We start from the raw sequence: 275,289 nt of genomic DNA on the forward strand, positions 1-275,289 counted from the left end.
GTTTTTTTGTCGTTTTGTTTAGTTTTTTTAACCCATCACCAGCCATTATTCGTTACAAATAAAGATTTTCCAAACGTTTCTCCCCACGGCTGCAGAGACTCCTGTTTGAAGAAATACAATCTGTTCGGTGCCAGCGGGGCTTGGAGCAACCTGCACCAGGGGCAGGTGTCGGTGCCCACGGCACCGGGGGGTCCCGTCCGACCCAAACCCTGCCGCGCTCGCTTCTGCTCCCCGGACCCGCGGGGCTCGGCGCTCCCGGAGCCTCGGGCTGGGGCAGCGGGGCCGCCACGTGCTCCTGGCTATGCCCGGTGGCACTCCGGTGTCACCCCGATACCCCTTGGCTGCGCCTGGTGTCACCCCGGTACCCCCCGGTGTCACTCCGGTGTCACCCCGGTATCCCCCAGCGCCGCACGTACCCTTGCGGCCCCCGGGGAGGACGCGGGCGGCCGGAGCCCTTCCCCGGGGTTGGGGGGGGGGGGGGGGGGGGGGGTCTCCCCGGGCCGTCCCCCGGGGCCGAGCGGGGCCGAGCGGGGCCGAGCGGGGCCGAGCGGGGCCGAGCGGGGCCGGGCCCGGCGCGGCGGGCGGAGCGCGCGGCCGAGGGGGCGCGGCCCCTTTAAGGCGCTGCCGGCGCGTGGGGGTTGGGCCGTGGCGGGCGCCGTAGCGGCGGCGGGGCCGCACCACGTGGGCGGGCGGGCGGACGGCGCTGTCCTTCGGCGGGCCCATGGTCATCCGAGCGGGCGACATGCCGCCGGCCGCCGTGCCGGCCGCGCAGGGCGCTGAGCAGCAGCACCCGGCACCCCGCGACAGCCGGCCCGCCGAGACGCAGCAGCGCCCCGGTAAGCGACCGGGCCGGGCCTGCGGCGGGAGCGCGGGCCGGGCTGCGGGGCCGGGGATGCCCGTCCCGAGGATGCCCGTTCCGGTGGTGCAATCCCACCGCTCCTCCTCCGGCTCTTGGAGCTCGCCGGAAAAGTCACGGGGATCTGCGGGAGCCGGGGCCGTGGCCGCGCTGGGGATCGGGGGCGGTTCTGGCAACTCGGGCGGCTCGTCCCAGCCGGGACAGGCGGGCGGAGCGGCCCGGGCGCGCCCCGCCGCGGGGCCGTGCGCCCGCGGCCCGGGGGTTCCGTTCCTGCGGGCGAGTCGTGCCGGGGCCCGGCGCTCCCGCCGTGCCTCGGGAAGGCTCCTGGCAGCCCCGGGGCTGCGCTGGCTGCCGAGGCCGGAGGCCGCAGCGGGGCCGGGCCGCGCGATTCCGGCTGTCCTCCCGTGCCGCAGCGGGGCCGAGCCGGGCCCGGGGGAGCCGCGGGGTCAGGCGGCGCCCCGGGCCTGGGCGGGCCCGTCCCGGCGGAGCGGGAGAGCCCCGGGCCCGGTGAAGGTCACCTTCATGGGGCCGCTCCACCGCGCGGCCGCGGGGGGGCCCGGGCCGGGAGCGCCGTGCCCGGCCCCGTGCGCCGCGGGGCCGCTCCCGGAGCCCGTGGGCGGCGGCCGCGCTCCCGGCGCGGGGTGCGGGAGCCCAGTCCGGCCCGGGCACCGCGTGGTGCTGCCCACGGGCGGACACGGCTGTCCCGGGGCCGCTGGGCAGCCGGGGGCCGGGTCCGCCCGCGAGTTCGGGCTGCGGGCACCGCTGGCATGTCAGAAAATACTCAGAGGCAAGAGCTTTCCTGGAAAGGGCACAGGCTTGTTCGACATCTCAGCTGGAAATTGCAGGTTTAACTAGTTATTTGCTGGTTGTTCTTGCTCTGTGTTGGAGGCTGAGCGGCTCAAGCCAGGCACAGTGTGCAGCTCCACGTCCTCACTGTTCTCAGTGCCAGCTCCCGGGCTGGCACCGACCCTGAGATGCTTCCACCTGCCCTGGGTTTGCTCAGCTTGCTGTTTGTATCTTCAAGAACTGAGAAGTCTGAGCACCCATCTCAGCCTCAGCTCCTTTCTCTGGTCTCTAAAATATAAGTAAAAGATGTAGAAGCAGCGTGGTTTGTGGCTGGCCTTCGTCCTGAAGCACGTGAGTCTCCTGACTGACCCACACGTTGCTTCCATCCCCCGCTGATTTTATGGTATCAAGGTGGATTTTTGAAGTTTGTCACCTAAAGCAAAGTTCACTGGCATTTGGTAGTGGAGCAGGTTTGGATGCAGTTCAAGAGTGGGAAGCTCAGTGCTGGTGGCCTCCCCCTCTCACCCATGTGCTGGATTTTGAAGCAAGCATCACGCCTGCAGTGCCAGCAACTGGGTTAAAAAGTTTGCAGTGTAATCCCTGCCTCTCCAGCCACAACTGATTGCTGAGGGAGGATGGAAGGTGGAAGAATCCTCGGTGTGTTTCGGCACTGCACGATTGCTCCCGTGGGATCTGGGAGGAGCAGGGGAAGGGGTCGGGGAGCCGGGCACTGTTCACAGGGGCAGGGCCAGCCTGGCCACCTTGGCACCGGCCTCACGGGCTCTGTGTGTGCCCTGCAGAGCAGCCAGGTGGGCAGGCCCTGCCTGTGTGTGAGGGCAGCTCTCAGTACCTGGAGCCGTGGGCTCCTTGCTGCACAAACCCATCCCTGAGCTGTGCCAGGCACCCAGGTTCGTGTGCTGGGCTCTGTGCCAGCCCGGAGGGCTGATGGCTGCTGCTCTCTCGTCCCAGCCTAGAAACTCTTGAGACTGCTCTGTCCTTCTGAGTGCAGAAACACAAGAGCATGGACAGTTGGGGTTCCTGTAATGATTTAGGAGGGGCGCAGTTTTGGGTTAAGTTACCTTTCCTGTCAGCTGGTGTGAGATCAGAGACAGCCATTGCATGCAGCATTTCTTGGATTATTTTGTTCCTGCAATCTTTGCTGCCTTAGAACAAGTTTCTCACAAGTTTACAATGTTTCTAGCTACTGTAAAATGCCTTTCACTCTTGCCTTGCCCAGATGTGTTTTCTCCTAGCTCTGTCCCTCTGTGCCCGAGCTCCCCAGCCACCCCTGCTTTCAGACACATCTTGTATTAGAGCAGCAGAGAATACAGGTGTTAATGGAAAACTGCTGTGGAGACAAGCGTAGCTGTGCATTAGCAACAAGGTCAGAAGGCTGATTCTTAATCTGGGGATCTGCTCTTGCTGTCTGTTGCCCAACCTTGGAGGTTCAGTGGTGTTTTGGAAAGGACTGAATTGCTGGCAGTCGGGGTTTTTATTAATAAGCAGCTGTAACAGGCTTGGGGGGGGCAGTCGGAGGAAAGTTGTGCAAGAGAAATCTGATCACTGCCACAAGGTTAAGAAGAGGAAAGGAGTGTGATAACACAGCATCTGTATGGCGAGATGAGGGATGGGAACCCGAGGGGATCGTGTTCGGGGCGGTTCTGTCAGTGGGTAAGAGCTGAGCTCCCACTGGAAGCTCTGCTCTGCCTGAGCAGCCTTGCTCCTGGGTTTCCCAGCTGAAAAGTGGAAGTAAGTAGGTCAGGAACACGCACTGAGATAAATCCACCTGCAGACTCAGAACTGCCTCGTGCACAGTAAAACCAGCACTGTGTTGCAGAGTCCTGTGTTTACCTTCATTGTCTGTACATGACTAAACTTGGCAGCACACCCCTCTCCTGGCGCAGCTTCCCAGCACTTGCTTTACTTTCCTGCATTGTGCTGCATTGGTTGTGCTGGAAAGTTGTTACTTCTAGAAGCTTTACAGGACTGAAGTTCATGCATTTTTTTATTTGCATTTGAGAAGCAATTGCAGTCCTTGGGGCAGTGTTGGACAGTTGGACAGCCAAAGATGAAAACCAGTGCGTGGTTCCTCCTGTGGTGGCAGTGGCTGTCACTTTTGGCAGTAGGTCAGCTTTTTGCCATAGCAGCAAGGCTGTCTCAGGATTAGCTTTTGGTTGGCATGTTTTTCTAAAAATGCATTTCCTTAGTTTGTTTTTCACTTTAAAGAGAAAGTCTCTGCTACAAGCTGTTGAAGAGGCTGCAGGCTCAGAGAAGTTGTATGTAGTTGTGTCCAACGACATAAAACTGCAGGATTATGAATCTTGCCCAGAGCTCCAGCAGGTCAGATTAGCCTGAGACCAGCCCTGCTTCCCGGGCTCCCCACTAGCCTGCCTCCTGCCCTTGGGGTTGGATGAGACTGGGAATGGTAATGTGGGTCCTGGCTGTTAGCAAGCTGTGCTGTGTGAGCACCTTGTGTGCTCTGTCTTTGCTGTTGGTGTCCCTGCAGGGTCTCCACAGCCCGGAGGCTCAGCTGCAGGTCGGGCTGTGGTGCCAGCTCGGGTCAGGCACTGTGTGAGCTGGGCTGGGATCACTCCATGTCCCTGGCAGAGGGGTTCCTGTGGGACAGGCAGGTTTCCCAGGCTGCTGCTCAAGAACACTTGCAGAGCTGTCCCCAGAGCTGTGAGTGGCTCAGGGCAGCTGTGGCTGAGTGGACACAGCCAGAGCTGAGGACACCACAGCTGTTAGATCTCCCCTAAGAAACCTGACAAACCCTGCCCAGAGAGCAACAGGTTGTTCCCTGCTCTTGCTGTCCCAGTAGCTTTCTGAAACTAAGGTATGCACCAGAGCAAGTCACTGAGACTTGGAGAATTATTGGCTGGTTCTTGGTTTCTGTCTGAAATACAATTCCTCCCCTCGGCTCTCTTGAAGTTCGAGAAACATGCTCCTCCTGACACTGTTAATGTTTTTGTTGGTGCTGATCTTTGCACTTTGCATTAGTCCTACTCTTTGTGCTTGATTTCTGTGATGTTTGAATTGCACGTTGTTGTAGCAGGGTCACCCAGACAGCCAGTTTCAAGGCTAGGTTCCTGAGAAGTTTTGGTGAGATAGAAAGTTTACAAATGGGTTTAAACGTAGTTCCCAGATGTGGAGAGTACAGGGTGGGTAACTCGGGGTGCCAGACACAAAGCACAAGGCATTTCAGCACCTGTAAGTGCCTGAGCCAGCAGCTGTGGGACCCTGTGGATGTCCTGGGGCTTGGCCCTGCCGAGGGCACTGCAGGCTGCAGCCTCACCATGCTCTGTTCTCTCTCTGAGCCAGTCCCAGTGGTGTGAAGCTGCTGAGAAATAAATGCAGAGCTTGTAGCTCTGCCCACAGATGTCTTAAAACCAATTTGAGTTAAATGATGGCATTAGAGCAGCTAATGTTTCACTGTGGGCTCTTATTAAAAGAAGTCCTTGTTGTAGCTAAAGTGGGAAGTTCCTGGGAAGCTGTGGTTTCCGCAGGGGAGGCAGAAGGAGGCACTTCCACAGGTCTCCCATGTCCCCTGACGGGATGTCCTGCAGAAATGTTTTCATTAGGGCTGGAGCTAATGCCTATTCATTTAGTCAGTTTATTTGGATTCATTAAACTATATTTTTAGTATCATTATTATTCAGCTAAAATTTAATTTGCATGTGCTGTACTGACACCAGCCTTCACAGGTTAGAGCTAACAAACTGCTGTGAGCTTGCTTTGGCTGGAGTGGAAGAAATGCAGCACAGCTTCATGAGACCTGACCAGGTACTTCTAGGAGATTTCCTCCTCTTCCCAGAGGTCTCTTGGTGAGAAGGAAGAGTTGAAGCTATCAGTACATCTGGAGTCCTTCAAAAATCAAGATCACAAGAAAAACACGCTGCTCATGTGATCTGAAAGTTGGTGCTGGCTCATGAGACTGAGGGGTCTCAGTCAATGAGGCTCCAGAGGTGATGCCTGGAGGGTGCCACGACAGAGGGTGAGGAGCCCGTGGCTGTGGCACGGCCTCACTGGAGGCAAGCAGTGGCCAGCTTGGCCACAGCCTCCCCGGGCCACCTGGTGCTTGGAGAAAGCTCCAGCTCCATAACCTCTGCTTCAGTTGCCGTGATTTTCTTTAAGTGTGGAGAGAGGAGAAGTGTTAGAGGATTGTGTGTGTGTGGTTTTGTGGCTTGTTTGTGTTTTATATGGCAGAGCAGCGTGAGAGGAGAGAAAATTCGTCTAGAAACTACTTACTGGTTCAGTGCCTGAGTGCTTTGTGCTCCCTGCTTAGTATGGATGGCTGTGCCGGGCCCGGGCGTGCCATAGTAACTGCCCTCGCCTTGTAATTCAATGCATCTCACTTGCTCAGGTTTGGCACAGCACTCGTCCCAGGCTGCACTGGTGTGGCACTCGAGATCGGGCTATTTTTAACTGCCCCAGCCCCGCCAGCATCCCCCTGAGTGCCTGGGAGCCCGTGTGAGGCCGGCTGTGCTGCGGGACAGGAGAGCAGAGCTGCAGCTGCGGGAGCTGCTCCGTGCCTGGCCCGTGTCCTGGCAGCTGGCACGGGGCCGAGGGCGTGCGGAGGGTGAAGATCCCCAGGCAGCACTTTGGGGAAACTGCTGCGAGCCCAGCATCCACTTCTGGTGAGCACACGGGCCGTGGGATCCTGCGGGAGGCAGCTGCTGCTCCTGCTGTGTCCTCCCTCGCTGGGGCCAAGAAGGAATTCTCTTTGCAGAGAGCATCTGACGGCGGGCACGGGCTGCACGTGGGTGTGTGCCTTGTGGGGACTGCAGTGTATGTGTGAAACACAGCTGGCTGTTCTGATCGCTGCTGCATGAGCCAGGCATGGGGAACAGCCTCTTTGCAAACTGCTGCAGGCAAGTCACCGATCTCCTGTTCCAGCCACGCAGCTCTGGCTCACCCGACGAGAGGTCGCCCCTCTTGCCAAAGTCTCCAAAGTCTCCCCCAAGCTGCGCTGCCTTCCCCGAGATGCCAGAAGCTGCCCGGTGTGCTGGGCTGTATCCAGACATCATCCCCAGTGAGGCGGTGACTGGAGCCCTGCAGAAGGGCACTGAATACATCCAAGACCTACCCGAGACCAAGGACGAAGAAGGAATGGTGACAGTTTGTGATAAGAGCGGTTTGAGAGCTGGCGTTGGCACGGCTGGCCTGCTCCAGCGGGCAGAGGCATCCCGAGCAGTGCCTGTCCTTCCAGCCGACCTTGGGGACAGGCCGGCGGGGCCGGGTGATCATGCTCAGTCACTTGAGGCCTGCCAGAGCCGTGTGAAACTTGAGGACGGCGGCTCAGCCCACAGATCCTGCCGCCGGGAGGAGCACGTGGCAGCAGCTGACGGCACTGCGGGCCCTGGAGCACATTCTGCTGGCCATGGCCACGGCGAGGAGCGAGTGGCCATGAGCCTGGACACAGCCTCAGTGGCTCTGGACAGCGTGCTGAAGTGCAGAGCTCCTGCTCCCTCCCCAGGGAGCCCTGGGACACCATCCTCTGCTATGCCACCAAGTGCAGGGCAAGCCCTGCCAGCTCAAAGTGCAGTTGTGCTGCCTGTTCCCCCTGCTGAGGTGTCACCTAAGGCTCAGGACACAAATGCTGGGTTTGTGACAGAGCCTGCTGCCTGCCCCAGCAGGTCAAGCTCTGATCCTGATTCCCAGGCACAGGTTCTACCCTCGAAGCAGCAGCAGCAGAAGAAGAAGAGGAAGAAAAAGAAGCTCCCTCTCCCAGGTGCTCAGTCCCAGGGGCTCTGTCCTGTTCCATGGAGCCACCACACCATGAGCCCCTCACAGGGGTGGGTGGCTGTGTGTGCCTGTGGGATGGGGCAGCACAGAAGAGAGGGGAGGGGAGCAGAGGTGATGTTTTAACTTCACAGGTGAAGGAGGAAGGTGGTAAGGTATCCCACCTGGGTGTGTGCCACAGAGGGACCTATCTGTGCCTTGTCTGTGTCAGCAAAGCACATTGTCTTTTTCTCAGTTCATACGGCAAATCCCTCTTTTGTTTGTGACTGCAAACATGGTCCTTGTAAAGGATGGGATCTGCCCAGCCCAGCCTGCAGCAGCTTGGTGGGAGTGTGCAGCTGTGAGGGACCAGCACAGGAGGCTTTGGCTTCCTTCAGCTGCATGCAGGTGGAGGACAGGCCTGAGCTGCAGGGGTGGAGCAGCTCCATCAGCTGTGCTGAGGATGGGATGTTCCTTCTCTTCCTTCGCCTGGTGCATTATTGCAGTGCACTGGGGACAGTGGGCCCCAGCCAGCTGGCTACTCAAAATGGCACTGGAGCTGAAAACAGGAAATGCATTCCAAAAGTGGGTGCTGGAAAAAGTAGGGGGTTTAATTTTTAGTTTTATCCCTCTAACAATTTCTCCAGTTACTAAATGTATGTAAGGAAACTCCTCACTGACAGAGCAGTCCCTGCAGACCAGGCTAACTTCCAGCAACGTAATATCGCTGACTTTTGGATACAATAATCTTCAAAAAGGATTTGTGTCTTACTTTGCTTTAGAAGATTTGTTTGAACATAAATCAGTTATTAACTGACTCTTCCCAGGATCTGTGCTGTCTATTGCTGTGTGCAGGTTTTGGGTTCAGGTGTGTGCCCTCCCTCACATTGGGGTTCACCAGGTGCCTGCCACTGCTGCAGCCTGGCTGTAAATAGGAATTGTGATTAAAGCAGGTGCTGTCACCTTGGCGTGTGAGCTCCTTGTCCAGGCACAGAGGTGAAACCTAATCCTCGGTCTGATCCTTTGTGCCAGGTGTGAGCACAGATGGGCGAGTGCGGGTCAGTGCCCCTGTGCGGCTGTGCCCTGCTCTGCCCGGGCACAGGGACTGCTCTGCTGTGCTCAGGGCAGCAGTGAGGACATCGTGTCACAGCTCGGCCACCAGCCAGCACAGCCAGAGCTCGGCAGCCTCCGCCACAGCTGCGGGTCCAGTGCAGGAGGAGGGTCCTTGCTGGGACTCGGGCACATCCCTTGGAAAGCCAGGGGAGAGCAGAGGTCACAGCCTTCGGTGGGGACCACAGCCGTGCATCTGGAGCCGAGTGAGCCGGCAGGGAGGATCCCCAGCAGGGAGGATCCCCGGCAGGGATCCCCGTGTGCTGCAGGGCGGTGAGCAGGAGGGAGGAGCGGCCGGGTTTGCCCCCGGAGCGGGTGGAACCGCTTCCCTGTGACTCAGACACCTTCCACCTTCCCTGAGCCATCTGGGCTGTGCGGTGCGTGGCAGCCAGACACAGCCGGGGCTTGAACTGAGAGCAAGGAACAGGAGCGAGGTCCCTGCAGGTGTCTTTAAGGTGTTCCTTTTCCTCCTCCTGCTGTCTCAAGTAGGCTGAAATCCTGGAAATCCATGAGTGCCCCATGATGTGCCTCCCTCTGTCCGCCACTGCTGAGGCTGTGGCACAGTCGGGCTGCAGTGGGTGGGAGGAACTGGTGACCCACTTCAAGGCAGGTGGGTGCAGCTCTGCTTCCCTGGGGAGCACCAGGTGAGTCAGCATCAGCAGGCAGCACGGCCTCCAGGCGGGCTCATGCTTCCTTCAAACATGCCCATTCTGTGCAGAACCCCTCTGGAAAGCCTTGCCTGGCTCACATCTGAGGGTTAACCTGCTGCACAGCAGATCTTTCTCAGTCCAGACTTAACTTCGGTTTCTAAACTTAAGACTGTGCTGGCTGGAGCTGGATGCTCTAGCACAGGGAGTTATGAAGGTGTTGTCTCTACATGTCTCTTGTCACAAAGTGCAGAGCTGTGCCGCCCTGCCTTCACTCAAGTCAGGGAAAGAGGGATGGAAGGTGTGAACATGCATTTCTGCTGACTAGGAACAGTATTCTGATTTCTGAAACACCGGGTAGTTTGGCGATCTTACACGACTGAGCAGTGAAAAGCAGAAGCGTGGTCCTGGCTGGTGGCTTTCCCTTGCCGTGTTCAGATTTTCCTGTCTCACTTCCCTTTGCTGCTGAAGGTGTTTGCTGTGCTCCAGACTGGCGTGTGCATGGGTTGCAGTGCCAGCCCTCCTTTCAGCCAAATTCTGCCTCCTTTCTGGCTGCCACAGCAGGAACAGAAGTCCAGGGATCCTGCCCTACTTGGGTGGGCAGGGGCTGGGCTAAGCCTGGCTCGGGCACCTGGCAGGTCAGCCTGTCTGCAGTACTGGTAGCCCCAGGTGCAGCATTTCCGTGGAGCCTTGTCTGCACTCCCTCCACGTCCCCACGTGTTCAGGCAGCCCAGGAGTATGGCTGTGCTGGCTGGAGGGTGTGACGAGGGGCTCTCCCCAGCCCTTTGGGCATGGTGTGGTTTTTCTGAAACCACATCTCTTGAGGCACTCTTGCATGGAGCTTTTCTTCCTCCTCTCTAGCATGACGGCAGCTTGCTGGAGCCAGAGCCAGGCCTCTCGTCTGACTTGCCCATGGCTTCATCTGTCAAAGAAATGAGCAGTGAGTGCTGGGGACATATGCACAGTGACAGGGAACACGATCAGCAGCTGCTGAAGGCAGCCGAGGCTGTGCGAGGTAGCTCTGCTACCTGCTGCCTTTTGGAATATGTGTGCTCTCATTGCGTTTTTTGCCCTTTCACCATGTCCTCAGTCTGCCCTGGCAATCATCTCTGAGGGTTTGCTGCTGGCAGTCGTCTGGGGCAGGGACATGACCCTCCAGGGCTTTTTGCTGCAGCCTCATACTGTGCTGCAGAGGTGTGCAGGGGGATGTGGTGTTGCCATCCCTTTTCTGTGTTCTGGTGAATTCTGGTTGACTTCTCTGCGCTGCAGGAGCAGTTGGGGCTGATGGGGAAGGACTGGCTGTGACAGCTGTAGACCTCCAGCCACAGGGCCAGTCTGTGAGGTGAGGGAGGCTGAGCTGCCATTTCCTCTGGAGTGGGGACTGGTGCCTTGCTGGCAGGTGAGGATGAGGAGAGACACCTGCCAGATGGAGCTGGCTGCAGGCTCGAGGCATTAGCCTGGCTTGGAGCTGTCCTGGCCCTGTTCAGCCTTCCAGAAAGGCTGTTCCTGCTGCCTGGGAAGGTGTCTCGCCTGCTCCATCTGTGCTTCCTGCAATGGGTGCCTGAGAGCACCAGGCTGGAGCTGCTGTGTGTGATCTTGGGGGTCCAGCTGCCCTGTTGGGAGCACAGCCTGGGGGACACGAGTCCTGCTGCTCTCCAGCAGCCACTGCCTGGCTGTGCAGGGTGGTGTGTGCCCTTGGGGCACTGGCCTGGCAGCCGGGGGGCAAGGGACACTCTGCCTCCTCCCAGAGTTGCTATCAGCAGCTCTTTCCACTCCCAGCTTCTCCTGGCAGTGTGGTCTCCAGCCTGGTTCAGAGGGTGTAGGCTCCTCTAGGAGACTGGCAGCTTCCTAGATCGTATCAGCTCTCTGACACCATCCACCTCACCTCACTGGAAAAGAAAACAAACCATTTCAGAGTGAGGTGGGTGCACAGAGCTCCTGTGACGCATCTGTCTAAACGAGCACTTAAAATGTCGTCACCATTTTCTTGAATAGAATTGCTCGGGCAGAGCCTCGCCCTGGCACCACGGGATCTCTGTGAAGTATTTTGGAAGTGCAGAGGGCGGGCAGGGCCGTGGAGCTGTGTGTGCCTGTGGAGTCACCGTGTGAGCTCCATGTGAGCACAGCCCTCTCCTCTCCTCTCCTCTCCTCTCCTCTCCTCTCCTCTCCTCTCCTCTCCTCTCCTCTCCTCTCCTCTCCTCTCCTCTCCTCTCTTTAACGTGTTGGTGCAGAGGTTACAGCTGCCTCCAGGCCGCAAAGCACCACACACCCTTTTTTTTAATTAAGAGGCTTCTAAAGACAGCTCAGTGTGGTGTACACTGACCCATCCTTCCTGCTCTCCTTCCCTCCCCTCTCTGCACATGATTTGTGGAAGATGCAAACGCCTCTGGCGAGCGAGGGCACCTTCATTAGGCTGTGAGGAAAGGGAGGGAAGGGCTGGCACACCTCTGTCTAGTAAACAGTGCAGAATAAAACCCTTCCTGCCTTTTAGCCCCTCATTGGCTCTGGCTGCCCAGTGTCCAGGCCAGTCTGTCAGCCCGTGTGAGGGGACCTTGTCTGAACCCCTCTCTCCTTGCCCAGAGCACCCGTCTGGCGTGGCACTGATGAATGGCAGTGGCCCACACGACAGCCTCAAGGGCGAGAAGGATGCCAAGCAGAATGGCCACGAGGAGGCTGACCCGGGAGAAGATGGGAACGACCAGGAGGTCATCGTCATACAGGACACAGGATTTACTGTCAAGATCTGTGCACCAGGGATAGAGCCCTTTTCCCTGCAGGTACCTGTCCTTGCCAGCTGGGAGGGGAGCAGAGGTGGGGGCTGAGTATTTGAGCCAGATCCTTCCAGCCAGGCAGGCAGGGAAGGAGGCAATGCCTGGGAAGGCTCCTGTTAACTCCCACAGTCTGGACAGTACTTCAGGCTGCTCACAGCTCCCTGACCTGGCTGTCTTCTGACCAGGACTGAGTGGGGAAGGAGGCAGCAAAGGATGGAGGGTGAAGGAGACTGCCTGGCCAGTGCCTTGAGAGAAACGAAGGAAGAAGAGACGTGAGCAAGAGGCTGCCTAGCCCAGGCCCCCTGGGCATTGCAAGGACAGGGAGGGTGTTTTATTCTGGATACCAGGTGTGGAGCAAGGGGAAGGAGAACTCACTGAGGTGTAGCTCTTTGTCCATCACAGAGGGGCTTGGGTGTGGAGCTGAGCACAGGGAAAATGGCCTTCCCACTCCTGGGCTGTTTTAAAGAAGTGTGGTTGAAAACATGATTCCATGGGCCTGAGTTAGGAAGGGAAAATCCCTTGCTTGCTCAGCAGTTATGACAAGATGCTGCATCAGGCCAGCCTGGGTTTGGTACAGTGACAGGTGCTAACACAGCTCAGGGAACAATGCAGTCTCCACTTCCCTCTGCATGGAGAGCTCTGCCTCATGTCATGTGTACAGTGATGTGCTGTGCTGCCAGGTCAGGATGGGCTCTGACAGGCCTGGTTCATAGTCATTTAGCTTGATACTTCACCAAAAACTATTTTGGGGAGAGACATCTAGAATCTAAACCCAGTGTGAAGTTCTTATCTCCTCAAGACTGGCAGAGAGTGCAGCAAAATCCCGTCCCCTGTGGAAATAGCTGCGTCTCAGACTGGCTTTTTGTCTCCTTTAAATCCCCCTGGCTGTTAGTTTTAATAGGCTAATAATAGCAGGCTGTGTTGTTTACAGCAGCTTATGTAAACTAGCCTGAGTCCTCCAGGTTTTCCAGCAGTGTCAGTGGTGCTGGAGCAGAGCAGAGGTGGGGGAGTAGCCCCATGCCCAGGGTGGGTCTGGCCTCACCTGAGCTGTGTGGAGGTGTGGCACAGACCCACCACGCATCAGGAGCAGGAACTGTTCTCCATGTGCAGCATTCAAGGTCTGACCACTAATGTGATGTGAATGGATAAGGGAAGAACCCCCTGTTTCCTCCACCACCTTCTGTTCCTTCCTTCACTGGCCTCTGTCACCTCTGTCCAGTGCCAAGTGCTTGGAGCAGTGCCTGGCTGTTACTGGGGTGGAACTCAGGTGGTGACCCTGCCAGAGGTGACAGGGCCCTCCCAGCAGGAGCAGGACTGATCTTCCTGAGAATGGAGGTGGAGTCTGCCTTTCCAAACCTGGAGAGAGAGGTCTGAGAGGTTTTTGATATTGCAGCTGAGGGGCAAAGTTTGGCAAGAGCTTGTGGGAGGGTAAACAACTAATTGTCTGGATTCTTGCTTGATTAAGGTTTCTCCTCAAGAGATGGTGCAAGAAATCCATCAAGTTCTGATGGACCGGGAGGATACCTGCCATCGGACCTGCTTCTCCCTGCAGCTGGATGGCAACGTCCTGGATAACTTTGCTGAGCTGAAGACAATTGAAGGGCTGCAGGAGGGCTCACTGCTGAAAGTGGTGGAAGGCAAGTTCCTTCAGACTTGGGAAGAAATGACTGAGGGTTTTCTGAGGGGGGGATTTTGGCCACCTGTCAGCTCTTTCCTGTGGTTCCACTTTGAGTGCTAAAGGAGTAAGCAAGTGTCAAATTCCAGTTTCTTTCCTCACTTTTTGCCATCAGAGCCATACACGGTGCGAGAAGCCAGGATACACGTGCGCCACATTCGGGACCTGCTGAAGAGCCTTGACCCATCAGATGCTTTCAATGGTGTGGACTGTAACTCACTGTCCTTCTTGAGTGTCTTCACTGAAGGAGACCTGGGAGGTACGGGTCAAAAAGACTTCTTGGTGTGGTCAGTGGTTTCATTCCCTGACTCCTTGCTTCGTTAAACACACAGCAGCAATCAGCTGTCCTGTGTCATTTAGGAGTTCAGAGAATACTTGGAGCACTTCTGCATCCCTCCTTCAATGATGACTGGAGGAGGAAATGCTCACTTTTCAGAACTGACTTTGTCTCTGTCCATTGCAGACAGTGGAAAACGGAAGAAGAAAGGTACCGAAATGGAACAAATTGACTGCACCCCTCCTGAACATATCCTGCCAGGTAGCAAAGAGAGGCCCCTGTGTGCCCTTCAGCCCCAGAACAGAGACTGGAAGGTAGAGTTCTCCTGTGTCATTGAAACAGCTGTTGGCACATTCCTCACAGCAAAGTGGTGGTCAGGGATTGAAAGCTGAGCTGAAGTGGACTTTGGGATTTGCTCTGCTTGGTGCTTAACGAGTGCTGGGATAGCACAGCTTAGCCAAAAGAATAAAGTCCAGGAGCTGGTGTGCAAAACACTGGACATGGAGTCTGGACATCTGCAGAGTGTGGTAGGGCCAGGCTTGCTGGGATGGGTGGCAGAGAAGGGAAAGCAGCATTCCTCTGCAAAGTCCTGGAGACAGGATCTGCAGGTCACTACAGATTGCCCTTAGCTTTCCCATGCCCTCCCACTCAGATTCTGGTTTAGAAGCTGCCATCTGAAAACAAGTACAGCAAGAAATCCATACCTTGTGCAGCCCAAAGGCCCAGGGTGTCTGTTTTCACCCATGTCTCACGGTGTGAAAGGCAAGCTAGTGGACTGCAGAGGGCTCAGGAAGCTCTGGAGACCAGGTGTGTTTGTAAACTCTGTTTCTGGAATCGAGCCAGGGCAGCAGGTAAAAGGGATCTGGCATGTGCACTGAATGCCTCTAACTCAAAGACACGAATTCCTGCTGATGGGAGCTGCTTCTGTTGTGTTCTGCTGTAGCCTTTGCAGTGCCTAAAGGTGTTGACAATGAGTGGCTGGAACCCTCCCCCGGGTAACAGGAAGATGCACGGGGACCTGATGTACTTGTACGTCATCACAGTGGAGGATCGGCACGTCAGCATCACTGCCTCCACCCGGGGATTCTACTTGAACCAGTGAGTAACTGAGATTCCTCCTCTCCTGCCCTGCAGCAGCCAACTGGAAAACAACTCACAAACAAACACTTGCAGCTTTGCTTTTTTTTTTTTTTTTTTCCTTTGGCAGAAACAGCCTATTTTAATTTGCTGCTCACATGGGTTTGTGGGAGTTGCTGTACTGGGTTGGGCTGTTCAGTTATGCCTGGTACCACTTCACAGTGGCTAAATGCCCGGTGCTTTAGGGAAAGTTTAAACATCCCATAATGTCATCAGCTATTTAGTTGCAATAGTCAGGAAGGAATTTCCTCCCGACTCAAAATGCTCTATCTTATTTTGCCCTACAGCAAAAGCACAGCCTGTCATAACTCCCTGAGCTGGGTGCAGATTTGACTACAAATAATCTCTTTTTTTGTTTTTTTAATGATAACTGTGGGAGGCTGTTGTGGCTGTGTCTGTTGGGAGTGGCTATTCTGAGGGGGGTTCTCTATTAAGCAAAGGCACCTTTGGTGTGTTTGCAAGTTCTGTGAAATCAGTCCTTCCCAGCTATAAAAACAGAAGCATCTCCTGATCCTGGTGATGGCTGAACAAGGTCTAAATTAAGAAACCATCAGGGCCAGGTACAGGGTTACTGGCTGTTTCATGCAAGGAGTCTGGGTAAGGTCCTTGCTGCCCATCTGCCTCTCTGCCCCCATCATCTCCCATTTTGCAGGCAAGGGCACATGGTGCAGCCTTTGATACTGTGCATGTATGAAGAGCTCTCAGTCGTGTTCCACCTTCCTAGGTGTGAAAAGTCTCAGGTATGACAATGGCTTTTGACTGTTGATTTTTTTTCTCTTGCAGGTCTACTGCATACAACTTCAATCCCAAACCTGCAAACCCCAGTTTTCTCAGTCATTCCTTGGTGGAACTACTTAACCAGATCAGCCCTACCTTCAAAAAAAACTTCTCTGCTCTGCAGAAGAAACGGTAGCAGTGCCTCTTCCTCTCTAGTTCCTTGAGCAGTCCAGTGTGAAGGTGGGGAGGCTCAGCTGGTTCTGGGGAGCTGGATGCCACTGGTGCAGCAGGGATTGCAGTGCCTGTTCTCTGAGCTCGTGGAGTGGTGTGGGTGGTTGGGACACATGAGGGGAAGCTGCAAGGACCACAGAGCACCTGACTGAACAACAGGGCAGCACCTTGAGCATCTCCCCATCCACAAAGGAGACTGAAACACAAGTATCAGTGAAAGTAACACAAGAGGCTTTGTGTAGGCTTACGGTGGAGAGAGGTTGGTTATTTTAAACATGTCTATGCATGTTAATATTCTGTAATTTCCTCTAGCTCTTATAATAATAACACAACAATAAGGCATTGTTTGATTCTGCCGTCCTTGCTGCAGGGACCATTTTTTCTGCTCCAGGACAGTGGGTCCTGTGCAAAAGCCTGTCATTCTTCAGAGTCACTTAATGAACTGCCTCGGCTCAGCAGGGTGTGCATTGACAGGCACATTGTGTGGCTTTCGGGAGCTCTGCTCCTGCTTCATTAAGGAGATGAAAGTGACACTAGACAAGGGCTGAAATTAGCAGTGGCCTCCAGTCACCACTGTGACTATCTGGCCATTTAAAAATTACTGTACTGTATTGCTTCTTGGGCCAGAATTAGCTACAGATGAGCCCCCAGCCCCCTGCTGAGAGCAGACAGATTACATGAGAGACCTTCACCAGTGCTTGGGTTTCCACTGTGGGCTGCTGTGAAATCGTGACCAGTGTGAAAGCACAGGGAAAATTCTCTTGGAATAGAAAGGACTCTTCCTCTATAAATGTGTAATTGTTGTTTCTCCCAAACCAGGGTTCAGAGACACCCCTTTGAGAGGATAGCCACTCCTTTCCAAGTGTACAGCTGGACAGCTCCACAAGCAGAGCACGCCATGGACTGTGTCCGGGCAGAGGACGCCTACACTTCTAGACTGGGCTACGAGGAGCACATACCTGGACAGGTACTGCTCTTGCTCAGCCTGATGACTCTGGCAAGAGTTCTGCTACCAGCTGTGCTGACAAGAAGTTAACTTACAGAAAGTAACCTCTGTTATTTGTGGGAAAGTTTTGGTCATCAAGGGAAAACTTGCAGGAGTCCTTGTTCTGCACAGGGCACTACAGGGGCTGTGCTGCTCAGGCTGCAGCTCCATGAGCTCAGAAGTGACTGAGGAGCAGCTTCTGCTTGGGTGTTTATAAATTCCATGTCCCTTCTCTGAAGAGTGCCACTGCACAGGAGGCAGACCACTCCCTCAGGCAGTCAGGCCTGGAATGGCTCTTGTGTCTCTGAGCAGACTGCTCCAAATGCTTCAGCTGCATCTTTCTGGCACAGAGTGGTGCAGGGCAGCAATGGCCAGCCGTGGGCAACACGTGCCTGTAGTGTGGCCACAGCACTGGCTAATGGCACCTGCACCGTGCTGCCCCTGCAGTGACACTGCCCTGCACTGGCTGGGCTGATGCAAGATCTGTCCCAAATTGCTGTTGGATAAAGTCCACCCTCGAGGTGTGTTTGTTCCTGCTGCTAAGTCACTTTGTCTGAGCTCCACAGCAGCCTGAATTCTTGCCCCTTCCTCTCCCTTCTCTCCCAAAGTGCCTTGTGAAGCAGGAATGCTCCTCACCAGCCCTTTCCCACACAGTGCATTGCATCCCATAAGGCTTTCCCTCCCTCTTTCAGACCAGAGACTGGAACGAGGAGCTGCAGACCACACGGGAGCTGCCACGCAAGAACCTGCCTGAGAGGCTGCTGAGAGAACGAGCCATTTTCAAGGTAACTTTGGGATATGCAGGCACTCCTCACACAGCCCCTTCCCCGCTGCCTGTGTTCTGGCTCCTGGGACTTCTATTGAAGCTATTAGGCAGGCTCACAGCAGTAAAAGCCAGTGGACCTGCCTGCCTGCTGGATGGCTATTGGGAGGAGAGGAGCAAAGGACAAATTTGCAGGGAGCTTTGAGCAGGGTGCTGGAAGCATGGGGTCCCATCCTGACCCTGCTTTCTCTCCACGTGCCTCCAGGTTCACAGTGACTTCACTGCAGCAGCAACACGAGGTGCTATGGCTGTCATCGATGGCAACGTCATGGCCATCAACCCCAGCGAGGAGACCAAGATGCAGATGTTCATCTGGAACAACATTTTCTTCAGCCTGGGCTTTGACGTCCGTGACCACTACAAGGACTTTGGTGGAGATGTTGCTGCTTACGTCGCTCCTACCAATGATCTCAACGGTGTGCGGACCTACAATGCCGTGGACGTGGAAGGGCTGTACACCCTGGGGACTGTGGTGGTGGATTACAGAGGTTACAGGGTGACAGCTCAGTCTATTATTCCTGGCATCTTGGAGAGGGAGCAGGAACAGAGTGTCATCTATGGGTCAATAGACTTTGGCAAGACAGTTGTGTCACACCCCAAGTACCTGGAGCTGCTGGAGAAGACCAGCAGGCCGCTGAAGATCCAGAAGCACAAAGTTCTCAACGACAAGAATGAGGAGGTGGAGCTGTGCTCCTCAGTAGAGTGCAAAGGCATTATTGGCAACGATGGGCGTCACTACATCCTGGACCTGCTACGCACTTTCCCTCCAGATCTAAACTTCCTGCCTGTTGAAGGGGAGGAGATGCCAGAGGAATGTAAGAAAATGGGGTTCCCCAAGCAGCACAGACACAAGCTTTGCTGTCTCCGGCAAGAGCTTGTTGATGCCTTTGTAGAACACAGGTGAGCAGAGCTCCCCCTTCCTCCACCTGCAGCTGCTCATGGTTCAAGTCCTGACCTTGCTGCACTGTCCTGGGAACATCCCAGCACAGCTCCCAGAAATGAGCAGCTAATTGCCCCATTGCTTGGTTGTGTAAATGCAGTTATAGAAACTTAATTAACAAGAGGTGAGAACAGTAGGGGTTTGGACAGGGAGCCAGTGAAAGAGATAGTTTGTGTTTTAGTCTCCAGATCTGTTATTATTGATTACTGTCCAGACATTTGGAAGTTCTTCTTTCCTTGGATGTATCCTTTCCACTTGATGGCTAGGGAATGGGAAGGACTTATGCTTCTTTTTAAGACTTTCCCAATGTCCTGAATGTCATTTTTGTTTCTAGAGGCTGGAAAAAATCCTGTGGGCACTGATGTTTGTGGTGTTGGTGGTGGGATGTTTGGGCCACTTGGTGCTGGCGAGGCAGGGGAGCTCAGGGAGTGGGACATGCTCCAGACGTGTGGTGCTCTGGGATTCTGCCGTGCTGAATTTCCCTTTCCCTTCACTGCAGGTATCTCTTATTCATGAAGCTGGCTGCGCTGCAGCTGATGCAGCAGAAAGCCAACAAGCAGGAGAGCTCAGCTGCACTGGAAAATGGTGCCTCTGCAGAGAACGGCGCCACAGACAGCGAGAGGCCTGAGTCAGAGGATGGGAAAATAGAGGATGGCGTGACTGGGCTTGATCAGGTGAAGGAGCTCGCTGAGACCATCGCCTCTGATGATGGAGCAGGTATTTCATCCTCTGCACCAGCTCCTGGGGGGCTGGCACTGGTGGGAGCAGTGCCAGGCTGGGGGTGGCTGGGGTGATGGATGCTGGTTAAACAGGACAAGCATTGCTGCCTGTCAGTGTTGTTAGAGCTGCTCACACCCTGATGAATGACTTGCCCACGGGGCCGGGGTGAATGAGGTGTGTGAACCCAGCAAAGCCACCAGCCCCTCAGCTCTTCCCTGAGAGCAAGAGCCTGGCCAGGCTGGCCTGCGGAGGGCAGGGGAGTGCTGGGACCAGGCAGGAGGCCAGCAGTGCACGGGCACCTCTGGGAACCCCAGGCTTGGATTTCTGAGTGCCTGTGCTTGGAGATGGGGACGTCCACGGGCTTTTTGGGTCATCTTACGTGCTCTTATTCAGACTTTGCAGCCATTCTCCTTTACAACTGATTGTTTTTATAATGGATTTCTTCAGAATGCGCCATCATTGCTGTTTTTAGTAACAAAACTTAATTTAATAGCTAGGTCTGTCATTCTTGAACTCCACATTCATTTGTATTCCGTTTTTCTTCCTGCTCTAGTGGATCCCAAAAGCAGAGAAGTGATTCGGAATGCTTGCAAGGCTGTAGGCTCCATCAGTGACACCTCCTTTGATATTCGCTTTAACCCAGATATTTTCTCACCAGGTACGTGTACCCAGAGCCTTCAGAGGGCGGCTGTGCCCAGCCAGCTGCAGGCAAAAACTGTTCTGTAGCCAGGACTGTTGCTGGCTTTTGTTTGTCTGGGCATGGTGCAGGGCTGTCTGTGAAGCACAGAGATGCAGTAGAGGAAGCAGCAGTGCATTGCAGAGCAGGAGCTGCCAAGTGCAGGCGGGGAGCATCTCCCACCGTGTGCTCAGGGGAGGGCTGTGGGCTGCTGCCAAGAATCCTCCTGTGATTCTCCAGCCCTGAGAGCACGTGAAAAGAAGCAGAGGGAGGAAAAAAAATCAAATTTGATCCTCGTGTAGTAGTTTACACAAAAAATAACACTTGTAGTTGAACGACTGATGTTGAGACCTCAGTGAAGGGCTGGGTTTGTTTTGGTAACATTTCAGTGAGCAGTCACAGTGCCCTTTGACATGCACACATCAGGCACAGGCATCACACATGAATTTCCATTACTTGGAGCAGTATTTTTTATTGGGAAATTGAGAAGAGGCTCCCAGAGTCTTTCTGGAGGTGAATACTGGGGCAATGTGTGAGCACATTGATTTCTGTGAGTTGCTGTGGTTGATGTTCTTTCTCTCTCTGTTCCTCTCCCAGGTGTTCACTTCCCTGAGTCGAGCAAAGAGGAGGTGCAGGATCAGAAGCAGCTGCTGAAGGATGCTGCTGCATTCCTGCTGTCATGCCAGATCCCAGGCTTGGTAAGGAACCCAGAGCCAGCAGTGATGCTGCTCAGAGCAGGCAGTGGCACTGGTGACCTCTGGGACACCAGCTTCACCTGAGCAGCTGCAGGCTCTGGCACTGGTGGGGGAGCACAGGGAGCACCATGAGCATTGCGTGCAAGGCACGAGGGGTTTTCCATTTCCCGTCTTACATCAGGGCACAATTTTCTCACCTCAATCCAACAAAAAATATTTGGCACTGGTAATTAAAGCTATTGCTAAGAGTTTGGGACAATAGAGACCACATAAGCCATCCTCCCTAGCCCTAGGCATCTTTCACAGCTTATTGTTTGAGCTGACCCTGGCTGTGACTCAGTCAGTGACTAATAATTTGAAGTGAACTGGGCAATTGTTTTAACTAATAGCAGTCATTAAAAACTCCTTCTGTAAGTCTTAAGCATTTTGGATGTTACCCATGCACCTGGCCAGATAAGAAATCCCAGTTTCTCCCTTCCTGGGACGCTTGCTGATTGATGATTAATGCACTAGAACTGGCAGGGGAGAACTCCTGAGCTCTACTCCAAGAGGTCATGGAGTTGTTGTGCTTGTGTGGGGCTTTCCCTGTTGGAAAGTTTCTTCTGAATTCTAAATCCACTAATTCTGTAGTCAGCACAACCTTCAGAACCAGCTATTCAGTCTTTAAACAAAAAAGGAGGTGAGTGAGTCAGAAAAGGGCTCAGTGATTGTTGATTACAAGATAGTTGATACTCCAGTGTAAAAACCCAAAACACTGCACAGGGCTGTGTGAGAGCAGGCTGCAGAGCAGCTGCTGTAGCAGGTAGTCCTGTGCATATCAGAGAGGGGCTGGGGTTACTCCATGACGTGAATTAAACAACTGTTTATCAGCATTGCAACACAACATGCAAGTGCCATTTGTCCTTATCAGCTATGTGTGCACAGCTCCACGTACTCTTTTAATTTGAAATGGCAATTAGTTAGTGGCTAACTAACTGACTAATTAACTAGTGAGGTCCTTAAAGAAGGGTCAACCTGCTGCTAGCACAGGCAGGAGTTGTTTTGCCTCTGCCTCTCAGACAGTGTAGTGCTGCTCCTCCCTGCTGAGACTGAGGAGTGAAACTGGCCCCAGTGGCAAGGACCTGGCCCAGACTGGGCTGGCTACTGCAGGTGTCCCCCTGCCTGTGTTACTGTCCTGGCCCCTGGTGTTACAGCAGGTGTTAGCCACCAATACAGTCTGGTTTGGGGTCAGTGCCTGTTTCCAGGGAATCCTCAGCCCCAGGTAACAAGGTGTCTGCAGTGCCATCAGGGAAAGCCTGTCCTGCCTCCTGGTGTGGGGGTTTTTTTAAATTTTTTTTTAAATGGAAGTTCTTTCCTTCGTGTTTGTCCTCAGTAACAAAGTCTGTGCGTGCCCTGCAGGTGAAGGACTGCCTGGATCACACAGTGCTCCCAATGGATGGGGCCACCTTGGCTGAGGCCATGCACCAGAGGGGCATCAACATGCGCTACCTGGGCAAGGTGATCAACTTCATCAGCAAGACCCCCGGCCGTGCTCAGCTGGATCACATCTTTGTAAGCATCAGACAGTTCAAACCACTCTGGTATTGTTTGTCCCAAGGAGATTCCACTTGTTCTCTCCGTGTAAAAATAAACAGCTTCAAAAACAGGGGAGGAGGGAGGATGACCTGTAAGTGGTGGCTGGGGAGGTTTTTTTAACAAATCCTTAATGGCTTTCATAATGTTAGGAACTGTGAGTATCTTTTGGGGTAGAGAATTGTTTCAGGGATTCCCAAAAGTAACAATGAGTAACAGTTGGATTTTCAGCTGTGCATTTTTTAAGCCTCTAAGACTCATGTGGGCTTTGGATCAAACTCTGAAGTGTTGTGAGAGTGGCTGCCCAGGAGCAGGCAGGGCTGGGCTGTGGCAGCCCCTGAAGCACTGCTGGAGCTGCTCTGAGCCACACCCGGGGCTTGTGGGCACCAGGCACAAAGGGCCAGGGGCTCCTCACTGGCTCCAGGAGGGCTGTCAAAGCTTTTGCAGTTCTGTGCTGCAGGGAGAACAGTGTATCTTCTGCAGATTTTGCTAAAGGACCATTTCAAAAGCCCAGTGTATTTTTCCATTTGCTTGCCAATGGACTCAGTCTGTTCTTTTTTCCTTTGGGTAGAAAATTGGAATCAGCGAATTGATCACTCGATCAGCCAAACACATCTTCAAGACATACCTCCAGGTATGACCTGCAATCTGACCTCTTGCCTTGTGTGTCCTCCCTAATGACTTTTTTCCACAAACAGAGCTGTTTGGGGTTCTCCTCTCATTAGGCAGTTCCTGGGGGTTGCGTGGCAACGAGAAGTACAAGCTCATTAGTACTGAAATAGGTGCAGGCCTGTGTGTGAGGGAAAACAAGTTGCCACTTGAAGAAAGCTTTCTCAGAGAGCAGTCATTCATGCTTTTCCTCCCCAGATCCTCACTCATTATGTTGGAGGCTTTTAAAAGTGAAATCACAGCTTGTTTTCCTTGTAATACCTTTTCCTCTTAAACAGTGTTGCTTTTGCCCTTCTAAGAAGCCTTTTTAATTGGCTTAACACTACATATCCTTGTACCTGTCCACACACAGCCTAGCAATACACCTGGCTTGGTTCCAGTGCCAAAATCTTCTTTGCAATCTCTTTGTCCCAGGCAGCAGCCTGAAATGTAGCTACACATTTCTGTGTGTAGTCACACAGTTAATCCTACATGGACATAACTCTGTGCTAGTGCCACCTGTACACACGGCCTTCCTGTCCCCCTCGTGGAAGATCCCCCTGTTTCTGGAGGACTGGATGTGTGTGAGGCTCGGGGTTGGAGCAGGGCTGTGGGATGGCAGGTGTCTCTCCTGACTGACTGTGTCTCACTGTAGGGTGTGGAGCTGTCAGGTTTATCTGCTGCCATCAGCCACTTCCTCAATTGTTTTCTGAGCTCCTTCCCAAATCCCATTGCCCATCTGCCAGCTGATGAGCTGGTCTCCAAGAAGAAGAATAAGAAAAGGAAAAACAGGAATCTTGGAAATGCTGATAACACTGCGTGGGCCAGCATGACCCCTCAGGAGCTATGGAAGAATATTTGTTCAGAAGCAAAGAACTATTTTGATTTCAGTCTTGAATGGTAAGTGGAGCAGGTGACCCTGGCTTGTCCCTGGATTCACCAAAATTTTGTAGCTCTTGTTAACAGGACCTCCCTTTTTTATTCGTTTCCTGTTTGAAAAAAAAATTACACAGATCTTTAATGGATAGAAACTGAGCAAAGAGTAGGAAAGGGGAAGTGAAATTTTGAATCCGATGAAAGTTAAGACATAAAGGCAGCTATGAAAAGCAGAGGAGGAAGGGAAACCTTTCCTAAGGGTACAGAGGGGATCAGAAGGTGAGAAGCAGAAGTAGTGTAGTCAGAAGACATTTGTCTATATGAACAATGATTTAGGCTGAAGGGAACTTCTGTTCCAAAAAAAAAGACAGCTGCTCCTGTACGAGAAGAGAGATGGGGAATAAGGGAGGGGCACGTTGTGAGTGCTAAACTGGAAGCACCAGTGAAGTGGCCCAAGAGAAAAGCCATGGCTGGTTGGATAATCCAGCTTTTGGTAGTTGCACAGTGATCCCTTGTGTCAGGGACTGCTCACTGCTCACCAAGAGCTGAAGGTACTCAGCCCAAACGCTGCAATGGGCTTTGAGAACACTTGGAGGATTTCTGTAGAGGCACTGCTGTGCTCTGTAGGCTTTCACACACCGTGGGCAAACTCTGCAGTGTTAGTCTTTGGTTTGAGTTAGCACCTGGCTGCTCAGGGACCTGTGCCTCAGGTGCCCACAATGGAGCTATGTCCTTGAGCAGAAACTCCCCTGAGAGCTGAAGCTTTGTGTGCTTTCTGCAGTGAGAATGCTGACCAAGCAGCTGAAGTGTATAATCTACAGAAAATCACCCTGCTCCGTGAAATCTCCCTCAAAACTGGAGTCCAGGTAAGATCCACATCTGCTGCCTTGCCATCATGTTCTGTACTGAGGAACATGAAGAGTAAGTGCAATGTGTTCTGCAGGCACAGCACGACCCCAAAAAGGTCTTTGTGGTGTTCATGGGAATAGAGGTCCCAGCTCTGAGAAAGAGATTTCTGATGCAGTTCCCTCTTAGGGTGAATGTGCTGGCATGGAGAACAGCTAGCCCCAGTACAATTGCACTGCCTTCTTGCTGCTCTGTGGGCTGTGGGACAACAACTGGACAAGCTCTGCTGTCACAGGTTCAGTGTTGTCACCACGGTGCCATTTTGCCATGTACAGGTGGTGGTGCACACCTGCATCTGACCACCTTGGAGAGTTGTGTCCCAGGTCTTGGTACAGGAGATGTTTTGACTGTGAATCCACATTTAGAATTTTGCCCCTTTTCTTGCCAAGTGCCTATGAAAGTGGTAACTGTGCCCTCCACTCCTTTTGGTCTCTCCAGATCCTGCTGAAGGAGTACAACTTTGACAATAGGCACAAGCCCACTTTCACAGAAGAGGATATTCTTAACATCTTCCCTGTAGTGAAGCATGTAAACCCCAAAGCCTCCGATGCTTTCCACTTCTTCCAGAGCGGGCAAGCAAAAGTTCAGCAAGGTATGGACCCCACGTGCCTCTGCCTCTCAGGGTGATCCCTGGTAATGGGAGGAGCAGGGTGTGTGGGGCATGGCCACCAGGACACCCCCGACAGCCCTGGTTTGGTAGAGAATCCTGGTCTCCAGGACCATCTGGAACATTCCTGCTATAAAGCCACCAGCAATGAGTAAGGATGGGTCAGGGCAGTGATAGCCTTCCCCCAGTGACCTGTGTCTGTGCATCCCACTGCTGGTCTCACTTCTGTCTCCAGCACTCTTAGGGGTTACTTTTTACATACATACATACATATGTATATATATATCTGGATATATCTTCTTTTCAGGTTTCTTGAAGGAGGGCTGTGAGCTCATCAATGAAGCCTTAAACCTGTTCAACAATGTGTATGGTGCTATGCATGTAGAAATCTGTGCCTGCCTGAGGCTGCTAGCTCGGCTCAACTACATCATGGGAGATTACTCAGAGGTGAGCAGGGGTGCTGAGGGGATCTCCTCAGTGCTCTCATTCCTTCCCCATGCTTGCTCAAGCTCACAGCATGGTGTGACTTGCCCTGGTTTCTGTTCTGTTCAGGCCTTAAGCAATCAGCAGAAAGCGGTGCTAATGAGCGAGAGGGTCCTGGGCATTGAACACCCCAACACCATCCAGGAATATGTGAGTATGGGCAGCTGGGGGAGCAGCAGCACCTCAGGGCTCTGCCTGCACTCTGGGAGCCTCAGTTCATGTCTGCAGCTGGAAAACAGTTGCATTTTCCTCTATTCTGAAGCTTCTCCACTTCATCATCTCTTATGATCCTGCAAAGTGAAAAGCTGAGCGTGTCCTGCATGCTCACTATTTGTCCTGCTTAACCTAGGTTTCTAGTGTTTGTCTCCTGCATCTTTAGATAGGTTAATTCTCCTGGCTTTGGCCCTGGACTTCAGTGAAAAACAAAAAGAGGAAAGAATCCCCCCGAAACACAGTCAGAATATGACATACATATGCAAGTCATGTTGGAAATGTTCCACGAGGGGTATTAAGAGAAAGTGAAACAAAACACACAGCTTTGTCAGTGCTGTGTCCTCAGGGACACCTCATTGGGGCTGTGCACAGCAGGAGACTGGACTTTTTGAAGTGGCTGAAGTCCTTCTTTAACCAGTGAGGAAGATGTTTTATTCTTATGCAGCTGAGGAAAGGAGTGGGAAGGAGAGATTACTTTCTTTTACTTCAATGCTGGGTCCCCTCTCTGTCCTAGATGCACCTGGCTCTGTACTGCTTTGCAAACAGCCAACTCTCAACAGCACTGAACCTGCTGTACCGTGCACGCTACCTCATGCTCTTGGTATTTGGGGAGGATCACCCAGAAATGGCACTCTTGGATGTAAGTAATCTGTTTAACAGTCTTCAAGTTCCTCATCTCTGAGAAACCTCTTGGCCTTCAAGATGCCCACATGATGGCTGTTAAACGTTCAGGCAGTGCTTCTCCTGCCTGGGTTGTTAGTGGTTGGTGCCATCAGTGAAAGAAAAAAGGAGTTTGACCCTTCAGCTGGGAGGGTCAGCCTCTGTGCTGAGCTCTGCACTGGGATACTGCAGATGGGACTTGAGCTCCTGTAATCCTTAGGAAAACTCCTTTGTTTATTATGTTCTTGTTGTGCTGGCATAAACTGGAGAGTTTGTTCTCTCCCTTGTGCCTGGGTTGTTTGGGCCAAGCTGCCATGGGGAACATGGCCCCTCTCACATGTTCCTGCTGCAGGGACTGGCCAGGGGCTGCAGCCCTTCTGGCAGGGACACACCTGTGGGGTCCTGCTGTTCACAGAGCAGCAACTGTAGTGTCAACGTGTCCTTCCCAATGTCCCAATGCCTGCTTGGCTTCTCTGTGCAGAACAACATTGGCCTGGTGCTCCATGGGGTCATGGAGTATGACCTGTCCCTGCGGTTCCTGGAGAACGCCCTGGCCATCAGCTCCAAGTACCACGGCTCCAAGTCTCTGAAGGTTGCACTGAGGTGAGGCAGGGTGGGGTCCTGGGCTGGGTCGCTGCTGTCAGAGCCAGCACAGTCACTGAGCACTCACGTGGGAGGGTCTGGGCTTGGGAACTGGATACTCAGTCTTGTCCCAGAGCCAGGGTCATGGTGCAGTATCCAAATTTGTTATTTCAAAAGATGGAGATCCGTTGTTTTTAAGGTTAATTGTGGGATCTGCTGTGATGCTGCTTGCTCAGAAAATCTGTCAAGATGACCCTGGTCCCTGTGGACTCTCAATAGAAAAGTGTATATGGGGAATAAAGGTTGGAGAGCCTGTAAGGGAATTACACTGGAAGACAGGGACAGCAAGTTAAATGCTCATGCTTAATTCTTCCAGCCCTCAGGGAGGGATCTTTGCAAATCATTTAATGTGCTTTTGTCCTTTGCCATAAAGTCCTGTATTTGAATAAAAATCCTGAGTGGCTTCTGTGTGTTCCCATGGGAGCTGGGACTGGTAGCACCTGTAGGATCTGCTCCCAGTGCCCACTGCTGCAGTGCTGGATACCCTCTGTCCTTCAGTGCAGAACTGGTTCTGTCAGCCAGGCATGGCCCACTCTCAGTTCTTGCTGTCACATTGCAGCCATCTGTTCTCCATCAGGCTGCAAATAAACCTGAGAAAGCACCTGCAAGAGCCTGCCTTGTTTTCCAGTGGCTGATGAATGTGCAGGCTCCAGAGAGTTTTCAGCTGTCCCTCAGTGGCACTGGGATGCTTGGAGAGACCCATCCCCTCCCACAGACAAACACTGCCAAACCCAGCAATTTCTTTTTCATTCCAGAAGCACCAAGGCCAACAGTCCAAGCCAAGTCAGTTCTCCCAGCTGGCAAAAGCCCAGGGAACTCAGGCCTGGCTCTGCCTGAGGGCTTAGGGATGCAGCCTTCCTCTGCAGTTAATAAATCCAGCCCCAAGGTATTCCCATGGATGTGCCTCTCCCTTCAGTTCTCTGCTGTGGCCTTCAGCTTTCCTGGATGCAGAACAAAAGATGCCCAGCTCAGTCTTTACCTCTGTAGGTCACTTCTCATTCCAACTAAAATCCAACGTAATGAGCGTAGTATTTGAGTCATCAGCTGGGGTGGGAAGAAGTAACTCCCAGGGTGCTGCATTCAGTGTCCTCTCACACTCATGTTAAGACTTTCAGCCCAGACACTGATGGCACAGACACACTCACTGCAGCACAGAAATGTTTCTTCTTCAGAGAAGTGACTCCACCCTTTCCTTCCCTCAGCCACCACTTGGTTGCCCGAGTGTACGAGAGCAAAGCCGAGTTCCGGTCGGCTCTGCAGCATGAGAAGGAAGGCTACACCATCTACAAGAACCAGGTGATGAGCGGCCCCACTGTGCCTGTGACTTGTGAGCTGTACTGCAGGGCCACAACTGAGCAGTTCCACTGCAAACCAGTGCCCAGCCTGGGCCTGGGGAGCCCTTTCCTACAAACAGCTCTGAGCAGAAGCCAGGGAGTCCTTGTAGGGCCAGGGTAAAATTGCTGCCCCGTGCAGTAACTGCCCACTGCTATGCCAGGAGTCTTTGTTCAGCTTCCTGCAAATGTTTCCGTGCTGTACCCATGGCTGGACAAGCACTTCTGTTGTGGCACAGCCCCATGTTCTGGTGGGGCTTGGAAAAAAACTGGACTCTTCTCCCCATGTTTTCTGCCACTAGTCTTAAGATACCAGCTCCAAACTGGTTTGGTAGTGAGCTCTGAGCCTGGCTGCTGCTCAGTGAAACTCCTGCCCCAGCCCGGGGCTGTCTGAGCACGTCTGCACACGGTGACTCAGCTGAGCTGGCTGAGGGCACAGCCCAGTGTGGGGAATGCTGGAATACTGGTCCAGGTGGGGGGATGCTAGGATGCAGCTCCTGGAAGAAGAGCCCAGTGCAGGGAGTGCTGCTCACCCAGCAAATATGCTTCCACTTGATGAAAATGTGCAATGTTGATAAGGAGGCTCCCAGAGGAACTCTTTCACTGGTTTTTTGAATGCCAAGGCAGGTAAAATCCATTTTGCTGAGTTCCTGTAGGGAGGCTGAGCTGGTACCCAGGTGTGTTCCCTGGGTTGGGTCCTGCTCTCTCTTGTGATGTTGAACCCTTTTTCCCCCATTTCCCATCAGCTCGGTGAACACCATGAAAAGACCAAAGAGAGCTCCGAGTACTTGAAATACCTGACGCAGCAAGCGGTCGCTCTGCAGCGCACAATGAACGAGATCTACAAGAACGGCTCCAACGCCAACATCATGCCACTGAAGGTAACCCTGGGCACTGGAGATCCTGCTGTGCCAGCTGCAAGCTGTGTCCAGCTGCTCCTGAGGGACTGGCAGGAGGGGTAGCAGTTGTGCCTTGCTAGGGCATTGGCTCAGACACTGTGGTGGATGGAGCAGAGCATTGCAGGTGCCTGGGGAAGCAGCAGGGTACAGGCACAGCTCCTGGGTGAGAGCCTGGCACACCTGCACACAACCCTGCCCTGCTGCTGACTCACTGCCAGGCAGCAAGTTGCTCAACCCAGAAGTACTTCAGTTTCCTCATCCTCAGAAGTGCTGTCATCTTCTACCAGGTGCTTTGTTCTCCTTCCAGGGATGTTGTGGTTGGGAAGGCTGGGCAGGGAGTGCAGAGGGGCTGTCTTACCTTACATGGAGCAGCAAGGACTGGCCCTCCTGAGCCAAACCCAGCTGCTCCTGCCTGCCTCCACACCTGGCACAGTACCCAGCCCGAGCCATAGGTGCTCTCCCTGCCAGGCTGTACCCCAGCAGATTGAGAAAGAGGGTTCCAGCTGCAGGGAGGACACACTGGGGCAGTGCTCTTTGTGTGGGTGTTCTCCCTGTGGAGAATTTGCAACAGACCTGAGGAGTTCATGGCAATGAAGGGAGCACAAGGACCTTGAAAGTCCAGGGAACTGTGGCCAGTGAAGAGGCTCAGACCCATAAAAACAGCACTAAAGGGTTTACCCTTGTTAAAGTACTTGAAGGGGGTTAGAAAACCCAACACATTTTGGAACTGGCACTGTGATGTATTTAACTGAAGTTCAGCAGGAGGTCCCCACAGGGACTGCTGGGAAGCTCTGGATGATGCTTTCCAGCTTGTGGATATACAGAGGTAGATAATGTAAATGATGCCATTTTCTCAACTGTTGGTAAAGGGACGTGCTTAGAAGTTCAGAGTCCTCTCTAGGTTCTTACTCCTAAAACTTCTTTTCCCTTGTGATGTAGTTCACAGCTCCCAGTATGGCCAGTGTCCTGGAGCAGCTGAACATTATCAATGGAATTCTCTTCATTCCACTAAGGTACAGTGATTGTTCTGGATTATGCCTTTAGAAATTAAGCTTGTATTGTCTTAGCTCACAAGAGAGCAGAAACCAGCTCCCCAGGATTTGTTTGTTTTAGCCATGATCCCAATTCAGGCCTTGATTAGCATCATCAAGACCACTGTAAACAGCAGGACTCTTAGATGATTTTTTTTAATTATTACGAATTATCTTTTATACTTCTAGTTGAAAATTTGATTGGGATGATGGTGGAAATAGATGACCTGAGCCAAGACTGTTGTTCTAAAGCTGTAAATAATCACTGGTGGTAAAAATGCAGCATCAGCAGCTGGAGGCTGTCTGGCCATCAGGGAGATGAAGCCCCTGCTCTGCCCCAGCCCCACTGAGGGAGCAGATCCTGGTGCCTCTTTGTTCAAACCCAGCAAACTGGGCCCTGGCTGTGCTCAGGCGTGGCTGAGCTGTGACAGAGGGAGGTGCAAGGAGTGTCTTCCCCCTTGAACATGGCCTTGTCCTGGGGCTTCACCATTCCCACGGCCAGTCTAATGTCTGCTCCCCTTCCTGCTTTCCCCTTCAGCCAAAAAGACTTGGAGAACCTTAAAGCCGAGGTGCAGCGACGCCAGCAGCTCCAGGAAAGCATGAAAAGTGGGGAACAGCTGGAAGCAGAGGACAAAGCTGTGGAGGAGAAAGAGGCTGAGCCGAGCATGCCTTCTGCTGCCATCCCCTTAACACAGAGCTCTGCTTAACGTGTACCTCGCTTAAAAAAAAAAAAAAAAAAAGTTTAAACCACCCTTTTCTGAATCTGGCCCAGGGCCTTAGCTGCCCTTGGAGCAGCTCCTCCTTTTTGACAATGTTATTGCACTGGTACAATTAATACACAATGCAAAGAACTAATCTGAGCAATGTAATCTGTCTGCCCAAGCTTGTGTCTGCCAGGCGAGGGGAAGTGGCCGGAGGCAGCACAGACCCGTCCTGGCGCGCGGGGCCCTCCTGCCGTGTGTGTGTCCGTGTCGTGTGTGTGCCCAGCAGTTATTTCTACTTTGTACATATCAATTCCAAATGAACTCTCTGGAGGAATGTAACATTTCTCAGGTCATTTTTATGTTGACTAAGGACACTGCTTTGCTAAACCAGTAAAGAACCAGCCCCATCACTGCTCCGCGTTCTTGTAAAACGTGGATTCCAAGCCAAAAGATTGATTTCCCCCCAGTCACTGTTCAAGATTGTGCTAAGAACAGCCATATTTGTGTTGTGAGATGAATGAAACCTGTGACATGTGAAAGTGGGGGATGTACAGCATTTTCTACATCAGGATATAGCCATGGGATTCCTTTAACCATTTTTTCTATGTTTGGTTGGCAGTTTGGCAATTCAGTGGGGTTTTGTAACATTCACATTCTAATTTTCAAGGTAAAGATATAGATAGATATATATATATATAGATATATATATATAGATATATATATATGATATTCACCGTTCCACCTGTGCTCTGCTTGCAGCTGAGTAACTTGGGATACTGTATCCAAAGAGTGAGGGCTTGATCTTCAAAAAAGCGCACAAACTTCCATTGCAGTGGAAACCCCAGTGCCTCGGAGAGGTGGGAATGCAGCAAATGAGGGCTGAGCTAAGGAGAGTGAGGAGGGAATCACAGTCCTGTCTAGGGCAGGGGAGAGGGGAGGAAAATTCAGAAATCGAGACCTGGTGTCATTTGCAACAGCAGCTGTTGACACAGAGCTGAGGGCCCTGAACCTGGAAGAATCACAACCAGAAAATACCAGGTTTTGGGGAAGAGGTTTAAATAAAAACTGAAGTTCCCGCAGCACTGAAAACCTCTGGCAAATACCTTCACCTGTGGTGTTTTTGCACACTGGTTTTGGGACTGGCGCTGGGAGCTGCCATTGCTGGCAATGGACGGTACTGAACGGCAAGTGCCACTAAAGCAGTCCTCCTGTCCTGTCCCCTCCCACGCACATCCTGGGGAGTTGTCACTGTCCTCAAGCAGGTAAGATGTGGCTGCTGGGCTGCTGCAGGCCCTGGGATGCCGACAGAGTTGAATGTCCTGTTTTCCAAGCAGATCAAGCAGCAGAACTGGGCTGGCCGCAGCCCCAGCCTCTCCCTCCCTCGCGTTGTCTGTCCTGGATCGTGCCCCGTGCTAATCCGCGCTGCTTCTTTTACTGACCCTTGGAGCCCAGTGCTGTCCCTGTGCTCTGTACCCTCAAGTTTCCTGTCTGATCCTACAGGTATTTGTAACTCGGGGCTGGGCAGGGGGGGATAGGAGGGAGCAGCCTCTGAGGTGTTGGAGGCAACAAAGCAGAATCTTCACTGCAAATGAACTTGCTCCTATTACAAAAATTCTGATTTTCCTGGAAAGCAATCAATAAATGACTACAGTGCATCTTTCCTACAAGATTTTTCTTTTACTAGTGTCTTACAAGTCCATTAAAAGCTTTTTAAACTCTTGCAGGTATTTTTTTGTTTCTTTACTGTTTGGTGCAGAGTGTTGGTACCAGCACTGGAGCCATCGCTCCTGTTCCTTGGAGCAGGAGTGGGGGAAGAGAACAGGACCAGCTGACCTGGAGGCTTTGAAAGCTGTAAATCAGTACCAGAGTCACCACCCCAGCCCAGAGGGGGCAGGACCCACAGCCTCTGCTGTCAGAATCCATTTGTGCTCAGGGAGAGGAGTCACTCTGCCCTCTCATCCCAGGGGAGATGTGGGAGCAGGGACACAGCTTTGGGGATGTTGTACCCATGTGAAGCTGAAGGACACAAGTCCTGACTACTGAGACTCCATAGTTAAGCAGCTCCAAGGGCAATGCAGGCTGGTAAATAACTACATTTACTAACACCTGTCTGTACCTCACTACCTCTTTTGGGTTCTGGTGGTTCTCGTTACTGTGTTCACAAGTTCTTAAACACAAGTGTAAAAACTGATTCAGATGGGCCCTGAGACCCAGCTGGGCTGGAGGTAGGCAGGTACTCAACCTGTCCACTGAAAAATGTTTCAGTGCCCATCAGTGCTGTACTGGGACTGGGAACAGCTGGTCTGAACCAATCTCACACCTACAGAGCTGCTGTCAGCACAGCACTTGCTGCACAAGCAACAGCTCACCCAGCTAAAGGGGGAAATTAAATTCAACTGCCCTACTGTTCTTGGCAACTCACACCTGAACCTGCCTTGCACTCCCTGTGAGAAACTCACTGCCTGTGGACATAGGAAGCTTTCCTTTCAACCCTCACCCCAAAAATCACCTCTGTGCCACCCTGTCACCCCATCTGGAACAGCCCATGCACGCATTGGCTCCGGCAGAGCCCAGACTCAGATTTTCTCCCAAATGCAAGTGGGTCTCCCCAAAATGTCCATCCTGTGTCTGCTCTCACTGCCAAGTACCACCCTACCAGCTGCTTCCACAGACCTCAGCTGGCAGCTCCCCACATCAAGCTCACGAGCACTTCTATTATGAAGATGTGCCCATTCCAGTTCCAGCCACTGACCCATCTCTACACAGTCCTTGAGGCAATTAGGGCCAAATCATAGGTAGAAATTACAGCAAAGCACACATAGACAGGCACAAGACCCGAGTAGCAGAACAGATGTTGCCAGTACCACGCAGTGCCTTCAGTTTTCCAGTCCCCAGCTGCCCTGTGCTGCCTCAAAGGCAAGAGTGATTACTCTGAGGATGCACGGCCACGCTCAGCCACCGCCCTCAACACTTCCAACACCGAGTGAGGAGCAGGGAAAGGCAGCTCCTGTCAGGGCTGCAGCACACAGACACGGTCAAGAGAAGGCAAAACCCAACCCAACCAGGGCTGGCCTGTGCCAGGTGCAGGGACAAGGCTCTCCTGCCCACCTGTGAGACCAGCTCAGCCCACCAGAGCATTTCCTGCACCTGATCAACCAACAAAACCTCTCACTACTCCAGCTGCCATGAACCAGCTCAAAACCACTTCCTGCAGCCTCAGGTGAACACAAATTAAATTAAAATCAGAGCAAGGGCAAAGCAGGTAGGAGCAAAATCTGAGGGTGAAACACCAATAGCTTTTTTCAAAATAGTTTTAATTCTTGCATCCAAGGAAACAAACCACATCTAGTTTTATATGCATTTAATAGTTTACCAATTGGTACAATAAGATTTTTTTAATATGCAGAAAACATGAATAAATTTTGTTTTACACAGTCTGAGAGCAACAAATCTTACTGTAAAACACAGAGCAGTATTATATACATTCCTTTACCGATTTTGTTTTAATTGTGTCAATAGCTTCAGTTAACACCTACAGCCTGGGAACTGTTCTCTCCAATTGCAACCTCTACCAGCGCTCAAACAAACATCTGACACTTGCCTTCACGTCGATGTCGGGATCGACTCTAAAGCGTGAGGATTTTGCTAACTTCTCTTCAGAATGAACTCGGGGAAGCCTGAGGGACAGGCAGGACAGGAAAGCAGCTACTTACATGACACAGTGGAAAGATAAAAAGGCCAGTTAATGCCAGTTGTGACTTGCAAATCCAAGGCGACCCCCCCGCTCCCCCCCGTCCATCCCACCCCTCTATCACGTGCTCTTGCTACAGGACTCTCGGTATTGATTTCATACACGGACGTTATATACAGCTGGACACAACAGCTCCCTCCAAGGGCGCTTCTCCTTCACTCAACTCAGCATTTGCAATATTCATATCATTAAAGGATTACCAAGCCACCACTGTCTACGAAAACAAAGTATTTTTCCTTTTAAACAGCTCTCAGGGGAGTCAGGAGCTGTCTAAGAGTGATTTCTCAGGCAGTTCACATGGACAGGAAGAGGCAGAGGAGAGGCAGGGACCCCATGCCCACAGTCCCCACTCACTACCAACCAGGGGTTGTTTTCCTTTCCTCAGTGCCCCGGGCACACATTGGTCACACCACACACAAAAGCAGGATGGGTTTGTTTCCCCTTCTAAAGTGCAAGATGGTATAAAATATTAAGCTTCCAGCTTCTATCTAAGCCACAAAAAATGTTGCACTTTCTGGCCCGTGTGGCGTGGCCCAGGCTAAGCCCAGGGATGTGCAGTGGCTCTGCTGAGAGGCCAGAGCTGGGTCCTGGCACGTGCTGCCAGCTTTAGTCAGGAAGTGCCAAAGCACCAGAGAACCTCTCGCCCCTCCAACGCATTTATTTCATTATTGACCCAGTAATTAACCTCACTCTTGCAGTTCTGATCACAGCAAAGGCACAGCACAAGCTGACAGTAACAGTGGGGACAGCCCCACAGCATGTCCCAGAGTGTCCCCTCACTCCCACGCCTGTGGTGTGGCTCCCTTCCAACCAGGGCTTCAGCTTTGGTCCGGTCAGGACCATCCCTGAGATCATTCCCTGCTGCCCCAGAAGGCTCACTCTGCACAGCAGCAGTGACACTGCTGCCTGCACTGGGGCCAGGGGTCCTGGTAAATGCTTCTTTGCTACAGGGAAAAAATGCAGTAGACAACTTCCACATCACAGGTACCTTTAATTTCTCATTCAGGTTTGAGTTATGTACATGAGGGTGGTTTACTTTAGACTTAAATAAAGTTTCTAGGTCCTACCAGGAATTAAACAGATGTCATTACTTTACAGTTGCAGATGCATGGAGGGATTTAAGATGCACTACTTTTGTATCTGGAATTCTCCAATAGGACAAAAAGCAGCAAATGTTTCCAGTCCAAGCAGCTAACAAACAAAACAGACTTTATTCGTGCATGCTTATGCAGCAACACACACTGAGAATGACAGAAAGCACTGGCTTTAAGAGATCAGCCTGATCTTAAACTGGCTCTGAAAACCCCCACATCAGAACCCCGCTTTCTCCACCGCTTCCCAGAGAATCCCACACCCCACTCCAGCTCCTCCCATAGAACAACGGGTCCTTCGGGGCCAACTGTGGAAGTTTCCCCCTCACCAGTGCAGTGTGTTCACCCTCCAGCCCACCCCTATGCTGGTCAGGGAGTCTCAGCTTTAAAAAGGACATTTTAAAAGCCATGGATTAAACCAAAGGAATAAAATAAAGCACAAATTCACCTGTTAAAACATCAGCCTGGTACTTCATTGTATTGTCAATTTTAAAGTTGATTTTTAAAAAGACCTGGTTAGTTTGATAAGTATTGTAATTCTTGGTTATCTACAATGGAATATGTCACCAAAATGCTGATTAAAATATTAATTTATAATATTTTCATTCATTTCAGATCAAAATATGTAACCTTAGGGATATGCAAATTAAAAATTGTGTACACCAAACAACATAAATACTAGTAACTGAGCTGGGCTGGTTTTGCTGATAGGATTTGGGTTTGGTTTTAATATTTAGCATCATTCCCACAGATGGGTGTGGGCTTTGTTCAAGGCATCCCTCCTTTAGAAGCCTGCATGGATCTGACCTGCCATTGTCAACTGATTCTCAAGATACTTAGTGCTTCCTTTAAAGCATTTCCATTCTGCAGCCCAAGGTTTTTCTCCACTTGCAAACCCCAGGACGTTTTTATTGGAGCCACATTGCCAAGGTGAGGATCACCTCATTGTCCAAGGAGGCACTAAGGAAAACAAGAAACTTTTGTATACCCCAATTTCCTGCCAGTGAATGAGGGAAGTGTCCTTTGATCCTGCTGTGTAATAGGAATTGCACATCTCTAACAAACATGGAAAGCAAACAGCAAGTTGGACCACGGCAGTCATTTGGGAGAGGAAGCTCTACTGGAAACTGGATCACTAAACTCTAGTGGGATGGACAACTCCTCCTGGAAGTTTGTCTAGCATAAAAAAAAAAACCAAACAAAAAACCATTTAAACTTAGTTTAACAGCACAGCTTAACCATTGAATGACCAAATAAAAAATAAATACATTTATCACATCAGCTGCGACTAAGATTTGTTGTCTTATTTCAGGTTTACAGTCAGTTCTATAAATATACCAACCCTTGCGTGATAGGAGGCCAAAACAAGTGTTTTCTGTTGATTTGGCAAATGTTTCATGACAAATATTCCAGAGTTTAATTAATTTCCATTAATTACATATAAAGTTCAGAAGATTCTGAATTGCAGCCTTATTATCTAGTATTCTTAGAGAAGATTTATTAAGCACACTTAAGTGATGTTACATAGATACACATTTCTGAAAGAGCCCTACAAAACTTTTCCCAAATGAGGTCACCAATTCAGGCACCAACAGACAGCAGAAAGAAAAACAGGTATAATTATCCGACATAACGACACTGTCAACTATTCAGTTAAGTGCCCTATTCCAAGCATCCCACTTCTGCCTTCTCAGGTCTGATGTGACCAATGCCAGCCCATGTTCTTAAACCTATGGTACTTCTAGACAACGTATGTAAATTTACAGTATACAATTTGGATTCACCATGCATGAATACTTTGTGTGTAACATTTAATAAGCTCAATCTACATCCAGAATAATTTACATGAAAGGACAATATTTATTTAAACAGAGCTCAATGGGTAACCATGGTATCTGAGTGCATCCAGAGGAAAAGGGGTCACTGTGAACTCCATCAGCGGCACTCCCACACTTTTACTGTTTGATCTACACTCCCAGTCACCACGTACGGGGCTGTCTTGTGGAAATCTGCCAGGAGACAAAAGCTCACGTTACCAATCAACCCAGAACTTCAGCATTTCCTGCTCTCACTGAATGGCACTGCTTTTTCAAAACAATTCTACCAGTTCAAAGGCTAAATTCCAAAGCTCCTGGCTGCACTTTTGTTGCCAAATTCTCTCATGCGGTTACCAAGATCTGGTAACACAAACCAGGGATGTCCAGGAATTCAAACTAACTCTTTTCTGACTGTTGTACACACCCTTCTTTTCCTTTTGCTGGGCAAGCACTGACACTAGGGCCCTCCTCCAGATGCCTGCACGCTCTGGTGACAGGTTCCAGAACTCCCTGTCAGTTAACATCCTCATCCATGTACAACACTGGCAGCAGAAGTGGAAAAATCCAGCACACTCCAATTCTACAACTCACATGGGTGAGGGTTTGACTAGAGAGTTAATTTCTAGCTCCTTTCTTCTACACAGAGAGCACAAGGCATCACCAGAGCCCCAAGGTGACCGGCAGGCTGGTGCTCAGCTGCTCTGGCAGCGGGAGCAATACATACCCAAAGAGGTAACAAAGTGTTCGTGCGCGTTGAGGGTTTTCATGCATCGCTTGTTCTTGAAGTCCCAGACACGGAGAGTCTTGTCATCAGCACAGCTCAAAATAAACTTTCCCCCAGAATGGAACAGGACGCCACGTACCCAGTTATCATGGCCCACCTTGTGCACAAGGAGAGATCAGTGAGCAGGCTGAGAGCTGAGCATCCCACACCTCACACCATGGCACACTGAGGGCCCCTGCCTGGCCCTGCAAGGACAGCTCCTGAAACCTCTCACAGCTTATCTCCAGTTTCTATTATTACACACCTATCAGCTCTCCCAGCAATGCAAGTTCCTGTACTTGAAGGCAAACAAACAGCAGTCCTCATGTGATCTGCACCAATTCTGCTCTCCACCCCCAGCACCACCACCCAGTCCAGCCAGAATGTGAGCTGGGAACAGCAGGCTATGGCCCACAGGAAGTCACACATGTGGCAATTACAAGTTATTTCACAGAAGGCAAAATTCAGATCGTTACCAGCATTTCTATAAACAAACCAAGCAACTCATCACAGAACCTACATCACAGTACTGCATTCACACTATGATTCTGGAGATTGTCAGTAGCTCTTAGCAACAACAAGGTCTAAACTACAGAAGCCATTAAAACTGTGTATCCAGCATTTGCACTATTATAACTCTGGCTTCTCTTGAAAATATAGCATGCAAGGTAATAGATTCCACTAAAACTGGTTGTACATATGCAGCTATGACTGCCAGAAAAAACACCAGTGGACTTACAAGTGTCATAAGGCACATGCCAGTGCTAATGTCCCACATCTTAATGGTCTTGTCTCTGGATCCAGACAGCAGAAAAGGCCCAGGCTTGCCACTCTTCTTAGTCTACAGAAAATTATGGTTTAAGTTATGGTACACATAGGATGGAAATGGAAGAGAAGGAATGAAGCAGATCCCAGTGATATTGCTTAGTACCAAATCAGATCATCTTACATCTTACAGCAAGTAAACCCACACTGACAAAGCTGGGTCACAGGCACTGGTACGAACGCCAGGAGAATTACACAGTCTGTTAAAAGAAATGGTTGTTTGTCCTGCTGATTCCACAAGCCAAGTAACACTTTGAATACACACTTGCCTACTGCAAGACATCCTCTGTTAACAGCAGACACAGCTCAAGTGTCACATCTCGGGACAAATGAGGACGCAGCTCACAGATACCTTTGTGTTCACATTCTTCATAAAGTGCAATGAATGGTTAGGAATTTCTGAAAACTTCCTACTCTTAAGTGATTCGCGTGTGTGTCCATGCACGGTGTGAGCGCCGGCCGAGCTCTCACCTGCCCCAGGTGTGCAGGGGAGGCGCTGCCCTGCGGGCTGTGCCCGATCCCACCAGCAGGGGGCAGCGGAGGCACCACTGCAGAGCCCGCACGGCCGCAGGAAGGGACACACCGACTTTTAATTATAAGATTATAAGGATCTTTCAGCGATTCAAGTAAAATGTGACTGAAATAACCTGTAAAAGCCATCACTAGACAAGTCTCTGTGTTCAGTGTGGCTACTCTTCCCTTGGGGTGTCCACAGCCTTTGAAGGCAGAGGGCAAAACAGCAATGCCGGGTGGGGGGCTTGACTATAAACCCGAGTTAATCTGTAGCTCCTTTCTTCTATACTTTAACATCCTTAGAACGGAATTTCTTCTGGCCGTTAGCAAGCCTTTCTTGAGGCTCACTAGAAGAGGTATCTGTGATCACACAAACTGGGATTCATTTAGTTAAGGAATGCTTTCTCCCATCAGTAGCTGTACAGTAAAACAGCAGTCAGTGCCTGACTCCTCGGTGCACGCTGCACCTAAGGCAGCTTCATTCTGCATTCCTGACTGGCTCCTTCCCCACCCTACCTTCCAATTGCTAAGCATCCTTATAATCTTCACATTCTGCCAGAGAAGCTGCTTTACACATTTCTTGGCTGCAGTACAAGATAGTGGTCCCACTCACAGAGCATCTTTCCCAAGTTCACTTCCACTAGTGCAAGACAGGTCCTAACCAGAAAAGCTGGATGCTGGGAAGCCAAGGCAGGGCTTAGTTGCACACCAAGATATTCAGACAGAAGTACTCATAGAGCTGCTGCACCTGCCAGGCCCGGCGAGCCCAAAGCTACACAGAGCACGGACAAAGCCCTGCCTGTGTGTGCTGGTGTAACAGCCCAGGAACGTTACCTCTGATCCTGTAGCTTCTGATATGGTGGAGTAGGAGCTCTCGGGAGCCCAGGAGATGCACTCTACCACATGCTCGTGCTCCCGGAGCTCAGCTTTGCACTCCTTTGTCGCTACCACCCACACGCGCACCGTCTGGTCGTTGGAGCAGCTGGCAATCAAGGTGCCGTCCTGGTTGGGCCGCACCATGCGCACCCATTCTCTGTGCCCCGTGAAGGTCTTCACACAGTAACTGCAAAAAACACAGCACCACTCAGCCAGCGGTGCAAACACCCCCTGCACTGCCTTGGACAGCCGGGGACACAACCCACTCTCAGTGTTAAAGATAAAACATTGTAGCACACACATGTTCATCCTCACAGGCGATGGAGCACGCCATGAAGAGTTCATGGAAAGGACGCTGACATGAGAAAGCACGGACAGCTGCGAGTTAGCTAAAACTTGTTAAGGCAAAAAGCAGGAAGCTTGAGGAAAATGAAGTTGACATGACTGCTTGCATTAAACAGGTATTTTAAGAACAAGTAGAGATTTATACATCATTTAGGTATTAGAGAGACAACTGATAAATGAACCAAGCAAAAAGACAGTAAGACATCAGGAGACACCTTGATCTGCACCAAGAAAAGTAACAGATACTCACTTTAAACTCATGGTTAACCAGTGAATTTATTTTCCTAGTTGGTCATGAGCTAGAGATCTACCCTCATAGCTTCCAGAAAGACAAAACCAGTCAGCTTTAATTAGTCAGTATTAACATCTAAACCCCTCTGCCTAATGATTGAGGCAGAATCCTTCAGTGAATTACTCTAAAGGGCACACCATCACTTCTCAATTCAAAGAGTGCCTGCTGCCATTCAGATTCCTGTGTCCCATTTCTATACACAGTGGTTTCTCCTCGCTTTTGTTCTGGTGCTGTTTGCTCACAAGTGCACTTACCCTGTCTGGACTTCCCACATTTTGATAGTTTTATCCCTTGAGGCAGAAACTATATGATCTCCGTTGGGCATGATGGCTACCGAAGAAACGTTATGATCATGACCTAAAAACAAAATAAAACCTTTATTAAGTGGCACTGGCAGAGTTTTCACAGAGCACACAAGACTTGCCTTTTTTTTTATCTTGGTCAAGTAGCTATAGCAGCAGTGTGTGTTTTATGGAATAATCTTTACAAGTAAACTTGAGGTTTTATGAAATAACCATCCATATTTTTAGAACTCACACAGTGCAGACACTGAGCATCTTTAAAGGTGCTTTCTGTTTACTTGCATGTATCTATGGGTGGGTGTTTATTTTTTTTTAAGTCTCAAACATTCTCTATTTCTACTCACCACTTCTAAAAGATGACCCTAAAAGCAAGAAAAAAGCTCTTACGTAAGACTATAAAAAATATCTGCTGTCAATATTAGAATCTTATAGCTGTGGATGCTGTATTTTCTCATTTTTCCTTTCAAGCCCAGTGCACAGGGAACGTTCCCATGTGATCAAACACAAACATGGAGCAGCCACAGCTCCTGTGGCAGTGATTCCTCCCTTCCTGCAGCCCTGCAGCAGGAATACAGGGAGCTGAAGGAAGGAATCTTTCAGTGATTAGAAGGCAGTTTTATTGAGTAGCAAGCATTTATTTCATTATCATGGGATGCTTCCCACACTATCATGCATAGTAGATTCAAGATGCTATTTCATTCCATAAACACTGCATGTATCCCCTATTTACAGAGCACTCAAAGCATCAAATTATATCCCCTCTTTTTCTTTTGGAAAATACTTTGGTCTATAACCCCTTTCCACATCAGCAGCTTTCCTGGATTAAAAAAACAACAAAACAAAACTCTTCACTTTACAGACTGGTAAATCAATCCCTTTATGCCTTACCATGCATAGTTCTGATGCACTCAAAGCCCTGGAAATCCCATAGCTTAATGGTCATATCAGCAGAACAGGAGGCCAAGAGTTTGCCAGTGTGGTCAAAGGAAATATCTTGCACAGAGTCTGTGTGCCCCTTCAGGGTTCGCTCAAAGTCTCCTGTCTCATAATCCCACACCTGACAAGGGAGCAGACAATCTGTTAGCAGCAGCCCATTACTCTTTGTATTCTCCAGCCTCACACTTGCACTCTGCTGCCCACTCTGGCACCTTGTTCAATAATTAATCAAGCAACAGACAGACACCCTAAAAAGATTAACAGTAGAGAAAAATAAATTTCTTTTTATGTGGTTTTGTTACTTATAAATTAACTGAATTCGTGCATTCTGAAAACTGCTTTTCAGCTAACTTTAAGCACTATAAACCAAACAGAAGAACAAGTTTCACTGTACTGATGTCACCTATTCCACAGCCAGCTGTCTGGAGCACACACATACCTTTATTGTGGCATCCTCTGAAGCAGAGACCATAACACTGAAAACAGGATGGAAAATGACTCGAGTGACAGGACTCCTGTGCCCACTCAATGCATACTTCTCTGGAGGACGAGGAATCCACTCCTTAGGGTCTCGTTTCTGACCAAGAGGTCCACCTGATGTAAATTCTTCCTTAGCTTCATTCAGCTTCGATTCTAGTTCCATTACCTAAGTGTATGAATTTTAAAGAGACCCTTCATTTCCAGTTTTATACAAGATCTAATTCACCTTCTTGCATTAGTAATCTAAATAACAACTCACAGTAAAGCAAAGATTGCATGGACCAAAACTGATTACCAACATTCAGCTGCACTGGTTTTAAAAATCAAACCTAAATGAATCACTTATAGTTTATTCTTTAATAATTTATAGTTAATTCTTAATAATTTAATCATTAATCATTTATTCTTTTCAAATTCCCGAGTATTTTCACAGGAAAAAGAAGTTCTACAAAATCCCCTTTACTCACACACTGTACAAATACATCTGAATTACTATTGTGCCAAACTAGCAAAGAAGGTTGTGCTAACAAAAATGAATGCTGCTGCTGCAGGAATTCTGTGTCCTGCTGGAGCCAGCACACACATTAACCAACAACAGAAGCACTGGAGGGCTAATAAACCCTCACTGTATTAACCTGCACAAGGGATAGACTTCATTGTTAACACACTGATTTTAGGGTTTTTTTGCTTTTAATACACTCTTGAGCCATTGAAGCATGACTAAAAAGAGTTTTGTAGTCTGCACTTGCAGCACAATCCCCCACTGGAATGCACTGGAGCTAATGGCTCCTTCCCTCCAGGGCCATGGCCAAAGACAACAGGCAGCACTGATTTCTCCTCCATTCTAGCCCAGCCTGACCCTCTGCACACAGAGATTCCATCTCCTGCTCACAACTGCTGCCTCAGGCACCTCCTGCCTCTCCAGCTTCAGGACTGCACATGCATGTTCAGTGCTGAATGCTTTCTGTGCTTTTATACCTGGACATCCACCACATCTCTACTTACCTTCTTTTGTAATCTTATAACAGATGTCCATTTTTTTTCCAGAAGTCCAGCATACTTCTTATCTAACTCTTCATTCTGAGAAAAAGCATTTAAAGAGGAAAAAAGGCAACACAGAGAAACAAACATCAGAGACACAGAAGTAACTAAATGCTGCACTTGCTTTCCATTACAAAATTACAGTCTCATGCTGCAATAATCCTAAATGAGATGCAGGTAAGAGACATCAGAAAATAACCATGCCAAGGCTTACTCCACGGAAGATAAAAGCTCTGAGGACTGGCTACCTTGGTCAGAGACAGATGGTAATCTACTGCTATAGGGGGCACTTGTAAAAGCTGGAGTTATCTGCATGAATAATCCATACAAAAATTAAATCTCTCTTTGTAGAGCTACACATCAATCCTTCTAATTTACTCAAGTAATTTCAGCCTTTACCTTTTTTTTCCATTTTAGTATAGTCCACTCCAATTCAGATTTTCTTGCATAAAGTCATGAAACTTTTAGCAACTGCATTTTCTCTTTCCCTCAGGACCATCTAACCTATTTAGATAGCTTTCCTAAGCTTTGGGAAGAGGAGACTAAATTAGGTCGATAGATAAGGCAGATAGGGAAATGATAGTAGGATTTTCAATTATAAGTATGGTATTTCAATTTGTCATTTCTACTTAGTTATTTAATACAAGTAGCAAATTGGAAAAATTAAGTCAAACTTCAAGCATTTTGGAAAAAGAACAATGCAAGATATGTGATAAGGAAAAGCCAAGGATTTATCCCGAGGATTTATCCAGCACACAGAAGTTTACTACCCAATCCAGCTGTAGCCATATGAAATGCACACTTCCTATGCTAAGAGGTGGCAAAGTTAAAGATTATACCAAATCATCCATGACAAAGGCAAATCAACAGAATGAAGTTGCAAGAAATGACTGGTCTGAGTCATTGGCATCTGTAGAGTCTAAGCAAACAGAGCTGCTCACCAGAGCTGGTCACACAATCACAGAATCACAGACTGGTCTGAGTTGGAAGGGACCTCGATCTCCTTTTGTTCCACCCCCCTGCCAGGGGGGAACCTTCCACTAGACCAGGCTGCTGCAAGCCCCATCCAACCTGGCTTTATTGGATGATGAACTTCTCTGTTTCAGCCTGCCCTCCTACTACACCCTTACCCAAGAGGCGTGCAACAGACTCAGGCAATGCCCTAACCCCTGACCCAACTCAAATCCCAGAAAAATCTTCCAACATCGGCTCTGTATGACAAAGCAGAGGACAAAAGTAATCCAGTTTTGCCTTCCTGTTTCTCAAAGATTCCCAGTCAAGTCAGTCTCCAAAGTTGCAGTCTCAGACCATTTCAAATCTAGTTATAAAACCATTTGCTCAGAAATGGTCAACTCACCCAATGATTATTTTTCCCTTTTCTGGCAAGGCAATAAGCTGTGTGAGTTCATCACCCCCAGTTCTGAAACTGCCTGAGCTAACACGTAGGTAACAGACACAGGTTCAAAACAGATGCAAATGCCATAAAACGGACAGACTTCTCAATTAAAATATAGATGAAGAATCTTGTTTGAACTCACCACATCTAATTCAGCTTCCTTTTTAAAAACCGAATATGCCTCCTCGTAGCCATTGGAACGGAGGTAATCTGCTATCGCTCGATTTCTACAAAACAACATTGCAAATACAATTCAAGGAGTCAGAGATTGTCCCACCACACAGCACATTCTGATCAGATCCTGGTCTACGTTCCAAAATAGACTAGCAAGATATTTCCAGAATTTATTCAAGATGAATGTAGAAGTCACAAATTGCAGCTTATATTGCAATGTGCTTACTGCAAATTGAAGAATCCACTCTTTATGCCCTGAGTAATTTTGAAATTATATTTTCATCATTTCCCAATTCTAGTTTCAAATACCAGCAGTTCTATCAAAAATAAAGAGTAGAGAGATGCAGACCACAATACACAGTACTTAAAGAGCATGTGAACAGAGACACTCCAAAATCTATTTGGAAACAAATGCTAATAATTGAAGTCTAATGAAAACGCAACACAAAAACAATGATCCCTTACAGTTCATCTCGTTGCCTTTGTGACAGCACCATCGTGGCTGAGATGTCAGGTTAACGTGATCGAGCAGTGGCTTCTCCTCAAGAGCTAAAGTCTTGGGAACCCAGGATCCACAATTCAGTCTGCCACAGTGGCTTAAATCACAAGTATTTCCCCAGATGTGAAATCCAATAGGAAATCCAGAGGCATTCAACACAGAAGATTCAATCCATCTACAAGGAGGAGAAAGAGACATCATTTGTTTCCTTGTACAAGCATTCCTCAGGCAGCTTTCTTAGATTTACCCAAACATCATCTTTAAAGACTTGGGCTCTACCCCAGCACGGGGCCGTTGCAGCTGCAGTGCCACACAACTGTAGCACACAAATGACTTTTCCCACTCCAGTACCACCAGCTGAGGGAGTTCCAAAGAACCTCGGACTAAGACAATACTTGTTTTCTTTTCAGTCACGTGTTAATGCAGTTTACCTAGAGTTAATATTTCATCTCACTCACATTTAGGGCACATTTAAATTTTTAAACAGTTGTCCAGTCTTATCAGAGTGGCGCCATTACCACGGGAAGAGCTGCCACAGGCCCATTACTGCATTTGGGCTCGGTCACAGCACCTCTGGCAATGGCAACCAGTACAGGACACGGCTGAAACCTGACGCTGAGATAGTGGAGTTGTGCTTTTCCAAAACACACTCTCGTTGGTGTCCTTTGATTCACAAACAGGAACTGCAGCATTCTCAGTGCAGCTTTAACCTCTGCCACAGTGACATCACCAATCCCACGTAGGCAGCACCGCCTTTGCTTTCTGCACTGCAGGGACCGCGTGAGCACCACGACCATGGAAGTGCTGAAATGGCACTTCCTGCACACCTGGCAGGTCCTGCACACAACTCATCATTCACTCGGGCTGCTCAGCCAGTCTGACTGACCAACAGCCTTCAGCACCCAGATAAACTGAAGCAACACACAGAGGCTCAGAGACAGCAGGTGGGTTTGTAAACTTCTTACCGACTGCCTGAGAACTGCTCCCACTGCCCCTCCCTAGACACACAGCTACACTCACTTCAGTATCACAGCTCAATAACAATTTCAGTAAGGAGCCTCCTTTAAACAAGAGCCTGCTATGAAAAAAGTAAGGAAAATATTAAGCTTGTATCATTAATGGCTACTTATTCATCACATGGGATCAGAGGCTTCTTTCTAAACCTATCTAGGCCCTGCTGTCAGCTCCAAAATGAGCTTAAGCTGCAAGTTGCTTGTTTCATCCTGCTGGTGGATCTTCCACATTAAATGCTGCACACCGTCATACTCCCCTACAAGCCAGTTAGGACAGGAACACTCTGAACAGGCAATGCCTCATTCAGTTAGCCTAATCTCTTCCCCAATAGTTATTCCAGAAACAATTCAGCTAAAAACAAACAGCATCCTTTCAGAGAAGAGAAGCAAGTATTTCACTCCCTCTTGTCCCATACCTAATTCGTGCCAGGTAAAGAGACAACTGTGTTCCAAGAGATGCGCGGTGCTGAGTACAGAGCAGAGCACCACACGCAAATTAACGGCGATGTAGTTAATTACCATCAGAGCCAAGGTCCTGCAGTGCCGAGAGCCGCCTGCAGAGGGCGCGCCGCGGGACACGCGGTGTGAGCCGGGCCGGGCACGGCGGGGCAGCGGAACGGGACCGGGACCGGGACCGGGACCGGCGGGGCAGCCCGGCCGCAGACACAAAAACCTCCAAAATCTGCTCCAGGACTGCCGGGGGAAAATCCTGAAGGTGCGGTTTGTATTATGAACCGCCTCTACACAGTAAATGCCTACAAATCCAGTGCCAGCGCACTGACTGCAGTAAAAATCCCAATATCGCATCAATTTTGTTGTGGGAGATGCAATTATAGCACTTTGTCTAAAAATAACAGTAACTGCGTTTGTAAAGCCATCTTTGACATATCACCTATTTAGAAATGCTTTTTCCCTGTCAAATGTAAAGTCACCCCAAACTTCTCCATATCGTATATCCACTTCCCAACACCTGGGCTGATCCACAATCTAACTCTGAATTGTTAGTGAGAAACAGATGCTAGTACTAGATAAATTCCAACAGCTACAAGGCAAAGCTATTAGCAAATTCCAGCTGAGCCAAAGCCACCAGCCAACCGATCTACAGCATCTCGCTCCTCCAGAGTCTGTTCCAAGCACTCTGCCCACAATTCCTGACTTTTAACTATGAAGACACCTGAAGAGAAGGCAAAGTACTTCTAGGACAAAACCAGAACAAACAAAGGCAAAACAAACAAAGCCCACGGCAAACAAACAAAAACCCCATACACAAACAATTCACTCAAGCTAAAGTGTCCAAACCCAAAAAGCCCAAAAGGACCACCATTAATTACACACCAGGACCACTAAGTGCACCACCTTTTTTCCAGCTGCAGCAGACTTTGTGACATGCAGGCTTCAGCAAAGCAAGACTAACCAGTCCTCCTCCATCACCTACCAGCCACCATCGTGCTACCCTCAAACAGCTCAGCCATGAGAGGCAGCTGGGGCTCTGCGGGACCCCTGGGGAACAGAAACAACCCACAAAGAACGGCCACCTGCTCATTACACCCTGCCTGAAACTGGGCGCTTTGTATCAGCATCCCAAGGCAGGGTCAAGACAGAGATAGATCTTTTGAAAGAAAAGGTGTCTTTGCACAAGAATTTTACTTTGTCCACTATTAAATACAGGAAAAAGCACAATGAACTTAGCCACCCATCGGAGTAACAGCTACTAATTAAGTGTGAACCAGGATGTGCCTTTTTTTAATACTCACACTCCTCCAAGTTGTAGTTTTCTAACTTAAAACCTATCTGGTTCCCTATCAACAGTCTGCACATACAAAAGCACCAAGTGGCAAACCTCTGCATCAGGACAGTAACAGAGGGCTACAGGTGCTCTCAGCACTATCAGGTGTCCTTGCAAGCCTTGTCAAACTGGAGCTGGCAGCACGCCTGTCGCTAGCACATGCAATGGGCACCTCTCACTCCTCCTGGCAGCACAGGACCTGCAGAGCTTTCTAGAACAATAAAACCATTCCTTGCCTACACAAAACATACTCCTCAGCCCCACTAACGGCAGCAGATCCTCAGCAAGCAACTGCACCTCATCCCACCTGCCCACCTCTCCGTTCAGCTACAGAACAGCTTTTGGACTTAGGACTGGCAGAAACGTCAGAGCAGTGAGAACAGCAGACCCACTCCAATCCTTCTAGCTGCAGGACTACAGAGTAGCATACTAAAGCATCATCTTTAAAAAGAAATTAATTTAAAAAGAGACAGCCAACCATCATCACAGGCCAGAATTTTTCCCTGCACAAGCCTCTAAAACACAGAGAATTATTGATGAAAAGCAACAAACCGAGCAGAAATACCTGAAAAGCAGAAGAATCCTCTCCTGCAAGGGAAGGTGAAAATAGCACAGTGGAGGTTCTTCTGGCCTTCTCATTTGAAAATAAATAAATAAACAAATAAATAAATAAATGGAACTCTGTCTCTTCATGCCTGACCATCGCCCCCTTTCTTCCCCAAGTGGGTTTCAGAGATTCCTGAGGTTCACCACACTGAGGACACTCACTGCCCCTGGCTCTGCCAGCCCCCCTGGCTGTACCCAGCCACTGCCACCTGCGGAGCACACAGCCCCTGGGCACGGAGCATGGCACCCAGCCAGCCCCACGCCACGCTGGCACCGGGCACACCGACCTGGCCCGGACAGGAACACCCTCGGGCTGACTAAGAGCATTCAGCAGACTGCTGCTGCTTCCTGCCTTCAAACACCCGGCTCTTCCACTGATGGCTATCGGTGTGCTTCAAGTGCTTCCTAGATTACTGGAAAACTTCACAATAACTTACTGAGAGACCTGCAAATGAGTCATAAATGCACCAACAGCAAAATGAAACTAGCTCAGCTCCATTTGTTAGCTGACAGCTCTGCAGGAGGCATCCAGGCACAATAGCTACACGCTCAGTCACAGCAATGAGGGAAGGAAAAAATAATCACTTTCAGGCAAGAGATTCCCTCAGCTCATTGTATGTCATGCCAAAAAATGATACACCTTGGCTTGTAGGTATTTCTATGACTGTGTTCATACTTGCTTGAGGAGACACTTAAATATTTTCTATCAGTATTATCCAAATAAAACCGAGAAACAGATTATGGAATCAAATTAATTAATCGGCATTTTAGTCTCAACCTGACAAAAATACTTGTTCATTTACCAGAACCAGCATCAAGCAAGAGCAAAATTACTGGAATTAAAATTCCTAAAAGTGCCCATTCCATACACACACAAAAAAAAATCAAATCTAGTCTGTACATTTCTTAAGAGTTCATTATGATTTTGTTTAGCAGAGTATACTGGATGGACCAACTCCAGAAGCAAACCCCTAAAATGGCTCGACTGACTAACAGTGCCCATTTCTGCTGCTCAGGAAAAGTCACAGGAGTCACTCCCAGTTGAGCTGTGACCCATCTCACCCACAGTGAGCTCCCCTCTCCCAGGAGCTGTGCCAGTGCCTGTCACTGGCCCTGCTCTGCTACCACAGTGAGGTGCAAGAAAACCAAAAATCAGCTTCAGCTTCATTCCTTGGCTCACGACCCTGGCAGCAGCAGTGAACTGCTCCATACAGCAGCACCACCCAGGCTCACTCTGCTGCTGCTGTCCAGCAGCCTGATCTGGGAGTGCAGATCCCCAGTACACGTCCATGGCTCCTCCAGCAACCCAACAGTAAATCAGTTCAATTTCTGCAGTTTTTATGACTGTTGCTTAGGCTCCATAAATCAGCCTTCCCCACAAAAACACAAGCTTTGTACACTAAACATGTAACTGTAGCTCATGATATTAAAAATCAGCAGAGATACATGGCACCAATTACAGAGCTCAAGTATCAGCAGATACAGAACAGACCAGCAGAGCTCTGAAAGCTCACCAAAGCTTTAGCTCAGCTCTGCTGTGCTTTAGGAATTGCACATTCTTGCCTTTTTTTGCAGAATTCTAATACAGTATTGTAGCTGAGTTAACTAAAGTAAGTATTATTATGACAACGTATTTAATGATATTCTACAAGCACGTTTATTGAAGGAAATAAAATTGGAAGCCACTTTCTCAGACTGCCAGATCAGGCACACCTACTACAAAGCATCTGGATGTTGAAAAGGCACATGAGCCATCACCAGCATCAGGAACACAAAACTGGGCTCACACTCTGAAATCAGTTAAGAGTTTTCCATCACTCACATTTAGGTTCAAATTTAAATCTTAATTTATCATTTTAAATGCCAATAACCCATATAAAACTTAAAACACTTTGGAGTGTCCAGCTACATGCTACCAACTTTCAAGTGGTTTCTCTAACACATTCTACCATTCTTAAAAGGTTTTTTTACCTCAAAGAAAAGTGCTGGAGTTTACTTCTGAATTGTTAGCATACCCAAAATCCTACTTCAGTTAGCACCCTCTCTTCAGCTAATTTTACAATCTCAGTGAAAGGCCAGTCACTTACGAAAACCAAAGGCCACCAAAAAGAGTAACTGAATTGATACAATCAGAATTAAATTCCACATTTCTTTGAAACTGAAAGGATTCATTTGTGCATTAATGAAGGAGAAACTCTTGTTGCATTGTCTCTTGCTACACGGCTGGCACAGGAGGTCCTTGCAAGGTTCTTCAACAGTGTATCCTGTTTCATAACATTAACAAGAGAACTTAAAGCAGTTATTTGTGAGTATTCCCAGGCAATTAGAGCTACAGTCCTTATGAAAGAACTAGACCCCGCGAATTGTTCTCTTACACCTCTGGATTATGTTGCTCAATTCTACCAAGTATATAAGAAAAAAATTAGTTTAAAATAAAATTAAGTTATTGGGTCTGATTTTGTTTTCAAAGCAAAAAGCGGCTTTATCAAACTCAAGCCACAAAATAGAACAATTCTTTCCACAAATGTACTCAAAATCAGATTCCACAGAAGTGAAGTAATATCCATGGTTCCTGGGCATAACTACTGTGACCTGAAAAGGGTTCCTAGATATGTCTCTATCTGTTGATAGGAAAGAAAAACAGTAACAAGTATAATAATCCAGTTTTCCTCTCCTGCCTCCATCTTGACCCCTGTTAGTGCAGGAAAGCTCATCCACAGCAGAAATCACCCAGGCACAGCCATGCAGCTGCTCTTAGTGCAGCAAACAGACTTTATCCTCGAAAATGTTGGAATCCATCACCTGCTAAGCCAGCAGGGATGAGTGGGAGAATATGAGAAAGCTACTCATTTATGAGCTGGGTTAATCTTTTTTCCACTTTTCAGCCTACATCAGTAAAGCTGGCTGAGGGATTACCACAAAGTGAGCTCCAACAGCTATCTGATTTTGGAAAAACAAAACAAGAAGCAAATCTGACCTGAATTACAACTCTGAGCCTTATTTTTAATTCATATGTTTAGTAAGCCTGTTATTCTGCAATTAAGGGAAGTCTCAAAATGCCCGTAGGTCAACACTTTGCTTGATACATCAATGTAGTATCCACAAAGTACAGCATTCTGTGCAGTGTTTGTAATAATTCACAAAAAAACATTTTCCCTTCCAGTTCAGTTACAGGTTTATCAAAGGAAATATACTTTTAACATAAAAAAGTGAAAAAAAATATGCCTGTTTTCTTCCCCATTTCACCTACTTTTACAGCTTTTGCTAAAAACCTGATACAGTAGTTTAGTTCTGAAAATAATTCAACACCAAACCCATGGGGAACTAGAAGGCAATCTGTAGCAGATCAGATATAGTGCCTATGTTCCAAAGACTTGGAATGCAGGTTGCAATTACATCTGAAAAGTAAAGCTAAGGAATGTCATCAGGATGCTATAAAGCAGGAGCAAGCTGGCTGCTCCATGCAGCAGGCTGCCTAAAGGAACACCTGTGCATTCTGAAATCAACTCCTATGCCCGGCTGCTTTCCCATAATATTTCAAGCTAAGTTTTGAACACATCACTGGCAGTCACTACCCACCTTTAGGACTGTAAAACAACAAAATACATTTCTGGCCTCGTTATCTTCCCAGGCACCAACACTCCATTACTTTGAAGAATCTGGACCACATTTGCTTGGAAAGTATTTTTTTTTAAACATGACTTAAAATTAATTCAATCTTGACATTTTTTCTCCATGTATCACTTCAGTTTTGCAATTCTGATAGAAGCATGATACAAGTAATTCTCAGGAGAAACATCTTGAGCACTGTCACATCATCTCATTGAAGAGCCTTTGAGCTTCCTCCAGGTCAGAGCTCCAGCCTGAGGTCTGTGTGTAGGCTTTGGTGGAAAACAAGGGAAAACATCCTTCTTCTAACCTGCCTGTTCAATTCTGTGTGAAAATGCAGGTAAATTTAGCTAGCAATAACAGGAGGAATGCAGGCTGCAGCAGCAAATAAAGCTGTAACAGGTTTTTGCCATGGCCCTCCCCACAGTGCTGCTCAGGGTGCTGGGACAGGGGCAGTGCCCCACACTCCACGTTACACACTGCTACTCAACACTTACTCACAGCAGGGCACTCTCCAGTGTCAGGACTGCTAGGTCAAACAACACATACACATTTTGGCATAGCAACTCCAGACCACCAGAAGAAGAGCACTGCACTGAGATATGTCTGTCAGCAGGCACGCACTGGATTTGAACAGTTCTTCCTCCCATACTTCTCTGGCTTGAAAAATTAAGTAACAGATTTATGACTGTAAAAGAGGTCACAGGACCATATCCAAATTTAAATCATTCAATCATAAAACTGCCTGTTACACTGGAAATGTGATATTAACAAAAACGACCATTAATTGATTAAATTTATATAGAAAAATATCCAGAAGGGAACTTAAAGGAACACTTATGCTAATACCTGAGAAACAAGGGAAGATGCAAACCACACAGAAATCCAAACAAGAACTTAGACAGAACTTCCACTCTTCAATCATGAGAGTATTGTTGGTCCTTTAGCCATTTTCAAAGCTTGTTGACCAAAGATAGTCTCACTTGCCCAGAGGGGAAGGCAAAAACCAAAACAAAAAGCTCATCATAACTGTCATCTATAACATCTTACTCTATTACAGAGAACAGCGTTCAATCCTTCATGACACTACTACAAAAATAATGAAATCAGGGTTCTGGTAGAAGGTGTCTCATCTTTATCATCACCCACCTTCACCTACTACACTCCTGCCTCTAAAACAGAGCTGAAGGTGAGAGAAGCAGAAACTTCTAGCATTACTGGTTTAACAGACACCATCTGTTTAAAATACATACAGACACTCATTAATGACATCATCCTCTTAATAGATTGCAAAGGTATGAGCATTTAAACAAACCAAATTGTTTACCCAATCTCTTTCTTCACCCCAAAAAGCAGGTGAATTCAGCACAAGACAAGCTGCCAGTGTTGTTTCTTTCTGGAAGAAACTGTCATTTATCTGCAGCAAACAGCCTAGATGCTTCCAGCTGATTTTCCTCTAGTCTTAAAGAAGGATAAACTTAACACCTTTGCTTTAGCATTAAGCAGAAAAACAAGGCAGAGGCAATCTCGGGGGGGAGCTGGGAGGGGGAACACTTGCCTGTCTAATTAAACCAAAAGAACTTAAGGTTTGTGGAGCACAACGTGAACAATTAACATGGATACAAGAGGCAAGGTATAAATAATCTCAGCCATGAATGCCCCCGTGCTATCCCAGATGCAAACCAGTACAGCACAAGCCACAGAGCCTGTCACCTACCTCACAAGAGGTGTGACAGCTGAGTCACCAGCCAGCCCCAGAACAAAAGGTGCCTCTGAACAGCCTTCGACCAACTCCCTCAGCAGGGACCTACTTAACAACGGATTCAAGGAAATTACAGGACAGACACTGCTGCTGCACCACCTACAAACCTCAACCAGCGATGGTCCCATCTCTGCAAACACCTTCTCAAGGCTGCAGCAAGTACTTACTAGTAAAATATGTCAGGTAAGTTTTCCAGAATCAACAGAATCCCAACCACGAAGATATATTTATTACATTTACTTAATCACAGTCCTTATCCAAAGTCCACAAACAGTCAAGCCAAGCTGCAGAGCTCACTCAGAAGCAGTACCAGTAAGAAGGAAATGGCTAAAATAATTCCAAATGTATTAACTAGCAGGTACTTTGAATTAATAATGTTGACTTTTTTACATAGTTACACATGCATCAGTGCTCTTGGTATTGGTCAGTGTGACAGTGCTGTGCATAGCATTAGTTTTGAAAGGACTGGATGCTTACAGTCCCAAGGAAATGGAGCTCAGAATACACTTACTTTGTAAGTAACATTCTGTTTGAAAGTTCCTGACAGTACATGCCAGAGGAAGTGAAATGATAGGTGACTTCCAACACAGTGAACTAAAAACAAGAGAGCCTAAGTCACGCCCTTAAGGGGAGAGCAGAAGGTTAAAAAAAAAAAACATAATAAGCTTTTAAACATTATGAATGAGACAAACATTGCCTCATGCAGGTCCTGCCCCAGCTGAGAGGAAAAGCCCTTCTTTTAAACAACTGAGATAAGATACAGGTTATCAATACACATCTGTTGGGCTAACCCACAGCAGCTGGCATCTCCAGAGTAAGACTGGAATTCTGTTCAGAGAAAATCCTGGTTCTCACCAATGCTTTTAATATGTACTGTTCATCAGCAGATCTTAGAATATGGTAGGAATGAAGAAAAGTTTTGTTCTAAAATAACTGTAATACATGAACAGCAGACATTTAACCCAACCTAGGCTCAGGACCCCACCATTATGCTGAGGGACCACCACACCTCTGCCCCACAGTGATGGCACAATCCTGCCCTCAGAGCACAGCCATTCACACTTCCCAGCATGGACAGCATTCAGAGCAAGAATCCTGAGGAAACAGCTTTATGTACTTGAAAATTCATTTTAAACAGGGCAGGATTGTATCTTAGTGTAAATGCCACTTTTAAAAACTTAAAGCAGAGTGTACTTTGTCAGGCAGATCAAAAGACAAAGCCACACCATCCATGAATAAAACCCCCAAAAGCCACATTAGGAGCCCCGTTTCCCTTGTGTCAGGTAATAAAGTAGCTCTTGAGAAAGCCCCTGAACCCAGGCAAGGCTTCACCAGGGCAATACATTTTTAGTAGTCGGGTTGTCCTGCCAATGATACTTAAGCTCTTATAAAAGGGAGAAAGAGGAGCCAGTTGTAACGTCACTGACAGATCTGCAAGTATGGACAGTGCATAACTTAACAACTCCTCTGCAACAAACCTCACAGGAGAGTCCCAGCACCATTCTGTCAGCACACATGGCTCTGATCCTTGGGAAAGATCTCCAGTTGCCTTCACAAATCACATGGTAGAGGCTGGAAACTCCCCTGCACTCTATAGGAAATCTGAAATCATTACTTATTAATAATAATTATGGATTTCTATTGTCCTCTTGGTTTCCTGAATTTGGGCCTACATAGTTCTTATTTTCAGCCTGACAAGTACTTCAGTGTCCACTTCATGGATGCTTCAGCTGCTCTCCCAGTCTCTGCCTTTAGTTTAGAAAATGGGCCTGAAGTTCACCAAAGCAGAAGAGAGCTCACCTAAACCAAAATATTCCAATGTCACTCTCCTTCCTACTATGGTAATTCCAACTCCTCTAGGTCAGGAATACAGGACAGCTACAAAGGGTTGCAAAAAAACTTACAAACATATGCAGTCTATACCTGAGCTACCCTGAGACAGAGGGGTCCAGCTATTGTTTGCCCAGAATACTCCAACAAGAAGCATAATGTATTACAATTACATTATAATTAATGATGGACACTGGCTGTGGAGTTCTTCATGGAAGACAAGGTTGGAGTGCAGGACCAGGCAGTCAGCAGATGTTGATTCTGGAGTTGTCCCATCCATAGCAAGTTGGATAGACAGCAAGTTGAGAGCAAAGACACAAGCTGAGCTCCCAGGCTGGGAGGAGCACAGGAGCCAGGACAGGCACAGGAGTCAGCAGAACAGGCCAGACGGAGCCCACGTGCAGCCAGAAAGGAACTGTTGATGCCTTTTGCTTCTGCAGAACCCAAATGAACAAGTTACTCCTGTACAAAAAGTGACTGCCATCATTTCAAGGGCAAAAATCAACCAAAGCTGCTAAGATGGCAAATGTTTTCCTGGGTTCTTCATTTGCCTCAGCCTGGATATGCATTAGACTCAGGTATTTAGCTCATGCAGCCACTGAATCCTGGAACATCTACTGCAAGTGAATGAAGTAGAAATAATGCAGAAACCACCGTCCCTTATTTTAATTTTGGGCACATTAAGAGAAACACAGCCTCCTTCTTGTGTGCCCATCTCCTACCACAAACTGCACTCCAGAACTGAAACCCCCATGAAAAAGCAAAACTCAGCCTGCTTCAGAACCATCCGTGTTCAATGCTGTACTTGCTCCAATCAGCACTGAAATCAGGTGGGAATGCCATGAGGCACATGTGGAACAGGAGAGCACTTCCACAGGCAGCCCTTCCTAGGTGTTTCCTCCAATCCCTATTGTATTCTCCAAATCCTTTGTTCAAACGCCTTTCCTACACAACTTTAAGCAGTAGTACCCAAGGGGACAGCAATGCTCTTCCAGAGCTACAGTGCTCAAATGGGCTTCCAAAACCCCGAGATGTCATTTTACAAGAACTTGGCACATGACGAAGGGCAATGCAATCCAGTCTGTTCACTGACAGCAGTCACTGCACTGTGGTCACCAGAGAAACCAGGGATTGTCTTTTTCTGTGTGCCCACCCATAATCCGCTCTAACCAAGAAGTTCCATGAACAAATAACAGCATGAAGCCATAATACAGAGGCTTCTCTAGATTCCAGAAAATCTTGTGTGTAAAACACCCGCGCAGAAATTGCAATTCTTATCTAAAGTGTAAATAAAATCAATTCAACAAGTGCATATCAAGTGGATAAATTGAAGCGGTTATCAGACAAAAAAAATCCGGCTTTGCAACAGTGACTGGTCACTTCTCACTGCCAGACAAATCAAAATCCACCCTGCAGAAAAATCAGCCTCAGAACAGAATGTGAGATTTGTTTCATTTCCGAAGCTTCCTGCACCATTAGATTCTTCCCTAAAGAAGAGACTTCATTGTTACGGCAATTAGTATTCCTCCACCCCGGCAAAGGGAGGAAAAAAAAGCTCTGAAAGGGTAATCGAGCCATTTCGCAGCTTTGCCTCCTTACTCCACCCAGTCTCTTCCCTGCTCAATGGCTGCTCACAGCATCCACAAACATGGGAACAGCAACAGAAACACACAAAAACGAGATGCCCGAGAACAAGACGGATATTTCCAATGCATCTTACAGTTTAGAAATATTTTCTTTGTTTAGCTCCCCAACGTAATTTTCCTATTTAACAAAATGACTCTAAGGGCAAATAACATTCTGACAGCAGACCCTCCCTCTCCCGAAAACCAGCCAAATGCTGCACAATCATTTACAAAATGATCATCACTGAACAGAGGTTCTTTAACCACCACCTCCTAATGCCATGAACAATACTGTCCTAGGAACATACACTTAAAATAATCACCACAAAAATACATAATTTAGCCAGGTCAATACACCCAAACATTTAATTATATTAAAATGGTGTATATTAAAGATTTTTAATATGGCTTAGATTAACCTTCCCCCATCCCTAGTAGGCAATTCATTATGAAAGGACTTGACCTGCACCAACCAAGCCCACTGCTGCAGCACTATCGGCGAGGGAATGGTTCGAGTGATACCATGGCAAAGAAAGGGAAGGTGTCACATTATTATTGGTATTAAAGGTCAAGCTTAACTGCATCCACCTTAAAGAAAAAATAAAATTTAAAAAAAAAAAAATCTCACGCCCACAGAACAGAACAAACCCCAAACTTTTCAAGGGAGGCACCACTCCCACCCCCCAACTTCCATCAAAAGCCCTGCCTGCGTATAACCTCCTGCCGAAACAAAACCTCGGGAGTAGCAATTAATACAGGATTTTAGCAATGTTATAAGGTTTTCACGGCAAGCTTGTGCACCTGCAGCCATCCAGGCACTGATATGACCCCCAGAAGGAGAGATTAGACCTCCCTCCCCCGTTTTACTGCAGCTGGTTCTGAAGGTCTGAGCCACCTCCTATCGCTGCTGCCCTGCTGAGCACTGCAGGAAAACTGGGGATGCGAGACAAATTCTGAAACAACACCTACTCCTTTCCCTGGATTATTAATTCTCGTCTTGTTTTTGCTGCCTCGGCCGCGCTGGCGATTCGGGCCATCGCCGACGCCCGGCCCTGCCCGGTGAGAGGGTGACAGGGAGAACCCCCGGCAGGAACCGGGCAGGGATGCTCGGGGTCCCCTCCGCGCACACACCGGGCCCACCGTCCCTGAAGGCTATTTTATCGGATTTACCCTGGCCCATCGCCTCCTCCCTGTATTTGCTAAGTCACGGACGGAGCGGCGCGGCCCGCGGGGGGGGCACACGGGCCCGGCGGCGGCTCCGCGCCCGCCCCGCCGCTCCCGCCGGGCCCTGTTTTCCTGCAGAGTCACCGCGGGCGCGGGGCCGGGGGCCGCGAGGAGCGGGGGAACCGCGCCTCGGCCCCCAGAGCCCCCCCACACCGAGCCGGGGGGAGGACACCGGGCCGGCCCCCCCGCCGCCCCCCGCCCCGCCCGGTCCCTCCTCACCAACGGGCGCGGCCGCCATTTTGAGAGCGAGGAGAGAGGGGGGGGGGAAGCGGGGCGAGGGCGGGGAGCGGGAGAGGAGGGGGAGAGCGGAGAGCAAAGCGGCGGCCGCTCGGGCCCCGGACCGGGACAAGCCGCTGGCCAGGGGGGGCGGCGGGCCCCGGCCTTACCGAGCCCCGCCAGCGCCGCCGCCTCGCTGTGCTACGCGGGGCCGGCACCATCCGCCTGTCCCACTCACCGGCGCGGCGTCCCGGTGAGGGGTCAGGGTCCCGGTACGGGGTCGCAGTCCCGGTGCGGGGGTCCCGGTGCGCGGTCCCGGCGCTCGGGGACGCTCCGCTCGCTCCGCGCTGTCAGAGGCGCCGCGGCCGCCGGGAGGGAGGGCGGGAGCGGCGCGGCCGCCGCGGCGCTGCGCATGCGCGGCCGGGGGCGGGGACGGCCGCCCGCCGCCATCTTGGGCGGCCGAGGCGCGGGTGCGTGTCCCGGCGTGCCGCGCGCGCCTCCCGGCGTGCACTGCGCGGCCGCGCGCCTGAGGGGGCGGCCCGGGGACAGCGGGAGAACCGCGAGTACCGGACGCGTACCGGGGACACACCGCGGGTACCGGGCACGGGCCACGGAGGTCGAGCACGGCAGCAGTGGCACCGGGAAGACGAGACACCGCGTGTACACCACATCGCCCCCGGCCTCCCGCAGGCACCGGGCGCTGTAGTGCATTCCGAGTGTCCCTTCCCAGGAATCCCTTCCTGGGACAGCTTTGTTTTAGTGAGTGACCTTGTCCCGCAGATCTGGAGTCACCAGAGTTGAGAGGAACGTTCCGATCTTTTGTGTCAGGGGAGTTCTCTGGGGTCTCCGCTGTGCATATCCCACAGGGTCAGTATAGCAACGCTCGCACTTCACACTGGAAACTGAATGTTCCCATAATCTACAAACTCCATTCAGTTAAATCTCAATATGTCCTTTGTTTAGTATCTCGAAATGGTAGCTCGTGATGGTAAACTGAGGCACAGACCACCGGTGCTTTAACCCATGCCCTCACAAGAGGTGGCACAGCAGAGCCTTGGCACTGCCTGTGCCAGCTCCTGTGTGACCAACAGAGCCAAGCAGCTCTGCCAGCACAGCAGGGCACAGCCCTGAGCTGTGCTGGCAGGGAACCTGCTGCAGCCCCACGTACAGTGGCCACAGCCACCTCCAGCACTGGCAGCAATGCCGCGAGAGTGGGGCCACACAGCTCTCTGAAATGCTGACCCGAGGGAAGAGATAATTCCATGTGGAAAACTATCTAGACAGCAAAAACAGAAAGAAACTTGGAGGGACACTGAAAATTTCGTAATCAAAAGCTGTACAGTCTTATCTGTTACTCCTGCAAGTAGCAGTGAAGATTACTAATGTAGGAGTTATGTAATGGATCTCTGTGTTTGTACCCAGGGCACCTGAGGGTGCTGGTGTCAGTCTTGCCCTGTGCTGGGCCTTGGACCTTGCTTGCTCGTATTTATTTTGTACAGGAATAGACAAGACAGGGCTGTGCATACCCTGTGCACCACACAGGCACTCCTCAGAGTTATTTCATAGACAACATAAGAAACACAGGGGACTGAAATTTAGGGGAAGACTTTAAAATGATTGCCCAAATTGCCTTGGCTTTATTTACATCTACTTGCAAAGCAGGTAAAACTGCTTTGACAGCCTCAAAATTCTAATATTTCAAGTATTTTGGGGTGCGGATTCAAGTGATAATTAGCATCTACCCAAAAAATTAAATCTGGTTCGCAGGGATTAATGAATTTTCCAGAGATTTTTAGGACACTAGTATTTTATTCTCCTTTTACACCTGTCCTTCCCTGTAACCAGTGCTTGATACTAGAATGGAAAAGAAGTCCCAGCTGCCAGCACACCTGAACCATGAGGAGTCTCAGAGCCCATTTTTTTTGATCATTTCCTTTATTGCCACCACGTACCTTGATAATAGCAAACACGGACCCTGTGCCTCAGTGGGGACAGGCAGATCCGAATTGCACAGCTCCTTCTGATGTCAGCTTCAGTTTTTCCCCTCAGAATATTGCTGAAGGTGGTGTTTGCAGCTTGCACAGCTCTGCTGCAGTGTGAGCCAGGCTTCTTCAGGGGAGTTTTTGCCGTCTGGGGTGGCACACACAGCACTAGCTACTACAGCCAGGATTATGATTCCAAACGTTCCATCAGCCCTTGCCACACACTTCCTGCTAAACACGGAAACTGGATTCATTGATAATTCATATGTTGCCTCTGAATGAAAGTTGTCATTAATATTCTACACGTGTACGTGTTTGTGTAGCAAAGCACCTGCAGTGACTGTACCACTGCACCAGCTCCTGTACACATCTCACGTCCGTGGTGGTGCCTGACCTACAAAAGATGTGAGCTGTTCCAGCACAGAGCTCTGGAAGAGAAAGAGTTGCATGAAAATGCCTCCACAGATTTGAGCTGAAAGATCAGTGCAGTTTTAGGTCGGGACTGAATTCCAGTGACACAAATACTGTCATTACAAGGTGCCTAAGCACATACCAAAGGAAATTAACTTCTAGCTGTGTCTTGCAATTCAATTTAATGAGTCAATGGGCATGTCTACCTGTGTCATTAACCCTGTCACTGGGATAAATCACAAGAAATGAGCATTTTTTCTTCTTTTTCTTCACTAGTGAATAATGATTTCTCTGTGGCTCAAGCAAGACTCTAGAACTGCAAATTTTTCACTTTATTGTTTTTAGAGGTGGAAAACTTTTAGAAATTCCACTCTCAGTACTCATGTGGCCTTTCCTCTACATTATAACCATAAGGAAGAGGTATTCTGTAAGTGTGTCCCACTCTGCATGACATTCTCAATAGCATTGAAAAGAAGATAAACAAATCCTGTCTCTCAGGTTCTTGTATGGGGAGCCTTGGCCCTGTGCAAAGTCTTCCCTTGTTGCAGTAAAGTTTTTCACTGAAGTGAGCCCCTTTTCTAATTTAGTATGAAGGAAAAGAAAATTAAATTTTCAGCAAGTGTTCCTGTTTTACTGCTAAAAGTGGCCATGCCTGTTTTTATTCCATTCTGCATCTCACCTGGACTGATGATCACACAGAGCTGATAAAGAGTTTATGCAGCTGTTGATGATGATGTGTTTCTGTATTCAGTAATTAAAATTAAAAGTCTTTGATAGCCCAGCACTATTCCAATGATACTGCTTTTACATGGTTCCTTCTCTAAACTCACCTGTTCGTTCTTCTCCTAGAGCCAAAGGATGAAAGTCCAGGTACAAGTAGCATTTCAGCCCCTTATCAGTTCTGTCTGCACTGGTGTCCCCTGACAGCCCTTATCCAAAGCTGACTGCTCACCCTGGAGGTGCAGCCATGGGCCTGGCTCCCTTGCTAGTCCCGGCTTATCTGCTGGTTCCTCTGTGGTTTTGTGAGGTTGTAATTGGTGTCTGCTTGGCCTCACATTCACCTTCTCTGTCCCCATACAGCCAGTGGGATGTTAAAAATATCCTTTCTCTCTGAGACTGTGAAAGTAAGTGTTGCCTATAATAACCTTAGTAAAGTTTTTAACATAGGAGTATTAATTGCAGGTATTTGTTGTTAAACAAGTTGTTTTCTGTTCCCAGAATTTTAAAATTTATGAGATTATATTATTCAAGGATAAGTATGCTTACCTAAAAACTTTTACTCAATATTTTTAGTGGATTATTTCTTCAAAATGTTTTTCTAGGTTACAGTGAAGGCCAGTGACATGCACATTCCAGTTAAAAGGATGGTAAAGTAGTGCAGAGATAATAAAGCATCCACCTTTTAATCTAATTGGGGCATGCACTTTTGCCTGCAGAAGCTGCACATAGTTCTCATACCAGTGCTGCAGCTGAACATGCAGGTTGGGTCATCATAGGCTCTCATAGCTAACCAGGATCATTTGTGTATTAGTACCTGATTTGTGTAGAAAACTGCTGCAAAGGTATTCGGGATTGGATACATCGCTCCTGGCTCTCCCAGATGTGCTGCACAGCTGCAATTCAGCAGTTTCATGGATTCCAGCACAAGCCTTGCTGTACCTCAGCATCCTTGTCCACCCAAACTTGCTCTTTAAATTCTGCTTTTACAGCACAGACCTGTTGTTCAAGATACTGTAAAACATCGGGGAAGTGTGGCCTCTGCTCCGTAGGTGCTGCAGCATTCCAAACACAACTTTATGGGACAAATTATCTTTATTTAGTCAATCCGTGAATGTCTGAGACAGATGTTATCCACTATGTGATTCCTTGATAGATGTAGGAGATGGGAAAGGTCAGGCAAGGGCTGCAGCTGGGGCTGTGCCCCTGCCTGCACTCATGTCGTGTCTGTGGCGGTGTCACACCTCTGTCCTGTCCGCAGGTGCGGCGGGGCGGGGCCCTCCCGGCCCGAGGAGCTGCGGGGGATGCACTTTGCTGCCGAAGTTGTGCAGATGCTGCACCGGAGATGTGCAACTACAGGCTGAGGTATGCAGGGAGCCTGGTCAGTACCTACCGGGAGATGACTTTTAATCTTACATGTCTTCTAAACAACGATATAATTCTGAGCAGAAATACTTCTTCTTACAGCAAAATGAATGGTCTTTTCCTAAAGTACGGTCTGTTAGCTGACAAACCTGCACCTGCTTTAATAAACTGAAAGTAAATCTCCCATTAAAAACAGCAACATTTTACAGCAAATCCAAATTCCTTTCCTGTTCAGAAATGTAAACACCATACCAATGCTTTAGTTTTTTATATTTTAGAATATTTGTTATTACCAGAAAATGAAAATTGTCTATTAGATTAGAAACTCTTTTTTCTCAGCAACATCGTGAATGTTACTGGTCTAACTAGAGGGCTGAAAGGTTGAAATAGATGTGTGCTGAGAACCCCATCAACTTCTAAAAAGCTAGCCCAGGTTTCTTTCCAACAGGACAGAATATTGCAGCTTCCCTACAAGGAGGAGGTAGGTGGCTCAAGTGCTGTGTGATTCAGGGCTGTAAGAATGCACCACCAACAACCATGCATGGATATTCACACGCCCTGATCAAATTATATGTTTGACACATTCTTAAACTGAACCTTTCTGCAAGCAATTACACATGTTAGTGATGCTGTGATTCAGTGTGGTGCTGGCTGATGATGAAACACTGCAGGGCTGCTCCTCATGGCACCAGGAAACAGGAACCTTCGTTTGCCTTTTTACCACTGGCTTCCCTCTGGAGAGCAGCTGAATGAATATTATCTTAAATGGTTCTGAAAGAAGACAACTTAGAGACATCACCTGTTGCAGTAGGTGTTTTCTAGTAAGTGTACTGAAAATTGTAAATGGAAGAAAAATCCTGAGATAAAAAACCTTTGTCAGTCAGCAAAGACACAGACACGGTGTGGGACAGAGCTCTCTTGGCTCTGGGGGCTGCAGCTGCTGCCCAGGGGAGTGCAGCAACTCCAAAGCACAGAGGCAGTGAAAGGGTTCCTTCAGCCATGCACGAACAGGAACACTGCTGCAGTCAGTCCCAAGAGGGAGGGAAAGGGGAGGAAGAAGGAATATCTGTCCATTTTTGGAAAAGTTACAAATTCTTAACACTGATACACTGTGATGTCCTGTCCTTTGTCCTCTCAGGAACTTCTCTACTTTGGAGCAAATCATTTCACATCTCTTGAATACTTGTTAAAATATTTCCAATGCCAGTATTATTCATTCATGGTTATGAGGTCTGTTTATATTTGTGCTTCAGTAAATGTCACCATAAAAGTAATATTATCAAGTATTGGAAAAAATCTTTTTTGCAAACCAGTGGTGAAGCTCTTGGTGACTGTGATGGAATTAATCATCCTACTGGTCTGCAGTGTTTACAGAGAACAGTGGGTATGTCTCCAGAGTCTGCTGGCTGAAGAGCTCTCTCAGACATTTGGTGTACTTCTGTTATTTATTCTAAGCATCATTTAGTGCCCTCAGCGACCTTATTATGTTTATACATATAATTAGAAAAAGATACATTTTTGGATGTGACATTTTTTACCAGGTTAAAAATACACTTAATTAAAATTTCTTCAGAAAGGATCAATTGTCCCTGACTCTCCACTGGATTTTCTGTATTCATTCCAAATAGGAATTTCTAAACAAATTTCATCAAACTAATGTGTATTACCTAAAAAATTGATAAAAGACTGAGTTCTGTGGTTTTAAGAGCTCTCTATGAAAACGGGAATAGAACTTTACCTCAAGGTAAAAAATCAGCATCCAACCATGACATAAAAGAGTTTGCAGGCAAGACTTCCACTGGTGGCCATTAGAGCTGCACTGTAAGGAGATTGGAGTTATGTAATAGAACGTTTTAATGAATAGTTTCATAGTTCAATAAATTTTCTATGACTGGGAGAGACATGGGGCAGAGTGGGCTCTGAAGATGACAGGACATGATCTTCACAGTATTCACCCTACATTTAATACCAGTATTCCCTTTTACTTAGCCAGGAGTGATCCACAACTCGAACCAGGAACAAGATGTCACACTTGAATTATAAAAATTGTGGTTGTGAAGTTCAGTTTGTTCTTATTTTAATCCATCTTATTTTTATCCTTGGTTAGAAATGGTGTTAATAAATAATGACAATCTGTATTTGGAATTGAAGAAGATTTCTAATTGAGAATGATTTACTAATTCTTAAAAACGTTGGAAAGAACTCCTCTTTGCTTCATTTACAGAGTCCCAGTAGATTTCCATTTGGCCTGGAGAGTTTTCTCTGTCCCCATTTTCAGGCTTCATTGCATTATCTGTATTCACTGCTTTATCTCCTATGGCATCTTCTTCATTATTAAGCAGCGTCTGAGAAGGAGAGATTGGATTAGAACAATTTTGTCATTTTACGGCACAAGACAATACAAAGTATCTCGTAACATTTTTGACATACTGATAAAGCAGATTCTTTGATATGAACTCTAACACATCTGATATGTACAGTCCTCTGATATGTTGTATTTGCAGAGCTAGTCTGTGATTTTTCAAAAACCTACCAACCAATCAATTTTCCTCTTTTAAGGACTCATGGAGGAGGATGTAATGCAGCCAGGGATGCTGACCTGTCTTTAAAAACTGAGAACTGCCTAAATAAGGAGCTTGAGTTTGCAAAGTTGTTTTTTCCCGTAGCAATATTTCCTAGGATTCTTTTTTCTAAGGACTTAGAATTAATCAGCCTGATGGTACATAACAGCTGAAAGAAATACCCTTTGTTTTCTAAGTTGCCAATGTAACCATAATTAAAAAAAAACCAACAAAAACAAAACCAAACCAGACAGTGTTGGGAAGGGCAACTGATTGACAATGTGCCAGAATAATGGAGTTAGGTAAGGCTGTTAGGAAGCAATTAAATTATGGCAAGACGGTAATAACTACTATGGGAGTCTGGACTGTAAAATTTTCAGCTGTAATACCTCAACAGACAGCTCTGAAAAATTTGCCTTTGTGCCACCTGCACATCTGTAGGAACAGGCATGTCCAGTGCTGGTGAGTGCCAGGGGAGGAGCTCGGTTCTGGAGCACTTGTGTGCAGTTCCCAGAGATCACAGAGCTTCTGTTGCAGAAGCAGGAAGAAATTAGGCTAAGAGTTACTGTTGTGTATTGAAAAGGAAAAGTAAGTTATGAGGAATAAAAATGGACTCATTTGGGGAAAACTCCATCTCTTACTTTGTCTGCCTGCTCAGGAGACCTTCACCTTTTATTTTCAGGGTGCTCTGTTTGCCAGCAGAGCTTTGAGAAGCATTCTTTGAATGCAGAGAGATAGCTGTAGGCAATGTCAGCAACACAGCTTTTATTTTCATTTTCTTGACAGAAAAAGACCAAACTCTGAAAAAGGTGGTGATTGCATTTTAATAACCAAGAAATCAAGTAAGTTTCAAATGGCTAAAAACAAATTCTCCAAGGAAAATAAAACAAAAGCATTTTCACCTTCAGCCTGAGAGATCGGCCTTCAGAGTATGTAACCTGCCAGGTTCTGGGTTCACCATTAGGTACTTTGTACAAACCACCTTTTTTAATTCAGGGTGGTTTTCCCACAAGAGAATCTTTCCATGCTCCAAGTTAATTATGTTTCTCTCCTCTCGAGTTTCTTTACTACCTAGAATTTTAAGCTAATGTAGTCTATTTTAGGTTTTTTCAAGTGCTCAGTGCTATGATATTATGTAGTAATCTAAAAAAAGATTATTAAATCTGAATACGGGGAAGTAAAGGACAGCTAGGGATCATTTTAGTTCTCACAGAACACAGTATCTTTGGGCTGGCTAAAATAGTAGTCGTCAAGTAGTCCTGCTATGCATAATGTGTACATTTTAATGAGGTGAGTTAATCCCTATGTTCTAGGAACAGACTTTGATAGTATTATCTGTCATTATTTACAAAACTGTATTAATTTGGGTGCACAGAGCTATTCTGGTTAAGGAAAAACAGTGTTTTACAGGACAGTAAAACTGAGTTGCTTACAAGCACTCGGCTCCAGTTGGGATCAGTGTCAGCGGGGTCTGCTGTAACAGGGAGAGGGCACATACTCTCCTGAGATAATGCCAGATGCTGAGGTTTTACAATAAATCCCTTGCCCCACAACTTCCATCAGCCTTGTCCCCAACTGGAAGTCTTCAAAGCCTGTTAGCAAACAGCAACAAGTGTTCTACTGACACCTAAGATGGGGAAAATAAAACACCAGCAGTGCTAAATGTCACGCTTGGAAATGGCAATCGTACATGTTCAGCAGCCCATTACCCACTGAAGATTTACAAATAATGTGGGTCCTTGCTGGGGGATGCATCACCAGTCAGAAAATGGAAAGCACTGAGCTCAGAGAGAGCAGAGCCCCTGAACAGGCAGGCAGGAGCCTGTGCCAGTGAGCTGTTACCTAATAGCTTGGTGATTCAAGCTTGGATACAGTGTCAGAGAGCACAAGGGAGCCTCTTGTAGTCCAACTGAAACTGAAAATCAACGAAAATGACTCTTTGGGTTTTTTTTTAATATTAGCTATCCAGTGTTTATGTGAGCTCTGAGACATAACGGGGAGCAAAGCGGAGCTAAGCGTGGCTGTAAAGCCAGAATGGAGAAGTGGGGTCAAATAAGCAAGCAGGAATCTTTCTAGTGTCAGCCTTGAACAGTGAGGGCTCCATAGTCCAGATGGAAGGTGCTGGAAATGCAGAGAGGTCAGCAGGTGCACTAAGAGCCAGGTGCATGGCATTGCCTTTTGTCACCGTGTCCCAAGGGAGCATTGGAGTGACCTGAGAGACAACTGCAGTGGTGACTGCAGAGGGGAGTGATGCTGCTCTATGGGAGGAGGCTTCAGGAGGGCAGGAAAGTTCCTTCAGTGGCTGGTGGTGGTTGTGATTTGGCATAAGTGCTCCTGACTCACCCATAAATTTGTGTGAAGATTGTCAGTAATTTGGGCTCACCAGGTAAAGGACAGTAAAGGCTGCTCAGGGGTAGTCAGAGATGATGCTCATGCTGGTAAGGGCTCCCTAAAAAGCAGTAAGAGTTTCTTGAAATCTTCTCTAGCATGGATGCAGGAAAATCAGTTGTCCAGGTGAAAAAAGGTTAAAAATAATGTAAAGACAGCAACTTGATTAGGTTAGCATTCATGCTTGCCTTAATATCTAAAATGCCTCTTCGTCCTTCTATAAGCTTATGGAAAGCCCCCCCTGAATTCACTTGGAGCAGGTCCTTCAAGGTACAAATGAATCTTTGGTTTAAAGAAGGAAGTAGCACCAATGAATACAGCCCAGCTCCACGCAGGGGTCACATTTCTGTGCAAAGATTTGATTAGTGAAGTACATTCTTTTTAGATCGTTTGTAATGGATGTAAGAGCTTGACATTAGCTACTTACTGTATCCCCAGACCAGACTAAAACCACTGTGGGACCTCCTTATGGTACACTGGAAATGGAGAGGAAAATGTGAGGACTTGTAGTAAGTCCTTTAAGACCTTGTAGTAAAATTAATTTTCATGGAGTTTGGGTTGTTTCACTGAGTGACACCAACAGCACTCTACATTTGTACTGATTTCTTTTTGTACACTTCATTCTTCATTTTCAATTGTCTTGCTTCTTGTGGAGTAATTTACATATATGCAAAATTAATGTAAAAAAATAAAATCAAACTTGTGGCCTTTCTCACTACGATTTTGCAAGTGCTAATAATAGAACAGGGTGCAAGGCAAGTGGAGAATCTTGCCTTCAGGCATGAATCTGATTTCACAGCAATTTTTGTCCAGTTCATTGTTTTGATGTTATTCTTAATTTATCAGTATTTTTACTAATGAGAAAAGTACTCAACAAACTGCACCATTCAGAAAGTTGTTGTGCAACAAAACAGCTAATGCACATTTTAATCTGGAGTGTTGAGAATGATGGTGAGAAGCAAGACAGGATGGAGTGGGGGTAGGGAACTTGGAATAATTCAAAGAAATTGGAGAGAAGGCAAGTAGCTCATTTTATTCCCATTTACCAATTAAGGCAGGATTCTGTGTTCATCCATCGTGGCAGACAGAGGGAAGGAGAGGAGGGTGTCGTGAGTTGGGTGCTTGGCTGTGAGCACAGCAGTTGTGATGGGAGAGGTGAGCACAGCAAAAGAGAGAAGTTGCTGTTGGTATTGACAGTCACAGAGTGTCTGAGCAGGGCAGTGATGGGCTCAGCAGATTGTAGCCCCCACATTAGCCAGGTGGCCAGGTCCCCACTCAGCCTGCCAAGTGAGTTGATCATGAGCTGGGAGCCAGACAGGGTGCCAGGTGGCCAGGTCCATCCCTCAGCATCCAATTAACAGTGACACTGGCTGGGAGGCAGGCAAGAGGGCAGCTCTGCCACGGGGACAGGGAGCATCACCACACCACCAGTCTGGGCCATGGGCAGCTCCAGCTGCTTCCCATTTCTCTAGAAAACTTGGGCTTCTCGAGACTTTGCTTTGAGTAGTTTTGGTTGGTTGGTTTGGGGACGGTTTTTAAGCAGTAAAGCTGTCTAAATCTTCTGGATGTCTCAGTGTTATTCTTTTCCAGCACTTTCTCCATGGCTCAGAGCAGAGCTGTGCTGTGAGCAGTGGTCTGTCCACACCAGGAGGAGATACCCAGGTCATTTAACTTCCACACTGCACTGGAGTACTGATCCCGTTTAGGGAATGTTAGCCCGTGTCTGGTACTGGGATTGTGGCACAGGTGGAACATGCCTGATTATACCTGAATTACTTGACAAGAAATAACATTCCACTTAGTTCTTATCAAGAATTTTAGAAATAAGAACAGTTTTCAAATTCTGCTTTTCACACTGATTCAACATTCAGTAAAGGCAATTGCCCTTTAAAGGTTTTTTCACCTCAGTGGGTAATGCAAGATGCTCTTTATTATTTACACATTATTTGATGGGTCTGCTTTTCCTACTCTGACATCTGTCACAAATTTTCCATAGCTTTAAATGGAAGTATAAAATTCAAAGTTTATTGTGATTATGTGGATATAATGGGCTTAGAAAGACAGGCAGGATTTGGGGAGATGGAATGGCCCAGTGAGGTTGTTGTTCAAATGATCCTGTTTGTTGGGATTGTCATTGTCCACAACAGTGGCTCTCTGGAGGCAGTGCACGTGGTCTCTTCTCAAGCCTTACTGCTGTGCCATAGGAGCAAAGCCAAAAATTTTTGAAGTCTTGTCTACTCCCTAGAAACCAGGTTGTGACACGTAAGTAGAGAAAATTTGTCAGTTTTATTCATATGTTGTGAATACATAGAGGTCTTCCTCTTGTAGTATCTTGCATAAGTACTAGGGTATTAAAAAAATTAAAGAAAGGGGAGTATTTTAAAATTTATCTCTAAGCTTTTCATAGGCTGAAAATAGCATTCCACCTTTAGACTGGCAGTTATGGCAAGATAAACATTTCAGAATGAGGCAAATGGACTGGCTGAAAGTGAGATAATAGTTTATAGGAATGGAGCTATTTATAGCCTGCAGGATGCAGAGGTTCAGCCCCATGACTCACGGTCAGCACGGGGAAGGTGCTCTCAGGGGAGAGGAGAGGCCTGGCCAGCATCTCCGAGCTGTGCTGCAGTTACACACGTGATAAAACTGACACAACCATGGCACGGCCTCGTGTTCTACCTGGGCAGCTGCAAATAATGACATCTAAAACTCACTGGCCAGGTACCAGATCAGTCACATCTCACTGATTTGCTATATATGAGTGCAAGGATATGCATGAGACAATTAGCTGCATCAAGCAGACTGTTTAAAGGAGAGGGTGACGTCTCCTTTGGCAGATGGAATTCAACAGACCAGTACTTGTTTCAAGTTCTCAAATACTCTATTTGTTAAGTCATGTAATACTTCTCTGTGTTAGATTTCTCAGTGATGAGGCAGGAATAACAGTTTTGATCCATAACTCCTTAAAGCCGACGAAATATCCCAGCATTTTTATATGAAGGGGACAGTAACTGATATACTGTGATCCTGAGTTGACTCAGAGTGGCCCTGTGACCTTGTGTTAGCCTCTCTCACTAGTTTCCATGGCAAAATGGAGCTAACAGTGCTCAATTATCCACTTTATCTACTAAATAGGGTTAAGACTGGGGATGTTACAACCATTTAATTACTCTTTGTAATGAGCTCTGAAGAGAAGTGACTAAGAGCCGGTGGTGGTGGAGTAAATCTCACAGCTGCTGGCTAAACTCTGTGTGTAGGGTGGGAGGCACGGGCAGCAGCAAATGCCGATGGTCAGTCCCCACAGGCTGTGCAGTGCCAGCACACCCAGAACACCCAGAACACCACACACAGCACACACAGCACACACAGCACACACAGAACACCCAGAACACACAGCACACACAGCACACACAGCACACACAGCACACCCAGAACACCCAGAACACACAGCACACACAGCACACACAACACACACAGCACACCCAGAACACCCAGAACACACAGCACACACAGCACACACAGCACACCCAGAACACACAGAACACCCAGAGCACACAGCACACCCAGAGCACACAGCACACCCAGAGCACACAGCACACACAGAACACCCAGCACACTCAGAACACCCAGAAGACACAGCACACCCAGAACACCCAGCACACCCAGCACACCCAGCCAGGCCCCGCGGTCCGGTCCCAGCGCAGCCGGGCTCCGGGCGGTCCCGGAACGCCGCGCTCCGGCCAGCGCCGAGCCCGATGGAGCTCCTTGCATCATCCGCCCTCCTCCCCCTCTCCGCCGCAGCTGCCACAGTCCCGGTGACGCTGGGAGGAGTGTGCCTGAGCCATTTCCGCCCGTTGGATCCCTCGCAGGCCATCCCACGGAGGTGGGGTTTCTGCCGTGCTTACGTGTCTGTGTTTTCAATCAGGCTCTCGTTGTGTAGCTGCCCTGCAGCCGGCGAGCCCCTCTGTGCCCTGCGCACACAGGGCTGCCGAGAGAGGCGACTTGGCAACCTCGGCCATCGAGGCGACTTGGCAACCTCAGCATCCCACCCCAGACCGCCCTGTCCGGCATCACCTGCCCCCTCCATGGCTCACCAGCCACGCACGGAAGGGAGGCAGAGCCTCCCAAGGGAGCTTAAGGAGAAGAGGCGGGATGAGACCAAGGGTTTGGTTATGGGTGCTGGGACAGGTGCCCAGTGGCGGGCACGGCAATCCCCCACTGACCCTGCTCGCCGCCGCCCACGGAGGAGCCCCACGGTGTGCACCAGCAGCCCGAGCATATCTGTCACCTCTGGCCACTACACAATGAACCCGCTGAGCAATTTTAGTCCCTGAAAATGATTCATTTTGAAAAACAACTTAAAGCAAGAAGCTTTTGATTGGTCGCTAGGTTCAGAAATTCTTCATTGTCTTGTTTTGACCTTAAATGTGAAATACAAAGAAATGATGACTCTGTGCCTCTTTCTTATAGCCTAAAACAATTGCTTTTAGAATGCCTCCATCATTTTGGACCAGCAGAAGGGTGTTTTCAAGTCACTTTCTAAGGGCAGGAACTAATGTAGTCATATTGATGAAAGCAGTGCTCAGAGAGAAAAGACAGAGAAATTAATGGTCAGCTCCAAATATCTGAAAACTGAAAGTTCTAGATAGGGCCTTCCCCAGATAATGTTTTTCCATTTCAATTAATTTTTCGGTTTCTATTGACTTTTTTACCAGCATCATCAGGCTTTACAGTATTTACATTTGTTTTTGGTTTTTTATGAGAATGTTGGAGAACAACACATGGAAGAACGAAACCCAAATGAGTTCAAAGATATTATCACTTTGTCATTAATGTAATATGGGGCTTGTTTATCAATGACCTTACGTGTCAGATGCCAGTTGAGAACCTGCTGAAGGACCAGACAATTGCAATGACCATCTAGAACTGAGCTGCCATCAAGTCAGCTGCCATCCCAGGGTTTATGGAATCCTGTTCCTAAATGTTTGTGACACCACAGAGTTTTGTGGGGATTTTTGCCACAAGAGGATGAGTGTCTTCTCCAGGTTAAAATAACCTCTCTCTCCTGGCCCTCTCTTCTCCAGTGATCCCAAATTGTGCTGTGGGCAGGCCCTTGTACAGGCAGTAGGGAGGATTTTGCAAGACATCTGAAGGGTAAAACTCTTTGCTTTGACTGCAGGTGGCTTTCACTACAGCACTGCTAGATTCATGCTAGTTTCGGTGTACACTAGATGTCAAGCTCTGTGTATTTCTAATTTCAACTTTCCTTGCTCCAGTCCCTCTGTTGCCCTCCTTGACACCCACATACCCATTACCTGACAGACATGCCTGGCAGTGTGCTCAGAAGGAGCTGATGAAACACAGAGAGCCCCTGCCAGACACCATGAACAGTGTTGCCCCAAGGAAACAAAAATTGCCTGTCTGTTTTACACCCATATGCTGTGCAGATTAGGATATGGCTTCAGGTATTTGAATGCTTTAAGCCTGACTGTAAGATTTTTTTTTTACCCCTGTAATAATGAAGTGGAACTAAATGCTCTGTTTTCCAATATGCCACAAGGCTGATTAAATAGGAGGCTGGTAAAAGGGGATATAGAGTCAACATTTAGCTTTGGGTATTCTTTTGTTTGTTATTTTTGAACAGTAGGCTGGAGCAGATTACAAAGCTTGAAATGAATATAAATAGTTTCCTGATTTGAAAAAAGAAAGAAAAAAGCAGAAGAGTACTTAATTTAAACCTTGCCCTGAGGAGCTGGCAGCTCAAAGCCAACACGTGGACTTGTGTAGCGGCACTGTAAAGAGTAATTCCAAACAAAAGGAAAATTAAACTCATCTGGTTGGGTTTGCTTCAGTGTTCTCCCAGCCCAACTGTCTGTAGAGCTGTTACCAACATATTTGCACTGGGAATTAGGACTCTATTATTTGTAACAGCAGTTATTTGTAGCAGTTCTCCTCCACTGCAGAATGCCTTGTTGGCACCAAATGATTTCTGCAGCAGTCCTGGAATGGCAAGAATCCTCATAATTTTAATAGCTCTTATCATCTGGGAAATACTAATCAATTTTGGGGTCCTGAATTTACTTATAGCATTAAAATTAGTTACTAAATATAGTAACAGTGATATCATTATTAGATGTGAGGTTTGCATGGGCAGGAAGCTTCACTATGTGATAGCTGGGTAGAACAAGGAAGGGAGGGCCAGGTAGGGCATTAGGGCAAGTGAGGAATGGAACAGCAGTCTCCTCCTTCCCAGCTCCCACAGTGTGACCTCCAGACAAGCTCTTCCCATTCATCCTAGCACTTGGTTTTCCTGAAGAAATCTGGCAAAGGATCAGGCAATGCATAATGGAAAGGCTGCTGCATGCTGCAAGTGACAAACCCCACAGCGTTTGGCATTCATTTCTGTGGCATTTGGAGATGTGGACTGGCTAATCCAATATGTCTTTTATGCCTTATCTGGTATTGTTTGCAGCAGGCCTGTTTAGTGAGCGTGTCACCTTTAGGCATTAGTGATGAACAGCATGTGAAAATGGAGCCCTAAGGCAGCACAGGAGCACAGCTCGTGCTCCCAGCCAGCCTGGGCCCCGTGGCCAGCACTGCCCACGCAGCTGCACTGACCAAGGGGCTGTCCACTAACTGTCCTTGGCTTACACCTGCAAATATGGACTTGTGGTAGGACACAGTGAAGCAATTTGGAAATATCAGTGGAAAATAATACACCTTTATTTATCCCAGTCTTCTTATTTACAGGTCTGTGCAGCCATATATAACATATCAATGCATTTGCTTACTTCATGTTGCACCTGCTAATTAACAGGTACAAAATAGCATTGTCTCTGCCTCGTGCATTAGGAATTGTAGAGGGGTTTTGGACTCACTAATAAATACAGATTTTATTATCTATTGAGAACAGGGCTGAAAGAGGACTTAGCAAAAAAGGCCCTGTGGATGGTGTTTTTATTGCTGTCCCTTAGTGAATATCATCTAAAAGGATTTCAGCACTATACTTTGCCATCTCTTCCAACCAGAATACAAAATTATATATAAATATATATATACTTAAATGTACTTTTGTAGCACTTTGGGGAAGATGGGGCTAACTCTGACCCAATTTTTCACTGAAGTGATTAGTGATTCGATGTGCCTCAAACTGAAATCCATTAAAAGGTGCTGCGTGTTAAAGCTTCATCTCTGGTGATCAAGTTTCTTTGAGGAGTTTGCAGATACCCACTCAAAAATAGACTCACTAACAGTTACTAGGTAATTTTTGAATATTTAGGTCACTTCTCATTTCTGTTTTCAGCTTTGGAGGCAGAACCTGGTACAGGTACTTACTGCTCTGAGCTCTGCTATTCCATTTAAGTAAGGGGGAATTTCACCATTAACTTCAGTAGCTAGGACTTCTAGATCTGTTCAAATTTAAATGTATGAAAATTTCAGCATTGCTGCCATCATAGTTCCATGTTTCAGGATGGTGTATCACTTCCTTCTTTTCCAGTTCAGTCTTTTTGGTTAGTTAGGAGTTCTTTTGACTGAAAAAGCTGTGTCAATGTAAGCCCAAAAAGGTTGAGGAGTTTGGTATACTTCTTTCCCTTCCCTTTCTGTGATTTCAGCCATATCTAGATTTGGGGATTTGCTGAGCTTCAACAATCTCATTATAACCAGAGCAATGCAATTTGTCTGTAGACAAGCTCTTAATGTAATTTACAGTGATTATATCTGTGTCAAAATTACAGTATTGGTTCAGAGCAATTATTTTAAATAATTATTTAAAATAATTGTAGAACAAATCAGTCATCCTTTTTTGTAAAATTGCTTCAAATGACTTTTCTTGGAATACTTTTCTTTGAAGGAGGCCTGTTGCTCTGTCAGTGAGTGGCAGGTGCAGGCAGACGTGGCTCACAGCTGTGTCATGGCAGAGGTGGCACCGACTGCTCGGAGCTGCTCTCAGGGATTTCCTGCCTGCTGGGGCTTTCCTGCACACGGGGAGCACTGAGCCTAGAGCTGGATTGTTGATCATCATTAATGCTTGCATTACTATTATTTCCTGGATTTTCCGTTTTACACTCTTTGCCTTCTCCAAGGATGGATTCTCCATTACCTTGTATTTGTTCCCTCATGCTATGCTCATTCTGGCAGGTTGTGCTCACACCCTACAGTCACTTGGCCGAGCATCTTTTCTAACCTTTAGGAGAAATGTCTCTTCTGGCTTTAACCCTACAGAGCAGAACATGAGATTATCTTAACTTTTGGTACTTTGTTATTTGATACTTGAAGAGTTTAGGAGAAAAATAATAAAAGTTTCCCTTTCTCCTCTCCTAACTCAAGAGGGTATCAGCTCCTGTTTTGAATGTTTTGTGTCACTGGGACTCCGGACAATTTAAACAGAGAGAATAGGCTTGGAAATGAAGCTCTCAAGGTGTCTCTGTGCTTGAGGCAGACTCGGGAAGGCTTTGCCGGTCTGTCCATGTGAGGGAGACAAGGAGCCGGGCCACCATGGGCTGCTCATCCCGGGAGTCCGCGGCCAGGAGCCGGGCTCTGCGCGCCGCTCCTGCCCGCGATCACCGCACGCACTGCCAGCACTGAGTGGAACCGAGAACACGCGACTTGCTATCAGCTTCGTAAATGAGTCACCAAAAGAGAGAAAAGAACCCTTGTTAAACCAGGCACTTCTTACACTACCAACTTGTGAGAAATGCTTTCAGCATATAAAGAGATGATCCCTCTGCAGTGCACTCGGTTTCATCCCGATCATGTTTAAAGACATCATTTCATATCTCTAAACATTTTCTAATGCCAAACAAATGCCGTTTGCGTTTATGTGCTCAGACTAACAGTGACATCCAGTGGCTGAGCGACCAACCACGGGAACAATCGCTGCGAATGGAGCGGCCGAAGGGATCGGTCAGACCCCACGGACTTCAGAGTGGATATGGAACATGCCATCCTCAAGACTTGTGTGACAGCCAAACCCATTCCACCCTCCCACTTGTTCTTTTGGGAAGAGCTGCAGAGTGTATAAGGAGGGATTGTTGTGAGTTCTGCTGGGGTGGTGGTGGCTTTAGGCATAGATTGACTCGGTTTAAAAACTTGCTTTTATTTCTGTAAACAAGTCTCACTGAGTCTGTGGGCACTTCGGGCATGAGCAAAGCTGATGGCTGAGTTCTGAGAGCTGCCTGGGCACGGGGGAACAAGCAAGGCTGCAGCAGCAGCCCTCTTCTAAGATGTGGAATATTGTTTCATGTGCTCCTGAGCCCTCCAAAGCCTTTAGAAGAAAAAAAAACAAACCCAAAAACAGAAGAGGTGACTAGAACTGGTAATGAAGTGTCATAAACAGGGCTGGGATTTCTCTGTGCCCTTAAAGCATCTGATCAGAGTATGTGAATGCAGATGAGAATGTTTGTTTATTACTGAGATGTTGTTTGTTACTGGCCTGGGTCCCAAAGGCAGCCCCTGGAGTCACCATTGCACAGTCAGACCCCTGGGCATGTCGCAGGGGGAGGATCATCCATTTCTCTTTGGTTTGCACCCCTCCTGATGGCAAACTGCAGCCATCTTCCTGCTTACTGCTCAGCTTCCACACAGACATTTGTGTTGTGTTCGTGGTCTGACAGTTAACAGAGATCTTAATGACATACAATTCATAGAGCTTCAGGATGGTAATTACAACAGCAATGCCACGTTCCAGGAACAAACTCGGGTGTTTCAGAGAAAACTCACACAAAACCAGGAACAGCTCCCAGAAGTCTTCTGATATTAAGCGTACAAATAGCTTGGTAGAATAAATGGTTGCTTCCAGCATGAACAGAACTAATTTTAGACAGGAGTCCCTAATGTGCCTGTCAGTGCTTCCAAATGAATGATTAAAGATAAAAATAGATTTATCATGTTCTTGCTCGCATGGGGCCCCAGATCTGTGAGCAATACGGAGTCACCTGCTGCAAACACCCATGTGAGCCTGCCCTAATGTACTGTGGAAATGATTCCACAGCGTCCATTGGGCACAGCTAATTTCATTGTCACAACTGGACATGGCCTGCTTGCAGTAACAAGAAGGGCTTGGTAAATTTGTTTTGATTTTGCTGTTTCCTGATTAACATAAAAGTGCCTGTGCTCTGAGGCCTGTTCTGCACTATACCTCATTTTCTTCTAAGAGCCTGCCAGTGAACTGCACACACAATGAGAAATGTGCTTTGAAAGACTGACCTGAATGTAGATGTTGTCTTTTTTGTTGGTTTTCCTCTCAACATTTTGCTTTTATTTATTTGTTTTTATTTACTGTATAATTGAATTTGCATAACAGTATCCATTTAGCAAACATTTTTCTTTTAAAATAGTTCCACTTGCCTCTGTCTTATGCCCCAATTTCTAACAAATATACCAGAAATATATGTTAAAATATTCATAGTACCAGTAATACAGAAATATTGCCACAATATCGCTGAATGCTTTAAACACATAGACTTGTAAATACTGTTCATGTCACAGGGGTGCAGTGTGGCTGTGGCAGCTCCTTCCCAAGCATCCATAAGATTGGCAAAGCATCCATTCCTAAAATACCTGATGAGAAAACACCTTCCTCACACCTGCTCCAAGGCCAAAGGATTTCACTCTTTTTGTGGGCACATCATTTATCAAAAGAATTAACAGATCTTGTATTTAAGTGCTTAATTGGCAACTAAAGGGTAAAGCCAGAAAAAATGAGTTCATTATTTGTCATGGATACAGAGTACATTTGCTTTTACTATGTAGAGTAATACATTTATAGTAAGACTTTATTCTTCAAGGTTCACGGGTCAAGATTAATCAGTTGTGACCTTGGCACACAGCTCTTCTCTTCATGAAGTAAAAGCTGAGCAAGGGAATCTGAAACAAGGATCCATACGTTTCTATAGAGCTGAGTCTGATTGAATGGTTGAAATGTAATTGAACAGCAAAAATAACATTCCTTTGCAGAGGGAGAATTAAAGACCTCTGGAGAAAGAGAGGTGAAATACAAGTAATTTTTCAGTGAAGTGACATTATGAATTGATCTCTAACATGGCTGAGTTTGATGGTTATAGTTCCTTCCCTACTATAATCCTTTATCCAGAACAGTTCTTACTGCTTAAAATATTCAGAGAGAAAGATACAAACATCAACATTTTAAATGCCAGGTGCTTTAGTGACAGAGTGTTTGCTGTTTGCTGCCAAACAAAAACGCATGTTTGTTTCTGCTTGGCATCTTTATTCACAGGAACTTTTAATTTTTTGTCTACTTCATCCATTCTGTAGTAGTAAACCAGGCTATAAGTGGGTAATAGCTGCCACAGTCCCCCTGGCAGCTCCATGCACAAGCCATGCTGCCAACACAGCCAGGACAGATCCCCTGCATCTGAGCTCTGCTGGGGCACGGTGGGACAGCAGAGCTCTGAGTTCACAGATCTCAGGGTGTGCATGACAAGGAACAGCTTTGGTTTATATCCTTAGAGGGACTTTTCAGTGATTTTTTTATCTAAACTCTCCTTTTTCACGTTTCTTTTTTATACCAGTCAGAGCATCCTAGACCTCTGCCCCACTTCACCAATGAGGTTTGCCTTGATAAGGGGAATTCCTCACACACTGTTCTTGGCTGGTTTAAGATTATTTTGTGCTCCTGGTCAGGTTTGGCATATGAGACAGTCTTGACTTGTGTGTTTGTATGATTTTTATTTCCTCCTCAGAAAGCAAAAAGCTTTTGTAGTTCCATGCATAACACTGCCCTGAAAGCCCAAGTGCTGCTCAGGATGTGGCTGCACTGCTCTGTTCACACTGTGGCTCTCAGCTCTCTTCACAATCCTTTTCAAACTCTCCCCTCTACAGTTTAGCAGATCTTCACCTATTTCCACAGATGTAGAAGCAATTCCTAGAAGGAGTATTTTTGCTTAGTGATGTAGTTTTCTCTAGCTGGCTCTAGTCTACACATTATTCACTAAGTTTACACATGTTTACATAGAAAAAGCACGACTGTCACCGTCAAGAGGAATTATTTTTCTTCCTATTTCCTTCTGGCTTTGTGAGCTTCCCTGCCAAGACTAATCAGTATGTAAACCTCTGCATGTTTGTAGCTGGTCTTATCTTTGTATATTAAAAGTTGTATTTCATAGCTTCCAGGTCTCATAATTTCATCACAGCTTTCATGATATTCACCTTTTCCTTCACTCCTGCCGGCATGAGTTTTGTTACTTTAAATAGTCTATTCATTTTTGCAGTTGTTGACAGAAACTTGCAAATCTGACCCTGCAGTCTTGAAGGTTATTGCAAAGCACAGAAGAAGCTTAAAATGAGGCACTACTTTAAAGCTTGGCTCAGGAGAGTCCTCATCCTGATTCATGGCTTTGGAATTGCAGAACTCTATCTAAGCTCCTGTTCATCCTCTCTAATATTTGGAATTGATGTTCCAGCCAGAGGAAGGACTTGGGAGCCAGCCTGTTGTTGTTGTGGCTCTGGGGCAGCTCAGGAGCAGCACCTGCATGGCCAGGGACAGGGCCAGGGCCAGGACAGGCACTGTGGTGTGAGAGGAGTCAGGAACGTGCTCACACCTGCTTCAGCCTCCCCTCCACACACAGCTTGGGCTCTGTTCTCACACTGCTAAGGATGGTTTGAACCTGACCCAGGACTTCTACTGCCTTTTCATAAATCCACTGAATCATTTATGTTTGTATTAAGGTTCATAATCTTGTTTTTGAAAAAGGAGCTCTGACCTTTGGCAGATGTCATTTGCCAGACTTCCTCCAAGCAATGCCATCAGGAATTACAGGGATAATGAGGTGAAACAATTTATTAATCTGTCATCCCTGAGCAAATGGGCTACATTTGTTTTGGAGCCTTAATGTAGTGGTCATGGGTTAACCAGCTTGTAAAATCCCTTAGGCATTTCTTTCCAGGTAGGAATAAACTGGGATCTCACTGACTTACCATATAGTAGAGAAAATAATGGGTGAAATTTATAATTAGCATCAAAACTTCTTGGATTTTCACTGGGTCGGGAAATCACTGATGGCTTCACTGCTGTAATTCATTGCACCCAGAGTGGCTTTAGCAGAACTGCAGCCAGCACCACAACCTGCAAGAGCTCAATGGACATATTTGCTCACCAAAGCCCTCAGAGGTTGATCTGTGTTCAGTTCCCATGGAGGGCAGAGCTGACAGCCCTGCTGGTCCCAGGAGGGCCGAGTTTGTGCAGGAGCTGCTCCCACACCCATGTCCATTCAGCAGGACTGTTCTTCCCTGCTCTGCCCCTCAGGAGGCTCCAAGGCAGCAGCTCCTTGGCCCAGCCCAAGGCACAGCTGAGGCTGTGGTGATGTCGTGTTGGGGGTTTTGGCCAGGTGTGGCATGGGCTGTTCTGCAAGTCTTGGGAATGATGAAGCTGCAGTTCCTCAGTTAGTCCTTTCTAAACACCTGAGCACAGGTGCACTTTCATAGACATTAGCTGTATCATGGCACAGGATTTTAGTCCATAAAACAAATAATTGGAAACTCAAGTTAAAATTTGATTCATCACGTTGTTTTCCTCTCCTGTTCTAATTTAGAATCATATCAGAAGTGACTGATGTCAGACTTTCAGGTTCAGCCTGTAGGTACAAAATGTCAGATAACATTGTTCAGGGCAAGCAGATTGATCAAATCCTGTAGGCAAGGGCTGAAATATCACACTCCATGACGCATTTAAACATCCAATTCAAATAAATTCAGCTTACAGGAAGAGTTCTACCTATCATGTTTAGGGCAGATAGAAGGTCTAAGTTGGGATATTGCTGACACCACTGCTGTACTACGATTAAAATATGGCTTTTGATTAGTAAACAGATGGATTTTGATCTGCATCATGAGCCTGAATGAATTTGTTGCCAGTTCTTGAAGCGATTTGTGTTCTTGGAATCAAACTACCAAACAGTAACAGATGTGAGTACATTGAGCTGTCAAGAGCTTAATGAAGTAAAACCGAGATCACTACCCAGTTTTAGAGAAGGGTTAAGGGGATCCCTTTTTGAAAGCTAATTATTCAGGACAGCACACCTGTCATTAGGCAGCAGAAGATACCAAAAATTAACCATTATCTCGCATGAGTTCTCACTCTGCCACATGTGGTTGAAATGATAGACAAGAGCTGTAGCTCAAAATTAATTGAGCTTTCAAATTGGGAGAAAGCAGGAGAAAAATTTATCAAGGGTTATTAAAACCAGTTGAAATCACTAGCACAGCAGTAGTATAAAAATTTCCTTTCTATTCTTAATATTGTAAAGACAATTTGGTACACAGAACACGGACAGTTAAATCCAGCAGACGTGCACCAGACGAGACATCTGCTTCCAGCATGGTGTGGGAATCGAGAGCAGAGCCTGGCAGGGAGGCGGGGCAGGAAAAGCCGGGCTTGGGATGCTCGGGGCTCCGAGCACGGGCAGGTGTCAGTGTGGGCAACCTGGAGGAGTGCCAGCCCTGGGCTCGCACCTGGCAGGGGCTGTGGCAGTGTTCAGAGAGAGCCCAGGGCTGCTCGGGGTGACACCGTGAGCACGGGTGGCTCTGAGCACAGCCCCTGGTGACAGTGACACCGTGAGCAGATCCCTCTGAGCACAGCCCCTGGTGACATTGAGGGAGAAGTCTTTGTTATTCTCCATTTTTGTGGTACAAAGGATGTACAGTGCTGACCGTGGGGCTCCTCTGCAGAAAAGCAGATTTATAATTCTTAGGAGGTTGCTGCATTTTTACAGGAGATTTGGGTGAATGTATAACTGCCTCCATAGGAGCCTTTCATCATTTAGCATCCTACTGATGCATGCTTTTCCTCTCCACAGGAATCCTGCCCTGGAATGATTGTAAATTACCAGGCAGAAATCTTTGATCGCTCAGCAATTAACTCCCTTCCTTTCAACATGTAAAGCTCTGCACAAGGGTGCTCTGGTCTTCAGTATGGAGAGAAACATGTCAATTCAACATACTGAGAAGTTGGTGACCTGCTACTTATTCCTGAACAGAAAATGTCTTCTGTGGTTCTCTTAGACTGTTCCTTTCAATGTAGGCACAAATCCAGTGTGTGAATACTGGTACTTTCTACATATGCTCTTACAAAAACGGAAATCTTCTAGTCAAACATAAATCTTTGAACTTCATAGATTATTTCAGTGAGAAGTAATACATTGCTGTAAGCAGAGAGATCGGGATGGAGAAAGGATGCTCACTTCTTACCTTAAACTTCTTTTTTCTTGGGCCATAGTGGGAAGCAGATTTTTGACCTTCTAGAAATTATTGTTGACATTTAGCATAGTCTCGAGTTCTCATTTTCTAGTAAGTTTAGGACTTTTATTTTTTTAACTCTACACTACCTTACTCATTCCTTCCCAGTGGGAAGTGCCCCACATACTGAATCCAGCAGTGGCAGCCACAGAATTAGACCCTCGCTTCCCTTGTGAAAACATTGCAAAGTTTCTCTTGAATTTTGCTCTACTTTCGATAAACCCATGAAGTGATTTTTAGCCGTAAAAGAAGTTTTACTGACTCTCGCTCTCCCCAAGCAGCTATCTAAAATAAACCCAGTGATTATTAGCTAGCTATGTTGCAGTAACTATTAAAAACCAGGGGGGACATTAGTGTCACCACTGAAACAGGCAGATCTTGTCATGGAAAACAGGCTTCCAAGGTAGAAAAAACCAAACAGCCTCAAACAAGTGGTGTCAGAGTGAACAGAGAAGGGTGTGGAGTCCCTTTCCCAAGGCCACAGCAGACGTAGGAATAAAGGCAGGTGTCAGCCTGGACGCAGGTTCCTCACGCCCTCTGGAGCTCTGCAGAAGCCCTGGCAGCTCTGAGGGGCTGCTGGCATGAGGAGAAGTACGGCTGGGCCACCCTCTTTTGCCATTTTTAAAAGAGTAAAACAGTTCCATTCGTTCTTCATTTTTCTTTCACTCAATATTTTACAGCAAAAAGAAACCTTTTCCTGCTAAGATGTCTTAAAGTAAATGTATTGCAGAAGTTCGGGTGTTATGGGTATGTCTTCATTCACAATCAGTAGATAATTGCATTAAACTCTCTTTACCTGGAAAGACTTGAAATTATATTAAACCCAACAGTCACAACACTGCCCAAATGACATAGATCACATACAAACTGAGATACTCCCTTCTGCCCTCCAACCAAAGACCCTTTCACAAAGAGGTGTTACCACCCACCACCTGTCTCTCCAGCTGTCAAGATCCTGAGCCCGTTCATTAACCACAGGCAGCTCTTTTAAATTATTAACTTATTAAACCTGATTGTACATTTTCTGGAGACCATTGAGCTGAACTGACAAATATACTGATGTCTGGGTTATTTGCTCTACTTGGAGGAAAAGGCTTTCTCCATCATTTTGGTCAGATTCCTTTAAGTGCCCCGATGGAACCAGTGCTTGGCACAGGGCACAGGGCTGGCATGGGCCCAGCTGTCTGCTGTCTCATGGCTGTGTTATCCTGGGCTCCAAGAACCTGGCAGAGGATTCTACCCAGTGGGCAAAGCTGGGTTCTGGGCTTCCACGAGCCTGTACCCAAACACAGTTTCAAAGTTCTATTGTGTTTAGAGGTTTTTTTTTCTTAGAAGTGAGTCACAAAAAAATTGCAGTAAAAATAGGGTGAAAGTGGACTTTCTTCTTTTTGTTAGATTGGTTTTACTCACGGTCTGGTTACCACATAACAGCCCACTGAATATCCAGGAGGCCACTGGGCAATCTACAAAAAAAATGTAATCAAAAGGCAAAGAAGCAAGGAAAGAAAGGAAAGCAACTTGCCCTGTGGTACAATGAAAAGTGAAGCCCAAGAGTAGCATGTGATCAGGGAGCACAATAAAGCAAAGGCTGGTTCAGTAGAGACTGCACATGTCACAGAAGCACTGCTCTTCGAGCAGCCCAGAGGGCTCTGCACACACGGGTGACCTGCCTGCCTTTGACCCCCCTGAGAGTCACCCTTTTACAGACAAGAAACAGGAGTTTATTTCAATCAAAAGTGGCTGGAATAATCCAGCACAAACATTCCATTGCAAAGCCACTCTTCCTCCAGCCCTCTCTGCCAGGCTTACAGCAGAAGGCCAGGGAAGATGCTGCTTGGGGTGGGCTTGGGCTGCTGTGCCAGGGCTCTTCCCATTGCTGCTGTGCTCAGTGGGCTCCTCATCTGGGCTCCCCCAAACACAGCCTGGAGCTGGCTCAGCAGCTGGGGTGTCCCTGTCCCTGTGTGTGCACCCCAAGGTGCTGGGGAAAGGGTCTGGCACCGGTGGGGACAAAATAACTGCAAGTTGCTGATGGAGCCCTGGGCTGCACGGGCAGGAGCACCCGAGCAGGAGCCAGCTAAGCAGAAATATTGGCCTACATTTGTTTCTCCGCCTGGTGGAAGGCATGCGAGTTTCTATGGCAACTTGTGTTTTCTGTTCGTCAGGCCTACTGACTCACTTCTGGGGGAGCCGTGAAGAAAAAGGATTGTTTTCTCTCTGTGCCAAGTCAAGTGGCTCCTTTCCTGCAGCCCAGGGATCTTGTCTGAGGGCTTCTGGTCAGGGTTTGTGACTGGTGTGACTTCACAGCATCAATTTAGAGCCACAAGAAAAGACGGTCAAATGTGACAACATCCTCATCCCCTTGATAATACATTGGCAATGAGTTAAGTTTATCTGCATTACAAGAGGACGACAGCTCAGCTGGAGCCCTGGGGCAGTCAGGGCGGTGCTGGTGGCAGCACAGAGCTGTGCAGGAGGGCAGCGTGGTGGCTGCCAGCATGTGCCAGGGCCATGAGGCAGCCCAGAGCTCACACCCTCGGTGAGCCTGTGAGTGCTGATGGGATGGAAGTACCAGAGAGGCCAAAGGAGATGTTGCTGAGGTTAGTTCTTGTAGGGGGAACCAGAGCTGGCAAGGACACAGCTCAGTGGGAGCAGTGGACGCATGAGCAGAGCACGGAGCCAGGCAGAGCAGAACAGGCTGGCTCCTGAGCACCTCCTTACCTCAGCTTTTCTAACTCAGAAACTTTCCTGGATAACCAAGCTTGATTTTCCAGCAGAGCTCAGGGATGCTGAGCAACCATTTTTCCTTGAAATGGAGGGGAGGTTTGCATCCACTCTCTCAGGCTCCACTGAAATTCCCAGCTATTATACCCTAGAGAACACTGCAAACACTTGCACAACCAACAATTCTTCTGATGCTTTTTCTTTTGTCTAATCACAAACATATGGTACACTTTAGGGGAGATTATCCTTACATTGTTAGCTTTAAAATGCAGTTTTCTTCCAGCTTTCCAAGGTCACAGCAGCTATCCAGTTAAAGGCTAGAGCAGAAATAAAACGTTAACGCAGCATGACCTTGGTCAATCAGTTAATCTTTCTCTACCCTATTTACTCCTGCAAAATGAAAATCTATCCCCACAGAGTACAGAGTGCTTCGAGATCCTGGGGTGAAAGGTACATCATAAGCTGGAGTATTAATTATTGAAGGCCTGATAGTGTGTGTGTGTGTGGTGCTGGAGGGAATGTAAATGAATTTACTGTTGGTGTCTGTTTGTTTGTGACGTCTGTGGGTCGTGGAGGAGCAGCCCCTGAATGACTCCGAGGTGTGTGAGGCTCCAGCTGCAGCAGTAGTGCTGCTCCAGGGACTGAGAGCACTGTGAAAGGCTTTGTCACCGTTTGACATAGAGCTCCTTGGTAATTCCCCTGCGAGGGGAGGTCAGGATGCAGCAGCTCTCTGCTGTCACCTGCAGAATGGCACGTGGGTACCTGTGTGTGACATGGAGGGGCAGAGCCTCTTCTTCCCTGCTGCTATCGCAGCCTTGAGGTTTTGTGGGAAAACCTATTCTAAAACTGCTCATAAATTGGTTTTCTGGCTGTTACATTAAGCTGGATTATGCAGCATACAGCATTGATTTTTAGATTTGAGAGTGCTGAATAATTTATGTGCACGTTGCCTCCTAAACCAGACTGTGGCTGTGCTGGCCCTGGCCCTTCCCAGAGAGACACAGATGACTGTGGTAGGATACAGCCAAACTATCAACTCTTACTTTTTAGTACCTGCTTTTAAAAATCGCAGGTCATTTCTAACATCATTTTGTTACTGAGGTTTTATTTTAAAGTGTCCAGGAGTGTTACTCCACTGCAAGCACAAAGCATGATTTTTAGAGCTACTGTTCCTTAAAACGTGCTTTTGCTATCATTCCATTTTAACATGGCCATATATTACAATATCCAATTGTTTGATACAAGCATGAGTACACAGAAACAGCAAAAGGAAAATTGTCTTTTTATGAACCATGAAGCTGCTCATCAAAAATCTAAATAAAACCCTTTTTCAGACCTTTTATCAAATTGAATTGGCTTGTGCCATTCAAGCACTTCTATTTTTCACATGTATATTGTAGAATACATTTAAAAATAAAAGTGGATATTGGCACAGAATTTAGCTGGTGTTTGTACTGTCCTTGTGCAGAGACTGTCTCTGAAGAGCTTAATACACTCCTGTGTGGGTTTAAGCCATATTCAGTCAGTGATGACAGGTTTGTAATTTTTCTAACAACTTCATTTTATTTTTAATATTCCTCATCTTTACTGACTGCAGCAAACAGAGCGAAACGTGCATTTTCCCCTTGCACTGGGCCAGCTTTGGTTAAGCCATCAAAGGCAAGAAACGTCTATTAAGTGTCCTTTTACTGAGTCCTCAATTTAAATGAACTTGCAGGGAGCAGGAAATCTTTTTCCTCCTGTTTTCTGAAGCCCAGTTCCTGCGTCCCTCGGAGGTCGCAGGCTCCCAGGAGAGCGGCCTGACGGCTGCCAGGCGCTGCTCCAGACAAATCCCAATGCAGCTACTCGGCAGCAATAACCTGTCCTGCAATAATCTCCCCTGCACACACCGCTCCATCAGCTGCTGCCTCAACTCGAGAACTGGTGCGGGACCGCTGCGGGATGGGAGCCGGGGCTGGAGCGGGATCGGAGCCGGGATGGGAGCCGGGGCTGGAGCCGGATCGGAACCGGGATGGGAGCCGGGGCTGGAGCCGGATCGGAGCCGGGGCTGGAGCGGGATCGGAGCCGGGATCGGAGCCGGGGCTGGAGCGGGATCGGAGCCGGGGCTGGAGCGGGATCGGAACCGGGATCGGAGCCGGGGCTGGAGCGGGATCGGAGCCGGGATCGGAGCCGGGACTGGAGCGGGATCGGAACCGGGATCGGAGCCGGGATCGGAGCCGGGGCTGGAGCGGGATCGCTGCGGGATGCGGCTGCGCGGGGCTCCCTCTGCCGGCGGCTGCCGGGAGTGCCGGGCGGTCCCGGGCTCGGTGCCGGCGAGCGGCAGCCCCGGACACCGGCGGGGGAACGGGGGCCCAGCGCTCCCCGGGGCTGTCAGCGCTGTCCCCGGGGATCTCAGCTCTGTCCCGGGGATCTCAGCTCTGTCCCGGGGGTCTCAGCCCTGTCTCGGGGGTCTCAGCTCTGTCCCCGGGGGTCTCAGCCCTGTCCCGGGGGTCTCAGCACACCCAGCGCTATCGCTGCGGTTCATTTACACAGAAGAACTCGGTCGGGTCAAGATCGCTCGGCAGCTGTCTTCTCCAGGGTGCATCACTTAGCACGGCTTTTAATGCAGTCAAAAGGTGACTGCAAGCCACGCAGAGGCCATTCCAGTTCTCAGGGGAGAAGAATTGTTTTTCTGTGTATTTTGTGGGTTGAATTCTCTCATTCCAAGCAGGTATTTTAGTCACACACCATATTTGCAGCAGACTGTGGTGATTTGCTCGGTGTTCGTGACTCCATCAGCCATTGCTCCAGACCTGGGAGACCTCAGCATGCACCTATGGACTTTGGATGGACCTTTCCCTCCCCCTGCTCCTCAGCAGCACGTTCTGCAGCTGAGTGCAGCCCATGCCTGCTGCACAGTTTCCAACCACACCAGGTCGGGTTCTTACTTGCCCAGAGACCTGCACGGCTGATTCTGCCCCGTGTCTCCACACCTGGCCCTGCTCCCATCGCACAGGTGAAGACCACGGGATGCAGCAGCACAGCAGGAAAAGCCAGCCCAGGTGTGAGCCCCGGGAGCCAACAAGGGTTTGGGTCCTCCCCTGAGCTCATCTGCAGCAGCGTGTGCTGTTAGAGCAGAAATATTTCAAATTATGTATTATTGGTATAATAAAAACTGTCCGTATGTTGTGCTGAAGTTCCTGGACGGGGAACTCGAGACCCAGTACAGGGATTACTGGGTAAAACCAGGAGGAACCTGGGGAGTGAGTCCTGTGTCAGCGCTGCCCCAGGTTGGGTGTCAGGAGAGTTTTCAGCCATTTCAGCAGATCTGAGTAAGACCTGTTCATCACACGTGTCCTGCTTAACCACTCTCCATGATTAAACATTTACAATAAGATTTTATTCATCATTAAAACTCTAAATAAAAGAATTACAGAGAAAGTCAGAATGGTTCAGTAAGAAACAGCACTAATTATTTTCACCCTTGTGGGTTTTTCTGCTTTCAGTGCTTGAATTTCAAAATGAAAATATTGAGATAAACTCCTGCTTTCATGTGAGCACAGTTGGGGGGATTTCTTATTTGGTGTGAAGCCTGAAAAGGGTGAATTAACACTCATTTAATAATTCATGTTCGGTTGTAATTTAGGCTCTGAGCAACGAAGTATTTAACCAGGAGATAAAACTTTAGGCAGTCACACATTCCAGTGACTCCAGACAGATTATTCAGATGCCTGAGCTCAAAAGTTGCTTATTCAGAGTGAGGGAAGAGCAGAATTCCCTTGTGCTGGAAGCTGGGATGTGGAGCCCAGCTGGGGCAGATGGATGCTGAGAGTTTTCAACCCAGGCTGCAAACAGAGCTCAGACCCGGCACAGCCACCAGCACTGGGGATGATGCCCTGGCTCACAGGGGTTCTGTGACCTCAGAAAAGTCAGGGAATTAATGAGAGTCATTTCTGAGCTGGGGGAAAAGTCACAGAGATGAATACTGCCAGAAAGCTAAACTCACTGCCAGTCATGGGATGCAGAAATCCTGAGGATGCTTGAGCACAGAGAAGCTGTTTGCTGCACAGCAGAAAGGAAACAAGCAGAAGAGCAGGAAGGAGACTGTCAGATCTCCAGCATTATTGCAGTTATTCTTCCACATCTGCACAGCTGAAGTGTGTTTTTTTAACATCCATCACACCCCTAGTAGAGGATATATGTAGGGTATTAGGTGAGCCTTGTGCCATTGTAAGACAATGTCATCCTCAAATGGAAATTTTTCATCTCCTTTCAAATCTTGTCTTTTTTGTCAGGGGGAGAAGGGTGGATAAAAGGGAAGATGATGAGCTCCATAAACACTGCTGCTTTTTCCTGCACTATCTATATATGAATATCATCATCATTTTATCTAAATAAATCTAAGCCCATTCAAACTTTATATAATGCTGTCAATAACTCTCAAAACAAAGAAAGGTATTTACAACAGCCAAGCTTTATGATTAAGGCATTATCCAAATTCACCACTTGGAATGTTTCGGAGTGATTTCCTTCAGGCTCAACTACAGCCACAACATGGTAGAGATCAATATCTGTGCCATCTGAGTATCATCCAATGCGATCTAAAGGAATGACTAAACAGGAAATAATACACAGATAAGAATATAAAATGCCCTGGGCAATCCCTCAAAACAGGTAAAAAGGCTTGCCTTGGAAACTGTACATGCTTATAAGGAGACCAAAGGTTATATATTTACAGAAGATGAAAAAAAACATCAGTCAAAGGATTGGACTGAAAGTTTTAAAACCACAGGTGGAAACTGAAGAGGCCCCTGTCCCCCTAGTGCAGGACTGGGTGTGGCAGCTCCAGCAGTGCCACCTGCTCAGGAGCCACAGGAGCCTTCTCTTCCTGGGAAGAGATTCCTGCCCATGGGCTCTTGTCAGGAGTAGCCCAGGTGAGGAGGAGCAGTCTAACCCCAAGCAGAGTCCCCGAGGCTGGGCAGCCTGACGGGAAGGACAGCTCTGACTGCAGACCAAGCCCCTCTGCCTCTGGCTGCCCTGAGGTGTGTGTCTGGGCTGTGCAGGTAGCCCAGGGCCTGCTCTTCCCAAGAGTGGAGCATAATGGTGTAGAAACTGCACCTCTTGGCATTTCTAACCCATATGCAAATGTTTTAAACACTGTCCCTAAAGTGTTCACAAAGTCAACCCAGATAATCTAGGTATTCTGGTTTGTCCCCAGTAACAGAGTCAAATGATTCAGCGAAAACCCTTCCATAAAGCCCTCCAGAGGCAGATGAATATACAGCTGATGGATTCTGGATGTGTACCCAAGCTGCTCCATCAGCCAGGTCCAAAAACTTGCAACAAATAAATTTAATCAGGAAACATCGCTCCGATATGAATGTTTAATGACGCTGATTTCTACTGTGAGCTGCCAAAGCTAGGAGCCAGCTTAGCAGTCAAGAGCCCACAGAGCTCAAGGTTTCAAAACAAACAACTCTCCTTGGAGATTAGTGTTGCAAAAGATGTGAGCAGGCAGGAGTGTTTTGCCTCCTGCTAAAGCATTAACCCAGCACAGGACTAAACTATTGTATGGCACCTGAAAATGTTTCTTTCAAAAGCTGTGTTCAATCAAGCACCCTCTGCCAGTCAGAGCACTGCCTCTTGCATGCTCCATAACCTCCTCTAATGACTCATTTCTGTTGTCTTGTTTGGGATTTTTTCTCTCACCCACGAAAACCGCAGAGTGTGCGGCCCTTGCAGGTCTCTGGGCTGGGCTGCAGCACTGCAGGCAGAGCCTGGGGTAGGAGGTGCAGTTTGTACAGCAGGTTTGATGGCAGAATAGCAATTCCTTCTTCAAACCGAGTCCGTGTAGAAGAGCACTGTGAACCCTAGCGGTTTGTAGGATCACAGGGAGCTGGTTGGGGATGGAACCTGCAGCCACTGCACTTTGCAAAGGCAGATCTGGTCTGCAACACTGCAGCCCACACCAGCAGCTCGGACTGCAAGGTGCTTGTCCCAGCTGCGTGCTCCCCTCTGACAGAAGTCCAAGGCACATTGTTGTCAGGGTGTCCAGCTTTTTGAAGTGCCAGCTGACCAGTCTGAGCCCTGCAGAGTGACAGTCCTGCAGCGTGCACAGCACAGCACAGCCAGCCCCAGCCGTGGGTGTCCCAGCGGGGCTCGCTGCTGCTCTCCAGCTGTGTTTGCAGGGTGCTGGGCCACCCTCAGCTCCTCTGCTGGCATCAGAAAGCCCGGCTATGGAATCTGACAGTCACACACAACGCATGCAAAATACCCGAGTACAGCCAGGCTGCAAAGGGAGGAGGAACTCGGGAAATGTCAGATTCAGTCAGCCCTGGAGGAGCTCTTGCTGAGCTCCCTGAGGCCACGTGCATTGTGTGACTTGCAGCAGCGCTCCCGCTGTGTCACACAGGCTGAGCTCAGCACACAGCCTGCTCTGGGGAGCTGGGCTGGCTGATGGAAGGCATTCCTGGTGGGAAAACTCCTCCATTCATTGCGGGAGCTGGGAGGAGCTGGGGAGGCGGTTTGCAGAGATGATGGGAAAGCAGCTGAAAAGTCCCATGAGAAAGGAGCTTGTCCCTCCATGAGCTACACCTGCCCAAAGGTACCCCAGGTGAGTTCTTCTGGCCAGGCTTGATCTACATCTGTATTTTATCTATCTCTTCTGCTCATGTGTGAAGACACTACCGTCATTACTGCTGTGAGGAATTCTGATAACACAGGGATGAGTTCACGGCAAAGCCCAGGAGGAAATGACTCCTTACATTTGCAGAGGAGGAGCAGATGGACGTGCAGTGCATGAGGCCACCAGTCACAGGCTGGGCGAGGACCAGACATCGCCCTGAGCGCCCAGCACGGGCAGTGGCAAACAGAAGCACCTTTAGAGTCAGCCCCAAGCTCCACAAACCAGTACAGCCCATCTCACAAGGGTTTGGGCTTGCCCCCTTCAGTGGCCATTCCTCAGAGTATCTTTTGGTTTGTAAATTCCTTAATGTTTGTAAGTATAATGAAAATTCTCGCATGAAAACCTGGTTTTTTTAAAAAAATCTCATTCCTTCCATGAGAAGCACTGGTTTTTCTAAACAGTTTATTTTCCCTTTACTACAGTATCTTTTCCCAGCTAAAAACCAGAAGTCAGTCAGAGGTAAATACTTAGAATGGAAAATTTACTTGTGGATAATTGAAGTTCAATTTAGTTTTGCGAGCTACTGACAAAGGGGCCGTGTAAAGGAAGGCGCTGTTCACGATAGGTAACTTGACAAGCCGCAGTGTGAGGGTTCCCGGCGAGCAGGCACTGCGTGTGCTGACCCTTTCACACGGGTTCCCTCTTTTCCGTGCTTTTATCCACAGAAAGGGCTCGGCTTTTCCTTTCCGTGAGCCCTCAGCCACCCGCAGCCTGCGAGCGGGGCGGTTCGGGAAGGGTCCGCAGGGATGGGACACAGCGCGGGAGCCCCGCGGGGGCGGAGCGGGGCCGGGCGCGGTTGTGTCGGGGCGGCGCGGGGGAGCCGGGCCGGGGGCGGCGGGCCCGCACGTGCGCGGGGCGCGGCGGGCGCGGCCCCTTTAAGGCGCGCGGCGGCGCGGGGCGCCCATGTGGAGGGCAGCACGCGTGTTGTGCTGCGCGCCCATTGGCCCGCGCGCGCTGACAGCGCGCCCCGGGCCGCGAGCGCACTGCGGGGGGAGCGCCGCCCGCAAAACGCGGCGCCCGGATCGCGCCGCCGCCGGACCGGACCGGCCGCCGCTACGTCTAGCGCCTCAGCGGCCGCCCCGGGGCCGGTCCGAGCCGCGCCCGCCCCGCGCGACCGGCGGAGCTGCGGGGCCGTGTCCGCGCGTCCCCGGCACGGGCCGCCCGCCGCAGCCCCGAGCATCCCGTCCCGTCCGGGCGGCGCCCCGCGCTCCAGTCCGCGTCTTGGCGCCGCCCGCCGCGTAGTAGCGGGGCCGCGCCAGCGCCCGCCTGTTGTGTTTCTGTTGCCACCCGCCATCTTGTCGCCAGCGCTGCGGCCGGCGGGGCGAGCCCGGGGCGGCGCGGGCGGGGCGGGCCCGCGCTCCGGGCGGCAGCGGCGGCGGCGGTGGCCGGGCCCGCGCCATGAGCATCGAGACGCTGCTGGAGGCGGCGCGGTTCCTGGAGTGGCAGGCGCAGCAGCAGCAGACCGCACGTGGTGAGTGACCGCCCGCCCGCGCCTCGCGGGGCCGCGCCTGACAGCCGCGGCCGGCCGGGGCGACACGGGCACTGGCACCGGGGAGCGCTGCCGGGGAACCGGCGCGGGCTTTGCGCTGCCGGCGGGATCCGGCCCGGGGAGGCTCGGCACGGGCGGGGCAGTGTCGGGGAGTGGGGGGGCAACTCGGGGACGGCGCGGCGGGGGCTCCGTGCGGGCGGGGCTGCCCCGGCCGGGCCCCGCTCCCGCCGGGGGCGCCGCCGCCCCCGCCCCGCGCGCTGCGTGTCCCCGGCCGGCGGGAGGGCGGGGCCTGGCGCGTCACTCGCTCGGCCCCGCCCGCCACCACGTGCGCGCGGGCCCGCCCCGCGCGGCCCCTCCGGGGGCTGCGGGGCCCGCCCGGGGCGCCGGGAGGGGCCGGGGAACCCCGCGGTGCCGCCCCCGCCCAGCCGCCCCCCGCCCGCGGCCCCCGCGCCGCTCTGCCCGCTCGGCCGCCCCGGCCTTCGGCGAGCGGCGATCCGTGCCTCGGGGCACGCTGGAGCGGCAGCGCCGGGCGCGGCGGGGCAGCCGCCCTCGCGGGGCTGCCGGACAGCGGCGCCGGCCCCGCTCCCGCTGCGGCCCCGGTGCGGGGACTCGGGCGGAGCGGCGGGAGCGGCGCTTTGTGCCGCCGCCCATTGTGTCGGTGATGAGTCACGCAGCAGACGGGGGATGCGGTGATGCGGGGCCGCGCAAGGCCGCGAGGATTCCCGAGCCCCGAGCGCTCCCTAGGCATTGGAGACGGCAGGGGCCGCCTCTTCTGCGGTCTGGGTGGGTCACAGCTCCGGTGCTGCTTCCCAAGCCGTGACAGTCCCCTTGGCACTGCCAGCCCGGTGCTGATACCGGCTCCGGGCTCACAGGTGGCGGCTGTGCTCAGGGTACAGCAGTGAAACACCGGGGCTCCACCTCTGCGGGCTGCTGGGCTCTTCTCCTGCTGCTGGGGGATAACCTCCACTGCCCCGTGCTCTGGGAGCATCCTGTGAGCGGGTCCGACGAGCTGTGGCTTGCCTGGGTCACAGAGGAGCAGGAGGGACCTGCCTGTGGTGCTGGACTACCTGAGAGGCAGAAGCTGCTGCTGAGCAGGGTGTATGGGCAGGGTAACACAGCAAAGACATCCTGCAGGTTTCTCAGCTCGCAGGGATGTGCGGGGATGTGGTGTTAGACAAAGCCGTGGGCTCTGCGTGCTGCTGGGGGACACAGTCACCTGCACGGACACCTGAGGGCTGGGCTGGCTGCAGGACCAGCAGCGTCAGTGCAAACGTGGCCACTTCAGGGAAGTCTGAGCACCAGGAAAACTGTGGCACGGGGGGGAGGAGCCCCGCAGTGACCTTTGGGTGGCAGGAAGATGTCAGGGGAGGGCACAAGCAGGAACAGCTGGGAAAGGCTGGGGAGTAATGAGTAAGAACAGTAGGATTGCGTTGGCTTCCTTGCCTTGCCTTCTTCCTCCCCTTTCCCTTGAAATCTTGTGTTCTGAAGTGTTATGGTCTGTGTTATATCCCCAGTTACACTGTGGAGCTCCAGGCGTCCAGTATGGCCTGAAAATGAATCCATTTTGGAAACAGCATTAAAAAATATACACTGAACTCGTCTAAAGGCTGCTGGGTCTGCAGCTGACAGCGGTGCCTGCTGTTGTAACCCTCTTGCTGTAAGCATGTGCCTCCCAGGCATATAAACACTCATTTACATGGGCACAAACCCACAGCCTGGGCTCCTTTTCCTGTCTGTTATGTGCAAGCTCCAGAGACATTTGACTTGGATTAGAGGGTGTTGATTTCTTTGAATTTAGGTTAATCCAAGAATGCTTCATGATCTAAGAAAAATAAATTTCTTTATAATTGCAAGTAACTGATACTTGTTTTCTTAGGGTTTTTCCCACAGATACTCATCTGTGAACTGTCCAGCGTGTGTTTGCTGCTCTCTGGATGCTGCACAGTTCATTCACACCATTTCTTTCCTGAGTGGTGCCAGCACAGGCAGTGACCCCGCAGCAAGCACAGTTCTGGGCTTTTCCATCTCACCTACCTGCCATTTGGGCAGCCTTAATTGCCTGGAAGTGATAATGGTGTGTGGTGGCCAGGAAGGTTTCCTTTGGCTGGGCTGCCACCTTCCTTGTGCCAGTGGGTGAGGATGAGAACCTGCTCAGACCCAGCGTCCGTGGTCGGGCAGTGGCTCAGTGCTGTGCTCAGTGAGGGGTCTCAGTGTTGTCTTTCAACAGATCTCATCAGTGTAATGTTGGGATGCATCTCCAGAAACCTTGTGGGGCTTCTGTCTCCCCAGGGTGCACACACAGGTCCCCAGCATCCCCGGGGCTGTGTGGCCTTGGCCTCGCTGGCTGCTGCAGGCAGCACACCCACCTGGGATTCTCCCAACACACACTGCGAGTTTATCCATTTCCAGGGGCTTCCAGGTACACTGCAGTTCTGAGGACAGCAGTGCCAGAGTGCCGTGCTTATTGTGACAGTTCGACTTTGTGATGATAACTGGTGCAGCCAGTTCAGATGATGGTGGTGACTCCCAGTTTTGTTGGGCACATACCCTTGATTCTTCTCTATCTCTCAAGTATGAATATGGGGTTCTAAGGGGTGATCTGCACATTTCCATTCATTTCCTTGAGCAGAAAGCTGTCTGGAGTGAGCAGCCTGTGGAAACAACCCCTGGCACAGCCCTGGGTTGAAGGTGCAGCATTGAGCCCTTGTTCTCATCACAGGATCGAGGAATGTTACCTGGAGCAAACATGCTTACCTAACAGCCAGGCTGGCTGTTATCTGCCAGATCCAGTTTTGCCATGACTCACTGAACTCATTTCACCTGTCTGTGCTCCTTTGCTGGCCGTACAACACACGAGCAGTGTGTTTGTTTGCAGTAAAACACACACACTGTGCTGGCAGTGTGACACACACAGTGTGCTGGCCGTGTGACACACACACACAGTGTGCTGGCAGTGTGACACACAGTGCTCCCTGTGTAACACATGAGCACTGTGTTTGCTGCCTGTGTAACACACACACAGTGCTCCCTGTGTAACACATGAGCACTGTGTTTGCTGCCTGTGTAACACACACACAGTGCTCCCTGTGTAACACATGAGCACTGTGTTTGCTGCCTGTGTAACACACACACAGTGCTCCCTGTGTAACACATGAGCACTGTGTTTGCTGCCTGTGTAACACATGACTCAAAGCAGCATGCAGAACATTTGCCAGCAATGGATGAAATGGGGTCTCAGAGTTTCTTCTGCGGGCACCTCTGTGGGCTTTTTGGTCTGTTTTAAGGATACATGGTCTGTTTATAATAGTGTTTATTAAGTCAATTCATGTTTACTGTTCTTTTCCAGCTTGTGCATTTAAGGCACGTCATGGTTCACTGTTTCTGCAGTGTGTGCCTCTGTGCCTGGGCCACAAGCAGGGACAGCGGTGTCCTCGTGTGTGGGAGCAGGTGGCTTGGGTCCTGCCTGTCAGCAGTGCCACTTTTTGCTCTGAACTGTGACACAGGAGCTGTTCAGCTGACAGAAATACATGCTTTTTATCAGAGTGCATTACTATCTCTTAAAAACGCTGATGCCTGATGGAAAAGCACAGGCCTGTTTTGTGCAGGACAGCTCACCTCCTCGGCTGCCCAGGTGAAGCTCCTTGGATGGTGGAGCAGAGTCAGCATGTGCTGTTGGTGCCCATAGCCTGTCAGAGCCAGTGCTTTCCTGCACATGATCCCAAATGCCACAGGAAGGTACAGCAGGATTGTCCATCCCTCCAGCCTGCCAAGCTGCAGTGCTGCAGCAGTGACAGTGGCATGCTCAGCATCCTGGTGACATGATGGTCTTGGGCTTTCTGTACACATGAGGTTCTCCATGATGGTTTTATTTTTTTAGCAGTCTTGATCTGTTTTCTTTTGCTTTCTAGTGCTGCTAAATCCTCACCCTTTATTTCTTTCTTTCTTCTGTCCACAAAGAGTTATAACTAAAATGCAGTTAAAATTACTCTGGAGCTGATGCAGGGTTTCATTTAAGCACTGGAATAGCTTATTAAAGCACAATGTAGATTATCTGTAGAGACTGGAGAAGCTGTTTTTAGAAATGTCTGCCAGGTATTTATTTAGGTATTGTTGATTCCTCTTTGGGGCTTGGGAGATGAACTACTTCAAGTTTTCTTGAGGGTGTTTCCCTGCTGTGTTCCAGAAGCTGAGATGGTTTTGTTGAAAGTAAATGCTTCCTTGTAAACCATGTATCTCCATAAAGTACTAATAAAGTGTGTGCTCCCTCGATTTTATCAGGCAAGAGGATCACCTTGTCATTTCTCTTAATTGATTTCAGGTTTGCATACCACGGTCGCTGGTTTCACTAATGGTCTGTACTGGTTGGTGCTAAGGAGGAATAGTTCACATGAAGGCTGATTTTCCTTTGCCTTTAGAGACATCACATAAAGGTGTCATCATCCTGTGGCTGAGAAAGTGGAGATCTGAGTATTGTAGTTGTTAGCAGTGAATGGTGACCAGTGTGCAGATGGTGTGACAGCAGTGACAATGCAGCAAGGTCACTCAGCAGGGAGAGTGTCAGGTAGGGGTCTCTGAACCCCTGAAATCGACCCCAGGTAGGCTGGCTTAGCTCCTGCTCCTCTGGAGTGTGTCGTGAACTTCTGAGTTGTAATTGTGAAGCATTTCAGGTTCCTTTGTGAACAGTGTGCTCCCAAAACACAGTTTAGTTGTTTAGTTGGTCTTCGAGGTGCTGGTAAGGCGCAGTGTGTGTGAGGAGAGGCCATGGGAGCGTTTGTGTGAGGCTGCAGCCTGAGCACAGCTCTGAGAGCAGCAGGGCGAGTGGCCCAGGGGCCTGGCAGCCAGCTCCACACTGAGGGCATGGCCAGGGGCTCAGAGGCCTTTGGGAAGCAGTGCCATGTCTTGGGTCTGCTGTGTTACTGGTGAAGGAGCGACAGTGCCAAGGGGTGGACACCAAACTGTGGGAGAGAAAAGTGGGGTTTGTGCTGTTGTCAACCAAAATTCAGAGGGAGTGAAGAAAGGGTCCCGATTTCAAAGGGTCCTGCAAGCCTGTTCTGGGCCTGGAAGTGCCTGTGGCTGTGTGCTGCAGCCTCTGGTGTCAGCACCATTTGCTGTGACTCAGAGCTTGCTTGGCTGATGCTGAGCTTTGCTGGGCTCCAGTTCTGCTGACTGTTCTTATCTCCCCCTTCCTGGTTCTCCCCTGTAGAGCCAGGGACCTGCAGAAACAGAAACCAACCTCCAGGCTCCAGCCTGCCCTTCCTCTTGGCATGAGTGTCCTCCTCCAGGGCAGCCTTGGGAGTAGCAAATACCTGGAGACTCTTCTGTACCTGGCTCTTTCCTGGTGGGAGCCTGCAGTCCCTCCTGCTGCATATCCAGTGTGAGTGACACCCAGGGCTGGAGCAGTTCAAGGCATGCAGGAAAAGCTCCTAGAAGCCTTGAATGATTCAGAGAAACCCTTCAGACCATTCAAAAAATGACACCACAGAACTGCCTCTGTTCGTGAGTTAGAGATGTTCTCCATTGAGCACACACACAGTTAGGATGCTTGGCTATGCAAAGGCACACACCTTCAAAAAACTCTCTGTACTGATGGTGTCCCTAGTGCAAAGCAGGAGCATTCCAAGGGCACTGCCATCCCTTGAGGCTGCTCCTGCAGCACGGTTCGGGAGCCCTGGGCCATGCCCTGGCTGCTGCTGGCCCGAGGGCACGAGTGGCTCTGCCTGCTGCTCCCTGGCTGGCACGGGCAGCACTGCTGTGACAGATGGGTGGCATTTCCAGGGCAGGCTAGAGCAATGAGATATATTTAAACGCAGCAGATTATTAGGTAACAAAGAGTGCCTGGTACTGTGTACTGCTGGACCGTCGAGGCCCTAAAATAGCACCAGGCCACTGGTCAGGGGTGCTGACCCTGTTTGTGTGTCCTCCCAGGGCAGGATTTGCTGTTCTGTCCCATGGCTGCTGGTGTTGCTGTCACTGCCTGGGTGGCATGACCAGGAGCCTGAGGTGCTGCTCTCACCATGTGAACCTGCTGGCAAGCAGAGTGGTGTGGGCAGGGTGGGATTCCAGGATCCCTCCTGCTTGGTTCAGACCCCCTGAGGGTTCTCAGGACTGGTTCACTCCCATGGTTTGTTCTGTCCTCAGTCCCCTTGATGAGAGCATGAAGAATGGGTGGAAATTACACATAATTTTGAGGTGCACCTTTGGATTCAGCTGTCCTCTCATTCAAGGGGATGCCCTGAGCCTCAGTTGCTTTCTGTGTATGGGCTTGCAGGAGTTCCTGTGCCGAGTGTGCCACAAGGGAAGGAACGAGCGTTGCATGTGTCTGAGCACACTGCATGCTCATCACCCATCCTTGAACTGTGCCTGTGACCAAACGTGGGTGAACTTCCTTCATATGGGAAAACACAGAGCTGGAGGGGGCTTTCTTCAAAGGCTTTGTGTGCACGGTGTGAATGCAAAGCGAGCAGGAGACAGATCTTCAGCACCGGGGGAAGGGTTTCTGTCCAAAGAGGTGGCTCAGGGCCCTCCAGCCCTTTGCTGGCTTTGGGAGCATGGCTCCTTCCTGCCGTGGGTAAGTCAGACCCAAGAGGACAGTGGCTCTTCAGTGTTAGATTTTGGCTAAAGAAAGATCCTTGAAATAAACTCTTTAGCTCAAGGGAGCAACACCAAAGGCCTTGCTGGAAGGTTGTCAGCAGCCCGAGGGCTGCACCTGCTTCCAGAGACATTTACATAAATACTTGTGATCAGTAATGCCTGCTTTAACCTTGCTTCCCTGTTCTTCCCTTCCCCATGAGTGTTGCTGCTTGTAGGAGTTGCGCACCAGCTGCTGCTCGCTGTGAGCCGTGCAGATCTCGGCTGTCCTGGCTGGCTGCTCTGCTCTGCAGTGGCCCTGTCACCTGCAGCAGCCCGGGCAGGTCGGGCTGTGCTCACCAGACCCGGCTCCTTGGTTGCTCCCTGCTCTCAGTCCCGCTCAGCTGCCCTGCGAGCACCGTGAGTCAGCAGCTCCTCGGGGCTGGGTTTCCTCATGCACCCTGTGCCAGGGACATTGCATTGGCCCTGGCTGCGAACCAGCAGCAAAGTGGAGCAAAAGATCTGCAGACAAAGGGGTTTTTTTTATTAGTTATTAACGCCGTTCAGCTGAACCACTCCAAAATTGTCGGTAGCTAAGATTTGTGTTTGCATCAGGGGATTCCTGCTGGGGCTTTTGCCATCCTGTGCCGCTTCACTTCTTTCTTTAAGGAACTGTTGATAATACCCTGAAATATTTTGAGAAAATACAGAGAAATGCACCTTTAGGGCTCAGCTGCTGCTTAAGTAACCTCCCTCCTGTTTTGGAGTCAGATCTTTTGCTCATTCACCCCCTACTTGTGCTGCAGAAGTTGAATGAAAACTTTGGGTTTGAGTCTTGGGCAGCCCTGGGAAGAGCCGTGGTATGGATGTGAAATCCTTCCTGATGGCAGAATTGCATGTGGTGCTTTTGTGAGTGCTGCAGGCTCAGAGGCTGGGCTGCAGCCCCAGTGCTAGAGCTCAGTGCAGAGCCTGGTTTCTCCAGGTGTGGGTTCAGGACAGTGTTAGTGTTGACTTTGTTGGCTGCTTTACCTGGCTCGTGTGCTCCTGACGGAGGCTGGGCTGTGTTTGGGCTGGTGCTGCAGCTGAACTTCAGGAAATGGTGTCGGCTGAATCTGGGTCGGTGCTGCTGTACGGTCACATGTGCCAAAGGGCATTCAGAATCGGGAATAAGAGTTTTGTTCTCTTTGTTGCTCTCTGTAGTTTCTGCACTCTTGAAGATCACTGGGGGGTTGAACATAACCTGGCAATTCCAGGTGGCAGTATACATGCTCTTCTCTTTAATTTCCTAAATGCACATTCTGACTTCAGTGTTTCAGTCGAGCCCAGGCTTCTCCTGGGAGAGGCTTTGTTGGGAAGTTTCTTAGAGCTTCCCCTGAACTTCCTGATATTGGTGACTATATAAGACAGAACACCCAACTGTTTGCATCCTTCCCCTAATCCCTCCCTTGATGAAATAAGGTTTTATCTTCCAAATATTTGTATATTGCTGTGAAGAGGTTGCTGCACCACTTTTTGTTGCAGCTCCTCAGAGGTTGTCAGGAGTGGGATCTGCTGAGCCTCACGGATGGTGGGTTTGCAGATATTTGATTAAGGCTGTGCAGTGTCTAGATGCCAGGGCCACTGGCGCCACAGGACTTGTATAAATAAATTCTGTTTGTGCCATGTTCACGCAATTAAAGCCAGAGCCCTGGATTGCGTTCGATGAGGTTTATTTTGCTAGTCGGGCCACACAGATTTCATTTACTTTGTCTGGTGTTCTAAAAACATATAGGGACATACACACATCAAAGCCAAATTTAAGATCTTGATTAAAATCCACAGCAGTAAAGAGGTGCCCTGATGTATTTATATCAGTGCAGTGTCCATCGAGCTGGGATTTACTCAGGATTGTGTAAAACCCCTATACAGGATGGTATAAAAAAAATAGGTATTTATATATATGTATTAATAGGTATATATACTTAGGCGTATTTTATCCTGCCCTGTGCTGGTTGTAGGCTGTGCCCAGGCAAGTGCCGGTGCTCACCGTGGGTGTTTCTCTTTCAGAGGAGAATGAGAAGCATGAGAAGCTCTGCGTGGAGAGGGAGCAGGAGCAGAAGAAGGCGGGCAAGGCCAGCGTGCCCCGGGCCGGCAGCGCCCTATCCCCCGAGGAGCCCCGGAGCGACCTGCTGGTGCCCATCTCCCCGCCGGGCCCCGTGCCCCTGCCAGCCCCGCCGCTGGCAGCTCCCATCTCCGTCATTCCCATCCCGGTTGTCACCAGCTCCCCGCAGCAAGCGGCCCAGGCCGCGCTGTCGCCGCCGCTCGGGCAGCGCCCCCCGCCCCTCGTAAGCACTCCCGGTGTGCCCAAGGAAGCGCCCTCGGTGGCCCCGGTGATCCAGCGGCCGCCGGGCCCGCAGCTGCCGGACGGGAAGGCCGCGAGCCCGCCGTCGGGCAGCCCCAAGCAGCTGCAGCACTACCCGGCGCCCGTGCTGGCCATCTCGCAGCACCATGTGGTGCCGCAGCCCATCCAGCCCCTGCAGCACCCGGCAGCGCCCGCGCCGCTCGGCGCGCTCAAACTCGCGCCGGCTGACGACATGAAACCCATCGAGCTCAAGAAGAGAATTGGAGGGTGAGTGCTCTGTGTGCGTGTCCGGCACCTCTCTGCAGCAGCTCCTGCTTGTGCAGAGCGTTGTCAGATCAGAAATACCCACACCTGTGGATGTTTAATGGCTTTGAATTGCGGAGAGCAGGGTTTTTTTTAGCTTGACGGGTTTTTGTTTTCTTCTCTCACTCCACACTGAGATTCTGTATAAGGATTTTTTTCCAGACCAGAACTGTGTTAGGAAGCAAGTCCCAGCCCTGCCTGTCTGATCTCAAGTGGTATCTCGTGCTATGTTTGGCAAAAGATCTCTGCTTGTACTGGTCAGGGAAATCAAAGTGCACTGCTGCTTGTGGGAGCTTTCTTGAAAACTGGAATGGGATCTGGGAGATGTTATTCTGAGGACAGTTCCAGTTTCTCAGTGCTGTAAGTGCTAAGGGCCTCCTGCATGCTCAGAATCTTGCAGCTGGAAGGGGCTGAAGGCTATTTAGTCTGCCCTCACCCTCTGACAGGACTTGTGGCTCTGATGTTGCTCCAGGTTAGTGTTTGTCTGGCTCGTTCTTAAGGACTTTGGCTGGTGAAGACTGCCTTCTCTGTAGGTGGTTGTTTCCAGACCACAGTATCCCAACAGGGAGTCTGGTATTACTGCTTGTGGACTGGGAGAGCAAACCATTCCCTTCTTCGCAGCAGTTTTACCTGTTTCCTTTGGCCCCTCGGTTTTCCTGCAGCATAAGTGACCTGGATCTGTTCAGTCTTCCCTCCTGGCTGTGCTGCCTGGCCCTCTGACTGTTCTCCTGGCTGCCACAGCAGGGGGATGTCTTTTGGCAGTGGTGTTGGAGGTGGTGTGTGAATCCCATGGGGGCTGGAGGAGATGTATAGTGGACAGAGAAAAGGTTCATAGCGTCCATTGGGATGTAGCAGTCCCAAAATGCATAGAAAGAAACAGTGAAAGGAATGCAGATAGGAGTTTGTGAAGATAAAGGCTTCAGTAAAATGCCAGTGTAATGCCTCTAAGAAGATTGGGATCTTCAGAGCCTGTCTGCTGCAGGAAGGGTCTGTCAGTCTGTGCACTAGTCATCAGACCCCGTCACTGACGTGGTGTGGGTTCAGGGAGCTGTGCAGGAGGTTTCTGCTGGCACGGGGGTACCAGGGCAAGCTGCACAGGTTTGTGTGCCCGGGCTGTGGGCAGTGGGGTGGCTGCAAGAGCACCCCCAAACTGCTGGGCTGTGTCAGGCTGAGCTTTGCCCATGGGAAGAGGGGCTGTGGTGCCAGTGTGGAGCACAGCATCACCACTGTGTCCCCCCAGCATTGCTCCACAAGCACAGAAAAGATGTCTTTTTCAGCCTGTAAATGTTTCATGGGAAAATGCTGTCAAATATTTGTGACAATTTATTAAATATGATTACCCCAATGTTCTGTATTTTCAGTCAAAGGCAAATAATTACTTTGCACAGTGCATGAAAGATACTTGAAATCTCCACATCTGCTCATGTACCTTATCACTGCTGTAGCTGAAAAACTGAGATAACATGTATTTGTTTGGCTTTTCCTAAAAATATTCCTCTGATTCAGAGAGTGGGTGGATTCAAACCCAAAAACCAAGAACTTGCTCTGGTTTTTCCTTGAGGAGTGACTGGAGAATTCCTGTATTGCTTTATTCCATGTTTAGCCTGAGCTGTGTTGTTTCATGCACAGTAAAAACCCAAAGCAGTTGGAAGTGTCTGCCCAGTCCCATACTCCTGAACGTGAAACTGCACCAACCTTGTCCCACTGGAGTGCAGGCCTAGATCAGAGCCAGGTCAGAATCTGAGCTCTCTGGGTCTGTACAAATATTTAAAATCCATACTTTGTGTCTTTCCCTGCTGTTGGTTGTAGCCATGTCCGCATATATACACACACATTACACCTGTTTGTATCTCCTGTGCATATGTGCACAGTGCTTAGTTCATTTGAGGCACATGTAAAGCATGGAGTTTATCTTGAAACAGCATAGGCAGAAATATTTATGTACTTAATGTTAAACCAGTGGTATCTGAACACCTCTGCTGCTTTTGCATGTTGCCATACAGACACTGCAGCAAGCACAGGTGTTAGGCAGGAGTTTTCAACCTGACACTGAACTGATCTTTGTTCTGTTTGGGTTACAGGGTTGGGACCAGGGAAGTACATAATAAATTGGAGAAGAACAGGTGCGTAGAAAGACAGGGGTTTGGGTTTTTTAATTGTAATTCCCCTCCTTTTTTTTGGCCTATTGTCTGTTAATATTTTCTTGGCTTTGGCGGGTTTTTTGTTTGTTTGCTTGTTTTTAAACAGATAACTTGAATTAAATTCTTATTGACTTTATTGAATCTTGCAGTATTGCTTGGCTTTCTTATGGCTCAATTCTGCATTTCTTACCTCCCAATATGTTCTGTTTAACTGCACCATTGCACTCTAACCACCCTGATCCTGCAAAGCAATATCAGTGCATAACAGCGTGACTCTCTTTTGCTTTAAAAGGAGTAAAATACCCCAAATCAAGGGTCAGTATACAGTGTGAATACAGAATAAACATCAGTTTCTGACCCAAGACTGTTAAAATCCTGACTAGCTAAATTGGAAGTATGGTGATAGTGAAAGCACCAGCACAGTGAGATGAGGTATTTTATTTAAGGCTGCCCAGTGTTCCTAACAAAGCTGGGATAGAACCCAAGCACAGTCTCTGTGCTGGGGGCTGCTATGCACAGGTGTAGGTGCTTTGCTGGATTAAGGCCCCAGTTAAGCTCTCCCTCTGCTGGAATTGGTTTCTGGTGTGTTCTCCTGGCAGCTGACAGCCCACCTGTGCTTTCTTTAGACGTGCACATTTGAAAGAGTGCTTTGAGACATTAAAGCGCAACATCCCCAACGTAGATGACAAGAAGACCTCAAACCTCAGCGTCCTCAGGAGTGCCTTGAGATACATCCAGGTATGTGCAATGCTCGTGGGGCTGGGGCTGTGCAGGGACCACAGCTGGCTTTGGAGTGCAGAGGAAAAGGGGAGAGAAACTCCCCTTCTGGAGGTTCCGTGTTAACCACAAATCATCCTTACCAGCAGTGGTGGTGGCAGGGAGCAGGTAGCTCAGGTGGTCTGAGAGATCCAGGCTGAGTGACCTTCAGTTGCTCCTTTTAGGCTCAGGTGGATTTTATGTGTACGGTTTGGGGAGGTTTTCTGTTTGCTTAACCAAAAGACAGATTTCTCTAAAGATACGGTATGTCTCAAAATTTTGATGAGATGGACTTGTGAGTATAAGTTATTTGCTTGGAGGCAAGGAAAGCCTGGTACCTGAGTTTGCAGCATGAAGCTGTAGGTGGATGGAGCACCACCAGGACTGAATCTGGGAGAAAGCACAGGTAAAAATCAGTTGTGTTTGTAGCTGGAGGGAAATAAGTGTTAGTTTGCTTGTTAAATGTTTGTGAAAATGGTTAATGGTAGCACAGAAGAAATTGCTGTAGATGTCCCCTGTGAATGTGAAATCAGTAGTATGTAATGCAATTAAAATTCATCTGAAAACTGGAAGATTTGCTGCATTGATAGTGCAAATAGAGAGCCTTTGGTCAGGGCAAATTCTGATTGTACCCAGCCACTCTCTGTGTTGCTCAAAACCGTGTTTTTGGAGGTGTGGTTGTATGGAAGTGTGATGGGCGTTAGAGAGGATTGGAGCCTTTCTTTGGATGTTGGCAGCCTGCTGTTGTAGTGGGGGATCCTCCCTGATGGCCGCTCTGGGCTGTGCAGTCCTGGGCCAGGACTGGCTGTGCCTTGGTCAGTCCAGGACCGGCTGGCCACGGCTGTCCCTGGCTGGCCATCAGTCACAGCAGCTTGGTCAGTCGGCTCTCCGTGGCTGTCCATGGCTGTCCGTCTGTCCTGTCTGTCCATAGTTGTCCTGTCTGTCCATAGTTGTCCTGTCTGTCCGTGGCTGTCCGTCTGTCCCGTCTGTCCGTAGCTGTCAGTCTGTCCTGTCTGTCCCTCAGTCAGAGCAGCTCTGTCAGCCAGCCTGCAGCCGGGCACTGCCGTGGCGTGGCAGGGAAGGTCACGGTGACCTCGGGCTGTAGCAGTGTCCCCCCACGTGTGCGGGGAGCACATGGCGAGCACAAGGCCTGGCTGGCTGTGGGCTGGCACTGGCCCAGGGCTGGCTCGCTGCCCACGGGCACGGCTGTGACGTGGTGTATCCTCCTCATCGCCTGCTCCTCCTCATCCTCCCTGGCAGCTGCTCAGGGACTACCCCGAGTATCCCGAGCGCCAAAGCCGTGGGTCTGTGACTCAGCCACAGGATTCAGTTGTGCTGAAAACTTGAGCACTGTGTATTTGCCTGAGAAAAGCCCAGATTGTTAGAAATCTGATTTGTAATTTCGGCATTCAGAAACAAAAATCTTCTTAAAATTTTTTTTTTACTGCAGTTTGAATTTAGGTTTGATCTGTTTCAAGAAAATTAACATCTGTCAGTGTGGGTATGGTCATGATCATGTGCCAGGCTCTGCGTGTTTCCCTCGAAAAGAGAACAGGGCAATTGTACAAAAGAGATTTAAAAGTAAAAGCTCTTACTCTCAGGATAGCAAAGTAGTGTTTTACTAAAGGAAAAAAAATAAAAAGCCAAAAAACTCAACCCCCGATGAGCCTGGCAGGGGAGGAGCACAGGGCTGGCCAAAGCTCTGCACAGCAGCCGTTCTGCTCCTGCAGGCACTGTGACAGTGCATTGATTGTTGCAGCCTCTCTTCCTACAAAACCCTTCCTTCCCCCTTGCTCAGCTGGAACTTCTTAGAAACAGCCTGTTTGTTTCCTTGGCTGGATTTAAATATTTGTGTCTGCATCAAATCAGATAAGTTAGAAAGTTAAATTCCGAACTTCTCATAGAGCTGTCATTTTAATTTATCCTTGGACCTGGGCTTGTGCTCTCCAACAGTAAATTAGAATTTGCAATTAAGCACGCTGTTGCACAAAGGAAATGGGGCCCAGCGCAGCTGGAAGTTAATAATCCCTTTAGCTGGTGATTCAGCTTGAGGCAGTGTGGGCTGTTGTGCTGTGGCTCTCAGCTGAGGAGGATGTCCCAGTGCGTCCAGACCCTGCACACACCTCCAGCCAAGGCCATTTGTCACACGGAGCACCTCGGCTCTTGTTCTTCCCTGCCTGCAGAACCTGAGTGAAAACGCTGGAGACCTCCAGGAAGTTTGTAAGATGCATGGAGTAATGTGGAACAAAACAGAGTGAGAATAAAATGCTGTTTGCTGTGGGAGAGCAGAGCCCCTGTCCCTGGCTTGATGCAGAGCAGTGTCCCCAGGCAGGGGACAGGACTGTCCTCCCTGCAGAGCAGTGTCCCCATGCAGGGGACAGGACTGTCCCCCAGAGCCCCTCTGGCTCTGCCCATGCCAGGAAGGGGCAGTGGGGAGCATGGCCCGTGTCAGACATGGCTCACAGCCCGTGCAGCTGGGCTGGCTTTCAGTCTCTCTGAAGGATTCCTTCCCCCTAGGAATTGGAATCATCTTTGCAGGCTGACTGAAGCCCTGAAGCAGGACTGCTACTCTGTGTTCTCAGACTGTGCCTGTCACTGTGGCACCTGAACACCCTCCAATTTCGGGGGTGTTTTGTATTGTACATTTAGTGTCAGATGACATCCAGGTGATTTGCTCACCAGGTGACCCTGGGACAGCTGGCACACAGCCCAGCCCAACCCGTCAGTCTTGGGTTGTGCTGCAGGTCCTGCTTGTTGGCCAGTTTCCCCAGTACAATTGAAACGCTGACTAAATAACAATGTGCTTTCAAAATCGGAGATGCAGCTGAGCTTCCCAGGGCATGCAAAAGGCAAAGAGCAGAAGTGTTTGGAAGGTGTGGAAGGAAGGCACTGCTGTGATCCCAGCCCTGCATGTGCTGCTCGGGTCTGGCAGAGGCACTGGGGGCTGCTGTGGTGGCACATGGGCCGTGGTCCTGCAGAGCAGTTCTGGCTCTGTTTGTGAAGTAGATTTTTCTTGCTAATTCACAAACATCCTCTGGCAGCCCTGCTTGTGGTGTTAGAGACAAAACCTAGGTGTACTGAACTGAGGATTTATAGTATGGCCAGTTTGTCAGTGTTACCTTGGGAAGGGCCAAGAAGGGTGAAATTTCTTTATGACTTACCTATGCTCACCAGTCATTTATGATGTTTAAGTTGTTTATCCTCACCTTATCTCCCTTGGCTTCTCAAACTGCCTGAAGTAACAGCTGTGCATCTAAGAATTATATAGTTTCCAATTTATGCCAATAATAATCAATGGATTTGACTCCCTTCAGGGTAGAATGAATCCAAAGTATTATCCAAGGATGCCTGAATAGTGCATGTAAAAATCCTTTGTGAAGCTGTTTTTAAGCTGATCTTGACATATGAACAGACCAGATACTGGTTTTACATTGGTTAAATTTTCCTTTTAAGATTCATAGCATCTCTTTGTCTTTTGTTTATTTTATTATTGGTCACTTCATTGGTGCCGAGCACTATCATTCATCCCTGTCTGTGTGCAGAGGATGAGAACAAGACCAGTGGATTTTTGGGTCCCATAGCAGTGCTTGGTTTGGGATTTGGGTGTTGATGGGTGCAGAGGGCCCTGTAGCCATTCCAGATCCTGGTGCAGGGAGTGCTGGACTGCAGGCACAAACCCACAGTCTGACAATGGTTGTGTTAAAGACCAGAACTCATTTACATTCAGGCACTGTTGTCACTGGATTATTGATCAAAATGCATAAACCAAACTGTGCTGCTGAATCCTGTTCAGTTCCCCACCCTGACGAGGATGGCTGTAACTGTTATTTTTTATTCTGTGCCAGCTATGAGGTGAATATGCTCATCTTCTGCAAAACTTGTCTGGTAAGAGTCAGGTCCATCAGTGCCTGCCTTGCCTCCCTCATGTGAGCAGCACTCAGGTGCCAAGCTGTGCTGCTTCGTGTTGTTTACCTGACCTGATCCACTGATTGTATCTTGTCTAATTAGCCTGAATCTCAGTGCCAGTAATGAAAGCCTCCAGCAGCCATAGGCTACGGTCATGCACCGTGGTGTCATCTGTAGATTTCAGAAAGTGATGAGAAATAAGACCTTCAGAAAACCAGTGTTTAATTCCCTGCTGTTCCTCCAGCTGCAGCAGGACCTGTTTGCAAGGTGGCTCATCCAGGGAGCCATCAGGGCACTTTTATTTGCAGGATTGGCCACAAAACATGTCACATAATAGTGATTAAAAATGTCCAGCATTTGGACCTTGTTTAGTGATGGGAGGCTGTTTCTTAACCATTGCCAAGAGGGATGGTGATTTTTTTTGGAAGTATCTCACTCATTACTTGTACATGAGAGTTTGGAAATGGTAAATGGAATTGTAAATCTGTCAGTGTGTTTGTAATTGTCAGAGAATCCCCACCTGTTCCACTACTGGCATTTAAGTAGTAGTTTGAAGAAGCACTGAGGGTTGTAAAAACCAAAAAACCAAACCAGGCTGTAAATGGATTGCACCCAGGGTTTGGGAATGCTGCTGTGGTATCTGCTGTGTTTGGGGGCTGTTGCTTGTTCTGGTTGCCACCTGTCAGAGCTGGCATGGGAGGGGAGACAGGGCATGGGCCCTAATGAGAGTAGTGATAATTACAGCTTGCATGGGCTCTGTTTTATGTGTGACATTGCAGAAGTCACCTGCCTTTAAAACACAGCAAAAGCCCCAAACAAAAACCAGAACCAAGCCCGTGGGCCCGGCTGGGTGAGCAGCAGTGGCCGTGGGGTGCCAGGCACGGTGACACCGTGGCTCTGTGCCTGCAGCAGTGCAGACCCAGCCCCTGCAGCACACACAGATGTTTGCAGCTGGGCACAGCTCTGCCTCGTGGCCTCACACAGGTGCTGCAGTCAGTCTGTGTTGAACAGCTGAGTTTTGTGTCCTCCCACTGCCACCGTGACACTGAGGGAGATGGATGGAGAGAAATCCTCGGCTGACCCAGATCTGCTCCGTGGGCCGTGGGTGGAGCTGCTGGGGTGTGAGTAACTGGCACTGACCTCCTTACATGGATGGGGAAACAGAAAGGAGAGGTGCAGTGGGAGGATGGCACCATCCTCTGAGTCACCAGGACCTGGGACCTGCTGTGGGGGCCTGGTTCTGTCAGAGCCCTGGGCTCCTGGGACTGCCATCACCTGCCACGACTGCGTTTGGGACATGTCCTCACTTCCCTGCTGCCTGGACAGGGTCCCTTCAGGTGTGCAGCTTACCTGTGCCTTGTGCCGGCTGCCAAAGTGAAGGAATGGGAGCACAGGGAGGGCTGCACCCATCCAGAACTCTCCCTTGGCTCCTGCAGCAGCTGCTCAGAGATGCCTGCAAGGAAAGCACTGCAGCAAGTGGCTGTAGGGATAATCAGAAATCTCATCCCTGGCAGACAGCTCTGCCTGTGGCTCCAAGGCATAAACCTGCCCATTGCCTCTGGAGCTGCTTCCATGCATCATCACAAAGGCTTGGGAAGAGCTTTGGGGTCCTGCATCCAGGAGTCGTGTTGTTAATAATAATAATAATAATAATAAAAAATCCCTTCTTGAGATCCAGCATACTTCATTTCTGTTTGCAGAAAATGATGACACTTAATCTCAAAAGCATATTTCCCACAATTTTTTTTCATTCCCATTTTCTAAAAATTTAAGTGCTGCAGAATTAAATTTGAAGTTAAAAATTCTCAAGTTTTACTTTCCTTATTTTAATTCGTTTGGGATAATTTTCTAAGTAACAAACACACCACGGTATTTCAGGGTCTTTGGGGCATCTGGAACCCAATGGAATCATTAGAAATGTCTCATTTGTTTCCTGAACAACAGAGACTGGTTAAAAAATAAAAATACAAAAAGCAAAAGGCATGACCAAATTTAACATCAAGTGATTGCAAGTCATACTTCAGTTATTTTAAAATTTAATTTCTTGTGTCCTTGGGAGTCATATCAAGGAATTAAACCAGATCTGCTTACCTGGTGGCAGCCAGCACGGGGCCTGGGAATGGGCTTTGCTTTTCTCTGCTTTGTTGAACTGTGGGTTCCAGCTGGTTGATACCTTTTTTGTTTTGGTGGTTGTTTTTGTTTCTTTGTTCGTTGTTTATTTTTTCCGAATTTATTTTTTGTCTTCCTGATTGGAATCGTTCCTCCCCTCTGCCCCAGTGACTGTTTGTACTTTGTCCAGAGTGTGGTGCTTCAGGAGGCCGACTCTGACAGGTCAGTGCAAACAGCCACGTTCCAGCCCTGGTTTTGATCACAGATTATGGCCTGATGTCTTTTTTATCAGGAGCCTGAAGTGCAGTTATCAGTGTGAAGTGATAAATGTAAATACCAATGCATGTTCTCATTTTCTGTGATTGCTCTGCTCCAGGCAGATTTCCTATTCTAGGAAGTATTTTTTGTCTAGAAGTTCATCCCTTACCTTGCAGCCAGGGTGAGCAGTGGTGGGTGGTGCTCACCCTGCTGGGACCTGCCAAAAATTGGGTGCAGGCTGTGCAGGGAGGCCATGCTCCTTCCCTCAGTCCCTGTGCTCCTGAGGTCACCTCCTGGGACACAGAGCACTCCTTGGCTGCTGTCCTGGTGGCACAGCTGGGTCAGAGGCTGCTGGCAGACACCCATGGCCTGGCTCTTGGTGCAGGGGTCACACTCATGGGCAGCGAGGGACAGGCTCTGGTTTTGGTCCTGGTGTGAAGGTTGAGTTTGGGAGGCTGAGCACTGGCAGTCTGCAGCCCTTGTCCTGCCCCTCCCCGCATTTGCACACAGGCGCTCCCCTCTCCCCATCCCCTGGGACTGTCGTGGTGGGACCCTCGCCCCGTTCTGCTGGTGCTGAGCACGGTCTGGCAGTGCCCGAGGGCTTTGGGCCAGGCTGCTGTGGGTCCAGCCTGTGTCTGGGGAAGCGAGGCTGTGGCCCTGTGTGAGCAGAGGCTGCTGTGGCTCTGCTGCAGTCAGAGTGGTGGCAGTGGTGGCTGCAGCTCGGGCTGTGGCGGTGCCATCGTGCCCCACCTGCATTTCGGTGCCCCACCTGTATTTTGTATTGTATGTTTTGCTGTCGGTGGTACCAGGCCAGCACATCCGGCATCGCTGCGGGATCGCATCTCCAGAGCCCGCAGAATGAAGCAGTTGCCATGGAAACCATGGCTTTGGTTCCCGTGGCAACCAGCCGGGTTCACACACGGCTGCTCCGTGCCGACAGCAGGGCTGCAGCATCAGCGGGGCAGGGCAGGGCTGCTGGGTGCTGCCACCTTGGTGGGTGCAGGCAGACCTTGGGGACACTGCCTGGTGCTGGCAGGACTGGCTCCTCACCTTCCCACCCCTGCAGGCTCTGCTCCATCACAGCAGGGTGGGCTCGGGGTGAGCTTGGTGTGGGTGCTGAGCTCTGCACTAACCAGCTGAGCAACACAGAACCTTTGCACCATTCCAAGTAGGAGTGCCCAGAACTGATAGAAGTGATGGCAAATCCCCAAATCCTACAGGTGAATGTGGTGCCCGGGCCAGTCCTGGGGCTGTTTGGGTTCCATTTGGGGCTCTGTGGGGACAGCTTGTTCACCAGCAATCCTCTGGTCCTGGTTGGAACATTTTTGGAGTCAAGCTGGTAGATTCTTGCTCCTGCTGTGAATCTAATGCACCATGGCAATCCCGACAAGAAGAATTCTTAGGACGTGGGGATTTTTCTGTTACACAGGAATCAAAGCTGTGTGCAGCAGTAAAAGCCTGCCCAGCTGCTCTGGTCTGTGCTGCAGGTGCTGCAGGTCAGTGGCAGCTCAGGAACCCCCAGCTCTGCATCAGCTCTGGTCCCCAGAGCAGAGAGTTAAAGAATCTGGCTCGAAATTGCAAATCACTCTCCTGATTGCTCATTGATGAGGTATTTTCAATCAGCAAATGCCATGTAAGAGAAGAAAAGAGCTGAAATATGCTTTGGAAAAGCTCATAATTGAAAGTGTTTTTTAAACTGCTAATAAAATGTTTATGAGGGGAGCTGTGTAATAAGGCCTTTTAAACTTCACTAATGCCAGCCACAGGACCAGCAGCATTCCTGAGGCAGGCACAGGGAAGGCACTGGGGACATTATTTCAGTCTTGACACGAGAGTGAGCAGTTTAATTACAGATAGCTATAAAATGGAAAATTCTTTGCAGTGACAAATGACTGTTGCTGCACAAGGAGAGCAGGAGTTGGTGTATGGTGTGCTGGTTTTGCACATCTGCAATGGTTTGTTTACCAAATAATGACAAGGAAATTCATACAGGGACCAAATAGTGGCTCCTAAACAGCCTGGGTAGTGGGCACAAAGTGGGGAAGAGTTACCTCTGGAATTGTGTCAGGCCTTTGCTGTCACTGCAGTTGTCTGGTCTCGCTTCAATAACCCAGGTGGATAAAGGCTGCCAAGGAGCTGACAGGTACAGGAGGACAATCAGAGACTCTAGGGGAGCAAAAGCAAACCCACATGTGGATTTTAATTTGGCTGCTGCTGTTTAAATAAAAGATGAAGGGACTCATCACTGCCCTTGTCACTGCTTCCACCTGCCCGTGGAGCAGCCCCTGCTGTGCCCGTGCAGTGGTGCCTGGCAGGGGAGGGTCGGGCCCTTGCTCTGCTGCAAAGGCTCACTCAGCTTCAACTCAGCACAACCGAGAGTGTTCAGGGTGGAACATCATCTGCTTTCACCAGACAGCAGTTGATTTGCAAAACTTCCCAAGCATCAAAAGCCATAGATGTATTCACAAGAGTATGAGGAAATCCATTAATTTTTTTGGGGGGTGTTAGCTCAGTTTCCCCCTTGGCAGGACCAGGGTCTACTCCTTTAAGTGATGCTCATGTGGAATATTTTTAAGTGCAAAACATAAGAGAGATCTAAAGTCGTAGGTTCTGTGGGTTCCTCAGACTGCAGTGTAACAGTTGCCTGGGCAACCAGGGTTCCCAATTGCTTAACAGGAAAAAAGGAAACGCTACAGTGATGGAGACACAGACGTAAGAAGGAGGGTCTGTGCTGGAGCCCGGTGCCTCCGCAGAGCAGAGTGGGATGGGCTGGGCTCAGTGATAGTGCAGACAGCAGCTCCTGCTTTAGAAAGGCATCCTGGGGATCAGCGAGTTCTAAAGGTTTTGATGTGCGGGGGCAGGTCAGTGACCGAAGTTCCAATGACTCAGGGTTGGCTGTCACTGTGGATTTTCTGTTGACTGACGGGAAATCCTGGCACACGATGTGGGCAGGATGATTTGCAGAAAATAATCTGTTGGGAGGTGGCAGCCAGAGAGCTGCGTGCCCCGGGGTGCCAGTGCCAGGTCAGAGGGCACGTGGGGAGATGTGCTGCTCCTGCCCACCCTGGTGACAGGAACAGGGGCAGGAGGGTCCCTGCTCCCTGTCCCTCCACGAGTGCTCCTTTCTGCACTGGGCCAGGGCTGATCTTGCTCCCAGCGCAGGGCACTCTCCCAGTGCCTGCACCCAGGTGTACCTGCAGGGAGTGGGGCAGTGCTCAGAGGAGAAGGGCTCCGGTTAATCCCACCCAGTTCATGAGGCCAGAGCAGCTCAGCCTGGAGATCGTCTTTACCAAGTGAGCTGCAGTGAATTGCATCCCAGAATAGGTTTTGAAAGATTATTGGTGCCTCCAGCCCATCTGCTGCTCCAGCCTCCCCAGCAGCTCCCCTTGGAGAGCGCCCAGCCCTGGAGGAGGTGCAGACCCTGCCGGGAGCTGGCAGCCAGTCAAGGGCTGGGAGTGCTGGCACTGAGGGAGGCAGAGCCCGTGGGGCTGGGCTTGGACCAGTGCCACGTCCCAAAGCCTGTGGAGTGCCTGCAGAGTGACATAGTGAACTCCTGGCTCCCTTGGCTGGGAGACTCCTCCCGGTACTTGCTGAGGGTTTGCCTGCCTTCCCAGTAATTAAAAGTTTGTAACTAATTACCAGCTGCCCTGCTCATAGTTGGTAGTAGTGCTTGCTTTCCCCCAGTGCTGGGAGTCTCCTCTCACGGCAGGGAATGAAGCCAAATCTGTTTGAATATGCGTGTGCTGTGCCCGCTGCGGGGATTTCTGCTGCTCCTCCTGGAGAGCTGCTCCTGCTCTGTCCTTCCCTGCCCTGCGTGGAGAGCAGCTCTGGGGAGATGCTGCAGAGGGGCTCAGCTCATGTTTGCACAGCAGTTTAGCCTCAGCCTTCCTTCTGCTTGCCTCTTTGCCGATGACCTAGTGAGGGGAGGACACTGAGACAAGTCATGTGCAAGTCTTGAATGTCTAAACCCGGTCCAGGAGCACCTTCCTCCTCACCCTCACCTTCCTCTCCATTGCTCCGTGTCTCACCCATGCCCCCATGCAAGGGGATCAGAGTACATGACTCTCCTGGGTCAGGCAAAATGCTTTGGCTGCACTCGATAGGAAAGAGACTTTAAAACTAGTCTGTGGATTTGGGCCTCAGCCAGGTGGGAATCTCTGGGCTACAGGTCAGGGCTGGTGCAGAGCCAGGATTCCAGGAGTCCCCATCCTCCCTTGCTGGCTGTCCCCGTGGGCTGCAGGTCTGCTGGGCTTGCCCAGGGCAGAACTGTGGGGTTGTGGTGTTGGCCTCTCTGCTGCCTGGTTTGGCTTGAAAAGCAACAGGAGAGAAAGAACTGACCCCTTTGCCTGGAAACTCTCTGTTTTGAGGAGCTTTTAGCTGATCTGGAGGGAGAGGAACTGTTTCCATTGACATACCTGCAGTGGTTGTGCCCTGCTAACACACATAGTTTGGTGCTTTTAAGAATACTTCCTTTATTGTTATTACCAGGACAAAGGTAGCAGCAGGAGCTGCCCTAATCTGTGTTCCCTTAGGCTGCATTAAAGGCTGGCTGAGCAGGCTTTAAGGTCCCTCCCAGCAAACCTGAGCTACAACACCAGCAGAACTAGTGAGGTCAGGCTGTGATTTGTACTCATCCTGGGGAACCTGAGACAGAAATAAAGAGATGTGTTAAGAAGACCATGGTCCTCTGCCAGGTGTGGGGTTTGCTTTTGAGCTCAGTGCTTGCCAGCAGTGAGGCAATAGGAGCACCCGTGTGGGCTCCATGTGGCTGGTATTTTCAGAAGTGTATGTGGGATTTAAATTCCCAGTGGTGAAAATTAACTTCAGAAAATGGAGAGTCTGTATGTGGCTTTACAGTAGGATTTCACCTAATTTTGTCTCTTTTATGCATATATAGTAAGTGTGGCCCTGGGCTGAGGGACCAGGTCTGTGGCTGTGCAGTGCTGCACTGGCTTAAAAACTCACAGAGCAGGCCTTGGAATGGTTGATCCCTCTCAGCTGTGGTTTGTATTTCCCAGCAGTAGTGCTGGGCAGTGTAGGACGTTTCTCTGTATTGTGCTGACTGATGCAGCAGCTCCCCTGACCTTACCAATGGATGTGGTGATTGTCAGTGCCAAGGGGGCATTAGCAGGAGGGGGCAGATACACCTTCCTTGCTGTTGGACCTCAGGATTTCCCCGTGGTGCAGGGGTTCCACCATCCACCATCTCCTCTGCGTCAGGAGCTCTTGATGTTGTGTGTGTTGCACAGAAGCTCATCAGTACTTAGGCTTTTTCTTTCCTTCTAAACATTTCCGTTTTGGGGGCTTATCAGTTTTCCCTCAGAAAGCAGAGAGCCTTCAACTGGAGCAGTACTTTATGTGCCAGCTCTTGTCCTTCCCCTTCTGCCTGAATTTGGCAGGTGTAAATACAGCTGACCACATTTTACACCAGCATAACTGGCAATATAAAATAATGAGCTGTGGACATGGGAGTGACCAGACTAGTGTAGATTATTCTTGTCTTTTTTTCTCATTATATCTCTGTTTCTTTTCTCTGACTTTAGACTTTAAAGAGGAAGGAGAAAGAATACGAGCACGAGATGGAGCGGCTGGCGAGAGAGAAGATCGCAACGCAGCAGCGGCTGGCAGAGCTGAAGAACGAGCTGAGCCAGTGGATGGATGTCCTGGAGATTGACAGGATTATCCGACAGACAGTTCAGCCAGAGGATGACCAGGCATCTACCTCGACAGCATCAGGTACCCATAATTGTTCTCTTTTTTCATAATCATCACGGAAGGCCATTGACAGTTACCTTGGGGTGGTGGGGATCTTCATTGAGCAGTCAAGGGTTTCTTTGGATTCAGAATAAAGTAAAAGGTTTTGGAGTGTTTGTAATGATTGATGATGTTAACAACACACTGCTGCTCACATGAATTAAACTGAGTCTTGTGCATCAGTGTCAGGTAGATACAAAGTACAGGTTTGCACATCCAGCCTCTTTGAGGAGATAAATCCCTGCTTTCCAAACTTAGCTTTGTTCTTGCACAGCTCTGCAGACCTGCTCGTTAGAAGTGGGCATCCTGGTGCATTTGTGTGGATGTGGGAGGGTGTTCAGCACATACAGAAGAAGGATTTGGTACAGGGAGGATCACCAGAGCATTTGAACCTCTTAATGAGCCTTGACATTGCACGAGGAGGATTCACAGTGAAGATGGAATGACACTAATGGATATCTGATTCCAGTTCAGTTCCAGTGAGAAGGTTCTGTGAGATAGGAGACTGCATGCTTCTCTCCACACCAGGGCTCTGCAGCAGGGAGAGTAGGCAGTGTGTGCATGTAGAGCTTTCCAGAGACACGGAGGCTGTAGCAGTGCATAACCATTCACAGCACTTCTTCAAGTCAGCATTTGCTCTTGGCCAGGCGGCCAAGAAAACCTGAGTTTGTTCAGGCTCATCACCTCTCATCGTGGCAGCAGGCTGCACGTGTAGTCTGGTGGAAGTTGGGAGCAGCTGTGCTCTGTCCTTAGAGGTGCCAGCTATTCCCTCTGCTGAAAGGCACCACATCCAGCTGCTGCTACCCAGAGCTTGTGGAGGGGAGGTGTCTTCCCTGGCGTTCCTGCTGCTTCTGTATCTTCTGAGATTTTTATTCTTTGCTGCATGGCTGGCCTAGAAGAGGCAGTGCAGGGTACTGAGCTTGTCTTCCTCATCTCAGGGCTAGTATGTTCCTGTTTTGCTTCCTTATTTCCTGGATTGGACAAGAGTCCATTTTCCAGAACCAGATGAGAGACTTGCTGCCATGTTTCTCCATGGCTACTTCCTTCCTGCTCTGGGAGCAGTAGTGGTGCCAATTGGTGGAACGACTGGCCAGGAAAGGAAGCCCTCTTCCCAGAAGGAACCCACTTCAGCTCAGCCAGCTCAGCCAGGTGCTTTCTGTCAGCCCATGCTGTCAGCTTTCTGTCAGCTTCTGCTCATGGTGCTCCCATTGCCTGCCCAGTGAGGCCTCTCAGTGTGTTGGGAGCACCCTGCTCTAGCTGGGTCTTTGAGCTGTCACACCTGGCTGGCTCTGGGTCCTTGGCCCACAGGCAGGGAGAAGAGGGCTGTGCCAGGCTGTGCCATGGTGCCACCAGCCACTGATGTCTCCTGCACGTCTCTCCTGCTGATGCTGCCTTTTAGGGAGGCTCGTCGGTCCAGTTCGTGCTCGGCTTGTTTTATTATGGGAGTTTCTCCCTTTCGTGTTTTCCAGAGGGTGAAGACAACATGGATGAAGATATGGAAGATGACAGGCCAGTGAACTCATTACCAAAACTCACGCAGCGCCAGCACCCAGAGCTGCTGAAAGCCGTCCCCCCCAGTGCTGCTGCCCCCCTGCCCACGGTCCTGCCCCCACACGTGTCCATCCAGCAGAAGCCCCACGCCCAGCCCTCCCTGCAGACACAAGCCCTGGTGCCGCCGCAGGCCATCGTCCCCGCACAGACTCACATCGTGGCGGCCTCCACCGTGCAATCGACTGTTATCGCCCACACGGCCACCACCCACGCCTCCGTCATCCAGACTGTCAACCACGTCATCCAGGCTCCTCAGACCAAGCACATCGCTCACATTGCACCTTCCACGTCCAGCCCCGTGCAACTCAGCACCGCTGCTCAGCCCATCGGCCACATCACTGTGCACCCGGCCGCCATCAACCACATGGCCCACCTGGGCCCGCAGCTGCCGCTGTACCCGCAGCCCGTGGCCGTGAGCCAGCCCGTGGTGAGCCACATCGCTCACACCATCTCGCACCAGCAGGTGAACGGCTCGGCGGGGCTGGGCCAGCCCGTCATGGCCAAGCCGGCCGTGGGCGCGCAGGTGGTGCATCACCCGCAGCTCGTGGGCCAGACGGTGCTGAACCCCGTGACTATGGTGACCATGCCCTCGTTCCCGGTCAGCACGCTCAAACTGGCCTAGGGGGCACGGCCGGCGGCCACGTCCTGCCTGGGAACCTTTCCTAAGGAAACTCCATACATTCCAACCGCGCCCGGCCGCGCAGGGAGCGCAGCGATGCCCGGAGGGGCCGGCCTGGGCTGGGCTGGGCTCGGCTGGGCCAGGCTGGGCCAGGCTGGGTCAGGCTGGGCTCAGCTGAATCAGGCTGAGCTAAGCTGGGCTCGGCTGGGTCAGGCTGAGCTAAGCTGGGCTCGGCTGGGCCAGGCCGGGCTGTCCCGGCTGCCCCTGCCCCGCGCCGGGGCCGCTCTGCCCGGAGCTGCTCATCCCAGAAACTTCAGAGACAGTTCTTCATGGTGATTTTTTTTCCTTTTACGTGTAATGAGTGAACTATGGATATGATGTTCTTAAGACTTTTAATTTTGCCCTCTTATGTGTTGCTTCTTTGTAGAATAAAAATTGCTGATCTCTTTATTGAGACATTGCATAGAATGGGAAAAAAAATCATAGAAGTCTATATTTATATATATGTGTGTATGTGTGTGTATATATATGTATATACATATATATATAAATATAACATTTGAAGGCCTTTTGTAAGGTTGATTATTTTGCAGGATTATGAGACAAAATTCATTTTTGGAGGAAGAAGACAGAGTGTTCTCTCTAAACAAGAAACTATAAGATAGATGGTTTGGTGGACCAGAGTACAGTGACAAAAAAACAAAAACCCCAACAACAAACCACGAGTCAAACCATGTTAAAGGTATTATTACATTTCAAAAACCATCTAAAATCACTGTGACTTGTTATGGCATTTTAAGGAAATTCTCTGTCCTGTCTAATAAAAGGAAAAAGAATACACAACCAGACTTGATTTGTTGCCATTTTATAAATTACTTGATTTTTATAGCTATGTCAAAAAAATACTGTTTTTTGTTGTTTTAATGATTGACAGTGCTTTGTTTGGATGTTTTTGGGGGAATTTGTATTTTGTCTGGCTTGGTTTGCTGATGCAATAATTGGTTTTGCAGATCTCTGTGCATGGCATGGCCTCGGTCAGGGCCCCCCTGCCGGTCCAAGCCCCCCCAGGTTTCTCGGGTTTGTTGTTTGGCAGAGGCAAACACTTTGTGCTGGCAGCTTGCAGGGCGTTTCTGTGGCCTGGTGAATGGAACCTGGGGCGAGAAGACCAAGAGAAATGAGGTAGATTTGCTGCATGCTTAATGTTTGCTAGTTTGTTCTGTCCTGACCACGCTTTGGTGTGGGAGCCAGTGGCTTTGGAAGGGGATAAAGGGGATGTGGTTCCCTTCCAGAGCACAGGCAGTTCTGACAGGGAAGCAGTCTGTCCTTCTGCAGGATAAGGGTTTGCTGCAGGAGTTCAGTGTGAGAGCTCGTGTGTGACAGTGAGACGTGCACCAAAGAACCCTCACCCCTCAGGACCCTCCTGTTCCCCCTTCCCGGTGGCTGGGGCAGACCTGTGTGAGGTCAGTGGCAAATCCCAGAGAGCCAGGAGAGGAGGATGCAGTTTGGCTCTGCTGGTACCTGCCAGCCTGCCCAGGAGGCTGCCTGGGACGTGTTGGCTGCTCACTGAATGTTCTGGTCCTTGCACTGTGTGTGTAGCTACTGCTGTGAATGATCTCCATTCTGTCTTCCTCTCTTTTTAGAGCAAGTATTCCACAGTCCTTACTGCAGGCAAAATGCTGCAGCTGCTCTAGGGCAGGATGGGAGGGTGGTCTCACATCTGCCCTGGAGTTTTGGGAGAGGAGAGGGGGTGGCTGAGCACCTCACCAGTGCCTGGCTGCCTCCAGGGTGGGGCCGAGGTCTCCTGCAGGAAAAGAGCATCCATACTCTGGCAGCTCCAGCCTGTTGAGGACTGGTGGGAGCAGTGTCAGGGTGTAATTGAGAACATCTGCCTGTTCCATACTGTCCCCAGTTAAAACTGGTCTGGAGGCAGGAGAAATGACTGCAGAGGTCAGGGGTGATTGTGCCTTCTGAGCAGGTGTCACTGGGCATTGGATGAAGTCTGTTTATAAAGCCCCAGTTACCACTTGTTTTATTCTTCTTTCATGCATCCTTGAGTTCAGGAAGCTTTTGGCTGTGCTGCCAGCACAGCTTCTGCAGAATGGACAAACCTTGAAGGATTTCTTTTCCTAGAACCCCATTTAAGCAGACTTTTTGTTCTCATTCCAGTACACCATTAACAACTGGGGGATTCACAGAATTGCAGGACTTGGTTGTCCTTTGTTCCTGCAGCTGCTTTCCTGAGGAGGCTGTGGTGTGCCAATATTTGAGAGCTTGGTTGGGTATTGGTTCAGTTTTTCCTCATCCGAAACTCCTCAGTGCTGAGTATGTGCAAGAGGTCAGCTCCCTGCTCAGGAGGGAGTGTGGCTTTGCAGAAGCAGCAGCAGCAGGAGGGGGAGGACGTCTGTTTCTGCCTTTTTTTACTGTTCCAACTCACAGAGTAACAAATTCTCCTCATGGAAGGAGAAGGAGGCAGGTGGAGAATGGGCTTAGTGCAGGAGATTTGGCTGAGCCCCAGGGAGATGAGCTCTCTGCTGGGTTGTTGAATGGCCTGTGCTGTATGGACAGGGGTGCTGCTGACCTCATCTTTACTCCTTTATGGTTTAGAGCAAAGAGCTCTAAAAGCCATAGAGAGTTTAGAGCCCTGCCTTGCCCAGTCCTGTATCTTGGCCAGTTTTTCTTTCCCCTTGGAGTTGTGCCATGCTGTCTGTCTGATCCCCGTCATGGGTGTTGGCCTCCCCATTAGGAACATCTCCCTTGGGCGGCCCAGGAGCTGCTCCAGATGCTGTGTGTACCCCTGTTCTCATCTGCCTTTTTCAGGGCTACCAGAAACATTTCTTTGGGATTTTTCTTTTTGTTTTTTGAAGTCAGTGAACTCCTCTCTGTTCTGTGGGAAGAAGAGCAGCCACAGCCCTTCCTTTTCCACCTCTGTTATTCCTGCTCAGAAACTTTGGATTTACACTGATGCTCTTAGAAATCCCGTTCAGTACTGTATGACAAGGGGCACTTTAGGAATGTCTGTCCTCCTTTGATATATGTTTTCCCTATGGAGAAAGCTATATATGAATATATGTGTATTGGGGATTCATAACATCTAATTTGTTCCCCAAAAACTCAATAAATATGAAGTTTACAAGAAATCTCTTCTGTTGTTGAATAATACTGGTTGTTGGTAACCATGCCACAGAAACAATAGAAAATGGGGTTTCTCTGAGTAGTTTGAGAGGGTTTTCTGTCCTGTCACCCCTGGCTCGGAGCCTGTTGGTCAGTGGAGATGGTTCTGCCGAGGGCAGGTGCCCTTGCAGCCCATGTGCTGCTGCCCACAGCCAAACCCTGCTCAGGAGCTGGGCCTGTGCTTAGAGCTCAGCCAGCAGGGCCAGGGGTGTTTGCAGCTGGGCAGATGTTTGGGCACAGAGCCCTGGCATGGTTGCAGTGCCTGGGGGAGCCACGCTGGGCTGAGCCTGCCAAAGCCACTGCCAGGGACGGGCAGGCAGAGGGCAAAGAACCCAAACCGCTGCTCTAAAATCATCCTGAAAAGAGCTCTTAACGCTGACACTTTAGATACAGGAATGTATTCCTGACCTCACCAGTGAAAATCAGCCAGATCTGTGTAGTTTATCTTAGGAAGGAAAGTGATCTGATTTCCCATGTTCTCTGCAGTTTGCTTGCGTGGGACCCGAGAGGCAGCAGGTCGAGTGTCCCTGGGGGCACAGTGGGGGCAGCTGCTGCCCCACATTTCACATGGGGAAATAAGGGCTGGAGCCAAACTGCTGCTCTGGGGTTTTTCTGCACGTGTGTGTGTGTGTGTGTGTCCATCTGTCTGTCCGTGCTGGGGCTGAGTGCTGGGTGTTGAAGGCCAGAAGGGCTCCAGTGTCACCCTGGTCATTGGCACAGCTGGGTTTTGGTTTCTTGAGCAGAGCTGGACACGGGGGCTGGCCCTTTGCAGAGGGCTCTGCTCTCTGTGCCCACGGCGTGTCCGGAGTGTTTGTCATCCCACTGAGCCAGCTGCTGCCCCTGCTCTTGGGCTGCTTGTCTTTTTTTCCTTTGTTTTATTTCAAAGTGGCCTTCTGTAACAAAAGAAACAAAAAAAATGCCTTTGGGTGGTTTAGGTGGAGGTGAGGTGTCGCTGCTGTGTCGGTGTCGGTGTGGTTGTCTGTGCGCACGCCTGGTAGATTCCTGTAGACATGCAATGCAAGGCTTCTTGTGTCTGGTTTTTGTATGTAACCTGTGTCTCTTTGGACTGGTTTGCATCCTGAGAGTGTTTTTTGCATTTAAAGAAAAAAAGAAAGTGAGAACTGTTCCAGGTTGGGTGGGTATGGGGGCTCTGGAGCCCTCCTGTGTGCCAGGGGCAGGGGAAGGTGTCCTTTGCCCCATGCGATGCCATGGTCAGTGCTTGTTTGGCCCCTTTGCTTTCTGTGATGGGTATCCAGTGTCCCCAGTGGGGTGAGCAGCCTTGGCCAGATGAACCAGTTGACCTCTGCTTACCTGAGCAGGACTTTGGCTCAGCCTGTCTCGGTGTTCAGGCACTTGCTCAGTTGGCTTAGTTAGATCCGTGGCTGCTGCAGAGAGCTCGTGGAGCTGCTGTGGAGCTGGGCAGCTCTGAGCACTCACAGGTGAGGCTCCTCTGAGACCTGGCATGCTTTTTTCTGAACAGTTGTTCATTCCAGTCTTACTTTGATTCTAAAAGCTATGGGGGTGAGGAGAGGAAAACCCTTATGCTTATGGCCTGGTTTTTATCCTTTGTTATCATTTGGGACAGATTAAAATGGATTATAACACTATCGTTAGGTTATTTCCTCCTCGAGTGAAACATCAGTTGTTAGAAGTGGATGTTTAGTGTAAAGGAAAATAGGCTGTGGATAGAATCAGTCATGGCTTCTGTCTGTCCCTGTTATACAGAACTTGATAATCCAAACTTGAACTATTAAATACCAGCCCGAGCCCAGCACTGGGTGGGTGCAGTCTTGGCAGAGGTTGTGTTTGGCTGTTGCCAGGCTGGCTCCGTCCTTGCCTGGGGCTGCTGAGCAGTGAAGGGAGGCCCCACTGGCCTCTGTCCCTGCACTGTCGGTGTGGGGACAGGGCTGTTCTGTGCTGGGATTCGGTGGGGCTGGGCTGTGGGATGTCGTGGTGCTCACCAGGAGGGCAGGGCTGGTTCTGCTCTGGTTCTGGATGAGGCCATTGGGTCACCCCATTCCTTGTGCTGTGAGTAGGAATTGGAGTGGGAGGGAGCGCTGCTCGCCAGGGAGCTGCCCCAAACTCCCCGCCTGTCCCTGCTGTGAGATTTTCCCTGGCTGGCAGGCAGGTTCTCGCCGAGGTTCTGTGGCTGTGGCCGGCACTGGCCCCGCGCTGGCCGCGGTGCTGGCCCGTGCTGGCCATCGGGAGCGCTCCGGCCACTGCCCGCGCTGCTGCCAATGCCTTACGGATACGCCTTAACAACCTGAGCCAAAAGTGTGCTGGGGCTTGGCAGAGCGAGAGACCAGGGACTGACTGCGCCCACCCGGTGGTTTATTGGCTTCTGGTCGGGCCCCGGCCCGGGCATCGCTGGGTGAGGAGCCGTGGTGGGAGCGGGGACCCCCTGCTCTGTCACTGCATTCACCTCCCTCCCTCCAGCCTAAAGCGTTTATTTATTGATCTGGTCTCGCCGTGCTCCCCGCGTTAGGAATGTGTCACTGGAGCTGCTGACTGAGCCCAGTCGCTGCCATCGCTGGCCCGGAGCCCCCGTCCCTCCCCTGCACCTCACACGTCGCGCTCACCTGGGCAGGTGCAGTCTGTGTTTACAGTGAGGACGTGTCACTGTGTTACCAATTTACTGAAATACTGAATATTGACAAACTAGACTGTAAAGATTTTTATGTGTTTGGATACATCTGCTATGTGAAAAAGCAACTAATTTTGTACATATTGTATTTTTACTATTCAGCTGTACAATACTGGCTCTTCATGCTCCAGAATTTAGGTATCCAACATGAATGATATCCATGTAATAAGCACTTGCCTGAAATAAATATAAAACTGAAATAAACATGCACTGAAATCAGAAGCAGATTTCTGCATTTGCTTCCCTGTGCTCTGCATGCAGATCCCTCACTTTGTTTGTGATTCCCCAGTTCCAAGAGCAGTGCCTTCCTCCCTCCGGAGCCGCTCCAGGTCGTGTCACGGATCCCCGGGGCTGGAGCTCCCCCAGCCCAGGCCGTGTCTGGACCCAGCAGGGAAAAGCAAAGCCTTGGCAGCGTCAGGAATCTGTGAGAACTTGGGAAAGGGTGCCCTGTCCTGTGCCCTTCTCCTGCTGAGGAGCCCAGCCCAGCCCTGCTGCAGGGCAGGGGGGCCCAGCAGAGCAGCCTCGTGCCCGGGACCCTCCTGCTGGACTCTCCAGCCCTCCTGCCCTGGGATTCCTTCCTGTGCCCTGGGCTGGGGCTGTACAGGGCCCAGCCCTGCCTCACATGGAGCTGCTCTCTGTCCTGCAGGTGCTGAGTCCCAGGTTCTGCTCCCTGTCTCCAGCACTGGACGTGATGGACGAGGATCATCCAGCACTGGGCAAGTCAAACCCCACGGTGGTGGTGGGAGCAGGGTGGGGCTGGGGGGAACACCACTGGTGTAAATAACTGCGTTAAAAATTACTGAGAGTGGTGGGGGATGTGTGGGAAGGACAGAGGGACCAGAGCCAGCTGTAACCCCATTGTGGTGCCCCAGTCCCACCATGCAGACAGGTGAAGGCAGAGGACACAAGGACACTGGAAGTTTGTTTAGGCCAATGTGTCTTTGGAGGCACTTCAGGAAGGGCTGATCCCTGTTGATAAATGCCTGATTAGCACTGCAGTGGCTGAGGGATGCCTGCACCCACCCCAGCACACAGAAGCCTTTGTTGGGCCTTTTTTTGGTGGAACGGGGAGATGTTCCATAACTCCTCAGTGACTCATCTCCAGGCAGACCTATTTAGCTTAAAAACCTGGAACACAGCTGCAGAAACTGCCCGTAGCAGGCAGGTGAGGCTGAGGAAGGACCAGCCCTGCTGCAAAGATGTAGCTGGAGGAGTTTATGGGGTCTGAACAAGGGCTGGGAGTGATGGAGGAGGATCTCTCCTGGAAGACCAGCAGCTCAGCTGAATTTAATGCAGCTGCAGCACAATCAGGCCTAAAATTTCAGGATGAAATTCTTACTTTTTAACACTTGTCATAAGCCTTTTTCTGTTCCTGGGCTGGGCTGGCTCAGGCTCAGCCAGTGGGTACATGAAAGCTGCCCTTAAAGTCATTTAAGGGACCTCAGGAGTCTATTTAATGGTGACCTATTTATTGCCTTTAGCACTACAGCCTCTGCAGCTCATCAGAGAAACATTAATTACATCTCACCCTGTCCTCCCAGACAGCCTCATCCCTGATCCATTCTGGAATCACCTTGGGGGGAGAGAAATCGCTCCCAAATTGCTCCACAGGATGCCTTGACAATAAGTATTTATTCATAAGTTACATTTAAACATAAATAATTGAGCAATAAAGAGAATAGTCTGCTCCCAACAAAAATAAATAATACACAACATTGATAAAATCCAATCAGACAGAATGTTCTAACAAATACAGCAAAGTTCACAGATTGGGTTTGTGTGAAACAGCTGTACAGAACATTCCCAACATACCAAAGGAAAATAGTGCAGTATTATCTGTACATCCATCACTCCCCGGGCTCTGGGAGTTGGAGGTTTTTCTCACTCTTCTCATTCTTTTAAAAAATACTTTTTCAGTTTTCAGGTGAACAGACAGACACACCTGGAGCACTTTAGGGACTGCAGAGCAGCCGTGGGGGTTGTGGAGGTTGGGCACTGCTGGGACTGGGGATGAGCTCGGACCTGTCCAGGCTGGGCCAGGGGCTGCAGGACATTCTGTGCCAGGAGCAGGGCTCCTAAGCATCCATGGAATCTGCAGCTGACTCCATGAGCAAGAACCTCCTCCCTCCCTCTCTCCCTCTGGCTGACCCAGAGATGCACTTTCACAGCAAAACACACCTGGGGAAAGCAAGTAGAGCACAGGTAAGAGTTGTAGCCCGTGCAGTGCAGAGGAGCCCAGCAGTCCTGGTGGGAGCCCAGTTCCCCACCAGCTCCTGCCACTCCCTGGGCACGGGGCACAGACAGCCCTGGGGCACACGGAGGGCTCCACACCCCAGCAGCAACTCAGAGCCCCCCAGCAACTGCAGCTCCTTCACCTGGCAGGGCTGATCCTGCTCACAGAGACCAGTGCCTGGTTTGTGTCTGTGAGACACAGGGAGACCCCCCTGCAAGCTCTGCAGGGCAGGGAGGGATCTGGAGGAGGCTGGGCACTGCCATCTGCTCTCCATGGATGTGAGCCCATGGCTCTGCTCAGCACAGGCAGCACGGTCCTGTCTGGGGGCTGAACCTGCTCACCTGAGCAGCACAGAGCAGGGCCTGGCAGCTGGGAGTGGGCACAGGGTCAGTTTGCACAGCAAAACGAAGGCAGGGCTGTGTGGGCCATGAAGGCTGAGCAGTGTGAGCCACTCAGCCAAGGCCAAACTGGTGTTTCAGCTCGTGGGCTCATCACTGCTCCCATGAACTGTGGCATTTAGGTTAAGGCCATTCTCCCAGCCAGGAGCCTTATCAGCTTTAATCACTGCTAAATACAAACCCAAATGTTTTGGCAATATGAGCTCAGACACATTCTCTTCCGTGTTCAAGGCAAAGACTGAGCCCAGGACCCTGCTCCTCCCAGGACCCAGCCAGTGCCTGCCACAGTGGGCCCAGCCTCGCCTCCACAGCAGCTTCTGGCAGAGCACACAAGGTGCATCCAGGCTTTACAGGTGCAGTAAGTCAAAATAGAAATGTTGCAGTTTGTCAAATCCCCCCTTTCAACATCACAAAGATGTAGACAGATGTCTTCTAGAGAGGGAAATAGAGAATGCAAAAAGATTTTGTCTAGAAATACAAAGTGAGTGTAACAAGGACTATCAAACACCAACCTCATCTGGTGAAGGGAAAGTTTGGGTTTTAAAAGTCTGTTACCATCTCCTCAATATTTATTACATTACATGGAAGATGCAATTAAAACACCATTTGGAATTACAGTGCAAGGAATGCTCCATCCAGTGGCTCCCAGCGAGGCCCCAGGACAGCCAGTCCATGGTCACTTGTTCTCAATCAGTGTCTGCACTTTGTAGACAAGGTCTCTGGCTATCCTCAGGATCTCTGCAGCATCGTGGTGCTCAGCCATTTCTAAGAGACACAGACAAACATCTGAACTGTCAGCACCACCTGTCTGCCCTGCCACTGATATTCCTGTAGCATTAGCATTAGTTAATTACTGTAACAAGCAGCAATCCCAGAGCATTTCAGAATTAAATACAGAAGTGGATGAATCCCTTGTACTGCAGGACCCAGCACTGAGACTCAGAGCTTAAAATGAGCAGGGGTTTGTCACAAGAACTGCAGCACACAGTCTCAGGAAGGGAGAAGGAGCAAAGTCTCATTACTTTTTATCAAAATGGCTCTTACCATTAAAAAACTTGATGATATCAGTGAAGTCCATGTTGTTATCACGGATAATCTCTCGATAAACTTCCACAAGTGCTAAGGCAATGAAAAGGACAAAATGTTCTGAAGAGATGTGCTTTGCTGCCCAAATAACTTCCCACACTGTAAATACATCCTCGTACAACAATTCTGAATGGGAATAAACATTACAAGAGCATCTGATTATTCAACTGACCACGTCCCTCCTCCCTCACCAATGTCTACAGCCCTCACTCAGCCATGACCAGACCCTGATGCCTCCTCCCTTTCCTCTCCCCAGCTCCTGTCACTTGTGCACTTAAGGCACCAAAGTGGCTTCAGGAACAATCAGCACAGCCTGGAGGTGGGGTGGTGCAGAGCCAAGCCCAGGAAGGTCCCTGAACCACAGTGACCAGTGAGAGCAGCACAGGAGGCCCAGGTGTTCTGCAGGCCCCAACATGTGTCCAGGTGTATCTCAGCTTTGCTGTCAGCACCAACTCTGCTGGAGTGTGCTTGTGCAAGGATCCTGGGGTCCAGGGGTGCTCCCACACAATACAGGGCATCCCACTCCAAGAACTCAGCCCCTGAGCTGCTGCTGAGCTGCTCTTTGTTATCAGAGCCATGAGACAGGAGGTATCAGGGCTTACAGAGGACTGGGATCACCTTCTTGAGCAAACAGGCATCTGCACTGGGCAGGAATGTGGCTTCAATGACATCATCAGGAATTTGCAACTCCCCTTTCTAAGCCTGGACTCATTCCAGTGCTGTTTCATCTCAGAGCTGCATTACCTTTCCTGGCTACAAACTCTGCAGTGACCCCAGCTGCCACTTCATCCTCACACTCACACCAAAACACAGAGCTGTTACATTCGACACAGCTCTAAACTACAGACACACAACATTATTACCTCTTTTAAAGTCAAGCAGGAACCAGCGATAGCAGAAGTAAAAATGAGTGTAATCTCCATTCTGGTGCATCAATTCAAAAAGTTCTGAGTCCAGAATCTAGAATGGAAAATAGCAGCTGTGAGGATGTGGCCTGGAAGCAGCCAAGGGCAGAGGTGCTGGTCCCACTCTGCTCCTCCTGCTCAGCACAGAACAGCCCTTAGCTGTGGGTGCCAGTGCTGTGACCTGGGTGCCCAGCTCTGAACCCCACACTTGGAGCTCTGACCCTTCCCTGTGGCATCAGGTGAGTCCTGAGCCTCTGGCACAGCCTTGTCTTCCTTCAGATGCCCTAAAAGCAGACTCACCTGGATGAGGGACCTCATGTTGGCAAAGTGTGTGTCCATGGCACCTCCATTGGGGAAGTTCTGGCTCATCCTCTTCATCAGGTGGCTGAAGCAGCTGTAGGCCAGCTGATCTGCAGGGACAAGGCAGACACTCAGTGCTGGCAATTCTGGGACTTCTTGAGCCAAAATAATGGAACTGCAGGGCTTGGGAAAAAACAGGGTCTTCCCCTTTGCCGTTCTCTGAATCCCAGGATTTAGGTGAAAGAGAGGTTGGTTCCTGACTCTGGACCATTTTTACCAGTTATGTTTTAAAGAATCCAGCCTGCAGTTGACTTTTCAGCAACTGCCAGAATACAGTAATTTTACTCACTTTGGTAAAATTTAATCTGGAAGTCAGTGAGTGACAGGGCAGCCCCAAAACACTAATGTTATCCATTTCAACAGCCACAGGTGGAGAAAACACAAATAGGAGCTGCAGGTTTGATTTTGCTGGTGACCCAGCTCTGGTTAATGCAGACAACTTCTGAAAATACATTTCTAAGGAAAGACCTCACTAAGGATATCAGCATGTCCCAAAGGAAAACCCTTCCTACCATTGTCAAGAATAACCATCAAAGGAGCCAGGAGGTCACACATGCCTTGGACATAACCAACTTCTAGGTGCTCCCAGACATAGCTGTGGAAAGAAGAAATCCTTGTATTGAAGGCTGATTCCATTTGTGAGATCAAATCCTAAGCAGCTGCTGAAGGTGTGAGTCTCAGAACCCTCTGACACTTCCCAGAGTATTTCACAGCCCTTTACTGTTTGCTGCCTGGATAAAGTGGCCCTCTGAGCATGGAGGTATCACCTGATCAGGAGAAGCCCAAACCTCAGAGTACATTCAGAGAACACTTCTCTAAAATAGGGTCTGTCACTTGAGAAATCTTCCCAAATCTGCATTCCAAACTTGGACCCATTTAAATTAATTACTGAGAATTCTTGTTGACTGTTATTTGCATATTATTATAGTTTATAGATTAGCTTATGGATTGTGACAGAAATGTGAAAGTGGTTGGGTTTACAAGCTCATTACCTGCACATGACATTTCGGAGCTTCTCCAGGTTCTCAGCAGTAAAATACCAGTAATTCCTGTCACATCTCTGGACATCTTTATCAATTCTGTGCAAATTTAAGGCAACAGTGTCCAATAACTCTATCTAGAACAGAGAAGTTTCAGTTAGATCTGCTAAGCTTACAGCATTCCCAGGACTCTGCAGATTTGCTCTGAGAATCACCAAACCAGAAACAGTACAATTGTACTCTGAGCAGATGAGGGCATTGAAATACTCAATTACTGTCAAAAATGCCAGGTAAAACACATTTGTTTTCACTGGGAAATGTGCCAAACCTGTCCTATTTCCAAATGGCAATTTCCAGCTAAATAACTTCAGCAGAGAGAAGCAAAAACTACGTTGCTGTGTGACAGCAAGAGCAACAGAGGTGGTGGCATCTTGAATGTAGGTTTAGGTTGTGGTTCAGTTTCACTAGATGGAGATTTTAGCTTAAGTAACAACAGAATCTTACATGCAGTATGTTGTCCACACCCCCAGGCTCTGGAAAGTTCTAACTGATAGAAATGTACCATACTGATTGTCTTGCCCTCCTACTTAAAAAACACACTCAAATTTTTCTTGCTGTAGCATTTCCAATCTAGCTCACAATCCAGATGAAAATATTTGGCTGCAAAACTCCCGAGTTACCATCCCACCAGCTGTAGTTCTAGTTTGGGACTCTGTCATTAAATGCTGTCTGAAGAAGCAGCAGGGTTTGCTAAGAAAGCAGTGATGCTGTGCAGAGGGGATGGCACTTCAGCTGTGACCTACTGTGTAGGAGGCAGCACAGACAGAGGCGACATCCACTAAATAATCCTGGGCACACAGCTGCTCCTCTGACACAGAGTCCTGGGCCTGCAGCAGCCCTGCCTTGGCCCTCTGCACACAGGCTGTGCCCGGCTCAGTCCTGCCCTCCTCAGTGCTGCCTTCCTCCTCGAAGGAGCCGCTCTGGCCGTCGTCGATGCTGGACAGGATGCCCGAGGTCACCGAGTAGTTCCTGGAGGATGGCAGCCCCGAGTCAGGCGAGTCAAACTCCACAGCTGCAGGGGCTGGTGCTGCTGTCAGCGTGGGGTCCTCCTGCCCCTTGGGGTCCTGCTCCACGGAGTCTGTTTCATCCACAGATATAAACACCTGTGACATGCAAAACAAACACACACTTCAGCAGCAGTGATCATCTGTGCTGGGTCTGACTGAAGGACCTAGAAGGAAAGATCTGGAGAGCTGTTCCTCTGCTGACAGGGGATCTGCCTTTGTAGGTGAACCTGAGAGCCCTTAGGCTTGTCCTGCTTAAGAACAGCTGTAGGCTGTGCAAAATTCAGACCTGCTCTTCACTCTAACACTGGAGACAGCTCCAGTGTCTGCCCAGCATTCAGGAGCTGTGCTAACCTCCGTGGGCTGCACCTCTGCAAATGCTGAGCACTGCCCACTCCAGATGCTGGGTGGGAAGGGAGTACCTACATCATTGCTGATGGTGGAGTCCCTGTGGATGAGCCTCTGGACGTGGCTGTCAATGCTGCTGCCCGATGAAAACTTGGCCAGCGTGGCTGAGTGTGACTCCTTCTCTCGCTGCTTCACAATGACCTCGCAGGCTTTCCACTCAGCCATCACCTTCTGGTACCTCAGAGCAATGTCTGCATCCACCTGCAGACAGAGACATCCTGACACACTGCCCTGCTGGCCAGGAGGCACTGACGCTGGGAGGACACAGGAGGGAGAGGTTAAGGCAGGTGCCCAAAGGGTGCCAAGGCCCTCTTGCTGCAGCAGCACATCCCTGTGACTGGAGAGGAGTAGTCAGGTGAGGGGTATTCAGGGAATATGCAGGGAATTAATAACACTGTAGGCACCAGAAAGGATCCATATAAGCAGGTGTATACACTATCAGCAGCACTGTGGTGTGAGCCAGGATGGAACAAAAGATGTCACGTGAAACCTCACACAGAAATCAGATGCAATCTACAGAGCAAGTGCTGCCTCTGCCTGCATCATCCCTAATTCCATCCCATCTCCTTCCAACTCCTCTGTTCGAGCTCTAACATAGCCCTTGTGAAGAATTCCAGGTCACAGGTTTACAGACACCAGCCTGCACAGTCAGATCCTGGGAGAAACTCTGGAATCCCAGCTCCCACAGCCCTGTCCTGTGGCTGCACTGTGCACGGCCAAATCCATCTGCACTGGGCACCACTGGAATAAATAAAGGTCTTTGTCACTGGTGGCTTTCTCTTTTGAAGGACAGCCACAGAAACCCCCTTGAGCTGTTAAGGGACGTGTAGCAATTTTACCACTCTGTCATTTGTCAGGAGCTGAAGAGAAGCCACAATTGTGAGCTGGCTCCAGGCTCCGTGCTCGGCTGGCTGAGCTGCAGTCATAAATCATAAAATACAACAGTAGTGGAGGGCTGGAGGACAGCCACATCTGGGAGTGAAAAAACACCATCAGAAGGCAAAGGTGATAAATCACCTGCAGTGACTTCAGTTAAGGACACAACGAGTTCTGTACGTGCAGGTGTTACAATTGTTTTCATGTCACTCATTTAACAGACTCCTACATTCCGTGTGAGCTTCAGTCTCCAACAAGCCATTCCTTTCAGGAGTCAGTTATTACTCTTGTTTACTACTGGTGTTGAGTAGCTCATTACAATTCCAGGTAAGCTCAGAGCACCCCTGGGTTAGCAGGGTACAAACTCGGGGAGAAAAATCTTCTGTAGGAGCCTGTGTTCTGCAGATCAGATCCTTCCTATCTTGTAACATCTCTGTAGGAATTTACTGTCACTCCTATCACACAGACTCCAGTATTTATCTCTCCTTGCCAAATCCCCTATGTTTCAGCTGTACAAATGCACGTGCCCTTTGGAGACGGGGCTAGCATCCATGAGAGATGGCTTCACATCTCCCACTCTAAAAACTAAGCATCTGGGTCCTTTTCTTCATTTCCAGACATACCTTTTATTTCTACACATGGATCATAAATCTGATAGCTCATACACCTGTGGAGATCAGAGAGAGCAAAATGCAATCTATGCAAGAAACCTCCAATATCCTGCTGTGATGGGTTTCTTGAAAATCTGAGATTAAAAAAAAGAATGGAACAGTGCTCAGTAGAACATTCCTGATGTACACACTACAGCCAGAAAATCTGTAATAAACACCTACTAAGATGACTGGATTCAGGGGGGAGAATCTGGACTGTGACCCAGTTTGAACAGTTTGAAGGGCTCTGTTTCTCCATCTGTGTTCAGAACTGGCTTTTAAAGATTACTGGGAGGAAAACAACTCAAATTGCCACAGCAATGTTTAGTAAAAAGGGAGCTGCTTTTAAAGTGCCCCATTTGCAAGACACTGATTTGTCCATGGCAAGGCTGGAGGTCAGGCTGCCCTTCTGCTCTGCAGGTGCTCACAGGGACATAAATTACTCCTTGGCATGTAAAGTAATTGGGAGTTAGCAAATGCCAAATGTTTTGATATATAAACCACTCCTTATCAATTTAATCCAGAACAGAATCAGCTACTGCATGAGTGCTACCTCCCTGGTAATAACACTAACTGAAAAGCAAATTAATGTATTATTTATATTCCAGGCCAAACCTCATTACTGTTCCATCCAGTTCAGCCAATCTTTGGGTGATGCCACAGAAAAGCAATGTTTTACCACCACACAGTAACTCCAGAGAGTCCCTCTGGGCTCTTCCCAGCTCCAGCAGAAGTCCATGCATGCAGAAGCAGTACCATGGAGAAAAGGGAATTATTTCAAGGAGCAGTCTGAAGTTAATTCAGCTAATACACCATATAAGAGAGGGGTGAGTAAAATTCCCATGTCAATGTCAATGTCAATGTCTCCCCATTTTATAAGTGACAAATTTGTGGACACAGGGTGTGCTCAGGGCACGTGCATGCCATAGGCAGAGCTGAATGCAGGTTCCCTGACTTCAAGAAAGGAAAAACTCTCATTTAGTGACATTCTGACATTAAAACGTGGTATCAAAATCCCTCTGCTAGCATGTGTTACTCATGTCTTCAGTAATGTCCTTCCCTTGGGAATAATACCCAGTTGCTATTCAGAAAACAAAACCTTCTCTGCAAATGTAACTGAGATTCCACAGAAGCTGTGGCTTACCTGGTCCATCTCCTTCTTGGCCATGCCAAATTTGTAGTGACCTAACAAGAATGGCCACACTTCCTTCCGAATCTCATGCTGGACCCCACCATAGTAAACTCTTCTTAGTAATTCCAGTTCCTTGTAGTTCTACAGTGGCCAGGAGAAAGAGGTGTTGAAGGCAATACATCTGTATTTAACTCAGGCACACTCAGAGACACTTCACAGTAAGTACAGAGGCAGTGAAATACATGCAGGACACTAAATAAATTCTGTAGCTTGACTGAAGCCTTTAGCGCCTTAGCTGAAATCCAGTCTCATATAGGCTGCCATGCCTTCCATGAAAATAATCTAAATTTGAATAGATCAGTTGCTTTGATACTAGTTTATATCTTTGCCATGATCAGAGAAGCAAAGACTGTAAGAACCGACCCTCAGGAGCTGAGGAGTGACCCTCCAGTGGTCCAACCCCTCTGGTATTCCTTGGTCCCACTGCAGGTGATTCCCTGCCCAGCACAGCACAGAGGGGACGTGGCACTGACCTTCCTGTCCTTCTGGTACTTGCTCCAGACCTCCTTGGTGAGGCCGGCGGCGGCGCTGGCGGGTCTGTCCTGGGGCACGATGCTGTGGTTCACCAGCGCCGAGAGGTGCGTGCGCACCGTGGACAGGTGACGGCAGTGAGCCAGCCCTGCGGGGACAGCGACAGCGACAGCTCAGGGCACCTGGGACAGCCACAGCCCTGCCCAGGGCACCTGGGAGCTCCAGGGACAGCCACAGCTCTGCTCTGGGCACCAGGGACAGCCACAGCCCTGCCCAGGATACCTGGGAGCTCCAGGGACAGCCACAGCCCTGCTCTGGGCACCTGGCTGCCCCAGGTACAGCCCTGCCTGCTCTGAGCTCAGTGCACCGTGTGAGAATGAGCAGTTACAGCAGAGCCAAAGGTTAAACAGACACAGAGCAGCAACACCCACTACCCTGCACATTCTGTCTTCACTGTCATCACCCCTCCCACTGCCAGCTGCAAAACTCACCAACACTGACACACTGGCACTGCACTTACATCCACCCTACTGCCCTGAGTTTAGGGTCAGACTGCTTTCTAAGCCAAACATCCCATGTTGTTTAGATGAGCATATGGATACCACGTGGGCCAGACATAAGAAGCTTCACTTACATCCATAAAAGGCTCTGGAAATGATCTGCCTCTTCATGCTTTCACACAACATCTTTAGTGGAGTTCTGTGGAGAGGCATCAACAGGACAAGAGCAGGTGGTGAGGACAGAGAGCACCAGGAATTTCATGCTCATCCCCGTGTTCTACACACAGTAATTTTTTCTCTACACCAGATTTGTTTAGTTAAAGGACACAGTAACAACAAACTCCACTTATTAAACTCCACTTATTAAAGCACTTCCCCTACCAACATTCTGTCCCCAGACAGATTTCCCTTGGCACACACAGCCACAATTGCTGCAGGTGCACTGTAGAGGTCTGTGTGAAATTAAACTGTTGCCCTTCATTCAATTGTTAATAACTTGTAAAGATAGCATTACTAGAGCTGAAGTATTTTACACTAGACAAACAAACTAGATGCAATTTTTCTTTCAAAATGTGACCCGAGCATAGTTTAACAGACTAAATTTCTTGCTGCCTAACTTCATCTTTTTATGTTAGAAACCACCTGAAAATTGTTACTTGAAAATCTTTACTCTTTGTCTTGAGTGCTGCAACCACTCAAACCTTCCTGTTTTTACGTGTGGCATGCACACAGTCCCCAGGTAAGCTCTGTGCACAGCCTGCTCACCGGTCGTGGATGCAGCTGCAGCAGCTGGGAATGTCGTAGGGAGAGCTGCCCATGGAGCAGGAGATACAGGAGGAGCCCTGGCTGCAGTGCTCCAGCTGCCACGACAGCACGTTTGCCCCAAAGCCTTGCATCTCTATCATCTCACTGGTGTCTGTGGAAAAACCAAACAAGACAGAAGGACATCAGCCTTTTCCCTCCTCTCCCCTCCTCCTCCTGTGTGTCCTGATGGTTCATGCTTCACTTCCCAACAGGCTCTGAGCCTCGGCTCCAGAAACAGGAGAGCAGCATCCTCAGAGCCCCTGCTCTGGGCCTGCAGCATGCTGTGCAGGGTCCCTTCCCAGGAAGCCAAACCCCTTCACCATTTGCCCCTCTCTTGCCCATGCACATCCCAGTTCATGTTTCAAGAGAACAGAGAAAAGGGTGCTGCAGTAACAACTCAACTGCTTCTTGTGCAATACTATGGAAATGTTATTTATGGCCAGAAGAGATCATCTAGCCCAACCTTGTATTTAATTCAGGCCTCAGAATTTCATTTTGCAGTTCCTGGAATCAGCCATGGAGCTGCTGGTCCAGCCACAGTGAAAGCTGGAGCATGGAAGAAATTAAGCAAACTGAGTCAGTTGCTTTCAGAGGATGCTTCTTTCCCTCTCAGATCCTAAAATACTGCACAGAGGGACAGTCCCAGTCCTGCTAATGTCCACACTATATTTAGAAAAGGATACTCTCTACAGGAGTATGTGATCCAACTGTACCATGCAGCTTCCTGAGTTATACCTGCTCCACCAAATCTATTTGCCTTTTTAAACAGCCTCAGAAAGGCAAATAAAAAAATCAGCAGCTCCCTTCAGAAAGTCTGGCTTCAATTCTTCAGCCTTCCCAGCTGGCATTTGAACTCGTGGGGGTTTTGGTTTATAATAAATAACTGGCCTTTCAGCTCACCCATGATTAAAATTAAGGCAAATATAATAATGTATGTCATAAAGTATGCCACTAAATTAACAATTACAAACAAAATCCAGTCCCCTGGGCCGTGCTTTTAAAACAGGTATTTGTTGAGTGGTGGGGGGGGCAATTCCAAACCATCTCATGCATTTTAAATCAAGGTAGCACAAAGCATTTTAGGAGTGCCTATTAGAAAGTGGGCAGAGGTGAGGGAGGAATGGAGTAACCCATTTGTTAACAGGAAAAGCACAGGCTCATGCGGAAGCAGTCATGTGTGTTTACTTCACAAAACAAAGTGTGATGCAAAAATGCTCTTCACCTTAATTCTTCAGGAAGGAGCTGAACGACCCAGTCTTTATTGCAGCTTCTTATTGGGTTCAAATAAAAACCACTGGATAAACATTTTTAGATCATTAGTTTTTGCCTCCCCTCTGTAGACAGGAAAATTGGGTTTTTCAGTTTTAATTTTTTATTCTGTTTTTTTAGAGAAACAAGGAAAGAACCCCACAGAACCTAAAGATTCAGATGAAAGGTACCAGAATTAGTGAAGAATTAGAGTGAACAGCATCTTTTATTTAATTGTAGTGGTGTTATCTGTAACTTCAGCTACATGCAAAAGTCGAGCATGTTGCAAAATGTCAAAGCAGATGGCTGGCAAACCTGCTACAACAGTGTTGTCATTATGGGATGGGGCTGCTGGAGAGACAGCAGCCCAGCCAGGCTATTCCCAGACACATCCCTACCTCTATCATCCCCTTCAAGATTAAATAACCAAAAGCAGACACCTGGCAGCCATTCTAGTGGGATAACTTCCATGTTCCATCAACTGACTAAAGACTAAATTGTGGACGTGGCAGTTAAATGTTCTCCTTCCCCTTTTTGCCCATATCCAGACACAATCAGTTAGGACACACTGAAACTTCCTAAAACAGTGTCTTTTTTCAAGGGGAACACTATTTTTGGAACTTCTTTCCGTCCATGCCTTCCAAGAACTCTTTATTAACCTGGGCTGGGCTTTATCAATTTCCAGGGGCTGCTCCTTTGGGATAAGTGTGTGGGCAGCCTAGAAGAACTGAGGCTCTCCTTGAACACCTGTTCATACCCTGTCTAACCCAGAGCTCTGGCATTGTACAGAGATGCAGGGCAATTATTGTCTCTTGCAGTCAGTCCCATAAGTCCAGGGTATAAGAGAAAGCAAAGACTTCTCAGAATTCAGAGCTAAACTACTGGATGCCAAATGCACACACATCTTGAGAATACCAACTTAAATAATATGAAGAAATAGGTGACAAATTAGTAGAGGGGGCTGGAGCACCCAGCACCCCCAGCCTACGGATGCAAGTGGAATGAAAGCACCAACCCCAGACAGGCATTGCATCTCCACACAGCCTTCTCTGCACACTCTGCTACCTCATCTGAGACATCACAAAGCTCTCACACTGCCTCCTTCTCTCCTGAGAACCTGCTCTAGTATCCAGCCTTTGTGAAGGAGGGGCAGGAAGCCCCACAGGAGAGGAGCTTTGCTGCTCAGCAGCACACACATGGAGGGAGGGGGAAGATGCTGTTCCCACTCCCCACAGGCTGTGAGCCATCCCCGGCCTCTGTGCACAGCCCCCTCCATCTCCAGATCTCATGGTGGGAGTGAAATGTCTTTCCCTGTAATAATGCCAACACTGTTGTATGCATCAGTGGAAGGAGCTGCAAGAGAGCTCTGGGACACAGGGGGAGGAGGATAAAAACCTTTCATCCTATTAGGAGCTGTGAGGTTCCGAGAGCAGATCATTGATAGCATTGCGTGGAGCTTATCTTCCTCCTCCTCATCATCGTCAACAGAGGTAGAGCGGCTGGCAGCTAAGTGGTGGTAGTTAATAGTTACTGCTCAAAGAAAATAGTGAAAGAGGAGCATAAGAAGAAAGAACTCAGTGCTGTGGGAAAGCTCAAAAGGACATGGTCAGCAAAGACAAAGGACCTGAATCCTGCCCTCTGCTCGAGGGGACTGCTCTTGTAAATGGGTGTGAAAACTGTTTTCACAGAAACAAAGCATGCTCCACCAAACTCAGGCCAGCCTTGGAGTGTGCACAGGCTGTGAGAGTGCACATGGCACACCACGGCAAGGGAGAAAGATCCCAGTGCCAGCCTGCAGCAGCTGAGTATGCTTTTGAGCAAAGCTCCACGGGAATTCTAGGCTCCAGCTAGCTCCTGTCCTTCACCGTGCCCTTAGCAATGCTGTGGCCCCTTCTCTGAAACCTGTGCCAGCTGCATCTGGACAGCAAACCCTCGCTCCCAGCTGTGTGTGCCTCTGCAGACAGGCAGAGTTCCTGCCTGGCACAGCTCCTGCCCCACGAGTCCCTGGGCTCTGCAGCCCCTGCACCAGGCCAAGGTGTGTGCATGGACTTACCTGTGCCAGCCCAGGAGCCCTGACACAGCCCAGCAGGCACTGTGCCTCAGGAGGCTGCAGAGGAGGCTCCTGCTTCCTCAGCTGCACTAAGTCCCAGTATGAGCAGTAACTCCAAATCTCCTGCAAACTTCAGGGTCTGATCTTCCCAGGAAATTCTTGCTTCTTTGCCAAGGGGAATAAAACTGATCATGCTGCTTGAGAACTAGCTCAAATGCCTTCTTGCATGTAAGGAATTTGTATTCACTGATGACATGAGGTGGTTTGGTGCTTGGGAATTCATTTAGTTTCCTTGGAAGGGCCTTTATTTATCCATTGTTAAGTTTGTGCTTCCAAGCCAGGAAAACTTAGCCCAGAGAGTTCTTGGGGTACTTTTAAGAGTTTCTGGTTGGGTTTTTTTTTCCTAATAACAACATTATGAGCAAGCATTGTGGCCAGTAAAAATATCCTCACTTCAGGAGCAAAACTGCTCTTGGCTAGTCAAGCAATCTTTTTTGTTTCAGTCTCAGTTTGCAAGCCCAGGGGAGTATTTTGAAAACTGCCTCTGTAAAACACAGAGTAAATGTAAGATTCCCCACCTCAACTCCATTTCCACTAAGATAACAAGTCTCACTGCATTAAGGAAACTTAAGATGTACCTGTTGATCCCAATTATCTCTCAGTGAAATTTATTACAGGTTTGGGTTTTTTTACCCCCTTACAAAAACGTGGCTTGTCACCTGTAGGTACTTCCCAGAATATTACTTCAAGATTTTCTCAGATGCCTGATTTGGTTTTTGTCTGTGGTTTTTTTTCAAACAAAGCTGAACAGAGACACTTACTGTTATCATGCTTGTGTCCAGGATAAATAATTCTGAAGACATAGTCTGTGGATGTGTCCTCAGCTGGCATCTCCTCCAGATCCACTGATTTGTTGCTGTTCCGTTTTCGAAGCTTTGGAAACACCTTGCCCTAGAGAAAATAATAATAATTCCATCCATTGAGCTATGAGTGACTAACAGAGTACAACAAAGTACTGCAGACCTCTGGCATCTTAAATCTCCAATAATTAATCTTTCAATGTTGGGAAGAGGTGAGGGAGAAAACAGTGGGGTCATACACAGCTGGTGGTTTTGTAGTTAATAATACTTTTCTGTGCTCTCTAAAGCAGCCTTTTCTTGTAATCTCTGGGAGCTGGGCACCCCAGCAGCTCTGCCCAGTCCATCTGAGTCTCACTTGTGTTGTGTGGGTTTGTATCTTGATGCAACAGTAGATTTCTGCTCACTGCTCAATGGGGCAATGAAGGTATGAACAATTTTTATAGACCACTGTATAAGAAGCCAACTGGACTAAATGGAGTTTATTTTGCATCCTACTTTACCATAAAGCAGCTGAAGTCAGTGCCCAGACCCTGTGGAGCAGAGATACCCAGAGCTCACCAGAAGCAGCAGTACCTTGCCTTGCTGGGACCACAGTGGGGGCTCCAGCTGGCCCCGGGGCAGGAGCCCATTCTCCAGGCAGGACAGGAAGGCGAGGAGGTGCCCTCCTTGGGGGAAGTGCAGTGGAGGCCTCTGGGTCCCATCCTGACTCACCAGCACTAATGTCCATCTGCTTTCTGCTGCAAGGAGGACAAGGGGAGTCCACACTGTTACATCACAGCCTCAGTTTTCTGCTCTTCCCTTCTAAGAAAATTTTATTTGGGACCATCTCTAAGTAGATAAATAAACCTTTGGAAGGCACAGTGTGATGTAAGGATGACATCAGCCCTTTAGTCCTAAAGAAACTCGAGATACAACAAACTATGAAAGCCTCATACAGTTGTTATCCTCTATCACGTGGGACTGGAGATTTTAACACTCACTCCCACATGGCCAGAACTAGTCAGAGGTGTTCCCAGCACTGAGGGAGGAAAAGCAATCATTCAAGGCTCTCCTGTTTGTGTATGTTTAAGGAATACATGCTTAAGGGTTATGCTTACGTTGCTGATGGCAGTGGATGCAGACAATCTGGCTCAGTGGCACAATCAATGCATAGTCCCAGTAAACACTAAAAGGGAAGGAAAGTGAAGGAAACATTGTTTTTTCTATATTCAGGAATGCTTGCAGTTCCAAGCACCTAACAGAAAGATTCTGCTAAGTTAATAACTGCTTATTAATTTTGGTCAATTAAAGTAAATTATTACTCAAGTAAATGGCAGAGGAAACTAGTTTCTCCACACTGGATATTCTGGTACCAGGTTTGTACAACCTCAGCTTCCCTCTTCCCCTCCCCTTCCTCTTTCCTGGTGCTCCCCCAGCAGGTTACACAGTGCTTCCCATTTTTCCTGAATGCAATGAGTACCTTTTCTCCAGTTCTGAATCTCCAAGGGTTCCATTCATCAGCTGGTTTGGAGTCCATTTTAATGTCAAACTATCTGCTGATTGATGGAGGGAGAGATACCCAGGGATTGCCTCCAAGTCATCCTTCTGTTCACAGAGACAACAAACAGACAACCCAGGTGACTCAAGTGCACAAAATATCTGCATAAAATATATGTTCCAGTCTTTCTATGCCATGCAGGCTTTAAAGCTGCAGTATCTGGGAAGGGCTGAGGGAAACCCTAACAGCAAAAGTACTGACACACAACAGTGATACTGGAAAGGGGAAAAACCACGCCACAGTCAGCTGGTTTATGAAATACAGTCCAGGATGTTTGTTCCTGCCTACAGGCCCACTGCTCATTGACAGTGGTCAGGCAATGCAAGCATTTGTCTCGTGCCAAATGTACCCAGGCCAGGAGAGCCGAGCAGGAGGCTCAGCTGTGCTGACTGGGAACAGAACACAGCGAGCCCTGGGCAGGTGTGAGCTGGACCCCCAGCACAGCCCAGGCTCCTGCAGCCGCAGCCCCGAGCCGCACACACTCACGGGCTGCACCAGCACGTTGTTCTTGCCGTAGAGGAGGTGAGTGCGGGAGTTCTGGTGCAGGGACTCCACGTACTCCCGCGCAGAGGCAGCAAAGCGATCTTCGGCCGCGCTGCCGCTCGAGTGGCGCTTCCGGATCTGCAAAACACAGGACACAGGGCACAGGGCAGGGCACCTCGGCCTCCAGAGACTGCAGCTCCTGTGCAGACAGGGGCCTGGGCACAGAAATCACCTGCACTCTTAGCTCTGAATTTATTGTGAGCTACCTGGTCAGATCACAACTGTCAAAAGCCACAGAATTTAGTGCTGGATCTCACACTTTGCTGCATTCAGATAAAGAGGACGCTGTGGCCCAAATGGATTTCTGATGTGTGACAGAGCTCCGTTACAGAAGAGAGAAGAAAGGCTGTTCCAGATTCAGGCATGTCCCTCATGGGGCTGTCTCAGCAGCAGCCCGTCCCTGGCTCAGGAACAGGCCCAGAGTAAATACCTACTCCCAGGGCTGGGCGCTTGCAGGGCGAGTCCTGGCGGCCGTGGGCGCCGTGGATGCGGTGCCGCTGCACCAGCTCGTCGGCAGAGGGGTCTGTCCAGTAGTGGTCAGCTGTCTTGAGCTTGGTGTACTCCAGAGCACACGGTCCAACTGGGAAAGGAGACCAAGGGAGACACCCGAGTCTGTTCAGACACAGCCAGTGCTGTCCTGCTGGCTGAGCACTGAAAGTGAGATTTCCTTCGCAAGCCAAGTGAATAATAATGGTCACTGATCCTGCGGGATCAGCCCACAATACAGACAATATTATAATAATGTATCACTCCTGTTACCTAGGGCTGTATCAGAGTATTCCCATAGGGCACAGTACCCTGCCACAGCAGCATTAGCAGTTACAAACTGCCAGCAAGCATTCAGTAAAAATCCATTCCCATTCTGCTCTCTGATCCAATCAATAATTACAAATAAAACCAGATGATCAGTCTCTTCTGGTCTTGTAAGCAACAAAACATCTTCACTGTTGCTCTATTATAAATAGTGAACTACAAACAAGATATAAAATTCACCTGTAACACTGTCATAATGCAAAATGCTTTCAGAAACTATTTATTCTCTTCAGTATAAGAAGAAACTTTGCAAGAACTCACCTAGAAGGGAAGCCAGTATTGGGCCACAAACAGGATCTGCCAGTAAAGCTTCCTTTTCATAGTATTTACTAGGAATAAAAGATCAGAGCCCAGTTAAAAATATTAGTTGGTAAGAACTGTTTGAAAACTTAGGTTTAGCTACAGGTCTGACACAATGGGTCTCTGGACATGCTCATTCTATCTCATCTATTTTTCAACTGAGCTTGGAGAGGCAGGAGCTTGCCTTGTGCTCAGTGTGTTTACCCAATATATTTGATTTGGGGCTTCGGGCAGAACTGCAATATGGGAACAAACAATAGTTCTCTGCAAGCAATTTTGTCCATTTTCCACAGAGACAAAACAATCCACACATTCTTAAATATCTCTTCCATCTGTGAGGAATCATTTTGAAACACTGTGAAGAACAATCAACTACTACATTGCTCTTGGAATGACCCCAAAGTCTTGCCATTGCAGCAAGCAAAGCTGCTTTACAAAACCACATAGCCAAAAAATCCAAACACCCACAGTTCTTGAATGCCACTGTCCTCTGTGGTCTGTTCACTAGATGGGGCTCAAACTCTAAAGCACCTGCTCCTCCTCCAGGACTGAACAGCTGAAGGATGTGAACATGGAGCATTTGAGCAGTAATGACACAAAAATGCATGGTAACAAGCCTTGTGAAAAGGTTTGTTTTATCCACCAAGTCAGGTTCTCAAAATCACACACCTGCAATGAAGGACCTGATCCTATGGGGAAGGCAGTGAGGTGAACATCTACAACACACAGTGATGAGCAACTGAGAGCAAACTCCCCTGATGTGTCTCCTGTGGATTATGTGGAAAAGAAATTAAAACCCCTTGTACCCGTGTATCTGCAGACACTGAGGCAGTGGACTAAAATGCTTTCATTAACTGTGTCTCTGGGACATGGCCAGCCCTCCCTCTGTCTCTTCTGCACACAGCTCATAAAATCCAAGCTGGTATTACATATCCCAGAGCAACAGTTTGCTTGAACAGCACAAAAACCTTTCTTCCATTCTCTTGCTTTTAGTGGCAAGATACATCACGAAAATAAAGCTGATGACAAGGAAAACAGTAACACAAACTTGGAAAATACTGTGAAAATAAGCTGCTTTGCCCTTAGCTCTCATCCTTGTTCAGACCCACTGGCTTTGGGTGAACAAGAATGTGTTGCCAGTGCAGAAGGGCAAGGGCACCCCTGCCAGCAAACTGCTTTTCTGGGACCACACCAATCTTTAGGGTCCCCTCCTTTCTCTTTTTATGGGAGATTGTCCTCAGAATGCCCCATTAAGTCTTCTGTGTCATGGGTTATGGGAGGGCAGGATGGGTAGGAGTTAAGAGCCACTCCTTGGCAAACCACAGCTGATGCTGGGCAGCAGGAAGCAGGAACAGAACAGAGAGGACTCATCTTTGCCTCTTAAGGAGTCCATGGAGAATACATCCAATAAAGCATTGATGCTCTTCTCTGGTTTTGCAAGAGAAGACTTTCACTTTACACAAAGTTAGATTTTTCTAAAAAGGAAACATGATTCAAAGAACCTGTTTTCACAGCCCTAAGGTTTTATGTCATTAGCTCCTCCTGTTCTAATTCTCCTTTCTTTCATCTACAAAAGTCATTTTCCTCCCTGACATCATAAATTTCCAAAGGATTATTTTCAACTCATGACCTACTAGGAGATATTTCTATTCCACTAAGGTCTAGGTTCCCATTAGAATATGGACACATAATATACCTGAAGTTAGATTTGTAGCTGATTTCTGGAAAGATGGATGCCTGTTAATGTTTTTGTAAGCCTGAAACACTGTCAATGATGAAAAACTAAAAATGCCCATGTAACTGGTTTTCATCTTACCAGAAGCCTGCATCACAGGAGTTTGCCAAAGACCTTTAATGAAATCCTTTGCTGCAGACACCTAAATGCATCAGTCCAACAAATCCCCGTGCTTCTGCTGATTTCCTTACCTGCAGTTATCGACAATGTACTGCACAATCTTGTCCAGCACCTTCTCAATCAAGGCTGTCCGAACCCAGATGTGCTTGATGGCCTGAGGTGTCAGGACTGGTGTTTTGCTTGTGGTTGATCCCTGCCTTTTGAGGGGTTCCTGCCCATTTGGCTGATTTTTCCTGCAAAAAGTGATAAAATAAAAGTAGTCAGAATTTGCATTGTTGGATGACAGCTCCATCACCCAGTGAAACCCCTCCTCCTGCACCAGGTAACACAGAGCAGCTGCAGGAGAAAGGTGGCACAGGGGCACAGGCCTTGGCTCTCCACACACTGCCCTGGGCTGAGGGGAACAGGAACCCTCTGAATGTCTTTTCCAAAAAACTTCCCCCTTAAAATAGAAGGTGCCTCAATGAGGACAGAAACCCTGCCATGTTCAGGTTCTTTGCCAGCACCTGGGTTCCCTTTCAGGAAGCTGCTCAGTTCCATGGAGTTACCACATTTGTGTGGGGTGGTTTGGGTGAGATCTGTAATTCTCTCTGCACTGAGAGGGTCCCAGGTCCTACAGGAGGCCATGGCAGCAGCCCTACAAGCAAGGAGGACGTGTGACACCACTGACATCAGAGCCATTCATTAGTGTTTGGTTGTTTCCTAACAGGGGTTTTCTTAAGCCACAGCCCAGGAACAATCAGACTGTCAGAGTCCTTCTGTCTCATCTCATACATACAGCAGAGTGAGCCCACCCCCTGCAGCATTTCCCAATAGTATCTTTGCTGTGCATATTTTCTACAGCACTTCAATTTTGTGGCTGTTAATAGCTGAAAAACACACAAAATTTGTCCAGGGGAAACCACAGAATTTAAGTTCATTTTCTTCTCTCTGTTAGAGGACACAGCCAGAGCTCTCTGGTGGCTAGAGGGGTGTTTGTGTGGGCTCTTAACCAGGAGAGAGGCCGATGAATTTTCAGGAGAAAACATCCTTCTTCCCAACATTTAAAACACTAAAATCAATAAAATCCCAGTCTGTATCAGTAGGCACAATTAAACATACAACATACATACAAAAAATAGGTACATATCTGTCAAAAAATACATAACAAAGTCTGATAATTACAAGTCTAATAAAGATAAATGTCAGAAAATTACACGGAAATATAAGCTATTTATAAGCTAATTTAAGTAACTGTCTATAATTGAAGACAAGCTCTCTCAGCAAAGCCCTTCTTACAGCAAATCGATCAGAGGCTAAAAGTTCTTATGAGCAAAGAGCTCTTAGGGCTCAGCAGCACCTACAAACAGAATTAAAAATGCTCTTGTCCTGAGCTTATAGGACAAGACACTCATGCACTGTGATTCCACCTACAGAACCACATGGAAGGTTTTCATTTTGCTACTTACCACCTGCAAGAAGTCTAAGACTTTTCAGTGACCTCAAGTCCTTGACTCCAGGATTCTGTTGTGCTTAAGTCCAGTATGCACTGAACAGCTTTGCTATAACATCCTTCCCATCACTCTTCATATCCATTAATTTCACTGTTTCTCCTATGATGCCTACAAATTTGTTCCTGGTTTGGCAGCAGCATGCCAAAACAACTTTTCAGTATGCCTGTTCTTGAGTTCCTCCTTCCACCCCCTCCCTTCCCACCAACAGTCCAAGCTGGTCCACCCATACCCTGACTGTGAGCCCTCTGAAATCACCAGTCATTAATCACTTCTGTTGCTGTGTGTGGGCTGAATGTGCTCCTCTGCTGTACTGAGAAGCAGAATGAAACAGCGAAGCCCCAGCTGCCCATCTCTGTCCTTTTGCTCACTGCCAGCTTGATCAAACACAAACACAACAGCCACAAACAAGACAAAGGCACCGTGCACACCCAGCCTGCCCCACAGGGCCCAGCCTCACCTGCTCTCCACCTGCTGCTGCAGCTCCTGCACCTTCTTGCACACATCTGCAGCTATGGCACAGGTCTTGCCCACCTTGGTGAAGAGTGCAGCCACCTTGTCAGTGCGCAGGAAGCCGGCAGCCCTGCGCTTCAGCATGTGCAGGAGACACGCCTCCACCACACCTGGGGGAAGGGACACAGCCGTGAGTGCTGCTGCTGCTCTGCCAGCACTGCCTGCTCACTGCCACTGGGCACTGGGGGGCAAGAGCAGAGCTGGGGACACACAGACACAACTCAGAATCAGATGGGTCTAACCTGCACCTACAAGCACCTTGTGAAGTACAGACAATGGCAGCATATAAATGAACTGGAGATGGTGGCACTATATAAATGGGATAATGGCAGTTTATAAATGAACTGGAATCTCCCCAGGTATTTTCACCCCACGTTCCACGTGCCACACAGAACCACACTAACATGCCCTGATGGCTACCCAGGGCTTGTTAACCCAGTAAAACTCCTATCCCAGTAAAACACTGCACTGCACTATGCCAGCCTCACAAGACTGCAGCAGAAATCTATCCAGGTCTCATGTAACCTGCTGCAGGGAAAGGAAATGAGAAATACAAATTAAAAAAAACCAAAACAAATCAAAACAAAAAATTAGCCTTCCTTGTCTATCAGCTTCTGAAGTGAGACTGCAGATGACTCAGTCATACAAAGGGATGAAGGAGAACAGACCAGTTCATTCACAGGCAAGGGAAAAGACCCAGCTCTGTGTGCCAGGTGTGTGCCAGGGCAGGGCAGCCTTCACAGGGCTCTGAGTGCAGCACTGAGCAGGGCTCTCCTGTGCTGGGTGGCAGCAGGCAGCCCATGGGACATCACAGCTCCCCGTGCCACGTTAAACACTGCTTACAGAAACAAATGGCACTCCATCTGCTCTGACACTCGCAGCTCTTTTGGAGAGAAGGCAGCGTTTTGTTGCACTTTACAGCCAGCACTGTCAGGTGCTGAGCATTTCCTGAGGACTCCTCTCTTTAATGCACTTGAAGGCCCCTGCATCTGAAAAAGACCTGTCCTCAATGTCCGGGCCCAGAAAACCAACCTGAGTGCCAGGCCAGCCTGGGGGCACACAGGAACACCTCCTGCCTGCTGAACCCTGAGGAGCCCCAGCCCAGGAGCAGCCAAAACCAGCCTGAGCTGCTGTGGGGGCAGTGGGGCAGTGCCCGTGGCCTCAGCTCTGGCACACCCCTGTTTGCCCAGGACACGAGCCCAGCACACACACAAAGCAGCTGCTGCCACGCTGGTGGCTTCCAGCCAGAACAGCTGCTCAGGAGCCAGTGCCTGTCAGCACAGAAAGTGTAAAATTCCCACTTTCCAGGGCTCCAACAGGGCACAACAGCCCGTGCAGGGCACTGGTCCCTAGGAGGAGGAGCAGGACGTGTGGGCACATCCCGGAGTGACCCCTCTGATCCATCAGAAACTCCCCTGCCATCCAAGCACAGCCACAGGGGCAGAGGCAGGAGCAGGAGCCCAGTGCTGAGCACATCTCTGCAGCCAGGCTGGTTCCACTGCTGGGAAGGAGCATCCCTGCAGGGAATGCCACCAGCACGGCAGCACCATCACACTGCTGCTGTGTGTGTGTGCTGGGCTCCTGCCCTGTCCTGTCCTGTCCTGTCCCAGCAGGGAGTGCCACAGGGGCTGGCATGGGGACAGCGAGGGTGACAGCACCAGCAGGATCCTCACAGCACGGCCCAGCTCCTGTCTAGCAACCAACAGCTCTTAACCCAGCAACTGCTTTCCTCTGTCTTTCAATTAGAAATTAAGAAAAAAAAAAAGAAAAAAGAAAAGCAGCTTTCCGGACGCCTGGAGCAATGCAGCAATTTGATTCCAAATCTCAAATGAAGCAACCAGCCTTTAAAAATAACTGCAAAGAAGTGCATTGCTGTTGCTTAGGAAACAGGCTCTCTTCCCACCTTCACTGTTTTTTTTTATTTCTTTAAAACAATAAAATATTAATGAAACAAAATTAGTGAAAAGCACAGCAGGCACAGCTTTAATTATTAATAAATGCTGCAGCTGCCACTGAGGGCAATTTCCCCAGTGACTGTCCCTAGAGCCCCAATATTTAATTATTCCATTGTGACATTTCTCCTCACAAGAAATTGGGTAAGATCAATCCCCAACTGCCTATAACACATGTAGGGGTCATTTATGAGGAATTTGCTGCAGGATTGCCTCACACTGTATTTTCCACAGGACAAGAGATTAATGCATGTCCAGTTCTATGACAGCACTGGCTGTCAGTACTCTTCTCTCCAGGCTCCTTTCTACAAGAATTGTTCCAGAACAGCTGGAATACATTCACATCTGATTTGATCTGAATTTGTTTGTACTGAATGTGCTGAATACACCGTGGCTTTTATCCAGTTAAACTACACAACATCCAAGCCCATCCTGCACCACAGATGCCATCCCATTCCAGCCCAGGGGACCGTGTGGATGCCAGCCAGGTGGGGCAGGACAACAGGAAGGGACCCCTCCCATGCACACAGCTCTGCAGGGAGGGAGCAGCTCCTGGCAGAGCCCCCAGGGCTTTCCTTTGGCTCTGTGTCCCAGGCGGGCACTGATCCCTCTGCCAGCATCGCCCACGGCCAAGCTCAGCCAGGAAGGAAACACGGCCTGAGCAAACTGGCACAAGAGTCACCCGGAGCTGCAGAACCTTCTGAAGGACAGGACAGCACCCTGGCCACGGTGCTTTTTGATAAACCAGAACCAGGTGATGCCTGGGAATCACAAACTGCACAGCTCAGACTGCCCAAAGAGACAACACAATTTCAGGGGTAATAATACACGAACCTTTGGGACAGGGAAATGGGGTTATTTGCCCATTTCTCAGAAAATTAACCATTTTTCCCTTTTTGGAATCTGACACTCTAAGAAGACCTAAAAATAGATTATTTAGTTGTTTCTGGAGAAACTGGTAACATCAGAAAAGCATCCCTGGGTGGTTTTGTGTACACACAGGTAGGTTATACACATGTACAGATGCTTCTGGCTACAGGTATGTCTGCACACAGGTAAGTAAATACTGCACAGCCCAGTGTGATCCCCAGCCTGCCCACTGTCACTGTACCTACAACAAACACAAACAAAAACTGACCCGAGAAAAAGGCAGCAACTCATCACACACAGAGTGCAAGAGCAGCTCTGCACGGGGAGTAAATCTGCACAGCTCAGGTAACTCCCTTGTATGGTTCAGTTAACAGCAGCCATCTAAAAATTCATTAACTCCAGACAGTTCTGAGGAACATTCTCTGCAGTGTTCACTGCTGAATTTAATTAAGTGCAGATATATTATTGATTTACAGTTCAAATAAACACAGTGCCCACCAAGCTTCAGAAAATGTCACTTTTTTAATGATTTCACCACTGCTACTTCGTCCAGGGTCAGGTGAACAAGTTTGGTTTTGTCCTTTCTTGCCTCTATGAAAATTCTGCCATGACTTAATGCTGTGAAATGAGAGTTCTGGGGCTGGAAGGGTGGTGAGCAGAGGAAAGAAGGCCTGTGGAAGGATTATTTATGGGGTGTACTTAGCAGATGAGATTTTCCTTAGACAGGAAGAAATACTGCAGCTAAATACCTTGTTTTCATGGAAACTGTGCACAGGGAATTGAATCCATGAGGCTGAAGAAATTAAAAACAAGTGAAAAGAGGAGGATGATGAAGAAGCCATCAGCTGCTCAGGCTCTCCAGCCTGCCATGTCACTGGTACCTGAGTGGCAGCTGGCAGCCAAGGGCTGCACAGGACACACCCAAACCTGCTCCCCTGCCCCTGTGCCCCTGCTTGTGTTGGGCTGTGCCACAGAACATCCTATGTTCCATAATTCCCTAGAAAATTTTTTTAAAAGTATCCAAATGGACAATTCCCAGTTCTAAAGTGGCTGCTAAACTTCAGGGCTGAAATTTGGTGACTGCTCCTCTTTAAAATCATGATCATTGAGCTTCAAGGATCTCAGCAACCTTTACAAAACACAAGTGTTGTCATTAAACTCTGTTAAGGGTAAATCAAAGTTACTGAAGTTACTCTAAATATTAAAAATGATCCAATTTGACGGCCCAGGATCAAAGCAAAATGTTTAGCAGAGTTCACTAAAAAGCACAAGAGATTTTATTTCACTTCTCAAGCTAAAAACACATGTAGTTCAAAAACTCTTTCATTTCACATCAGAGCTAATATTCACTCTGTTTTTTTCCTCCCCACTACAGCATACCACTCATTAATTTAAGCATCATCTTTGGAGCAAAATCAAAAACCTTCTAAATGTGCATGAAAAAATATTTGCCTCCCCCCAGTTATGATCATCTCTGGTACACTCTCTGGGCTAATGTGTTTATCAAGTGAGGTGGAATCTCTGTAAACTATTTTTTAAGCATTATTCATCATTGAAAATGTTTGTTTCCCAAATAGGAGCAGTAATACAGGGAGACCTGTGTTTTGTTTGTGAGAGATCTGCATTTCCATAGCAGATTATCTTCATTTTTTTTTTAAATATCAATGCCATGGGTAGAAAGCCAAAGGAATTAAGATGATAAACTGTCAGGTTGGGCAATGGTTATTTACATCTCTTTCTACAGAAGCTACATTTCTGTGAGCTAAGAAAAAAAGAGACAAAATTGAATTCTTTGTTTTTTGTCAAATCTGAATATGGTGCTATTAGGAAGCCCCAAGGCAATCAGTTAAAAAACCCCAAAGCATCAGACATCTCTTCCTAATGGAACTGGAATGCTCTCACTGCAGCTGAAAATGATGGGATTTCTTTCAAACACAATTCACTTTGTGCACAATGGGATAAGAAGTCCTCCAAAGCTCCAAAGTGAAGGAAATGGCCTCAGAGCTAAGCCCACTGCTGTGGTTAAGCCTGGGGTCATGAGACTAAACCTGCACTGCCAGGCACTCCTGCAGCTCAGACACCAGCCCATCCCAAAGGGTATCTGGGCTCCAGGAGTCACCAGCCATATTCATGTCCCAAGGATTCCTGGTTTTCCACTGCCAGCATGGATGGAGACTCATCCATGACCTCAGCTGGAGCTCTCTGATTGTGCTCCTACAGACATGCAAGGCCCTAAAATTTCAGACCTTACCAGATCTCAGCTCTGTGGCTCCAGAAAATCCAACCACAAAGGAGAGAACCCAGCCACACAGGAGAAAATCCAGCCACACAGGAGAGAACCCAGCCACACAGGAGAAAATCCAGCCACACAGGAGAGAACCCAGCCACACAGGAGAAAATCCAGCCACACAGGAGAGAACCCAGCCACACAGGAGAAAATCCAGCCACACAGGAGAGAACCCAGCCACACAGGAGAAAATCCAGCCACACAGGAGAGAACCCAGCCACACAGGAGAAAATCCAGCCACACAGGAGAGAACCCAGCCACACAAGTGCTCTCCTCCGGCCTCCTCCAGAATGAGTGGAGCACTCATCTGCCTTAGGAAGCTGGGCAGTAACTGCTGAAGTGTTCCATAGAAAGCCCAATCTCAGTAAGTGTTTAGCACATTCATTAATGACAATCCTGTCATACACTGCATTGGCTCTAAACTGTGAAGAGGATCCAAGAGCCACTCTGATTCTCAGAACACACCAGTCCTTTTGCTGTGAACAGATACTCAGTGACACAGAGCTAGTTCAAATAACAGTCTCCTCTTTTTTTTTTTTGAAGAAGGAAGCATCTTACACTGATGATTATCCAAGGCTAGATGCCCCAGGGCTCAGTGAAAGGAAGCTGCAATGGATGGATACAGGGCCCACACATCAGATCTGAGTGTGGAATTACAGCCTGAAGCACAGACATCTCAGAAGCACTTGTGGGTGATAGCTCTCCTTGCTCTGTTTCTGAGAACAATAAATGCTCATGCAGTCCTGATGTGCACAGACACTGCAGGAGCTTGAGAGCAGAAGCACCAGCATAAGACCCAAATGCCAGCTCAGGAGAGCTTCACAAAAGCAGCCATGGAGTCAGGCTCTGAGCTGCCACAGCCTGGCACGAGTCAAGGCTGTATTTGAGTGTCTCTGAGTGAAGCAAACACAGGGAAGCTGAGAGAGCTGCTGTACAGAGCACACAAGAGAAACTGCTCAGAGAAGAAGTGGTAACACTCCCCTGCCACCTGGCACGTCGTGCTTCCAGACCTGGAAGTCACCCCCACAGGAGGAGGAGGGAGCCTGCAGAGCTGGCCAAGGGCACTCACAGCACGGCATGGCTGTGTCTGTGCATGGACATCCTCAGGAACCACTTCCAGAACCACCAAAGGTTCCCAGGCTGCTCAGCTTTCAGAGGACTGGACTGGCAGCAGGGCACGCTCAGGCAAGTGTCCCTTCTCCCTGGTCTGGCAGATGTCCCCTGAAAGGCCCCAGGCCACCTCTCTGATGTATTATTCACACAGAGAAAGCACCAAGGACTGCTTACTAATGGGAATTCATTATCTCCCAAGCTCCCCCGGGCAGGCACCACAGCCTTCTTTTGTTTGAAGGGCTGAAGAGTCACAGATGCCATACAAACACCTCCAGTTAATATCCAGATCCAGCTCTGCACTCAAACCCTGTCACCTTTCCCCCTGCATGACTGGACACATCGTGACATGGCTTTGTTCTTCTTTTGTTAAGATCTGTGCTATTAAACACAGCATTACCCAGGGAAAAAAAACAGTCATTTTCATCAGTTAATAAGAGAAGAAAAGCAATATGCATAGTGGGGATGGAAAAAGAAAAAGTTGAGGTTAATGCAGCTAAATCAACAGGACTGGCTCAGCCCCAGCCAAGCTTCCTCAGCTCCTCCAGGAGAGGCTCTCTGCTCCTCCTCTCTGCACCTGAACTGCAGGGTCTGCAGCAAACAACCTCAACACATCTATCAGGATAGAGCAGTAATGTAACTCCCAGCAAATTTTCACCTTGGGTTCAAAAGAGGAAAAGCATTTCTGGTCTGTAAGTCTGGTCCAGACACGGTTTTAGAACAGATTTGGAAGGCAAAGATTATTCAACGACACTGAAGAAAAGGAAAAATAAATACTTCCAATTGCCTCTGAAGTGAAGGAGTGTAACCAACACAGGTGATAAATTAAATATTAGTAATTGAAGATGGGAAGAAATAGCACATGACAAGTATCCAAAGTATACTAAAAAAGCTACAAAGCATCAAGAAAACGAAAAGAAGATGGCAATTTTTTTGTTTTCTTTGATAGAAGAGCCTCAATGTCTTACAGGATTTGAGTTCAGATGCAGGAACAGGAAAGGAGCTGGTGATGCCCCTGCCATAAACCCAGCTCAGGTGCATCCCCCAGGAGCAGCAGTGGAATCCCCCAGTGGAACCCCTCACATCCCAAGGGACACGTGCAATGCCATCCTCAAGGTTTCCCAGAAGCCCCAAGCACAACATTAAATACCATTCTGCAGCTCAAATCAGAACTGGCCTTTTCACTTCAGCCACAATGGGATTCTGCAGATTTTAATTAATGGGTTTAATTACTGGTAGCAGGTTTATTATTCAGGCCAAAAAAAGCTTTTCAGTGCAGTTCATCTCTTTCTTAATTTGAACTGAAATCTCAATGAAAAGCCAAATTCTGCATGTTTAACAGTGCCCAAGTTACTATTTTTACTCATGTTTACTACTAACCTTTCCCCAAAACACAGTAAGTATATTCCCTCTGCCAAGCTGGCATGCTGGATTTACACCTTAGCAACATATATTTTGATTGTGACACACACCAATTCTCCATAACCCACCTGAATTCCACAGCGATTAATTTATAGCATGGGGAATTCAGGATTATTTCATTTAATACACTCAAAATATTATTCAAAGAGAACAAACTACTGAGACTCATTTCAAAGTAGATATTGAAAATGTAGAGATCATTTGGGTAATGTCTGAGGCATTCATGAATAAACCCTGCAGTATGAAGCTGACTTAAACAAGTTTTTTAATTGCTTCAAGCAGCACGTTACTGTCAGATGAAGATGGGAAGCCACAAGGAAAAGGCTTAGCAAACTGCAGGCAGCTTTTGGACAAACACTGCAGGTGTAATGGGCTGAACTGGAAACCCTGTAGATACACTTCAGGTAGCTGCAGAAACAGAGATATGATAAATGTTCCTTTGTCTTCCCCCTGTCCCTGAGAATGGGAGAAGGGCAGGGGCTGGTGTTGTGGGAGAGCAGCTCCAGGCACTGGGCAGGAGGGTGCAGGAGCAGAGCCCTGGCCCTGCTGCACAGAGCTCAGAGCCCCACGTCACTGCTGTTCCCAAGGAAACCTCTCACACAGCCCAGGCTGCCACAGCCACAGCCAGCTCTGGCCACGGAGGATGCTCCAAAAACCTGCAGGGCTGCACTGTCCCCTGAAGGGCCACAGCACAGCACAGGAACTCGCTCCACAGCAACCCACAGCCCAAAGGAATTCAGAGTTTTGTCCCACAAGGGCACACATCAGCCACAGGCCAAACGGAGCTGCTGTGGCTCTGACCCCCAGAGCCAGATGTCCCAGAAATCAGAGGGGGTGATGGGGCCCCTGGAATGTAACTGAGGTTGGTTATATGCTGGGCTGGGAACAAATACACAATGTTCTGCACTCACTGCTTCTCCACAAGGATGGGAACCTGGGCACTGCTTTGCCTCTCCCAGAGCAGCCAGGCAGACACCACAGACTGGAGCAGAGTCCTTTGGTGACAAACCCCTCCTGCTGGATGGGCACAGCTGACCTGCACAGAGGCACCACTCCTCCAGGCCAGCAAGGCTGGCACAGAGCTGGAGCATTTCCTCCAGGACAAGGGGCACATGCCATTTAATTGGCACCTTCAGCCATCTAGGACCTCGGGCAGCTATGAACTGTTCAGCCACTGATGCAGAGTGACCCTGAAATCAACCACCATGTATTTAAGAGACTCTTGCTAAACTCAGCCTAGCAGGAGAGTAAAATGATTCACAAGAATTCTATATTTGTAACGAAGATTCACCAAAAATGACTCATGTACCGAACCAATCTAATTTTAAATAGAAGGGAAAAACCTCTTGAAGAGTCACATGAAACTGGAGTGGGGGAGAGAAGAGAATTGCACACACAAGAGAGCAGCAGCCAGGAGCTGTTAGCCAAATCTGCTGGAAGGGATTTCTCCATTCAATCAGCCAAAGTAAAAACAGAACATTCAGCTTCACCTTCTTCTGGTTTAGAGTTCATCAAGGCCTCAGTTCAAAGCAGCAGCAGGCTGGAGTCCTGCCTTAGGTAGGATTGCTGGGCAATAATGAGGCAGCTCAGTGCAGAGTTATTAGTTCTTCAGATTATGAAGAATTCAGAACATAAAACCAGCTGGAACCACAGTAGGAGGATGACAGAAACATGAAGACTTTAAAGCATTCCTAATTTTGGCCAAGCAGAGTCTAACAGAAATAGCTGCCACTCCACTCCCCATTACAGCAACAATGCAGCACAGCTTCCAGGACAGGATTCCAGGAACAGAGAGCAGGCAGAGCACACTGGGAGCTCCCTGGAACACACAGCCAGCCTGCAGCAGGGCCACCTGTCCTCCTGCCTGGGTACTCAGACAATGACGTTTTAGTGAGAGTTACTTTACGATTTGTAATGTAAACACACATGTAGCAAATACAGAGGTGAAATGGGCCTGAACACTATGATTTCTAGTATCTAAATCCCTGCATTTACCTCTGAGAGCAGAGAAAAGAAATGTCTAGAGGAAAAGTAAGGTTAGGCAGAGCTAGCTCTTGCACATGACATTTACCACATAAGGCGATGATGTGACTGCTGTCTTCATGTACAAATTTCCGGGTGACAGCTTCTTCCATGATCTGCTTCACCTAAAATGAACAGAGAGAAATGATTGTATGATCCCCACAAAAGCAGCACTGCACTTGGGAGCTGCAGTTTCAACCACTGCTTGTCCCTTCCCCCTCACCAACAGACTAACAACTCATCACATCCCATTTTGCAGGGAAGAATGGATTTAAGGAGGGGAAGCACAAACAAACCTGTGGGGCTTGTCATGGCATGAGGAAACCTCTGGCAGAACAAGGACAGGTCTGTTTGGGCTGGGCCCCCATAAAAGGCAGATTTCAGCGTGCCTACAGTGCCCTCCAAAGAACTTCTCCAGCACAAGCTCCAAAGAGCTGTGAAAGAGTTTTTATATGATTCATCCTTGGCCTTCACACAGCCTCTTCTGCTCATGGAGCCAAACTGTGCTGCTACCTCCCATTTCCACTTGTGCCATTCTGCTCTATTCCAAGCACAAAGCATCCCTGAGTGACACAGGCACACATTCCCTGAGAGGTTCAGGGCCACCTTCCCCCTGCCCGGGAAGCATGCCACATGCCACAGCAATTAAAGTTATGCCTTCGAAGCTCTCTTGCACCAGTGTACAAAATTATTACAGTACCGAGAGAGAAGGCAGTGCCTTCAGTTTTCACTTCAAGACACAATTTAACAACTGTAGCAAATAAAATTACATTTATCACACTTTTTAATGATTTAAAACAAAGTTGCTTTCCAGTTTCAGGGCTCAAGATGTGTCAAGCTCCAGAGGGAAATCATTGCAAATTACTGACTTCCAAAAATTAAAAAAGAAACAGACAATTCTTACAATGAAGCTCTTGGTAAGTAGCTGTAGTCACTCTCCATTCATTCAGTGATTCCTCCCAAATGTCCCCAATGGCTTCCTCAGCCTGACACCACAGGAAACTTCATTGGTTTCCAACTCATCACCAACTCATTTATCAGACACTCATTTCCTGCTGTCCGTGGAGAGCTTGCTCTCTTCCATATACAAATCAACATCATTTTTGACGTCTCTCATTTGTGAGCTACAATTGCAGGGTTATGACACTCTGACTAAACCTATGCCAATTCACTTTCAATATATGAAAGCAAGTGCTACCATGGCAGAACACTTAACCAGACACTCTCTTCTCCCAACATTTAGAGCTCCCCGGGTATCACTTGATGGCACTTACAGGTCCCAAGGTTTTGAGCTTTCCTACCCAGTGCTGGAGCAGGAGAAGCTGCAGGTGCAGTGCTCCATGCACAGCTGGGCTCTGCAGCTGCCTGTGGAGGTGCCTTCTCCAGTTTGGAGGGCTTCCTCCTCCAGCAAGACCATCTGCCAGACCAATTCTGGATGCTGTAATTAAACCTCTCCTCCCCCAGCAATCATCCTGGGGCCTCTGTGCCCACTCCTACACCCCCAGCCCGGCTGGCAGCAGCCTGCAGCTCTGGTACTTGCTGCACGAGCCTTTCAACACATGGCATTTGCCTCACTTCAAATTCTGGATCAAGTGGATCCTCTAGAATTTGTGCTCCTTATCAAACAGGAGCCCTCTGAGGTGCAAATAAAAGATTGGAGGAGAAAAAGCAAACATGTAAGAGGCTCTGAAAGTAGAACAAAGTGTTTTATAGCTGAGGGCTTCAAAACAAGTCTTTTGCACTTTATAAAACCTGGCTCCTACTCACACCTGAGGCCTGACAACATCACCTTGGAGCCAGGCAATTTGTTTCTTTCCTGTGGCATTGCTGACGTGCTGTTTGAACTTAGGACCTCCCAGTGAAGCAGCTGAAGGTGGAGGAGAAAGAGGCTGTCAAGGAAGAAGCAGAGGTGTGAGGAGGCCTCGTGAACAGGCCCTCACATCTGGATTATCCTGTGCACTCAGCAATCCCTTTGGCACAGTTTTATTCACTGAAGGAAAGGGCTGATGTGCTGCTGGCATGAAAACAGAGAGTCTGCCCTGGTGCAGCACAGAGTAACCACGCTGGAGTCACAGCAGCCTGTGCACATGTAACTGCAGGTCACAGACATGACTCCAGCACTACAGACCATGAAATCACTCCATTCAGGAGCACAGACCATGAAATCAGTCTCAGCATCCCAGAGAACAGTAACTGGAATTCAAATCTAGTTGAACAGGGAAGAAGAAGAGTAATTTCAAGTGCTCAGCAACCAATTCATTGCTAGCACACATTTGCCAGGTACACCCTAATCAGCTCAGTAAATAAAAATTTTAAGTGTATAAAAACTGATAAAGAAAAGGGTTTCAGATTCAATAATCAACCCTACTTTTCTAGAGCAGCACCATCCTGTGCTCTCAGGAGACTTCAAACCCCAGACTCCAGAGCTAAGGACACAGAGCAGGCACTCTGTGTGTGTGTTCCCCAGATGCCAAGCAAGCTCCGTGCATTTTCTGAAGAGTGACTGAATGTTATTAGAAAATATTTTTAAGGCATAGACAGGATATGAGAAGATTCAAAAGCTGGAATGCAGTGTTCTTCAATCCCACGTCATCCCTCACTGCCACGTAATTCATGGATGCTCCAGGCAAGTGTTTCTGATCAAATGGAACACAAGCTTTTTTTTTTTTTTTTTTTTTGCTTGTTTCCTTTATTCCCTTGCAATACTGCAAAGCTCTTCATAGGGAATTCTGCTGCTCTGTCTCTGTTCTTGGGAGGCACTTGACAATGGAGCTTTTTGAGCACAAGCCTCCACACACACCCACTAGCAGCTACCAGCAGACCTGACCAAAGTGTAAATTAATCTCATTAACAGAAACATCACCACCTGCCCCCACAGCCACCCATCGACCCCCACAGGGCAGGAATCAGCCAGCCTAGCCCTGTGTCTGTGCAAGGGATGGGGGCTGCTCCCAGAGCCTCTTCCAATGGATCACTGCTCTCACTTTGTCCCACATCCTACAAGGGCCAAAACTCTCAGAGGCAAACACCAAACACACATCATAATCACGTTTCACTCAAGAAATACGCAAGAGAAATGTCTTCATGTTTAATTTTTTAAAGTTTTATTATAAGGAAACTTTAAAAATGGTAAAGAAGAATGCTCATAACATACCAAAATAACCAGGAACACAGGTAAAGCCTACAGCATTTTTTCCTCAAAGGAGAAAAACGAATGTCCAGCATCCATGTCTTCTTTAGTCTGTGCAGCTACTGCTCACCTCCTTTATTGACAGCTCCTGCTGCACGGACTCCTTGCTCATGAGCAAAGACTGGCAGTGTAATAAAAGCTGTTCAATAACTATTGCACTTCTGCTCAGAAGTCCTTATATTTCAGCTGCAAGTTGAGCAATTGAGTTTCTGAAGTGCTCTGAAATCGTTCAGGGTAGAACTGCTAAGGTTATTGTTATCCTGTTTGTTTCACAGCTAGAAAGTACTGTTTAAATCCAGAAATGGCAAAACCCTCCATTTCAGGAGGCAAAAGGAAATGGCCAGAGAAAAAAGCCTGTTTTATGAGCCTGCTTGTCACAACAGATTTTCCTGCAGAGAGAGATAAATGCTTGAAACGTGAACTTCCAAGCGGCCTCAGCATGAATCCCAGCAGTTACATTTTCTAAGCACATTACATGTCTTCCCTTCTGTGAGAGCCAACAAAATACATTCCCTACCAATGGGAACTGAAAGTCCATCTGAGCAAAAGCAAGTAGCATTAAATTTCCCAAAGGAAAAATACAAAAGTTTTAACTGAGAGATTGAGGCAAAATAAACTAAGCACTTTGCACCAAGTGACTTTGGAGATGACTGTTCTCTACTTTGCAAACTGAATTTTAACAGGCTTGGTGGAACATCCCACAAAAAGAATCTGCTGCCTATAAACTCCTTTGGCTATTGAGGTTTTGGGAAAATAATCCAACAGGAAACAGAGTCTGGGTTTAAAGGACAAGGGAAGGGGACCAGGGCTCTGAGAACAGACACAGACATGGAGTCAGGTTTTCCCAGCAAGCAGGCAGAAGTGGCTGTGTGAAGTCACACATGATAAAAAATGAGGTTGAAAATTCTATTGGAGAAAGTTAATTACAGTCATTAAGGGCAGCATCATCTGGTGGGTGGTTACTAGTGGCTTGTGTTCAATTCCTGCCTCTGTCAATTGATTATTGAAGACAAATCAAATCTCCATCTCAGTGTCTCCAACTGCCTCCCGAGCCATTTTCTTACTGTGAGCACAGACAAGGGCCCTTCCACAGCTCTGTGAGGGCACAGTGAGGGGTGTTACCTCAACCTGCTTTTAATCAACAGTGGCTCTCACGGCCACTTTAGGCTGGAAAGCTCCGGCCAACCCCTAAAAAGCCAAGCCACTGTAAGTACTCTAGAAGAGCACTGGTGAGGATCTGGAGAAGGAAAAAACAAATCAGAGACAAAACAAAAATGCAGATGACACAGAAGGTACAAATAATACTTTGAAGAATTATTCAAGTAATTTAAAAACCAGAATCCAATTAAAAACATTTTAGAGACTTTAAAAACAAATTAGCCTCAGATTTTTTAATTACCCACCACTACTTCTCCTCAGCTTGAGCTGGCTTAGATCATGAAAATCCATTTCACTTTCCATCTCATGCATTAGCACAAGATTGCAACGTTCACACTTGGAAAACATCTATCAGATTTATTTATATATTCAAGCGTTACTCAGGAGAGCAAGCGCACCCACTTTTAAATGAAGCCTCGCACTTTGAGCCTGAGCTGCAAGGTTTTAGTTCAAGCAGAGATTTCTAATGGAAGTGGCAGGTTCGTGGCAGCGTTCAGCAGGTAGCACCTGCCCAGAGCCAGCTGCTGGCTGGGTCATCCCGGGACACGGTGCTGCTGCTCCCCATACAGAGTGTCCTTGACGTGTCTGTCCCTGCTCTGCCCCTGCCACACTCCCCACGCTGACTGCAGCCCCTCGTATGTTCTGACTCCAGCATTAACGAGTACCAGCACATGGGAGTCAGGCTCAGGAACCTTGGCCATAGCAACAATTTTTCATCTGAACTTTGAGGGCTCCTGCTGCTTCCCCAGCAGTGAACTGGGGAGGGGAAGGAGCAGGAGGACAGGTACCTGTTTAAAATCCTCCTTACTGCTGTGATGGATAAGCATTACATCTTCACTGCTGTGCAACAACCGGCAGCTTCAGGCAGCTCACCACAGCCAGTGCCAAACAACACAAAATACCATAGCTGGGTATGGGGAGAGGCGGCTGCAGGGAGCCCACCTGGAACACGCTCCAGAGGTGCCCAAGGTCCAGATGTGCACAGCACAGGCACCTCCTCCCACCTCGGCAGGAGCCTTGCTCTGCGGCAGGAGCTGCTCCAGGAGCGCGATGCCATCGCCGCGAGCACCCGTCCGTCCTGCCGAGCACCTCCGGCCGGGCAAGGAGCACCCGGGGAGCACCGCCCGCAGGTACCGGGCACCTGGGGAGCACCTCCCTGCAGCCCAGGAGCACCGCCCGCAGGTACCGGGCACCTGGGGAGCACCTCCCTGCAGCCCAGGAGCACCGCCCGCAGGTACCGGGCACCCGGGGAGCACCTCCCTGCAGCCCAGGAGCACCGTGCGAGCACGAAGTGCCACCAGCCCAAAGGCGAGTGTGACCAAACACCTCCGCTCAGGTGCGGGGTTGGGCTCTTTATGCACACACGGCTCTGATTGCCCCAGCCCGGGAATGTCACACAGGTGTGTGCAGGAACAGACACCCAAATTAACCCTTCCCAAGGCACAGGTGCCAGGACTCTGGCACCAGGCAGCCAGCTCGGCTCATGCACAGACACCTCAGGAATACCTTTCTTATTCCCGATTTCTCCCCCTTCTCCCCTAGAGCTTACAGTTACGGAAAAAGTCATAAAAAAACGAGTACAACGGGGAACACAAGCCCCGGGAAAGGGAGCGGGAGCCGATGTCAGCTCCTGCCGTAGCAGCAGCCCCGCGAGCGGCATCCCCGCTCCAGGTGCGCCCGGGAGAAACGGAGCGCCGGGGCTGTCCGGGAGCAGCATCGCCCTCCAGCCCCGCCGGGACACACCGCGTCCTGAGGCGGGCAGACCCCGCTCCCCGCCGGGGCAGACCCCGCTCCCCGCCGGGCCTCAGGGCGTTCCCCACGCGGCTCTCGGTCCGACCCGCGGCCCGGGGATGGACCCGGGAGCGCGGGGCTCTGTCCCCCGCACAGCCCCAGGCCCTCACTCCGCCCTCACCTCCTTCTTCACGTTCCACAGCAGCCTGTCCTTCACGGCGTCCGCCGAGCAGCTCATGTTGGCGGGCCCGGGGCGCTCACAGCTCCCGACCCGGGCCCGCCGCCATCTTCACCGCGGCGTGACGTCAGCGGGCGGGGCGGGGACACCGCCCGGCCACGGGGGGGCGCTGTGCGCGGGCAGAGGAGCGCGCGGAGCCCGGGGCGGGAGCGGGACGGGGAACAGGGACAGAGGGACAGAGGGGACAGAGGGACAGAGATAGAGGGCATAGAGGGAACAGGGACAGAGGGACAGAGGGACAGGGACAGAGGGAACAGAGGGATGGGGACACAAAGGGACAGGGGGTACAGGGACATGGGGACAGGGACAAAGAGTGGGACAACGGCCCGAGGGACATGGGGACACAGATCCAGTGGTCTGGGGGGACAGCAGGACACGGATCTCCCACTCCACTGCTGGTCCCAGTCCGGGAGCTCCAGCCCCAAATCCTCGGTGGGGATCACAACAACACAGAACAAAAGGTCCAGAGACCAGCACCACCAGTAACAAGTTATGATGCTGGAGAAAAAAATCACAGAAGACAAAATATAACACTTTATTAAAAATTAGTGTTCTATTTCCATTTAATGCACTGGTGAAACACTTTAATCAACAGATGATTGATTAATTACTGCATTAACTAGGTACTTTGTCTGTAAAACTGACCCTTAAAAGTTAGACATGAAAATAAAACAAATCTCTAAGATTTGAATCTCTAAGAAAATAACTTGATCACAGAATATCAGTTTAAACAAGATCAGCAATCATATTTGCTATCCTCTGGATATAAAATACCATAGAAATCCAAAAGAATCCTTTACTCTCAATAAACAAACTAAGTGTCAGCCATCCTGTGAGGTAGGGGAGGGACCGTTCCATTGGATGAGAAGTGGCAGCCACACAGAAAACAGAGCCTGCCGTGTGTCCCTGAGTGAGGGACAGAGCTGGAGCAGGACCCACCTGCCAGGCACACCTGAGCTCTCCACAGCACAGGGGGAAGTGGCTGTGAGCACTGAATGTAGGGATTGTCACAGAACACAACCTGATTGTGTAAGGCAGGGGCTGCTGGGCAGACCCATCCAGAATTGCCTGGAGAGAATCCTGTCTGGAAATGAGAAACCTCGAGAAAAACAAGACCAAGCCCACAGTAAGCAATGCCCATTCAAACACAGCTCTCGGTGACAGCACAACCCCTCCAACACCCTCCCTGTCCATCACGGATTTTCCATTTTATCCAAGAAGTGCAGAAGATGGAAGTCTCTGGAGTGGAACATTTCAGCAGGGTAAATGTCTCCTTTTGCTCAAAAAGCAAAATGTCAAGGTGAAGGTTAAGCAGGGCCAGCTGTCTCGGAGCTGAGCTCTCTGCTCTGACACTCTTGGCTCACTCACACCCATCCTAGGGAGCTCCTGCCCCGCAGGCACTGTCACACAGCAGCTCCCTCCTGCACAGGGACCCGGCCCTGGGACTCCCTCTGGGAAACACCCGGGGCCCTTTGGCACAGGGCTGGGCAGGGAAAGGCTCCCATTCACCCCCTCCTCTGCCCAGGCAGTGCCCGAGTGCACAAAGGTTTGTAAATCGAGGAGCGAAGAGGACAGCAGCGCTGTAAGAATGACAGCTAATGTAGCTACAGTTCACACCCTGTAAGAGGGCAAAGAGGCTCTTTTTTTTCTCCCAAAGGCTACTCCAAATTCCCGGGCACATCCTTAATGCAATCACTGGTGATGGCCAGTACAAGTCTCAACTTGCAGACAAATGCATATAATTAGAACCATGTATTCTTTTAATCTGTGCTTAATTTGAGTTTAATCTGAGCAGAGAGGATCCTAGGAGAGTTCACTGTAAACCCACCAATGCTGCCTTTAAACTGCATCATCCTGCTCACTGCTGCTGCTTCTGCACTACACCAGGCTGTAAACTCATGTTCTAGAACGTCTGGAACATTCCTGTCACAATAATTTATAGCCCTCAATTATGTAAGAGCTGATGAAGGTGAGAATACAAAGCACGTGTTACATCACAACTTCAGCACTCAAAATGCTCAGACCCTGGTGGGACAGAGGTTGGACAACCCCAGGGCAGGATTTTGGGGCAGGGGAGATCCAGTGACAGCCCAAGGAGCAGGTCCAGACAAACAGACTCAGGAGGAACTGCAGTGAAATTAAAAGGATATCTGCACGTATTTTAAACGTGTTCATAACTGCTGACAGTTCTCACTGACACTCCACATTCCACAAACACCAGGAAGATCCTTTCCACTTGGTAAAAAACTCTCACAACCAAACTGTTTACTTCCCAGGTTAATTAATCTATATTCAAATCAATTAATTTTTAATTAATACCACTTGTTGGCTGTGGGAAATACGGAAAGGAAACTAAACCAAAACACACCAGCTTTTCTATGCTTCTTATAGTGTAATAATTCACAAGTTGGATCCATTTCATTAATGAACCCTGTGAGTACAGAAAGCCTCTGGAGTAGCACATGAATCTGACATTCACACACTCCTTCCCATACCTGTCCTCCCCCAAAAAATAAATGCAAATATGACATTTTTCTGCTTATAACTTCATTTAAATGCAGTTTTGCAAGGCTATCAGCATCACTTACTCTGTTAACATTCACTATGATAGTAACAAGAAAAAAAATATAAATTTGCCAAGAAACAGAAGTGCCACGTGTGTTTTCTAAATGGCATCAGCCTCTGTTACAAGACAGAAAAAGCACAAGATAATAACTTGAAGCTATTAAATGCAGCACAAAGACCCCATCACTGCAGCCTCTGCTGGTGCCTTCAAATTAAATAGCATCAGTGGAGGGAAAAAATTTTAAAAATCCACATCACACTCTAGCAGAATTAGAGAGAAATACCACAAAAATCTTGTTGAAACTCATCTCAACAGCTGTATTTTCCCTGGCACAACAGAATAACCAGCTGGAAAACAAAAACATACAGAAAGCAGTATAAAAGAGGTTGTTAGGATTATTAGAGATTTCAAGAGGCCTTTCACAAAAAGGCAGGTGCATCCCTGTGCAATGCTGCTTCCTGAATGTGAGGAGAATGAAGTGAATCCTGCCACGTGTACAGGCAAGAAAATTCTAAAAGTCTGTTAGTGTTTTCTTACCAACCCACAACAATTTAATTTTGAGAAACCTAAATGAGTGCAAATAATTTTTTGTTCCTTCTCCTGCTTCTATTACGCCCAAACCACCTACATTTCAATTCTCCTTATGATCTCCCTGCATTTATTTGGGATTATTTTCTTGTCAGGCTTTTGCAGTAATTTTCTTTGAATCTTACAGGTAGGTTTGGCACTGGCCAAAGCAGTTCAGGACTGACTACTGTGGAATCTGGAGCTTTGTGACCGAGTATGACACAGGAGCACAAAGGCAGCTGTGGAACACATCCAGCATATCCCTGGCTCCCAGTGGGCAGCCTGCAGGAATAACCATGGATGACAGCAGCAAAACTGCTACCTACAGCTCAAACATACAAGCAAATGTTTAAAAATACAATGGCTTTTCATATTAAATTTGAAACCGTTTACAGAAAATTTTCAGAAATTTCCATTTGCAGAGCAGACCTGACTCCCACCTCCTGAAGTGCCCTGTACAATCAGCACCCAGCCAAACACTCATAATAAAAGTGATTATTTCAGTTTAAAATCCTGGCATAAGCCACCTCTCTCCTGTGCCCAAAGCCTCTTGCAGTTCCAAGCTAGAACAGTATTTTCACAGCTGATTTTCTTCTTCAGCTTCTACACTCTAGAAGGGATTCAGGAAACAGAACTTGAATTCACATGTTCTAGCCTTAGAAAACACTGTTTAGCCTCTCCTTCTCCAGACACTGCAATTTTTCCCCCTGCAGCTTGAGAAATTTAACATTAAATAGCACTTCTAGGCCACAGGAGGAGACTAATGTAAAACCAATTCCCCAGATTGCCCTTGTTTATATAGACAGGATTTCACTGTGACAAGCTTCAGCCAGGGCAACACTGCCACAATCTGCTGACGTTTGCTTACTTCAGGCTTCTTCCCTCACCAAGCCCATTCACCCTCTCCCAGGACAAGTCATTACATCAGAGATCTCCATTTTTCACACGGGCAGGCTGATGACTTGATTCTTACCACTTTGGAAGAGCTTGCCTTGGAATCAATGAGTTTTAAAGCCACTCTCTTGGAACAGAAACCTTTGCAGGTGTGTGGGGACAGGGGTGGGAGAGCACAGGTGCAGCTGACTGGCCAGTTAAAGGTTTCTCCTGGGGACAATCCCCTGTAGTGTCTGCCAGGAGCAGCCACATTCCAGTCCTCTCTTCAGTATCTTGACTTCATAACTGCAAGTTCCATGATACAGAGCCCTGAAAGGGGAGCAGTCTGGAAAGGGCTTTTCCAACAGCACCCCCTCAGTCAGGAAGAGCAGAGCTGCTCACGGCAAGGGGGAAACCGGCAAATCATTAGATGGGAAAGAGCAACCACAAACCGAGAACCAGCGTTCCAAATCCCCCCTCCCCAGCAGGAAGAGGGGCCAGCCTGCAGATAAAGCACAAAGGGCACAACTCAGCTCTCCAAGCCTTTAGTGCTGCTTTGTGCACACAAATCCCCGTCGGCTTCTCCTGGGGAGCCGAGGCCCCGGTGAAGACGGACGGGCAGCGTGCAGGGAACCCTCCGTGCTGTGCAAGGACGAGGGGGCGAGCTGGGGCTGCAGGGCCAGCCCCGTGGCCCGGCTAGTGGCCCAGCTGGCGGTCGTCGTAGGTGCTGTACCTCTTGACGTGGATGCGGCGCACGCGCTCGCGCAGCTCCAGGCCCTCGTCATCCTCGCTGTGCGAGGCCTGGCTGCGGCTGCGGCTCGTGGCCTCCAGCAGAGAGTTGTCCGGCACCCGGGGGGTCTCGTACAGCAACACGTTCAGGGTTTCCTCGTAAATCCGTGCCTCGGGGAATTCAACCTGCCAAACACAGCGCACGTCTTGCTCCTCGTCCATCCAGGATCACACCACATGTGAAAGGTACTGAGCCCTGAACCCACACATTAGAGAGAGTAAAAAACTTCTGGCAGAGGGCTACTCCCACCACCAGGTCACCTCCCTCACCTAATCTTTTAGATTGCTCTAGAAAGGAATACAGTATCTCCAATTCTTAATGTTGGACCCTCAGCTGCAGCACGGGCGGGTGAGGCTCCGTTACCTTGGTTTGCTTCTTCTCGGTGGCGTAGACGATGGAGGTGCAGCACACCTCGGCCAGCTTGCGGCCCTGCCCGTAGAAGGACCAGCAGCAGATCTCGTCCCCGATCACATCCTTGATGAACAGCACTCTGCCGTTGAAGCGCAGGGACAGCTTGTCAAACAGCTCGATGTTCTTCAGCAGGTTGTCATCCGAGTTACTGAAACAAAAGCACCAACAGGGCTTTTCAAGCAGCCATCTCTGCCTGTTCTGCCAGCTTTCAGCGCTGATCCAACTGCAGAATACAAATAAGGAGTGACTCACTGCCACATGCTGCCAAGGAAAGAGGGGTAATAGCCCATTTCAGATACAAACACACTGCTCTGACCCCATGAGCCAACACACCAGCCTTCAGAGTTCAACTTACACAATTAATAAGGACAGCACCATGTCCCAAACCATTACATCAAACCCCACTGCAGTTCTCTGGACTGATGGCAGCAGAAGTCCAGAGTTGGTGTGTGCTGGAAGGGCCATGTGCTCTGCACCCTGCACACCACAGACACACTGCCAGGGTGAACACACTATTTAAAAACTAAGTTTTATTGAGAGACTTGCAATGTACGGTCTTAATTACCTTACAAAGCAAGATACAATTGTCATAACCCAAAACAAACCAAAAGAAGCCAAGTTAGATCATCCACCATCATCTTCCCCTCCCATAATCAAAGAGAAATTTTCCCACTAAAGTGAGGGTAAAAAAGAAGGGACATACCTGGTGTAAGAATATTTATTGTTGCTTCTATTATACAGCAGTTTAACAACAGGCTGTTGGGAGTGAGAGAAAAGAAGAAAAGGTAAGTTCTGTGTTTCAATACATCTAGCATAAATCTAGAGTTGATAAGAGCAGTTACTTTCATTGATGACTCTATCAGTCTCTCCTCTTCTTTTGGAGAGGTGATAATAGGGATGCTGCAGACAGGTTCATACAAGTCTTTCTTGTCCTGTTTCAATGAAAGAAGAAGGAGAGGAAATAAGAGAGAAATGCTAAAGCTGACATTGCTGCTGCTTCCTTCAGCCCCTCCAGCCATGTTCCCAAACGCTGTGATGCACAGGAAAAGCTCTGGGTTGCTACAGTAACCACAGAGCTTACCTTGATCTGCAACCCAGAATCACAGCAGAGAATTCTCATCCCCGGAAGGCAGCAGTAATTGAAATATTGGGATGCAGGTGGATGTCCTCAGCTACAGCGTGGACAAGGACTAGTCATATTTGGTTTAAGTGGGTTTATTATTCCATCCTTTCTTGAAGAAAAGGATATAAAGAGTCTGCAGCAGTTTTAATCAACTCAAACCACTGCACAGAAGAGCATCAGCCACTGTGAACTGAACAGGAGATGGCAGAACAGGATGTCACCAACATGAGCCAGCCCTCGGGACACAGAGCAAACTCCCAGTGTGGGCTAGACAGGCTGTGTCCCCAGATCCCTCACTATCTATTTACTAAATCATAACTTAAAAATACCTTGTACACCTCAGACTTGGTGCCATCTCTAGGGCCATGAAATAATCTCTCAAGTTGTCTTAAGTAAATTTTATAAGCAAAGCACCCATGAAACACTTGACAGGATTTCTGTTCTTACCTGCAGGGCTGCTTGGCACATGTCCACCAAGCCCTGGATGAGATAGTATTTGGCTTCTGCCATCAAGGCTTTGATCTCCTGCCTGTGTTTTGGAAGTGCAATCGTGTCATCTCTGAGATAGTTTAAAATTGTTCCAAAGTGCTTCCCACAACGGTCTATAAGGATCCAGCCTGAAAAATAACCAACATATTTCACTCACCTCAACTAGAGGCTAGAAAAAGCTCCCTGGAGAGGTTAAACAACACTGAGGTTTCCTGATACTGCTCAGGACACTTCTCCCATGTCACCCAGTGCAAGTCCCTACTGACTCTGAGCAAACTGAAGCTGCTTCCAGAATAGAACCTGACAGTGGAGCCCCTTTGGTACTGCCCAATGTTCCCACTGCTTTCCAGCACCCCAAAAGCAAAGCCCCCAGCTAAAAACACTCAGCTTCCAGCACAGGAACCCAGCTGCAGTGCTACACTGTGATGCTGGGCAGCCAGAAACTTCTGAATTCTGAATTCACCAATGTTTGCAATAAGTAGATTTGGGTAAGTTCTGCGGCCTAACAAGGAGGATTTGGCAATGCTCCAAACACATCTGCTGCTGCTGTTTGGAGTTGAAAAGAGAAATGTTCTGAAGATGCTAAAAGGCAGACCAGCCCAGAAAAGTCAGTGTGGAGGAAAAGCTGTTCTACTCGCCAAACAGGAGCAAAGAACGGGACAGACAGACCAGGAGGAAGCACAGAGGGGATGAAGCAGAGGAAACAGTAGCAAACAGACAAATTCTTGCAATTTTACAAAATCCCTGAAGTCACATTCCCTAAGGAAACAGGATGTCTGACCGCTGCCAAACAATAGCAGTGTAGGATGCATGCACAAGGCTCAGTACAGTGCCAAACCCTTTCCCATAATGTGGAAGGCAGAAAAAATGTTTGGAATCTAGGAACAGAAAACAACCTAGGAAGTTTGCTAGGAAAGTAAGCTAAATCCCTGCTGGACTCTCCAGCTAGAGCTATCAGAACACGACTCTCATTTTTCCATTCAGGCTCAGGCTCTTACACAAAACTGCCTCTTCTGCCCTTTATAATGTATCAGGGATTTAAAATATCCTGTGTCCAGCTGGAGGTGACACACTGCCTGACTGATCCCTAAACACTGTCATGGCACCATGAGCCACGACTGGAACATGCTGCTCAGAAGAAGGGGAAAAAAAAGAGATCTTTCAACAAGGCAAGGCAAGCTATTATGAGCCTCAGAGCTGAAAACTGCACGTCCCTCCCAATGTGCGTGGTTCGAATAACGCCACTGCTCGATGTGACAGAAATGACAACCCACAGACTGTCTGTTCAGTCTTTACAGCACCACCAACAATCTGCTCACCAGCTGTGAGGGCAGGAAAGAGACCAGTCCTTCCCCAGTTCATCTGAGTAACAAAAACAGGTATTTCTACAAAGCCAAAGGATTGCTGGAACCAACAGGGCTTGGCTGCCTAATGTTCCAAGTTATTTTTGGCATATATCATCCTCTACATCCTTAACGCAGCCAAACCACCACCAAAGCCCAGCTCTTTCACAGAATTGTCAACAATGAAAGTGCTCCCTTACCTTCCTTGTCGGTGAGCACCTCCATCCTGCCGCTGAACATGGCCTTGAGCATGGTGTCGTGCCTGGTGAGCACCTGCACCGTGGTGTAGTACAGCGAGCCCCCGACGTTGAGCCGCACGTATTTGTTCCCCAGGCTGCTCCCCTTGAGCCCGCTGGCCTTGGGCTTGTGTCCCGCGGCCGGGCACAGGGCACTGCCCAGGCACGTGTCCCCAGACATGTCCTTCTGGAGGTAGATGACCACCCTGCAGCGCGTGGGCCGGGCCAGCCCCGCCGTGGTGCCGCCGTCACGCCTCAGCGGGCCAGGACAGCGGGGCAGGGGCTGGCATCACCTCGGGGTCAGCACGGTACAGGGTCAGTATGGCACAGGGGCTGGCATCACCTCGGGGTCAGCACGGTACAGGGTCAGTATGGCACAGGGGCTGGCATCACCTCGGGGTCAGCACGGTACAGGGTCAGTATGGCACAGGGGCTGGCATCACCTCGGGGTCAGCACGGTACAGGGTCAGTATGGCACAGGGGCTGGCATCACCTCGGGGTCAGCACGGTACAGGGTCACTATGGCACAGGGGCTGGCATCACCTCGGGGTCACTATGGCACAGGGGCTGGCATCACCTCGGGGTCAGCACGGCCACTCCACACACAGACATGGATGTCACCCTGCGGAAGAGACACTTCCTAAGGATGCAGCACACACATCCTGACCAAACACAGGTTAGCTATTTTCCAGGCAATTCATGCAGCCAAACTATCGCTGTGTCGCACTTCTGAGGCACCTGAAACTCTGCCAACTTCCTGTTGTTGTCTCTCCAGCCAAGGCTGCAAACATCACACAGCACTGCTGGAATTCAGCTCCCCTTCACCTTCCCAAAAGAACCCAACTCTCTTTGGGTCCAGATGAAATGCCCTGCAAGAGCTTCCTGCTCCTTCTTCAGCTGGGGTGTGTGTGTGCATCCCCCTGAGCGGGGTTTGCTGATGTTGGTCTGACTTTTAACTAGAGACACAAATGTCCCTTCAAATACCTCAACACTGAAAAGATGGATCACAAGGTTCTATTTTCTGGTAACTCCTCTCATTCAAAAACTCCCCTTCATCCATCCTGGAGCCCTGACCAGTGAACGCAGTTCTAATTTGAAAAGAAAATAAACAAGACTCCCCACCACGTACACCACCGCTTGTCACTGATGCCCTGCCTTGCTTTAAACCGTCAAAATCCCCTTTTTATGGATTGCTGTTTGTGACAGCAGCCAGACCGAACCCGTGAGGAGACAGGAACCCAGACTGTCCGACCCAGTTCCTCAGAAGAGTTCGCGATCAGTGCCGTCCCTCCAGGCAGTTTCTCACTGCTCTGACCGAAGAACGAAGCAAACACAAGCAAAGAAGCTAAACCCCCTGCCCAGCCAGGTCACCGGGGAGCTGAGAGGCCTCTGCTGTAAACAGCCACGAGATCTTTAATTACCCCTTTTGACACGACCGAAAATTCCCCACATCCCTTCCCGTCCCTTCCTGCCCCGCGTGGGAGGCGGAACAATGGCCCACAGCGGGCCCGGCCCTGCTCAGCACCGCCGGCAAAAGGAGCGACCCGAGCGGAACCCGAGGGTACCGGGGGAGAACGGGAACCCGCCCCGCAACCCTGCACGGGTCACACGGAGCGTGAGGGCCCTGCCCCGGCCCCACGGCGAGCACAGCCCGGGCCCCCGGGAACGGCTCCGGCCGGGGACGGCTCCGGCCGCGGACAGAGGCGGCCTGGCCCTGCTCACGGCCCCACACACGGCCCGGCCCGGCCCAGCCCCGCTCACCCGCCCGGCCTCGCTCACCCGCCGCTGCCGCTGCAGCCGCCCCTCAGCCCCGGCCCGCCCCGGGAACCGCCGGCCCGGAAGAGTTTCGGCGGCTCCCGGCGGGCCCAGCGCTGGCGGAGGCGGAGCCGGGAGGGGCCGGAGGAGCCGGAACTCGGCAGTGCCAGGAGAGCCCCGGGCAGTGTTGGCAGAGCCCCGGGCAGGACCCGCTGAGCCCCGGGCAGTGCCCGCGGAGGGCTCCCCGCGGCCCCGGCCATGGCGCAGGCGGCGCTGGGCGCGGCAGGGCTGCACTTTGACGAGCTGAACAAGCTGCGGGTGCTGGAGCCCGAGGTGGCGGCGCAGACGGCGCAGCTCCGCGAGGAGTGCCGGGCCTTCGTGGACAGTGAGTCCCGCGGGCCGGGCCGGCACCGAGCCGCTCCCCCGCACCGCCAGCCTTCTCTCGCCCCTTTATCTGATTATTAATGACAGCCAAAGCTTAAAGCGTGGCTGTTTGCACTAAACTCTAAGCGTACAGCTGCGTCTAAAAACTATACGACAAAGCAGGAGCGTTAGATCTCTTTAGGGCAGTTCTGGGTATCACTTGACGATTTTTTTTCTTTACAGAAACAGCAGAATTTCAGAAAATAGTGGGCAGCTTGATTGAGCTTGTTGACCAACTGGCGAAAGCTGCAGAAAGTGAGAAGATGAAGGTACTGTGCAGTTAATTCCTGGTTTCTCGTGTGTGCTGTCCTGTGTGAGGCCTCGCTATCCCTCCCTCTTTTTACAGCAGAAACGACTGATTGTGTCAGCATCCTTCTGGCATTCCCCTGGGATTAACTGGGCCTTTTAAATTGATATTAATGATAATATTAATCAATACTAATGAATTAATGAAGCCTATGACAGTGTCACGTTACTTCCACACGTACCAGTCCTGCTCTCCCTGCTTGTCTGTATTTCTGCACAGAAACAGAACGTGTGGTTTGTAATCACTCCATCTTGGTACAACTTGTCCTCCAGAGGCAGGAGAGGCCTCTGGCAGCCTGGGCTTGTCTGGCTGTATGAGCAGTGCCCAGTTTGAGTGTCCAGGAGTGCCTGACTTTGTTCCTGGAGTTTGGGGAAGCTCCAGAGGCCTCGCCCTGCCCAGCCCCCCCGACCCCTCAGGAGCACAGCAGCACCCGCCCTCCCTGATTGCTGGCATGGCTGAAACACCTCACGGTCAGCGTGCTGCGAGGGAGAGGGGCTGAAGGAGGGAACCGAAACCCCTCACACATCCCTGCCCTGTCCTGCCAGGCCATCGGGGCACGGAACCTGCTCAAGTCGATCGCAAAGCAGAGAGAGGCTCAGGAGCAGCAGCTCCAGGCTTTGATAGCTGAGAAGAAGATGCAGCTGGAAAGGTGAGTTTTGTTTTTTGTTCAGTGCTTTGGGGTGTTGTGCTGGCTGGGAAGGCTCAGAGGGGTGACTGCCTGTGCTGTGGGACCCTTGGCCGGGTCAGACAGCCCCACCTGCATCAAAGGTGTGTCCTGGCCAGAGCACACAGGAACAGTGCCACAGGCCTGGAGTCACCTTCAGGCCCTGCAGTGAACCACAAGGTTCATCCCCGAGGACTTCAGGGCTGAGCTAGGGCAGTGCAGAACTCAGACACCTGCAACAGCCTCGTGTCTGGCTGATAAAGGCCCTGTAGAGCTGCTCAGTGTGACTCAGGCTGCTGCTGCTTACAGGTGACTCACACAGGTAGCCCAGGTCCCCTCCCCCTGCCAGGGGGCTGCCCTGACCCACCTCACACAGGTGGGGGTCCTGGACCCCCCGGTTTGTCCTGCAGGTACCGGATCGAGTACGAGACTCTCTGCAAAATCGAAGCGGACCAGAACGAATTCATCGACCAGTTCATTTTCCAGAAATAGAGGATATGAAGATAAAAATCAACTCACATGGAAACTTGACCATTCCAGAATCTGGAGAATTTCAGAAATATGCAATTCCCACTGTGCAGGAGTGCAGATGGTTTGTACAATGGAGGGGCTGTACCTCGGTTTGAGTGTACTGTGGCAATAAGGAGGGCTGACAGCTCACAGCTGCACAGACTGATCTGGCCTTTGATTTTATACCAGTTTTGTACAGTCAGTAGTTCTAATTCAAATTACAGTTGAATTAATGCTACTGGTGCTTTGTTGTGTCTCTTTTTGAACTCTACAGCTCTTTCATAGAAATCAGAAAATAAATTATTGTTCTCAGACTGTCTGGCTGTACCAGAATTAGTTGCTCCTGCTCTGTTATTTTTCAGTGTAGGGGTTTACACACAAGCAATAGTATTGGATTTATATCACCTATGTTACTTTTTCTATAGAATTAGAAAAGAAAGACAGAAATGTATGATTTCCAGAATGGACCAATTACAGACACAAAAAAGCAGAAACTACATGAGAATTAAGATCTTTGAACTGTTCCTGAGGAATGTCCATTCAGGACTGTTGTAATATGAGAGCTGAATCTTTTCATAGGCATTATTAGGATGGAGCACCAGACTGATGAGGGAAACCATTCCAAGGGTCAGTTACACCTCACCAGGCTCCAGATCAAAACCAGCCCCAACCACAGAACTTCTGTCTGTAGTTGTAACTTATGACTGGATCTACTCTGTGAACTCTCCACCATCTCATGGTCACTGTAAGTTCCTTCAGCCATTCCCTGAAGAAGACTGAATGCAGTTTAATGCATTTAGTTATTTATTTCCATACCAGAAATGATTTTAGGGAAGAAAGAAATTTTCAACTCCTTGGTTACAATTCCTGAAGTACTTCAGAATCCTCTAGGCTCCTGGTTGTCAAGGGTAACTTTAAGCATTCATAGATCCAGATTTTGGCACATTTATCATTGATCAGACATTTATAATTAATCAAAATTAAGCAGAGCAAAGGCAGTGAAAATTTTAAAGGAAGGGGCAAGGAAGTTAAGAATCATGATATGATTCGAAATGCTTCAGAAGAACAGCTTTGCAAATCTGTGTATAATGGGTTGAGGACTCTTCAGAATATGTGGCTGGAAGACAAATTTCCTACTTGGGTGGTTTCCAAACAGTCATTTTGGAAAAAGGGACCTTGGAAGAACAGTATCAGCTGCAGAGTGTGAGTGAGTGTGTGTGTATCCCCTCAGAGAGTTACACAGCAAAGGGTTAAAAGTCCATTTTCCTGGGAGAGAGGCCCTGCACAGACCCGACCCCAGGCTGGCCCAGGCCCCTGCCAGAGCTGTGTGTGGTGGCAGCAGGGCTCTGCACTCCAACCAATTCCATTTTTCCTTGCAGCAGCCGCTGCTCTGGGAAAAGCTGCAGCCAACACGAGGGAGACGTTAGTCCCAGAGGACTCCACCAGAGTAGGGTCAGAACCAAAAGCAGCCCAGGTGCGGCGTGTGCCACCTCCAGAGCCGGCTACTTCCTTTTCCTCTTCTCCACGTGTTTGTAGTGGGGGTTGCAGAGCATGGTGAAGAGCAGCAGCAGGGGGATCAGCAGGTAGGGCAGGTAGATGGAGAGCAGCACCAGGCGCTCGCGCAGCGTCTGCGGGCCCGCGAGCCCCGACCTGGAGAAGTCGTGGAACAGGATGTGGGCCAGGATGGCAAACAGAGTGGTGGCTACGTGGGTGGAGTAGATAATGGCAGGAGTCCTGATCCATCTGCAGCCACCTGTACGGAGGCAAAAAGGAAACAATATTTAAGTATTTTGAAACAACCAGAATTCTGAGGTTTGTGACAGAACACTGACTGCTGCCTCTGCCAGGGTAAGCCATCACTCAGATTGAATAAGGAGCAGAGAAAAACCTCAGTACTAGTAGGAACTAAGGACATTTCTCTCTCCTGATGGCAAGTTAGAACAAAGGGGTGATCCCAAAATTTCTAAAGTAACAAAACGAGTACACAAGTTTGACCCAGACCTTTAGCTGCCCTGGAAATTAGCCAGATGTCAAATGCTGATGATGGTTACACAAATGAGTGTGCCTGAAAAGGGCCTGTACTACAAGGTTTTGTTTCTGAAAGCCTTTATTCTGTGCTGCTTTCTCAGGTAGAACACTCGTGTGGGCTCTAGCAGCCCAGCCCCCCACAGCACATCCCTCAAACCCCCACTCGTGATACAGAAATGTTCTCTTCATGTTCCTGCATGTCCCAGGACATGCCTCAATCAGCCTGGTGTCCCCCACCTTTCAGGAAGGCGTAGGCAGCGATGGGGAAGAAGGGCAGCTGGAAAAAGGCTTCACAGTAGATGAACGCCTTGAACCACTCTGGGGGCTGCAGCATCATGGGGTCCCTGAAGGCAGTTGCATACTGCTGCAGCAGGTCTGTCAGCTGAAAAAAGCCAAAACAACAGTCAGTCCCTGAGCATCCAGCACAGCAGGGCAAAGCTCTTGATTCTCAATGGGATGAAGCCACCAGGTGTGAGCCCCTGGTCCTGAGCAGGGCTGGGGGTTCCCTCCCGGGGCTGCTGCAGGGGAACAGCTCAGCACCAGGATTTGGGATCACTCAGTCACAATTAGTTCCCCTACAGAAATGTAAACTCCATGTAAAATGTAAACTCCAAATGTAAACAGCATGGCTTTACGCTGGACTTTGAACTGAGAGATAAGCATTGAGATCTGCTGGTTAACTATTAATTGAATATTGTTCCTATATTGGAGTAATCCTACAGGCAATTCCGATGGCAAAAACCAAATTATCAGCTGTAAAACTCAAACAGGTGACAGCCGACCCGCACCTTGATGATGAGGGCTGAACTGATTATCTGCCATCTGTTATTTTAATTGATTTTATGATGTTCATTGCCTTCTATGATTTTGTTCAAAACCCAGCAAACCAGAGATTTTTACTAATAAATTCGGCCTCTAGCATGCCTGCTTCTGCAGCGGCAACAATTCCCTGTTGCGTTTTTGGCAGGGATTTGAGGAGAACTCGGGATGGGAGAACGCCCGGGCCTGCAGGAGCCGTGTCCGGGGCACGTGGCGAGAGCCCCGCGCTGCCGCAGCCCCGGCGAGCCGGTGGCCAGGGCGACAGCGAGGCCACTGCCACGGGCAGGATGTCCTGTGGCAGCCGTGAAACACGCACAGCCCGCTCTGGGCACGGCAACACCCGCACCGCCCGTGCCGGGCCAGCTGCGACCCCGCAGCGGCTCCCGGGGCCTCCCCGGGACGGGGGACACGGAGCGGCCGCCACGTCCCCGGCACCGCTTTCGGTACCAGCGCCAGCCACAGCCGCCGAACGCGGATGAAGCATCGCTGTCCCATTCCCGTTCCCTCTCCTATTCCCGTTCCCTCTCCCATTCCCGTTCCCGTTCCCGTTCCCTTTCCCGCTCCTCCCCAATGAATGGCCCGGCTGTGACTCATCCCGCGGGCACCAGCACCGCTCCGTTTCCAGACGCTGTTTCACACATTCACCGCAGTTCCTCTCCCCTCCCGATGTCCCCAGCACACGGGAATTGGCGGAGGCCGCCCCCGGCCCCATCAAACCGGCGGATGCCCCGCACGCATCCGCGGAATCTCGACCCCCGGCCCCACTCACGGCCTGCGGCACGATCCCGGCGGGCAGCAGCGGCTGGAGGTCGATGAGCGCCGTGATCGGGATGTGCGAGAGGAAATAGAGGGCGAAGAGCCGCTCCCGCCACCGCGGAGCCGCCGCCATCGCCAGCGCAGGCCCCGCCCCCGCGCAGGCCCCGCCCCCGCCGCGCCCGACGGCGGCCACGTCCCGCGAGGCAGGCCCCGCCCCCTGACACACCCAGCCCTGACCACACCCAACCCTGACCACACCCTGTTCCGGTCCCGCCCCCGACACACCCTTATACAGCCCCGCCTCCAGCCACACCCACCCCCCGGCCACACCCTACCCTGGCCCCGCCCCCGCAGCTTTCCCCGTTCCCCAGCGCTGCCGCAGCCGCGCCCTCCCCGCCCGGCTCTGTCCCCCCCTGTCCCGCACACCTTGGGCCGAGCCGTTCGTTCCCCGGACGCGTCGATATCGAGCTCCAGAGCCCGAGCACTGCCCGTGTCCCGTTCCGGCCCATCCGGGCACTGCAGGGCTCCCGGTACCGAGCAGGGCCCGTGTCCCGTTCCAGCCCGGCCCGGCCGTGCAGGGCTCCCGGTACCGAGCGGGCCCGGCCCGATCCCCCCAGCTGGACCCGCACCGGCACCTCGCGCTCAGCCCCACCCGAGAGGAGAACGGGAAATGCCCCAAGGACCGAGCAGCCCCGGGGGACAGGGGCAGGAAAGAATGACACCAGCGCCTCGTTTTCAAATGTCACATTTAATGTTTTCACCACTGTACTCCAAATCTACATTTTACAAAGTGACCAGCAAGTGTGCCACATTAACTGACCAACCTCTGAGATTTTACCTTTCATACCAGTGTCTTCTGGGGCTCGATAATTAAACACGTTTCTCATTCAAGTGAATTGAAATGCTTCAGTTGGTTTTATTCTCAGGAGCCTCATAAAAAACAAAGATATTGCACCATCTTTGTTCAATTATTCAATGTTTGTCTCTTTCACAGCAAATAATTACTTCATTGAAGTTAAAACTTCCAAACATAACTTACTAATAGTCTCCAATTCCAGCTCAGATCACTCTTGTTGAAAATACTCTGCTAAATACAGATAACTTACAATAACTTTAACAGTTAATTGTCCATAACAAACACCATGGTTTCTCTCCAGACCAAGGCTCAAATTTTAAGACCACCTTTTAGTATTCCTTTGTACAGGTGAAAAACAGTCTTCAATTTTCTAGTCTTGTTTTAAATACAAAAGTTGGAAGGGACATTCAAGTTTCAAGTCTCCACACTAAACTTAAAAAAAAAAAAAAAAATCATGTGGAGGTAAACAAACCAAGTTGTATACTCCAGGAGGTAGAGGCCTTCAATTTGTGTTCATATATACATATGCACAGAATTCAGTGTTCCAACAGAAAAAGAATTAGCCAAAAAGTAATAAAAGTTATTTACTACTGTGACATTTCAAGACTTCCACAGCTTTGCCTAAAGACACGAACACAATTAACAGAATTCCCTATGTGCTTTTTTTTGTCCTTTTCTTTTTTTTTCTCTCAACTGTCCAGTGCAGGAAAAAGTTCTCACAAAATTTCACAGACCTAAAATGTGCAAGCTAGTTTCTCTCTATACAGCAATGATGTCAGGGATCTCTGAAATTAGCCCATAAATGGAATTATTTACACACATAGAAGATGCATGCTGGGGGGTTTTATGTAAGAAAGAGCAGAAAAACTTCTAATAAAAATAGATTAAATATATATATATATTTATACTGGGTAAGGAAACAGAAGTTTAGTCTCTCCTAGTCACAAACTCATTCTCTCTACTCACAACATTTGATTTTAGAACAGCACACATCACCATCACAGCTCTAGTGAGAAGCTATTTATAGGGTTGGGCATCAGGGGACGTGGCCACTTCCCATGGCCACAGCCACCCACGGGGACTTCATGATTGGTCGCAGTCAAGTTTTCTGTATTCCTTAGTTTTAGAAAACCCATAATCTTCAGGAATGGCTCAATATCAAAATGTATGTCTATCTGTTTGTACAATCTCACTTCAATTAAAAAAAAAAAGGAAATAAAAAGAAAAAACAAAAAGAAAAACCTCCCCGAATTTGGTTCAATTCTGTTTGTTCTGAGCTGAGCCATCACAGCTGCACTAGAATTCATAAAACACGTGCAACTCTGGGTAAAATATTTTCTTCTAAAAGCACAACCACTTTACAAGATTAAAAGTCTAGTACATTTCTAAGTATTATTCATATTGTACAAGTAGTGGTTGTTAATTTAAAACTTCATTAGTAAAATTACAGTACAAGCATGATTAACCTCCAGAATTGCAAATCCCAGACTCCAGTGGAAAGCTACATTACATCTTCAGTAGTACGGGGGCCCCGGTCACTCCCACACCAGCGGCGACGGCGGCATCTCGGAGGGCTGGGCGACCGTGGAGCTGCACAGGGGACACACACACCCGTCAGGGCCACTGCCAGGGGCTCCTGGCCACAGCCCCCCTGCCCACAGGGACCAAACCCCAAACCCAGCCCGACCCTGCCACCAGCACCGACTGCAAGGGTTCCTTTATCTGCATTTTCACCCCTCACTTCTCTCCTTCACCGAGCAGCTCCACAACCCAACTTGTCAACCTTCCCAATTTCAGTTCCAGTCTGACTTCTGCTCTTCTGCACAAAAACATTACTTGAAACTTTTGCATGTTTTACTTAAATTCCAGAAGAATTCATAAAAACAGTGCACAAGGGTTTTATCTATGGGCCTTTCCTACTCTCAGGAACTGAAAACCTCAAACATCCTGGATGTGCGAGTTCTGTACTACTAATAAATGGGAATTAATATCAGATGTGATTACATACAGTTACCTAATAAAGCTCTTAAAAGCAGCAGACTGAGGGTTGATGCAGAGAGGCACTCTGTTTCCTTTCTGCTGTTCCAAAATGAACTGATGAATTATTTCTGTACACAGGAGAAAAATACAAAACAACACAGCATTAACACTTCTGGCTTCAGTAAAATGCAGTGTCAGCTGGAGGAGAACAGAACTTCCCTTATTGAGAACACATTTTAGTGAGGAGAAAAGAGCTCCAGCTTCCCTAAATCTGACTGCTCAGCTTCAGCTCTGGCTGCTGCTGCCCCTTTCTGCAGGACAGCTTTGGAGGTCACAGCTCACAGCCCCAAAATGCCACACAGTGACTTCCCCTTCCCCCTGTGCCACCCTTGAACAGAAGGATGAGGAACAGGGCACCAGGGATGGTTGAAACCCACACACTTCTGCAGGTCAGCTCGTGCTTGTGCCACTGCCTCATGTCAGAACACTGACAACTCTGTTCTCTTGGTGAAAATATTTCCAGTCTCTACTATGGAAAAACTCCTAAAAGGAAGCAGCACTGGGGTCACAGCATGGATCCAGAACACAAATCCCAACTCCATCCCAAGCCCATCCCACATCCCCCAGTGCAGGGGGGACAACTGCACGTGCAAGGTTCACCCTGCTCACCTTTAACCTGCCGAACAGAACTGAGGTTCTTCTCAAAAGTGTCATCGAATTTGGGGTTAGTGATGGGTTCAAAGTCACTGGTATAAACTCTGCCAGTCGAGGTGGAGAAACAACATTTGCACATACAGGTGTGGTACCGCAGGCGCCCCTCGTCCAGGTAGGGGTGGGCTAAGGCATCCTTAGCAGATATCCTTTTGGACTGGGAACAGCACGGGGAGGGACGAGAGCACCAGTGAGCTGTGTTCAGAGCTTTGCAACCACTCATCCATGCATGCTCAGCTGCTTTATAAACCCATCATCCTGCCACTAGAGGGGAGCTGAGGCTCACAAACCAGCCTGGCTGGTGGCACCGACCTCCCTGCTCACAGCCACCATGGCAAACCCTGATCAGCATCACATGGCTCTCAGGAACATGTTTTTACACGGGTTATTTTGGCCAGATAACCTCACAATTATGACTCCTGCAATAAGTCAAAACCAGCTGAGAAAAACAGCATTCTAAGTGTCGAAGGAGTCAGAAAGGATTTTTTTTTTTAATGTGGAAGTTATGGTTTAACATTCAGCAAAGCAATCTTAAGGTTTAAAAAAAATACACTGCAAAGGCAGTGCTTCTAAATGCTTCATCAACCCCCAGCCTCCTTTGCACTGCAGTCACTCTGTTTTACATTTGCAATGTTGGGGGGTTCTGTGGGAATGAAATAATTAAGATTATCAATTCCCATATCAGATTTTCTCATGACAATTCTCTACAATGTCCCAAGAAATGAAATCCAAAATCCACAGCAGCTCATTTTTATTAGAAAAACAGATGCTCAGTGGAAAAACGATCCTGTTCTGTGATTGGGGATGCAGGAGGAATTTTCTGTGTGTTGCAAGACCAGGAACACCCCCGTGTCCCTAATTAGAACTGCATCAAAGTAGCTGATGTTCTGCTACCTACACCCAGCTCGGAAAAGAGCATGAGTCATGCACAGCCTCATCCTTCCCACTGCCAGAGCTTCCTTCCCAGGACCACTCCGTTTGAAACGTGAAACCCCCATTCCAGGGGGAACTCAATGGCCAATTATTTGATATTTTTACATTTTTTTATGGACCAAAAGTACTGCAATGCCATGTAGAAGGAAAACAGCTAAAGCAGTCCTTGATTTACAACGCTCATTTAAGCACCAGACAACAAAAAACCGTTCAAACCAGAAGTATTAGAGGTGATTTTCAGTCCTACTTACTGGATCAAAGACCAACATCCTGCAAAGGAGATGAACTGCTTCATGTGTAGCTTGACTGGAGAGTGTATATAGGACAGGAAGGGATGGCTGTAGGGGGAATGGGAGGAAGAGAAGCACAGAGTGTCCTGTCAGATCCATCACAGGAAAACGCTGTTCCCACCCGTGCTGCTCTGCACTCAGCAAGGACAGACTCCTTGCTAAAGGGGACAAGTGGCACCTAACGCTTTCCAGCATGGCAATAACCACCCTCACAAAACCCAGCAACTGTAATAAAGGCCTGATTGATCACTGCTTCCCTTAGTTCAGATGTAATCCCCAGAAAAACCTGCTTTTCTTTATGTATTTTTCTATACAGACACCACTCCCAGCTGTAGCTGCTCCAGGGTTTGATTAACTCCATCATTTCCAGTAGTTCATTTTTAAATCTCAGTCCCTCCCAAATTATGGATTACTTTGCTTTTCCTTGCCCAGGCAATCCACATGTGACTGACAGTGACAGAAGGACCATACTGAATGTCAGGGCTGCTGTAAGTTTCCCAGTATAAATGAGAATTACACCTCCACAGTGACATCAGTCCAAGTTAACCCTGAGCACTTCCCAGCCTTGGTTTCTCAGGGCAGTCTCTGGAATAGAAAGCTGCAGTGTTTGGTAACTCTCCTCCTGCTGGCTTGCCCTCCCACAGCAGAGGGATCACAGCAGGCAGGGGATGGGCTGCACACGTTTTCCTTTGGGAAGGGGTCAGCAGGAACAGGGACAGGGACAGGGACAGCTCGCTCACCCTGGGGCTGCCTGGGACACGGCTCACTCGGACTTTTAATTACCAAACTGACAAAGTCTGTGGAGTATGTAAATGCCCATTTTGGCAGCACACAGTGGGGTGGGGGGTTTCATCAGAAACTTCTCACATTAATCTATTTTTACAGGAGCAGCAAAATGCCTCACCCCTCTCTCCCACTGCGCTCACCTACGGCGAGTAAAAATAGTTGTGTGACAAAGCAATCGCCCGTTTCTAACTTGGGTTCCTCTCCCTATTAGTCTAATTTGGAAAGCAGTAACATTTAACCACTCACAACCAGCAAAAGCTCCATTTCAGAATATGAAAAGACAGGAATTTGCACTCAAACATGAAGTGTGCTTCAAGTTGAAAATAAAAATATCACTAATCACCTGGGTGCTCTGTATCCCCTGGCTCCAGAGGGCAATGAGCACAGCAGCTCCCATGGCACTCCCCTGGGAATGAACACTGTTCTCCCCAACACACACACAACTAACTCCTGGAGTACTTCTTACAACTTTGTGGCTACAGGACATTAAATCTGTACTGGAAACTTCTCATACCATTTCACCTCACTTGCTTTTTAGGATTCCCACCATCCTTTGGGTCTTAAGACACTGGGTTTAGGAGTCACAACTCTTCTAGCACATGACAGCAGAAAAATATACTTGACTTAAAACTGGTAGAGAAAATCTGAAGGAAATCCTACTATTGTTAATGCTCAAATTAAAAAATCCTGTCATGAAATGGAACAGCGACAACTTTATGTAGTGGATCCAAAGTGCCAGGAAGGCAGAACTCCCACATGTCAATAATAAAGCAGAATATACATGCAATGCTCATTTCTATGGTAACTACTATTGTAGTGAACAGACGTGAGAAATTACTTCAACATGCAGAAAATAATGATGCAAACTTAACTGCTGGAGCAAGTACAGGGCAATAATTTTGTTAATTTTGTCAGCAATCATAAAAATGACCCTACTGGAGGGCCACAGAGCCACATCCCTGCACTAGAGGTGCCTGTACAAGGATTTCTTTGTATCTGTTTACATTATATTGCATTTGCCCTTTTTATTGCCCAGTCAGCACAATGACTCCATCCTGCCTTTTTCCTTTGGTTGAGTGTCTTTCTTAAAAGTAACTTTTACTCCAGTTGTGTTGAATGCTGTATCTCAGCTTTCAGACCTGAGCAGCTCAGGGGTGCTGGAGGTTCTGCCCTTGGCTCTAGGCAGTGGCTGAATCCCACCTCCAGCACTCCTGATCCTGGCAGTGCAGCAGCCCTCCAGGGCTTGCTGAATTATACTGTCAATTTTAATTTATGTCTCTTGCCAGTGCTAACACTTAAATTTAACATCTTCATTCAATGTAGCTATCAAAACACTGTCACCTCAGGAAGGCAGACTTTCACCTGGGTCATCAAGTCCAACGATACCCCCAAGGCAGAAGCCAGAAATGCCCCTGGCTACTGAAAAGTCCCCTTGTCTCCTTAGCAGTTGGACTCAGCACACATCAACCCAACCCTGGGCACCTCAACCACCTCAACCACCTCAACCACCTGTGGTCAGCTCAGCCCCACTGCCAGGCACACACAGCTCTGAGACCACACCTGTGAGCTGAGTGTTTTTAAGCACCAGCCCTAGGGAAGTGAATGAGGATGTGAAGCCCTGCCCGGTGGGCACAGCAGCCCTGGCAGTACCTGTTTATGAGGACCCCTGAGTATGTGTGCCTTGGCGCCTTCACAAGCCGTCCTCATCGCCTCCAGCGACGGCGTGCCCAGCAGGTCTGTGATCAGATCCAGCTGCACACAGAGCACACACACACAGCTCAGAGCCCCCAGCACAGCAGCACATTCCTGGCCTAACACAAATTAACATCCTGTCCCTGCTCCCTGGCACCACAGCCCAACCTCCCCGGGCTGTCCCCTCCTGTCAGGGGTTTGTGCAGAGCCACAAGGTCCCCCCTGAGCCTCCTGTTCTCCAGGCTGAGCCCATTCCCGGCTCCCTCAGGAATTCTGCAGCCCATTCCCAGCTCCCTCAGGAATTCTGCAGCCCCTTCCCAGCTCCATTCCCCTCCCTGGACACGCTCCAGCCCCTCCCTGTGTCCCCCGAGGTGCAGCAGGGCTGGGCAGCAGGAGCAGCAGGCAGGAGAGGTGAGGATGGATACCTGCTGGATGGGACTCTGTGCCTGGAACAATATCCTCCTGCCAAGCAACTCAGCAAAGATGCAGCCAACAGACCAGATGTCGATGGCATTGCTGTAGTGGCGGCTGCCCATCAGGATCTCCGGAGCGCGGTAATACTGAGTGACAACTTCCTGAGTCATGTGCCGCGACTCGTCTAACTCTTCCACCCTGGCCAATCCAAAATCACAAATCTAAATTGAGAAGGCAAATAAAAAAATTAAAATAACCAAAACACCTTCTGCGTTTCAAACAGGCAGCCTCCTGGGAAGGAGGCAGGGAATCCCCAACTGGCATTTAACCACACCAGATAATCTGCTGTGACTGCACAAGCCAGGGGAGAGGGGACAAGCAGGACTTTCCTTTCCCTGACAATGCTTTAAGGCAGCAGGGGTGCCATGCTCTTGTAGCTACGATAATTCATGCTTGGTATTTATTCAAACATGGAATTAAAAGAAGCTCCTATAGGTAGCTTATTCAGGGGAGAGGAGAGGGAACAGGAGGAAATGATGTTGCTTTGTTCCACAGCCTTTTAAACTTCCTACAGTTTGATTTGAAATCACAGTACATTTTAAGTTTATAATATTTATAATATGAAAGGTAAAAAGCTTTGCACCACAAAAATCCCAGCCTCTGGGTACAGAGTATTTCAACTCAAACTTCATTTGTTCATGACATGTGTCAAAATATTAAAGATTCAGCTCTGCACATTTGGGCTTGGAGAATTGTTAAAAATGTCTGGAACCAGAAGGGTTAAGACACCAAACTTTGCCAATTAGAATTCTTAATAAATCTCTGTAAGCAGCACTGAATTTTTGTGTTTGGCACAGCTGTACAAGACACCTCAGTCCTCCAAATTCCACATACCCGAGGTCAATGGAAGTGCCTTGGGCATTTGGTGTCACCTCCCCCTGAGGGACACTGAGGCACCCCAGGAACCCCCTGGCCCTCCAGGCACAGGAGATCCTCCCCCCAAGTCAAACTCAGGAATTCATTTTCTCTCTCTTGCTTTCCGAGATGTGGGGAGAGGCAGGGAGAAAAGGGGAAAGGCAAATGTTTGCTTCATTTCTACTTTTTAAAAAATCTGTGGGATTTTTTTCCATTTACATGGACTTCCAGGCAAAGTGTTTCATTGACTCATTCATTCATTGAATTCACTCCCTGAATGTTTTTTGTTTAAAAATGACCAACACACACACACAAACATCTTCAATAAATGTAAGTAGCACCTTAAGGACACAGTTGCTGTTCACGAGTAGGTTCCCTGGTTTAATGTCTCGATGTAAAATGCCAGCAGAATGTAGATATTTCAGACCTGAAATATTAAAAAGAAATTAAAATAAATATATTTTTTTCTCTTTTAAAAGAAGTTTAAGGCTGACAACATTTTCCTGGAAGGTCTGGCAACTCCTGATCAGCAAAGACTTTGCCTGTGCCTCAGTTTTTATAACTGAGAGGAACTCCCAGCCTCTAGTGTGCACACAGTCACTTAATGGCAGGGTGAGATTTTGGAGTATATAAAATAGGCAGAAACACAGTAGTCTTTTACCTCCCTCCCCCCAAAAATCCAACAAACAACAAATCAAAAGCAAAACATCATTTCTCTCTGATTATGGCATGGATACTCTGCTAATCCCCACACTGGAATTTTTAGATGCCTCTTACTGCTCTGTTTTTCAGTAACAATTTCTACCTTAAGTGGATAAAATTACATATATTTACCCATCTGGTTCAGTCTAGGCATCCTTTCTGTTCCTTGATTCTAAAAGCATGACTTTTCTTTCCCCTGACAATGCTTTAAGGCAGCAGGGGTGCCATGCTCTTGTAGCTACAATAATTCATGCTTGGTATTTATTCAAATATGAAATTAAAAGAAGTTCCTACAGGAAGCTTATTCAAGATGAGAAAATCTTGAGAATAAACATTAAGAAAGAAAAAAAAATACCTCTACCACATAATTTTCATTAATTTTAGAAGAAGAAAAATTACCTCTTAAAATCTGGTAAAGAAAAACTTTGACATGGTCGGAGCTGAGTGGCTGAGGAGAGACGATGATCTTATGGAGGTCACTCTGCATCAACTCCGTGACAACATAGCTGCAGTTCAGGGTTAAGGAAAGGCAGAACAGGCCCAGAATCTCTGGAAACATTCACTAACTCCTACTCGAGCTCTTACAGCCCAGAACTATTGAGTCAAAGAGAAGAAAGCTGCTTCAGAGGTCAGATTCTTACAGGAATGAAAATAAAAAATGGCTTGTGAAAGAAAAGAGATTAGTCCATGCCAGCCTGCATGAAGGAGGTTGTACAAAGTTCTGAAAGGTAAATTACACCTGAGCCTGGGGGGAGGGGGCTCCTGGGGGTCTGTGTGTGTCCAGGGGCTCCTAAAGCAGGGAAATGGGGTGAAGCAGCTGCAGCAGGGATGGAGAGCACCCTGACACTGTCCCGGGTGGGGGACTCTGATAACACGCACAGAAATCAGCACAATAAACACCCGGGACACTACAGGCATTCATTAAAACCATGACTGCTTCAAAAGCCGAGTTTAGCAGTCACATCTGAACCAGAAGTCTCTGCTATTATCACAATTGAGGCTGAAGGAGGTAGAACACATTTGCCCCACGTTAACTGATACTGAATGCTCATTTTCTTTCATCTCTACTCAGTCAATGCTCTGCTTTCATCTGTTGCTCTACAAACCCTCTCCAGGCCAAATCCCTGTTGGCCAAAAAAGGGTTCATCTGCCAACAGAACACCACACAAAACCTCATTTTATAAATTAAATATCTCCAACTTTTTGAGGAAAAAAATATTAAAATTGCATTCATAAAGAATTCATAAAGAAAAAACCCAACCCTGCAGCACCATAATTTGTAGTCCTCTAATTTTTCTTTTCCTTTAGCAAAGACCCTTTTAAATATTTATACCAGACTTTTAAAATTTGCGGTTCACCTTATACCTGCAACAAACCTTTACATTCAATTCAATGCAAAACATTTTAAAAAACCCAGCAGCATTACTCTGCACTTTATTATGACAAGATTTTTGTTTTGCTCTGCCACAAATCCTCCTAAATCTCAATCCCGAGCATAATGTCTCCCAGATGTCTCAACTAGTTGCCATGCCAACTAAAGCAGCTTAAATTAAATGAGGGCCTGAAATGGCACCTGCACCACTCCAGGTCTGGGGGCATTAAACAAAGCCCTTGACAGGGCTCAGAGGTGCCATTAGCAGCAGCGATCTCATTATTGTCCTGGGTAATTTCAGCAGGCTCTGCTGTGACAAACCAGCCTCTCCCCGTGCCTGGGACCCTGCTGCACCCACCACGGCCAGGGACCCTCAGCAAAAGCAGCAGCCCAAAAGCCGGGGGGGTTTCAGTGCCCTCCCACACGTACCTGCACTTTGGTTTATTTTAACTGGAAGCACCAAGCTCTGGCCATGGGGCAGCCACTGGTGCTGAACACACCACTACCCTGCACTGCTACCAGAGAGAAATTGCTCCTGACAGCAGTAATTAGTTAAGTAGCTGTATAAAATTAGATCTACAAATGTACCAATTTGCTTCAGAGTAATTATCAAAGCAAATGCACGGCACAAAAGAACTCGACTTGCTCTGCTGGCTGGGACCTGCTGAGTTGGGAAATTTTATAAAGTGACAGATAAATGTTGAGAAGGGATGAAGGGCCCTGGCTGAGGGGGCACTCTCATCATGGCTGTGCTTTATTTGGTCTCTGCAGCCCCCACACCCCAGTTCCACGGCCCAGGAGGAGCCCTGGCAGTCCCAGCCCAGCTGCTGTGGGTGCTGGCCACAGCAACTCGCCCCAGCCATGGAGCAGAAGGAAAATCCTGTGCCAGGGTGAGCAGTGCTGCTGAGCCTGTGTGCCTGCACAACTCATCTCACCCTGCTCCTCTCTGCCCTCCTCCAGCCATCGGAAAACAGCTCTGTCACCTCTTCGGGAAATTCACTGCACATCTGTTTTGCTTTCACTGCCATTCCGAGCCTTTCCAGACCCCACCCCTGGGAAATGGGGACTTTTCAGCAGCTTCTGATATTCAGATATTCTGATATTTAACTGGCAAAGTTTCCAAAAAGTTACTTGAGTTACAGAAAGTAACAGAAAAAAAGTTACAGAAACTTTGGATAGTTCTTCAAGAACACCCCTGGATCTGAAGTTGCCGAATTCAGTATTACAATCAACTGTGGAAGATTTCATAATTGGAAAAAAGAGCTATCAATCATTCATTAGTGACACTAGGTGATACTGGTGATAAAAACATCAATACCTATAAGAGTCAAAATGGCCACAAAGATTTTCAACCAAAAGCCTCATTAATAATTCAAATTATATCTTAATCTGAGTGTTTGCCAGGAATTTTCATCCTAAAACAAAAATCTCACTAGATTAAAATTCCTTTATTCATCACTGGTTTCCAAAGAAATCTTTTAATTTATCATTAAAATTTTAAGGTGGTTTTATAATTAGTTCTCTTTAAAAAATACACTCTGCAATTCCTGCTGGTACCTACGAAACACTGAATAATTGAAATGAACTGTACCAGCTCATTTGCAACACATCATTCATATCATTTTAGTCACTCTTTTATTACATTTCTTTCCCCAAAAAGGGCACTACAACCCTTTGGAAAGAACAAAGGAAATCACTCAGTACCAACTCCAGCCCTTTACACTTTTATCACTGTTCAATATGTCCCACTGTAAAAATGGAACAACCCCATGATATCTTTAGGAACTCTGCTAGTGGATCAACAAAAGAAGTTTTGACAGCTACATCCCCCAAATATGGAACATCTTCAAACAAATCAAATAGTTCTCCTTACGTTACAGTAAGCAGAAAAACATGCAATTAGAAATTTAAAATTTGTAATTAAAAATTATAAATCAAAACATTTACTACTTCATTCTTTTAAGGAATTTAAGGGTCCTAAGTGCAGTTATTGTAATTATTTAAAACAAAAGGACAAAGAAGATTTCACAGAGTAATAGTCTTCTATTGCCAATATTAGAGTCAAGAAATTAACAAAAATATCATAAAACCAGCCCTAGAGAACACTACTCAGAATGACTTAAAGTCAGTTAGCCATGAAGGAAACTACCAGTTTGGTTTTATACTCAAAACTTTGCAGCAGCTAAGCTCATAAAAATAAGCTTATCCCATTTAAATATTCTTGATTGTACAATTACATGGAAGGAGTAATCCTTAACCTAGATCTGATTTATAACTCATATGACTTGTTCTAAATGAGGGCATTGAACTAGTGCACATAACCAGAATCCAGTTTCTGAAGACACTTATGTGCTCTTCACATGAAAGAAATATCAAAGCAGAATTTTAAAGCTTTACCTAAACTCATATGAAAAAGCCCCAGTACAGCACAGCAATATTTCCAAATAAATAAGGTGTTTCTCCACCAGCAAATTGTGCTGTACTTTGGTTAAAATCACTACATTGATTACACCTACTTTCTTTACCAACCAATCCAAGGTATTATATAAATAGATCAATTTCAAAAGTTCAGGTTACCTAAAAATAATGACAATTTCCCACCCATTAATTGTAAAGTGGGTCACACAAAAAAGCAGCTGAGACCCACCAGCAACAAAACCCAACCTGCCCAAGTCTAACCACAGGAGTGGCAAAGAACTTCTCTTCCCATGAGAGTCAGAGCTCAGGGATTCACTTCCCAGCATTTCAGAAAGCAGAAATTCCCTACTTCACAACTAGAACACAGGTCTGAAAAGGAAAAGAACCAAACCAAACCAAACCAAGACACTCAGGTCAGGTTTTCCCCTCAAATTCAGTGTAGAATGCAGCTCCCACAGGACTGTAGCTGTGCATTAGTGACACAGAACACGTGGGACACAGCTGGACCAGGACAGAGTGACCAAGGAAAGCCCAGCCCTGCCAATGCACTGAACCCTCCCTGAGAAATCAGGGTTTCAAAGCCTGTAAGGCAGAATCCTCTGAAAGCACCACAAATCTTTTAATAACAGAGGAGATTCATTAGTGGATATCGTTTTCAAAGCGCAATATTCTGGAGGAATCCCCTGAGCAGCAGCAGGGCCTGCACTCCCTGCACATCCTGGCTCATGTGGACCCCAAGGCTGAGCTCAGTCCTGCCCCACCCCACCTCCAAACCCCCCTGAGTGACCCTGCCACAGGTTCACGTCTTGCAATAAAACCGTGCACATGCAGGAGCTCCTGTGGCTCCATTCCACAGATGACACCAAATACTGGCAGCTCCTAAGCTAATGAAAATCACACCTACCTCAACTCAGATGTTCTATTTTTATATTTAGGATACATTTCTTCAAAATAGTCAATGTGTGGAGGCTGGAGGATGTCGAGGGCAGAGAGTACCTAGGAAACACCACACGAGGTCAAGGCCTATTCCAGTCAAACAAAAACACAGTCCTTTCAAAAAGACAGACTGCACATTTCTCACATTTCTCTTCGTTTTATTCTACCCCACAGACAGACCAATGTTCTGTCTCACCAGGTATGTAAATTTAATAACCCACCATGTCAGATATTCTGTACATTCAATGTCTCTCTCTTTTTTAACTCAAGACATTTTCCCAGCTGTTTGAGCAGTAGTTTAAAAACACAAATTTATCTATCCAATAAAAAGTGGTTTCTTTACAATATATATGAACATAAAATCTTTGAAAGAAGTAATTCCAGCAAAGAAATGTAAAAGTAGAAGATATTGCACTTTGTTCTGCCCTTAGTCTTTGAGAGTTTTGTGATTCACTGTTTCCTCCTGGGAATTTAAGACCCCAAGGTTGTTCCCATTCTGCATAAGCAGCTCAGTGGTAGGAAAATCAAAAGGTAGAAAAGGTAGAAAAAACCAAAAATGTACAAAGGCAGCAGCAGAGAATTCACATCCTCTCACAGAAAAAGATGCTCCTTGGTGTGGTCATTTGGATCCTGCCCTAGGAATGTTCATGACATTTGGGTGAAGCACCCAAACTCCAGATGCACTTCAAACTTCATGAGTCAACCCAAAGAGTGTTTAAATATTTGAACTCAAGCTGACTGATTTTATCTAAAGCAGGTTTGGGAGAGGACCAGCAAAGGGACAGGAGCATGGAGTGAGTGCAGAGGAGCTCAGAAGGAGCAGGGTCCAGCTGACACAGCTCTGAGCAGCCTGACATTCACCCAAAGCCTCAGACAAGGCTGGGCAGAAGTGTCTGATTGTCTGTTTGCAAACATTTTGGAGGGGAAAGGATGAGTATGCTTAGATTCCTGATAGCTCCATTTTTATAGTAACAGTAATATCAGAGTTTCCAGAAAATCTGATCACTGTAAAATCAGAGAGCTCTTAAAGCATTTTAGATATTCTGTAACAAAACACTTCTGTTTTGAAGAGAACTCCATTTTACATTTAGCTTTTCTCAAAGATTTCAAGATAACTTTGGATTTATTTACTTACATTGTCATGCTTAAAAAAACACAACATCTTCAACTCCCGGAAGACCCTTTTACAAGAGACCAAATTTTGGAAGACGTTGGGCATCTTTTTGAGTGCAACTCTCTTTCCATCTCGTGGATCTGTTACTGACCTACAGAATAAAAGATAAAGAACATCACACACTCCTGTTAGACAGATTTTCTAAGTCTACAACAAGGGGAAGACATTTCTGGGGGCAAGAGCATTAATGTGAGGGCACTGAGCTCTGTCCTGCAGAGTGACCTGCCCATGGATGGAGCACACACCCCAGCCCAGCAGGGCCACACACTGAGCCCACGGTGACATCAGCACCTGCACTGATGTCAGGATCAACATCTCCTTCACCTCCCAAAAACACCTCATTAAAACACTCTCATTACCAGACCGGATTTTATCAAATCCACTGCTCACTTCTTCCTCTCCAAAGGGGATGAAAGATGTAATAATCCCATCAGACAGAACACTGGCAAGTGTAAGACTATTTATTGGTCTATCACCAAAACACTTCACATCTGGAGAAGCTACAGCTGGTGGTATCTAAGTTCCCACAAATGTCAAGCAGGAGTGATACTGGTCTTTCTCCCATACAACTTATGGAATGCAAGTATAGTAGCTCAGGAATTATAAGGTGCTTTGCACATGGCAAGTATTTTAATTTAAAATAATTGGATTCTGAAAATAGAATTTTATAATGAGAACCATAAAACTAGAGCAAGGAGATTATGGTGCTCAATTCCCAATCCCAGTTTTTAAGGTGAGTTTCTCAAACATCACTACAGAACAGAGTATATGCACATTTTTACTGAGATGACCAAAATAACTTCAATCTCAGTGCAGAGTTGAACCCACATCCAGCTGTGCACCCTGATAACTACATTTGTCCTTATAAAATTGCTGGCTTTTCTCCCTCGTGTGACTCCTCAACAGCAGACATGCAAGGCAGTTCCTTATGCCTCAGGTCCACGTTTCAAATACCTAAATAAGAAATGAGACTGGGGTGTTCAGATTTCCACCTCACTCCCAATTACCACATCTGACTTCAAACCAGTTCAACCAATCCAAAGTGAGTCCCAACACCTTGGTCAGACACCTGTTAACAGCCCTGCACCTTTCTATTTTAAACAAGGGGCAAGGGGGCACTTGGGAAAGGTGTTATCACACTATTTCTGTGGTGAGAAACACAGCTAAAAAGAATCTGAAAAGGGCTTTTAATCCATGATGCATTTCCTATTTTCTCCAGGACTTTTGCCTCTTGCCCAAAGTGGTGAGAAAGGGCAGGAGAGCTGCAGAGCTCTGATTTTTACTGTAAAACATCTGCTTACATAGTTCCTAGCTAAGAAAATGAAATGTAAAACGTGCTAACATCTTCCTTTTATTAGTTTAAAAATCAAGCTAATAAAACTATAACCTACACTCATGTATACTCCTCAGATACTGCCATAGCTCCACACAGAACTACCAGATGACCTCAGAAGGTGTCCTTTTAATTGAATTCTAGATTAAAATGGTCATTCCCAACTTCCAATAAAATATTTAACTGGAATAAGAGAATTCAGTTTTAGAATAGTAGCCCAAAACATTTTCAGGCAAAGTCTGAAACTTGATAAATTATTTTACAAGGCCAGAAGTACTCCTCTCCCACTGCCCAAACTGAGGGAAGTGTTAAAAAATGGAACCAGAATGTTTAAAGTGGAGGTCACTGCAAAAAGGTATCAAAATTGGATTTTTGATGACTTTGGGCCCACTCATTTTCTGCAGCTCTTCTACAAAACGGTGGCTGCATAAGACACAGGAATCAACAGTCAGCTTTCACCAAAACCAGTTCAGATGGAAATTACATTTTGGGATGTGGATGTTGTCCATCTACAGCTGAGTAAGTTCACACCTGCTCTACAGAGAGCCATGAAGCAGTTTCCAGTTGCCTTAATTAAAGTTCTCATATCAATGTTAATTACACATGAACAGTAATATAATCTGCATATCTTTTTTTTCTTATTGATATTGAGCCTGAAATTTGTCTAACTCCCTTCCTAGTTCATTTATCAAAAATTTTAAAAGGAAAACATTTTACAATAAACATTATCTTAGGAGAGATTATATCTACAGGAAAGCAGTTGCTGAACACCTGAAAATCCTTTCAGCCACTACCCCTTAAATCATGAAAAACTGAAGGCAGAGTGAAAAGATTTGAGCTCAGATTCCCTGATTTGCAGGATTCTCCTGCTGCTGAGCCTCCCTTGAGGAACCTGCTGGCACTTTGTCCCTGCCAGCACCACCAGTGCCCTGTGAATCCTCCTGCCATGCACAGGGCTGCTCTGCAGCCTGGCTGGGGACAGGGTAAATACAGCGAGTGTCTCTAATTAAATAACAAAACTATCGTGTTGATAGCTACCACAGATCTACTGAGGCTGATTTTTATGGCTCTGGGACCCCTTTTAAAAACCAAAAAAGAGCTGAACACGTGCAGAGCTGTTAAAGTTCACCTCTGCTGTGCCAGGCCTGGCTGCTCTGCTCCTCCAAACGTTTCCATACAGAAACAATTGGTTTGGGCGAACAAAGAGAGACTTTTCCAAGTCTCTCACACAGGAAGGAGTCCAGTGGGGTTGCTGTGGCATTCACATTTAAGGCCAGTTTCTTTTTTTCTTTTAAATAACCCATTTTTACAAACAAGTGATGATCCCCTGCAGTATCCATCTGGAAAGCAATTCCTCTGCTCTTCCCCCACAGCACAGCAATGCCAGCCTGCCCCTCACCTCCCTGCCTTGGCTTGGCAGCTCTGTGCCACTCACCAGCAATTCCACTTCAAGGGGCAGCACAAAACTAACAACACAGGTTCTGAAGATCAGAACTGTCATTCCAAAGAACAGAAAGAAGAAAGGAAGAAAGGAAACAGCCTGTCTGAAAACCTGGTATTTACAGCATCCAAAAAAAGATGCTGAAAATGTTGCTTTGTGTTTGTGTACAGTACCTACTTTGATACTAGTAAAATAATTATTTATAGCAATATGCTATCAGGTCACATATCCCCAGGAGAAACTAGAAAAGCAGGAAAATCTCCTAGGAGCTAATTGAGAGAACAGCTAGAAAGGCAGCTTTACTTACTGCTGCTCTCAGAAGAGCCCATTTGAACTCCCTGCTTTGTGAGGACACCCCAGCATGGGTGAATCCCACAGCAAAGGGCCCAGCAGGCAGGAGCCAGCCAGCCATGCATCCATCCATGCATCCAGCCATGCATCCAATCATCCATCAATCCCTATCCATCCATCCCTCCATCACCCAGCACAGGCACTGCTGCACTTTCAGCACACTACTGAAGCCTCAAAGGCTCCACTCACAGCTGGGGATAAAGAGATCAGAGGCCAAGATTCAAACCAAAAATAACTGAGCAAAAATTTATATATAGGTATGGGGCAAAAATAAGTGAATAAATCTTGTATCAAGGCAGACAGTTCAGCTGTAAGCAAGCCTTTAGGAGTGACACTGGAACAGTGACCCTGAGCTGGGAGACCCAGCACTGAGCTCTGAGTGGAGCCATCCCCAGTGACATCCCTGCAGGGGCAGAGGAACAGCTGGCACTGAGGGCAAGGACGTTTTGGGGAGCACATCCCAATCCCAGCAGGTGAGGGACAGCAGGGGACCAGCCCTGGGGCCAGCATCCCCTGAAGGGCAGTGGGTGCCCTGTCCTGCCATCAAAAACCCTTTTGTTCTGCTGATTATACATAATGGATGGATGTCTTGCTACATTTAAGAACTACACAAAAAGCTTTTAAAATAGTCTGACATGAAACACATAAAGAAAAAAAAATACTTTACAAAACCTGCAGCTTCTATTTACTTTGCAGGCTAATCACACCAGAAATAATACAATTTTTAAAAGTAATAGGACTACAGAAGAGATTAATGACACAATCCAGACCTCTAGTTAGAATGTTTTCAAAGACAATCCTTATCTCAAAGAATCCTTGCAGGCATTCAGCCCTTTCAATTACGCATTATAAGCCTTTAGCAACTCTGCCACGTTGATGGCAAATTTTCAAGGTGGAGTCTCTGCCAACAGTGACTTTTTCTCTCCCTGAATCCAGGTCAAGGCATACACATTGTCCTGTAGTTTCTACTGGTAGAAAAACAAGTTTGTGACTGCTCCGTGCAATTATTACACAGGAGCAAGATAATGAAAGAATGTTCTTGTGGTGGTGTGGGAAACTGCTGCTGGAGATTGTTTTATCAGGGAAACAAACCTTCCTTCACATTTATAGAGAATATCTATAAATTTACATCAGGACTTACCAGAAGGGAGGGAATTTAATAGGATTACTCTGCAAGTTTTTCTTATTAGTCAGTGAACTTTTTTCCTCAGTTACTTGACTCTTAATCACACAGGCTTTTCCAGCAAGCCTTACCCTGAGATATGTAAGTGACCTGGTCCCACAAGCATTTCAGCTGCTCACCCAGGCATGTTTGATGTACCACTTTAAAACAAACACCACAGCTCACATTCAAGGGCATGTGATACCAAAATGCCACATTTTCAGTACATGGGATCACAATCAATCACATCTTGGCTTATTTCAAGATATACTTGAGCATGGGATGATATTAAAAATCCCTCAGAAAAGCTCCCAAACCCACAAGATTCCCAGGACTGAAGTGGAAGGGCAGGGAGAGGCTGTGCACTTATCAAATCTCTTATCTGGGAAATGCTTGATTGGGTACATAAAATTTGCACACAGGCACAGGCCATGAGAGCAGTTTCTGTTCTCTGCAAAGTCACTGCCAGGCACTGAGCCCCACATTTGTCACCAAAATGTGACAAAAACTCATGCACAACATTTAATGGACTGTTGGGTAGCAAAGGGGAGAGGTGAGGAAAATAAGCAGGGAAGTGTGAAATCCTTAAGAAAATAAACCAATATATATATGTGGATTTAGCAACAGATGCCTTACTGAAGGAAAAAAAGGCTGAGTTTTTAAACTGTTTTAGCAATTTCCCATTATAAAGATTCAAACACCAGGGAGACAGGACAAAGGTGATGCTCCAGCTCTCCAGTGACCTTGCCTAGTGCCAGCAGTATTTTCTCCCATCACAGACTGCAGTCCATGCCCCACACTGACCCAAGGCACATAAAATGCCTTTTAAAGCTCTGTGACAACTCCTAATGGAAGTTAAATTATTCCAATGCGATGGAATGGCTTTGCCTAACTTCAGTAGCCTGAAAGTGAGTTTTGTAGCCCAAAGCTGTGAGTGTGGTGCTCCTGAGTGGGCAGGGCTGTGCAGCTCGGGCTGGCCCCCAAACAGCTGGGCTGGACCCCAACAGCTGGGCTGGCCCTGAGACACAGCCAGCAGCAGGGACAGAGGCAGGACAGACAGACAGACACTTGTGCAGGAACAATGGCAGCCTGGGCAAATGTGAGAGAGGATCTCAGCCAGCCACACTGCCTGTGCCCAGCGAGGGAGCACAGGGAGAGCTGGGGCTGATCTCCTTTCAGGGCTCTTGGGAACACATGAACTGTTTCTCCAGAGGTGCCTCCTCCCAGTGAGGACCAGCAGAGCCTCCTCCTAGATAACCAGACTGTGATTTGAGGAGCCCAGTTTTCTGATTTCACAGCAGTCTTTTCTCCCAGTGTGTGCTGTGTGTGTCACAGGCCTCCCTTCACCCTGTCCTGCCAGTGAGGTGACCCGGGCTCCCCCCAGCTTTGTTTTGGTTGAATTTCTCACAACAAGAGACTTTTAGCTCACACACTCATGCAATTAGCGTGGCATTATAATGGGTTTTACCCTCTGGCTGTACACACATTGTCTGAGAGATGCAAAAGCTGATACAATCTCGTTTAAAGGAGATATTCATAGTCATTCCAGCTATAATTTTTAAAGGAAAAGCCACCCACAGATTCATTAGAAAAAGAAGGAAAATATGAGAGCAGAGCAGTGCTCAGTCCCCTTCACTTCACTGCCATGACCAGGGCTCTCAGGAAGGCTGCTCTAAACTCACAGCACAGCTGTCCCCAGGAGGAGCAATAAAAGTGGGGATCAGGAGCCCTGGCAGTCCCAGCACCAGGGAGGCTGAAGGAGGAGCACAGGGAATCCCGGGGGGTGAGGAGCATCCTGCACCCACCATGGCCAGAGATAAATCCCATCGTTCGTTATCCCACCTGGGAGCTACGTTAAATCCCTGCTCACCCTGCAACTCAGCAGGGCCCACAGGACAAACACCGACACGTGTGGCCACCATCCACATCAGCACTTCGGGGACTTCAAAAACATCCCAAAACCTGCAGTAGCTGCACCACAGAAGAGTCTGAAACACTGTTAGTGACAGCAGAATTTTTAGCACACAAGCATGGAAAAATAAGGTTTCATTGTTAAAAGACATTATCAAAAAGAACAGCTGTTATTTTTTGAGCTATTTAAGCACTAGATGTGCTGTTAATGATTTTCAGGTCACTATTGCTCTGTAGCAGCCTCCAGCTGGCAATACTTCAAAGATCCTAAAATGAAATATTTACCGTGGGTAAAAAAAAAAAAAAAAAGAAAAAAAAAATCTTTGAGAGTTATGATATGAAAGCAAACTGAACAAAGATAGCTAAGGAGATACTACTGGGCAGAACTTTGATTTCACTTGGATTTAACTTTGAGGCAGAGAAGCCAAGTCAGGCAGTTCCCTGTCTCACCCATCCCTGGGGAGGAGCTGCAGGAGTTTGAGTGCTCATTGACACCAGAGACCAGCTGACAAGAAACCATGGGCAGGGTGATGTGGATTGACAAAAGTTGGGTGAAGGTGGTCACAGACAAAAGCAAAAGCTGCTTGTACTTTTAGACTTCTGGGACCTATAAAAATATACTCCACCTGCTAAATATTTTCTTAATATTTTGGCAAGTAAAGTAGGTTTTGCATGCAGGAATCTGCATGTGAACAACAATTTGTGTTTGTTGGAAAGGCACTGAACAGAAAATAAGTGACTTAAGAAGATTACACAAAAAGACAATTTAATTAACTGCCTACCAATGTGCATTCTCAGCATTTCATTATGTTTTCTCAACATTCTCCATGGAATACTGTAAAGTAATCAAAAAATACCCAAAGGCACTTCAAAAAACCTGTAAGTGACTCCAAATAGCCAAGCCTTTCTAACACATCTCCTCAGTGTCTTTTTAGTGGTATGGGATCTGTTCAGGGAAAGAACTGACTGAATGCAAGCTGATCTACAGATTTCATGTAGAACTTCCACATGCCTGAAGAAAACACCCGGATTTCTGTTCCACTGACAGGGATTTTATGGGAAAGGGTTAAGCGACTTCAAAGGTGTGCTTCATTCCCTCCTGCTAAATGCAGGCCTCTCCAGAGCTCCTTTTCCAACCATCCATGTCCTAAAAAAGCCTTTTAACGTTGGTTCTAATCACACCCTCCAGCATGTGTGCCATTATCACTTATTCTTTACAAATCAGAGCTAAAAGCAAAACTGATTACTGCAAGAAATCTGTCTCCTTGAACAAAAAGTGATTCAGAGTATCTTACTTAAAAGAAAGGAGTGAAAATTAAAGGGATACTGTTATGGTTAATATCTTTAAAAATGTTTAATTTGTCTTCCTTCATGGAAGCTTAAAATTGAAACTGCTTTCCAAACGAAATTTATTTCCCCATTTACACAAAATTTTCTAACTATACTTCAGACCTTTTTATACACTTTTCAACTGCTTCTATGAACCACAGCTACAATAAATTACTACACTACACATGACATTTATTCGGATACATTTTTAATTCCATTTTAAATTTTTTTTCCAGCCAATGGCATAGCTCTGTAAGGTCTGTGATGTTCACAAATAAATAACATGCCTAATAAACACATAAAGCTCCATGTATTTTTGCAGCTCTTTCTCCTTTATTTTTCAAGCTTTTACCACTATTACATGCACATTCCTGCCCCAATTCACTGACCTCTATTTCCATTCCCACCAGCCAACCAAGAAAAGCCCAGATGAGAAACCTTCTTCTCCACGTCCAGCAAGCCTGCAGGCCTTGGCACAGTTCCTGGAGTATTTCTGCACCTCCAGAGCAAAGTAGGTTAATCAGGTCTGTGGTCACATCCCTGACTGACACCTCTCTTCCTGAGCACCCACCCCAGAAACTCCAGCAGCAGCTTCCCTGCCCCTGCCACCCACCACAGCTCCCTGGACAAGGACAGAACAAAAAAAAAAACAGAAATTAACTCCTCTGTGCCTCCTCACTGGGCTGAAATCAATCACACAGCAACCCCAGCTCAGCACCTCATCCCATCCATACCTCAACACTTCAGGGGAAATCTCTCCTATTTCAGCCTTCCCTTTTTTCACCACAAGCATGCCTGCCTGTTTCCTGACACAGCAGAAAATTAGAAGAGGATTCAAACCAAAGTGTACAACAAACATGTGGAACTCAGTAATTCAAAGTAATGACAGCAGGGTTCCCTGCTCCCACCAAGGGACATATTTGTATGTGCTGGTTAAGGATGAAGCCTCAGGACTTTGCTGAATTTGTATACAAACACACAAGTAAATATGTATATCTCTATGAGGCTGAGGGTACCTTTTAATTATATGAATTACTGCTATTTATATTCATCTCCCCAAATTCTGTAGTGATGACAAATCCATGAACATTCATCAAGGTTTTTAGCTGGAAGAGGCAAATCTTATTTACTGACCTTTCAAGTTTCAACTTACTCCGCCCACTCCTTATTCAAAGGAATTCTGTATTTCACAATAACACAGGACACAGAACTGAAACCCAGAATGCTTCTTAGTTGACACTTTGTCTTCCATTCTCTTCACCAGAAGTTATTTTAGATAACAATATTTTGTCTTGCACAGCCATGGATACTAGAATCACCAATCTTTGTAATATTATTCAAAACACACACTGAGCCTTATAGCATTTTATAAATGCTGTAATTCCCAAGCCCAACGCTCCACAACAGCCAAAGCAAACACAGAGCAGAGAGGTCCCAATTGCTCTGCTGCTGAACAAACCAAAGCAGGAGCTGAGAGCCAGGGCAGCACATCTGTCAGAGCTGTGTCAGCACTGCCTCCCTCCAGAAAGCAGCTCAGGAGCATCCCTCAGCTTCTCTTCAGTGCTGCTACAGGGCCCAGCCACACCCGGACAGCTGTGTCCTCGCAGCTGTAACAAGGCATTTCACATCAGCTTCCTCTGTACACCTTACCCACGGAAATTATTGCAAACTGCTGCAATTTGTTTTCCCTATGTAAACATTTCTATGTGCTCAACCCTGCCCGGTCACTCCTTCTCTGAATTACTGTAGGAACAGAAGGGACATGTCAAAACACAAGTGTGAAATAAATAAATTCATAACCTCTACAGTCCAAAAGGCTAAAAGATGTCTCAGATGGGATATTTTTGGAACATGAAAGAAGTGCTTTGTATTTTAGTACATGTTAATGAAGATTTAAGAAACACCAACAGCCTTGCAAAAAAAGAAGGAAGAGAAAAATAAAGTAAAAATGAGTCTTCTATTTATTACCAAGGTGCTTAAAGACACATCAGTCTCCCATTAGCACGGCCCAGTGGAGTGAATGATCCTCTGTCACATACCATCGAGTCTCACGGTGCTGTAAAAATTCCACCTATTTCCTTGACAGTCTCAATTACACTGGAGCCATAACCACTCCTTTTCAATAGATTCAAAAGGCAATTTCAGGCACACTGAAGTGCAGAGGTGAGCAGCACCTCTGAGTGAACAGCCTGCTGAGAGTGGGACTGCTCAGAATTCCACTGTGTCTGCAGCAGCAGAACATGTACCCGATGAATTTCTGTGAGAGGGCCTTTGGTTACTATTCCAATGTCTGAAATACTGTAAAATTTGCAAAATCCAAATTTTCAGCTAAGCCAAGCAACCGTGTTCATATGTTGGTGCCAGGTGACCTGTAGCAGGTGCTGGAGGCAGCACAGCTCCAGTGATCCTCAGCCTTTTCCTCCTTCTGAAACTCACCCACAAAATGCCATCTTACAGAACTGTTTTAAATATTACAAGATCTTCGTGCAAAGTGTGTCTCTCCCTCTTCCCACCAGAAGAAAAGCAGCCTGAACTGTTATAAACCAAATTAACTGATGTGCTACAATGCAGGTTTGTTCTCACAGCTCCATCCACAGAAACCCCAAGGTCTGACCTGCACTTCTCCCTTTTGACCTCCTCGTTTCACAGCTGTATTTAGCTTCAAGTGATCTCCATGAACTGACAGGAAAATCCTAAGATATGTTTCTCTATTCTGAGTCTGTCAAAAACCTTGTGATAACAGATGGAATCACTACCATGGGTGCAATTCCAGGGGAATGAAATTAATGACACTAAAATACTTCAAACCCAAAGTTTAAACAATAGTTCAGGATGAAATAAAATTATTACAGAAGAATTCCCTTTACTGGGTCATATGGTAAGTGACAAAATCTCCTTGGGAACAACTGTGGGAGTGATGATATATACATTTAATATTCAAATTACCAAACACCTGTCAGTTCTCAATGTTTTAGATGAGGTTTCACATGAGTAAACAGTAGCTTAAAAATGATAAGGTGACATGCCCAAGACAGAGATCAGAAAAAAAGCCACAAGTAGGTCAAAGCCGGCCCTGATTCTGTCAACATTCACCTACTTTTCCTCAACTGCTTCAGAAACAATAAGCAATCCAAACCTAAGGAACACAAATGCTTTGTTTCCTCAGCAGGGGCAGAAGAGAAGCTGCAGCTCAGCTTACAGGCTTGGGTGAGGATGTGAATGCCCTGCCAGCAAAAGCAGGGTGCAAGTCCTTAATCCTGACTTTTCAAGTGCAATCAATGAGCAAATATGCTCAGAAAAGCACTTTGATACCTTGAGGTATCTATAATAATTGAAAAAACAAATCAAATGCACTTTCCACTTCATAATTAAAATCTGCTTTTAGTTAAGCTCCTAGGTAGAACTCTTACTGTCTTCAATTAAATCAAGTGATCCATGGTAAAACAGATTTTTTAAAATAATTCTTGCCTCTCAGTGAGGCTGTAGGACATTGTCTGTTAGAAGAGTGGTGCACAAAGACTGGCAGAATGCAGGATCTGGGCTGGCCTTGCTTTAGTCACTGACACAGGATTCCCCAGCACACACAGACACTCCCCTCTCCACACAGTCCACATCTACAGGGAGAAGATAAAACTCTTCCTCTGCTAAATCATAAAAGGCAACTTTCAGTGGCTTTTAGATTTAAACCTGAAGAGGATTCTAGTAGGTGTTAATTTCCCATCCTTTTGTTGCAGTTCTCATGTGAATATTCACTGGTGAAGCAGCACTGGACAGAGCACTAATGGTGCAGGCCACTGTCCCTTTAAATTAACAGCAATTATTATGTGGGAGCTTCTGCCCCCAACTATGTGAATTTAGACATAAGAATAAAGTAAATGCTAGTCATTACTCATTGCCATTTCACTTTAAAAGCTGGGTATTATTTTTATACAAGCCTTGGTTGGTTCTGTGTTTGGTAGTTGGGGTTTTTTTATTCATTTCCATATGCTGAACTACAGGAAAACAAAAAGCACTAAACCCCACTGGTCTTTACCTGTACATCATGTTAACAACAGTGACTCTGAGAACAATGACTTAGAGTGACACGTGCCCTTGACAAAACCATTGGCAGATCTTCATTTCTGGGCCCATTCCTGTCTCCCTGGTACATCCTGTGATTGAGATAGGAGTCGGGACTTGAAAAATGTGAATTAATCAGGAGACTCCCCACTTTTGTTCTAAAACAGAAATAGTATCTCAGTTCCCCCTGTGTTGTTTTGACTGCCTTTACAGTGTTTTTTTTGAGATGAGCCCAGAGCTGGTGTGAGCTGCCCCCCTGGTGCTGGGACACCCCTGCACACAGCCCACGTGTGACCTTGGGCACTGCTGCTCGTGTGAGCATCCACAGCCCTTCCTCCAGCCAGAACAAAAACAAAAACTCGAATTCTGCTTCATCATCAAACCCACGAGCTACAAATCAACATCAAGGAGCTCTGGTCTCCAGGACTTCAAACACACTGGGGAGAACACAGGGGAGTCAGAGAGCACCGAGAGGCTCAGGAAATTCTTCTCTTCATTTTACCAAAAATGCTAGCCTAGGAATTGATAAAATTAACAAAGATGGATGGCAAGCAACCTGGAAATAATAATGCCTTCTGTTCCTTGTCCCAAAAAGAAATCCCCCAACGAGCCAAGCAGAACTTACAGAAACATCCAAAGAGAAGTTCTACTGCAAGATGAGAATAGCCTTTAAACAATGCTTTTGTCCTGTCACTATGCAAGCTTTGGGGGGAAAAAGCTCTAATTGAGGGCTTTCCAATACTCTCACATGGGCTGCCAAGGGCCTTTAAAAACCAAGGCAGGAGGAAGCCAAGCAGCCCCCAGTTAAAAGGCAGAGACACTTGTGCTCAGAAGCCAGTGACCTGCAGCTCTACAGGAGTGCCCCACATCAATCAAGGGCTCCAAAATGAACCGGGAGAGAACTTCTGTATTTCCTGTAGCAGACCTTAACCCATTAGGAACCAAAAGAGCTGCACAGAAAGGTTTCCAGAGCAAGCCAGGCCCCTGGCCCAGAGCACGAGCCAGGCTCCCCTCCCTCACCCAGCACAGAGCCAGAACACCCCACTGCTCCTTGTGAAAGCTGCTACTGCCTTCATGGAGTCAGTTTTGCTACTCACAGACAAATAATCCTCAATAGTTCCATGAGTTTGTATTAAATAAACTACCTGCAATAGCCAACTCCACACACACTGCCAAGGGAGAAGGCAGTCAGTCACTCTTCAGAAAAAACACAATAAACTAGCTCAAACCTGAGTAACTCTTTGGCCACCAGCTCAATACCATCCCCAACTCCACTGGTCCCAGTAAGCAAAGGCTCTACCCTGACACCACTTAGGTTGCAAAATGAAGAAAACCCTGAGCACCTCCTGGTGGTACCCAGATAATGGAGACAAACTGCTCTGAACCAGGAACACACTGAGGGTTAGCACCATTCCAAAAGGATACAGAAACTGAAATAACAGTTCCTCTGGTGAGCAATTTTTTTTTTTGCAACTATTAAAATGTATTTTCACATAAAAGAGAATGGGAGAAAGAAAATCCTCCTCTAAAGTCCAAGGATTACTACAGCTCCCAGTATATTTCACTTTTCCACAAAATTTCCTGTAAGAGTTCTTGAACAGAATGCTCTGAAAAACCTTTTCTTTTTTTGAATTACACCAAAGTACCATCATACCATGTTCTAAGAAAATTAAAGAAATAAGCGAATATGTACTTTACAAAATGATTCTGCTGTAACCATTCTGGTGTTATATCCAACACCATAAAGAGCATAAAAATTCCACTCACACACAAATGCTTCCAAGCCTCTGTAGAAAAACACCACATCAGGAAATTAAAGAATGATACTACCAGGACACACTGATTCTGCCACAGCCCTCAAGATTAAAGCTCAAATTCTTACTAAGCACTTTTAAAGACTGTACATGGCCATGTTCCAGAGCTGTAGCCATGGAAGTTGTTTCATATCAAGGCTGGTCTAAGTCTGCCTTTATTTATCCATCACGATTGCATAAGAAAAGATGCTGCAGCTTTAAATACTGAAATGGAGATTTTCCTGGTAGGTTTGGTGTATTGTTCTGGTGCTTTTTGAGCAGCATTTGGGTACCTGGCAGTTCTCCCCTGCAGCTTTCTGCCCTCCTGGTCCCTCTCAGGGCTGTACCCACAGGCACTCACCAGCCTGAACAGCACCACGTGCACTCACTTCACACACCTGAGTTCACCTGAACACCACTGGCATTTTTCCACAATTACTGAAACCCCCCTCAGGCAATTCACAGCAAAATTAGGGAACTGTGAACCGAGAAAACTGAGCTGCCAATTCCATTGATCGAGGGTCTCAGCAGACTTACAATACAAAACCCAAGCTTACAAGTATCAGCACCTCGGTGATTTTAAGGCGTTGGTGACCATGGGCAGGTTGGGGATTTCCCCACATGAGACTCAGTTCTGTGAGCACATGCTGGAATCCCAGGTATTCGTCCATGCAGCCCTTCCATGTGCCCACAGCACACACCAAGGAAGGCCATGTGTTACAGGGACATGACTTTGCTCTTTTCCAGCTTCCTCCTACAATGCACTATGGCTGGAGCTCCAGTGATTTCCACAGGGAAACGTTATTTATTTTCTACAATTTACCCCTCGTCTCCAAACACTACTGTTTTCATTGAAGCATGCTGTTGGTAAGCTGCACTTCATAACAAGTACCACAGACAATGGCAGAAAATAAGAAAAACGGGCAGAAGTGATGAAAAAGAACACAGCAGGGGAAATAAAAAATTAAAGAAAATATATGACCTATGTTATTTCAAAAAAAAAAAATACTGCTACAATATTAGCTTTCATAACCCCTCTTAGATAGGTAATGGCTACAGTTTTTACCACCTGTAGCTACCACCCCTTCACTGCCCATCCCATCCACCTTTTCCCTGTCACTGCAGATTATGAACAAATACTATCATCAATAAATAAAGCTTTGACCCCAGAAGCCTCTATCCTTTTCATACATGTTTGTACTGCCTGCCATCTGCCACTTTGATTTAAGCATCTCCCACCTTACTCAGGGGTCTACTTTTACAAAACAGGTGCAGGAGTTACTCTGACTACCAATAAACCACAACTTACAGTATCTGCTGCGAGATTTTCTAGCACTTAAAGCTCTTTGTGGATTTTTAACATGCCTTTTAAAAAAACATCACCAATTATATTAATGAACACAAATTCCTTTTAAGCAAACTCTGCACACCTTTGAGCCAGCTTTTCTCACAAGAACAGCTGCACGTTACCTACTCCAGACCAGAAGGCAGAACTTTCCAGAGGATTAAAGATACATGAGACCCAGATACAACCATTACAAGTCATCAAAAAACACTTCAAACATATCCCAAAGGCTTCCTCCACTTTACCTGCCCAAAGCTATTCTTTTTATCCCATTGTTCCCCAAGAAATGAAGCAGCCCAGGCACATCCAGCAGCCTCTCCCCAGACCCTTTCATGGCCTTTATCTCCTGCTCTGGGGGATCCCACACTTCGGGCTGCACCCTCACACCTTCACCCCCCCAAAACACCAATGGCTCTGCTTTGGATTAGGGAATTCCACAACTTAAACATCCTCTAAAAAACAGATGAAAGAGTCAGGGGGAGAGAGTAAAAGAACATCTGAAATATGTCTTCTGGAAAATCAATATTAGACTGCAGATCCAGTCACAAGCAGTAACATTTGCAGAATTCAGAGGAAAAAAGAAAAAACACTGAATGCTACCAGGATCTAACTGGATTATCAGCATCCAGTCCTGTGTGGATACAAACAACATCAAGGTCTGCAGGTGCTGCAAAGCAACTTGCATTTCAAGTGACCTGTGAAACGCTGACCTTGGCATAATTTACAGTGAACTAATTTATCCCAAATGGTCCTCGCAAAACTTTGAGGGGAAAAAAAAAAAGTTATTCACATTCTTTCTTTCTTGCATCATGTTACAAGACAATAATGAACAATCTCATATATTACTTGGATAGAATTTCACCTAATCCCAACGTCTAATTTGAATGCAATGAGTTATTATATCCATTTCATTTAATTCACTCCATTTGGGAAACAGTCATTTAAATGTTAACAGAATTTTTCTTTTCAGGAAATTTAAAAAAAAGCCCCAACCACTCAAACACGCAAAGCTTTGCAAAATTTCCCACATAGAAAAACCTGAATAGGGTCCTTGTTCTACTACATTTCTTCACAAACAGGGTCAGAATCCAATTTAGATAAAGCAACCCTATAAAAGATACTGGCATAGGGATGCAGGATGATCACCTGCAGCTCCTTCCATTGTGATGGTGAATGTGAAACCCCAACCCCACTCTAGTCGTGCCCATCACCAGTGCTGCCTCCTTTGCCTTAGGCATCCTCCTGGTTCCCTCCAATAACTGCATACGAATGACTCGGCCTCTTTCTGATGGAATCACTGTCTCTCTGCATCAGGAGCCCCAGACAAGAGCAAAACTCACTCAAGTAGAACACCAAGAGTGGAAAACTGTCCTGGTTTAAGCCTGGCCCCACGGAGCTGGGGGAGGCAGACACCCCAGTGCCAACACCCCTTATCCTCCTGCCTGGCCCCTGCTCTGTGCCCTGGGCACGGTGCCACGGGGGCTGGGACACCCCTGGGACCCTCCTGTCCCCCTGCACTAACAAAACACAAAATGTCACAGTTTAATGCAAGCCACTGTCCACCTGACTGCTAATTAACAGAGAGTAATTCCCGATGGTCAAGGACTGTCCTCTGCTAGCAGGTGAGGTTTGAGGGGCTGGAAAAGGATGAGACAGATACCTTTAACTTCAGAAAAACAACTCTCCCACCGGAAGTCCTCATGAATTTCATAAAAGAAATGTCTGCAGTTCAGCTTTTGATGAACTTTCCTTGCTTACCAGCCTAGGCATCATTAATAGTATTAACTATGTGAAACATCTTTGTGGTTTTCAGCAACAGCAGATAGCAGGAGGGGAACTTCTACCACCTTTCAGACTCCTCTGAACCCATAACACTTTTTTTTCCTTAATATACATTCTAGCTATTTTGTCCCAAACACATAATCCCCACTGCATCCTTGCTCAGCAGGACACATTCCTTTAAAGGAACCGGAGATTATCAGTTTATCCTGGAAACGTCTTTCCTGCTGCTGTGCTTAGCATCAGTGCTGGGATAAAACCCTCTTAAAATAGTTCCAGGGTCCAGGCAACAATCCATTGTATGCAATACCCTCTTGGGTTTTATGGAGCAATGACTTCGGTGTTTTCAGGCCTTTGCAGGCCAGAAATGAACAGTAGATTAAGGCTAAATTATTTCTCCCCTTAAAGTTATGGCAGCCTGAACATGATGTCCTGTCTCAACACCAACAGCCAAACTGTTTGGAACATTGCACTGTCATGTGACCTCCTGAATAAAAAGGATTAGAAGCAAGTACGTTAACCCCCACACACAATTTCAAATGGGGTAAATCAGCAATTTAAAAAAATATTAATTCAAATACTTTCTTCTATTGTCACTTGTAACAGCTTTCCCACAGAGATGCATTTTAACATGGATTTGACGTTATTTAGAGAGATTGCTTGGTTCCACAGTCTTTGATGAACAACAATAACTTTCCAAAATTAAGAGACACAAGTAAGACAAGCAGAATGCCCCCACACCTCGCATTCCCATCCCACTGGAGTGGATATATCCCAGCCAACAGGACACCTGCACAATATTTCAGCAGCAGTGTTACCACCTTGAAGCAGCACCAGGAGTCAGTACTGCCCATATCCCTCTGCACCAGTCCAGGAATCCTGCATGGAAACAGCAGCAGCACCTCTTGCAGAGGGACTGAGGCTTCACCCCTCAATTCAAACCTATCAGCCTTAGCAGGTTCAATCAATACATTTTTTTATTATCATTATTATAATTTTTTTTAGGAACCCCACCAGATGGCAGCAGCATGTCTCCCCAGCAAAACTGGGAGCACTTCTCCAAAGGACAGCTCCTTATTCTTGGAACAGACACAAGACTTCCAAAACTCAGCCCTACTCAGTCTGAACCACAGGACACAGACAGAGCTTGTTGCTGACATTAAAATCTGGATTTTTTTAGCACTTTAGGAACATGAGAGCAGGGAACACTCCAAGAGCAAATCGCTCTGGTTTTGGCAAATGAGGAACATGACTAGGTTTGTGGCAATTCACCAAACCAGAGCGTGGGGAAACAAACCTGCAGGACCTGGGGCAAGGCCCTGCACACCTGCCCTGCTTCAGCACCACCCTCCCCATGCCAGGTGAGCAGGCAGAGCAGATGCTGTGTGCACACACCAGCAGCAGCACCCTCCTGCAGGGGTTAATATTCAAAGTGCTGAAGCACGAGCCTTTGGCCCTTCACGAGTGAGGAACTCCAGCAGCACATTAGCTACCCCAAACACCATGGAGCACCAGACAAATGAACTAATGACAAATGCTAATTCAACTGCCAAGAGAGAATCTCTCTCGCTGAGGTAACAGGAAGTGCAACACCACACACTGATCACTGTCTGATGCCCTGAACCGAGCTGCAGGTCAGCTCTACCGCCCAAACATCAGAGTAGAAAATTAAAGACTTCTGCAAATACTCCAGCTGTCTATGGAATAATATCCATTTCCCTCAGAAGCCCTGATAGAAACTTTTCAGTTACCTATTAGCACAAATCATGCTCAGACAAGATACTGAGAAACAAGAGAATCCTCTTTCCAAAGTCGCTCAGGCTTTGTGCATCCTGTGTCATGCCTGAACCCAAGTGCACATTGCTCGTGTCCAAGTCACCTCAAACTATAAATACTCAACTCAGTGTTTACTTATCTCACATAGCTGAAATTCAGTTACATGGGCATTCTTCCACATTTTGTATGAAACTAAAATTCAGTTTAATTATTGCTTACAGACTCCTAAAGAGCCTGCACTTACGACAGAAGTTAATACGAAATGCCCAAAGCCGAGCAGTGACCACCGAATTGAAACACACGTGAGCAAAGAGGAACTCAGTCCCACCAATGGCATCCTCAGCCAGGGCAGCCCCAGCTCTGCCGGCGGGATCCCAGCTCCCAGCTTCTGCTTTTAGCCGACAGCCTCCCCCTTTGTTTTCTCTTTCCCAAGCTGCTGTTACCTCCAAGCAAAGCTGCAGCTCTGCAGGCACAGCCCCCCAGGGGCGGCCGCAGGTGCACAGCTCGGGATGGGCGGATGCTTTTGGCACTGCCTTTGCTACCTGATGGCAGTCAGACCGTGCCCTCCACACTGCCTTCCTCCCCTCAGCACTCTTCATGATATTCTATTTAAATATGCAAGCGTGACCTTTCATTCTACTGAATACTGTGGAAGCAGATCTCTCTCTGCACCTTGTTTTTTGGCGAACAGAAGGGGGAAAATAAAGAGCTGGGAAATGCACAGGCAAACAAAACACCAGTAAAAAGGGCTGATCTTACATAACAACATACATTTAAGCAAAGACCGTAACAAATTAAGTTATAAAAGCTCCATACTTTACAAAATATACAAACTGATGGAAATACCTTTAGACAATTTTAACAGCAGATTCCTTGTCAGTTTTCATTCTTTTACACCCACTTTTTAATGCTGTACCACAGCCAGAGCACAGCAGTGCTGACTGCACAACAGCTCCCCTCTGACTGGGAGAACTCGGTGTTTAAATGAACTCCCCAGTCTGAGGGAAGGCACACGAGAGCAACCACAACACTGACCTGCACCTCGCTGCTGCAGCTCCCTCGGCCTCCTCACAAAGCACCATTCTACCAGCACTGGGCTGCTAACCGTGGCCAGCTTGGAGGGCCGGGCTGCAGGCAGAAGGGTTTTCTCTCCTGAGGCCTGGCCTGCTGTGCCCTCTGCCTCTGCCACAGACCGTGACCCAGCCACTCCTGTCAGTGAAGCTGCAGCTCGGCCAGTGCCTAAAGCAAAGCTGCTGGGGCAGCCCCGAGGCTCGGCCGGGCACGCTGCACAGGGCTGGGACACCACACACGGCTGCACGCTGCAAACTTTGCATCTGTGCTGCAGGAAGTGTGCTGCAACACGCCTGCTCTCCAGAACACCCCCTATGCTTCCCAGGCACAGCTCAGAATAGGGCGCACTGAGGAGAAACATTTACATACAAATATATATATATATATACTGCTGCCAGTTCTGTGCCAGTGCTCCTGAAGGGCACTAATTACATACATAGCTCTAAGGTAGTCACAAAATGCATTAGAAGAGATTCCACTCTGCTGACAGACTCCTCTGAAACGCGGCTGGGGGATAAAAGGGCCGGAGGCAGAGCTAAGGCAGAGCTAGAGCGAGGCAGGAAATCCCATTTCCATTTTTGAGAGGGGAGCAAAGTTCAGCTGTGCTGTTTTAGGTAGCACACAGCACTACTGCGGGTCAAACCGCAGTGAGACAAAGATCTTGACAGGTGACTGCACAAGGAAGACATTTTCATACGCTTTTCATTTCTGACTCTTAAGCCAGGTCAAAATGAATATTCTAACGCTCATTTGTTAACCTGAAATTTTAGGAAGCACGGCTTAGCTGCACGGATGCACACTCTAATTAAAGGTACAGAAAGGGCATAAACAAGCTGCATTGTCTCAGAAGAGAACGGCAGGGTGGGCTGTTAGTCAGAAGTGGCTCCTCACCACTGGGAACCTCGTTCTGCCAACGCAAACAAGCGAAGCAACTTTCTAAGAACGGAGAAGAATCGGCAAAAACACTCGTAGTAGCAGCTCTCTTGTATTCTGATTCAAATGACAAAAACAAGGATGAGTTATGACCAGGTAAAGAATGACAAGGACGTATCGGTTCACTTTTGTCTCTACTCACCAGACAACACCAAAGGCTCCGTATCCGATGGGTCTGTCCGGCTCAATGTCCAGTTGCTGCTGTGGATGTTGTGAGTGCTGATGATGGTGCGCTTTGACTGCAGCAGCTGCTGCAGCCTGTACCTGAGCTGGGGCTGCTGCAGCCGGTCCGGGGGCCTGGCCCGGGGCCGGGGATGGGAAGTACGGCTGCTGCTGCCCTGGGTTCAACATCGCGGCGGCGGCGGCCGCGGCTGCGGCGGCCGCGGCGGCCGAGGAGGCATGCTGCTGCACGGGGTGCACCGCGGCTGAGCCGGCGTGCAGGTGGTGCTGAGCATGGTGGTGGTGATGGAGGTGAGGAGGAGGGAGGTGAGGAAGGTGGTGGTGATGGTGGTGGTGGTGACCTGCTGCTGCCGCAGACGTACCGCCATTGTAAGCCGCCATCATTTTTGCGTTGGCCGTTGTGCCACAAAGAGACATTCAAAAAAATGCCCTTTGATTGGATAACAACTGGGTCAAGCTGTCATTTGGCCATAAAAATTAAATCTGCTACACTTTAAAAGAAGTTGGGTTTCATCATACACGGCCCACCTTTAAAAACATGGAGCTCCACTGGCCTTATCTCCTCGCGAAGCCAAACAACTCGGGGAGTCTCTTCATGTGTGCGGGCGCCAACCCCTTCCCCAGCATCCAGCCGGGCTTGGCTACTCCAACTCCATCCTTGGGCAGCTGGGGTAGGGCTGGGGTGGGTTTTTTCCTTCACTTTTGGTTATTTTTGTTGTTTTTCTTGTTATAAAAATTAAACACCGTGATCAATCCCCCTTCCCTCCGGAGGGAGGGCTCGGAGCCTCTGCCCTGAACACCCGGCGAGGGCTGGCCGGCCTAGCCCTGCCATTCCCACACCCTCTCCATGTGTCCCCCGAACCTCCCTGAGCCCGGGCACCTCCTACATCGCTCCCTCCTTCCAGACACCTGCTCCCTCCTTCCAGGCACCTGCTCCCTCACAGCAGCAACAACTCGGGAGTTTGCAACTTTTCCTTGAAGGCCTGAAACACACACAAGGACCCAGAGAAAGTGAGGGGGGGGCGCAGGGCGAGGAGAGGGGGGCGAAGGGGGCTAAAAGAAGATCAAAACAGAAAGAGGAAGGGAAGGGCCGGGGCAGGACACGGATCGCGGTGGGGGGCGAAGGACGGGGGAAAGTGGCGAATGAATGACGGGGCGGCGCGGGGCCGGGGAGGGGGCGCAGGGCAGGACGCAGCGGCCCCTGACAGCGCGACCCGCGGCGGGGCGGGGCCGGCCGGGCCGGGGGGGTCGGGCCGGGGGTGGAGGGCAAGGGGCCCGCGGTGCGGGCGGCGGGAGGGTCTGGGGGCGGCCCCGGGTCCCCGCCCCGCCCGGCCCCAGCCCCGGCCCCGGCCCCGGCCCCGCTCTCACCTGGTCCCGCCGCCCCGCGCCGCGCCGCGGGCACGCGCTTCCCCCCCCCTGCGGGGCGCGCGCCCGACGCCGCCCGCAGCCAATCGCGCCCGGCCCGCTGGGCTGCGCGAGAGCCGCCCCCGACCAATCACCGCGCGGCGCCCGGCGCGCCCCGCCCACCGCGCGCGGCCGTGCGGAGCCCCCCCCACGGCGCGGCCCCGCCCCCGTGACCCCGCCGGCCAATCACCGCGCGCCGCCGCGCCCGGAGCCGCCGAGACCCCGCGAGATTCCCTCACCTCACACAACCCTCACCCCGGGCGGCCCCGCCTCCCTCACCTTCCTGCCACTCACAGCGCGCCGCCGGCCAATGGACTCTGCTCCTGAGCCAAGTCCCTCCCCCGGGACCCGCTTTTCGCCCAATCGCAGCGGCCCATCCAATCCAATTAGCCAATGAAGAGAAACGAAAGCCCGAAAAGAGGTTACTGGGCCAATGGCACCGGCAGGCGGGGCGGCGGCCTGACCGACAGCTCTCCTCACCAGTGGTCGGGGCCGGTGGGCGGTGAAGGAGCCGCCGAATCTCAAATCACGGAGCGCGGCGCCGCGTGACGGATGAGGAAGCGGCCGGTGCGCCCGCCCTCAGGCGGCAAGCGGCCAATGGGCGGGGGAGAATCTGCTGACGGGCGGCGAACGGGTCCAATAGCGGCCCGGGGCGGGGTGAGGTGAGGACGCGGCGCGCGCGGGGTCACTGTGGGCGCTGAGGGGGCGGCGGTAAGCGGAGTGCGAGCCGCGCTGAGGGCGAGCCGCGCTGAGGGGCCGCGCCAGGTCTCGGTGCCCCCGGTCCGTGTTCATGTCCTTGTGGCCTCTCACGGTGCCCGCCAGCAGCTCCCTCCGTGCCCGCTCTGCTCCCGCCCGGGTCACGGTGCCCTCGGGTCTCGCTGGCTGTGGGCCGACCCCGCTCCGTCCCGCCAGGGCTGGTCTCGCAGCACGGGGAGCCGGCGGGAGCTGCCCGCGAAGGGCCTGGGGGTCTGAGGGGTTTTGAGGCCCGGAGAGCGGCGAAGTGCGGGGCCCGTGGTCTGTGGCAGCAGGTGGTGGCACCATGTCAGCTCCCCTTGGCAGGAAAGGCGAATAAACCGCTAGTGAGAGGGTGTAGATGCTCCCAGCAGCACGGCCGTGGCCCATTGCCCGAGGCAGGCTCTGCGAGGCTCCCTTCTGCGTGCTCAGGACACGCTCAGGGGGCTCAGTGCGAGGTACGTGTAAACCAGGACCGAAATATTTTTGGTTATTGTTTTAGTTCCCTCACGCTGTGAATCTGCATGTTTGGGAACTGCAGTCTCTTTGGATAAGGCGTCAGTGTTCCCTAAAACACAGAGATGGTTAAAAACTTGACATTAACATTTTCTCATGTGAATATTAATCATATCTGATTAATAGTTTAACTTCAGAAAAACTCTCCCAGGTTACTGGAGCCTTTCCCATGGTGGTGGAGTTAAATTACCGTGAGGGGGATAAAGAGGTTCCTTCAGGTAACTGAAGTAAGCAGTGACTGACAGGGGATCTGCTGTGCTGGGCAGGAGCTGGCAGCCTGTCCTTCGCTGCCCCTGGCTCCTGTCTGGGCAGGAACCGAGCCCAGCAGAGCTGTGACAGCTGCAGTGCTCAGGTGTTACCAGCAGATCCCTGGATCTGCAGTCTGTCACCTGTCCTTCCTGTTTGTCTCTGAAAACTGGACAGCATCGAGCTCCTCTGCCCGGGGAGGAAGAGAGAGTATAAATGTGACAGACTGTTGTGATTCCTGAAACCTCAATGCAAAAACTGCAAGAATGGGTTTGATACTTTGGGGATGCTTTATAGCAATGAGGTTTGGATAATCTTTGCCTGTTCTTTGAGAATGTAATCAAGAAAAGTCTTGCAGGACTGAAGATGGGTTCCTTTCTTAAAGCTATCTCTGTTGCATTTGGAAATACAATTACTAATAGTCCAGTCTGAAATTATATCAGAGTTTTGCTGTCATGTCACCATTTTAAAAACAAAGACTGCACTTAGGAAAAAAAAAACAACATATTTTGGTTTACAGCCATTTTATATTACCTATTGGAAGAAGAGACAGAATACTTACTTAGAATTCATATTTGTAGCTGTATGGTTGAGGTTTCTGTTGGAGCTGATAACAAGCTGTGTCTGAATATGGCGCACCCCAAGGGTTCTCCTGGTTTCTGCTTCCCCTCGGGCTCTGGGGAGGTGTGTGGGGGAGAAGGAAGCAAAGGGGTACAAAAGGGCACTGGGCTGTGTTGGCAGGACTGGAAGGCTTTTAAAACTCTCCCACACATTTCCATTATGGACTTTTATTTTTCTGTCTTACTGCAAAACCTTTTCAAGTAGTAAAATGGAGCAGTGCCCTAATAATCCTTGTATGGGAAGTTGGGTTCTCGGTGTATTTGCAAGATGTGTCTTGGTGCCATTATTCAAGTCCAAACACACAGTGTCACCTTAAATGTTTGCTCGGTTGGGTACTTTACTGGATAAATAAGTGTCTTGCCTTAGAAGTACCCTGAAAGTGTTGTTGGCTGCTGTCATGCTGGTGGATCCTCAGCAGCAGGAGCAATGCAGGGATTGCAGTCCTGGCACTGGCACCTGTTTTCCTGACAGCCCTGGACCGCTCCAAACCTCGCTCACCAGCTTCCATCTGGAAATGTTCATAAAATCTGGGAGCCACTTCATTGCCTTTAGATGCACTCAGTGCTACAGCCATGTTCTTTTACTTGCCCTTGGAAGCTGCAGCAGCCCCGCTCAGGGAGGTGGAGGCTGGTGAGGGATGTGTTTATCTTGGTGCCCATATGGAGTTCGTTCAGGTGCCAGCCTTTGGTGGCCCAGCCTAAGGAGTGTATCTTCCTTGCACACTGGGTTCATGAACACTTTCAGCTGGGGTCCCTGGCCTCTGTCACACTGTGACACTTAAGAGCTCTCAGTTCAGCTGCTTTTTAGGCTGTTCATGCTGGAAAAGTCAAGGAGGGCAAGATCCGGTTCCTTCATAGGGAAATATGTGTAAGGAAAAAACCAAAGGCAGTAAGGAAAACATGGAACTTGCAAAGTGCTCACCTAGAGACCCTTTGTTTCCTCAGCAGAGGTCTGTTACTGCGTGTAGAAGTCAACACTGAGCATCGGAAACACTTGTTCATTTCTGAAAATCCACAGCTTCAAGCTTAGTCTTTTCTGACTCTTGAGAGATTTATTTTCCCCTCGGATGTGACACTTGCTTTGCAGGGGTATAATCTCTTTGACAGTGCTCTGCATAGGAGCAGGGGATGGTAGACACTTTGTAATCAGCTAGTCCTGTTTCTCTGATGCTCCTCAGCAGTGTTTTCACCTTAAAATTCTATGCAAAAGATTGTATAAACTTGAACAATATAAAATGTAATAGTCCAGTTCCACACATGATTTGTCAGCTTTTTTTTCTTGTCCCACAAGAACTAGCTGTGAAAACAGTACTCAAAATATTTGAATAAGTCTTTTGATTGTGTATTATGTATGAATGTCCTTCAAAATTTAGGTATGCAGGGGTTTTGTGAACCTTTAATGCAGAAAAAAATAACATTAAATAGAACAAAGCATAATAAAATGCACAGATTCGTCTCTGATCCACAAAAGGGGTGCTCTGAGCTGCACTATTGATAATTTATCATGTGGGTGTTTGACAAGCCCACACATACCCTGATATAACACTCTGCAGATACAGTCCTCAGTGTTCTGTAACACCCTGGAAATATTTAATTCATAAATCCTGATGCTGAAGCCCTTAAGGTGTCAGAAACATGGTGCTCATGCCTGTGAATCTGAGCAGGTTTGGTTAGTCAGATAAATACCACGCTCCAAATAGACTGTGATCCTAACGTGCAAAAGAATAAACAAATACTTGAAATATCACGAGATTAAAATTGCCATTCAAGTATGTGAGCCCTTTTCTTTGCAAGGAATAATTTTCTAGAGTTTATATCTTCAAAATCTTTTCTCTGTAAACAAAAAAACCTGGAAAATAATAAATTCCTCCATTAATAAAATGCAGAGAGGAGCAGGGGAAGAAATATTTTGGTTTAGGTTTGGTTGTGTATAAAGGTTTCTGTCTGAACGTTTGAAAGGATGACAATATTCCTTCATCTAGGAGGAGAAGCAGGATCTGCTGGTATTGTGGAATGAGGGACAAATCCCTGCCCTGCTCAGGGCAGCGTTTTAATAAGCTAGAGGGAAAAGAATCGAGTAATCCAACCGAGCAGGTGAGCTCTGGTGAGGCGGGCAGGGTGACTCTGGAGCAGCACTGTGGAATGTCCCCTGCCTTGGACAGCAGTTACACGATGGAGTGGTGCTTCCTGAGCAGGGCAGCTCAGGCAGGATGAGGTGGGGGACATGGTGTGAGTGACAGATGGTGTCATCCAAGACTGTGCTTCTCCCTGGTGTTGGACATCAGATCTACAGGCACTTGTGTTGCTTCCCTGGCCTGTCAGCCCCCTCTGGCTCTTGCAGAGCAGTTTTTTGTGGTGGGATCACAGCCCTGCCCCAAGTCTGTCCAATGTGCTGCATGTACAGATATGATGGTCAGGATTAGCACTGCAGCTTGAAATAATCCCAAAAATGCCACCTCCTAAACACTGAGCTTGTGCTCTGCAGAGCTTTCTAGCCAGAAGTGTTTTCTTTGGAGAGTTCTGAAGGATTTGTGAGTTCTTTGCTGACTGCAGCACTTAAGCATGAGCTTAGCTTTAAGTGGGAATGCTCAGGTGCTTACAGGTGGTTTATAATAATTAGTCATGTACAAACTTAAGCCTGATTGTTTAGTCCTTTCCTAAAAACCAATTGCAGGAGGCAGAGGGGACATCTTTATCCCCTGCTGCTTTCTGGAGAAATGTCACTTCTGTGGTTCTCTCTGTTCTATATTCCTTTGCACCAGAAATGACCCTGCTGCTCTTTGTCGACAGTGTTTCCTTTTATCCCTCTCCTGGCAGCTGCTCTTGCTCCATTCTGATCTTGGAACAGCAAATGAATTCCCTCTGAAGCAAATGTCAAGCCAGTAAAGATGTTGAAGCAGCAAGAAAATCATCTCTGTCTCTGAAGACAGAATTGGAGATCTTTGTGAATGAGATGTTCTTAAAATAGCTGCACAGTGTGTTATCTTCCCTAGAAGGTGCAGAATTGAAAGCATCACCACAAGGCACTTGTCCTTGTGCGAGCAGCATCCCTAAATGATGGGTTTTGGAGAGGGGAGAGAAGCAGGCTACTTAATTTTCCTCCTCTCCAGGCAAAAAGTATTGCATGATTTTAATCTCTGTGTGATGGTGCATTTATGTTTTTTCCAAGAGTTGCATTGCTGTTTGCTGCTTGTTTGAATATGTCACGTGTTGAGTGACCTTGTTCTCCATGGTCCCCTGTTTCTGGAGTAATCTGGTCACTAAAAGTAAAGCCAAGGCACAGGTTGAGTAGAGATGCTCTGAATTGCCCTGTCTGAGGATCAGGGTGGCCTCTGTGCAGAGCAGGGATTCTCAGCTGCTGGGGTGTGCCACAGCCTGGAGAGGCTGAACTCAGCATCGAGTCACATCATGCACTTCAGTTCCTGCCTCCATTCAAACCTGTTGCCCAAGGAACAGCAGCTTTGGAAATCTCCCATGGAACTTTGGAGTCACTGGTGGTGCAAGCTCCATCTCTGTGGTCAGACAGACAACAGACATTGGTTGTACGTGGAGAATTTGGTTCGTTTGGGAGCTCTTGCTGAGATTTTTCCACTCTCAGCTAGTTTGGGGTGTTTGATTCCCTGACAGCCTCAGGAGAGAGTAATCCAGAAAAGTCTGATACAACCTTTTGCCAGAATCATGAATAGAATCTTTTACACGCCTGTGAATATCTGAATACTTCTATTTTTCTTCAACTTGATGGAAGGGAATTGATAAGTAAAAATACTAGATGCAAAAATGAAATCACTAATTGAAGAACAGGGATTTTTTTATAGCTGTTTCATAATTATATTCATAACATAAGTTTAACTAGGAGAAATGTTAAAATTTTGACATCTTCAGCTTTTCATCTTTTGTGTGAAGGTGGAAATAAGTAGCTGTACTGATATAAACACCGAGTTTCCAGAGGTTTCTCGGTTGTTTTAAGACTATTATTGTTTCTCCTAGTCCTGTTTTTTTGACATGATAATATCTCTTTAAGGGCTTGCTTTACCAGATCAATTCCTTTCCTACCAGGAGAACTAAAGCTTTTCAGCTGTCTGTCCAATTTATCCTTCTGGACTAAATTTCTCATCTCGAGATAACCAGCAGCAACTCTCCCCTCAGGAGATTTGTATCAATTAGTTCTGCATCACTAATTCCTGTGGTATTGGGGGACCAGTGGGTTGTAAGGAAGCTGCTCTGTAAACAGTTATGACTGTTGGGGGTTTGTCTTTACTTTTTTTTGCTGGGAGGCCGTGGGTGCCATCACTGGAGCTCTTGCTCGTGCTTGCCCTGTCCTTGCCCACGAGGCTGGGCACTGCCTCACTGCACAGGGTGTGCAGGGCTGTTCTGGGCTTGGCTGCCTGGTGGGTTTGGGGCATGTGGGCTCTGTCTCTCTGGCTGCAGCAGTGCCACCCCTGGTGTCACCAGCTCTTCACATGGCCGGCCTGGTGGCACGTGGGAAGTCACTGCCACTGTTGATAACGTGAGGGGCTGATGCAGTCTGGCAGGAAAGCAGGTTAGTCTGCAGCTGGAATGCAGGCCAGGCTTCACCTAATCCCTCCCTTAGCCACAGAGAGGTGGCTTTAATCTATTTATTCTGCATTTGGTTGTTTTTTCAGCACTGATCTATCTGCAAATGCCATTGCACCCTTAGTCTGTTTCTATCCATTTGCCATTAGCAGATGTGTGGGGACATGAGGCTGTTTTCAGTCACTCCAGTCTAATCCCAGCAGTGCTGTAGGATCCTGGGAATTGTTCTGCATTTATACAGAAGTAAATGTCGTGTAACATGTCATTTTTTAAGAACCTGCTACCAGCAATTTTAGGATTTTGTTAGACAGATGATTTTCTTTTTGCTGATGTTTTAGACAAAACTAATTTGATAGGAATATTAGAAGAGGAAAATTAAAAGGACAGAGTCATCCAGGAAGCTCATTAAAATGGAAACCCTGAAAAAACTGGGTAATTGGGCATTGATTCTGTCCTCCCCCCCTCACTTTATGAGCAGTATTGTATTAAAAGTAACATGTCTGCAGGATGATGCTTCAACATCTGTTACTGCTGAAACAAAATGATTTGCTTGTTTTTTCCTGTCTACATTCTTCCAACATCTGCATGTGTACATCTATCCTGTATATTTTTATCCCATCTAACACAGCTCCTTTCCAGGGAAAAGGCATCAAAGGGAATGAGATCCTCCCTTAGGTTTGGAGGGGGATTCTGCATTGCCACTCACTTGGATTAGATCTTGGGTGAGTGGCTGTGAAATGAATCATGTGAGCGAGGACCCAGGGCTGCTCGGGGAGCCCAGGCACAGCTTTGGTGCTCTGACATGTGTCTGTGTGGAACAAAGAAGTTCACAGGCTGTCAGCTGCCTGCCTCCTGAAATATCAGTGTCACATTATGGGATTAAACCTATGCAAATAATTGTCCTTATTTTCTGTTCTCAGAATATTTGCAGGGAAATCACATTTTTTAAAAAGTATTTCACTCTGAAGATGCTTGATAATTGTGCTGGGATTTAGATTTTTTTTCTTTATAGGCTGATTCAATAAATTGATTCTAAATCTAGCTTGCTGAATGTTTGCTATTCCAATCACTCTGGCTGTGATTATTGTGATAGTAAGCAATATACTTTCTTTGGTTTAAGTTTTGGATATTTACTAAAATATACATGGTTGCATATGCCAATCTTAAAATTCAGTTTATTTACAAGTGTGACATTTTTCTTTCTCTTCAGTAAATATGCTAAAAAATACAATTTATTAAAGGTTCTTAGCAAGAAAATAGAAAAAGCTGGCCAATAGATTTGAAATAATATTGGGAAATATTTTCTGATCTCTAATCATTATGATGTGTCTTTCAGTCTTGAAAGTAAGCAGGGGAAATTTGAGCATGGTAAAGCGCATGATTAAATCTATTCCTATCCAGCAAAATTCTTCAACTTGATTTGAAGCATGTGCTTTAGTTACAGTAAGATCTCATAGCTATTCTTTAAACCCAGACAGTGTCAGACTGACCAAATATTAGAATTGCAAGGTAAATACTGCAGTAAATAAGATAAATATGGGTGTTGGCTTTGCCATGAACTTGTCAGTGGTTTTGACTTATACAGTCATTTTTATGGCAGTTGGAATCAGAAAAGAATGGAAATTTCAACTAATTTTTTAATATGCTGAAATGTATTAAGTTACACAAAAGAATCCATATTATAGTAATCCTGCATATATACAGGGAAAGAGTACCCAGCGTGCATGGCAGATGGTTTCAAAGGAAATCCTCGAGAGCTAGGATTAAAAAGCAATTTTCAGCAAGTTTAAAATGGGTCTCCATATTTGGGTCACAGATATTAACTCTTTCATTGCAAACAAATGAGGGAGAAGTCTGGTCAGATTGTGATGGAAATGTTTCTCCCAGTAGAAGCTGACCAGTTCGTGCTGGTGAAGAAAGGTGTGAGCAGAGCAGTTGATTCTGCTCCTGGTCCTGTTGTTACATCACTGGGAAGCAGAGTTCTGGCATACAGAGACAGGGATATAATGCAATAAATGGGATTCAGCATTCCACCAACAAATACTGGCAGCTCTCTGAAAAATAATGTGTTTGGCTTTCATCTTTGCCCACTAAAACAAATTTCCATAAAGACAAATGGATAAATAAGTTTTAGCATGTTAGGAACAGCAGATTTATACCTGTTTATCTTCAGTAAATTATTACCAATCACTGTATTAAAGTGTAAAGACTTTACAGGTAGCATTTCTGTATTCCTTTTGGATATGGTGAGCATGTATGGTACAGGATAAAAAACAAATTGAATTGTTGCTCTGTCATAGACAGGAATGAACATGGGCTCCTAAGTTTTGCTTGGAAGGATGTCTGTGAATGGAAAGGAAGCCTGTTTTTCCCAAACATGTTTTAGGGGCACACTGGCATTTTATTATATAGTAAAATCAACAGTGTGACCCAGCCATTGTTGCAGGCTGCAGCTGTTTGGAGGTGGCACAGGAACATGCAGAAATCTTGTCACCAGTCTGAGGCACAGAGGGATTGAGTGCAGGTCAGCTTTGTGCTGGAGGATCACGAGAAGGCACTAGGCTTTTAGTAGATAAAAATAGGGCAGCAAGTTGGAGATTATTGGCTTTAACTAACTTATACCAGTCAGTAACCGTGTCAGGAGTGTAACTCACGTTTACATCAGTGCTCTTTATACCCTTTGGCAGCACAAAGGAACCTCGAGTTTGACATGAACTTCTCTTTAGAAGACACTTCCACTTCCAAAGTGGAAATTCAAGTTAGACGTTAGGCACTGGTTATCACTGAACAATGAAACAGAGGAACTGATCCTGTTTTATTGTGTTCCCACAGCTCAGCTGGGAGTATTTGGAGTAGGTTTGGATTTCTGAGCGCAAGTGCCTGATGCTCTGCTAAGTGATTTGTATAACTCACTGCTGGTTTGAATATCAGCCTAAGGAGAAGTTAATAGTGTTGCTCTCTGGGTATTACATTGGCTAGGAGTGAACAGAAGAGGGCTGCACTTCTGAAAGGGTGTGGTGAGTGTCCTGGTGGGATAGCTAAGTGCTAATTAACAATACTAATGAGAGGTGTTTTCTGCTCCACTCAGCCAAGGTATTTATCAGAGGTCCTCTGCTCTCAGAAAGGAAAATTTAGGTGCTGGATGAAAATAAGGCAACTTTTAGTGTTTCGTTCTTGTACCAGAGCTAGAAAGTGTCAGTGGACCCGGGATGAGCTTTTAAAGTTGAATCTTTTCTTCTGGGTTCTTGTTTCACATCACATATTACAGTAGGTCTGCCTGTGTGCATCCTGATATGGCCTTCAGAGGCAAATAAAAGTGCTGACATTAGATACCAAAACTAGAACATCCCAGGCTGTTGTCAATCATCGTGTCACCAAGCTGTGCTACTATTAAATACCTGGGGAAAAAAAATTCATCTGTGGCAGCAGCTGTCTTTGATCCATGTGTTTGTAAATGTGCTTGAGAGTTTCGCCTTAGATATTTCAAAGACTCAAGTCTTTCAAAGGGAGGCAAAATAGATCAGTTCAGAGTCTGTGTCGTTGTTATCTTCCAGGACTTTTGTTTCGAGTAGTTTTTGAAAGTGTCTGTGACAGGATCTGAGATAAAACCTGATCCAGATGTCTTTGGATAGCCAGAGAAATCTGTTTGCTTGACTTCAACAAACTTAGGACAGGTTCTAAATAAACAAATTAGTGTTGGCTTTAGAGAATGAGTTGCTTTGCTTTACTCACTGTATAATCATGTATTCAAGAAAAAGCAGTTTCTTGTGTGCAGTCTCTTGTCACTGCGTCCAAAGCAGTTTTTTGTATACAGAATACCCTAAAGTAATTATTGTCATTGCACAGAGTTCTGAGTGTGAGAAACGGTGGCTTTTAAAGGAGGTAAATGCTTTCTTACCTCCAGCAACTCTTATCAGGAAATATTGAAGGGTCAATTCTCCTCAGTCAGAATTTCACTCTACTTAAACCTTTTTGTAGAGTTTATTTTTTAAAGGTTTTCAGAGTAGATGACTGAAAGCAGCAGCCTGTTCATGTCAAAGCCATACATTCATGTCTGATGTAACTGGTCAGACAAAAGTGAAAGCTCCCATAGGGATAAATTGAGCTATGGTTGGGCTTCTCAGCACTTCTTTATTAATGGCATTTCAAGTAGCCAGTTGAGGAGAAACAGATAATGAAAATTGATTCTTCTCTGCAGATCTCTTGCTTACTTTTGGACTTGGACAGGCCTAATCTGTGAAGATAATTAAAGTTCCTCTACTCTGGATGCTGTAAGTGAATTTTTTGTTGTGTTTATTGTATCTGGTTGAGAATATGCACCTGAAGTATCAGCATTGACCAAAATATCATGTAGAGAGCTTAGAGGGCTGAAGAAACTTGTGAATGAAGAATGTTCCCATTGGCAGTGACACAGGGTGGTGGCCCTGGCTGTCATGAGCATGGCAGTTGTGTGAGTTCCAGGTGCCATGATAACAGAGTGGAACATTTCAATACCTTTTGCTATTCCCAGAAGAGGCCTTCCCACTAAAACCTGTCCCTGTGCAGCAGAGCCTTTGGACATCTGGGATAATGCTCCCCTAGAGCAGGGAACGGGCTGTGGCTGGCACTGCAGGAAGGCAGAGGATGTGTGGGAGGCTGGCAACAGAAGCCACGGCTTTGACCTTTCTGCAGCCTCCCTTCAGGGTCATAGGACACGGCTCTCTGCTGCTTAACTGTCACAAGTGGGGAAAATGACACGTTTCTTATTTCTGCAAGAGTGTCTTTCAAATATCTGATATTCTTCCACCAATTAAAGCATGCAAAGAGCTCTTCAGATCCCCATTTTCTCCCCAAAGCTGTGGGAACAATTTTCTGGCTTGTAGAACAAAGAACTCAGAACAGATGACACAGCCAACATCTGCACCTGGCTCACTGAGGAAGCCAATGTTTGGCATAGAGGCTGAGCTGCCCTCTGCCAAGAGCCGTGCCGATGCACTTGTTCAGGGATGAGGATGGCAAAATGTCTTTTCCTTATTGACTCACCAAAGCAATTTCATTGATCTGTCAAAGTGAAAAAAAAATTGGGAAGGAAAATGTCTTTACTTTTAAGTATCAGAGTTTAGTCAATGGTTAATCCAGTGCTGTCTAACCAACCCCGTGAAGATTTTGGTGGTGTATCACTTCAGTTCCGATGGCAGACACATCACATATGGGTTGCCATTTTGATGGCTTTGAATGGTAATCTGACCCATAAAAACTGAAGCATAATATGCAAACTGATTTTTTTCTGGCCTGCCCTGTTCTTGGTGCCATCTGTGTTAGGATGGAAACGAGCCTGCTCCAAACGTGGGCTGCCGGTTTGGAGCTGATCACAGATGGGTTTGAAAGAATAGCCTGTGAGCACATGGAGAGGGAGGATGCTCCTGTGCAGGAAGTTTCACTTGAAACCATGTTATGTCTGCTAACTCCTATGGCCTATGGAACAGCCACCTGGCCTTTCCCTGAATTCTTCATATGGATTAAGTACACTAAATTTACCTTCTAAATATCAAGAAAACCCCCACAACTTCTAAATATTGCTCTTCTTCCACCACTGTGTTCTACTGCTGTCATCAATAATGGGACAAAGTACAGGAAGCTGACATTACCTGACCCTGTCAGGTATTTGCTGTGCATCTGTTCAGGAAAACTGGGCACAGTAAATTATTTCATGAGTTTTGTAGGTCAGTTGTAATCTATAGTGTGAATCCTACTGAACTTAAAGGATTCAGGCTGCTGTTTCTGGATTTCTGTCTTTGACAATTAATAAAAGTCCGTGTTGTAGGTGAAGGTGAGTACCTGTCCTCTGCTGTTGCATCTCAGGTCAAAACTTCAGATATTTAAGTTCCTAATTCTTACTGTGGTCAATGAGATCTTGGTTTATTTCTCATGTTGAGAGCTTGTTCTCTAAAGTTAGAGATTGACTGCCCTTGTTTTACATGGAACCACAAGTGTCCTGGTATGTATTAAATAATTTTCACTGGTTAGGAATATGGTGTACAGAACTCTGATGTCTTTTTTTCCTCTCTTTAAGTCAATGACATTGTTTGAGTGACCGTTTCTTTGTCAGAAAGGAAGCCTGTAGAAGGCAGCACTCATTGATGAGTTTCATGGTCGTGACACACTTGAACATCCCTCTCAAGACATCTTGAAACCTTTTATTTCCAGGCTAAATAAACACCAATTTCAGCAGTGTCTCATCTACTCCCTTTAATTACTGCTGCTGAGAGAAAGTTTCTGCCAATGCAAATGTGCTATTTTGTCATGTCACATCAAATTGCATCAGCCTTATATTTAGGAACAAAAAGAGGGGGAGGCTGAGACAGGATGTGGCTACAAATGGAACCAAAGGGTTTTCTTAAATATAGGCTGAAAATAGACAATCGAGGCAGTGATGCTTTTTCAAGCAAAAATCCATGAAAGGGAAAATGAAGGCAGTGACGGCAGGGCTGGGGTGGGCAGAGGGAGCTCTGGGGGAGGAGGGTGCTGGCAGGGAGGGGCTGTGAGCTCCTGGCACAGACACCCCGCTGTGTCAGATGGGCAGGAGGTGCCTGTGGGCTGTGGGAGCCCCCACCTCGTTCCTGAGGGAGGGAGGGAGGGGAGCTGTGCTTCCCTGCAGCCTGTGCCTGCCCTTTCCCCTTTCCCCTTTCCCATGCAGCAGTAACTCAGCTCTCTAAACTAAAGAGATTGTGGGAAACAGGCATAGACAACATTTGAGTGGTCGTTCAGATAAATGTAGGAGACTTTCAACAATCCTTCACACCACTTCAAAATGTAGTGTCTCTATTAAAATAATATTTTTTAAAACTTGCTCTTTAGAAAACATTAGCAGCTTTCCCATGGAAAACACTTTTTGCCCCCTCAGTACTGGGTACAAAATGATCTGTTGAAATCAAATGCATAAATTATGGATGTAATGGAGCTTGCTTTGAACTGATGAGTCTGATCAGAGCCTGGTGGCAATTAAACGAGTTCTGAAAGATCAGCTGTGTTTGAGAACCAGCAGAACTCAGGAGGGAAGTGATCTGGGGGTGTGTGAGCAGCACCTACTTAGCAAATTGGAAAAATACTATTAATTTCTTACATCTAAGCACTTGGAATCTCTCGTCAGAAGCAATTGGTGATGATAGAGGTAATATTTTTATTCTTGTCACCAAGGATAATAAAAATGCAGTAGAGGCTTAGAAACCTCTGTATTTACAGCACTGTGACAGGGGTGCTTCCTCCAGGCACAGCCCTGACACATTCTGGTGCTATTCCAGCATTAATTTGCATAGAATTCCTTGGATTTCATTGCCATTTAACCCACCTCCCAAGATTTAACCACATCCGATTTTTGCCTCCACTGACATTTTCTTTTCTTTTTAAACACATAAGCATTAAAAAACCCTCAATAAAATGTGTGTATTTTCATAGCAAGGAAAGCATTTCTGTAATACTCTTTCAAAGCAAATCACAGAAATATTAAAGGGGGAGGAAAAAGATAGATGCTTGGTTTTTAGAGTTGAGGTTTGTTTGTTTTGAAATGAATAAGTCTGAAAATACTAAATAAAAACTGCAGATCAAATGAAAAGACTCCATAAGCAGCATCCTCCAGATTGTTCCTCAAAAAAAACACCCAACTGACAACAGTACAACAGAAAACTGTTCTTAATTAACATCTTCAGTTTAAGGAGAAGCATTGTGGATCTCTTAAATGTATTATTAAATCTTCATTGTTTAGATAATTGGATGGGGACAGACACTTGTGCTGAGTGCTGTGTCAAATTCGTCAGGGCCTGCTGTAATTCTAGTGCACTTGCTGGATTTCACAGCTATTTGTCTGGGTACAGGGTAATTTGGAGGGTTGAGTGAAGCCAGATGACTGTAATGAACTCATTTCGTGTCTTTGACTCAGTTTGGGGGAAAAAAAAGGTGCTATTTATAGGGTATTTTGTATTGTTAAGACTTCTGTTCTTCCTGTCCTTCAAAGTTTCTCTGGGTCGCTGTCTTTGCCTCATCACTGATAATTATATCAAATTAATTCAGCATAACTGAGTTAATTATTAGCACCAGAGGTTACCACCAGGACTTCGATTGAATCAAAGCTTTTATCCCCCTTTTCCTGAGGTTTCACCAAATGTAAACATACCAGAATCATGGGTGAACCTAAGGCAGCTCCATTTCCATCAAGTGCTTTTGCCACTCAGACTTGTCCTGCCACGCTCATTCACTCAGATGAGTATTGATAATGCACAGGGAAAAGAGTTTCTCTGACCCCCCTCCATCTGTGCCAGAGCTGTGAATTCGCTGAGTTGCTCAATAGAGTTGTGTGTTGTGTGTAATCAGTTAAGAGTGAGCCCTGTACTGCCCAGGGCAAATGTCCTGTGGGCTTCTGGGGCATGTCTGGATTTGCAAGAGCTGCCTGCTGCCCACACCTTTGTTTTTCTTAGGCTGCCTTTCAGCAGACTGGGCCTTGGAGTGACAGTGGAATTTTGGGGACAATTTGAGCTATGGCTTTAAGAGCTCAGAAGTGTCCCGAAGACATGGCAGATCTGCCCCTGATTAGCTGTTGGTATGGAAACAATCCCTGATTAGTGAGCTGGGCCAATCCCCTCAGAGGCTAAAGGCACCCAGACTGACGTGTCCTGTAACACTGCTGCTGGAAACATTGCTCAGGATGTGGTGGGGTCAATTCATCCACGGTGCAGTTCTACCACACACAGGGTTTATGCCAGGGAAAGAAAGGGTCGGCTCAGATTATTGCTGTGATTGAGACTGAAGGACAGGCAGTTGAAATTGCTGAATTTCAGCAGGTGTGCATTTGGAATGATGGACATTGAGTTGTTCCTGACACAGCTCCAGGGTGAGGTGTAGATCCCAGGGCAGGGCTCAAGCCCCGTCATCACCATCCAGGCCAAGTATTTTAAAATTAAACTGTAGTCAATAGTGTAAATCACAGTGACTTCTGCTGTTTTAAATTCTGACTCTCCACCTCTACGAGTTTGTCAACTCTTGTACTTTCCTAAGCAGAGCTCTTTCTGCACTGACAACTCCTTGTTTTACCCTCTTGACTTTTTTTTTAATTATAAAGTTGGATTGCATGAGCAAAGTGAGCACGTGTTAAAGAATAATGGTAAAATAAAATTTAACCAATTTCAGTCCTTCCTGAGCAGTGAGAAACCAGTACAAAACCTTATGTAAGACTTACTATTCTTCCCATGCTTGTGTGAGCCATAGTCCATGCAGTTAATGTGCTCATTAATCTGACAGCGTGGCTTTGCCCTTCAAAGACATTTCCATGCCTGTGCTGCCAGCTGGGTGTCTGTCCATCAACAGCACTCGTGGCAGCTTATTTGGTGCCCAGTTGGATGTTTTAGGGGGTGATACAAGAAAGTTGTTGCACTAACTGGTATAAAGTAGTTGGGAGAATCACAATTGCTGAACTGGAACTAAGCACTGGAACGTTTCAAAATACAATATTTACAAGAAAGGAAGGAATGAACAGGCAGTTTTGGTTTAAAGTTGATAACTCAATTCCTATTCAGGCATGATCCCAAAGGTAAATACTTACAGATTTGGCTGCTGAGAACAAAATTAATTTTAACAGCAGTTGAACTGAGCAATTCAGAGCTGGGAAGTAAAAGTTCTTTTGAGACTGTGCCTTTCAGAATTTCCTTTAAGCCAGGAGAATCATTTTCGGGAGAAAAAAGTGGAGAAGTCTGAATTGCTCCTAAACCAGGGAGGTTCCTGTACTCACAAGTGAGCATGCACCAAAGAATAATACTCTAATTAGTCTGATCATGCTTATTAATTATACAGAACAAGGTAATCTGGCCTCAGCATGGGCAGAATGTTTCCTCACTGGTGTAGGATTGCAAAAGCCTGAGTGTTTTATTTGCAGTATTGCATGTCTCTGCTGTGTGACACCAAACCAGAGTGTAAGGTAAAACATCTGCCCTGTGGCTTTGGTTAATTTATACAAGTGGTCATTATGCCCAGCTCTAGCACTCTTTGTCATTCTCAAATTTTACCAATTTAGTTTATATTTTGTATTTTTATTATATTCATAATTTATTCTGTTTTATATTTGCAATCTGGTGACATTGTTGAATAGCATTAGGCCTGATCCTGATGCTGTAGAACTGCATGAAGGATGTCCAAGCAGTGGTGAGTCCTTGTCAACAAAGATCTTTGGGATCTGTCATTTGCCAGTTCTTAATCCTTCGTGTGCTCTACAAATACTGTGTAAAGCAAATTTTACACTGCAGGGCTGTGCCCCCACATTGTTCTGCACAGTCACCTGACATTGCTTCTGCCTCCTGCATCAATCACGGCCTAAAGGGGAGAGGAGCAGAAATGGAAGAGAGCAGAGCAGGCCCGGCTGGCAGCACTCGTGCAATGGGACTTTGCAGCTCGTGTTTGGGAAGGACAAAACCCCAACAAAGGCCGGCCCCGGCTCGTCAGAAGCGATCACATCAAAGGCGCAGAGCTCAGTGAGAGCCAGCGAGATGTGGCCGCTGGAAGTGACTGCGCCATTGTCCGTGCTCACCCACACAGCAGGGCCGGGCTGGGGGCGTTCCGAGCCCCGAGGGGCTGGGAGCAGGCACGGGCGGACAGACGGACAGACGCTTTGCCTGGGGCAGCAGAGCCCCTCCCACTGGCCTGGACGTGGCAGGCGCTCCGTGCCCCGCTGGGGCTGCGGGAGTGTGACAGAGTCACGGCAGCGAGGGCAGCCGTGTCCCGGAGTTTGCCCCTCTGCAGGCTGACCCTGGGACACCTGCAAGGGAGGATGGATGTGCCCGAAGAGTAAGAACTTTCTGGGTAGCTGCTCTTCACTTGGTGCCTTCCTGGGCTGATGTCACAGCATGAACTAAGATGTTCTGTCGTTAAAGAGGTCTCAAAAGGTTTCTGATTTCTTTCTTATTTTGGCATTCCTGAGATCATGAGGTTCATCTTGATGAGGATGGGGAATCATAAATTCCTGAGTTAAGATTTCTAAGGGTGTAATACTTCAAAGTAGTAGAACACATCTCTGCCTTGTATACTGGGGAAACAGAGGGCAGAGTGGGAAGGAGGAGCCAACCTGTAAACAGCAACAGCTCAGGTAACTCTTGCAGTCCTTTAATTAACACTTCTAGTCTCTGGAGCCCAGCTTTGGTGGCTGTTTAACTAGTTCGGAGGGATTGGGATCATAACTGTTGAACTGTGGGGATTTGCCTGAAAAACACAATAGCAGAAAGAAAAAGTAAACTGTGAGCAGTGACATAGTGTCATCTCAGCTTCATCAGGGTTCTGCTGTGCACGGGGTCAATTGTCAAACCTGCTAATGCAGAGTGAAGATTAATTGGCTTTGGTCAGCCTTTGCTTCACTATCTGAATATCATTATCAGGAATGTAAATGATTATGCAATGCAGAGAAATGCCACAATAGTCTCAGTGTCTCCTTTTATACTTGTCTCTTTGTGAACGGGGCTTTATCTAAATGCAAATGTGATTTCAGCCTTCTGATTAGGACATTATACAGTCATCCATTCCAGAAAAGCACAATTAGCAGATTATTTTATTTCTGACTCAACAGTTCTTGGTGTAGATAGTTTGTTTGTTGTGCTGTGCATGATATTTAAGTTATCAGAGGAGATTTACATTATTAGTCAGTATTATAGCCAGATTTTGTGAGGTCGAGGGTTTTTGCGTGGCAGATAAAACTGGTAACGTTTGTGGGATTCGAGGGGAGATGTTTTTAGAACAAAAGGCAACAGTGCAGATTCTTACTGTGCTTCATTGTCCTTTTTGTGCTGAGGAAGGGGCAAATCACAGTGGAGGCTGTGCAGATTCTCCAGTGCCCTGGGGTGCACAAGTGCAGAGCTCAGCATTAGCTGTGGTCAGGATCTAGCACCTCTGAGGTGTGCTTGTACAGGCACCAGCATCCTAGAATTTAACAACGGGCAGGTCATGAGATTATTTCTTATTAAACAGCCACTTTACCAAAATAGCTATCAAGTTTTCCATGTGCTGTGGTAGATTTCCAGGGGAGTTTTCACTGGATGAAGTTACATCCTAAGAAAAACATAGATCTTTGGTGATAAACTTCCCTGTGAAATTTGCCCATATCACAGCATTTGTAGCATTTTTGGAGCTGTGAATCTGTCAGAACTCAGGTGATCTGTTTTTTAATTTGAATATGAGAGCCTCATAAAAGTAGTTAAGGTTTGAAATTGAAAATTTCCATCTTCAAATCTTTTAGAAAATCCAGTAAAGGATTTTTTCCCCAAAAAAAATCATCAGTGCTAATGTATTTGTCACACAATTTGAATTCAACAGCTCATCATTTTCCTATGAAAAATTATTGCAGTGGAAAATTCCTAATTATCTATAGTGAAACATTTTCAGTTCCATTGATCAGCTTCATCTTTCCATATCCATATGTTTCCATGACTGGTTCCTTCCTCTCTCCCAGAGCTGCTTTTCTGTGCTGGAGCAAGCTGTCCTGAACAGTCCCAGCTCATGAGGGAACTTTGCATTTGTGACAGGAAATCTATTGCACCACTTAGATTTAATTAGAGCACAGTGACATATGATGGGTTTACACATCAAAGCCTAGAAACAACTTCACAAATTGGCTCTGGTCCCAAAGTGGATGTTGGGATCTGTATTGAATTTTGGGATGTTTCACTGTATTTAGTGGGAATATGTGAAATGCAGGGTCAGGTTCTTAGGGTCAGTGGAATTATACAAATTCTTACCAGCCAAGGATAGAGCCCAAAAAACTTGAGTGTAAAGTTAAATTTGGGTTCAGATCAACTTGAATCCAGGTACATATTCCAGTTTTCTGTATTGGATGATAAAAACTTCTCTCTCTCATGGAGAGAAGGGCAGGGAATAATTCAGTCTCTATGTTAGGAGTCACATTTTGGAGTTGCTTTTCTTTCTGCTGCTGGAATGGGAATGCAGGGATCTCTCAGCTGACTATTGGGCATGTAATCACCTCCCATACTTGAATGTCAAAGTGAGATGAATCCAAACCAAAAATGCATGGAGCTGATGCCCGGCATAGGTTTCACTGCAAAGAGAAAAGGATATTTTACAGAAGAAAACAAGAGATGAACATGTTGAAACCTGGAGGTATTTTGATCCCATTATGATGGGCATTTATAGGTGCATAGAGAGGAGATTTTCCCCACTGCAATAAGATGTAGTCTGTGCAAATATACAGCCCAGGCATGTAATAGCTGTCATGGTGTACTCTGAAATACATTTGACTAAAGAACTGTAATTACTTACGAAAAAGGAAAAAAACTACTCCAAATAATGAGTAGGTATCAGATGCTAAAACAATAGCATGCACCTACTTCATTATTCAGTTGCTTATTTATTATGTTTATTCTTAAGAGTAATGATGTAAAAGTGCTTTTTCTGCAAATGTTAATTTAGTTCTCTACAGATGGCAACCATCTGTTAAATGACAAGACATTTACAGTCTTTGATTAGCACTTTATAGGACTTGGATGGACTTACTGCTACGACATGTAAATATAGTTATGGAAGTGAAACTTGGTAGATTTGTTCTTTTCCTGTTGCTGTTACCAATACATGTAAAATTTCAAACCTGGTAATGTTTTTTCCTGTCTTCTCCTATATTTATCCATGTTGTTTCCAGCAGAAGCCTTGAAATTCTTGACAGAATGACAAAATAGGAAATATTGTTAAATTCCAGCACCATTTGTAGTCATTATGAGTGTCTAATTCTAAAAAGCCACCATGTGGATGAACTCCTAGGGATGCTCAAGGGAAGCACTGGGAGTTTGAAGGACTTTAGGGATCCTGGCTTAGCGAGTAGGAACCTCACTGTGGGCTGTGATACAGGTTCGGGTAGGCACCAAAGTTACTCTGGCAATCTGTAAAACCCTGGCACAATTGTCTGTAAAACCTGGCACACGTGGCTACTGCCATCACAAAGTGACCCTCTGGGGTGAGCTCACACTTTGTGTTTACTCCCTGAGCAAAGGCAGCCAGGCCCCGTCTGTCCCTAAACCCTGCGACTTCATTTCACGTTGGGCTCTCTGCAGGTTGTGCTGCCGAGCCTCGGTCTGCCGGCCCTGTTTTCCCTGTGTGCTGTTACTTTGTGCTTTTATTTCTGTGCTGTCAGTAGCACTGACACTGCTCTGGTTTGTTCTCCCTGTGTATTGTGACTGTGTTTCCATCCCGTGCCGTGGTACCTGACGCTGCTCCGTTCTCCCGCAGGGCCCGGCCATGCCGCTGCCGCGGGCGGAGCTGGTGCGCAGCTCTCTGCAGCTCTACCGGTACCTGCTGCGCTGCTGCCGCCGCCTGCCCGCCGGCCCCGTCCAGCAGCACTACAGACACGCCATCAGACAGGTCAGACACCCCGCGGGCGCCCGGGGGCTCCCCTGCTGCTCTCCTGCAAGCTTGACACCTTGGTGCATTTGAAGGGTTATACTGAGAGTGTGTGAAGGACCGTTTCTTTTTGTTTGCTTTGAATCTGAAACCTATTTTTCTCGGCTTTCATCTCTAATTCTTGTTTTAGTCAAGAGAGTGAACAGTCATTACTTACTCCATAAACACACCCTTTATGAGGAGACCTGGCTCCTTGTCAGTCATTTATATATCCCCCATCTGGGTAAATCTCATCTGACTGTTGGTATTCCACACTTCATATGGAAGCAATTTCATGCCTTTGATCATACCTGATGTCCTGTGTCTTTCTAGTTTTAACACACCAGACAATTTCAATTGTTCTGAATTGAAGTTCTCTGGGGTTTTTGTTGTTATTGTATGAAAGGAGTAGAATACTTAACATGAAATTCCGTATGACCAGATTTTTTATGGAAAGAGGATGGCCAGGTGTTACAATGTGTAGTTTTACCTTTCCAGACCAACATTTTATTTGCAACAAATATTTTTCTGAGATTTAAATGCTGTCTTTATTTTGCCAACTGTTGTGTTGACAAGTCAGTGACACTTGGAATGTTGCAGAGTTTCAAGGTCCATGCTGATGAAGACGATCCTGAGCGAATCCAGCAGATCATTAAGAGAGCCATTGAAGATGCTGACTGGGTGATGAATAAAGTAAGTGCCTCGGATTGTCTGCCTTTTGGTTTCAGTTCAGAACAAAGAAGAAAACATTGGAAAGCAAGTTCTGAATAGGGAATTGTTGTCCTGGATGTTGAAGTGTCTGAGTGAAAGGAAATATTCAGCCAGGAGGGATCTGTGATTGACGATTTTTGTTTAAAAATTATCTTAGTATAAACTAATGTTGGGTTTTTTTCAGAACCAGTAACAATTTAGGTTGATCTCTGTGTCCTTGTTTCCATGAAGAATTCTATTAAATATCAGTAGTGGTGGCTAGTATCACTCTATTATAGGAGAAAAAATTTAAATACAGCATTTTGCAAGTCACGTCTTGCTATGCATCATCTGCTTTCCTAACAGAATCTATCGTCAGACAATTTACACGAACTTCCAGAACTACTGTTGCTTTTCCTCAGACCTTGCCCATGCTGCAGAGGCCAGGGATAGACCACACAGGGGCAAAGCTGTGGGTGCACAGTTGGCACCCAGTGGATCTGCCCCTGTGCTGTCAGTGTGGTTTCTCAGAAGGAAGGATGAGGATGGTTTGCAGTAGACAGCTGAGAGTGAGTGACCTGTGCTTCCTGGGATTTCGGTCTGGCTGGGGAGGATGATACCTTAACATGGTGGATAATCAAACAAGTCAAAAGTTCAGCTTGCTCTCTAAATATCTATGATTTAATTTACTAAGTGACTGTTAAGTCCTTCTCTCTGCCAGTCCATGAAATCCAAATGAGAATTGTTATAGGAGCAAGCACAGATTAGTCACAGATTATATTAGCAGTAACCAAATTTCAGCAGGTACAATCTAGTCAATAACTGTGCCTGATTTATTGTTTTATGCTGCAAAGGGAAAGCCTACAAAATTTCAATCTAACTTAATGAAAAAGGACATAAATTTATGTGGATCATGAAGAGTTGTAAATCCTTGTTGGTATGAACTTTTACTTAGTTATGTGCTTTCCCACAATTTTTTTTTTTTTCAGTATAAAAACCAGAAGTAGAAGAGGAAGAATGAAGCCAAGAAGGACTTCGGTAAACATCCTTAGAGGACTTGCTGTCAAGCCCAGTACTATATTAGAATTATTGCCTGAAGTTTTCTCTTGGATAATATAAATACAATAATTTATGTTTCACTGGGATGTCATGAAGCTAAATTATATTTCTGAAGCTATTTAATTTTGTAAATGGCTTTGTGTAATCACAGTCTTCTAAGTTAAAGCCCAAGCTTGCCTAACATTTGAGTAACTTATTCCATGATACTGTTAGGCCTGGATCAACCCTAGCAGTGTGTGCTAACACTTGTGCAGGTTCTTTGGGGACAAGGGATGTCTTTTGGGGACGTCCTCAGTGTGTGTGACACTGATTATGGCAGGCACTCTGCTGGCTCACACCAGCCTCTGCTGGGATGGTCACAGTGCCACTTGGGCCGGGTCTGTGCCCCTCCAGCCGGGTCTGTGCCCCTTCAGCCGGGTCTGTGCCCCTCCAACCGGGTTCTGTGCCCATTCAGCCGGGTCTGTGCCCCTTCAGCCGGGTCTGTGCCCCTCCAGCCGGGTCTGTGCCCCTTCAGCCGGGTCTGTGCCCCTCCAGCCGGGTCTGTGCCCCTCCAGCCGGGTCTGTGCCCCTTCAGCCGGGTCTGTGCCCCTCCAGCCGGGTTCTGTGCCCGTTCAGCCGGGTTCTGTGCCCCTCCAGCCGGGTTCTGTGCCCCTCCAGCCGGGTTCTGTGCCCCGACCAGCGCAGTCGCTGCCTGTGCGATGCTCTGCAGCTCAGAGGTTTCACAACGCTTTTCAGCACATAAGAAAGGTCCTTTGAAGCGAGGGGTGGGTGTCGTTTGGGGGGGGGCCGCCGTGGCAGTCCGGGGTGCTTTCCCGGGGGAGCAGAGCCGGGCACAGCCCGCGGTGCCCGCCCGGCTGCAGTTGCGGCGGGCGGCCTGCAGGTGGCGGTGCCGGGCCGGCACAGGCACGAGCCCCGGGGTCGCCATGGGCGAGCGGAGTTCGGTGAGACCGCCCCGGGAACGGGGCTGCCTCTGAACTTCACAAAGTATTGGATCAAAAACCTTCCTTTTCTCCGCTGACCCTACTCTCCTGGAATTCCTGCTCTCTGTTTTACTTCCTCTGCCATCCCCACTATTGTTCCTCTCTCTGCTCCTATTCTTTCACATCACCTTAACTTTCGTTATCTTTATTTTACCTATTTCTTAATGCTGTCCTCATCTTGTCTCTCTACCCCACTTACTTCTCCTCAAGTCTTTTTCTGTACCGGATGATACTCAGTACTATGCTGGAGCCAGCCTTCTGCTTAACTTCTGATAGAGCAGGAAGGTAATACACTTTCTCAACAGAGTAGGCTTTTCTCCATGTGAGGAAAGCCAGTTTGTCTTTCTACCTCAGTACATTATTTTTTGAAATTACTGCCATTCTGGTTTAAATTTTCAAAATAATTTGTTGCAAGGTAGAGCACAGAAAGTTTCAACCTCGGCAGTCAGCAAGGCATATCCAGTATGATCTTGAACACTAATAAAAAAGCTCAAGCATTTTTGATTGAAACTCTCTGTGCTGCTTCTGATCAAGACCAGCAAACAGGAGACCTGTGCTGTTCTCCAGGTCTGTTCTGCGTGTGTGGTCTGTAGCATAGAGATGCACTGAATTTTCTATCACTGCAATAGTGATTAAAAACTCTAAGACTTAGTGGGATTAAAGTGTATGGAAGCATGGCAGTTTCCTGAACTTTAAATGTAGAGTGGTCACACCCCTCTATGGCTTTAATTAACTTTTGGTAGTGTGAGATGTAATATTTTGTTCAGTTAAAAAATAGGATAATTGCATGTGTTTAAATCATTCTTACATGCCTGTTATTTAATTTATGGCTAGTTCAAGAGGGAAAGGACCATGGAGCTGGAAGGTACAGCCATGGCATGTCTGCAGCTCCAGATGTCTGAGGTGCCAGCTGGGATATGGGAGCATCAGACCAAAGGTATGATAGATGTAATTGATATGAAGGACCAGGATCTGAGAATTTTAGGGTTTGGAAAGTGATAGAGCATTCAATTCTCAGTAGGGCAGACAGAGAGCAAGGTTGGTGAGGCAGCAGACATCATGAGTAAATATTTTAATAGTACTGATTCAACTGGAGGTATGAGAAGATGTCTGAGGGGACTTTTGTACAAACATAATCTGGTCTTCAAAGTAAAAAAAACCTTTTAATAGAATCAAAGATAATTTTATTTACTCAACGTATAGGTAATTTTCCTGCTGGTGAAGAGATATGATGCTAACTATTTACTTCCTTGTAATAGTGAAAGTAACTCCCATACCTCAGACATGTTTCTGTAATGACTGGACTGAAGAGTCCTTCAGCTGCAGAGCTGAGGCTTTTATGTTTTCAAGACCTTATACAAATTCTCCAGCAGCATAATTTGACACCAAAGATGTTATAGTAACCCAGATGGAAATGAGAACCTGAACTCTGAAAGGGGTTTTGGGCAGAACTTCAGTATTTTCGACCAAAATTATTATTCCAAAAACTTCTGCTCAGAAGTCATTTAACCCTGGAGCTGTCCAAATTAATCACTCACTGACCTGTCTGACCCGTGACTCTCTTCACCTGTGTTTGAGCAGCTCTGCCTCTCTGCCACCCAGCCCTGCTGAGCCCAAAGAGCTGTTCCCTGTTCCCTTGGTGCTGCTGTGCTGGCAATTGCTGCCCACAGTGACAAAGACACGGTCACAGGCAGCGTCCTCCCGGGTTCTGCTGTGGCAGAAAAGGAGAAAATAGCCACCCCAAATAGACTGGTGCATCTGTGTTCCCATCTTCAGTTCTCCAGAATCTCTGACCACAAAGATGATGGGTAAACATCATGCATGGCTGTGTTGCATTCTGTAATTATTTTTGAAGAGTTTAAAAAACTCGTGATGCTCATGAGGCTGCGGGCAGAGCGAGGGATAATGTCAGTAAAAGGAGAAAAGTGTATTATAGGCTTCAGTTTCTTTTACTGGAATGAGGAACCCGTTTCTGTGCCAGTTCTGGTAAGTGATGGGCAGTTGGTAGGTGATTGCAGTAACCAAGGATCAAGGGCAGGCAGGAGGTGCTGTCAAAGCCCTGCTCTGTGGCTCACTGCAGAAGAATTCAGTTGCCACCACCAGTTTCAGTGGGGAAGAGTATCCTGTGCCATTGGCTAGCCCAGGGTTTTTATTGTGTTGAAACAAATGTAATAACTACATTCTGCCAAAAACACTTTTGCAGCTGGTTCCAATAAGATCTTGAGTCAATAACTTCTCCTAGGTAGTCCACAAGTAGGAGCTGAGTGAAGTTACCAGTTCAAAGGTTGTGTGCAGGCAACTCTTGATTAAGGCAGCAAGGGTTTCACTGGAGGCTTGTTATGTAAGAGCAAGACAAACATTAGAACAAGGAAAGACAGTTGGAACACTTCTGATTAATAAAGTGATATCATGCTTTACATTCCTGAAGTATGGAGAAATGAATCATTTAAATCACTCTACAGACTTATCAGCATCCAGTCTAAGGGCAGAACCAACACTGGTGCTATACTTTCAGTTCTGGGTGTACCCTTGGAAGCCTAAAGCTGAAATTGTATGAATAATCTGTACACTACAAATATGGAAGTAATATGTCAAAAGATGAATCAGTAGCATTAGGTTGTTCAATGTATTTTTAGTGTCTATGTTCCTGCTCTTAAGTCCACAGAGAAATGGTAAAAACCACTTTGGTTATTATCAGCCCTGGACCCTCATGCAGGAGCTTCCTGTGGAGTGAAAATCTTTCCCTTTTATTTATTTTTGTAATTCATTTATTCGTTTCAGGTTTTGGTATGGACAAGATTGTAAATTCATGATTTATGTAATATCCAACATAGCACTCTGCCCTTCACGTGGCCAGAGACAAATACACTTCTGATCACATTCTTGTGTCAGAACTGTTACTGATTTCCATTCACACTTGCCACCAAAAGTCATTTGAGCCTTGTGGGTATTGAATAGAATATTTCCAACCCAGGCCAGGCCTTGCTTAGCACCATTTGTCAGTAATGGAATATTCTTTAAATCATTCTTTAGCACTTCATAAACTTCTTCACGTGCTGAGTTATGTCACAGGCATTGCTTTTTGTTAGGGACACTTGAGCATGACGACTTGATGTTAAACAAACTCCCCCCACCCCGTGTTGTTTGGCTCATTTTCAAATGTCATAAGGAAGTAATCTTTACTGTGATACTGTAAGGAAGAGGAATACACACTATTTCTGAGAAAAACAAAGAATATTCTCTCACATCTTTTTTGAAGGAAACAGCTTCTTATTTTTAATAGCTTTTAACTTGGCATTATAAATTGTGCCTTCATATACAGCTTTGATAATCTGCAAAGTGAACAGGCAGCACACCTTAAATACTCAATATCATAATATCTATTCATTGTGAGAGTCCTTGACCTAAAACTGTAAGAACAGCTCTTTAGAACTTTATGCTCTACCATGTCACGTCCCTCGGTGTCACCCCAAAGAGCAGGGGTGATTTGAGGTGAGCAGTGGCTTGGTCAGGGCAGTCTAAAGCAGTCCCTGACAAACAACACTGCTGGACAGGGACCTGCACTGCTCACTTGGTCTGTCCCTTTCCTGCAGCCTTGCCTGCTGCTCAGAGCTGGAACACGAGCCAGCTGCTGCATCTTTCAACTTTTGTATTATTTGATTCACTTATCTTATACTTCTGTCAAGCCAGGTTTTATGAAATAGTGTTAACTGAAGTATACACTAGTCATCAAGTACTCCTTTCAGCTTGTGATTAAACAGGGCAGACACATTAACTTTAAAAAAACCCATCTCTTTGAAGACTATTTTCTGTTTTCCTCATAATCGTGTTTCATATTTAAAACAGTTTTTAAAAGTTTAGAAGCAGAGGGAGGCATCTGTCACTTGCACCTAAGAGATTAACAGTGTTTGTCACTGGGGGAGAGGTCCCTGGCATTGCTCACTTCACTTGTGGAGTCTGAAGGGGAATGTTCTGGGACTGCTGTTTGCTGTCCTCACCTGTGGACACTGAACTTACCCCTTCTGTAACTACCAGCCTGGGTGACTTTTCCCCCAGAAGAATCTGCTTTCATGTTCTGCATGAATCCATTTTGAAAAGGATTATCTTGATTTTTGTTTTTTTTAATCAGCAGCTTGTGAGCCAGCTTGGTTTGGGTGCTTCACAGAATCATTCAGGCAAAAGACTTGCCAGCCTATGGAGTGCCAGCTGTGCCAGCTGTGCCCAATCCCCACCTTGTCCCCAGCCCAGAGCACTGAGTGCCAAGTCCAGGCCTTCCTTGGACACCTGCAGGGATGGGGACTCCAAACCTCCCTGCCCATGTTTGACATCCCTTTCTGTGAAGAAACTCCTCCTGAAGTCCAGCCTCAACCTCCCCTGGCACAGCTTGAGTCTGTATCACTACCCCATATAAAATATTTTCTTCAGCTGCAGCTGCACAACTTCAGACTGAACGGCCTCATTGCCTGTGGGCTTCCTTCTGCCAGGGTTCAGCATCATCTGTTTAAAAAACACTGCACTTAATATCTTTTTATTGTTATACCTTATTTTTTGCACCATCTGTTATTCATTCTTGTTGAGAGAAGTTTAAAACTGCTGGTGTTTTGATTAATGTTCTCCCCTTCTACAGAATGGATTTTTTTAGATGCAAGATTGACAATCAATTCTTGTAACTGATGAGGTTGACTCATATTCTCCATTAAATAAAATCACACAAGATCTGGGATTTTCTCAGTCTTGCTTCAATTTCTTAGCAGTCATTTCATCTACAGAAAGTGGGCTGTGTCTCAGCTGGTGTGGAACAAGGAACAAGGAAAACTGAAAACAAATGCCAAGCAGAAGTTAGTCTGGAAAATATTATATCATGGTGGTGGACACAGGCAAAGGTTGAATATTTTGGAGCCACCTTCGTGATACTGAGCCAATAGGAGGACTGACTTTTCATTTCTAAAAATAGAGTATTTTGGTTCCTACAATTGCGCAACTGCAAGGGCTTCTTTCTCTTTTATTTTCTGTGTTTCCCTCCCATTTCTAGAGGTCGCAGAAATGGTGTGTTTAACCACAGTTTACAGTACAGAATGCTGACACCTGTTGAGTCTTGAAGCTTTCTTTCCCTCAAGAGCCCTTTTGAGTTTGTCCTTTTCCTAGCTGGAAGTATCTCACAGAGTGCATTGAAGCTTTCTGGCCAAGATTTCAAAAGTAATTCTTAGAATTACCTTTTGAGGTGCTTAATTCAGGAGACCTTCAAAGGGCACACAGCAGCTCTCAGACAGGCTGGGACTTGGGACAAGCAGCAGGAAATTGCTTATTCTCCCCTAGCATGGCTCTGAGTTAGGGATACTGACATGGTAATGATCATTTTACAACTATTTCAGAAACATGGTTTAAAAATACTGAGATCTCAAACCTTGCTCCCAGCTGACAGAATAGAGCCTGTAGGATGTCACAGTGACACTATGCCAAATCTGGTTACTTCTAATAGATTAAATACAGTGAAAAGGCATCCAGGGTTTATTAAGAAATTTGAGATGGAGAGCCAATCCCTGCACTAACTTCATTATCCTCATAAGCAAAGGTGCAGGTTTTATAGCTGAGGTAATTATAAAGAATGTACACAATATGAGTGGTATTTAGCATAAAAAGTAACTTGAATGAACCATGTCTGGTTGAGAGAGGAACAGAACCATAAATCCTTTGATCTAACAATGAGGCTTTGAAGGAACAGGTTGGGTACAGTACTGAACCTGGAATCCACTCACTTTATTGTATTATATGGGGAGGGCTTTATTTATTTACTACTTAGGAAGTGTTTTCAATTTTATAAGTGTCTGAAAGAAATCACAGTTCATAATTATGTAGCTTTGCTCCACAGAACTCTGTAACACTAGTAAAAACCTCTGGAATTCATAGGGACTGTCCGTTAAATGGGAGACACAAATCTTGCCTTTGTGCTCTATCAAATTCTGTCTTGGTCTGTACTAACAAAACCAGTCTGGATAATTGTTTATCAGAATGTTTACTTTCCATGCTGTTCTTGGGTTCTGAGCCAAACTGGAATCAAAGGGAAAGACTCCCATGTACTTCAGTGATGTTCACCATCTTAAACCATTTTTCACTACCTGGAATACTCAGAGGAATAGCCTGTGGTCAATCATGATTACCAGAAATAGAAGTGAAACACTCTGCTCAATCCTGGCTACTAGAATTAAAAGTGAAACAGTTTTGTTTGTCCAGTTTTACAAAACATGGTGTCTGCAGCAGCCTGGGTGGACAAGTTCAAGAGGTGAGTTTGATGCTGAAGGCAAATATACCTTCATAAATCAGTTGGAATCTGGGCCCAAAGGCATCACTCTATGTGAGGGGAAGGCAGAAAGAATTCTGAAGTTTATGTGTCCAGTAATAAGTTGCTTTCTTACCCCATGCTGATATGCTCTTTTGGAAAAATAAATATTAAAAGTCCTGCTGCTGCCTTTAGTGCTGAAGATCTGCCTTCCTTTTTTCTTGTCTTCAACTCTCAGTGTTAAATCCAGCAGTCTGTTTAAAAATGAGCTGATGGTTTGCTGGGCAGTCGTTTATACTGGGCTCATTTGTTTGTCTCACTGCTGGCCTGGCTCCTTCCTTCTCCACACTGCACTCAGTTTGCTGGGTAGTCAGAGATGGGGTGCTGTGTTTCCTGCAGAATTAGCATCCAGCTGGGTAGGAGCTTATTACAAGACCCAACCAAAACCCTGCACAAGTCATTTCTTACATCCTCTTCCAAAGGTGTCACACGCTGCGTGGGCAGAAGCTTGGGAAGTCACCTTTTCTGCAATGGTTGTTCTATCAAATCAAGACATTAACTGCAAGGATTTCCCTCTTATGAATGTGAAGTCATTGCAGGGTGCCAGCCATCTGTCACACGTGCAGCTTTGCTCTTCCATTAAACAGAAATGGGACTTCAAAAGGAAAACATGGGAGAAAATTGGGATCAGAGATGTTACATTGGATGAGACACTTCATGGAAGTACAGAAGCTGTTGATCCCCAAAAACACCACTAGGAAGAGGAGCAGGGTGTATTTTTGGAAAATTCTCAGCTTGCCATTAAGTTTTTGAAGCTGGTGCTTGAGAAGAAAGAAGGAAATGTTGTAATGGTTTTCAGCTTGTGCTGGTCAGAGAGGTCTCCTGAGCTGCCCAAACCTAATGGACAGTGTTGTAAGTCACAGTAAATTCCCCTATATTTTCCCTTCTTCCAGGTTTCAGATGACTAAATCAAAAGTAATCATCATAAAAACAAGGTGAGGCAAGAACATGTTTTTGACCAAAAAAAGGTTTCTATTTCTGTCCCTGAAGTGACATACACAGCCTTCATCAGCAACCCTTGCTTTGGAGGCTGTGGTCCAAATCCTCCTCACTGCAAGAGTTGGGTGAAACATTTAGACTGAATGAAATAATTGTTTTGCCTTTTATCCTTTCAGAAATGGATGCAAAATTTGTTATGGCTAATAATAGCACCTACTAATTAATCTGTTTCAATCTTTTGATGTGTGTACTAGGACTGTTTATTATAGATTAACCCCTGTGACTCTAACCCACTCCATAAAGCCACCTATCACTTTCTAGAACCTGACCCTGTCAACACATATTCTTCCACATCTCTTTTTTGTATTTTCAGTGACTTTTCAAACTCCCAAATGGTGTCCCCCATTCCAAATGTAGCTTCAAAGACCATCTTCTCTGTCACTGTGGTCAACAGTTGTCTCAGTCAGCAGTGGGTTTGCTCACTGAATGAAAACCAAGCTAAATAGTATGTCCCTAACCTGGAATTCCTATAGAAGGAGAGTGAAGGAAAAGCAGCACCACTGGAGTATCTGCATCCTTCAGTGGTGATCCACTGAGTCCAGTCTGGGCCTCCAGTACACAAAGAGTGAGTTCAGTGGAGGCCATCAAGGTGATTGGAGCTGGGGCATGGTGCTGCCTCATGGGGAGAGGCTGGAGGAACAGGAGAAGAGGAGCAGCCTTGCAGTGGCTTTCAGGTCACTGAGGAGATGGAGTCAGGCTCTTTGCAGGGGTGGGAAGATGAGAAGCAACGTGCAGAAGTTGAAATTAGAAGTCCAGGCTGGGTATAAGGAGAAATTTTATCCCCACAAGGACAGTCACCCTCACCTCACAGCTGACCCTGCTTTGGGAAGGAGATTGAACTAGCTGAAATGCTGAGGTCCCTTCCAACCTGGGAACCTGTGCATAATGTCACTTGTTACTGAGTTCTTTTCAGTTATGGGAGTCTGAGGAATATTTTGTAAATCCCAGCACTATTCACTGTACCCTATCTCAGCAACTGCCTCAGTTCCCCTGCGTGTTGAGTTTGCTTGCTAGGCAGTTCCACATGAAGAAACAATTGTTCTATTCAGTGATGGAGGATTAATGAGAGTCTGTGTGCCCATGTTCCCAAAGCACACCTTGGGTATGTGACACAGCACCAGGGACACAGGTAAGCCCCAGGTGCAAGCAGCACTGCCTGGAGTGAGCTTGTACAGCCAAGACTGCTCCTTCCCTGCTGACTGACAAGGTAGGGTGAATGTTTCTCCAGTTATACAATCATTGGATGATCAACTAGCAAATTAGAAAAAGGAGATGTAGCAAGAAGATATGTTCAGACTGAAGTATTTATTTAGATTTGTGATAGGAGACAAAATTTCCTGAATTAGTTCAAAGATTCACTCCATGAATTGGAAGTTGCTGCAGCGTGGCAGAAGATTGTGTTCTGGGATGCTCCACAGAGATCAGATGGGGAAATTGTGTTTCAGTGTATAAGTATTGAGCTGCACTTGCAGCTTGAAATCAATGAAAACTGACTAAAAATACTCTGAAGAATGTGCCATGGAAATTGTTTATTCTAATAGGGGAAGGTAGATAGTTGCTAGAGAAGGAGCTGTAAGCTCACACCCCACATCCTCTGGCACCAGTTCCCTATTGGGAAGGGCAGAGGAGAGGCAATTTCATTCTCATGGAAAGTTTTGAAAATGTGATGTAATTCATACAGACACTGAAAGTTGTGCAGACATAGGCAAGACTGACCTGACTGTAATGCTTAGCAAGGAGTCCTTAAAAGCAATGGAAGTAATAAAATTGTGTATATAGATAAAATAGAGCCATAAAATTACCTGAGAAAACCTCTGTCTTCATGGAGGACACATGGAAAGCGGGTCAGCATCCTTTGGTTTTGTATAAACTAAGGTACAGTGTCCAAAGGGTGACCCCTGAATGAGCAGGAAACGACTGAGGAGATAAAGGCAGGTGTAAGGAAAAGAGACTCAGAAGTCACCAATAAAGAGAAGCAGATAAGTTATTCCAACAGTGCTGTGTGTTTTGGAGTAAAAACATCAAAGGTTTTAGATTCAGAATTCAAGTTACTTCTATACTTCAATATTCTGTTCTTCATTTTGGCCCAGAAATTTATGGGTTGTTTTTTCAAAACCAGTATTCAAATCTCTTCTGTTACCTGTCCTTGGTTAGAGATTCCACTGGCCTCAGCCAGTGCTCTTTTCCTGAAATTGGAATTTCTTCTTCAGACCATACTTTTCCTAAAGAATCATTTGCAGCTCTGTAGTTCTCATAAAAGCTCTAAAGCATAAAACACTTTTTTTGCACACAGTAATCTCACAGTCTTTTTTTTTTCTGTTCTGCTGTGACAAGCATGGATTGCAGGAGCAGAAGTACCAAACACTGTTCTACACCTTTTCCTGATCCACATGCCAGCTTTGCCTCATGCTCCACACAGGGACATCTTCAGTGTAGTGAAATGATGTCCAGGAGTGCAGGACACCAGGCTTTAGGCCCAGTCAACTGCTAATTGCTATTTTGCTGGTATTTTGCTGTAGTTTTGTCTTTGCTACTGCAGCTGTGGCTGAGGATCTCAGGGGTGAGTCAGGGGGTGTCAGCAATCACTTCTGCCTGGGCCAACGTGCAGCCAGGCACAACAAAGTCTGGCTATTGATTGTCAGATGGCTTTGGTCCTCCCTCACTTCCTCATCCCTGGGAATTTTGGAGAGGGGACTGATGAGGGAATTCTGTTCTTTCTGCATGTCTGAGTTTGGCCTAACTGACAGCGAGCAGACAGGAAGGGATGGGTTTACTGGCACGTCTCTGCAAATTTAGCACTCTCCTTAACTTTCATTTTCGCCCTCAGATGGTCAGACTGGGAAATTTTCCACCCTGCCCTGCCATCATTTGACATTCAATCTTCCACTGGAGAGCAGGACTTGGCAAACAAAACATTGCACTTTACACATTAAACTACTGCTTCAACTACCTTAAATCTGCAGAAACTAAAAAAGAGTCCAGACACAGCTGGGGTCCTGCTTTTATTTGCATATTTTCAAGAGCCAAGGCCTGGCCTTCTTTTATTTTGCTTTTAGTGCACTTGTTATCCTCACTTTATCATGAACATTTTGAAATAATAAGTCAATGAAGAAGGGGCTACTGTTAATGATGACTATCTTAAAGCCCTTAAAGAAATAATCACGAATCAGAACACAAACAAACAAACAAACAAACAGAGTTGCCATCTTGCAAAGTTTGGGGGAAGATTCAAACCAAACAATTTTCTTGGGGAGATGAAAAACCAAAGCACTGTAAAAGAAAACTGACAGCAGTCAATGGGAGGAGATACTTGGGAACAGCAATAGTTACTATTGTTACTAATTGTACCTTTGTCAGAAACCACCAGACCTGAGGCAAGTCCTAACAAATCTGAGATGGCCGGTGTTCAGAGGGGCTGTACTGTGTTTATTGTGCTGTCACATGCAGCACTGCTGCAAGGCACATCTCAGACAATAGTTACATAAGTTAGGAAAAGGGAGGTAGAAAAAGCTCACTAATAGCCCGTGAAAAGTTGGCACAGCTCAACATCTCTTGGGGTTCCATGGAGTTGGGAAGATCAGCCCTTGTCATGAGCTTTGCCTCAGTGTAGTTGTTCTTTGGAGACTCCAAATGCCCTGATGTCAGAGGAGCAACCTTACCAACAGCTTGATTTGTGTTTTCAGGAATGTGACTTCTTGAGCTCTTACACAGTCTTGCAGATATAATGTAAATTATGATATCAGACACAAAATGTGACTCACTTAGAAGGAAATTGCAGAGGGCTGATTGTTGAGGCTGCAGACCATCAGACACTCAGAAACAAAACAAAATTTAACTCACGATGACAGCATTGAGTCAAAGTCTGCCCTGAAAGGGCACCTCTTTCATCAAAGTTAATGCAAGATAAGCAACCAATTTTTGCACTCTGATGTGGCAGAGGAAAAGTGTCTGTTCAAAAGTAGGAAATATGGGTAGAATTGGTTTTCTGAAGGAAAAACCTTCCAAGCACTGTAGAATATTTGTAGAAGGAGTGCCCAGTGAGCTTGTTTAGTTAATCTCTGGTCCACCTGAGGAATGAATGGTTCTCTCTTGTTCTTACTGTGCAGAGGGAGTTTTATTATTGATTTCAAGTGAATAAAAAATCAGGTCCTGTTTGAGCAACTGGAGTAATTAAGCAGTTCCCTGAATGGCTGTACCTCAGCCAATCCTTTTAACAATTCTCGTAAGGAAAGATGTTTCTCCTCCTCTGGTTATCCCAAATCTGATTTTCTATATCCAATCTCTACATGACCTTTCCTAGATTTCAGCAGTCTCAAGGGAAATAAGGAGGGTGAATACTAAAAGCTTAGAACCCACTGAATTCAAATAAATTTCTACTAAGATATGTTCTTTCTTACAGTACTAGACATTAAGATTCCCTATGTTCTGTAGAAGAAGGAGGTTAATAAGAAAGAGAAGGATGCAAAGAGAATTTTTTTAAACCCTGTTACAAAGTAGCAAATGCAAAGAAGAATGTAAAGGCAGAATTTTCTGGCATGGCATTGAGTGGCACAGCTCTCACACATCATTTCTGCCTGCTGATTATATCTGCCTGATGACTGGAATATTTGAAACAAAGGGATTCACCTGCTAATTCTGGTGAGAGGAAAGACACCACATTAAAGAAAAATCCAACTGTGAAGATTCATGAGCAGTGGATGCTAAGAATCACAGGCTTCATAAAGCCAAGCAAATGAATGCTCAGAAAACTCAGGTCTGTTTATTGAGAGATTCATCTCTAGCAGTCCTGGCTGGGATGCATACAGGGGATCTCGTGCATGAACGTGTGTGCACAGCACTGGCTTTATCTCTAGAAACGCTTTACACAATCACCTATAGTTCATTTTCAAATAGAGAAGCTAGACACAGAGAGAAGAAAACACTTTGCCCAAGCTTGCCCAGTAAAAGAGTGACAGGTGAGAAAATAACACGCATTTCCTCATTTCTCTGGCTGCCTTATTGCCTCATTTCTGTAGATCTTTGGTCAGCAACTGTAAGTCTTTCCCTGTTATCAGTATAACTCATTTGATTCATATTAGTCAGCAGATTTATTCTTCGTCTTTAATTTGTAAACAGCTTCTTTAAAACAGCTGTACATAATATCAAGAAACAGATAAGGCACTGTCTGGTACCACGCTCGTGGGCTGCAGGTGCCTGCAGACAGGGCACTGCTGCCAGCCCTGTCCTGAGGGGTGTCTGCCTTCCAGACTGCAGGGAGAAACCTGGTTTTGGAAAAGGTGTGTGTCCACATGTTGTCTGACATTGAAAATCAGCTCAGCAATCATCCCATCTTCCTCATCCAGCTGTCCCCCTGGTGTTCCCATATACAGCATTCTGGGAATGGTTTGTAGTTCAGGAAGTTGCAGTTTCCTTCCAGTATTCCCAATACTTCAGAAAAGCACCAAGGGACAAATCTCAGGCAGCAACAGGCAGAACAGGGAGCTCTGGAAAGCAAGAAATTCTACAAATACTCTATTGAGAAGGATGCTTTAAAACTTGATCAAAAGTAAGGAGCTATATGTATGTGAAACTTAAAATACCTGTCCTTAGTTACAAGCATGTGGTTAAATGCTTTCCTGGCCTGTATTGTAGAGCTCTACAGCTCTAACATTTGTCTTGAAGTTGCTCACTCTGTTCCTACAGCCATAGGTGATGTACAGGAGGGTGCCTGGAGATTGCCCACACAGGGATAAAAGCTGTAAGAAGCACTTCAGCATTTATTTCTTTTAATTTGAACACTGTGTGCAAGGCTGCAAACAGTGTTCAGTGTGGTACCCTGCCCTTTCCAGGGGCACAAGCAGGAATCAAGGCTGCAGCACCCCGAGGGAAGGAAGGGATGCTGACAGCACGAGGAGCTGCCTCCTGCCCTCACACATCATGTAACCCCGCTCACTCAGCAGCCACACGCCCTCCACTTCTCCAGGCAGCACAGAATCTGGGGAATCCCCCTGATTTCACTATCCATGTCCAGCCTTGCTTGCAGCTGTTTTGCATACATGATGCTGCGCTATAAAATGTTTCAGCCTCCCAGGAGGGATACAGAGCCTGCGAGGTGGAAGGCAGAAACTTTGACAGAGTTGTCTCTCCTGGCAGGGCTGGGACGCGTCTCACTAGAGCACGGTAAGGAGCACCATGTGCAGGTGTCCATTCTGTCATTCATTTACTGCAGCTCACAGGTAAAGTCATTGGATGGCAAACTCTATCTTTTCTTCTATGCTAGGAGCAAAGTGTGGGACTCAGTATCCTGCTCTAGTTCCAAGCTGTCCAGCTGCTCTGAAAACTTTGTCCCTCCCTTCTGCTGATGTGAAGGTTTGTGCATGTCACAGGTAACACTGTGAGTGCTCTCCACAGAACCCCGTGGTGCAGGACACAAAGCACCTGCCTGCTCTGAGTGCCACTGAAGGGAAATGTGAGTCTGCTCTTTCTTTTTGCTTTTTCTTCTTATTTTTTATTTTGATTGTAGTCTTTCTTTCTTCCTGCTATTATTTTTCATACTTTTCTTCTTTTTCCTTATTTTCTTCCTTTTCCTCCTTTTCCTCCTTTTTTCCCCTGTGTATTGTTTTTATGTTTGTGGGGGGGTTTTCCGTTTTTTCCTCTTTTTTTCCTTCCTTTCTTCATGTGTTATGAACCAGATTCAAGTGCTGGGGCTAGTTGTCTCTAACCCACCAATTTACTGACTTGATCTTTCTCTTCTCTCACATCTTCCCTAGCACAAAATCCATTTTATGTTCAGAAATGAGCAGAAAATATATGTTAAAATGAATAGCATAAACTTTGTACACTCTTGTGGAAATGCTGTGTGTTACATTGAAATAAGTGCTACAGATCTTGGAAACCACAGACTTCAGCCTCTCAGAATCCTGTTTGTCTCTGGCAGGTGGATGCGCTGCAAAATGTTGTGGTTCGTTTATGAATAAGATTTTTTCATTACCATGTGAATAACACAGCAACATTTCACATCCCTTTTCTAAGCTTGTGGTCTGCTCAGACACCAATATTTGCTGCTTTACTTGACCAGGGGTCATGTGAAATTCTCTTCCAGTATTTTAGATTAGTACATGGCTGCACGTTACACTGACAAAGTGTTAGTTTTAGTATCAGTACTCTAAGAATCAAGCAATTTTCATTTTGAACACAGGATGTTAGATCAGATCAGTGAGGCTGGTGAGTTTCTGAGAGATGTTAAAGGGAGTTGCCCTCTTGGGTAAAAACTGACCTTGTTGGGTTTTTTATGTCCTTAGAAGTGTTCCCACATCACACCAAACAAGGTTTCAGCACAGTGAAGTAAAACCACAAAAAGAGCATACAAAATGCTGTGCCCCTGGCAGTTTGTGTTCAAATCTCACGCTGCCAAGAGCCGCTACCCCAAAGAGAAGGATATCAACAACAACGTGGAGACAAATAGGAAAATCCATGGGTAAGATCCTGGCTTTTAATGGTTTCATACTTTATCTTTGATTTGAAAAGGGAAGATATTAAGTGGTTTGGGTCCTGGAGAAACCCATAATATGTTTCCAAAATACTGATATTAACCAAAGAACTGTGGGTCTCTGGGTGGTGTAACTTGGTAATGAACATAAAACACTTGTATCAGATTTAGTCATTGAGGATATAAATCATCTTACTTTCTCTTTTATAGTCTTAAATTTATTTGGTGTGTTATGGTTTCAGGTATTCTAAGTCTCAGGAAGTGTGTATGTTATAAAAATAGCAAAGTGATTATTTATACTGTAATTAAGTTGTTGAAGTAGTTCTGTGATGCAGTTCAGACACAACACTGTATAAAATAAGTTGCACATGCCTCTTAAATTTCTCAGTCTTCAGGGTGTTACTTATTTCAGGTTTCATATCCTGCCTTCCATTCCTTCCACACAGTGCTCTGGGAAGGGGGGCACTATGGCTTTACTGCTGAGTCTGCCCACTGCCTCTGCTGGGTTATGGGCTCAGTACATATTTCACAGACAGCCCTGAGCATCTCCTGCTGATGCTGAAAGCAAAGCCTAACATGAAGCACGCTGCCTTGTACTGACTTTTCTCTCTCTCTGTTGAAGCTTACCAAAGGATGATGCCAAATTGCAAGGTCCAAGCAAGAAGGAGATGGAGAGGCCACCTATGATAACTTCAGCAAAGGCCAGTGAGGGAGGAGAGGTCTGTTCCCAGCACCTTTGTTTGATAATCACAGTTCACATGAGTGGTGCTTGCTGCTCACAGCTGCTCCACGCTCTGCTGTGAGGTGTGGCTGTGGTAGCAGGAGGTCAGGACTGCTGGGACATCTCTGGGTGGAAGTTCTTTTCTGATGAAAATGAAGCATTGATAAGACTAAAAGGAAGAGGTGACCCCATGGGGACTAGGATGTTTGATTCCTTTATATACCTTTGCAAACCTTTATTAACAAACCTGTCCTGTGTCTAAAATTGGTTCACTGTTTTCCTGAGACTGTGACTACAATTCTCAGAGATACTCAGAGGACTTACTGAAATTATAAAGGTATTTGCAGGGGCAGACACTGTTTGATTGGTACAAAAATACTTTTCCCCCCATTTCATATCAAACTGCAAATTAGCTCAGTAGTTTTGTAGTCAAATAATCATGTTGGAGCAGATCACATTTGTATCTAGTTTCTTTAATTTAATCTGAAATATTTTGATGTTAACATTAAGTCTAAAATTAAACTGAAAGATATTCAATAGGTCTGAAAATAGTATGCATTTTTATCTTTTCTCTGCCCAGAACCTTCCTTCAATTGACATCAAAGTTTCTAAACAAATATCAGGATGTCCAAGACATGTAAAAATAAAAAACTTGGAAAATGGATCCAGCTATCTTGACACACTACACCTGACTGCAAAAGAGGTAAAATATGGAAATATGAACAGAGATTTTTCAGAAATTTTAGAGGATACAGAATGCAACATTGGTTTTTGACATTTTATTGTTTTCCAGGTTATCAATTGCCGGACCAAAGCCTGCCAAGGGTCACTCATGACCCCGAAGGGCCTGGTGAGAGGTACCAGAGATGGGCCAGTTCCACAAGAAGATCTTTTACCTCAGGCAATAGACTTCCTCAATCAGTACTACAGTTCATTTAAAGAGTAAGTCAACTTGATTTTTGGTATAAAATCCTCTGCCTGCCTTTCTGTCTGTGAGCCTCCAGGAGGGTTTGGTTTCTTCACAGCTCTTGCTAACTATCCTGTTACATAGCATGTATTCAAAACACGTAAGGACTGTTAGAAATGCTAAATAAAACTGTCATTGCACTTCACATGCTCCATCTGCCAATGCTGGGAACACAGGGAAGGGCTCTGGACCATGCACTCCTCAGCTCCATCCCTTTGGAGTGTGCTACATTCTGGTACATTGAGGACTCTGTCAGAGCATTGCCTTCTGTGTTCTTGGGGTTAGCTGCACTCAGATCAGTCCCAATGTGGATCATGCCTTTTGTTTGTGCTGTTCCAAGTATCTTTTCTCTGTGTTCCTCTCAAGGCTTTAGCCTTCTCACCCTTACTCTGTGTTATCAACACAAGCTAAGCATTCCAAGGCAGGTTTGTATTTTCACAAAAATGGCCATGGTGCAGAGGAGTGTTGTTTCAGGAAATGCTGGAACAGCTGGTTGATGTCCAAGGGCTTGCAGTGACATTACACATAATGAGCTTTCAAGCAACAGTTTAGTGTTTGCTCATCCCATTAGAAAACTTATAAAACTTTCAAAGAGACTCAGCACAAAATGGCCACTTCTTTAGACACTTTGAACTCCTTGCAAATCTTTCTTCCCTCTGAACCTTTCTGAAAGTCCCTGTCCTACACACAGGCTGTCCTCAGCAGCCTATTGCATTTGCACATCCCTGTGTCTCTGCTCATGCCTGTTTGATCACATTGATTTACACTATCTCACATGCTTGCCCTTGATCTTTCATCTTGCTGAAAATATGAAAACTCTCAGACAGTGCAGGCTATTTTCATTCTGTCTGTAAGACAACAAAACAATTTTTGTCTCTGCTGTGGTAAATATTTTCTACTGTTTTGACTTCACTCACTGTTATCAAAGTCGAGAATTTCAGAGTTGGTTTCTCTGACAAAGGAGTTGCTCAGCACTTCCTTTCAGGAATGAAAATCCTACTTACTTTACTCAGAAGAGCTGTGGTATTGTAAACACAATGGAACTTTGAGAGGACAATCACTCTCAGCCAACATGTGCCCTGAAACTCACCTGTTCTCTGGTTTTCGTTTCCTTGTGATTTTTTTTTTTTTAATTAATCTAGAAAATCCAAATTTAAACCAAAAACTTACATGGAATGTCTTGTGGCCAATCCATGCATTTATTGGGTGGTGAAAGGATGATGTCACTACTTAAATTTCTTGTGTGTTAGTTTCTTCATGAGGTCAATAAACTCTGTCCTTGCACTCCATAAGGACAAGTCTTAAATTCTGAAGCCAAAATATAAAGAGAACATCTGCACTTTGAATGAAATTCCCATTGTTTCTTTTTATGGCTGTTTCCTGTTCAAAAGGCCAAAATTAAAAGAACATCTGGGCCGGCTGGAAGCAGTGACCAAGGAGATAGAAAGCACAGGAAGTTACCAGCTGACCAGGGATGAGCTGACCTTTGCTGCCAAGCAGGCCTGGAGGAACGCGCCCAGGTGCATTGGGAGAATCCAGTGGTCCAACCTGCAGGTGAGCTGTGCACTTCACCTGAGCCAAATAGTCCCTGCTGTGGCTCAGAAGAATGTCCTTTCCTTTGCTAGAACATGTCCCTGTTTGGATTGGGGAGGACTCTCTCCTGTCCATATCAGGAGATTGGTTTCTTTGTAGTTCTCTGCTTCATGGCTGAATGAAAATGCGTAGCAGTGTGAGTGTAGGAGCCAGGTGTGTCATGGAACCAGGTGCATGTTTTGGTCCTTGGTGGATTGTTATGGGTGAAAATGATGCACAAGAACTGTAAAAATGAACCTTTCCTAGTGGAGCCACAATCTTTCCATTCTTTAAGTGCATAGGAAAAATAACAACTTTACATTACTGTTTCAAAATTAGTCTTGTTTACGTGTCTTTGGATACACACAGGTGTTTGATGCACGGGACTGTAAAACAGCCAAGGAAATGTTTGAGCGTATCTGTTGTCATATTCAGTATGCCACAAACAATGGTAATATAAGGTAGGTCTCTAATTTTAAACAACAAAAATCACATCCAGATATGGCATTAAAAACACATGAAATGGTCTATCTAAACATTTTGACAACTTTTATCTGCTCTTAATTTTCCTGGTATTTACATTGTCCTCTCATGTGTTCCATCAACCATCTTGAAAACTTATAACTTTCAGGGCTGACATTACAAAACCTTTTCCAATTCCTGGGGAAAAGAGATGATTTGAAGATTTGGGGAGGCGTGTAAAGAGAATGAATTATTTTATTCGTACCAATGTTCATTTTAGAAATGTAAAACATTTTCTGTCAGTACTGATGTCAATGTGAACAGTGGGGATGTGTTTGTGGTGGTGCTGTTTGTTTGTGGGTGTGTTTGTGGTGGTGCTGTTTGTTTGTGGCTGTGTTTGTGGTGGTGCTGTTTGTTTGTGGCTGTGTCTGTGGTGGTGCTGTTTGTTTGTGGCTGTGTTTGTGAGGTGATTTCTCTCTCTGGCAGGTCAGCCATCACGGTGTTCCCGCAGAGGACGGACGGGCAGCACGATTTCCGTGTGTGGAACAGCCAGCTCATCCGCTATGCTGGCTACCAGATGCCAGATGGCTCTGTCCTTGGGGACCCTGCCAGCGTGGAGTTCACACAGGTCAGTTTGTACAGCTCCAAACTCCCCACCACAGCTGCTTCCATCTTGGCTAACCCACCTGCCTGGGGCTTCTTCCTCGTGTGTTTATGCAGAGTGGTCAGGAGGTGAGGATGAATGGGATGTTCTGCCCCACAGGTTCTAGGTGCAGGCTGCAACAATCATTTCCTACAGTCCTCATATAGAAGTGCTGCCCTCCATCTCAGAACAGGGTGAGCTAATACTGTCAGGGGACACAACCTATACTTCATCAGCATGCCTCAACATTGTTTGAATGGCAAAGAGAACCTTTTTCACTTAGAATTAACCTCAGCAGGTTTCAGAGGGTTAAAATTCTTTTGTCTTCAGATGTGGAGGGGAAACCTGAAAAGAACACAGAATGTGCTTTCTGTATTTGCAGTTGTGCATCGAGCTTGGGTGGAAGCCGAAATACGGACGCTTTGATGTACTTCCACTTGTTCTCCAAGCAAATGGCCAAGACCCAGAAATATTTGACTTACCTCCAGAAATTGTCCTCCAAGTGCCAATGGAGCATCCAAAGTAAGCACACAGGATTTAGATAATTACATTTTTGCCTCTGCCTCACCTTGGCAGGCTATTGGGCTGCGCCTGTGGCAGTTGTTTTATGAGTTCTTTGTCAGGATGAAATGATGGTAAATCATCCTGAAAGATAAAATGCCTGTTAGAACAATGAAATGAGATTTAAATTAAGGAAGCAAATGACAGTTTTGTTGGAAAACTTTTTCCCCAATCTACATTTCAATTATATTCAGAATTTTAAAAATCCTAATTTCTTATGCTAGTGTGATACACGTGCAACACTGCACTCGTAACAGTGTTTATTGCCTTTCTCTCGTGCTTTTCTTCTTGTTTGCTTTGAGACTAGCCTGCAGATTGCAGAACTCTGTAATATAGTTCTGCAGTTCCTGTAGCTGGTGATTCCCAAATACTGAATTGAAAACTGCTGTGAGTTTCTGCAGACCCTGGTCCAGGGGTTCCTCCTAGAACTGGTACTTTTTATCTTCCTGGGCTTTTCTGGTTTTCGAGGAAAAGACACCCAAGTACTGACTGCAGCTGCTTGTTGGCAGGTACGAGTGGTTTAAGGAGCTGGACCTGCAGTGGTATGCCCTGCCTGCTGTGGCCGGCATGCTGCTGGAGGTGGGAGGGCTGGAGTTCACTGCCTGTCCTTTCAATGGCTGGTACATGGGCACAGAGATCGGAGTGCGGGACTTCTGTGACACTCAGCGCTACAACATCCTGAAGGTGACTGCTGCGGGGAGCTGGGCGGGGCTGCAGGGGGAGGGAACTCGGGGCAGCCACCGTTTTGGAAAAGAGACGCTGTCAGTGTTCACAGGGATGGGAGAGAACCACTCCCTGCTTTATGGAGCTGGAACATCCTCAAGAACCAGAACTCCAAAATGCCAGTTTTCCTTTCATCCCAGGTGCTTCTGCTGCCGCCCAGCATGAGACTGACTCTTTCCCCTTGTGCACGACTTTTTCCTGATACAGAGTTGATGAGGCTGAGAAATCAGGGGATCTAAGTTCCAGATAGTAAATTTGCTTTTCCCTTTTCTCTCTCTTTTTCACATGTAGGAGGTAGGGAGGAGAATGGGACTGGAAACAAACAAACTGTCATCCTTATGGAAGGACCGAGCTGTTGTAGAGATCAATGTGGCTGTGCTTCACAGCTTCCAGGTAAGTCACTGAGTATGACTCAGTGAGCTGAGAGAGACACTCAACACTCACTGTCTCTTTTTCCTCTCACTCAGTGGAGATGGCATTATGATTGCAATAGAGTTAATCTTGATTTTCACCTGAGAAAGTAGAGGAATCCATATTTCCTCACAGATAAAGGCAGAAGGAAAAGAAAAAAAGAAAAATAAGTTAAGGGCAAGATTTTTCATCCTTTCAACACATTTAACATTTAACTATGTTTCAAAACCTATGTAAAGCCATTGAATTAATATATTTTATTTTCTACTCTAGTTTAACACATCATGACAACATTAAAGGTGGGTAAAAGTGAGTCAGAGGCTTTGCAGCATGCACTCCCAGTGCTGCAGAGGTAAAATGCTGATGTTAAAGGAAAGATCTAAGAGCTCTTAATCAAAGGCCCGCACTTTAATCTGTATCTTTACAGTAATTGCTGATAATATTTATTTCCCATAAATACTCCCTTTAGTCTGAGTAAAGTCCTTGAAATATTGACCAAAGCAAGAGGATTACTTTAGCTACACCAGGAAGAAGGGCAGGGTAGGGTTTTAATGCGTGTTTTTCCTTTCTGCCGTTGTTCCAGAAACAGAATGTGACCATCATGGATCACCACTCAGCCTCCGAGTCCTTCCTGAAGTACATGCAGGGCGAGTACCGCGCGCGGGGCGGCTGCCCCGCAGACTGGCTCTGGATCGTGCCTCCCATGTCGGGCAGCATCACCCCCGTGTTCCACCAGGAGATGCTCAACTATGTCCTCACCCCCTTCTATTACTACCAGGTACACATCATCAAAAAGAAAACCCGGCTCTGGCAGACAAGCTCAGCAGTGCAGATAACAGGACCTGAGGGAGTCTGGGTGCCAAGTCCTGGTTCATGAACGTTCACCAGACAGATTCACAAGTAGCAGACAGGAGCTATTTTATGTGGGAGGTGCTGCTAGTTTTGTTGAATTCTCTGGCTTTAAGTAAAATATAATTTAATGTACCAGAGACTGATCCCATATTTTACTCAGTGGATTGCATATACAGATTCTATTTGATCTGGCCCCTTAAAGATACACAGATTGTTTATTTACAATTTTGCATTCCTTACCTAAAAAATAACTTTTTTTTTTTTTAAGGTGGATGCATGGAAAACACATGTGTGGCATGATGAAACCCGGAGGCCAAGGAAAAAAGAAATTAAGTTTAGCATCTTGGCGAAGTGAGTTGTTCAAATAAGATTCCTCATGCTTTCTCCAAATATTCTATTCTTGTAATGTTTCTGCTCTGCTTCTTTAAAAAAGGGGATTACAGTAGGGACCAATGGAGTGGTTTAATCATAGCCTTACCTGTCCACCCTGAGGTAACATTCCTATCTAAGGTTCTTGCTCAGGGCTATCTGGAGTGTGTTGCTTCTGAACCATCTTCCAAAGAAAAGCCATGCTTAAGCTTAGTCTTTCCCAGCTTGTTTGTGGATCAGCCTGAACTAGTGTGGCTCCATTAAAAGCTGTGTGTGCTTGCTCTTTCCCCAGGGCTGTGCTCTTTGCGTCCTCACTCATGCGAGGAGCAGTGGCCACCAGGGCCAAGGTCACTGTGATCTACGCCACAGAGACGGGCAAGTCAGAGACACTCGCCCACAGCCTGTGCAGCCTGTTCAGCTGTGCCTTCAGCACTAAGGTGAGCACTGCAAACCAGCCACACCACGTGGGGACAGCACTTTGGCTTCTGCAGGCTTTTCCATTCTCCAAACCTGTGTTTTGAATGTTCTGTAAATACGAGTTAGACTAGAACTTTGATTTTTGTATTCATTTAGCATAATGCCATGTAAGTTTGGTCAGCTAGTTCTTATGTCTGCTAGCAATGTCTCATGAGCTTTATTCCTTCCAGATTCTGTGCATGGATGAGTACAATATTGGTGACCTGGAAAAAGAAACACTTCTTTTAGTGGTTACTAGCACTTTTGGAAATGGAGATTCTCCAGGTAACGGAAAGGTAATGTTCACCTCCGAAGTGTGCATGAGACTCAGCTCAAAGACCAAAGACAAACCTTTCATTTATCTCATGTCCTTCAGTAACATATGGATCAGGTTTCAAATCAGAGTATTCTGTCTTAAATCAGAGTATTTTTCTAACCTTAAGTGTATTTTATGTATTTTTATGCAGACCTTGAAGGACTCCTTGCTCAGTCTGAAACTGCTGAGAAATAAAATTAGGTAAAAATACTTTGTTGTTTGGTTTGTATGCAATTGAGTCCTTTAGCACTCCATGTAGCATAAACACAGCAATCTTCTTTTTATCTCCTTCTGCAGATATGCTGTGTTTGGTCTGGGGTCCAGCATGTACCCAGAGTTCTGTGCCTTTGCTCATGCCATTGACAAAAAACTGGCCCAACTCGGGGCTTCCCAGCTCACTCCAGTGGGTGAAGGGGATGAACTCAATGGGCAAGAAGAAGCTTTCCACAGCTGGGCAGTCAGTGCTTTCAAGGTAAATATAGAAATGCACCTCATAGTCTACTCATTCACCCATTCATGTTAGTTCAGTTCCCATAAAAATGAGGGAAAGTGAAGGAAACCAAACATCTGAATTTATATTTGAATTTGGAATTCCCCTCTTCTCTACTGCTTACCTAACTTGAAGAGGGAACTGGGTCCTTGTTCTATTATTTTTTAATATCCACACAAAAATGGAATTCTCAGTGTGAACAAGTGTAGCATCAAACATCTGAATTTTTTGCAGTAGATACTTTTTGGCTGTACTGTTACAGAAGTGGAACCTTACTGAACTCACTGAACCCACACACCAGAGGCACTAAAAACCAGCAATCTGTGAAACTGATAGCTCCTTATTAGGATTATAATGCTAAGAATATATAATTTTTTACTGTGAATAGCCTTTATTTTTGTGGTGTTTTTTTTTATCTAGACTGCCTGTGACATTTTTAATGTTCGTGGGAGACACAGTATTCAGTTGCCTGAGATCTACACCTCTGAGGAAAGCTGGGACCCTAGCAGTTACAGGCTGGTGCCTGACTCCCAGCCCCTGGACCTGCCTAAAGGTACTGCCCCCACCTTCCCCTCCCTCTGCCTCTGCTGCTCCAGAGGGGCTGGACTGTGCAGGTTTCTCAGAAGTGCTCTTGGCCCTGCTGGATAGCAGAATGCATATAATGAAGTACATGGACAGATTTTAAAAGACACTGTTTTACCTTGTGTAAGTTATCTTTTCCAGCACAATAACACTGGAACTGTCACACATTTAGACAGAGACATTTAGACATGAGCCCCAGAGGAACAAAAGCTGAGATTAATTGCTTTTAGTCAGGAATAGGGAACACACAGCTGACTGATGCTTGGTCACCTTCTAGGGCAAGCATTGTTCAGTTCTCCTCTGCATATTATTTGAAGACATTTTAAACAAATCTAATCACAGAGTTACCAAGAGTCATATCCTCTTTTCTCACCAGCTCTTGCAAGCATTCATGCCAAGGATGTAATTCCCATGAAGCTGAAATTCAGGCAGAATCTTCAAAGTTTGAAGTCCAGGTATGCTACCTCATTCTTTTGAATATTGCAATACTGCATTTTACTAAAATTTTAAACATCTCAAGTGCCTGGTTTTAAACATCTTCCCCTGCAGTTATTACAAAATGTATAGGAATTTTGTACTGTCCTTAGTAGAAGCATGTGAGCTGTGCAGTCTGCAGTGGGGCAGCACTTCCACTGGCTGATTCCAGGCATGCTTATTCTGTACTGGACAGAGCACCCTCTTGGTTTGGATACAAATACTTCACATGCTGCACTCTGACTTGTTTAAGCTGGTCTGGTGTTTGGCAATGAGCACAAGGGAGCCCTTGCCAAGTGCCACTGCAGATTTTTTCCTTTCCTGTGCAATCCAGAGGAAATGCTGTCAATGTAATCAAGATCTGTCTCATTTCTCTCTCTCTGCTATCCAGCCGTGTTACCCTTCTGGTCAAACTTCACTGTGAGCCTAATCAGGAAGTGCATTACCTCCCTGGGGAGCACATCGGGGTTTTCCCAGGCAACCAGGCTGAGTTGGTTCATGGCATTATTGCACGAGTCAAGGATGCCCCTCCAGCTGATCAGACCATCAGGCTTGAAACCTGCATTGATGGTAAGTTGGGTCTCTTTAGACAAAATAACAGAGGATGTTGGACAGATTCCTTCAAAATTCCTAAGAATTTTTGTTGACTGAATTTGATTCTATGATCCTTAAGTTCCAATAAGATTTTGTTGCTGCTTTTTAGTTATTCTTATAATTCTTTGTTCTGATTTTACCATGACTTCACCAGGTCAGAGGTACTTGGGGTGACACTGTAATTCAGTTGCTGAATTGGCCATTGATTGCAATTAAATTAATCAACAGTTTGCTTATTGTTGCTACGTGTAAGAGTCCTAAAATAGACATATATGTTCTGCCCATCTTTCCCATATTAGTAGGACCAATCATAGGATTCTGGAGCATGGGAAGATGGTTTCCCCAGATGGAACAATGTGATTTTCCAGTGGTGTTTTGTTGTCATGAAGTTTTCTGTATCAGATCCTCCCCTTACAAAATGTTCAAAACCTCACAATCACCTCTCTCAGAAGGGCCCTGTGGTCTAGACCTGCTGCACCCTCACCTGAAGGGTATTTTGAAGGACACTGAGTTTTGCAAAGCTCTACAGCTGTCAAATACCACAGGTGTTGCTAAGTGTCCTTTTCTTTCCCTCATTTCCAGGTGGATACTGGACAAGTCACAAAAAGATTCCAGCCTGCACACTACCCGAGGCTTTGACATACTTGCTGGATATCACTACTCCACCCTCCCAACAGCTGCTGAAAAAACTCTCCCAGCTGGTGACAGCAGAGGGAGACAGGCAGAGGCTGCAGGTGTTGTGTCAGGTGAGCCTTAGGGCTGGAGTTCTGTTTGCAGTTCTGTGCACTGGGCTCTCTGATGCCCTTTGACTCTGTAGCAGAAGCTTAAGAATTTTTTGTAGTGATGGATTTTTATGCCTGTGTTACATATTCAGTGGCATTGGAAAGCCAACCCCAGTGAGAGAAAGAGGGGTCTTGAGGCTCAGCTTGAGTGTGGCAACCAAGATCTGGTGTTTCCTGTGTGGTTGTGGGTGGGCCATTTGCCTGCCTGGTTCTCTAGCCTCACGGTGGTTTCTGATGTGACACCCTTAAAGACCTTACACTCTGCCCGGGCAGGAGCTGCAGGGGAGCTGGTAGATATTTCTGTCTGAGAATTTGCTGCCCTGAGACTCAGAGGGATGTGGCTTTAAGTAATGACTCACGGGGGTGGTGAGTGCTGGCTCTTCCTACCGGGTTCAGGGAGGCTTGGGATGAATCAGGGCCTGGAGCTGCACAATTTCATGGATGTGTCATGACAGGGAGCTGGGAAATGGATTCAACTTCAGTTCCTGCATCCTCACTGAGAGAGCTGGTGTCTGAGAACGTTGTAGTGGGGGTTCTGAACTTCTGTGCTCAAAAGTAAATGATTTCTTAGAAAACCCCAGTATTGGTCCTGGCAAAGTTTTGAGAACGCTGTTGATTTACCTGCATTATTTAATTGAATGTAAAGCAGGAATCTTATTTATAAGTGACATTTCAAATACTCCTGCTCTCTTGAACTCAGCATGACCTGGTAACGTTGTGGTGATGCCCTTTGGCTTTTAGAGCACAGAAGAATACAATAAATGGAAGTTTTACAACAGCCCCAACATCCTGGAGGTGCTGGAGGAGTTCCCCTCTGCTGAGGTCTCCACAGCTTTCCTGCTGACTCAGCTGCCATTTCTGAAGCCCAGGTATTATTCTGTCAGCTCCTCCTGTGACATGACAGCCAGAGAGATTCACCTGACAGTTGCAGTTGTAAACTACAGGACAAGAGGTAATGAGCTGTTGTTTTCATCTCTCTCTTGAATAAATGGAATTTAGGCTACATTGTGGTTCAGAAAAAAAACTATCTGCCATACAGCATCAAGTGTATCTGTAATAAAAAATGTGTGTTGTCATACCTGCAGAATAGTACCTGCACAGCAGGTGATCATACTGGGCCAAGATTTGCTAAAATCCTGCACCATCATCATTGTATCCATGTTTTACAAATCATTACTAGACATACATTTATTTTAAAGCTATAATTTTAAGCATAAAATATATAATGTGCTTTTTTTAAAAACAGAGGGTTTTAGGTGCTGACAGAGGTGTTCTGCCTTGCTCTGCTTTTAGATGGAGAAGGGCCTTTGCACCATGGAGTCTGCAGCACGTGGCTGAACACAATAGAGCTCAATGAAACCGTTCCCTGCTTCATCCGCAGGTAAAGGAAATTAAACAACCCAAATAAGAGCAGCTCTTAGTTCAGCTTCTGCAGTGGGTTTTCCTTTCTTTGGCTATTTTCAAGTGAAGTTGGAACAGCTGGGTCTGAGAAGAGAGGGAATTCCCTGTCTTCCAGAGATGAGATCTTTTACCCTGCCTTACCTCTAGTAAAATCACAAATCATTAGAAAATTCTGAAATAATTCTGTTCCTATGACCCTATGCCCACTGTTGGCTTCTCCACTGCAGAGAAAGGAAAAGAAACAAGGAGCACCCAGTTCAGCCCCATTGCTGCTTTCTAACTGGGGGCTTGGGCTGTGCTGCTCAGAGTCACTCAGGCAACCGAGCATGAATTTCAGTCAGAAACCAGTTAGCTAATTAACATATTCTTGCATTTTAGTGCTAATGAGTTCCACCTCCCGGCGGAGCCAGCCACGCCCTGCATTCTGATCGGCGCGGGCACGGGCATCGCTCCCTTCAGGAGCTTCTGGCTGCAGCGCCTCTACGAGCTGGAGCACAGAGGTACCTGCGGGGCCCTGGGGCACAGGGGTACCTGCGGGGCTGGCTCAGGGACACTCCCAGGGCTCCAGACGCGGGCTCTGCAGCCAGAGACACCCACAGCCATCAGCCAAGAGCCCCTGCAGAGACCAGCACCCCCAAGCTAATGGGGCACTGCACTGGCACAGCCAATCCATCCCCCAGAAACCATTCCCGTGGGCAGGGGTGCTCTGGGGACCTGGAGGGCACAGCCTGTGTGCCAGTCCTGTGTGTCAGGGGCTGCCCCAGGCACTCAGGCACTGTCCCACGCTGGTTTCAGGGCTCAGAGCAGGGGACATGACCTTGGTGTTCGGCTGCCGGCAGCCAGAGCTGGATCACATCTACAGAGAGGAAACTGAGGACATGAAGAGGAAGGGAGTCCTGAGAGACATCTACACAGCTTACTCCAGACTGCCTGGCCAAGAGAAAGTAAGGCTGGTTCCTGTGTTCTGTAGGGGTTAACTCCTCCCGAATCAGAGCTGGAACAGATGGGGCACTCAGAGCCGGAGTGCAGACCCACGATGGATTCGGGAGAGCCAGCGGCCCAAGCAGCATTTCAGAAGGCTGGTGTGCTGATGGCTTTTGTGTTTCCCAGGTCTATGTCCAGGACATCCTGCAGAGGCAGCTGGAGGCCCGTGTGTGTGAGGTGGTGCACGGGCAGCAGGGCCACGTGTTCGTGTGCGGGGACGTGCGCATGGCGCGGGACGTGGCTCGGGCACTGCGGGCACTGCTCGCCCGGGCCCTGCGCCTCAGCCAGCAGCAGGCAGACGAGTACTTCCAGCAGCTCAAGGTAGCTCTCAGCACAGCCCCTTCCCTGCATTCCAGCACAGCCAGGCTCGGGTGTCGGGGCTGCCCGAGCTCCTGTGGGTGCACGCACAGGGACAGAGCTCGGAGGGAGTGTCCTGGTCCCCCCGGGGCTGCCAGCGCAGCTTCTGTTGGCTCAGGGTGAGGCAGGGGCTCTGCAGCTACACAGGAGTCCTGGGGATCAGCTTTGCGGGGTGTTGGGAGCATCGGGAGCTTGAGGCTTTATTGTACCAACAGAGGAAAAGTGAGTTCAGGAATTTCGTGGGCCCATCAGTGAGAACCCAGTGCCTGGGGCTGCTGCTTTTTAAGACCCTCTTGTTATCAGAACTTGTCCTGGTGCATTTGTACCTGGGATTCAGGGGCTCCCTTTCACTGCCACTAATAAAAGTCTACAATCACAGAACCCGTGCTACAAATGCAAAAGGCCTTTTAGTTACTGAACTGATGGATAAGGAGTAGCTGGCAGCACTTCATTCATCTCTTGGGTGTCCTTTCTTTTTGCAGAGCCAAAAGCGATACCATGAAGATATATTTGGGGCTGTGTTCCCACATGAAATCAAAAGATCTTTGCAACCCACCAGCTGAAGAACAAATCCACTTGTGTTTTAGACAATACTTGCACGTTTATTGTTGTTTTCAAAAAAACAAGGAGTCAAATCCTCCTTCTTATACTTGTTTAATCATGAATGCATATAGGATTGTAGGATTTGACTCTTAAACCTCAGTCTTGATTAAGTAAAATATTAAATTTAACTTTTGTTGCTATTTATTCTGATATGCTTTTAATACATTATATTAATAGTGAAAGTGCAAATTATTTTTTAATACTGTCAGTGCTAGTATAAATCTGGTGGTTTTTGTACATACAAGGAAAATGTTTTGTGCTAAGTTAACGAGCTGAAATTGTTTTTTAAAATATACTGTTTATCTTTGTGACCTTATTTATATCAGATTGGTTTACTTGCATATTATCTTCACTTGAAAGCAAGTGAATGGATGGTTGTGTTGCTGGGAGTTGTCTGGCCATGTGCCTGGATCTGGAGCAGTGTTTGCAAATGAGATAAAAATGTGCTGGTCTCCAAGTGGCAACACCTGCATCCACCTCAGATGTATCTGCTCAGCAGGTAGCAGTGGTGAATTCTGCTTTGTGGGAGTGAGGTACATGAACCTCAGCTGTTGTTGTTGTTACAGAGCCTATAGCAGGAAGACTCCAAAAATTCCAAAGCACTTTGTACATTTGGATTCTATGCTCTGGTTCACTTGATTTGTTTGTAATAAAATCTGCCTTTATATTGAGACTAAGTGTGTGGATCAGTGAACCTCTTCTTGCTCTTGGCTCCAGCCTGCAAAGGCAGAGGTTGTGGTGAGGTGGGTTTGGGCTCCAGCCAAGGCTCCTCCCTGAGCTAAGGGCATCTCCAGGAGTTGCAGTCTGTCTAGGATCAGTTTTGCATTTTTGTTACTGCCAGGCAAGTGTGAGTTAGAGCCAGGGAGTGAGACTGGCTTTAAACTGCCCTCGCTGTATTTGCACCTGGGCTCTTTCTAGGCCTTGCAGTTACATCAGAACCAGTTCCTTCTCTGAAATTAACAGGGCTATATAAGCATATTAAAAAAGCTTAAGGTGAGATTTTCCTGTCATCCCTTGTCTTCAGGAGCTGGAATCTGATGAAGGTAGAGTTGAGACTCAAAAGTCAGCAGTGCCATGTGTGAGCAGTGTTTCAGGACAGCCTTGGCCATAGGAGCTGGGACTGGACTGGGAGTTACAGATTAACACTTTCTGGAGCAATTAGTGGCTTGTTTCATTGACAATTAAACCAAGTTTATATGGCTTTAAGGGAACTCAGCATCCAGAACGGGCTGTGTGCCAGGGCACTGAGGTGCAGGCAGACCTTGCTCTTAGCCTGGTTCTGTAGCTGGTTTTGGGTGCTGGTAAAACCCCCAGGAGCTGGGCTGAACTGGGGCTGCTGTGAGAGTCCCAGGCTGGCAGCACAGGAACACTGCTGGCTGCCCTCCACCCCTGAGTGCACAGGGTGAATTCCTGAGCTTTGGGGAGCAGTCTGACATTGGGATATACTTCAAGCCTGATTTCCAGAACATTATTAACTGAAGGAAAAGGAACAGAAGTATAGACAGTGCAGGGAGGGGATAGAAGGTCGGGCCCTTCGTCAGGGAAATGCAGGAAACGTGGGGCTGGTGGGGCCAGGCAGGGGCGGGGGGATGGACGACGGTTAATGCTCATTAGGGACACCTGAGGCTCATTAGGGACACCTGAGGCTCATTAGGGACACCTGAGGCTCGTTAGGGACTCCTGGGGCTCACAGGGGACAGCCAGGGCTGTGGGGCAAGGCCTGGCAGATGCTTTTTGTGCTGGGGTGATGTGCATGGCTGCTGAGCTCTGGAGACAGTGAGACCAGGTAGGTGAAATCCTTTTTCTTTTCTTTGGAATTTTGGTAATTCTGTGTTGTATTGGCGTGTGCCGAGGGGTTCTGCCTGCCCCAGTAACTCTGCTGGGAGCCAGGGCTGGAGGAGGAGCAGGCTGTAACCCTGACCTCTGAGGATGAAGCCAGCTGTGGTGTGTCCAGCTTTCTTAGATCCTATTCCAGTTCATTTGTGGCCTGAGCTGTATTTTGTGAGTTATTTGGTGTCTCCTTTGAGTGAACCCCGTTTCCGTGGCTGCTCTGGGATGTTTTGCTGTTGAGCACCCAGCTGGGCTGGTGAAATGTTCCTGTCTGGTTGTAGGGGTTTAAAAGCCCCACTGGGTGTTGTAGTGCAGCTGCCTGGGGCTGCTGAGGCTCCCTTTGTGCTGGCTGTGTCTCCCTTGGGGGTGTGTGCTGGCTGCTCCTGTCCTGTTTGCTGCGGCTCTCCCAGGGCAGAGGGACCCCGATGTGCTGGGGTACAACTGAGCAGGGAAACATCAAACTGCTCCAGTCACAGCTGGGGCAGGGCCTTTGTGCTTGGGGACTGGAGTTTGTGTGGTTTGGTTTGTTAAATGAAACACCTCTGCCCTTCAAGTATAATTGGGAATTAAATTTGTTATCTCTTATTCTTTATGAAAGACAACAAAGCTCAACTTATCTTAAGCTTTTTACTGTTTGTGTGTGAGATGTAGATAAGATGGGTGAGATGTAGAACTCGGCTTTCTGATGCCCTGGGCCGTTCCTGGCAGGACAGCACAAAGCCGCCGTTGTTTGCAGAACAAAGCTGCTGGCAGCAGCCGAACCTTCCTGGGGTTCATGGTAATTAACAGCCGCCCGTGGCACTTCCAGGGTGCAGAGCTGGGGCTGTCTGGCACAGCCCTGCCCCGCTCCGCTGGTGGGAGGTGGTGGCAGGACCTTGTGCAAAGGACAGAGAAGGTGCTGGGGGTCCCAGGACAGCCTCAAGTGCTGCTTTTGGGAGGGCAGCAGC

At 47.5% G+C, this 275,289-nt stretch overlaps 10 protein-coding genes and 1 long non-coding RNA gene across 24 annotated transcripts; 6 read left to right on the top strand and 5 right to left on the bottom strand.

The window, feature by feature from the left end:
* The first annotated feature begins 664 nt into the window (after positions 1-664).
* On the top strand, positions 665-31,487 carry CLUH (CLUH binding protein of NUMT mRNA). Of its 3 annotated transcripts, none has more exons than XM_014881140.2 (26): positions 665-836; positions 11,698-11,894; positions 13,354-13,525; positions 13,679-13,822; positions 14,027-14,154; positions 14,784-14,938; positions 15,761-15,886; positions 16,745-16,892; positions 17,603-17,695; positions 17,939-18,633; positions 19,173-19,390; positions 19,947-20,051; positions 20,667-20,767; positions 22,163-22,315; positions 22,908-22,970; positions 23,640-23,884; positions 24,642-24,726; positions 25,205-25,358; positions 25,681-25,820; positions 25,926-26,006; positions 26,584-26,709; positions 27,211-27,332; positions 28,574-28,667; positions 29,449-29,583; positions 30,541-30,614; positions 31,171-31,487. In XM_014881140.2, exons 1-26 carry the CDS (start codon positions 722-724, stop codon positions 31,337-31,339), a joined length of 4,038 nt encoding a protein of 1,345 aa, XP_014736626.2. In that variant the 5' UTR covers positions 665-721; the 3' UTR covers positions 31,340-31,487. The 3 variants fall into 3 exon arrangements, with proteins under 3 accessions (XP_014736626.2, XP_014736627.2, XP_088033128.1); XM_014881141.2 differs by lacking the exon at positions 665-836 and adding an exon at positions 6,416-7,370; XM_088177002.1 differs by lacking the exon at positions 665-836 and adding an exon at positions 10,036-10,057.
* A 4,792-nt stretch (positions 31,488-36,279) lies between these two features.
* On the bottom strand, positions 36,280-60,526 carry PAFAH1B1 (platelet activating factor acetylhydrolase 1b regulatory subunit 1). Of its 2 annotated transcripts, none has more exons than XM_014881142.2 (11): positions 60,347-60,526; positions 46,404-46,612; positions 45,907-45,991; positions 44,333-44,407; positions 43,287-43,493; positions 42,800-42,968; positions 41,864-41,966; positions 40,931-41,159; positions 39,498-39,599; positions 38,720-38,876; positions 36,280-38,187 (listed from the first exon to the last, which is right to left on the bottom strand). In XM_014881142.2, exons 2-11 carry the CDS (start codon positions 46,433-46,435, stop codon positions 38,114-38,116), a joined length of 1,233 nt encoding a protein of 410 aa, XP_014736628.1. In that variant the 5' UTR covers positions 46,436-46,612; positions 60,347-60,526; the 3' UTR covers positions 36,280-38,113. The 2 variants fall into 2 exon arrangements, with proteins under 2 accessions (XP_014736628.1, XP_088033129.1); XM_088177003.1 differs by lacking the exon at positions 60,347-60,526 and adding an exon at positions 60,112-60,167.
* An 88-nt stretch (positions 60,527-60,614) lies between these two features.
* Positions 60,615-65,857, top strand: LOC148221470 (uncharacterized). The gene is made up of 2 exons (XR_015807895.1): positions 60,615-60,975; positions 64,480-65,857. It is a non-coding gene; the product is annotated as an uncharacterized LOC148221470 (long non-coding RNA).
* Positions 65,858-95,479: 29,622 nt separating this feature from the next.
* Positions 95,480-122,095, top strand: MNT (MAX network transcriptional repressor). The gene is made up of 6 exons (XM_014881208.2): positions 95,480-95,640; positions 104,272-104,833; positions 106,951-106,992; positions 107,637-107,748; positions 119,583-119,775; positions 121,263-122,095. The coding sequence occupies exons 1-6, from the start codon at positions 95,568-95,570 to the stop codon at positions 121,964-121,966; spliced, it is 1,686 nt and encodes a 561-aa protein (XP_014736694.1). The 5' UTR covers positions 95,480-95,567; the 3' UTR covers positions 121,967-122,095.
* A 7,296-nt stretch (positions 122,096-129,391) lies between these two features.
* On the bottom strand, positions 129,392-166,970 carry SGSM2 (small G protein signaling modulator 2). Of its 8 annotated transcripts, none has more exons than XM_088177168.1 (24): positions 166,838-166,970; positions 160,627-160,702; positions 150,862-151,024; positions 148,983-149,144; positions 147,018-147,085; positions 146,378-146,523; positions 145,887-146,021; positions 145,323-145,447; positions 144,961-145,028; positions 144,437-144,597; positions 143,825-143,954; positions 142,349-142,483; positions 139,667-139,817; positions 139,036-139,100; positions 138,404-138,549; positions 137,883-138,011; positions 135,231-135,413; positions 134,544-134,903; positions 133,753-133,877; positions 133,273-133,355; positions 132,701-132,810; positions 132,359-132,455; positions 131,454-131,528; positions 129,392-131,174 (listed from the first exon to the last, which is right to left on the bottom strand). In XM_088177168.1, the coding sequence occupies exons 1-24, from the start codon at positions 166,892-166,894 to the stop codon at positions 131,086-131,088; spliced, it is 3,039 nt and encodes a 1,012-aa protein (XP_088033294.1). In that variant the 5' UTR covers positions 166,895-166,970; the 3' UTR covers positions 129,392-131,085. The 8 variants fall into 8 exon arrangements, with proteins under 8 accessions (XP_088033294.1, XP_088033292.1, XP_014736644.1 ...); XM_088177166.1 differs by having other exon boundaries at positions 131,454-131,621; XM_014881158.2 differs by having other exon boundaries at positions 131,454-131,621; positions 142,349-142,459; positions 144,437-144,600.
* Positions 166,971-167,405: 435 nt separating this feature from the next.
* TNFAIP1 (TNF alpha induced protein 1) lies at positions 167,406-177,158 on the bottom strand. Of its 4 annotated transcripts, XM_088177115.1 has the most exons (8): positions 177,072-177,132; positions 175,870-175,914; positions 175,257-175,835; positions 173,672-173,841; positions 172,944-173,033; positions 172,805-172,857; positions 172,054-172,324; positions 167,406-171,815 (listed from the first exon to the last, which is right to left on the bottom strand). In XM_088177115.1, the coding sequence occupies exons 3-8, from the start codon at positions 175,471-175,473 to the stop codon at positions 171,597-171,599; spliced, it is 1,020 nt and encodes a 339-aa protein (XP_088033241.1). In that variant the 5' UTR covers positions 175,474-175,835; positions 175,870-175,914; positions 177,072-177,132; the 3' UTR covers positions 167,406-171,596. The 4 variants fall into 4 exon arrangements, with proteins under 4 accessions (XP_088033241.1, XP_088033242.1, XP_088033240.1 ...); XM_088177116.1 differs by having other exon boundaries at positions 172,054-172,249; positions 175,257-175,914; positions 177,072-177,158; XM_088177114.1 differs by having other exon boundaries at positions 175,257-175,914; positions 177,054-177,124.
* Positions 177,159-177,184: 26 nt separating this feature from the next.
* Positions 177,185-179,266, top strand: IFT20 (intraflagellar transport 20). The gene is made up of 4 exons (XM_014881222.2): positions 177,185-177,432; positions 177,654-177,739; positions 178,323-178,426; positions 178,852-179,266. The coding sequence occupies exons 1-4, from the start codon at positions 177,306-177,308 to the stop codon at positions 178,931-178,933; spliced, it is 399 nt and encodes a 132-aa protein (XP_014736708.1). The 5' UTR covers positions 177,185-177,305; the 3' UTR covers positions 178,934-179,266.
* A 471-nt stretch (positions 179,267-179,737) lies between these two features.
* Positions 179,738-182,725, bottom strand: TMEM97 (transmembrane protein 97). The gene is made up of 3 exons (XM_014881221.2): positions 182,568-182,725; positions 181,217-181,361; positions 179,738-180,704 (listed from the first exon to the last, which is right to left on the bottom strand). Exons 1-3 carry the CDS (start codon positions 182,685-182,687, stop codon positions 180,454-180,456), a joined length of 516 nt encoding a protein of 171 aa, XP_014736707.1. The 5' UTR covers positions 182,688-182,725; the 3' UTR covers positions 179,738-180,453.
* Positions 182,726-183,283: 558 nt separating this feature from the next.
* On the bottom strand, positions 183,284-219,653 carry NLK (nemo like kinase). Its single transcript, XM_088177208.1, has 13 exons — positions 219,565-219,653; positions 218,725-219,179; positions 218,159-218,626; positions 197,695-197,824; positions 196,564-196,619; positions 192,233-192,339; positions 191,473-191,558; positions 190,228-190,437; positions 189,761-189,862; positions 187,286-187,372; positions 186,060-186,258; positions 185,425-185,518; positions 183,284-185,000 (listed from the first exon to the last, which is right to left on the bottom strand). The coding sequence occupies exons 3-13, from the start codon at positions 218,611-218,613 to the stop codon at positions 184,946-184,948; spliced, it is 1,581 nt and encodes a 526-aa protein (XP_088033334.1). The 5' UTR covers positions 218,614-218,626; positions 218,725-219,179; positions 219,565-219,653; the 3' UTR covers positions 183,284-184,945.
* A 20,862-nt stretch (positions 219,654-240,515) lies between these two features.
* On the top strand, positions 240,516-242,526 carry LYRM9 (LYR motif containing 9). Its single transcript, XM_014881155.2, has 3 exons — positions 240,516-240,641; positions 241,260-241,352; positions 242,339-242,526. Exons 1-3 carry the CDS (start codon positions 240,519-240,521, stop codon positions 242,354-242,356), a joined length of 234 nt encoding a protein of 77 aa, XP_014736641.1. The 5' UTR covers positions 240,516-240,518; the 3' UTR covers positions 242,357-242,526.
* NOS2 (nitric oxide synthase 2) lies at positions 240,620-273,189 on the top strand. Its single transcript, XM_088177207.1, has 30 exons — positions 240,620-240,641; positions 241,236-241,352; positions 242,339-242,387; positions 244,223-257,172; positions 258,005-258,180; positions 258,815-258,911; positions 259,494-259,616; positions 259,707-259,855; positions 261,272-261,434; positions 261,822-261,913; positions 262,401-262,542; positions 262,940-263,079; positions 263,628-263,802; positions 264,133-264,234; positions 264,836-265,030; positions 265,373-265,455; positions 265,766-265,910; positions 266,121-266,225; positions 266,397-266,446; positions 266,543-266,717; positions 267,156-267,288; positions 267,694-267,772; positions 268,183-268,361; positions 268,968-269,131; positions 269,909-270,119; positions 270,461-270,548; positions 270,947-271,068; positions 271,364-271,512; positions 271,679-271,873; positions 272,392-273,189. Exons 5-30 carry the CDS (start codon positions 258,074-258,076, stop codon positions 272,470-272,472), a joined length of 3,444 nt encoding a protein of 1,147 aa, XP_088033333.1. The 5' UTR covers positions 240,620-240,641; positions 241,236-241,352; positions 242,339-242,387; positions 244,223-257,172; positions 258,005-258,073; the 3' UTR covers positions 272,473-273,189.
* The last annotated feature ends 2,100 nt before the right edge of the window (positions 273,190-275,289 follow it).

This window comes from Sturnus vulgaris, chromosome 21, assembly GCF_052056855.1.
Source record: "Sturnus vulgaris isolate bStuVul1 chromosome 21, bStuVul1.hap1, whole genome shotgun sequence".
Taxonomy (NCBI): domain Eukaryota; kingdom Metazoa; phylum Chordata; class Aves; order Passeriformes; family Sturnidae; genus Sturnus; species Sturnus vulgaris.

What these genes read in the sequence shown, in the direction of transcription:
- TNFAIP1 (XM_088177115.1), bottom strand. Translation starts at nt 175,473, where the DNA reads ATGTCTGGGGACACGTGCCTGGGCAGTGCCCTGTGCCCGGCCGCGGGA. An exon ending in GGTGCTCACCGACAAGGAAG is followed by an intron (nt 173,842 to 175,256) that starts GTAAGGGAGCAC and finishes GTTATTTTTCAG; the next exon opens with GCTGGATCCTTATAGACCGT. An exon ending in AATAAATATTCTTACACCAG is followed by an intron (nt 172,325 to 172,804) that starts GTATGTCCCTTC and finishes TGTATTCTGCAG; the next exon opens with TTGGATCAGCGCTGAAAGCT.
- NLK (XM_088177208.1), bottom strand. Translation starts at nt 218,613, where the DNA reads ATGTCTCTTTGTGGCACAACGGCCAACGCAAAAATGATGGCGGCTTAC. An exon ending in ACAGCAACTGTGTCCTTAAG is followed by an intron (nt 190,438 to 191,472) that starts GTGCTACTTACA and finishes TTCTCAATTTAG; the next exon opens with ATTTGTGATTTTGGATTGGC. An exon ending in TCAGGGGTCCTCATAAACAG is followed by an intron (nt 187,373 to 189,760) that starts GTACTGCCAGGG and finishes TTCCCCCTACAG; the next exon opens with CCATCCCTTCCTGTCCTATA.
- CLUH (XM_014881141.2), top strand. Translation starts at nt 6,479, where the DNA reads ATGGGGAACAGCCTCTTTGCAAACTGCTGCAGGCAAGTCACCGATCTC. An exon ending in TTTGATTTCAGTCTTGAATG is followed by an intron (nt 23,885 to 24,641) that starts GTAAGTGGAGCA and finishes TGCTTTCTGCAG; the next exon opens with TGAGAATGCTGACCAAGCAG. An exon ending in CCCTCAAAACTGGAGTCCAG is followed by an intron (nt 24,727 to 25,204) that starts GTAAGATCCACA and finishes TGGTCTCTCCAG; the next exon opens with ATCCTGCTGAAGGAGTACAA.
- LYRM9 (XM_014881155.2), top strand. Translation starts at nt 240,519, where the DNA reads ATGCCGCTGCCGCGGGCGGAGCTGGTGCGCAGCTCTCTGCAGCTCTAC. An exon ending in ACAGACACGCCATCAGACAG is followed by an intron (nt 240,642 to 241,259) that starts GTCAGACACCCC and finishes GGAATGTTGCAG; the next exon opens with AGTTTCAAGGTCCATGCTGA.
- PAFAH1B1 (XM_014881142.2), bottom strand. Translation starts at nt 46,435, where the DNA reads ATGGTGCTGTCACAAAGGCAACGAGATGAACT. An exon ending in GCATGTGCCTTATGACACTT is followed by an intron (nt 38,877 to 39,497) that starts GTAAGTCCACTG and finishes CTTGTGCACAAG; the next exon opens with GTGGGCCATGATAACTGGGT. An exon ending in ACACTTTGTTACCTCTTTGG is followed by an intron (nt 38,188 to 38,719) that starts GTATGTATTGCT and finishes GTCTCCTGGCAG; the next exon opens with ATTTCCACAAGACAGCCCCG.
- IFT20 (XM_014881222.2), top strand. Translation starts at nt 177,306, where the DNA reads ATGGCGCAGGCGGCGCTGGGCGCGGCAGGGCTGCACTTTGACGAGCTG. An exon ending in CAGAAAGTGAGAAGATGAAG is followed by an intron (nt 177,740 to 178,322) that starts GTACTGTGCAGT and finishes CTGTCCTGCCAG; the next exon opens with GCCATCGGGGCACGGAACCT. An exon ending in AAGAAGATGCAGCTGGAAAG is followed by an intron (nt 178,427 to 178,851) that starts GTGAGTTTTGTT and finishes TTTGTCCTGCAG; the next exon opens with GTACCGGATCGAGTACGAGA.
- TMEM97 (XM_014881221.2), bottom strand. Translation starts at nt 182,687, where the DNA reads ATGGCGGCGGCTCCGCGGTGGCGGGAGCGGCTCTTCGCCCTCTATTTC. An exon ending in CCGGGATCGTGCCGCAGGCC is followed by an intron (nt 181,362 to 182,567) that starts GTGAGTGGGGCC and finishes GGCTTTTTTCAG; the next exon opens with CTGACAGACCTGCTGCAGCA. An exon ending in TGCCTACGCCTTCCTGAAAG is followed by an intron (nt 180,705 to 181,216) that starts GTGGGGGACACC and finishes GCCTCCGTACAG; the next exon opens with GTGGCTGCAGATGGATCAGG.
- NOS2 (XM_088177207.1), top strand. Translation starts at nt 258,074, where the DNA reads ATGCTGTGCCCCTGGCAGTTTGTGTTCAAATCTCACGCTGCCAAGAGC. An exon ending in TCCAGTGGTCCAACCTGCAG is followed by an intron (nt 261,435 to 261,821) that starts GTGAGCTGTGCA and finishes GGATACACACAG; the next exon opens with GTGTTTGATGCACGGGACTG. An exon ending in GGCTGCAGGTGTTGTGTCAG is followed by an intron (nt 269,132 to 269,908) that starts GTGAGCCTTAGG and finishes TTTGGCTTTTAG; the next exon opens with AGCACAGAAGAATACAATAA.
- MNT (XM_014881208.2), top strand. Translation starts at nt 95,568, where the DNA reads ATGAGCATCGAGACGCTGCTGGAGGCGGCGCGGTTCCTGGAGTGGCAG. An exon ending in AATAAATTGGAGAAGAACAG is followed by an intron (nt 106,993 to 107,636) that starts GTGCGTAGAAAG and finishes TGCTTTCTTTAG; the next exon opens with ACGTGCACATTTGAAAGAGT. An exon ending in GTGCCTTGAGATACATCCAG is followed by an intron (nt 107,749 to 119,582) that starts GTATGTGCAATG and finishes CTCTGACTTTAG; the next exon opens with ACTTTAAAGAGGAAGGAGAA.
- SGSM2 (XM_088177165.1), bottom strand. Translation starts at nt 166,894, where the DNA reads ATGAGCTGCTCGGCGGACGCCGTGAAGGACAGGCTGCTGTGGAACGTG. An exon ending in CAGCAGCAGGTGGAGAGCAG is followed by an intron (nt 149,145 to 150,861) that starts GTGAGGCTGGGC and finishes CACTTTTTGCAG; the next exon opens with GAAAAATCAGCCAAATGGGC. An exon ending in CTCCGAAATGTCATGTGCAG is followed by an intron (nt 133,356 to 133,752) that starts GTAATGAGCTTG and finishes TTCTTTCCACAG; the next exon opens with CTATGTCTGGGAGCACCTAG.